The sequence below is a fragment of the Chlorocebus sabaeus genome, chromosome 20, assembly GCF_047675955.1.
Source record: "Chlorocebus sabaeus isolate Y175 chromosome 20, mChlSab1.0.hap1, whole genome shotgun sequence".
NCBI classification, from domain to species: Eukaryota; Metazoa; Chordata; class Mammalia; order Primates; family Cercopithecidae; genus Chlorocebus; species Chlorocebus sabaeus.
Genome location: NC_132923.1, coordinates 34,588,035 through 34,876,392, shown reverse-complemented (window position 1 = coordinate 34,876,392; position 288,358 = coordinate 34,588,035). Strand labels below are relative to the sequence as shown.

Sequence of the window (288,358 nt, the reverse complement as noted above, 5' to 3'; positions counted from 1 at the left end):
TTCAATTACTGTTCCCAGCAGTGTTCTCACCAGCATATTGCTTTTTTGGCTGCTCGAGAAAGTTGAAATAAGATTGGGTTGTATGCAAGAAAGACCTTAAAGAAACAAAGAGCAGGTTATTGGCTTTAAAAACTAAGGAAAGTACATTTTATATTTTATGTTATTTAAATGAATTGAAATATAATGTATTTTATTTTTTTAACCTCCAAAAACTAAGCTTTTAGAGTGATAAAATAAATATAAAATCCAAAACATAAGTCGAAATGTTGTCTTTTGTGAATTTCAGAACTTAGCACTCTAGTTTTGCAATAAATGTATTCTATTTATTGCAGTGTACAAAAATGCATAAGTTAAAAAATAACAGAATTAGATAAACATATTTTTCATCACTATTACGTCCATTTTCTCTTTACAAATCAAATGTTTGAAAAATAAGCCTTATGCCTCAAAACTATTTTACTGTATTCAAAATATTTGCTGTTACTACAAAATGATTTTCTAAAGGAATCCTGTTTATTGATTTTTGTAATAAGCCTAACCCAGTATAGTTCTTTTTAAAATAAATCTTTTAAATTTAAAAATAAAAATTGTATATACTTATGGTTTACAACACAATATTTTGAAATATTCATATATTGTTCAATGGCTAAATCAAGCTCACTAACGTATCCATTTCTTCACATGCTTATTTTATTTTGTGGTGAGAACACTAAGCATCTTTTAGCAATTTTCATGCATGTAATAAATTGTTATTAACTATGGTCACCATGCTGTACCACAGATTTTTAAATGTCTTCTATCTAAATTCCTGTATCCTTTGACTGTATCTCCTCACTGACTAGTACAGTTCTACGCATGTAATATGTTCTCATTTTGCACTAATCTGGACAAAATGAAATCTTTATGGCCTTAGACATCTAATCATATATTAAATTTAAAATTAGCACCATAGTAAAAATTTTTGGAACATTATTTGCAAATTTAAAAAAATTGCATATTAGAAAATTATCGCCTATGGATTCACTGGATACTTTAATGAATAATATGAATAATATTTTTTCATTCATTGAATGAATAATTATTTGACACTTTTCCCTAATTAACTGAAATATTTATTAAAAAGAGCTATTTACTTGTAATTCTAATAGCAATTAGAATACTTCTCTTTAAGTAGAGTTCACTGGTAGTGCAGTGTTATAGTTGATGGATTTAATAATATTGAAGTTATTGTTCTGGCATCTCATTTTCAAGACTGTACCAACAGTAAAGCACATTTTGAAGGAATCTGAGCCATTTTGTAATAGGAAAATACCTCCTATGAGTCATTTCTTATTATATTTTGCTGTAGTGAGTTTTAGAATTTCATAATTTTAATGAAGCAGTTTACAGAATCATGTTTCCTCAGAGGGTTATTAGTAATACATAAGAATTCTACAGCCTTTGACAAATGCGTTTAAAACATAAATATGAGTAAAATGTGGTATTATTTATAACGAATTCTTTTCTACCTAGTGATTTTTTTTTTTTTTTGGCATGCCTCTTTTCTAATTCAACAATACAGAATTTCTTAGTACCTAAAGCATATAGAGTTGAACCTTGTTTTTTTATTAATCTTCTGATGGATTGCAGATAGAATTACATCTATTAAAACAAAACAAGATTTAGTAAAAGCTGTTACAAATCACAGGTAGACCATGAAATGAATATTAATCTTTCCTCCTCAACAGCCATCTTATCAAAGTGTTCCCTAGGTGGGTGACTAAGCTAGAGAAAGACTGATGTATGGCCTGTGATATTTTCCCCATCGTGCTCTCAGGAAGGACACCTGTTGACCTTCAGGTAGTGCTCATTACCAGCCCCAGTGCATCCCGTTGTTGTCTGATATGCTGCTGCCTTTCCCTATGGTCCCAAATTAACCAGCCTATCATAGATTACTTTGATGGGTAATTTCCCAACATTGCATTAACTCAGTTCAGCAGAGCAGAAGAAGACAGGCTCTATTTATATGAAAGAGTTAATGAGGCTTCATAGTTAGCCACCATAACCCTCATAGTAAGCTAGCATTAGCAGACTGGACAGTTGCTCCTGTTCCTCATGAGAACTGACCTAGCATTTGATGTAGTATGATGTTTTGATTAATTCTACAGCTTTCCAGGAACACCAAACAAGCTTATAAATGACAAAAGTTTATCAATAACCACAGCAACTCTATGTGTTTGATTTTATTTATCAATAACCACAGTGACTTTATGTCTGTGATTTTGTCATGAATTATTGCAATTAATTGATCCTTATTAATAGTTTCTAAATGTATTCAATAGAAATAATATTGAAGTATGTTTCTACAATCAAATAATTTTGTTGTTGGTGGTGGTTGTCTGAATATTTCATCAGGGATTGGAGAATTTTTATTATGCTCCTATACATTGTGATTCTCCAAGCTTTATTTGGCCATAAATATTTTTATTTTATTTTAATATTTTAAATTAAGATCATCATTTTAGTTGAGAATCTTTTCTATAAACAATACTCTTTTCTACTCTTGGTGTGGGCAATAGTGTAGTTGTACACATAGCACAATTGCAGATTTCTGAGGCATTGAAAATAAAGAATTCATGATCCCACATATTGACTGAAGTAAAGTTTGTGCATCTGCGGTTTAAGCATTACAAACCACAATGTTAACAATAGATTTTGCATATTAAAGAGCATTCATCTAATGAACTGTGTGTTACAAAATATTGCCACAAAGCTGTCTTTGTAATTCTCTCCTAGAGATTTGGCTTCATTCTTTCCTTAAGGCCAAACTTCAACTTGAGACTTGGAAAGTGTCCTCATTATGCTAGGATGCAACTGTTCTTATAATTATACAAAGAGGCAATAAACATTGCCAAGGATCAAGATAACAATTTTATAGTATTATGCCATCCCAACAGAGGTCATCTGAAGTTGATAAAATAGCTCCTATGTTCAGAGACCTTTGACTTAATGAAAACGGTTATAACATCCCCAGAAAATTAACTCACTCAGTAAAGCTGTCTTTTACATAAAACAACATATTTTTTCTGTTGGGAATGATCTTTTCTGCCGAATACTGCCTTAAAGTTTTAAATGAGCTTAGGCCAAAAACCTTACAAAACAAATGAATTTGTAATACTTTTGACTCACTGGCCTGTAGTTCACCTTTGCAGAAACTGCTAGTGAAGCACATTTACTGCATCTTCAACAAGGGCAGGGCTGATTCTCTGCCAAATTGCAAATGAATGTTCTTCTATCCCACTTCCTGGAGTCCTTGCCTTCTCTTGTCCTGTCTTACTTGGAGCATCCTCTTAAAACCTCTACTAATGACAGCATTTCAGGCAATGTACTAAAGTGGAGATGGAGATACTTGGGAGATGAAGGCCTGCCCAGAGCTCCAAATAGCACATTGCAGAAGCCAACACTGATTCAATCTGTCATGAGGGTTACTTGAACCAGGAGGCTGGCTAGCTCACTTTATTTTACTATTTTTTAATTATAAATAAACTTTATTGGTATAGTAGTTTGGAACATGATCTGTGTAGATAATTGACCTCCATATTGGTAAAATAGGAATAGTAACAGTACCTCGTAAGTTTCCAAGAGTAAAACGAGTTTAAAAACGGATAGTGCTGGCCAGGCGTGGTGGCTCACGCCTGTAATCCCAGCACTTTGGGAGGCCGAGACAGGTGTATCATGAGGTCAGGAGTTAGAGACCAGCCTGACCCACATGCTGAAACCCCATCTCTCCCAAAAATAAAAAAATTAGCCGGGTGTGGTGGCACATGCCTGTAATTCCAGCTACTCAGGAGGCTGAGGCAGGAAGTGGAGGTTGCAGTGAGCCGAGATCGTGCCACTACACTCCAGACTGGGTGACAGAGAGAGACTCCGTCTCAAAAAAAAAAAAAAAAAAAAGAGGATAATGCTTAGAACAATATCTAGCACATAGAAACTGCTCAATAAATATTCATTATTAGTGTTATCATTGTTTCTACTTCTCACATCCCAGAGCTCTTTACATTTACCTCCCAAGTCATCCGCCATTTGGTTCTGTACAATACTGATGCTCTTCCATTTACAAACTTTCAATTAACATAATTTCAGAGACACACAAAGCAGTGCTCCAGGAAAAAAGAATGCAGAAGCTGCCTCCACTATAAATGGTGACAGTGGCCAGTGACAGACTGTCATTTTGAACTAGTGACAGATTAACTCAGCAACAGTCTTTCTGAGACTAACCTGTCCCAGGAAAGATTAGCTTTCTCCGTTTCCTTTCTTTTATTTTCTTCTTTTTTTCACTTGCCAGCACTAGATTTATTTTTAGGAGGCTAGTTCACTTTAAATAGAAGGGCAGACTATTCTCTGCAAGCACCTTTTTAGCAGCAGCCTTAATATTCAAATTACTCTTGTGTTAATGATAGCTAATTCACCTCAGTAGAGTAAAGCACTAATGAAACTGTCTAAGGTGATGCAAATGTATTCTATGAGTCCTGTTAGTTGGTCGGCCAGGTGAAACAAAGGTGAAATGTGAAAGAGGATAAGGAGAACCACAAAATGCAAAGATAATTTTTGTCAGAAAAGGGACCAACAGAAAAAGCATTATACTTCCCAGTAATGCCCCTCTCATCCCTGTGGTACTCATTTATTCCACTTGTATTTACAGAGACTCTGGGCTTCCCTGCCCTGCATATCTCTGCTCCATACGAATTTCAGAGGTGTGACCTTAGCACTTCAGAGTGTTAAGGTGACCTACAGTACCAGTTTGCCCCAGGTTGAGGGGTTTCCTGGGACACAGAAATTTTAGTGCTAAAACCAGGGCAGTCTGAGACAAGCCAGGATGGCTTGTCACCTTAGTAAACAAGCAGATAAATGCTTTTCAGGCCCCCTTCTCTCTCCCTCCAGCTAAGAGCTGCGGTAGTTCATAGGAATGAAAAACACATGGTTTTAAAATGAAAAGGTCATTGCTTAACTTATTTGTGGCTAGGCAAGATAGTGAACATTTTTCACCCCATGTTTTTACATTTGTAAAATGAAGATAATAAAGTTTATCTCACAGGATTGAAGGAATATGGAAAAACTTCTTACAAAGAGAGCACTAAGTCAATGTCAGCCTCCTCTAATTTTCACAGGTGTTTTGGTCCTTGAAGACTGTAAGCCAGTACTTTTTACAAAAGACATGTATTCTAAATTTTTTTTGCTGTAAAACTGACCTCCTCAACACTTACATGGAGCCTTGTATTTAAGAACTTTATTTTACAGTCCTTGAATATATCTGAGTATTCCAGGTGACTCACATGAACATTCAAGGCCTTTGAGGTGTTGTGTTGCATTAGGCGAAGATCTTCTCTAATAAAGTTGTCTACACAACATCAGGTAACTTTGATTTAGTCAGTTCAGTAGGAAAAACTCAACTACTGCTTAAACTTATATGTGGCTTTCCTGATTTAACTTGTAATTTTGGTCAAAGTGGTAGATCTGGTAACTTTAGGCTGACTCCTTATGAACCGTAAACCAGCTCTGGATTGGATATGGCACATTACAGCAGAGGCATGTCGTTTTACCTCACTTCATCCTTCCCTGCTTTCTGGGATTGGTCTAGACTCACTAAGTCTAAAAACATAGCACTTTCTAGTATTAAAAAATAGAAATATATCTGCTTTGTGCTTTTAAATATTTGGTCATATATTTGTAGCTCAGAAACTTAGGCACTTTTCTCCCATACTTTGCTGATCACGGACTTCACAGCAACTTTTACACATAATTGAAAATCTTAAGCTAAGGAGAGAAGGTAGAGTGTGAGCTTATTTCACTAAAAAGTAATGGATTTTGTAATTTTTTAAACACGTCCCTTTTTGGATTCTATTCAATATTTACTATTATTAACTCAACATAAATATTACTATTCTGTAAGGCCAGAGATAGGAAAATCTGTGTGTATTAAGTTGATGACATTACTCTTAATGGCATAAACCACAATTACTTTTGCACCAACCTAATAATATGGAGGGCCATTATAAGGACCCCTCATATACTCTACTGACTCAATAAACACATGTTCTGATCGTAAAATTTTAACCGCTACACTCATCATTGCCTCTATGCCTTTGCACTTTCTGTTCTCCCTTACCAAAATGCCCACATTATCCCTCTTAATTATAGTGTGGGGTACAATGGCACACTTATACTCATTAGTTAATACATAGTTCAAATGGCCTTCAATGTAAAGCTTTTTGGAAAAATTAATGCTGTAGCTTCCTGTTCACATGCCTATCTCCTTAATAAACTGTGATCTCTATAGCTCACTTAATTCTTCTATCCCCAGCTCCTAGTGTAAGTTCTGGCAATGTATATTAAAATGAAATAAAATTTTGTTGAAAGAATGAACCAATAGATGAAAGATGAGTTTTTAGGTTAAGTTTGGCCATTAACTTACTGTGTACACTGGAGTAAGTCATTAGCCTGTATTTGGGACTCAGAAAATGATACTCCCAAATGAAGGCCTTCAAAGCAGCCTCAGAAGCAACAGTTTTTCTGTGAACTTCTCTTGCTCTCCTGTCTGCCTGTCCCATTCTCCCCTGAGGTAAGCCATAGAAATGAGAATCCCTTTTCCCCAAGCTGGGACATAGAAAACAGAACCCCTCTTCCCCCAAGTCAGCCACAAAACCTAAAAATGTTACTCTAACTTTCCCTCCTCCCTATCTGTGTAAAAGCTGGCCACAAAGAAATTATCTGACCTAACTTAGTTGATTATAGATCCTAAGACCCTCATTCTGGAGAGGGTCCTGCCTCATACCCAGAAGGAAGGAATACATGCTCTGAAAAGCCAAGAAGAATCTAGACAGACAGGTCTTACTGGGTTTCCTTACTCAGCCTATTAGCATTAGAACATACTCATTTTGCCCAATCATCTTTCTACATGGCAGACCATACGTTGTTGAACAAAAGTATAAAAATGGACAATTTCCCCTGTATCTTTGGATCTTCATTTGGTAGGTTCCTGTGTATACACGTTAAATAAATTTGTATGCGTTTTCTTAATCTACCTTTTTTTTGAGTCGATTTGTCAGTTAACCTTGAGAGAGCAAAGTCCTTGGCCCCTTCACCATCAAAGTTTCTTTACCTATAAAATAAAAGTACTGGAATAGATTATTTTTATGGTATATCACATCATTGTACCCAATCGATAATGCCCCGTCCCTGTCCCTCAAAGTGGATTATACAGCCCAGCTCAGTGCCAGGCAACTCCCAGTTCTTCCTGTAGGTAAAGTATAATTCCCACCCATGATCACAATGCCAAGGGAAGGAACAGTTTTGAGCATAACCTGTTTCAGTTAAGAGCCTGAATAAGAGTATAGCTCATGTGTAGTCTAGATATACTATGAATGAGACTTAAACAATTGTTGCAAACCATTTGAATAATTCACTCCTCAAGTTTTCTTTTCTAGACTATTTTTCCATAATATTACTAGCATTTATTAAAAATTTCTCTACTACACTTTTTGTTGTTGTTGTTGTTGGTTTTTTTTTTTTTTGGACAGAGTCTCGCTCTGTCGCCCAGGCTGGAGTGCAGTGGCGCGATCTCAGCTCACTGCAAGCTCTGCCTCCCGGGTTCACGCCATTCTCCTGCCTCAGTCTCCCGAGTAGCTGGGATTACAGGCGCCCGCCACCTCACCCGCCACCACGCCTGGCTAATTTTTTTGTATTTTTTAGTAGAGACGGGGTTTCACCGTGTTTTCCAGGATGATCTCCATCTCCTGACTCCGTGATTCACAGGCCTCGGCCTCCCAAAGTGCTGGGATTACAGGCTTGAGCCACCGCGCCCGGCCTCACTTGGGTATTTTAAATATATTTAGAAAAGATGAGCTTAAGAAGCGTGTGAGGCAATCTTACACGTGTGAGGCAATCTTACATCATCTTACAGAAGATGAAGTACATCTTCTCACTAGTTTGTCATGGAACTTTTAGGCTAGCGTGAACCGTCTTCCAACAAGCACTTGAAAACCAATAGAAACTCATCATAGTTATTCCAGCACAACTCCTGGCACCCAACTGTTATGACCGTCAAAATCTAAGTTGGTCCCCCAATAATCCCTACATACGAGTAATCGTGGCCTTGTATAATTCACTCTCATTGAGTAACTTGCTTATAACTAACATAATACCTCAGTGTTGACGGGATATTGCTTCTGTCATTAGGTCACAAAAGATTCTGACTTTTGTGTTGGTAGCACACTCTCTCCTTTGCTGCCTTTGATGAAGCAAGCTGAAATGTTGAGAGTTACATATGGCAAAGAACTGAGGTTGGTCTCTGTCCAGTAACCAAAAAACGACTGAGGCTTTCAGTCCAAAAACCTGTGAAAAATGGAATCTTGCCAGCAATCACACAATCTTAGAAACAGATCCTTACCATTCTGGCTTACAAATGAGATGACAGCCCTGGATGACACCTTGATAAGAGGCATGTGAGAGAGAGACTCTGAAGAAGAAGATCCAATGAAGCTGGGCAGGGACTCTTGACCATAGAAGCTATGAGATAATAAATGTGTGTTACTTTGATCCTCTAAGTTTATGATAATGTTTTACACAGGAATAGATAACTAACATAACTGTGATTTATTAATTCAACCATCTGTTCATTCTACAAATGTTGATGAAGTATTTATTATGTGCTAGAACAATGTTGGCACTGGGGATATAACAATGAACAAGCAGACATGGCTGTTGTCTTTTTGGAGCTTATTGTTTAGAGGGGAAGACATATCATTAAATTTGCAATTTTAATAAAGTGTGGTAAGAGAGTACAGAAGAGGGATCAGGAGACACTGGGAGTCTAAATGGCAGAAAAACCTGACTAATAACATTGGCATTGGGAGGGTTTGTTTTAAAAAGTGTTATTTCACTTGAGTTCTGAAGAATAAGAGATTTATTATATGAAAAATGAAGAGAATGCTCCAGGGAGAGAGAACTGATGTACGATGACCTAGAGATGAGAGTTTCAGAAAAGGATAGAATTTCTGTATTTTTGAATCTGAGACAGAGAAGCCTTTTTAGATGTGTTGAGATAAGAACATGAAGGCCTGGTAAATCACTTTCAGACTTAAGACATCATGCTGAAGAAAATAAGCTACAATTACTAGTACAGAAACAGACACATAGACCAGTGGAACAGAATAGAGCATCCAGAAATAAAGTAGCACACCTTCAGTCATCTTATCTTTGTCAAAGCCATTAGAAAAAAAAAAACAAAAAACAAACAAACAAACAAACAAAAAAAACAAGTGATGGGATGGGGAAAGGACTCCCTACTCAATAAATGATGCTGAGATAACTGGCTAGTCATATAGTCATATGCAGAAGAATGAATTTGGACCCCTACTTTTCACCATATACAAAAATTAATTCAAGATGGATTAAAGATTTAAATGAAATACTTCAAACCATAAAAATCATAGAAGAAACCTAGAAAATAACCTCGACATTGTTTGGCAAACAATTGATGGCTAATTCCTCAAAAGCAATTACAAAAGAAACAAAAATGGACAAATGCGACCTAATTAAATGAAAGAACTTCTGCACAGCAAAAGAAAGTATCAACAGAGTGAACAGACAATCTACAGAATGGGAGAAAGTATTCACAAACTATGCATCCAAAAAGTATCTAATATCCACAATCTATAAGGAACATAAACAACTCAACAAGCCAAATAAACAAACAAAAACAAACATAAAACCCTATTAAAAAGTGAGCAGAGGACATGAAGAGATACTTCTCAAAAGAAGACATGCAAGTGGCCAATAAACATATGAAAAAAGTGATCCAATTACTAATAACAGAAATGCAAATCAAAACCATGATAAGATACCGTCTCATACCAGTCAGAGTGGCTGTTATTTAAAAGTTAAAAAATAACAGATGCTGATGAGGCTGCAGAGAAAAGAATATTTATACACTGTTGGTGGGGATGTAAATTAGTTCAGCCACTGTGGAAAGCAGTTTGGATATTTCTCAAACGACTTAAAACAGAGTCACCATTCAACCCAGCAATTCCATTATTGTATATATACCCAAAGAAAAATAAATTATTCTTCAAAAAAGACATATGCACTTGTCTGTTCATTGCAGCACTATTCACAGCAGCAAAGACAAGGAATCACCCTAGATGTCCATCAACAGTGGACCGGATAAAGAAAATGCTGTACATGTATACCACAGAATACTATGCAGCCATAAAAAAAAAAAAAAAAAAAAAGAAATCATGTCCTTTACAGTAGCGTGCCTGCAGCTGGAAGCCATTATCCTAAGCAAATTAATGCAGGAAGAGAAAACCAAATACTGCATGTTGTCACTAATAAGTGAGAGTTAAACATCGGGTACTCAAGGACTTTAAGATGATAACAATGACCTAAGGGCCTACTAGAGGTGGGAGAGAGGGAGGGGACAAGCACTGAAGAACTACCTATTGGATACTATGCTCACTACCTGAGCGATGAGATCATTCATACCTCAAACCTGAACATCACACAATTAACCCATGTAACAAACCTGCACATGTACCCATTGAATCTAAAATAGAAGTTGACATTAGAAAAAAAAAGAATTTTAAATAAACTGCCACCGATGACTTTTAACAGATGAAGAACATGGTCACATTTTTGTCTTTGAAAAGAACATTCTGCTTGCATTGTGGAGAATGGTTTGTCTATTGGTTACATTCAGTTGAAGCAGAGCTATGGTGACTTTAATATTAGGGATTTACTATAGGAAATGAGCCTTATAAAATGTAGGAGAATGAGGGATGCAAATGTCTAGAAAGAGAGCATGGAGATCTAAAAGGCCAAGCACATCCAGCCTCTGGAGAAAACCCAAAGGAGTTGTTTGTGGAGAGGTCTATGACAAGTGGTTGCCTCTGTGTGGCTACTTCCTCTGGAGTCATAGATATGAATCTGATGGTGAGTCAGGGGTTGCTGTTGGCAGACCAGAAGCTGGGAAGATAAACTTCACATGCTTCTACTATGCTCTACATTTTCTTTATTCTGTAGTCTCATCACCTTCCAACTGACTATAAAATTCCTTCCTTTGGTATATTTATTGTTTGTCTCCAAATTAGAAATATAAACTCCATGAGTGTGGGAATATCTGAACATTATTTTTATTCCTATCCATTAATAATTATTTCTATTACTAAGTAGCTTAGATCTAGCCCAAAACAATGCCTGGTTCATCAGATACATATAAAAAATAGAAAATTTATGTAATTTCATTTACAAAGGTATATATTGGCAGATGTTCTGTGATAATTCTTCAAATTTATTAATTGGCTCTATTTTGCTTATGTTAAAATAATAAACAGTTTATCTCAAATATAATTACAAATGTTTTAATGTTTCTATGCCAAGATTGAGGCATTGTATTTGATTCTTACTTCTTACTACAGAGATGGAAATCAACTTAAATGAAGTCTAAAGATGATGATTGAATACATTAACACTGGAGGAAATTGTGTTCATAAGTTAATAGTCACATGGGGACATAGATCATTTCTCTTTTTCTGTAATATTTATCTTCAGTTCATATCTGATCAATTCATTTTGATGATTCACTTTCCAAATTATGAAGTTTTCCCTGTAGTTCTGCATTTTCATATTATTGGACTGTTCTAAATGTGGCAATTTTTCTGATTTCTAATCCTTGTAAAGTCCTTATGCTTGTTCTGCACATTGGGACTTAGATCAGGAAGCAGAAGATTTCTGTTTTCATTAGAGATGATGTCTTGTTAGATAGAACTGATTTCAGTAACTTGTTCTCCTGAGATAAAGTCACTTTCAAGTTTCTTGAATAACTTGCCATCAAATTTCTCATGATTAGTACTCAACAATTTCTCAGCCTTGAAAGTCTTCTCGTATATTAATGTTGCAAAGCTCTGCCTGGTTTTGATTCATAGATTCAAGTGTGACAGTTCATCCCTGCCCCCTGGGAAACCCAGTGAAAAGGTCTTTTCGAATATGAACTTGTTTTCATACATATACAGAGACTTCCTGGGGCTGTTTGTGAAAGTTTGCTGGAAATGAATGCAGGCATCCTGGGGTGAGGGTGGGGTATTGCACAGATTGTGGATCCTACTTCTACTTTATATCTTTGTTTTTGTTTGCTGTATCTTCTTTATTTCTGCCTCTATCCTACTTCATGTAGTCCTGGACCACAAATTAGAACACTAGATGGACACTATAGGAAGTGGCTTTAAAATGAGACAGGGTTTGGATTAAATTATAGATGTGTTAGTCATGCCATTTACAAACTACATGCCCTTAGGCATTTAACTTAGTTTTGTCAACCCCTATCTGTAATATAGATAATTTCTCATCTGTAGTATAGGTAATTTCTTTATCTCAAAGTTGTATGAGAATTTAAATTGTGTGTGTATGTGTGTCTGCAGTCTCTGGAACCCTATAGGTGCTCAAAAATGTTATTTACTTGTATTAAGATGGGATTAAAAATTTAAATGTACATTCAACTAGGTTTTTTAGTAAATGTGGAAAATCAATCGACAAAGATGGAAATTTAAAATGTAGGTTATGTCATCTTAAATAATCAAGAATCACTTTTCTAAATGAATTTGCTTTAGTTTTTTCTTTTTCTTCTCTTCCTTTATGCTATTTTTTGAGCTTTATTGAAGTATAATGGACAAATAAAAGCAGTATATATTCAAGTTGTACAATGTGATGATTTGATATCCCTATACACTGTGAAATTATTATGTCAATCAAATTAATTAACACATCTATCACCACGCCAAATTACCATTGTGTATGTGTGTGTGTGTGCGTGTGTGTGTGTGTGGTGAAGACACTATAGCTCTTTCTAGGCAAATTTCAAGTAAACATTACAGTATTACTAACTAGAATCACCATGCTGTTCATTTGTCTTGTGACTGATTCATCGTATAACTGATAATATGTGCTTTTTGACCAGCATCTCCCCATTCCTTGCCACCCACCCCCCTCAAGCCCCCAGCAAACACCATCCTACTTTCTGCTTCTATTAGTCCCACCTATTTAGATTCCATGTATAAGTGAGATCATACAGTATCTGTCTTCCTTTGCCTGGTTTATTTCACTTAGCATGTGTGCTCTAGGTTTACTTATGTTGTCACAAACAGCAGACTTTTCTTTTATAAGGCTTAATAGGTTTCAATTATGTATCTATACCACATTTTCTTTATCCATTCATTGATGATGGATACTTACATTGATTCCATAGCTTGGCTATTGTGAACACCACTGCAACGAAAATGGGAGTGCAGATAACTTTTGGACATAATGATTTCATGTCCTTTGGATATATATCCAGAAGTAGAATTGCTAGTTCATATGGCAGTTCTATTTTTAATTTCTGAGGAACCTCCATACTGTTTTCCATATTGACTGTATCAGTTTACATTCCCTTAAACAGTATAGAAAGGTCCCCTTTTCTCTACTTACTGACCTTTATCTTTACCAACATCAAAACTATAATATTTCATTATAGTTTTGATTTGCCTTTCTCTAATTAGTGATATTCGGCATTTTTTCATATACTTTTGGGCCTTTTGTATGTTTTATTTGAAAACTGTCTATTTGGGTTCTTTGCCAATTTCTTAAATTGGGTTATTCATTTTTCTGCTATTGAGTTGTATGAGTTTCTTATATATTCAGGATATTAATTTCTTTTTTTTTGTCTTTTTTTTTTTTTTTCCTCCTTTTTGTGGAGAACGGGGTCTCGCTATATTACCCAGGCAGGTCTCGAACTCCTGGGCTCAAGCTATCCTCCTGCCTCTGCCTCCCTGAGAGCTGGGATTACAGGCGTGAGCCACCGCGCCCGGCCAAAGGATATTAATTTCTTATCAGATATATGTTTAACAAATACGTTATTTCATTCTCTGGGTTGCCTTTTTTTTTTTTTTTTTTAATGGAGTCTTGCTCTGTTGCCCAGGCTGGAGTATGGTGGTGAGATCTCGGCTCACTGCAACCTCCACATTCCGGGTTCAAGTGATTCTCCTGTCTCAGCCTTCTAAGTAGCTGGGATTACAGGTGCATGCTGCCACACCAAGCTAATATTTTTTGTATTTTAGTTGAGACAGGGTTTCACCGTGTTGCCCAGGCTGGTCTCAACTCCTGAGCTCAGGCAATCCACTTGCCTCGGCCTCCCAAAGTGCTAGGATTACAGGAATGAGCCACTGCACCTGGTCTGCCTTTTCATTTTGATTGTTTCCATTGCTGTGTAGAAGCTTTTGTTTGATGTAGTTTCACTTGTTTATTTTTGCTTTTGTTGTCTATGTTTTTGGTATAAAAACCATTGCCAAAGCCAATGTTAGGGAATATTGTCCCTGTTTTCTTCTAGGAGTTCTATGGTTTTATGTCTTAAATGTGAGTCTAATCCATTTTGAGTTAATTGTGGAATATTTTAGACTAGCTCAAGTTTATTCTTTTGCACGTGGATATCCAGTTTCTCAACACCATTTATTGAAGAGATAATTTCTCCATGTGTACTGTGTGCTTTTGTCAAAGGTTAGTTGACCATATATATGTGGTTTTATTTCTGGGCTCTCTATTCTGTTCCACTGGTCTATGTATCTATTTATATGCCAGTACTATACTGTTTTGATAACCATCAATCTGTAATGCACTTTGAAATCAGGAAGTATGATACCTCCAGCTTTTTCCTTTTTATTCAAGCTTGCTTTGGCTACTCTGGGTGTTTTGTGGTTCCATACCAATTTTGGGATTTTGTCTTCTATGTCCATGAAAAAATTCATTGGAATTTTGATAGAGATTACATTGAATCTGTAGATTACTTTTGGTAGCATGGACAGTTTAGCAATATTAATTCTTCCAATCTATGAACATGGGATATATTTCCATTTATTTGTGTCTTCAATTTCTTTAATCAATGCCTTATAGTTTTTGATGTATAAATATTCTACCTGCTTGGTTAAATTTATTCCTATGTATTATTATTATTGTTATTATTTTTGAGATGGAGTCTCACACTGTCACCCAGGCTGGAGTGCAGTGGTGTGATCTTGGCTTACTTCAACCTCCACCTCCTGGGTTCAAGTGATTCTCCTGCTGGAGCCTCCTGAGTAGCTGGGACTACAGCTATTTTTTCTGTAGGTTTTCTTCTTCCATAGGTTATTCTTTCCGTCTGCTATACTTGTCCTGCCTTAACACAATGTAGCCTAGCTAACTTATTTTCTTCAATTCCCAACCGAATGTTCACTTATTCAAGAAATAGTCCCTGATATCTTTAACCAGATCAATTGTCCTTACTGACAATGCTTATAGAACCATGTACATCTCTGTTATAATGTTGATGGCCATTGTAAATTAACATGTATGTAATTTTTAAGTCCTCAACAAATGCTTTCGCTCTATGAGTTGCCAAGGTTAACTTTGTTTGCTGTTCTTGTTGTTGTTCACCATTTAAATTTAGCAACTAGCACACAGTATCTTGAACAAAATAACAAAAAATACTTTTTGCATGAGTGTCCGAATGCATTAAGCAAACACATTTAGATTCTACTTCTCAATTTCTAGAATAGTAAGTATAAACTCCATATCTCCCTTTATGTTCAAAGCAAATTAAATAATAGAAGTGTTGGAAGAAAGTGTTAAAAAGAAAGTGATGACTGGGCTAGATGTCAAGTGACAGAATTTTAGATGTTGAATCTTCAATTTCATACTTGTGCCTCTTTAAGCAAGGCTCCACCTCAATGTCATTTTTAAGATAGAAATAATAGCTAAACTATGATAAATTTACTATATGCATTAGACAGCTGGCTAAATGATGTAAAGGCATGTCCATTCATCCTTAGAATTCCTACGAAATACATACTAATATAAAAATTAAAACAATAACATCTAACAATTATATAGTACCATATGCCCAACACATTTTCAAGCATTTTACATTCATTATTTCATTTACTCTTATGTATCAGGAGGATTAGACAAAATATTCATGAGAAATATTGTGTATAGTGTACATCAGAATATACAGGTGTTAATTATTAAATCTATATAATCTAATGAAAAGCACGCTGTTGTGTAACATGGAGATTAGTTATGCTATTTTATGGCCAGTACTGTGCTTCTTTATTTTTTGCCAGGACTATTTTTCTTTCATGCCTCCTTTTGCAGTAATCCATTGTTAGTCAGTTTTCACCTGTGAGAATTTTGTCATATTTGACATTGCATATTTGGTATTCACAATTCTCTAACACTTCATGGCCAGAGGAAAATGCTGTTTTGCATTCTTATAGTGTGAGATAACTGCAGAGAGTTGACAAATTATTTTTATATTCTTGAGGCCTATAAAATCATATTTTAAATATGTTTACAGGTTTAAAAATCAGAACTATTACATATGATAAACAGGTTTCCTAATGTATTTTTGAGATATTTTGTTAAATTAAAAGTAATTATTTATTTCACAAAACTGTTTGACATAAATAAGACAAAATACCTAAGGACATTTCTAACAATTACAAAAAATAATAGAAATACTGGCATCTAATCTTTGAGTATATAGCATATTACATTTAAGTTGAGTATACTTTCCTATTATGAACTAAATAAAATTCTGTATAAAATCTTATAGGGAACAAGAATAATGGAGGAAAAGTATTCAAATGTAAAGTGATTTATTGCATGAAGCCTGTTTTTCTATTTTTTTTAAACTTAGCAGTGTATAAGTCTTTCTTCAAAACACAGGTTCTTTATTTATCATATGTGTATTGGTCAATCGTAGCCCTTGAGTGTTAGCTTCAAGCATTTCTCAATCTTTGCTTGTTAAAATAGATTTTTCTAGCTCATTTTTCTTACTTACAAATAGCCAGTAGCAGAAATAATAGCATGTAAAGTTATACAAAGCTGACTTCCCAAATAAAGACAACCCGGAAGTGAGAAACCAGATCCTAGTTCAACTTACTATGGGACTTCTGTTTCATCATGTGTAACACAAGAAGTTAGGACTAGAATTCCATTCATTCATCATTCAGACACATATTTAATGTACCAGGTACTGCTCTAGATGCTAGAGACAGACAAAATTTCTTATGAAGCTTGTATTCTACTGGAAAGACAGCAAAAAAATGACTTTATGATTAAATAGCATTTTTATTAGCATTCTTTTGCAGAAATATTTTTAACATCTATATAAATAGTACTTTGTTTATAGTTGTTACTTAACTTAATAAATTTTATTATATTTACTGGCTTATATAGAGAGTTCCTTCTTTGGAATTCCTCAAAAATTAAAATAATGTTTTAATTTTTTTTATAGGTTGCAGTACTTTCTACAATTCCTGGAACATATGCCTGCTTAACGATGATTTCCTAAGCGGATGAAGGAATACATAAATTAATTAATTAAAGGAAGAAGAAGGAAATGAGTACAATTTTTGGAGCCTAGATTGAAGCTAAGGCTTTCAATAATCTCATTCGGGCCAATGTAAATTGGAAGTAGGGTTGAAGAATTTGCTTTGTGAACAATTAAAATCAATACTACAAATAACCATTCTCTTTATTTGGAGCAACAGAAATTGCAATCTGGTGGTATGCATTAACCAGGCAACAGGCAAAATCGTGTTGATGTTCCCAGGTCAGAAGAAAGAGCTGTAATAAGGAAACAACAAATGACATGGTAGAGGGCCTGGAAATCCTCTATAATGAACCATGAAATATTTCAAAAGAACATTATTACACATTTCCATTCCCTTACATAGAAACTATACCTCTCACTCTTCACATAGTAGTCAATGCTGCCTAAGATAAAATGGATTAATGTTTCAGTAGTGTTAAAAGTTGTAAGAAAAGAAAAAAACTTATACAGTAATTGTCACCAATTATATTGATCTTATGAATACATAATCCATTTATTTAAAAAAATAACATTACTTATTTCTTATCTATTAAACTCAATTGGATTAGTAATTTTATGACTTATTTTGATATAAAAATTTTACTCTTATCTTTTATATATGTGGATGAGTGTGTGAGACTTTTCATATGTATATAAAAGATATATTTATAATGCATATATTTACTACAAAAATATTTTAAAATATGTACAATAGGGCCAGGCGCGGTGGCTCACGCCTGTAATCCCAACACTTTAGGAGGCCGAGGCGGGTGGATCACGAGGTCAGGAGATCGAGACCACGGTGAAACCCCGTCTCTACTAAAAATACAAAAAATTAGCCAGGCGCGATGGCGGGAGCCTGTAGTCTCAGCTACTTGGGAGGCTGAGACTGCAGAATGGTGTGAACCTGGGAGGCTCAGCTTTCAGTGAGCTGAGATGGTGCCACTGTACTCCAACCTGGGTGACAGAGCGAGACTGTCTCAAAAAAAAAAAAAAAAAAAGTACAATAGATGATATGCAGAAATCTTTTTTTTTTTTTTTCCATCTGCGGTGTAGCTTTCTCTGATTCAATTACTTGAGATCAATCATGGTCCAAAAATATTAAATGAAGAATTCTAGAAATATACAATTATAAGTTTTAAATTGTGCACTCATCTGAGTAGCCTAAGGAAACCTCACACTGTCAGACTCTGTCCTTCCTGAGTAGTGAATCATCCCTTTTTCCGGAGTATTCTCCTGTAGACTCTACTCATTCATTAGTCACTTAGTAGCAGGCTTGGTTATAGGATTGACTGTTGAGGTATTGTAGTGCTTGTGCTCAAGCAACCTTTGTTTTACTTAATAATTACCTCAGAGTACAAAAATAATGATGCTGACAACTTGTATATGACAAAGAGTAGCTGTAAAGTGCTTCCTTTAAGTGAAATGTGAAAGTTCTCAACTTAATAAGAAAAGAAATAAATTCTGAGATTGCTAAAATCTGTGGTAAGAATGAATCTTTTATCCCTAAAATTCTGACAAAAGAAAAAGAAATCCGCGCATACTATACGTAAGGTTCAGTACAATCCGCAGTTTCAGACATCCACTTGGGGTCTTGGAATGTATCCCCTGAGGAAAAAGGAGGACTACGATATTCCTAAATATTCTGAGTTAAAGATTTCCTTAAGCAGAGAAATTTAAAATATGTATTATGTTAGCCTTTTCAGACTCTCATCATAAATGTGTGATTAAAAGCATCCAGTAACATGATATTAAATTATTATTGAAAAATATAACTATACACTTAAATATGAATTCCTTTTAGTAACATTTTAGCTTTTCTATATTTACAAATCATAAGACAAGAAAGCAAAATAAAAACAAATTTTGCTGTCTAGTATTTAAATTTTGGCCTGAATATATTTCCTGAAATCCAGACTTTGGTTATAATCTCAAAATGAAATCAACAAATGATCTGGAATTGGCAGTGTCATTTTTCCTAGAACTACGTTAAAATGTCAAATTTGAATGGTATTATTCATGAAGCACAATGGGACATTTGAGCTTTGCTGGTGCCCATGGAATGAGATTTTATCTAAGGGATATTGTCATTTAAAAATTCTAAATGCCGATCAGTAAAATCTGAAGTCCTTTTATAGTGACTTTGAGCTTGCGTCAAACCATGATGAACAACTTGAGAGATTAATCTAGTGAAGCAAAAGATTCCAGGCAAAGACAACACTCACCTTATCCAATTTGTGATTCTCATACTGTATGGATTAGGACTTTTGTGCACAATTAGGGTGGTAGACAATAACTAATTATGTCAGAAATGAGAGCTGTCAGCACATAAAATCCAGGGCTTCAATCAAGTAAACTATCTTTTTAAAAATTATTAATTTGTATTATCAATATTGACATATTTATTCACATATCCATTCTGTTACTCTTTATTTCTTATGATGGCTCTGGGTTTCCATCTTGGATTATGTTGTTCCTGATAGTAAATTCTTAAATATATTCTGTGCTGGTTTATTGGTTCATTATCTGCATTCTTCTTGATTGATTTATTTGTGAAAATACATTTATTTCGCCTACATTTTTGAAGGCTATTTTATGAGTATGGGAACGTAAGTTGACAGTTATTTCTCTTAGTACCTTAAAGATTTTGTTCCATTTTTGGTTGGATTCTGTTATTCTCTTGAGAAATCAGTTGTAAAATTAATTTTTGTTACTTTGAATAATGTGTCTTTTAAAATTTTATTCCCTATTTTCAGATTCTCTCCTTTTGTTTGAGGTTTTCTTCTATAACTAGGTAAGGTGTGTTTTTGTTGTTGTTGTTATTGTATTTATTGCATTTAAATTATCCAGTGCCTCTTGAATATGTGGATTGCTGTCTTTCCTGAGTTCTGGTTTCTCCCCTGTCTTCTCTTCAAATTTTGCTTCTGCTTCATTTCCTTTCTGATTTGTGTTTGGGATTATATCTACATTTATGTCAGATATTTGACTGTGTTACACACAGCTCTTTTTTTTTCAACTTTCCACTTTTGTAGATGTGCTTTTTTAATTTTTTTTTCTTTTTCTAACATATTTTGACAATCTGCTATTAAATTGTTTAAATTCTCAACATTCCTTTTTTTCATCACATTTTTCTTTTGGGATAATTTTTTCCCTGACAATAAAAATAAAATGTTTCCAGAAACATTAAAAAATACATTTAGAGGGTTTTTTTTAAATGATTAAACACAGTTTTGATTTCTACATATTTAAAATTTATCATCATCCTCAAATGATTATTGTGAAAATCTGTAATTATAGGTTGGTGATTATCTTCTCTCAGCACTTTAAAAATATTATTTCACTGTTTTCTGGCTTCCACTCTTGCCATTGCTGAATATCCTTTTAAGTTAATCCTCATTCTTTTAAATACAATCTGTCTTTGTTTCTATCTTCAAGGCATTTTTTAAGATCTTCCCTTTTTTTATTTCTTCTTTGGTTTTCAAATGATGCTTTTAGTTAAATTTTTTTCTTTATCCTTGTTGTACTTCCTGGACCTGAGGATTTGTGTATTCAATAACTCCAGAACATCATACAAATTTTAAGAACATTTTGCTGAAGTATAATATGCACTCAGAAAAGTTCTCATAAGTGTACAGTTCAATGAATTTTTACAAACCACACATATTGATCTAAGCAGCCCACAAATCCAGAAATACAATATTTGTAGAACTCCAGATGCCTCCTTCAGGTTCCCTTTCAGTCATCTTCTACTGCCAAGTGTTACCACTTTTACTGTCTGGAATTCTGCAACCAAAGATGAGTTTTGCTAATTGTTGAACCTTCCATAAATGGAATTCCATAGTACATATGATTTTATGTTGACTTATTTTGCCCAATGTTTACTTTAATCACTGAGTAGCGTTTTATTTTTCAAATACAGCCATTATTTTTTAAATATCCCTTAAAAAATCATCTTTTCAAAAACCAGTTACATATATGTTAGACTTTCTTATTTTCTTTCATATCTTTTATTTTCCAGCTCATTGTTTTATTGGCTTGTATTATCAGTAATTTCTTTCCTTTTTTTGAGACGGAGTCTCGCGCAGTCTCCCAGGTTGGAGTGCAGTGGCGCCATCTCGGCTCACTTCAAGCTCCGCCTGCCGGGTTCACGCCATTCTCCTGCCTCAGTCTCGCGAGTAGCTGGGACTACAGGCGCCCGCCACCACGCCCGTCTAATTTCTTTCGTATTTTCAGTAGACATGGGGTTTCACCATGTTAGCCAGAATGGTCTAGATTTCCTGACCTCGTGATCTGCCCGCCTCGGCCTCCTGGGACTATAGGCGTGAGTCACTGCGCCCGGCCCGTAATTTCTTAATATACATCTTTCAATTCATAAATTTTCTTTTGAGCTTTTTATAACCTGCTGTCTAATCTGAACTTGATTTCAAACTATGTTTTTAATTTTAGTAATAATTTTTATTTCTAGAAATACTATTCACTTATTTAAAAAATATGCCTTATCTTTTAAAAAATATCTTATTGGTGTTTTATATCTTTATTCCGTTTTAAATGTATTTAAATATTTAAAGATACTTCCATCGTATTCTAAATCTTATGGTTATATTATATGATACTATCAAATGTCTAATTATACTATTGGCTGTTTCTGCTCACTCTGCCTAATGGTATCTTATGTTCCTAAAGTTTTTTGTGATCTTAAGTAATTAGATCATTTGTAACATGAATTTTTTTTAGAATCCTAGGAGTTATTGAATTTTTTGCGCTACTTTTTTGAGAATACAGTATTTGCCTTTGATTCTTCATGAGGCTACTATTAAGTTAATTTTCTCTTGGACCTTGCAAATAGTATAGATTAGAATTCCCAGCTTCGGTGTGACTTGAAATTTCTAGGAGAACTTTTTTCATCTATATCTCACATAAAAGCTAAAATTTCCTTGTTTTCCCCTTATGCCGACATTATGTTTTCTCATCTGTAATTTTACTAAGGTTATAGACCTCTGAGGCATACCCTTTCACGTAGGGAGCTCCTTTCTAGCACTCTACCTTATGTGACACTCAAGGTCTTGCCACTTATTCCATAATTGGCATGAAAGACAAAGGTTATTTTACTGAGATTAATACATCATCTTAGATTAGCCATGCCTTTTGAGTAAGCTCATTATTTATGTTTTCAGTTCCTCTTTTATTTTGCCTCTGAGATTTTGTTTTTAGTTCTTATAAATTCAGCTATGTCTTTAAAATGATGTTTGCTGTACATTATAGATCATTTTCAAATGCTTTGTTTTGGGAGTTTTAAAGGCATCTTTTCTGCCATATATCTGAGTTAGAGGTTTTCCTCTTTTCTTTAAAAAAGACTCACTCTATTTTATTAAGTAGCTTCCTCAGTAGTTAACAATGACTTTGGGGAAGTTACTTTAGTTTTTGTGCCTTGTTTTTGTTTGTAAAATAAAGATGATAAAATTGTCTATTTCTTGTGATTTTGTTTGGATCAAATAGTATAATACATGTAAAGTGCTTTCAATAGTGCCAAACACATACTAAGTTGTTAGTAACTGTTAGTTATTACTACTAGCGCTATTGTAACTGCTGATGACCCCTTTGAAGTATTGATTTCCAAACTTTCAATTATATTAACGATAATAATGGATAACTTAATATTTATAGATTTTCCATATCACATCTTTTATGCAAGCTTCAATTTATGTTGCCAACTTTTCCTTGAATAATAGTTCCTCCAGAGTTTAAAGAAATCCAAAATGTTATCTATTCCAATTTCAATCAATTTGAATAATGTCAAACAGATTGCCATCCAGTCTGTCTTGACTCATACAGGGATGTAGAACTCAAAGAATATGTTTGATTTGTAACTCCCTCTTATAACTCATCATTACCTTTCCTTCTTCCTTCTCTGGCCTATATAAATGATATGTACACTGAAGTAGGCCATACATAGAGAAAAAGAACATGATTTATAATGCTAACCATTGGACCCTGACACATCGTTTCCTGGGAGAAGGGAGAATAGAGTTCAGTAAAGAAAAAGTAGTGACCTAGTTCAATATTATATGTTATTTTTTTCTTTTATGTTTGGACTTTTTCAGGCAGCAGTTCAGAATGGTTTCTAGATCCAGTGAGACTATATGCCTGAGGCTCTTGTACTTATAAAAGGTCAAAAAGAAAAAAAAAGAATGTTCATGAGTGTTTCTGTTGATTAAGATTCTTCTTGATTTCATGCTGTGGAGACCAGGATTAAATATCCTTTGGGATTATGTTCATATAGATATGGCATGTATTATTGAATTATGTTTCCCAGGCTAACCCAGTAAAACAGGTGTAGTTTTAAGCCTGATAAGTTTAGGACAGTTATAAAATCTAATATTTTTATTTCTTGTTATGTTATCCTTACAATGACATTTTCACTGCTTCGCTTTACAATGTGAGAATGAAAATGATAGATTCTATTTTATTTCTATCCTTCTGGCATAATTTAAACACCCTCATAAAATAATCAGGGAAATTGTCTCTATGAACAATTATGAAAAAAGCTGTTCAAGCTGAATGCCTCTAAGTGAAGCTTCAAGAATGATGTTAATTTGTTGTAAGATACATTTCTGATGAGAATTATTATAAAAGGAGGAAAAAAAGGCATTCCAGAATTCTAGAAGCCCTAAAGTACTAGAAGCACACTCATACAACAACTTCTTTTTCCTCCTCTGCCTCCTTCACAATTCTGAATGAAAAATACATAAAGTACCTCATTTTCACTTATTATGTTTGCAATGGCACTCTCAGATGAAGGCTGGCTCTGTTAACATCAAATTCTCCCTTTAAATTATAGCAGAGATGAAACGTGTCACCTTTCTTTCAATTCTAGCACATAAAGAAAACCTAAGTTTTTTATCTTAGCACTCCAAAATTTCTATTTCCTGGCACAATATTACAAGATTTTTCAAGAACTGGAAACATTATTGATGGTATCAAAAAAGAGGGAAAGTAATTTTTTCTTACATAGAGTGTATCTCTAGAAGTAATTATTTTCTTCTTCTTAGGAAATCACATTGATTATCCCTTATTCACAAATGATTTAAAAATCTTTAATTTGGAACTGCAGATCTATATGCACAATGAACTAATCATCTGAAAGTTACACAACCTTTCTAAATTTGAACTCCTTATTTTTCCCCAAACCCTATTCATCTTATACTAAATGAATATTCTAAATGAGACACATTTCCCCAAGCCTCACCTACTAAATGGTTCTCTCTGCTTCCTACCTCCAACATAGACTTAACCTTCTCTCCATAGTGACCTACTCAAAGTTTATTCTATAGAATATGCAGCTCCAAATGTCACAACCTTCTTATACTCTGCTTCCTTTGCCTGGAGCACAAGTCTCCTGGGCTTCCTTTATGTCTCCATCTCATTCTTTTGGATCCCTAACTCTCTTAGGAAGTGATGATGACTTAAGAAGCTTTCAGTTTAGAAGGAGAGATGGGAAGCCAAAAGAATATTTTAATATAAAGAAATGTCATAATAGAAACTTCATTACAATAATTTGTTTATATGTCTTTACGTTGTTAAATTATAATCTTTTTGAGGTCATGGGTTCTATCTAATTTATCTTTGTGTTGTTAGTGCTTAGCATAATAATAAATATTATTGTATGTTTATTAATGAATAGATGCTTAATAAATATTTACTAAATATATGTAGTTCTCATGACCTACCATTCCAAAACCATTATTATACAAGTATCAGTAACATTTTTCATTCTCAAATAAGCTCTAGTCAACAGCTCACTGACAAGATTCAGATTTACATGAAATCATAAATTCTGAGACAAAATCCCAGGTGTCTTCCAAAATTGGCATAATATAGTTTACACATCCTACTGCAGATTCTGCTTTTTAAATGCAAAGGCGCAGCGTTAAACCAAGGGAACTATAAGGCCCTTAGAAGAAATTTGTATGAACAAATTATTTTCTCACAATGCAAGGTGACTTCTTTCCTCAGCAGGATCTATATGGAGTTCTAGTTTCGTATTGGTCTAAGGATCAGAAGACCTGGTTTATGAGGCCAGTTCTGGTTCCTCTGTGAACTAGTGATATAATTTATACATTTTTTTGAGGTACAGTTTTCTTATTTACAAATGTAGGTGATAATACCTACCATGATTACCTCACATAGATAAAGTGAGGCTCAAATGAGCCACTGCATATGAAAGTACTTTGAAACATATAGGTTGTTATGACAGTGTAAAATATCATGATTAGATAAAATGTATTAGTTTGTCATGATTGTAGAGGTGAATAAATAAAGGTGAATGTTATAGTGTAAAAAATAAATTTCTGGTCATGAAGTCTTTGCCCATTCAAAGACTGAATGGTTTTCTTCTAGGGTTTTATGGTTTTAGGTCTTAATTTAAGTCTTTAATCCATCTTGACTTAATTTTTGTATAAGGTGTAAGGAAGGGATCTAGTTTCAGTTTTCTGCATATGGCTAGCCAGTTTTCCCAACACCATTTATTAAATAGGGAATCCTTTCCTCATTGCTTGTTTTTGTCAGGTTTGTCAACGATCAGATGGTTGTAGATGTGTGGTGTTACTTCTGAGGCCTCTGTTCTGTTCCATTGGTCTATATATCTGTTTTGGTACCTGTACCATGCTGTTTTGGTTACTGTAGCCTTGTAATATAGTTTGAAGTCAGGTAGCATGATGCTTCCAGCTTTGTTCTTTTAGCTTAAGGTTGCCTTGGCTAAATGGGCTCTTTATTGGTTCCATATGAAATTTAAAGTAGTTTTTTCTAATTCTGTGAAGAAAGTCAATGGTAGCTTGAAAGGGATAGCATTGAATCTATAAACTACTTTGGGCAGTATGGCCATTTTCGCAATATTGATTGTATCCACGAGCATGGAATGTTTTTCCATTTGTTTGTGTCCCCTCTTATTTCCTTGAGCAGTGATTGGTAGTTCTCCTTGAAAAGGTCCTTCACATCCCTTGTAAGTTGTATTTTGAGTATATTATTCTCTTTGTAGTAATTGTAATGGGAATTCACTCATAATTTGGCTCTCTGTTTGTCTATTATTGGTGTACAGGAATGCATGTGATTTTTGCACATTGATTTTGTATCCTGAGACTTTGTTGAAGTTACTCATCAGCTTAAGGAGATTTTGAGCTGAGATGATGGAGTTCTCTAAATATACATTCATGTCATCTTTAAATAGAGACAATTTGACTTCTTGTCTTCCTATTTGAATACCATTTATTTCTTTCTCTTGCCTGATTTCCCTGTCCTGAACTTCCAATACTATGTTTAATAGGAGTGGTGAGAGAGGGCATCCTCATCCTTGTCTTGTGCTGGTTTTCAAAGGGAATGTTTCCAACTTTTGCCCATTCTGTATGATATTGGACAGCAAAAGCAATGGAAACAAAAACCAAAATTGACAAATGGGATCTAATTAAACTAAAGAGCTTCTGCACAGCAAAAACAAATACAACAAAAAAACAAAATAAAACAAAACAAAAAAACTATCATCAGAGTGAATAAGCAACCTACAGAATGGGAAAACTTTTTTGCAATCGATGCATCTGACAAAGGGCTAATATCCAGAGTCTACAAAGAACTTACAAAAATTTACAAGAAAAAAATAAATAATCATTACAAAGAGTAGGCAAAATATGAGCAGGCACTTCTCAAAAGAAGACATTTATGTGGCCAACAAACATACGAATAAAAGCTCATCATTACTGGTCATTAGAGAAATGCAAATCAAAACCACAGTGAGATACTATCTTATGCCAGTTAGAATGGTAATCAATCACTAAAAAGTCAGGAAACAACAGATGCTGGAGAGGATGTGGAGAAATAGGAACGCTTTTACACTGTTGGTGGGAGTGTAAATTGGTTCAACCAATGTGGAAGACAGTGTGGTGATTCCTCATGGATCTAGAAGCAGAAATACCATTTGACTCAGTAATCCCATTACTGGGCATATACCCAAAGGATTATAAATCAATCTACCATACAGACACATGCACGCATATTTTTTTTTTTTTTTTTTTTTTTTTTTTTTTTTTTTTTTTGCAGCACTGTTCACAATAGCAAAGACTTGTAACCAACCCAAATGTCAATCAGTGATAGAATGGATAAAGAAAATGTGGCACATATACACCATGGAATATTATGCAGCATAAAAAGGATGAGTTCATGGCTTTTGCAGGGACATGGATGAAGCTGGAAACCATCATTCTTATCTAACTAACACAGGAACAGAAAACCAAACACCGCATGAACTCACTCATAAGTGGGAGTTGAACAATGAGAACACATGAATACAGGGTGGGAAACATCACACACTGAGGCCTGTCAGGGAGTAGGGGGCTAGAGGAAGAATAGCATTATGAGAAATATCTAATGTAGATGATGGGTTGTTGGATGCAGCAAACTACCATGACATGTGTATACCTATGCAACAAACCTGCGTGTTCTGCACATGTATCCTAGAACTTAAAGTATAGTTAATAAATAAATAAATAAATAAATAAATAAATAAATAATTTGATAAAAAATAAAATCTTATCTGAATTTGTTAAAACTTTTTCTTATCAATAACTATATTACCATAATAATTGCTAATTTATTGAGTGTTTGAAATGCACTAGAAGCCATGCAGATTATCTCATTTAATTCTAACTAAAAATCCATAAAGTAGGATTGATAATGAACATCCTTACAGATAAGGAAGATGAGACTTACAGCTACTAAGTGATAAGGGTATTCTATACTGTTGCATTACTTCAACATCCAAATTAACTTTACTCCAATTCCTAAAGTGGCCCTTGTAAAGAAAGGGAAAAAAAGTTCTAAAACGTGAGTATACTCTTGCTAGTCAGTGAGTTATTTACTTTTCCTATACTTTCCCAAGAATTATTCTAAGGTGAATAGTACATGAAATTACTCTTAGCATGTTTACCTAGGCCTTTTTTTTTTTTTTTAAGTTTTTATAATGACATAAGAATAGCACATGGCGTTATACCAGGAGGGTAACAAGGAATCTGCATGAGATGCTAAACTTTTTCTCTAAACATGCATTTTCCCCGAGACATTTCTTTATCTATGTTCCCTAAACCAGGAGATATCAGTTAATTATCTGCCATTTGCTCAAACTAGAATCATTGGTATTATATTTTTTTAAATTTTAACCTTCCTCCTTCATCCCTACTTCCCTATCCTTATTTCATTTAATCAATTATCACATCCTGTCTCTTCTACCTTGTCTGTATTTCTTGATTTAGTTTTCTTCTCTTCATCTCCTTTCTACCACACTAGTCCAAGTCAAAATGCTTCTTTGCTTAGAATACAGCAAACATCTTTCAACTTGTACCAATGCATCTATTTTACATTTCTTTTAATTCATTCTCCAATGGCTAGATCGATCTTTTATATTGCCTATTCAATAATGCTGTACCTTTGTCTGAAATAGTTTGTGAATTCCAGTTGTTCTTCAAATAAAGTTGAAAAGCCCTGACATGGATTTTGAGTCTCTATATGATCTGTTTTACCTAATCTCATATCATACTATTTCCCCCTCCTGTTATACCTAGTAGCCATATGGACCTTATTTCACTTTAGTCAATACCCATGCTTCTTCTAGCCTTGGAAGCCTGTATATATCAGTTCCTCTGCCTGCAAAGCTCGGTCACCCTCACCTGCCACCTGGATACCAATAAGTCATTCTTCAGGCAGCACTTTACATGTTGCTTCTTAAAAGAGGCATTCCTCCATCGCCCATAGATTGGGTCAGATTGCCTGTTAATTGCTTTTGTGCATGCTGTTTTTTTTTAATAACCTATATCACAGTAATTCTTAATCATGAAAGAAATTATCTTTGTAACTCAAACAAACACAGAGTTTTTGTTTTTCTTATACTTTTGTCCTTAGAGCTGAGTAGTGTAAAAAATATTTGAGATCCCTCAGAAAGTGAGATGGTAAAAGATCATAAATAGCTATGCTCTAAAATTTCCCCTGTCATACCTGTTTTCTGCTTGAGGGCAGGATTTCTATTCTGTTTATTGCTGTACTGTGTGACTGTGGCACAGAGTGGGTGTGCAATGACTATTTGGTAAATGAGTCAATATATGAAGTTTCTCTATGGATCATCTAGAACTCTAGAATTCTATCTAGAATAAAATAAAATATAATTCAGTTCTTACTACCCAGATAAATGGAAACTACCCTTTATGAATCTCTTCATGGAATCAAGAATCTTTAGCCTAGCTACATTTTTATATATTTTTTTACTTTGTTATCCTTTATGCCTAATATATTTCTGGATTTTTATTACTTAATCTTAGAGACACCAATCTGAGCTGAATACCGTTATTCTTATTTTTATAAATAGAGAAACTCACTGGTAGTCTTCTAGCCACCCTCCACATCCTTTGCCTCCTTCCATAGTAACAGGACTCTGGCTGGCACATAGTTTGTCCTTTTGGCAAATTCTCTCCCATCTTGTAAGAGAAACTATGTGTGCCTCTAAGCCTGAACTTTTCAGAGAATGGATGTGCCTTCTCTTCTTCAAATACTTTCTCCCTTACTCTGACTAACCCTGGGTATGGCAACTCAGCTGCATCCCTATCTTTGTGAGGAGGAGAACGTCCTTTGTGCTTGGAACATACATGTAAGCAGCAAACAAATGTCTATTATGTCTGACGTGTTCCAATTTGGGGTCCAGTTTTTAAGCAGTTTGCCTATGTAATCAAGGTACGCTCCGAAACATATTATAATATTATCTATGGTCACCAGGTGGCGACCAATCTCAGGACTACTTGGCTCAAAGACCATCCATCGCTTTCAAGGACGTCTCTGGGGAACAAAATACAGAAATGTCTCTTTAATGTGTGTACTTATATAACCCTGCTTCATCTATCCTAGTTCTTATGTGATTATTTTCTCCAATTTCTTTTTTAGGTATTAGTGTGTTTCAATCACGCATCCAGTAATTCTTTCAATTAACTTTTAATGAATGCCTACATTTTTGGAGTAGATTCAAAGAACGATTAAGTCTCTACTCCTGAGAAGTCTGTTGGTGGTCAAAAATACAGGAAAGGAATGCTTAATAAATAAAAGAGAACACAATTTTAAAAGTGGTGCATATCGTAGAAATGCGAATACAGAATTTGAACGCCACAAGGAAAAAGTGCCTGTCATGTTTCTGTTAATATGAGCTGATGACTAATTAGTCAATATCCTGCTTAATTTATTTTCTTCCTTACAACCCAGTAAGGTCAGAGCACTTCCGACATCTCTATTTGAACTAGAGTAGACTTAGGAATGAAAGAGGAGGCCTCTGATGAGATTCTAGCCCTTTATCTGCTTGTAACAGCCCTTATACATTGAGTTGCACAGTTTACTAATGAGCTCTAAATTGTGTCATTAGGCAGGTAGTTTGGTTTCATTATCACCAATTCTTTCAAAGTGGCACTGCTAATCTTTCCAATTAGCCAAGGAAAATCACCGCCAACCAATCGGATAACTGGACTGGTGAAAATAGGTCACTTGGAAATGGTTGGTTTGAAGCATAATAGTGTGTTCAGAAAATATTTTGGGAGAAATAGTAATTCCAAGGGGCAGGGAACATACATGGACATGGACTGCTTGAAAATAGTTTGGAGCATTGGGTTAATTTGTCTTTGAAAATTCAGAAAATAAGAACAATATTTTCAGAAGTTTAATAAATTATCTTGTTCTTCAAGCATTTTAATCTTTTCTGATTACATAGGTATTCTGTACCATAGATCGTTATCCCCTCACATGTTCACTTCACATGCTTACACGTGCACTTTCATTTTGTAATGTCATCCATGTTAGAGCATATAGTCTATTATTAGACTTATAATAGTCTAATAAGTCTATTAATAGACATAATAGTCTATTATAAGAGAATAAATTTCTCTTGCTATGAAAATACGTTGAATTTCTTCAGCATTTATATATGGCAGGAGACCATTTGAATAGTTAAAATATTTTATAACTTTGATATTAATTTTTGATTTTACTGGATATTTTCCAAATACAAAATAGAATTTTAGATCTTGAGTTTATTGTACATGGAATTTGAGAGAAGCAAGCTTTACTATCTGAAGTTAATCTTTTTTTTTTCTTTTTTCTTTTCTTTTTTTTTTTTTTTTTTGAGACAGAGTCTCGCTCTATTGCCTAGGCTGGAGTGCAGTGGCATGACCTCAGCTCACTATAACCTTCACCTCCTGGGTTCAAGCGATTCTTGTGCCTCGGCCTCCCAAGTAGCTGTGATTACAGGTGCACACTTCTATGCCTCCTTCGTATTTTGTTTGTTTGTTATAAATTGTGAAAAGTTAAAGTGATGACAGTTGCTATTACTCACCCCTTGTCATCCCTTTTCCACTTTATTTGGTTTACTTCCCTTAACTCTTATTATGCTGTTACTATTTTTTAAGTTGTCCCTTACCTAATTCTTGCTTTGTACGTGCCCTTCTATTGCAATACAGGCTATTAGAGTTCATTCTAGTAATAGTAGTAAGCTAAATTTCATATGCCTTAATATTATTAAAATTATTTTATTTAGAAAGGGAAGCTTTAGAGTATGGTCTTCAATATCACCTTAGACTCATCTTGGATTAACTTTTTGAGAGCCAACAAGTGACTTATTCTTTTGGAGCAAAACAAACTAGGGAGCACAGGTTGCTTATCTCTGTAAAGATAATCTTTTCTGGTCTTAACTATCTGTTTATGCAAATATTGTATCTGTTCTATATGTTTATGCAGAGAATTAGAGATGATTGAGAGATAATAGGATTTGATGATATTAAGTGACAACTTTAATGAGAACCCTGAAGTCAGACCAAGAGATCTGATGGGAATTTCTTCCAAGAGATATATATAATTGGGGCTTGAACATGTTTTAAAAGCCTGGATGAATAATTCTATTAAGAAAAATGCATCTAACAAATAGAACTACTAATTGAACTGTAATGCTGACCTTTAAAAATAACAGACATGATTAAATGCATATCATCAGAATGGCCTTCCTGTCTAGATATAAGGCTTTTAAGTGTTTCATTCCTCTCTGCTTATTGACTTTGGTTAATATATTCTGTGGATTTACACTTGATATATTCAAGAAAGTAGAAAATAATTAACCACCACTTAGGTTACTGTCAAGAATGATGAAGTAACAGAGATCCACTAGGTTTTCATGGACTGCTGGACTCAGAACATTTTAAAACCTTGGGATCTCATTAGTAGTACTCCCAATACAGTATCTTTGAAAATGAGTTTTATTTCTAGTTTATGAAAGAGACACATGATTATCTGGTAAATTTAACTTAATAGAAAAAAATTTTATCAAAAACAGGATTTGATCAAGAGGTTTCAACTAAACACTTGACAGACACGAATGACTGAGCTCCATAAAATGAATGATTGGTGTATTAGTCTGTTTTCATGCTGCTATTAAGAAGTGCCAGAGACTGGGTTATTTATAAAGAAAAGAGATTTAATTGAATCACAGTTTAGATGGCTGGGGAGGCCTCAGGAAACTTACAACAATGGCAGAAGTCAAAGAGGAAGCAAGGCACCTTCTTCACGAAGTGGCAAGAAAGAGAAGTGCTGAGTGAAGGGGGAAGAAACCCTGAAAAAACCATCATCTCTCATGAGAACTCACTCACTATCATGAGAACACCATGGGGAAAACCACTCCTATGACTCAGTTACCTCCGCCTCTTCTCTCCCTTGATAGATGGTAGGTTTTATGGGGATTATGGAGATTACAATTCAAGATGAGTTTTGGGTAGGGACAGAAAGCCTAACCACATCAATTGGTAAGATACTACAATTTTGGAAAACTAATGGATACGGGAGAGGAGAAAGAAAGTCTCATGACTCTTCTGTGGAAGATGAGTTGATTAATGATGTTTGTAAGAATAAGCTAAACACTAGATATATACATTTAGCAAATAGACTTCTCAAAACACACTATGAAGTAGTAGCTATTATTATCTAAATTTTACGTGAAAACCTTGGTTTGCTTGGTGAGGTTGAATAACTTTCTTAAAGTCACAATGCTGGAAATCAGCTACAGTCTGTGTGACTCCAAACGGCCTTTAAGTTTCAAGATTGTTTGGAAAAGCAAGGTGATAAATTTTAAGGAGTGAAAAAGAACAGGGTTGTCACTTGGTGAGCAAAAAGATAGAAATTTAAAAAGAAAAACATCCACAAGAAGAACATAAAGCAGGAGAAACTTCGCTACTTGAGATTTTTTGAGGCTCAAATGAAGCGAGAGTTTTTTCTAAAGAATAAAAAAATACACATTTCAGTTTTTTCCAGCTATGCTCCATTTATAAAATGCAAAAATTCTGAATAGCTGCTTTTATTTTCTACTTAATGTTCTAAGAAGAGACACACTTATAGTCAAATGTCAAGTCAGACATGAATCAGCCTATAATTATTTTATATATATTGCCTAGCTAATGTTCCTTAAGTCCCTTCTTATTCATTGCGTGATTTAACATTGCTCTTTTTTATATAATTAAAATAGAATTCACTATGGAGCTCATACAACTACCACCTTCAGCTATTAATCAAAGAGTCATTCAATCGAGAAAGGGGAGATTGAGATGCTGAATCATTTCTCATTTCGTAATGTCTACCAGAATAACCCATAGCGCAAATATCAACCTATTTCAAGTGAGTTGTGCAAGAAAATTACTTAGAGTAAAATGACAGTTTGTTTTTCAATTCACACATGACTTGAAAACTGGCTTTTTTGGTGTGACAACAGCATTTCACATGACACTTTCTAAAGGTTAGAACATCAGAACAATTTGCCATAAATTTGTTATTTGTTTGCTCTAATACTTATTGTTGAAGAGAAGAACAAATAATTGGCACACTGCCTCAGCCAAGACCTTATTCTTGGCTTCTCAATTTACTTGTATGTAAATTAGCATAAGAAATAAGTGAGAAAATGAAAATTTCTGTTGATTTTTACTTAGACCAGGAAACAGTAAAGTTTTTCTCGTACAGAGCCATATAGAAAATATTATAGGCTATGATTGGCCTCTGTTACAGTCACTTGGCTCTGCCACAGAAAGGAGGCAGCAACAGGTAAAATGTAACAAATGGGTGTGCCTGTTTCAGTGAAGCATTATGCATAAAACAGGTGGTGGGAGGATTTTGTCTCCAGGCTGTAATTTGCTAATCCTTTACTTAATTCAACAGCCTACCTCTGGGAAAAGAATGGAAAATAAAAATCAGAGTTTTAGAAACATATGGAATTTGAGAGGTTCTGTGGCATTTCTCCATTCATTTTAAATGAGAAAACTGAGGCCAAAAATAAATAAGTGAATTGCCTGGAGCATCACAGGTATGCAGTCACAGAAAAAGAATCCTGATCTCCCAGGTCATTGTTCTGGCAGGATTGCTGCCTTGGTTGCCCAGAGAATCGCAGAGGGAAAATGACCTACCTGGGAGTGTGGAAGGGCACTTTTTTGGTAGTCTGGTGGTGCATCTTTCTGTATGTCAATATATGTAAATATATGCTAATTCAAATGGGATATTTGGCAAGCCTTAGGGCTCCCCATTTAGCTGCTACTAAGGAAGTTATCCCCAAAGAATACAAACTAGAATAAAATTGTTCCAAAGCCTGATTAATTTTTTGTGGTCTGTGTAGAGCTGCCTGCACATTTATCCAATTCCCTCAGCTGGGTCTCCTCTATGGTCGTCTCTTCATTTTTTGCAAAGATCACCAGGCAAATATGCTCAGATTCCTCCTTTTCATGCAAGCAGGAGCCCTGGCTCACTCTGGCTTTGTCGACCATGGTGCCAGACAGATGCTGGAGATCCTTTAAACTGAATTTTTTCATTTTTGGTGAGAGACTGGAGTTGAGTGATTTCTAACTTGGAGTGAGTCCTGGAGATTAAAGCAGGTGGTTGACTTTGGAACCAGACTTCTTTAAGAGTAGGAGACTAAAACTGGGAGCAACTTTCCTGCAATTTGCTTTTGCAAAGAAAGTGCTTTGAAAATACCAAAAACAAACTCACAGTTTTGGATGTTAGAATATGAACATTAGCTAGAAATTCTTATAAGAGGATTGATAAACATTGCTCTGATGAAGATGATGATAATAATAAGCAATTATAGAGGGTTTACTATATGACATAAATAATTCTAAGTCTTTTCACATGTATTAAATAATTTATATTATATTATGTTCTGTATAAAACCCTTCCAGAGCTCTCCATTATGTAAAGAATAAATCCAGAATCCTTAGCATCTAGATCAATACTCTCCCACATACATTTTAGTATTTTCATTATTCTCCTGCATATATCATATGCCCTAGACATTTGGTGCTACTTGCTATTTTTTTTAAAAGCTTTTTATTATCTTCTCTGGACTAGACACTGCTTAGGTGCTGGGAATACAAAAAAACAGAATTCCCTTTTTACTTTTGAGAAGCTTACTCCCTAGCTGGGAAACAGCGTTCAGCTAGTTCTAGATTCTATAAACCTAACTGGAAGGAGGGGAAGTTAATAAGACCTTTGTTGAATCCCCAACTAGTTAACTAGTTAATCACATATCTATATTTATTGCACATTTTGATCCTCTCATTCAAATATTAGATTCCATTTATTACTTGAGTGCTTTCTAAGGTACTGTTGAATAGAAAAACATAAGTTAGAAAAATATCAGTTTCTTTAAGCTTATCTACATTTAGGAAAAGGAGAAATAAGCTTCTCTAGAGAAGCTATTCTAAATGTAGGGAAAAAAAGCCCAGGGTTGATTATTTGCATAAGGGAAAAAAGAACAATCAAAATAAAAATACAGTAAAAAAATAAAAAGGTCAATATCTTGAAGGTCAAGATGTTGAAAAGGGTCAAAGAGAATGAGGACTGAGAAAAGGCCCTTTTATTTGTCAAGGAGGAGATTATCAAGAAAGCATATTTAGTAAAGTGGTAGTGTTAGAAGCCAAATTTCTAGTGGCTAAAAAGGAAACAAGTAACCAGGGTCTAAGAAGTAATCATGTAAATACTTTGCATTGATTGGAATTTCCTCAATCGTAGCTTTAGAAGCAACAGAAGCTTGGTAAGTCTAGATTTTTAGAATCTTTATTTACCTGTGTAACCATAAGAAGAGATCTATAGACTTTATTTATATTAGTGTTTGTATATGAAGGATTTTTATTTTTAAAATTTCTTACATTGATAATGTGAAGATAATATGAGGGTCAACAGAAAGTGTATATTTAAGAAAATGAATCCTGCTAGACTCTTTCAAATCGCCTTGAAACTTTGGCTGGTGATCTAAAACCAGCTGTCTTTAGAGATATGCAAGAGCTGGAAGCAGTTTACAGAAAACACAGAAAAAATGATGGGATTATTTTAAAGGACCACTCTGCCTCCTTTTTCTAGGATTAATATGCCAATAATTCTTTGGATGAAATTTTGGTTACAAGTAAAATTTTGTTTTTTAAAAATTATGTTCTTTCTCTATTTTTAGAGTATCATAACCCTAACACTTTTTTATTGACCAAACACAGAGAATAGCAAGTTTCAAACAGTACCAACTCTTGAATTAGAGCCTTTTTGTCCTATGTAAGCATAGTCTGACTTAGAAAGCAGTGCTGGAATGATGGCTGAATATTTCTTTCTCCTCTATTCTCCCAATTTTGGTAGAAGTAAATTAAAATATAGCTCACAAGCAGCAATCTATTTGGTAGCAGGGCTAGCTTTGTATTTGAAAACATTGAGAGGGGGACTTTACTTGACATGTTTGACTAATAGTGAAAAAAAAAGTTGGCCTTCAAATGTCTGAATAGTTGAGGAGGAAAGCAGCTTTTGGTATATTGTCTTATTAGCTGCTTAGATGTCCAAAGATTCTTGTGTGACTAATTAATATGTATCCTGAAAGTTTACTCATTGTTAGACCATGTAGTCTACCACAGTGGTTTCTAGCCTTTCGGATCTGGAGAATGTATAACTTTTTTTAAAAAGTTGGCACAATTATATTGCATGGCCAATATACTATTTTAGCAAGACTTGTGGGCAGCTGATGTTTTTGCTTAACTCAAAATTATTCACTTTTTCTCTGGTAACAGCACCCTGATTTTCTTTGAGGATTCAGCTCTTCCTCCTTTTTACTCCAAGTTGTTCATAAGGATCTGACTCTATCTCTGGGCTTAGATATGGACATTTAGACCATGAAACCCTCTGGCTACAATGATTGGGTCAGGGTTAGTCTTACGATCTATCCATATACAGTAAGACTTTTGTTGAACTATTAGGAAAAGTTTTCTTTCTACTACTAGGATTAGAAGTAAGGATAATGTAAGCCTGACTCCTGTGAGATCACTGTCAAATCTGAGGATAAAGCCTTTTTAAAAGTAAAATAGAGCCAAGAAATGGAGAGAGATCGAGTCCTGAAAACATCACTTGAAACGTAGATGTAGACACATTTGCAACTATGACAATGAATTTTTTTCATTACATGAGTCAATACATTCTCTTTTAGTTTAAGCCAGTTTGGGTTAGGTTTTAAACATGTGCAACTGAGAGAATTCAGACTAATATACCAAGAAAGACCATTTAGAAATGCAAATAACTATCATCGTTTTATCATAAGCATTTATTTATTTTTATTTTTAAAAATGGTTGAAAATTTTGTGGGTACATAGTAGCTGTATATATTTATGGGGTAATAAGATGTGTCAATACAAACATGCAATGTGAAATAAGTTCATCCTGGGAATGGGGTATACCTTCACTCAAGCATTTATCCTTTGAGTTACAAATAATCCAATTACACACTTTAAGTTATTTTTAAATGTACAGTCAAGTTACTGTTGACTATAGTCACCCTGTTGTGCTATCAAATAGTAGGTCTTATTCATTATTTGTAACTATCTTTGTTTGTACCAATTAACCACCTCCAGCTCCCTCCCAGGCCCCTACTACTCTTCTTGGTCTCTGGTTATGATCTTTCTACTTTCTGTGTCCATGAGTTCAATTGTTTTGATTTTTAGATACCACAAATAAGTGAGAACATATGATGTTTGTCTTTCTGTTCCTGGCTTATTTCACTCAACATAATGACCTCCAGTTCCATGTTGTTACAAATAACTGGATCTCATTCTTTTTTTATGGATGAATGGTATTCCATTGTGTATATGTACATTTTCTTTATCCATTCGTCTGTTGATGCACCCTTAGGTTGTTTCCAAATCTTAGCTCTTGTATATAGTGTACAAAAAATATAGGAGTGCAGATATTTCTTTGATTGACTGTTTTCCTTTCTTTAGGGTATATACCCAGCAGTGGGATTACTGAATCATATGGTAGCTTTATTTTCAGTTTTTTGAGGAACCTCCAAACATTTCCCCATAGTGGTTGTACTAATTTATGTTCCCACCAACAGCACACAAGTATTCCCTTTTCTCCACATTCTCCCCAGCATTTGTTATTGCTGTCTTTTGGATATAAGCCATTATAACTGGGGTGAGATGATATCTCATTGCAGTTTTGATTTGCATTTGTCTGATTATTAATGATATTGAGCACCTTTTGATATGTCTGTTTGTCATTTCTGTGTCTTCTTTTGAGAAATGTCTATTTAAATCATTTGCCTATTTTTTAAATCAGATTCTAGCAAGATTTTTCCTGTAAACTTGCTTGTAATCATTATATATTCTGGTTATCAATCGCTTGTCAGATGGGTAGTTTGCAAATATTTTCTCCTATTCTGTGGATTGTCTCTTCATTTTGTTGGTTGTATTCTTTGCTTCACAGAACCTTTTAAGTTGGTATAATCTCATTTGTCTATTTTTGGTTTGATCACCAGTGCTTGTGGAGTATTACTCAAGAAATCTTTGCCCAGACCGATGTCCTAGAGATTTTCCTCCATGTTTTCTTGGAGTTGTTTCATATCTTGAGGTCTTAGATTTAAGGCTTTAAACCATTTTGATTTGATTTTTGTATATGATGAGAGATAGGGCTCTAGTATTATTCTTCTGCATATGGATGTCCAGTTTTCCCAACACCATTTATTAAATATACTGTCATTTCTTCAATGTATGTTCTTGGAAACTTTCTCAAAAATAAGTTCACTGTAGTTTTGTGGATTTGTTTATGGGACCTCTATTCTGTTTTATTGGTCCATCTGTCTGTTTTTATGCCAGTACCATGCTGTTTTGGTTTTTATAGCTCTGTAGCATAATTTGAAGTCAGGGAATGTGATACCTCCAGTTTTGTTCTTTTTGCTTAGGATAGCTTTGGATATTCTGGGTCTTTTGTGATTACATATAAATTTTAGGATTTTTTTTATTTCTGTGAAGAATGTCATTGGTATTTTGGTAGGTAATACATTGAATCTGTAGATTGCTTTGGGTAATATGGACATTTTAACAATATTGATTCTACTAATCAGGAACATGAAATACTTTCCCATTTTTTGATGTTCTCTTCAATGTCTTTCATCAGGGTTTTATAGTTTTCATTATATAAATCTTTCATTTATTTGGTTAATTTCTAGGTATTATTTAATTTTATGTGTGGCTACTATAAATGGGATTACTTTTTTCATTTCTTTTTCACATTGTTCACTGTTGGCATATAGACATGCTACTGATTTTTGTATGTTGATTTTTTATCCTGCAAATTTACTGAATTTCTTTATCAGTTCTAATAGTTTTCCTGTGGAGTCTTTAGGTTTTACCAAATATAAGATCATATCATCTGCAAATAAGGATAATTTGACTTTTTTGTTTCCAATTTGGATGCTCTTTGTAATTTTCTCTTGTCTGACATCATCATTTAATTTTAAAAAAGAACATCTTCATGAAAAAGAATAAAAGACAATCCTATAAAAAAGAAATAATTTAATTTTATAAAGTCATTGCATTTAATATTCTTATTTCTTAACAGACAAGTGAAAACCTTATCAAAAGACACTAAGGAATGACTGGTCCAATAGGACAGTAACTAAACTGAGGCTCAAAAGACAACAGTTTAAGTTTAACTTGTACCAGTCAGTATTACAGATTATTAGACAGTTACTTGGATTACTTGAATGGGCGACCCTTCAGTTTTTAACTGGAAGAAACGATTCTTGCATAGCTATCCCATATGCTAGTTATGAGAAGAAATGTACAAGCTAGTTTATATAAAAATGTTCAAAAATTTAATGTCAATATAGTGCACAATTTATTAATTTCTTACCCGTGGTTATGACTTGAGGGCTGGAGAAATTTTAGTTTAATCTCTGAATGACTTTGGTAAATTAAGCTGTATCTCTACATGTATGAGGAATCTTTCAAAACTTGAAATATTTGTAACAGTCATTACAATATATGGTTTCAATTTTTTGCTAACATTTTGGGTACAATTTAACTCAAATTTTATAAAATGCACACTCATTGAATATGTTAGAGTTAAATAAAGTGATATTTTTCAAAAATGCTCACATTATGTGAAGAAATGAACATCTGTTTTATGGGCTAATTACGTGATGTGTGGCAAGCACTTTTTGTTCATAGTTCTGTTTTGAAGGATTGGTCAACGAGCCGTATCATAAACACTGTGAAAACGGGACTCTTGTGCATGAATAAATCTGTGTTCTTCTCTGTACTCTCAGCAGATTTTCTGTTTTAAACGACAGACGTGATTTTTAAATGAATTTTATGGCCAGAATGAAACAACTGACTTTAAATCATTTTAACTGGCAAAAAGTCTGATTTAGTGAAGTCCAAGATTTCTTTACCAGGAGACTGTTCTCTTTGGTTTTCTTATTTCTAAAGTTCTGGACATTAAGTCGAGCTTCTATGAATTAGCGATCAAAGTAGAGAAGTATGGTTGTTTTTCTATAAAAAGAACCTGCTTCATAGTCAAGGATTTGCATCACATCCAATTACGTTTGGCAGGAGAAAGAAGAAAACCGAGAATGCAGATAAAGCAATTGCTGACTGCTCTTGAGGCTACAAAACTCTGTCGTTCCCTAATCCTGTACGGGTGTGTGTCGATTTAGATGGTCTGTTCATTGGCAGCTTGACATTCAGATGAGTGGTTCTTCTCCTTTCAGTCTGACTTTGAAGTTTCCTCTTGCAGGGACCAGGGGTAATAGGCCATTTTGCACAATTTATAGGAGCAAAGTGAAAGCAGCAATTTCTCCTTCAGAAAGCTACTGAAATGTCACCTGCAGTGAGCATATGTTTGGCAACAAGGTCATGTACTTGGCTATTTAAACAGTTTGACCAAAACCAAAAGGCCCCAGTGTTTTGAAGTGCTACAATTTCACTGGGGGCATTATGACTTGGCCCAAATATGTCAGCACCTTTTCAGGTTGGCAACTCTTAGTCTGCTTTGCACTATTTCATTTCAATATTGTCCTGAACTGACCTGATTTATTAATTTTACCAGTGCTGTATGCCTTCCATAGCTGTGGCTTTGTTAGGTAAAATGGGTTTTGCTGCTTCCAGACTTAAATGATAAATAATGTGAGATAAAGCACATGGGCTCTGGAGCCAGACTATCTTGAGGTTCAAATCTCACTTCTGTCACTAATTAGCTGTATGATTTTGAGAAATTTACCTACACTTTTGGTGCCTCAGTTTCCTTCTATGTAAAGTAGAGGTAGCTACCTTAAATGTTTTTTGTGAGGATTAAGTAAACTAACATAAGTAAAAGTGCCTAGCATATTTAAGTACTTCATCAGGATAAGTTATCATTATTATCATCATGGTTACATTTTGATGCTTTATTGAATCTTCTTATTTTTGCTGATCCAGAAAAACTAATGATATCATCACACAATTAAGTCTGGAATATTTATTGACTATATGTACTTTGTTCATATCGCTATCATAAGTGCTGTTGATGAAAAAAAACCAGATTACTAGCTCTTAGATGACTATGGCAATATCTGACATAGGGATAAATATGACAGAGAATAAAAGCTGGTAGTTTTCAAGCGAACTTTGCTATTTATTTTGATTGAATTCGTTAAGTAAGCAAGCAAATCATCTATAGCCCTTGGTGCTACAGTGAAGACACTGGGCAAAGCATTAGAGAGTCAAAGAAAAAGATTGGGAGTTCTTTTCCACAAAATGACTTGAAGCTTGTAGAGATTTTGTGTCTCATCCCTGAGTATTTAGGGTTAAAATGAACACAGCACCTGGCTCCAAAGACAGTGCTTGACACACAGTGAATATTTTTTTTCGAATAACTGTCCTCTCACTTTACAAAGCAATTTCACATGTACCTTCTCATCCAGGGTTTCTCAGGCTCAGCACTATTGGCTATTTGGGGCTGGATGGTTCTTTGTTTTGGAGGACTGTTCTGAGCATGGAGAATGTGTAGCAGTATCTCTTGTCTCTACTAACTGGATCCACATTCCTCACTCCCCCTACCCCCAGTTATGGTAACCAAAAATGTCTCCAGACATTGTTAAACGTTATGAGGGTCAAAATTACCTCTACCTGAGATCCATGAATTCTCACTTGATCCTCAGACTTTTTTGTGTGGGGAATGATAGTATCAGGTTTCAAGTACACAGCTGAGAAAACAAAATTTCAGAGCATTTAAGTGACTTATGCAGTGTTCTCTTGCTAGTGACTGGCAGAGCCAGCACTTGAACTTGGCAAGTTTTCTTGCATCCTAAGCCCTTCTTCTGACTTACATGACTGTACATGGCATAAAAGCCAAGACAGAAGCAGGTGGAATTACAGGGGGCAATAGCATGCAAGGGCAGCTGGCTGATTCCGTTGGGCTGGTTAGAGAAGTGAGCACTCAGCAACTCTTCAGTTATGTTTCTGTTCTCCGGGCCATCTTTGGAAAGAACAAAAAATGGCCACAGTGGTCATTTCTGCAGATGAGTAAAACTCCCAAAAGGAACATGCTGTTTACTTTATATTATAGAGCAACAAAGTGTCTATCTTATCTAAAGAAATGGAAAGAATAGCTTGGTCAAATTTTCCTAGCCGTGGACACAGCTTATTGATATAGAAGGACATAATGATTTTGTTTATATCTGTGAGGGTCTAATTTAATTTCTTTTTCTTTCTTTTAGAGAACAATATATTCAAATCTTTCTTGAGGGGAAAAGTAAGGAAAAGAGCACCTGATGTCTAGAGTGTGTTTTAAATCATTCATGCAGACTGGCCTGTGAAATATAATTGCTGTTGCTTCCAGGCGGTTTTACAGACACAAGAGATCTAAATTTTGCCTAACTGTGAAAATAAATTAGGGCCTTTTCCAGATGATGCTCCCTGAACTATAAATCTCCTTTGCAGTTTCAAATTCTATCTAAACAACTTGGCATTAAAATTCATTCAATAAGATAAGCTGGGCTAGCACAGGTGTAAGCAATGATCACTATTAATATAAAGAGGCCAGAGAGAAAGAGATAAAATGGAAGCAACAGAAAACGGAATGAGGGAGCTGGAAAGAGTTTAGAGGACCACATGAAAATTAACACATAAGAATGATTTATATGAAGAATTTAGTGAAAAAAAGAGAGATGAGAACTTTCCATCATAAATCAGATCTCTTTCTATGCATTGCAGTGAGCATAAGGGCACCCAAGACAGATTTTAGTTAAAAAAGTAGATGTTGATAGAAAAGAGTTTGATGGTTTATCATTTGTTTCCAAAGCTATTATTAATGTGATCAATAAAACATTTATTCCATGCAGGCCAAAATAAATGGATGTGAAGCAGATTGGACTCAAAGCATCGAAATCAAGACTTTGGCATTAACTAACTCTATGTGTTTAGACAAAATTGAGCCATCTCGAAGAACACAGGCTATCAGGCCTTACCCTGGAGTTTCTTATTCAGTACCTCTGATGTGAGGGCACAAAAACTGGCCTTTATAACATAAAGTTCTCATGTGATGCTGATGCTGTTAGACTGGAAGCCACGCTCGTGAACCATGGGTTTAGATATCACTGGGACCCTCCTGAAGCCCATTTTCTTAGGTGTAGAATGTGATTGAAGACTACTTACCACCAAAGTATTTATCTGTGAGAAGTCCTTTTTAAAAGCATATACACACTTTTCTTTAAAAAAAAAAAAAAAAAATATATATATATATACACACACACATTCTTAAAAGAATTATTTTCAGTTATAATCTAGGACCACTCCACTGATCTGACTACTTTATGAGAAACATAATCAGATTATTATAACATATGAAGACTGTCAGTGGTACATTCTAGTGACACTCTGGATATTATACTATTGAAAACAATTGGAATTATGGGATTTTTGGGGGGTGGGGAGTGACAGAATATTTGCTTTCATTAATTTTAGGATGTCCCATCTCTAGCTATTCTTTCCTCTTGCTTTCTGGTATTCTTTTGATAGTTAGAAAAATGAAAAATGTTGATATAGCAGACACATTCTTGAACTAACACTTCCACCAATCATTGATAATCCATTTTCCAACTTCTTCGAATTCCAGACAATCAACAAGTAAGTACTATCTGTCTATATAGTGTCATGTTTTATACTCATATTCTAGTTTATAAATCCAAATCCTTTAAAAATGTCTAATCATGGCCTCTAACTTAAAAAATGGCTAAACTGAATTACATGGAGTTCTAAAGAACAAAATATTATTTAAAAAGTAGTGGTTATTTGAATACTTTATTACTCACTCCGTATTTCTGTATGTAGTTCTGTAAATAAGATGGGACACTTTATGTGTTTAGGGAAATAAAATTATTATTTGTAATTTTGAAGGAATCTTTACATGTTTAAGCTCTTTGAGTCACACCATGTCCTAGGCATTATGCTAACTGCCGGAGAAACATTTGAATGAATAATTGATCTTAGTTTTTAAGAAGTCTACAATATATGAGGAAGATAACTTACAAATAACTAAAATATAATACAATTTGAAATCTGATGCAATAGGGGTATATACAAAATAGTAAGAGAACATACAAAAGAGAGTAGAAAATGCAGTGTAAATAGAAAACTATTTTTAGAAAGAAACATCTCATGAATGACCCAAATTCTTTAAAATTATTTAGGCTATTCAAAACAGTAAATATTATTAGCTTTGGTGGAATTAAGCAGCAGCAGTTAAAACCATTGTGGAAGACAGTATGGTGATTCTTCAAGGATCTAGAAGCAGAAATACCATTTGACCCAGCAATCCCATTACTGGGTATATATCCAAAGGATTATGAATCTTTCTACTATAAAGACACATGCACACATATGCTTATTGCAGCACTATTTACAATAGAAAAGACTTGGAACCAACCCAAATGTCCATCAATGATAGACTGGATGAAGAAAATGTGTTACATATATGCCATGGAATACTATGCAACCATAAAACGGAATGAGATCATGTCCTTCGCAGGGACATGGATGCTATTATCCTCAGCAAACTAACACGTGTACAGGAAACCAAGCAGCACATGTTCTCACTCATAAGTGGGAGTTGAACATTGTGAACATATGGACATAAGGAGGGGAACAACACACATCAGGGCCTATTGGAGGTGGAGGGTGAGGTGATGGAACTTAGAGGGTGGGTCAATAGTTGCAGCAAACGACCACGGCACATGTATACCTATGGAACAAACCTACACGTTCTGCACATGTATCCCTTTATTTTGAAATACAGAAAAAAAATTGCCAGTAACTTTTCAAGGCTTGTTTTGCATGTTATTCAGGCCTAAATCAGGGTTCTCAAAAGTTGATTACCATGTCCCTTTTCATCTGTCCATTTATGCTTCTAAATGGTTCTTAATGGTTCACTTTATTTGAAGGCCATAACCATTTGCTGAGTTACCAGTTTAATTTGTCAGTATTTCTCCAATATATATATTTAAGTGCTTATTGTCTTTTAATCCTAGATATTCTTTTGGAAGTAATAATAAAAGTTGAAGCTGGAAGGAAAATAATTTTAAATGGTGTTCTTGAGATTATATAGTGTCATTAAGTGTCAGAGCTAGGACTAAATTTCAGATATTTTGATTTATACTATGATTTATGATATGAATAAAATTTTTGCCACATGACATTACTTGCTTTTGAAAGTTGAAATGGAGCTATGTTTTGAACATACTCAAAGAGGAGTAGGCTTTAAATGAAGAGTTTCCCAGGCCTGGAGTGGCAGTCGTGTTGATGAATGGGGGTGAGTGGCAGAGCAGACTGAAAAGTGGAACTTGAATTAGCAATTATCAGAGAACCATGGAATTTGCCTTCTTTTAAATAATGAAGACCTTTTAAAAAATTTGAATACATGCTGCTTTTAGAGTATTAAATTATGTCTTTCCTGATCAGGGTCATCCTTGCGTGTGAGAGTTCCTAAACATAGCAGTGGGCCGTTTTCTTCTGCTTTATCGACTAAGACAGAAATTAGTTATTATAGGACCAAATTGTGACTTCCCAAAATGTAAATGTTGAAGTCTTACTCCCTATTCTGACTGTATTTGAAGATAGGGATTTTAGGGAGGTAATTAAGGTTAAATAAAGTGGGATTCTAACCCAATGGGATTGGTGTCCTCTTAAGATAAGGAAGAGACAACAAACATCCCTTTCTCTCCACAAATGTAGAGGGAAGGTCGTGTGCGATTGCAGCAAGACTGCAGCCATTTGCATAATAGGAAGAGGGGCCTCTCCAGAAAGCAACCTTGCTGGCGCCTTGACCTTGGACTTCTAGCCTCCCGAACTGTGAGAAAATAAATTTCCATTCTTTAAGCCCCAAAGTCGGTGGTATTCTGTTGCAGCCCAAGTTGACTAATACATTACTTAACATTAAGAAGTAGTATATCTTTATTTTATTCATTTGATCCCACTGGTCTCAACATCTCTAGAATATTATGTGATTAGCTGAGACTAGATGGACTTTTCTAAAAATATTAAGCTTTGAAAGGGATGCTAGTCTCCTTGGTTGAAAGGTAAGAAATCAAAGGTAAAAAACTGACTTATGACAAAAATAAGATAACTCTAAATAGTAATTTAATGTAATGATAAACTTTTGCCCTTGAAAATGTCTGCATATTCATCCCATGGATAATGAATAATTCCTGCTATATTTTAACTTTATTTGTTCAATATATTCCTTAAATTCATGTACAGCATGTACTGTGACTAACACAAACAGAGTAGCCATGAGATCCATTTCATTAAGAAAAGATTAGGTAGAGATTTTGAAAATTTCCCATGAAACTTTGAAGCACAATTCACTCCTTAATTAAAAGCAAACAGCTTTGCTTTTTGGGATTAAGCTACCTAATTATACAAAAAAAGAGGGAATATGTTGATAGAAAATGTTTGACTGAAAAGGGAAGAAAATATTACCAGAATTTGCCGCAAATGAATACCATTCCAGAAAGTACGATACAAAAATGAAAATCTAAAACATTTTGTAAATTCTATGCTTCAGTTTCCCCCAACTAATGAAGAATTAAAATCCCCACTGCTTCAACCACAAGCAGAAGTTAAGCCAATGATACTGAGAGATTGTCAACCTATACTATAGAGAACAATCTTTCTGAGATTGGAGCATTTATTCTGACCTCCCTATAATTCACAGTGTAGCCACAGGCAAGTTAGTTAATCTTTCTGTGACTTCATTTATGCCTTTGTCAAATGGAAATAACAACACTTACTTCATGGGAGTATTTGGAGGTTTAATTAAATTAGTTCTTTGAGCTTCTTAGATGAAAGTGGCTATAGAAATGCAAAGCGCAATTATTAAAGTCATTTTTTCCTTTCCTATATGGAACAGGATGATTGAAACACATTTATTTTAATTAGAAAACTGACTAATTGCCTAATAGAAAACCTTGCTTGTGGCATATGATATAATAGGTCAAATCTCTGTATAACTAATTATATCATAATCTAATTCTTTATTTAGTAACAACAAAAATATAACTGTGGGAAAATATTTTATGTTGAGAATCATGTAATATATAAAAATTCTAATACCTTAAGGTAATAGTGATGGAATTTGACTTATAGTCTTGTCATGAAATGTGGTGTCTTCTATACCACCATCTATAGGGTTGATGCAATTCCTCAACTTTTTTTGTGTGATGAATTGATTACTTTTGATTTTGATTAAAAAGAAAAAAGCAGTGTTATCGCAGTAAGGAGGAGGCTAATTCTCTAAAAAGAAAAAGCTTCCACAAGAAAAGCAATCTGTGTACATACACTATTATCTGGGATTTTGACCACATGATCAGGTAGTTTAGGATTAGGCCACCAGTCGGTAGGTTAAGGAATTGAGAAGTTCCAGTGTTGGAAGATCATCTACAGTCGTAGTGTTGGAGACAGCAATGATAAGCCAGGATGCAAAATATTGGGAAAAAGGGAGTAAGATCTGAAGGTCTGCAGATGATTCTACAAGGAAATTTAATGATGCTGAAGCCTGACAACAATAGACTCAAAACTGAGCAATGGTGCTGTTTCAATGAGTGAACAGTGAGTGGCAATGAAGAGCAGAGGGAACTCAAACTCACCTCTAGACCCAGGTGTATGAGGGCCAGTGAGAGAGAAAATAGCCTTCTTTGAAAGAGAAAGTTATGTCCCTTGGGGAGAGCTAGTTTTCCATTAGACTCAGTAGAGGTTCTCAGCGTTGAGAGCTTACTAGAAACGTTAAGGTCTCCTCAGAAACGCTAAAAGCAATACTGCTGCTGGACCCCATCCAAGACCAAGTCAATCAGAATCCATGGAGAGTAGATTCCAGAGAACAGTATAAAAAGGCTAGTGAAACATGCAAAGAGAGTCGGCTGATCTTCGACAAAGAAGCAAAGATAATGCAATAGTGAAAATATAATCTTTTCAATGAATGATGCTGGAATAGTTGGGCATCCTTCACAAAAATTAACTCAAAATGGATCAGAGATCTAAATGTGAAACATAAAACTGTAAAATTCCTAAAAGAAAACATAGGAGAAAATCTAGGTGACTTTTGGTTGGGCAATTATTTTTCAGTTTCAACACCAAAGGCACAATTTATGACAAAAATAATAAAAATTTATTAAAATTAAAAATCACTGCTTTGTGAAACATACTGTCAAAAGAATGAAAAGACATTCCACAGGCTGGGAGAAAATATTTGTAAAAGACATATCAGATAAAGGACTATCATCCAAAATATACAAATAATTCTTAAAACTCAACAATAAGATCACAAACAACCCAATTAAAAATGCACCAAAGACCTTCACAGACACCTCACTAAAGAAGATATACAGATGGCAAACAATCATATGAAACAATGCTCCACATCATATGTTATCAGATAAATGTAAATTAAAGTAGCAACGAAGCACTACTACACTATTAGAATGGATAAAATCCAGAACACTAATAACATGCTGGTGAAGATGTGAAGCAACAGGAACATTTGTTTATTGCTGATAGGAATACAAAATGGTGTAGTCACTTTGGAATATTGTTTGGCAGTTCCTTATAAAACTAAACACACTCTTACCATAGGACCTAGCACTTTTCCTCCTTGGATTGACCCAAAGAAATGGAAAACTTTTGTACACACAAAACCCTATACAAAGATGTTTATATCAGCTTCATTTTGTAATTGTTAAAACTTGGAAGCAACCACAATGCAATTCAGTAGATGAACTGATAAACAAATGGTGGTGCATCCAGAAAATGGATTAGTAGTCATTGCTAAGAAGAAATGAATTATCAAGCTATGAAAAGACATGTAGAAAACTTAAATGCATATTACTAAGTGAAAGAAGCCAATGTGAAAAGGCCACAGATGATATGATTCCAATTACACATTACAACATTGTGAAGAAGACTACACTGTGGAGATAGTAAAAAGATCAGTGGTTGCTAAGAGTTAGGAGGGAGGGAGGCATGAATAGGTGGAGAACTGGAGATTTATAAGGAAGTAAAATTACTCTGTATGATGCTATAATAGTAGATACATTCCATTATACATTTGTCCATTCTCGTAGAATGTACAACACCAAGAGTGAACCCTGATGTAAACTATGAACTCTAGGTGATAATGATGTGTCAGTGTGGGTTCCTCAACTCTAACATATGAAGCACTCTGACGCAGGCTGTTGACAATGAGGGAAATTTTGCCTGTGTAGGGACAGGAAGCATGTGCGAAGTCTCTGTACCTTCTGTGCAGTTTTGCTTTGAACCTGAAACTGCTCTGAAAAGTCTGTTTTTAAAAAGCAAGCAAAAAACCAACAGATACTTCTCCAGAAAATTGAGCTAAACTTAAGAACTGTTACTGTAGGCAGGTTTCCATTAGATCAAGATGAACGGAGCTTTGGGAGCAGAGGTTAGAAAGGTGGGGGATATTTTTTATGACCAATTTTAAGTTCCAGAGGACACACTGGTTGAGAGTCAAAAATCTGAAAGTGAGTGTACATGTCATAAGAAAGTAGACTGAACTCTAGTTTTAGGTTTCTTGAACCAAGGGTATTAGACTGGGTGATCTCAGGCTGTGAACCTTGGGTAGTAGGATGGGGAAACAGGAAGTTCTTGTCAGGAACTCTCAGAGTTCTCTTGCTTCCCTTTTACTCTTTACCATGAGTCACAGGGAAAAGGAGAAGGCAAATTCGATTCTTAGCAAGTAAGGTCTTCCTTTGATCCTTGCCATTAGGAGTAGTGATGAATATAAACCACAATCCAGATTACCTTTTTTCACCTTTATTTTTCTTTTTCAATAGTTACCCAAAATATCAGCCTTATTGTATGTCTTTGTTTTTTAAAATAGCTTTGATTAACATACCTTATAACGAATTATGCATTACTGTTTCATGGTCATTTCTCATGCTTAGAAAACTTGTATCTCATGCAAATAAGCAATTTAGGCTTTGACAAATGAAAGATTTAGTACTAGCCAGTTAATAGATGGCATTCAATAAAAATGAAATCATCTTAACACAACCTGCCTGTTAATAACAAAAAAGGTAGAAGTAACTTTCTCTGCTGGGGACTAAAACTCAGTATGATTCTTCTGAGGATTAAAGTCTGCAGTCTGGCCTCTTGACTATCTGAAAGTTGCTGGTAAAATGAGACTTTACAACTCCTGTGGTTCTGAGGGTCTAAGATATAGAAGATAAAATGTACAACATCAACATGATCTGAAGACTATATGGTTTGATTTAAGAATTTTGGAAGTCAATAAAGTGAAAACACAGTTTTTAGATGTAGGAGATGACCTGGTGGACTTAACTTTTCTTATTACCTTTTTATACTATGACACTTCTGTGACATTTGGGGAAAATAGAAATGGGAACATGGGTAAATGGCCCAATACATCTAATTTAATTGGATTCCATTCCTATGTCATATGCAGCACTGCAGACTTTATGCTTTCTTTACTCAACTGTATTCTGTTTCTTTAGACTATTACACCAGTCTTGCAAAGCATTTATTTTATTTTTCTGACTGAAGCAGTAGGTGTGGGCAAAGTTCTGTCTGCAGGATGTTCTGGGGAGCCTCAAAAGGCAAGATACTTATGACTGCAACAGATGTCGATGATTTTTAAGAAAATGCTGACTTTATACCATGGATCTTTACCTCTCTTAGGGAAAAATAAGGAGTTTTCAATTGCCTGCAAGCTGTAAGAACAGAAAGGCTAAACGGCCTAGCTATAAAAGTGGAACACTAAAATTCTGATGAGGAAAAAAAAAAATAGAGAAGACTTATCTCAGTTATTATTAGAGAGGAAGAAAATTTCTCTCTCAATGGTTCATTCTTTGGTTATGGTTCCACAGATACGATTAAGAGAAGAAGTAAAAGAAATTTAACCCTACATTCTGAAATACTCATCTCTGTTTCAATCGGATTTTTAAAAAATTAAGCTGACCACAGAAGTGCAAATTTTCCCTGCTGTTAGTTTAGTATTATTATTGGTATGAGTAGTGGTGTAGTAGTAGTAACAATAGTTGTACGAAGTCTTAAGCGTATTTTTCCACTGTTACCACATTACAAGTAAAAATAACCAATGCATTTGACTGGTGTTATTGTAGACTCCAGACTTGAGGTTTCTTTTAACCTGCTACCTAATACCTGTGTTTAGGCAAACATGTATTTAATCCTATTATGTATATGAACACAAAAATTCAAAGCAATTAAAAAATAAACAGAGAAATAAACAACTAAACAATATCAGATGTTGAGATATACACGTTGGAATTCTGACTTTGAGATAATTCTTTTTAAACAATTGATTGCTTCATTCTTTCATTTGTTCATTCATTTTTTCAACATTCATTGGGAAACCTCTATATCCCAGGCACTAATCTAAGTACTGCAACTAAAAACATCAGTAACACAGCGATAGTCTCTGTTATAATGGTATTTACTTGCTGTTTGGCAGTGTATGAAAATTAGAGAAAATAAGCAGGTTCAAAAATACAAAACTGAGTCTTGCAGCATTTAACAAAGTGACCAACAGAGAAAATAAGCCCACAGAGCACACAGTGAGAAACAGAGATGCTCTCCTTGGTCATCAGTGGCTCTTATGAAATTCCTCCTGCACTTATGAAATTCAGGACGAACTTGATCAGGCACTGTGGACTGCAAAGTTCATAAAAGACGCCCTTAAGTTTGTCTTTAATTAGTTTCTGTGTCCACAGTAACCAGTATCTAGTTTATTTAGTAGATACACTTTGTATTTTTTGAACACACCATAGATATTTACTGAATGAAGGAATGAATTGTTTCAACTCAGTCAACTTGTATATAGCTTAAACTTCCTTTTTTTTTTTTTTTAATTCTTACTAAAAGCTTGACTTTATCTTCTACATTGCCTTATGTTTTCTTTTCTTTTCTTTTCTTTTTTTTTTTTTTTTTTTTGAGATGGAGTCTTGCTCTGTCGCCCAGGCTGGAGTGCAGTGGCGCGATCTTGGCTCACTGCAAGCTCTGCCTCCCGGATTCCTGCCATTCTCCTGCCTCAGCCTCCCGAGTAGCTGGGACTACAGGTGCCCGCCACCACGTCTGGCTAATTTTTTCTATTTTTTAGTACAGACGAGGTTTCACCGTATAAGCCAGGATGATCTCCATTTCCTGACCTCGTGATCCGCCCGCCTCGACCTCCCAAAGTGCTGGGATTACAGGCGTGAGCCACCTTGCCCAGCTCCTTTGTCTTTTATTTATTATTCATTTATGATCTAAACTGCTTTTGGGGATCTCCCTGGTTTTGGTGAAATAAACTTAATGTTTATTAAGGTGTCAAGGAGCTTTCACTGGACCTAAGAAGCCTCAAAATCAGCCTAAAGAAAGCCTCAGAGAGGATAAAGCCTCAAGGAGGAACTTCAGTGTAGTACAAACATAGTTATATAATAATAAATACTCCAATTCCCTTTGGAGATTCATTAGAGGAGTCTTTGCTTCTGTTTCTTAGAACCACCAGAAATTGAATCATTCCTTCAGAGTAATGCACCTAATATGAGTTGCTGTGGTGAAATGCTGGTTCAAAAGCAAGGTTTATTTGAGCAGGTTGTATAGCACTATTAGTCAGCTTCTGACAGAAATTGGTCTGACAAACAGCTCACATATATTTGGGAAAGTAATTAATTGTGCTATAATGTCAAGGGCAAGGTTTTATGTTTGTTTGTATAATAGATATGTGAACTTGCTCTTTCCTGAAAATCATTTCACCAATATCACTGTATACCCCTGCAGAAACCAAAAACACATACTTTCTTTTAAATTTGTGTGACTCTTGTTTTACCTTTCTTTCTAATGTTGATGCTATATACAGAATTATTTGGCCTGAGTAGGCATTATATTGGTCCAAGAAGCATAAGTGAAGATTTTGACAAGAGAGGAAAGCTGACATGCAGAATGTGGATACTAGATAAGCTTAGAGGAAAGATGTCTATATTATGCATTTGTGGACAAGGATGGGGACTGAACAGCTGGATGAGTATTTTCGAGAATAATGAAAACTAAGTTCTAAATGTTCAGCGAATTCTGCCAACGCAGCTTGAAATTGATGTAATGGGAAACAGAAAGTGGTACGTCGATGAGCAAAGGTGTGTTATAAATGTTTTATGAATATGAACGTGATGGAATAATGCAGGTTACATTTTGTGTGGAGAGAGTAGAAGAAGAGATATGTGCCAGCAGCATGTTGTAGTACATTTTCCCAATAGAAGATGGTGAGACCTTCTGTCACTTGTAATGCTGGTGTGAGTCAGTGTGATTGAGGAGAAAGCCTTTTGGAAGAAGAAATAACAGATTTGTGTATGTTATTAAGAATTTAAATATACAATCATGTCGTCTGCAAACAGGGACAATTTGACTTCTTCTTTTCCTAACTGAATCCCCTTGATTTCTTTCTCTTGCCTGATTGCCCTAGCCAGAACTTCCAACACTATGTTGAATAGGAGTGGTGAGAGAGGGCATCCCTGTCTTGTGCCAGTTTTCAAAGGGAATTTTTCCAGTTTTTGCCCATTCAGTATGATATTGGCTGTGGGTTTGTCATAAATAGCTCTTATTATTTTGAGGTACGTTCCATCAATACCGAATTTATAAATCTCCTTAAGCTGATCAGCAACTTCAGCAAAGTCTCAGGATACAAAATTAATGTGCAAAAATCGCAAGCATTCTTATACACCAGTGACAGTCAAACAGAGAGCCAAATCAGGAATGAACTTCCATTCACAATTGCTTCAAAGAGAATAAAATACCTAGGAATCCAACTTACAAGGGATGTAAAGGACCTCTTCAAGGAGAACTACAAACCACTGCTCAGTGAAATCAAAGAGGACACAAACAAATGGAAGAACATACCATGCTCATGGATAGGAAGAATCAATATCGTGAAAATGGCCATACTGCCCAAGGTAATTTATAGATTCAATGCCATCCCCATCAAGCTACCAATGAGCTTCTTCACAGAATTGGAAAAAACTGCTTTAAAGTTCATATGGAACCAAAAAAGAGCCCGCATCTCCAAGACAATCCTAAGTCAAAAGAACAAAGCTGGAGGCATCACGCTACCTGACTTCAAACTATACTACAAGGCTACAGTAACCAAAACAGCATGGTACTGGTACCAAAACAGAGATATAGACCAATGGAACAGAACAGAGTCCTCAGAAATAATACCACACATCTACAGCCATCTGATCTTTGACAAACCTGAGAGAAACAAGAAATGGGGAAAGGATTCCCTATTTAATAAATGGTGCTGGGAAAACTGGCTAGCCATAAGTAGAAAGCTGAAACTGGATCCTTTCCTTACTCCTTATACGAAAATTAATTCAAGATGGATTAGAGACTTAAATGTTAGACCTAATACCATAAAAATCCTAGAGGAAAACCTAGGTAATACCATTCAGGACATAGGCATGGGCAAAGACTTCATGTCTAAAACACCAAAAGCAACGGCAGCAAAAGCCAAAATTGACAAATGGGATCTCATCAAACTAAGGAGCTTCTGCACAGCAAAAGAAACTACCATCAGAGTGAGCAGGCAACCTACAGAATGGGAGAAAATTTTTGCAATCTACTCATCTGACAAAGGGCTAATATCCAGAACCTACAAAGAACTCAAACAAATTTACAAGAAAAAAACAAACAACCCCATCCAAAAGTGGGCAAAGGATATGAACAGACATTTCTCAAAAGAAGACATTCATACAGCCAACAGACACATGAAAAAATGCTCATCATCACTGGCCATCAGAGAAATGCAAATCAAAACCACAATGAGATACCATCTCACACCAGTTAGAATGGCGATCATTCAAAAGTCAGGAAACAACAGGTGCTGGAGAGGATGTGGAGAAATAGGAACACTTTTACACTGTTGGTGGGATTGTAAACTAGTTCAACCATTATGGAAAACAGTATGGCGATTCCTCAAGGACCTAGAACTAGATGTACCATATGACCCAGCCATCCCATTACTGGGTATATACCCAAAGGATTATAAATTATGCTGCTATAAGGACACATGCACACGTATGTTTATTGCTGCACTATTCACAATAGCAAAGACTTGGAATCAACCCAAATGTCCATCAGTGACAGATTGGATTAAGAAAATGTGGCACATATACACCATGGAATACTATGCAGCCATAAAAAAGGATGAGTTTGTGTCCTTTGTAGGGACATGGATGCAGCTGGAAACCATCATTCTTAGCAAACTATCACAAGAACAGAAAACCAAACACCGCATGTTCTCACTCGTAGGTGGGAACTGAACAATGAGATCACTTGGACTCGAGAAGGGGAACATCACACACCGGGGCCTATCATGGGGAGGGGGGAGGGGGGAGGGATTGCATTGGGAGTTATACCTGATGTAAATGACGAGTTGATGGGTGCAGCACACCAACATGGCACAAGTATACATATGTAGCAAACCTGCACGTTGTGCACATGTACCCTACAACTTGAAGTTTAATAATAATAAATAAATTAAAAAAAAAAAAAAAAAAAAAAAAAAAAAAAAAAAAAAAAAAAGAATTTAGGCATAGGGAATGATGGTGATGGAAGAGTTAAATGTGTCCAGAAGAATAGTGATATTATTGTTCAAATACAATGGTTTAGCTGGTCAAGCTAGCAACATATAGAACCTACTTAGCAGAGATCACTATGTTAATATAAATGTTGTTCTTGACTCCAGGAGATTCATAGTCTAGGGTGGGAAGTGGACAAGTAAATAGATATTTATTTGTAACAATTGCTGTGATAGAGGTAAGTACAAGGTAATATGACAGCACACACAAAAGAGCAAATCACACACCTAAGGGAATAGTTAGGAAAGCTTCCTAAAAGAACAAAAATTTAAGCTCATCTCTGAAACAGGGGCAAGAAGTAACCATTTAAGAAAGATATGACAGATAGTGTTATAGGTAGAAGTGACAGCAGGGAAAAAATGATGAGTGAAACCTAAATTCTTATTTATTGAGGATGATGAAGGGTTGTGTATACTGTTTTAAGGAGATTAGACTTTGTATCCCCTAGGAAGATGGTGTGGGAGAGATTAGTTCATTTATGGAGATATTACCTTTAAATTCATTGAACATTTGCATACAAATATTTAGATAGCTAGAAATGCTAAAATTGCAGACATGAGATGAATTTGGAAGTCATTCAGTAATAGTTGAAGGAAATGAGAGGAGGAGTTCTTAAAAGTAGTGTAACGAGGAAAGAGCCGTAGACTTTTGTACTGAGGTGAGGGAGAGAATATTCCTAGTTAGGCTGCAAGTTTAGTCAAACAATAGCAATATGAAACGTTTGTCTTAGTTTTAACATAAAGTGGGTAACTCTCCGGAAACTACTTAAAAACTTTTGGAAACTGAATTAGTAAACTTTTATTTTATCTCTCCTTCCCCTTTGGTATTTTCCCTTTCAATCTGAACTACAGAACCATTAGTCCCAGTTCACGCACAGTCTTTATTGATCTTTTAGAATCACAGAATAGTAGAAGGTTAGAGCAGAAAGAAAGCTCGGAGACCATCTGGTTAAGTGGTTTTCATACTATTTTTTTAAACCACAAAATGCTTTCTGACCAAAACAAAACAAAACAAAACAAAAAAAGCCAACATAGAAACATTTTTAAAAGTAAATAAAAGTAAGATTGTCTATATTGGAACTGATGAAAAAGTTTGTGGTTTATTATATCATCTCAATTAAGTTCATCTATCCCTTTATGGCAGCCTCTGAGGAAAACCTCAAGCTCAAAAGAGCAGCTTTTGAAAACTATGCCCGATATTTTCATTTACAGGACAAAAAAAAAAAAAAACCAAAACCCTGCTCAAAGACGTATCATTATATTTAACTTTAGAACAAATAGTCTGCCTTCTGGAAGAATTGCTTACATTATATAAAGAATTGTTCTTCACTGATGTTACTTAAAAGGCATTGCCAGGTGCACTTACTTAGAAACCAGATGGATTAATGAACATCAGCCCATGAAAACATGGGCTAAGAAAGGAGGGGGTAACTCCTTCATCTTTCCCTGGCCTTGGTAGTACATGTTCCTTTGATAAAATCCTGTCTGTTCTGCCAAAGATAAATCATATTTCTATGAAAAGTTTTTACTTACAGGAGAAAAAGGGGAAAGTTGGGAATCAAATGTTGAGTGGGTGAAAGTTAAAATGATTTTTAAAAAAATTTTAAAAACAGGTATTAATGAGAAAAATAATAAAAATAACTATGGGAGCCCTTTTAAGCTTCTTTTTCCTGGAATAAAATGTACTGTATCAGGAGGGGCCCACTCATCCAAGAGGGCAAATTAAGCCTAGTTTTACCTTCTTGACACTTCTTATCTTTAGAATTTTACCTTAAGAAGATATAGAAATTTATTTCCAATAAAATAAATTTGGAAAAATTAATTTATCATGATGTTCCCAGAATGAAGCAAATATTTTAGTGTTTTTATATATGTTAAAGAAGTTACTTGACTGCTTAGTCTTATACTCCTTTGGTTATTAACACTTATTTTGGTATTACTCTGTCAGATGCTTTGCTGGGGCGGGTATGTAAGGCAAATATTCCATTGACCCCATTCTTGAGGAGTCCACACTAACATGAAGGAAGCAAATCATTGCAATGTGGTGTGATAATTTGATAATACAAATTCAATATAAAAGGAACACAAAATAATGATGGTTTTGTATGAAATAAGATGATGTCTTAAGTAAATTCTAAAAGATGAATCAAAATTTAATGAAAGGGAGTTCGAGGTTAACCTTGAAGTGAATTATGAGGGAGGCTATATAACCCACTCTTTCATCTGATTTGGAAAATAATGGCTTACTTCGTCAGGGAACATTTCATAAAGCCATAGCTGATGGCAATACCCCTTGGCCAAAGGAAAAAGTAAAACTGGTTATACATAAAAGTAACAGAGGTCAGTAAACAAAAGAATCATTTCCAAACAGGGCACCAAATTCTGGGCATAGAGATGGAGATCGGGAAATTGATTGAATGAGAGCTTAAATCACTGAGTGAACAGAAAAAGTTGGAAGATATTTCCTGAGAACAAATACTTGGAACAGGCATTTATTTACATGATTAGATTTTATCTTTTCATAAAAATCTGATGTAAGAAATTGTTCAACTTCTTTTTCTATGCATACTTCATATTCCAATAATAGTTTCTAACGAAGTTTAATAAAGTTACCAGAGAATGAAAATACTTAGTTTTATTATTTTTGGTTTACATTGAAATGGAAGCTAATGGGTGAGTCTTCTCAAGTCCTTTATGAGAAAAAGTCAAAGTAAACATCACTGATGGAAACAGCCTCAATTCTGTACTCAGCATTACTTTATCTGTGTGTGACTGTAGTTTTTTAAATAAAAACATTTCTTAAAATCCTGAAGCTGTAGATTATGTGCACGTCAACCACCATAGTTTCTAAACCATGGCAAGTGTTAAAAGCTTTCTCTTTTCTGTGTATATGTTGCTGCAGTAGCTAATTTCAGGAGAGGAATTTGCAGTTAAATTTGATGGAGCACACTGCATTTGCTCAATTCCAGTCACAGTCTAATGGTGCTGCCAAAAGGCTGCATTAGCATTATAAGACAATGTTCTCCAGACTCAAATAGACGTAGGACAGGCTTCATAATAGAGACTCTTGGGTCACTGAATCTAACAAGAACGTGCCTGTAAGGCTCTATCACAGAAAAATAACTGGATTCAGATATATATACGTGTATATATGTGTATACATACACATACACATACACACACACACACACACACACACACACACACACACATATATATATATATATATATATATATATATATATATATATATATATATAATCTCCTTAGAGCTTTTACAGGGGACTACTTTGTCTTGAATTCTTATGAAAACAAAACACAAAAAAGTTACTGATACTGGGATGTTGATTTCTTTTCTTTCTGAATCAAGCTGAAATTCTTGAAGATTTCAAGAAAGATGACAGCCATTCAGTGTTTGTTAAAGGATATTTAATAAATTTGGGATTAAATTAGATTAAATTGACAGAGTAGTGGTATTCTGGGATATGGATTTCTTTGGAAATCTGATGAAAACTGGAAATCCTCTACCAGAAATAGTGCACAACCACATCTATATATTACATTTAGCATATAGTTTCAGGGGGTTCAACCATTCACAGAAGGGTATTTTTGGACTTCAGGTTAAAAAAATAAAAAAAAATAAACTTCTATAACTGAGAAATGTTAAGAATGTTTGGTCCATAGATTCCTAAGAACAGAAATAAAGAAGACATATTATTTTACATGGAATAAGTGATGACGTTTCATTCTTTGTATGAATTTACCATGGTAGGCTTCTTCTACAGGAGACCTCTCTTGACTATCTCCTCTAAACATTATCTCTTATCCCTTAACCTTACCCCTAGCAACAACCAGTCACTCTTTATCATATAATTTTTTTATTTTTTCACAGCAATTAATACAAATAGAACTTATTTTTGTTGCAGCCTGTTCCCATTAGAATGTAAGCACATGAACACCTTATTTGTCTGTTAACGGCTATAACCCTAGCATCTAGAATGTCATCTGGGAATACATAAGGCAGTAGTATCTGGTTGTAAAGTTGGATAACTACCCACTGGTAATATATATGAATTCATGTTAAGTCAAGAATGATATAGACAAACAGCTGGCTGGAAATGTATTACTGCAGCATGATATGCTTCCATAACATACTTATATGGTCAGTGTTTCTTTTATTCAGCTTATTTCTTTCTCCATTTAAACATTTTTTTGTCACAAAATATTAATTTTCTTAAAATGCCTCTTTATATCCAATGTTTTCAAGTCTAAATTGTGGTAGGGAATATATATGATGGCACTATTTTAGTCATTTATAAAAATCCGCTGCAAGCTCTTCCAGGCATAACATAACATTGATAGGGATGAAACATGATGCTGAACTGCATAGATGTGTATGGTTTACTTGCAGACTTCTCAGGGCACTAAAATCTTCCCGAGAACTTTTCCATGTTCACCATATCGCTTCATGTCTTTAACTAGGAATAATTATATTAATACTATGTTTTAAGATTGCCATAGATATAAAATATAAAAGTTATATCCTCTTAGCAACGTACAACTTTATTCTTTTCTTTTATGTCACTTGTAAGTCATATTTAATAATAATTTATATCTGTAAAACCTATTTGGCACTTGATAAACTGAGCTTCAAAGGGAGTAAGTTTTATGCCAACCAGTTTGACATTTTGGAGACAAGGCAGGCTCCAAACAGGATTAAAATTCCACTAAGCCTGATGGAATAGATCAACCAAAAGAGAAAAACTGCATAACATAATTTGAAGATGTAAGTCAGATAAATCAGCTTGGTAAATTCAGTGGGGGGAACATTTATTTTTCTGATTAGCTAAATAGTAGAGCAATAGTTTTCTATGCTTTATTCAAGTGATTTTTAAGATTTGCATTCATGGTTTCTTAGAAAAATAATGACAAATTTTTCATGAAGTTGTTTCTTCTTCCATAAGTTAATGCTGTCATTATTTTATTTTCTAGTATAAGTCCAACAATTCAAAAGAACAGATGTTATTAAGTCCCAGACTTTCTCTGAAGTCACTAGTAATGACAAATTGTTGGCTAATAGTTTTATGCTGAGTTTAGTTAACTTTTAGAATGAGAAATGATTCTATAATCTTGATTTCAGTAAGGATACTGCTTGCTGAACTGAATATTTATGACTCTGGGCCTTTCTATAAATAACTGTTTAAAGCTATAAACATTAAGTAATGAAGGCTTTGTTTCATCCTACAGAGTCCGCATGTAATTCATGCTCCTTTCCTAGAACACTAGGTAGACTAAGGCTCATCTCATGTTCTACTTATCATCTGATGATAGAGAAAGTGAAGTACACTTCGTTTCTAGATGTCCATTTTTTTTTTTTAAAGCTTATAAACAACACAAATGTATTTTGCCTAGTTCTAGAGGTTGGGAAGTCCCAGCTCAAGGTGCCAGTAAATTCTGTGCCTGGTAAGGGCCTTTTTCTGCTTCATAGGTGATTCCTTCTTGCTGTGCCTTCACATGAGCATCCATCCTTTGATAATGTCATGGGAACTTTATCACATAGAGTACAATAAAGAATATAATCATAACTATTCCATCAATTCAACAAGATGACATTTTTGATTCTGTTTTCCAAATATTACATTTCTATAAAGCTTGGCTTTTACATACTCTGCAATGGTTAAAGTGATCAGATAAGTTTTTAAAATTTTTGTAAATTATTCTTTAAGGAGAATAACATTAAAGAACTATTACATGTAAAACTTAGCTTAATAGGGAAATAATTGGTCTTATTTTGAAACGAACATAAGCATAATTTTATATAGTTACATTTTAAAACTAATTTTACTGGTTGAAAAATTCATACACCTAAATTTGGTAATTATTTTAAGATATAAAAACTTGTTTCTTATTAAGAATAAGAAACAATAAGAAATTAACATTATTTTCTGAAGATAATATTTCATCATCAGAGAGAACACTACTGACTACAAAGGTGAAATGACTCCATGAGTATGGAGACACGAATCAGAGATTCTGAGTTTGTAATGAACCTTAACTAATCATAATTCTATTTATATAACACATCTGCTGTCATTTTTTCTTTTATCTCTACATATTGGAAACATATTGAAATACTATCATTATCTGAACTCGTAGATGTAAGTTTAGGTGCAAATAATAAGCATGTGATTCAAGCGCCACAAATAACACACAATCAGACCATGAACGTATTATTATATGAGTGATACGAAAGCTTGTTAATGATCTGGCTAATTCAGAAAATATCAGTTACATAGTTCAGTTAGGATTAAGACTTTCTGAGCTTGGATTTCTCCAATGCTTTGATTATGTGCATGATTTAAAAATACTCATTATTTCCCTCATAAGATTTATTTTATTTGTTGGAGATTTAAAAAACAGTGAATAGAGTAGTTCTTATTTATTTCAGGCACAAAACTGATAATAATTTATTAAGAAAAATGCTTTTAAACTGCAAATGTTTAATAATGATCACATTCTTAAATTCATGTTTCCCCACTTCTAGTGACAATAATAATATCTGTGTTTGCTCTAGCAGCACATACACTATAAATTGGAAATGGTGATAAAATCTTACTTAGAAAACAATAAAGTGGGTTGCAAGTTTCATACCTCATGAATAAGCTGTAATCAGCCAAATTTTGAATGTGTGTGGTACCACATAACATTGTTTTAAACAAACAAGTAGTGATGATGCAGATATCTATTAGAAGCTCTCTACTTAAAAATTCATTCTTTTTTAAAATTAAAGTGACTTCCTTTCCTCGTACAAACTCAATGTATGGAACACAGCCTGATTATTTTTGTGGTGTGTGTGCAATGACAAGTGAATCTCCGAAATTTTCCAACTCTCAGTAGCATACCAGAGCTTACATCAACTTGTAAAAAAAGAATAAAATATTGCAAAAGGACCCAGAGTAGTCATTAAGTCATGCTAACTTTTTGTAGGCAAAAAAAAAGAAATCATTGTTAAACTTTGACAGTTTCAATATTGGGTCATTTAATTCTACAATTTTGACAGTGAGATATTTGAGGATGATGCCTTACTTGTGACATTTGAAATGAATTACACTTACATATTAGGATTTCTTTACATGATGCTTTATCTAAATTGTTACATCCTTATCTTCCAAAGAAAATCGTGGTACTATGTATGTGTGAAACTAAACATTTAAAACGATGTTTTATTATTTATTATAGAATATACTTTTTAAATTGTAAAACCAACCCATATTAGTTTCCATAAAGCTGCCTTAGGGAACTATTTTTTTAATATGTGGAAAATACAGTCAAACTCAATGAAATGTTTGATATATAGTTTGATTATATGTTTTGTAGAGTTATTAATGTAAGTATTATTAAAGCTCTTCCCTTTCGATTACATTATTTTCCCATATACAGTGAATCAAGGTAACAAGGGGTTGTTTTTCCATTTCGTTTTCTGAGATTGGTTATTTACACTTTTGAAACCACAAAGACAACTCCCAAGTCTCCCCATCATTTTATTTTGCACAAATCTTGCCAATAACCCCTCAAGGCTCATAATCTAAATCTAGAGGACATTACAGAAATTTTTTTTCTAATAGTTTTCAAATGTGCTTATGTACTTTTCGGGGTCCTGACATAAGGAATTTCATTATTGCAAGTTGTATGTAAAATATAAATTAAATGCTAGTACATTTAACTACAAAGAACAAAATTTCTTTAGTATATAAGAAATGAGTAGAGTCAACTCAAATCCGATATTTGGAATCCAGCTGCATCTTGTGCAAAAAACTATATGGGTTGCATTCAGTGGAGTGAGCACAGTAACTCAGGTGTACGAAAAGAGGTGTTGCATTCAATGTCAGTGGCCCAATAAACTTGGGGTAAAATAAAGACTCTATGTAAAGTATCTGGTTTGGTTTTCATTTTAGTTTATAATGCTTATGTAAAGGGGTAAGCCAAGATTATTCTTGACCACACTTGAAAATGGACTCAATTGCTAAGATTAAATTTCAGTGTATTTTATAAAAAATATTACTTTCACAGAAGTGAAGAGATACAATAGCACAATGGTGGTTACAATGGTAGAAATACATACTGCCAATAAAATGTTAGCAAGAGATTTAAAAATGACTGTACAGCACCGCATCAGAGAATTGTGTTAACAACAGAATGATTAATATTGTTTTTCAATATAAATGAAATCCTTACTTTTTTTAAAAGAAATAGATGGGGTAAAAGTGCTTTTTGTTCTTCTAATTCCTACCAAAATATTTCCCGGTATGGAGCAAAAGACAGTAAAAAAATGACAGTTAAAAAAAAGAAAAAGACATTCATGCATTTAAGCCACCATTAGTCTCTGACTCTAATATAAGGCAGATCATTTATCTCTTGCAAAACTATGACTTTAGCCACTTAAATTCTTTTGTTTTAGTGCTTTTCATGACAAGGACATGATAGGCCTTATAAATTTAGAAGTTAAGATGTGTTTCCAACATGGTAAGTTAGACAAGCTCAGCTATTTTTTTGAAACACCAACTTTACAATAAAAATGCTTTGCTTTGGGGAAATGATGAAAAATAATAATGAAGAAAAAAATGGAAGGGGTCCTATAGAGTTTATCACAAATTACACTGTTTAGATCAATGAAAACATATCACATTTGCCTATGTGTCATCCTCTGTCTTGATGATATGGAAAAGGGTGACATTGAACAGGACCTGGTGGCCATTGTTCCAGGCATAAAGAGCTCGATCTCTTGCATTGTAGTCAAGCATGGATATGTGAAAGTATTGGTTATGGAAGGGAATGTCTGTGTACTCATATGTGGAGGTTTTGGTGGAATAGGAATAATACACCTTGGCTCCAGTTAAGTGGGAGTTGGTGACATACAGCGTCCCACAGATCATGAAAGATTCCCCTGCACTTCTCTTGGGGTAGCCAGTGCTCCAGCTCTTCATCACCTCCAAGGTATCTTGGTTAAGTTGGCTGATGACAATATTGCCTGCATTCTGGTTAGTTGCATACACAGCCCACAGCCCGATTTCATCAGCCATTAGGTCGATGTCAGAGAATCCACCCCATGTGTAGGGGTAAACATTATGAAAACCAGCATACTCCAGGCTTCGTTGGGCAAGCACTCTCCCCATATCAAAGCTGTATTTGATGATGATATTACTCTGATACTTGTTAAAATAGAGTGAGCCATTGTAGACAACATGGTTAGTTCCTGCCCACTTGAAAGGAAGGTTGTATGTCCTTGATTCAGCCCCACTGACAAAGTCTGCAATTGATTTGTATTCACGAACAATTTTATTGTTAGTATAACTGTCCATGTACCAGACCTGAGAAGAAGGAAAAAAATAAATGGAGTGACTAAATTCTGTACTTTTCTGATAATTCCAAAAGAAAGACAGTGAGAGTCAGCACTTATTATTATAATTCTCAGGCTCTGGAAGCCACACTATCTTACTGCTGACCTGCTGCAGTGTATTTCAGGCTTTTGTAAAAATATTGCTATGGTCTGTCTATGTGAAAAAGAAATAACTGAATTTACTACCTTGACATCAATTTGCTTTTTGCTTTTGCTTTCTTTGTTTTTTAAATTCCTGACCATTTGGTGCATATCACTGAGTGAACCAAACATATGTCAATGCAAATTACGACACCTGATAAATAATGCAATCAGTGAAAACTACAACAAACATAACCTTCAGCAAATTACATTTATTCTATCTCTTGCTCTGAAAAAAATGTATAGTCTAGTTTTGCATATTAAACTGAAATAAGTACCATAGAATCTTCTAGAAACACTTGTTTATTGGGCTAACTTGTAAGTACAACTACATTTTAAAGAAACCATTTTACTAACTTAATAACTAACTTATTTGGAAGGAACCCTAGAGAATCTTAATTTATACTGAGTTCTGTAATATGACATAAATAGAGCTATGGCAAGTTTCTAGTATATTGATTTATATAACACAAACATTGTCAACTTATGAAAATACCCCCCAAAAGTTTCAGTGCTATTGCTTTTAAAATTACTTCTAGACTTCAGGGATATTTAAGCTTATTTAGTAAACTGGTTTTGCCCTTGAGTTTTTCATTTATTTAGTGCTATTTTTTTCACACTAAAGAACATATTTTAGAAAGAGTATACAGGAAGTTAGCCCTTCCCAAGCATAAAACATGACTAAAATCAATAAAATTAGATTTGCTAAACTGATGAATTAGAAGGTGTAACATTTTACTAAAATAGATTTGCCATTCTTCCTTAGATATGTTAATATCAAACAGAAAATATTTGCAAATTATGTAACAGTTTTCAAGTACAAACAAATATCCCTGAAGAAAATGAATAGTCCAGAAGAGAAAAAGTGTAAGCAGAACTTAATTCTAAGCAAAGGTGTTTGTGGGAGAAACATACTCTGTTGTTTTTTTCAGATGCTAAAGGATCTGTCATCCAAGCACCAAATCGGGTTCCAGATGTCTTGACTGTAACTGGGCCTGTGATTTTCATCAATTTGCCACATGCTGAAATTAGAGAAACACAAACATGTTAGGTGAACAAAGCCAATGATTCCAGTACACATACTCACACTAGGAGCAAAGAAAGGGATCATAGAACTAAGCCAATCCATGGGATTAATATAACATTTCTGAATAAATGATTATTCACAGTGGGTGCTGGGCCTTTAACCGAACATTGAACCATGAGGAGTTGCTTTTTCAATGCTCCAAATTTTAAACATAAAATTTTAAAGCGGGAAATGATTTGTACAATCTGTACAGAAATAAATGAGAGACATCATTATAATTATACCAATTCAGTGGCAGCTTCTCTTAAGTAAAAAGTTAGACAAATGAAGCAAATTGCCCATAGATCTGTTTAATTGATGGCTAGAAACTCCTGCCCTTCTCCTATCCCCATGCTTTGTGACTATGGATAACTTATACCAGCCAGAAAAACACTACCAATTGATTTTCATTCTATATTGGCAAAGAAGCAGTCCCCAAGAAGATAACTTTACAGGCTATAAGAATAAAAAATTCAACCACAGTCTATAAGAAAGATGTAGAGCTTTTAAAGGTAAATGCCTTATACAGATAACAGGTCTGATAGGGCAGATATGAACACACAAAGAACAAAACCCCCAAAACTCAAACTCTCAGACCCTGAAGTCACATGTAGATGAATGATGAGGAGCTGTAATACATGACAAAAAAATTAATGACTTTCATGAAAAAGTTGTAATATTTTTATCAACCCAGCCTGCCTGTGAACAAGATCTTAGAAATAGCTTGGACTTCATAAATGCCAAAGCCAAAACCAAACAGAAAGATAAACATTTTTGTGAGATTAAAAAGAAAAGATTACTATAAAGTTTTAACCATATTATAAAATAATGTTTTTGTTCCTTTATCTGGATTATATTAGTTTGGGTCACTTATTATGCTTATCTTTCTTTTTATTTATTTTAAATTCAACTTTTATTTTAGGGGTACATGTGCAGGTTTGTTACACAGGTATTTTGCACCCAGGTAGTAAGCATAGAACCCAATATATAGTTTTACGAGATTTTTAAACAGCAAAATTTAAAAGTGATTTATTAATTATACACATTGTGAAAGGCAATATAACTGCCTATAAATGTTGGATTTTGGTGTAAACAAAAAAAGTCTTCTTTCTCATCCATTTATATCATGTTATTTTCTTCTATTTCTTTCTTTTCTTAAAACATTTTTGGGTCCTATTTGTTCTACATATCTTCTTTCCTCCTCTGACTATTTAGAATTGATCAATTTCTATTAGTTCCTGTTGGTCCTTGTTTGTTTGGAAAGACAAGAATACCCAAAGCGAATCAAAGACAAACTAATTATAACTTGAAACTTATTTTGGCTCAGTTTTCTCTATATGTACTTCTTATAAGAATAATTTATAATTGGCAGAATACTAAGCTTTGCAGTTAGGAAGATGATGAATGGTAACATATTTTGCATTATTAGTTCAGTGATAACTACAAATTTAGTAATCTCTAGCATTTCATAAAACCTGAATTGAATATATTTTTCCCTTTATGTAAAAGAAATCAAATGCGATAGTATCATTATATCCACAGAGTGGGTTACTTTATGATTTCCTCAAATCAGTAAAACTAGACCAATAATTCAGAAGACTTTATGACATTATCTATAGAATATCAAGACCTTGCATTGCCTATTTAGAATATATAAGCTCTACCCGCTATAAACACACGAACAATAGATGAGTAAAGTAGTATCAGTTTGAACTAGAAAATGTTAATCATATTCTGAACGGATCTAGTTGAGTATATTTTCTGAATGCAGAATAAGTGGGAGTAATATTATTTTTAATAATGTCCTATATACATTTTTTAATCCACAGATGATATGAGCATAACAATTTCAAGTGTAAGTAGAGTATAACAAATAGAAGGGCCTCTCTTTCCCCTAAAAACATCATAAAAGATGTGATTTTTTTTCTAAGCATAGAAAAGTAATTCTGACTTAAGATGATGGAGTGATACATGATTTTATCTGCTTTCATTTTCCATGATCTCATTAAAATGATGGTAAAGGAGTAAACCGTGAGTGGAAAAAAACAAAAACAAAAGGAAAAAGAAAAGAAAAGGTACAAGAGCCATTAGTGAAGAAGTTTTCACCAATTTCCAGGAGGCAGGGTTGATGAAGAGTGGTCATTAAAGATGAAGATGGAATAAGATGCATTTGTGTCTAAGCAGAGCAAGTGAGACCCAAGGAGGGAGATGATCTGCCTTGAAGAGAAAAAAGAAAGGACTCAGAAATATAAGTAGAAAGAATGCTAGGAGTCAGATGGGACTCTGAAAACAGGTACACCACTTAAATCGTGCATTAAAAGCAATTGATTCCATCTTCATCTATAGATGCAGAACTCCAGGAGGCAAAGGAAAAAAAATATGAAACTATGTTGGTGATCTAAGAGTACTTAGGGTGACTAATAAAGACATTGGAGGGCCAGAACAAAGGCTTCTACACAATGACATTGGTGGTTTCCCTTCCTACTGACCATAGAAAGAATTGTCAAGCCGTATCTTAATAATAAGAGTTTCCAAGCAGATTTATTATTCAAAACTTTAAAAATGTATGCATATCCAAAGATGGCCAGATATTTTCAAAAAGTTTGTAAGAATGACGATGTAAATGTTCAGAAAAACCGGGGCTCCCCACAGAGGAGATGACTCAGAGAATAAACAAGATCCTAGTACCTTCTAAGAGATTTGTACAATATATACTGTGTGTTGTAAAAGGAAAACACAAAAGAAATATTAGAAAACAAAAATGTAATTATATTACAAATAGGTTGCAAGATAAAAAGAGTTATCCCCAAAATAAAGCAAAAAAGATAAAAATGAAAATAAGAGAAAAAATACGGACACATCTCGGATCAATCTAGAAGCTCCAACATCCAGAGAGCAAGGTTTCTAGAATGAGAGGAGAGAGGAAAAGAGGGGAGAAAATTATCAAAGAAATTATACAGGAAATCTCCCCAGTAACAAAACCTTAATATTCAGATTAAAAGAACACATGATAATGAATGAAAAAAAGAACTACTTCCAAAAAATCTACTGTGAAATGTTATAAGATTAAGAGTAAATTGAAATGGAAACTTTTTAGAGAAAGAATATGAGCTTGTCACATGCAAACAGGTAGAATTAGACCAGAATTGGGCTTCTCATCACCAATACTGGATGCTAGAAGACAATGATGAGGGCCTTTATATTTAGGAAGAAAATCAGAAGAAAACAGAATAAAGATATTTTTTGACATGAGCACTTTCCAAAAATTTACCTACAATGAACTCTTTCTTCAGAAATTACTTGGGTATATGTTGCAGTGAGTACACCAAGACAGGGGAAGGCACCAGACAGGAAAATAGTGATTTCCTGTCCCAGAATGACAACTATGCAGTGGACCTTGAGAACAACCAGCCCAGAATGGAAACACAGTTCCAAGAGGGAGGTCTCAGAAATAAGTGGAATTGATACATAGATAGACTGTATGAGATCTTCTAGAAAAACTGGGTAATGCAAAGGCAATTATTGATGTACACAAAATAATTCACTTGAATTTAACTCTAGTAATAGTCTCCACTGAATGGAAGAAGTATGACATTGGGGGTAAAGAGGAAGGAAATGTGTCTAAGTTCACCACTTAGCTCCCAAGGAACAATATAAACATTGCTATAATAATCTAAACACTCATGTCTAACTTGTAGAATCAGTCCATAAACTAATTACATAAAACTTGTTAGACATCTCATCTGCTCTGTGATTACAGGAAAGCCAAAATGTTTCCAACCATGACAACATAGAAGAATAGGTAAAGTCCATGTTGTTAGGGAATAAAACATTGGGAGAGGAAATGGAAAGAAAGACGGGGGTGTAACTGTCTTCATATTTAAAAAAATATGGTGGTAAGAGATTTTTCCTATTGTTGAAAAATAATGAAGATTTAAATCTAAGACTTGAAACTACAAAATTGATAGGGTCGAAGTGTGAATAGTCACGAAATCATATTAGGAAGAAACACGAAAGAAAGTGGAGTCGGCAAAGTTATCTAAATCTTCATCTTGCAGAGCAGGAAGTCAGTAAACAATGTCTAAAACTGTAAACCAAAATAACTGAAGAAAAAAAGCATGTTATTAAAAATATAGACATAATCACTAATAGCCCTAAAATTAAACTGTAAAATGTGGTTGAAATTGGGGAGCAGAGCTAAAGAAGGAGACTGTTGTTTTTTATTCTAAGAATACAATTTTCCAGCTATGTGCATACAATATTTAGGTTATAATGTAAAAAGTTAAAATAGCTACAAAAATATAGTAGCCTTTAATTTTATAAAGCAAAAATCACATTTATATATTGCCTTTTGAAAAATCATTTCCAGGTTTAATATGCCATGCTTCCTTGGGGCCAGGAAGTAGATGAAAATGGAAGATGTAAATAGTTTGCAGAAATTTAAACTGTGAATGTTCTGCATTTTAATTTGGACTTCATCTTGCAAGGAATAGATTGAAACCCTGTTCTTTAAACTTTTAGCTCTTACAATTGACATGGCAATCTCTTGCTCTTTAATTCTTTCAACCTTAAAAAAATAGAACTTATATTATGAATTGTGATAATATTTATCACTTAATACATCAGAGCTAATAAAATTTACAGTGGTTACTAAATGTGCAGGAGCTGTAATAAAAGATGCTGTACATATGATTCAAGTAGGAATGATGTGCATTTTCAAAGTAGTTAAATGATTACAATCTTGGAAAAATATACTCCTGTTGAAGATCCACTAGTTAAAGGAGAAAATGTTAGTCTAAAACTTAAAAATATCTTAAAAATGTGAATGGTTTATGATTATTTGAAAAAATATACATACACAGGATCTCAGAAGTCAGGTGAGTCGAATTTTGTTCTGAATACAGATTAATATAATGTCTCAAATATGAAACATAAACATACTGTAATGTGCATTCCCATAAAACTTTATACTCAGAGGAAATTGCCAAGTGGAAACACAATAGGTAAAAATTTATGGTGACCTCAAGTTCTTTCTGTTGTCCAAATCAATATAGATTTTGTAGTTATGGAGTTTGACTAAACATTTTAGATGGCCAAACTATAAAATTAAACTTCAAAGTGAAGTTTGCTTTACTAGAAAAACTGCTTCCTATGATATAGGTACCTTATTAGCCAGACTGAAGCATGATTTGTACAAAGCAAGAAGACACGATCCCAGTATTTGTCTCAAATGTCTGCATATTTCAGATGTTGAGGTGTACATAATCAGATGTTGATTAGTTGAAACCTGAACAAGAACTGTCTGTGGGGCTCTAATCATACCATGAGCCTTATCTAACCAACATTTCCAAACAACCCACAGCATATCACTGGCTTGGGGTGTCTTTGGCTTTGTTGGTGCTTGAATCTAATCCAGCCTTGCATCTCTATGGCGAAGAGACACTGCTGAGCCTTAGGTGATTTTGGCCAAAACTTAGGATAGAATTTGTACCGGAGGTTAAAAGCTTCTGGCTCTTAAACTAAACATTGGGTGACCATGGTAAAGTGGTCTTTTGGCTAGTTGACTCTTATTTTGCACCTGGTTTTGTGAGGAAAACTGATTCTTATACTCCAGTCAATCTTACCTTAGAAAGCAAACTTGACTTTCTTGTAGCACTAAGCATTTCTCTGAAATATGTTAGAGGGTAAAAACAATGGTTGCTATTTAAAGATTTAATAATTAATTTATTAATTTGACAACCATTTACTGTGAACTTATTTTGTACCAGAACTATTCTAGGTGCTGGGAATACAAAGGTGAAAGGGAGGCAAGTCGTGTGTTACAGCTTCTCAAAATACTATTGCTTATGGTTCTACTGTTGCCTTTTTTCTTCTTCTTTTCTCTTTTTTTTTTAAATCAACTGGCAAAGAAATTTAAAGAAAGATGCTATATCAGACCAAATCTGTATTGAGAAGAAAAGGACATAGCAATGAGTGCACTAAATATTTGTCAATATTAAATAAAAATTATTGAAATTCAGTCAGGAGTACTGTACCATAACAGCATTCCTTAAGACAGTCTTCTTAGATAACCTGAAATATAGCTTATGTTTAGCCATATTTGCCTCTACTCTTCTTCCACAAAACATAGTCATAAGTTGTCAACATAGAAACAAGCAAATTAAACTACTGCTCTATGTTTAGTGTTTATAAAAAGTGAATACATAAAAAAATCAAATACAGTTATATTTCACCAAATCTCACTGATTTGTTCCTGCACATGTATCTTAAAGGTAATTGTTCTGTCTGTATGATAGAAACTTATCCCTATAATCAGGAAATCAATATATATATAGTGTTGGCCAGGGAAGATCTTATGAACACTTATGAACTTAGTGTTTTGCATTATTTGATTCTCCTCTGTGTAATCTTTTGGTTGTGTTCCTTCATGTCTACCATCCATTAGCTGCCTTCTTCCTGCCCAGTGACTCAAAATGTCCAACTCCAGGCTTTGTCTTCCTGGTATTAATCTTTGTTTGACCTCAGTCCATCATAGCTTTTACTCCTGAAGTCAAATCCTTTGGGTAAACTAATTTTTGTTGTATTAATCTAAGAAACATACTATAAATGAGGTTAATGTCTCAAAGCATTAACAATTTAAAAATAATAACTGCATCTTCGGTTTCTTATTCTGAAATAGTGAGTACATTAAAAATGTTATACTCAAAAGCAATATACTTGCTTAAAACCCAAAATAGGTATATGATAATTATGTATGAAAATGTCCTTTGCTTTTCACTGAGTAGGGGACAAAGTGCTTTACATAAAGATTCTCTATATTTGGTGATTATGTAAAGTGGTCTTTTGACTCATTGACCCTTTTATTTTTACCTGGTTTTGTGGGGAAAATTGATTCTTACTCCAGTCAATCTTACCTTAGAAAGCAAACTTTTAGGTGCTTAAAAGAATAGCTTTTGTATGTGACCTATAAACAGGGGTGTTCCATTCATTTATTTATTCATTCATCCAGCTAAGGTTTTTTGTTTAGCAGAAAGCACTGTTCCAGATACTAGAGTTAACAATAATGAGAAAGCATGACGCCTTTGTTCTGGTGAAGCTTACATTTTGTTGAGAAGAGAGGAAGAATACATTAAAAAATAAATAAACAAACAAACTAAACATATCATACAGAAATAAATGTAAGGCCAAGATTTAAGTAGGGCAATTTTATAAAGAGTGACTGGGGAGCTACTTGACATTGGGAGGGTAAGGAAGACCTCTCAATGTGTGACATTTAATTTGAGATCTTATTGATAAGAGGAGGACATTTAGGCATTTAGTTTATTTACTGGAGCAGCTGTTTAGTGGATTTAGCCATTTAGAGAATAGCTAGGGGAAGGCAGCATCTTAAAGTGGTTGGGGACATGGGTGAAAGAGTTTGCCTGGATTTGAATCTTGATTTTATCCCTTATTCACTGGAGACCTTGAACAATTTTATAACCTCTCAGTGTCTTACATGTAACAATATATATAATATCTATATCAAAGTGTTATTGAGAAGATTAAATAAAAAATACAGGCTACATGTTTAAAATAGTGTTTGCTACATAGTTAAGTACTTAATAAATATTAGCTATTATTATTGTTATTGCAAGGGCTTTAATATGTTTGATGAGTTAAGAGGAACAAATAAACAGAAAGAAGATTAGTGTGTTTAGAATACACTTGGAACAGAAGAAGACGAGGTTGGAGAGATGAGTAGTCCAGTAGTCCACATTAAGTTTGTAAAATTTGTGAAGGAAAGATTTGGATTTTACTCGAGGAATGATGGAAAGTCATTGGATTATTTTAAAGGGAGAGGGGAGTGACAGAATGTATGCTGCATGTTAGAAAGATCTCTCTAGCTACTGTATAGAATATTAATTGCAGAGTAGATAGAGTATAAACAGATAGGCTCATTAAAAGGTTATCTGTTGGGAGGCCGAGTTGGGTGGATCACGAGGTCAGGAGTTCAAGACCATTCTGGCTAACACGGTGAAACCCCATCTCTATTAAAAATACAAAAAAAATTAGCCAGGCGTAGTGGCGGGCGCCTGTAGTCACAGCTACTCAAGAGGCTGAGGCAGGACAATGGCATGAACCCAGGAGGTGGAACTTGCAGCATGCCACTGCACTCCAGCCTGGGTGACAGAGCAAGATTTCGTCTCAAAATAAATAAATAAATAAACAAATAAATAAAAAAAGGGTTATCAGGCTGATTTAGGTGAAAGATGATGATGGAAGCAGTTGTGGAGATAGAGAAAAGTAGATGGACTTGGGGTATGTTTTTATAATAAAGTGGATAGGACTAGGCTTTGGATTAGATGTGAAGAAAGGGAATTTAAAAACTCAAAAAAAAAAAAAAAATCAAGGATAACATCTAGATTGTTGACTTGTCCACCTAGGCAGATTTTAGTGTCATTTACTCAGATGAAATGATTGAGGGAGGAATGAGTTTGGGAGCAAAAATCAAGAATCCAACAAGGACAATTCTAAGTTGTTCATGACTGTTACACACATCAGTGGAAACAGTAATATGAATCTAGGGAACAGATACTCCTTTGAGTTTTGACAACACAGCTTTGACGATTTTTAGCATAACGATGACAGTGAAAGCCAGGAGTACATATTACCTCAGAGGGAAAGCGTACACAGAAAAGAGAAAGGTATCTAGCACAGAACTCTGTAACTCACAATTTTTATAGGACTCAGCAAAGAAGCCCATGAATATATATAAGTGGGATAAAAAAAAATGTGGTATTAAGAAATCCAAAAGAAGAAAGTGTTTTAAGAAGGATGTAGTACTGACCTGTGACAAATACCACTAAGATGTCTAGCAACAGAACATCAAAGAAATCACCATAAAATGTGGCAGCAAGAGTCACTGCTGATTACAAAACTCACATAAAGAGTGGTGATTCCAGAAAATGAACTGAAGTTGGTTTGAAAAGAACGTAAACCAAAGCAGCAGCTATAAAATATTCTTTCAAGGGAAAAGAAGCAGGGAGATAGGGGTAGGAAAATATGAGATTACAGGACATTTTATTGTTGTGCTGATGTTGGTTAAGAAAGGTTTGTTTATAAAAATAATCTAGTAGGGAGCAATACGCTGATGTTGTGAAAGACAATAATTAAATAAATGAAGCCCATGAGCAGATGGTAGTTTAATCTGTTTAGTAACCATGAGTAATGATGCTTCTATCTTTCCTTTTTTTATAATTTTTGTGAGTGAGTGTCTGTCTGTTTTTACTCCCATTAATTTCCCAGGAAACATCCTTAGAGTGCTATATTCCATCCAGATTTGAACACTGAGGCATGAGTTAGCAAGCCTGGTTTCAAATCTAGGCCACAGCTTTCAGTCATCGTATGATGTTGGACAATGCATTTATTCTCTGGAGTGGAATTTCCTCATCTATAACACGAAAATTCTGAGCTTGACATTTTTTCATTTTAACTAAGGGAACACTGACTAGATAGTGGATCAACAGCATGTATATGCTGATGGAGAGAAGGTGGTATTTGTGGTTGTGGTAAAATAAACACCATCAGCGTTATGTTTATCATCACCATCATCTGCCGTTATTCTCAGGAAGCAAAAAGCTGACAGAGCTCTCAATGTTGATTTCTTCTTAGTAGATGCTTCCCTTACAAATGGTTATTGATTTCCTAAGCTAGAATTCATCTTGCCAAATGAAATTAGTAAAATTAAAGTTACAGGAATGTATAAAACTGGCAGCGTTTTTGTTTATAATTTTGTGTACCTTAGTGTTAAGTAAACATAGGTATCCCCAGATTCTAATGGAGCACAGATATTGTAAAATGTGGTAACACAAAATAAACAATAAGAGTCATTTTTTATTTCTCAGCTTCCTCAAACTAGCTTTTGTTCGAATAAATCATTATCTTTCTCACTTTACTCTCACTTTTTATAAGGACAAAGGGAGCCAGACAGAAAGGGTAATTTTCCCAAATGCCTGGAAGACAAACGTTCCTGCAAAGGTGGATGGCAAAGAAGGAAGTTAGGAGTCTTGCTTCATTGATTTTCTCCTGCTCTGCTCTTCTGTCTGCAGTAAGATATGAAAACATTAGCATTTATAAAATATTGCATGTGCACATTGCGTATATTCAGAAAATGTACTGAAATATACATCTTACCAAATGTAATAATTGAAGAAAGTGATCATTTTATTTCTATCATGACTTTTGGACATTTAATTTCTTATAATCGGTTACCATCTATATTTATCAATCAGTAGCTCAGGAAAAGCTATAATTTGAGATTCAGCAGGAAGATCAGTTGTTTGCACTAATGAAGTGTAAAAACCATCTGTCCTCTCTTTTATGTATATATATTTCTTACTCTGTAATATCCTGCACTAATAGCTTCTGGATTCGAATCCTAAGGCCATGCCCTTATAAACAAATCAAATGGATTACTGAATATGTTTATGGACAGAATGGTATTTCTTTTTACTTAAGGCCATCAGAGAACTCATGCATTAAGAAATACTGCTGATTTGATCTTTAAAGTCTACCTGTTTAGGTACTTAAAATAAGTTTGTCTGTACCATACATTTGGTAGTAAAATAAATTTACATTATTTAAACTTTTATTTGTCTAGTCTTACGAGTTATACTAGTGAGGGAAAGGTAGGGATAAGAATGGATATTTAAAATATTTTATTGGATAGAGCACCTGAATGAGTTTCTAGTGACTATCTGGGTAATGGGATCAAGAATAATATGAACATGTCTAAATAACACGCATTTTGCAATGTTAACACAGTTTCACCCTTTTTATTATTTTTGAAACTTCCTTGACTCTTCCTTTTACCTTTTCTGGGATTAAGCCTATATTATGAACATTTCTTTAAGGAGAAGCCTGTCCAGCATTCAAACTGAACGACGACTTGTGTTATGAAATCCCGACTAATTTTACAATTCCTATTTGCCTTTGGAAATACAGGTTTTATATTATTAAGAGGCTCGTAATTTAGTTGTAATATAGAAAAATGTAGGAGATAAAAAGAGACAATTAATGATAAAGATAAAAAGAGGACAATTAATGATAAATAAATATATGATAAAATTTACCAATTACCAAAAATGTGGCTAAAATATAACTAAGGTTGCAGAGTTCCAGAAGAATGAATAAAATGCATAGACAATGGCGACATTGCCATTCTATTTTACAACCTAGAATTTTGGGAAGAGCAAGACTCCTTTTGATAAATGACTTATTTAAAGATTCAATTTAATTTAAAGGAATATTCTTATAAATTTCCTCTATTGCATTTCTGAGTCAAACCTCACTCCTCTCTACCTGAGGCACACAGCTTGACTTTTTTGTTAATTCCTGCTTTCACTGAGATCTTCAGTGTCTCTTGCTTTAAGTGCTAATAAAGCAAAGTATCAGATGTTTTGGAATGAGATACTGCATTGCCATTGAAGACAGGACAGTTGGCAATGACAACAAACATGAAAAAAAGGCTGTGCTTTTATTTTCCTTTCCCCCCAGAAGCTTTTTTGCTTTGTAAAAGATATTGATGTGTTTTATATTCGACACACATTGATTTATTTCTTGAAAGCAACTCGAAGCTTTTGATTTTACAAATTAAATTTGCTCTCGAACATTCTGCAGACACTAATTTTTGTCCACTATGTTTCAGGTATATTGTGATGGTCTCCCAAAATTCAACTAGAACAAGATGTTGATTCTGATCTCTCAATGCAGGGAGAATTTATCTATAAGGGTATGAAGATTTAAAACAGAAAAACAAATGGGCATTTTCTGTAAAATGTGTTAATGTACTAAGTGTCATGGGAGAGTAGGGGAGGTGGTTGTGGAAGACTATGCCAGGGGAATCCAACCACATTAAGGAAAAATTATGGAATAGTTAAAGTGGGAAGGAAGAGTGTCCTATGACAAGGGAGAGCAAGTTCAATGTCAAGAAGGTAAAGAAAACATGCACAATTAAGAAACTGAAAGATTAGAATGGTTAAAACTTAGAGTGAGTGCATGATGAGAACCTGAGAACTCAAGGCCTGAAGAATAGGGCAGAGTTCATTTCATGAAGACAAAGCATGCAAAGGTGTTTGGATTCCATTTTAAACGTCAACCACTTGAATACAGGTGTAATATAACAAGATTTGTATTGGTGAAAGATCACACTAAATATTTTTTAGTGAGGGAGAGTTAAAAAAATGGTTAGGAGGCCATTTGAGTAATTTAGTTGAAAAATCACGGATGACACTCTGAATTAGGCTGGTGGAAGTGAGGATGCAGAAGAGGTGGTTTTGAGAAATTGGTGAGAGGGGGGATAAAAGATGCGGTGATCGCATGGTGGTGTGAAGCTTAGGGAAGAATCAGAAATGAATCTAACTTCTTTTTTTTCCATAACAATTGGGTGGATGGTGGTTCTATTCATTAAATTAAAGTTATAGATGTATCTAGGGGAGTCCTTTATTGTTTTGTACCCCACAAAAGACATTATGTGTGAGGAAAGAAATCTCAGTCTTTGAACTCAGAAGGACTTCCATGTACAGTGATTGCCTCTAACACGAATCTTTGACAAGTTAATTTAAACTTTCTGAGTATCTGTTTTAGTGAAGTTGTTGATACTAATGCCTAAACCAGAGTCTTGCATAGATTGGAAATAGCACATGTGAAGCAGCTGGCCTAGTGCTTGTCAAGCAGTAGGCACTCAATATTGCTGTAGTTATTGACTTATGTGTCAGATGTCCCCACTAAAATGTAACCTTGACAGGAAGAAGATGGTCTCCTTCCCATCTTTGTATCCACAAATACCTAGCAAAGTGCCAGCACATGTTAGAGAGTCAATAAATAATTGTTAAATTAAAGTATTAGCCTATAGATAATTTGGTTCTCGTTTAAAAACTAATTTGGCAGAAATAGTAAAAACAGTAACTCAAGTCTCTACTTGTGACCTTAAGTTTCTAATGTTCCTTCTGTTAAAGATGAAGTCTCAAAGTTGTGTAATAGAATCTAGTGCTTCCCTAGATGGCACCAAACCATTGCCCTAAAACAGCACTAACACGACAGAGTCTGGGCAGAGCACTGGAAAGCTGGAAAGTCTTATTAGAATCTACATTAAATATCTATTTGGTGTTCTTAGGGGTGTGTACAAACTTTAACCATGTTTTTTCAGTAGAATTCTCACATACATACAATTACATTCTGCATATCTAGGAATGTGACATAATTCAGTTAAGAACAGGGGACTTCATTCTATTCCGTCTTTCATTGGAGTACATTAAGGACTTAGAAAAGGACGTTACTGTACCTCATTCAGGCCATTGCTATTGACAGATTTTCCTAATTTCCCCAAACCTTTAATTCTGTAGTAGAAATAAGCAAAATGGTGCCCATAGTGCCCCAGTGGTCTTGATGAGTTGTGATTCCTTTGGGGCCTTATTTACCATTTGGGGGTAACTTAGATTTTGTAGGCAATGAGACTAGCTTATTTTTAGCATCTTAAAATTCATGTGATGTACGCTGTGACATTTATTTAAAAGCAAATCCACTGAAAAGGTGAGGGAAAACACATTCATCATTGTTGCAATTTTATTGTTTCTCTCTAATCCATTTCTACCCTGTAGTAATTGGCCATGTGGGTTAAGAAACATTTGTGTAGAGTGAAGATGCCATTGATGAATAAGCCTTCTTGCTCTTGTTACTATATTGCTGATTCTATAATTAGCAATGTCCCACTCTAGATCTGAGCAGCATAGCAACTGAATTATAGGCGCTTTTGGAACAACTGAGCCCCTGATATGCTTTTTTTCTCTACCCTTTCTGTTAATGGTCCTGATGTTAACATCAGGTTTCTTCCCCAAGTGTATGCATTCTGATATATGGATAACTGGGCGTTTATTTATGAGATAATATTAGCCTTGGAGTTCAAGGGTTCTCAGAGATGAACTGATCCAAACTGTACCAATTGCCAGGAAATGTAAACACTAAATTGAGTGTTAATCAAAGGATAACCTACTGCTATACTTAAAGTTACATGTTTCATTTCTTCTGCAATTGTGTATATACATACATATATTTATGCATCATATATAAAAATATATATAATATATACTACCGCACATCTTCTTTCAAATAGAGTGGCTCTTTTAAAAATAAAAAATATGAAGTTTCAATTATTTATTTTTTCAGCAACCACGTGGCTTTATGTTTCACTGTATAAATGACTGTATGGCTCTGCCTGGATGTTTTCTACATTGTAATTAAGGGTTGTGGTCCAGTCGATAAAATATTCTCTTTGCTCAGGAGATGCTCAAAGTGGTTAATTGACCTAAACAAGGTGGGATAGTAAAAACTATCCAGTTCTTGAGATAAAAAGCATGAAAAAGTTACATTCACTGTGGCAATGGCCTCTCTACTAAGTGAATAAAAAGCTGAGGATGGATAATAATCTACAAAAGCATTTATGGAATGTGGGAACTATTTTGAGTATTTTATAGAATCATCTCCACTAATTTGTGTAGCAACCATCTCATTAAATAAGAAAGTTGAATACCGATGTTATTGCTATTTGATATTTGTATTATATTAGTTGCCAAGTTTTGTTTTAGGTTAGCTAAAATAAAAATAAATATTGATTAATTAAAGCAGTTTATTTGACAATCAAATTATTTCTAACATTGTGGTCCACTGGAGAAAATTAATTAAAAAGATTCGTGATGTTACACATATTAAGGATCAAGTCCTAAGCATAAGGATGCTATAGAAATATTATGCAAAGTTAAACAGGAAGAATAAAAAGGATGAATGTGTGCCTATTTAGATTAATCCCCTTTGTCCAAAATATCTTTTTCAGTATTGGAAGGGGCTATATGTGGGGGGGTTATATGTGGGTTAGAAAAAACAAACAAATGGGGTTAAAAAAGAGCTGAGGAGAATATAGAACTACCCAGCTGCAGTACAGATTATTTCCGTCTAGGTAAACCAGACAGAATACCTGTAGAAGGAAAGCTCATTTCTAAAACTGAGCAAATCCCAGAAGTTGTTTTCTGTGTTGTTCATTCAAAAACATAACTGACATACTTTTAAGTTTCAGGAAGTTTACTAACTAGAATCATTCTATTGCCTATCCTTACTTCAGTAGAGTGCATTTGTACTCAGCAGATTCTGGGCCACTACATGCAATGCCTATGTGCTTGGGTTTATTGTGACATGCTAGGAATAAAAGAGTGAATTGATTCTCAGGGTCTGGAATTGTTTCTCTATAACAAATGGACCTCCTCCTCAAAAGAAAGTCAAAACCACACACAGACAAATCTTACAGATTGTCACTTGCAGAAAATCTTTAACCAGATATTTTATGAGCTAATACAAAATGCATCTGGGTATTTCTTTGTAAACCTCATATTATTGAGGACACTGGGTAATTCTTCATTTGAGATTTACTTCTTATCTTATTTTGTGGAGACAACATCTGGCAAGCCCTGTCACTAATATGGACATTAAACTAAAGATATTTCTTAATATAAAAAGAATCAAATATAACAGCAAAATTTCCTTATGTAAGTAATGTTTACCTATTGTATATTAACCATAAACTCCACAACTTGAATTACAAAAGCAGAGCATGTAAAAGAATTATTTAAGTGTTATGTTAAATAAATAACTTTTCCCTTGCTTAGTCTTATAATGTCCTGCCATTTTGGCTCAAATAGGATGTGGCTAAAAAGATGTGTTTCTTGTTATGAGTAAAACAGATAATTCTCTGTTACTTGAGATAGGTAATACTCTGTTGAAAAGTGTATAAATTATTCCTATGACTCCTTATAGAGTAAATTCATTCACCAGATATTTATTGAGTGACTTTTCTTTGCCAGGTAGTTTTCTAGGCATTGGAAGATACAAAATGTAGAGTGAACATGATAGACATTGTTCTTGTCCTCGGAAAAAAAGTCTAGCAAGACACATTGTACTACACATGCAATGATAATGAAATGAGAGAAATCCAATCATTAGTGAAATATCAGGGTTTGGAAGTGCCTGGCAAGGACACCAGCCTAGTCCGGGAGGGCAATGAATGATTCTAGCAAGACACAACATTTAAACTGAGACCTGACGAATGAATAGTTCATCACATGTGGCAGGTGAAAGTGTGTTGATGGAGGCTGGGTACATAGGGGAAGGAGTGTTTCAGGAGCAGAAACAACCAGCATCTTATAACAGCTCCATGGTAAGACAGTGTAAAGCACACATGACTGGGACTTAGTGTGTGACGAGAGAAGTGGCAAAAACTAAGCCTGGAGATGCAGAAGGGGCCACACGTGAAGGGTCACGTAAGCCATGGACTGTATCCTATGACATAAGGTATCCATAGGAGATTTTAAGCAGAGCAAAATAATTTCAGGTTTATACTTCAGAAAATCCCTTGGGCAATAATGTGTACAATGAGTTAGAGAGGAATGAAAACTGGAATCACAGAATCTATTATACAAAGTTGACTGTTAGGAGACCAACCGTAAATGAAAAAATGCAGACTGTGTTTGACGAGGAATAAAGAGCTGAGGATTCTTGAACGTGTGTTTAGGCCTTCAGGTTTACCTTATTTCCTCCTGATTCATTTTGTTGGATTCTTTTAGAAATCCTGTTATGATGACAGAGGAGCCTCCAATGTAGCAATTTCCCACACTATTTTGAGACTGTGATAACCAAATGCAACATTTTGCATTTTGGATCTCTTTTTATCACTTGAAGCATATTTGTAAAATAATCTTTACAATGTTCTTGTAAGCCACTCAGATTTTATTTTAAATGTTTACATTTATTCACTGAAGTTTTCTTTACTAGAAATTAATCGTTTTTTTGTGTGTTCTTTACTTCTTTTCCCAATTTTCCTGATCCACAAAAGGATGTATTTATCTTGAGAGAACACTTTCTATGGGTATTGACTTGCCCTCCCTGTCATGTCACATCATGTCAACAACTAAAATACTGATCCTAAATAAACTTATAACTCTTCCTTATTCGATTCATGACCACTTGTTTATTTTACATTCAAGTTGCAGACTAGTCCCATGTTGACTTCAACTGAATAATTAGCTCATGGATATCATGAAAGAATTTGTAACTCAGACCAGATTGGACCACACATTTTAGGAGGCAAGAACTAGAGTCCATGACCCATGCATGTCACATGCTTGATTCTTTACATAGTGGTGAGTTCCTATTGAAGTAGTTGCCACCTTATCATTTCTTGAGTAGATCAGAGCAGTTGATGGCAATTCTGTAAATTGGAGGAATTGTTTCCATTTTCTTTAATAATTGCTGTTTGACATTTGGTCCCAGGATAACTTACCTTTCCCTAGTCTCTAAATTTCTCCACTAACCAAAAAAAAAAAAAAAAAAAAAAAAAGCCTTTTTCCTCTAGCCAAGCAATGACTGACATCACATATTGGAAAATAAAATGTATATCCACTAGTGTAGTCCATAGAATTGACTGTATTTGCCAGACTACTTATTTGAAGCCGCCAAATGGTAACACAGTGCTCTAAAAATCAAGAAATCATTAGTCTAGCACAGAGTACCCAGACATGCTTAAGTCATTAGGGGACACTTCACACTTTGAAAATGGGCTCTGGTTTCTTTATAATTAGATATTTTATGACTCTTTATAAAACGTAAGAACACAATTTTCTTTGAAACTATATAAAAATGTAACTTAGACAAATGAAATTGCCATACTCACTTAGCTTTTTCATGCAGTCACGAAGTCTGGTTTCCAAGCTCAGTACTCTTTGATGTAGTTCCTCGTAGTCATAGGCACCAATTTCCTCCTGAATTCCAGTGAGGACAGCAGACAGATTCCGTATTTCCTCCTTGAACTGGGTGATTAACTTAGCATCTGTTTTGTACTGTTCCAGCACAGGGATCAAAGGCAGGAGCTCATCCATTTTCTCTTTCAACTCCTGTGAAAAGCAGTCTATTGTTCCTGAGAGTCATTTAAAACAGATCATGCTACTCTGTTCCTTTTATTATGATACTTAAAGGAAGTTATTAAAACAGCTTCAACATTTCTTATTGATTTTTGGTTGAAATTAGGTATTTTGTGAAAATTTAAGTGGTCATGTGATGATTAGTAGTAAGTCCATTTATTTCAGCTTTTCCATACAAGAATCTTTCTTTAATGCTTACTTTTCTACAGCAAATGTCTCCTTATTAAAATTAGAAAAACTTCCTATGGTAGAAACTATGGGTTATATACCATCTCGTTTTCTGGTAACATTTTATATAGTGAATGATGTATTATCTAATTAAGAAATATAAGTAGAATTCATCTTCTAATTATGAATTAGGTTTGAATAAAGTGACTGAAAATAGATCAAATACCCTATGATTGTCCAGTTGAGTCTAATCCTCCACCTACTAAATATCCATGTCATGGGGCACATACAGAAAATTTTGGACTCTGGATCAGCTTTTCTCTGACACTTAGAATTTTTCCATCATGGCCATCTACCAACTTTGTTTTTCCTTTGTACTCAGGTATTCCTTGAACTTTTAAATATCAATTTTAGCACAACTTCATTATGAGGTAAGTTTAGAACGTATAATAAATCACGAGAAGCTTCCCAAGGCTCAAAGAAATGTATGTTACTGTTTACTAATTTGAATTATTACCTATACTTCGACTCCATTTATTTTACCATAGATAATTTAGAGGTCGTTATGTATGGCAGAATTGCTTGCCCATGTAGTGAATTAACTCTTTAAGAAACCAAAGTGTGTAATTTATGTAACAGATGAGCCAATTACACAGAGTTGTTTGAAGCTGAAGCATTGACTTTCATCAAACACACGCACACAAATACACACACACACACACACACACACGAAGTGTATGTTGTCAAGCAGTATCCCTTACCCCTAGCCATAACAGGACTGAAGCATGCCTACAATTTCACCTTGAGTTTCTAGACATGTCACCTTTACTTTTTTCTCTTTAACTTCATAGTAGTGGATAGGTGTGTGTGTGTGTGTGTGTGTGTATATATATGCATATATATATTTACTTATTTATTTCAGGAGTTTGATTCAATTATTAATTTATTAGAAATAATATCATTTATGGAAAGAGTTGTCCCTCTTATGATTATTTGAGAATAATACATAGGTGCTGTCAGAAATCATACTGTACACTAATGTAAGGAGCTGAAAATTGCATTTTTAGATTACATTCAGGAGATGTTATTACTATAAATGCATTAAAATAGCAGGAGCTCTCATTGCTGCCCTGATTTATGGGCTTGAGTTTCTTGTGGGGAAATTTCCACTTGCTCTGTAAGTTCAGAATCTTTGAATTTGTTCACATGTACATATTGAGTGGGAGGCTATGGAGAGACTTAATAATGAGAAAGATTCATAAATATCACAGTCAAAGGCAGAATTGCAGAGCTTTGCTCATTTTGTCAGCTCATTTGGAAACAGACTTATTAGAGTATCTTGCAGCATCCCTAAAGGAAGACACAATTGTTTCATTAGGATTTTAATGAGAATATTTCTGTTAGTATCATTTTCCGCACATTATAACAACTGTTACAATCAAAGGTTTTACACTATACTATGGCCATATTTAAAAGAGAGCAATTCAATGTGAAAATGCTGGTAGCTTTTCTTCTCCCTCAATTCAAAACTAGGTATTTAGATTTGTTAATCTTTTCAACAATTCCTAAGTTGATGATTGGCAATCAATTATGAAACTCTGGAAACTTATATGAGAGCATTAGAAAGTCCACCCAAAGCTCATATCAAATACTTAAAAGATTACAGTAGAATAGCATAGATCTGTGTTTGTTAATCTCTTCTAAAATTTCACTTTCTACTATATTGCTTTTATATCCAAGTTCTTAGCTAGAGTAAGCCAACATCAATCTCTTCATCTAAGAATGACAATCTCAAGTATAGTAGTTGGTATAAGCTTTCTGTCTGAAAGAGTGTAGAAGACAAAACCTACTTAACATTCTTGATAAGATGGAAATTGTGTATCAGAGGGAATTTTTTTTTTTTTCTTTTGAGACGGAGTCTCGCTCTGTCGCCCAGGCTGGAGTGCAGTGGTGCGATCTCGATTCACTGCAAGCTCCACCTCCGGAGTTCACACCATTCTCCTGCCTCAGCCTCTTGAGTAGCTGGGACTACAAGCGTCTGCCACCACACCTGGATAATTTTTTTTGTATTTTTAGTAGAGATGGGGTAGGAAGATTTTTTAAAAAGTATTCTTCAATATTGAATTTACTTTGGAATGTTCCATTTCCTCTTTTCAAGTATAGTACTAGCACCTAGAACAAAATTCAACTCATGGTAGGTCTCAACAAATAAATAAGTTCCACAAATATACGTTGAGCACCTAATTATTATTATTTGTAATTCGGAGACCTAAAGTCTACTTGGAGAAGCAATGCAGCATTAGTATTAGGAGGTATAAGTCTGGAGTTGGATTTTGTGTGTTGAATCTTGGTTCTCATGCATATTAGATATATGTCTCTGGACAAATTACTCAACCTCTTTGATATGGTTTGGCTCTGTGTCCCCACCTAAAGCTTATCCCAAGTTGTAATGCCCACATGTCGGGAGGGACCAGGTGAAAGGTGATTGTATCATGGGGGCGATTTCCCCCATGCTGTTCTCATACTGAGTGAGTTCTCATGAGAGCTGATGGTTTTAAAATGTGGTACTTCTGCATTCATGCTCCTCTCTCTCAATCTCTCTCTCTCTCTCCTGCTGCCTTGTGAAGAAGGTGCCTGCTTCCCCTTCCACCATGAGTATAAGTTTCCTGAGGCCTCCCCAGCCATGCAGAACTGTAAGTCAATTAATCCTCTTTCTTTCACACGTTACCCGGTCTCAGTGCAGATCTTTATAGCAGTGTTGAGAATAGACCAATACACTCTTTGTGCATCAGTTTCCTTATTTTTAAAATGGAAATGAAAATAGTGCCTGAGTTACAAGATCGTTGCGAGGATTATACAGTTAATATACTGAAAGTGCTTAGAACTGTACTTTGAATATGTATAATATTCTGAAAATCATTATTGTTATTATCATTACTGTTATTTGGATTTTGACATATAACTTCAGCATATACTTGGAATATATGAACTAGGAAAATCCAAGTCATTGTCACAGGTGCTGCTGCCTGAAAATTGTTTTCTTATCAGTAGCCTGCTGATTTGCTGCTAGGCAATTTACAGGACTAGGCACATTATTTCTTTGGGGTTTATCTCAGTTTTGTATCCTTTTTGTTTCTTAGTTTCCTGTCTTCTGTCAAAAGTTCCCAAACATGCACATGCTTCATCATGCATTTCCCAGCCCTGTCAACCCTTACACTCTCAAACTGTCTTTTGGCTTTGCAGAATTCTCACTGCATTGTCCCTCTGTGCTAAACAGTCTGAGCTCCTCTCCTCCTGACTAGTTCCTTCTGGGATGCTCTTCCCACACCTAAGGTGCCAGCTTACTATTTTCTACTTTGCCGACGACCCCAGCATTGGGTTCACATTGTTATTTTACCATCTACACTCTAACCCTGAGCACTGAAAATTGACATAGTAAATCTTTTGGTTTTCTTGACTTCCTGTATAATTGAGTGGGGGGGTGGGTGGGTAGGGTCACCAGTATGAAACTGCTTTCTCATAACTCTTCTCCTGGTCTTTTTAAAGCAAAATTAATTGCTCCTCCCTTTGCACTCATAAGTAATGTTTATGCCTCCATTCACCATCAATTCACCTGCCTGTTAGTTGTCTTTCATAGAAGAGAGATTATGTATTATACATCCAGCAGAGGGGCCAGCCGCACCTTGTGTGTGGTATGTATGCGCTCAATAGATACTGGCTAAAATTAATTATTTTGCTCTTCAACCTCACATTCTTCTCTGTTTACCATTTATCCATAAGTTTCCTATTTATCCAGTTCACTCATACTCTCATTTTCAATAATCTTTAAATTTAAGTATATTCTAAATCTTGCTCTAGTTTTTCCTAATTTCTTAACCTGCTGGCTTTGCTTACTTCTCTCTTCAATTTAGACCTCATGATTAATCACTTCAGTTCCCTCTCTTTTCAATACCCTTAACTTTCTTGCCCTCTTTTTCTTCTGTTGCCACCTTCTGGGTAAAAGTTTAAAATGAGTTCAGGGTGTAACTCTCTTCCATACCTCTTTTTTTTATTATTATTATACTTTAATTTCTAGGGTACATGTGCATAACGTGCAGGTTTGTTACATATGTATACTTGTGCCATGTTGGTGTGCTGCACCATCAACTCGCCAGCACCCATTAACTCGTCATTTACATCAGGTATAACTCCCAATGCAATCCCTCCCCCCTCCCCCCTCCCCATGATGGGCCCCGGTGTGTGATGTTCCCCTTCCCAAGTCCAAGTGCTCTCATTGTTCAGTTCCCACCTATGAATGAGAACATGCGGTGTTTGGTTTTCTGTTCTTGTGATAGTTTGCTGAGAATGATGGTTTCCAGCTGCATCCATGTCCCTACAAAGGACACAAACTCATCCTTTTTTATGGCTGCATAGTATTCCATGGTGTATATGTGCCACATTTTCTTAATCCAGTCTCCCACTGATGGACATCTGGGTTGATTCCAAGTCTTTGCTATTGTGAATAGTGCCGCAATAAACACACGTGTGCATGTGTCTTTATAGCAGCATGATTTATAATCCTTTGGGTATATACCCAGTAATGGGATGGCTGGGTCATGTGGTACATCTAGTTCTAGATCCTTGAGGAATCGCCATACTGTTTTCCATAATGGTTGAACTAGTTTACCATCCCACCAACAGTGTAAAAGTGTTCCTATTTCTCCACATCCTCTCCAGCACCTGTTGTTTCCTGACTTTTTAATGATTGCCATTCTAACTGGTGTGAGATGGTATCTCATTGTGGTTTTGATTTGCATTTCTCTGATGGCCAGCAATGATGAGCATTTTTTCATGTGTCTGTTGGCTGTATGAATGTCTTCTTTTGAGAAATGTCTGTTCATATCCTTTGCCCACTTTTTGATGGGGTTGTTTGTTTTTTTGTTGTAAATTTGTTTGAGTTCTTTGTAGGTTCTGGATATTAGCCCTTTGTCAGATGAGTAGATTGCAAAAATTTTCTCCCATTCTGTAGGTTGCCTGTTCACTCTGATGGTAGTTTCTTTTGCTGTGCAGAGCTCTTTAGTTTAATGAGATCCCATTTGTCAATTTTGGCTTTTGCTGCCATTGCTTTTGGTGTTTTAGACATGAAGTCTTTGCCCATAACTTTGTCCTGAATGGTACTACCTAGGTTTTCTTCTAGGGTTTTTATGGTATTAGGTCTAACATTTAAGTCTCTAATCCATCTTGAATTAATTTTCGTATAAGGAGTAAGGAAAGGATCCAGTTTCAGCTTTCTACTTACGGCTAGCCAATTTTCCCAGCACCATTTATTAAATAGGGAATCCTTTCCCCATTTCTTGTTTCTCTCAGGTTTGTCAAAGATCAGATGGCTGTAGATGTGTGGTATTATTTCTGAGGACTCTGTTCTGTTCCATTGGTCTATATCTCTGTTTTGGTACCAGTACCATGCTGTTTTGGTTACTGTAGCCTTGTAGTATAGTTTGAAGTCAGGTAGCGTGAGGCCTCCTGCTTTGTTCTTTTGACTTAGGATTGTCTTGGCAATGCAGGGTCTTTTTTGGTTCCATATGAACTTTAAAGCAGTTTTTTCCAATTCTGTGAAGAAACTCATTGGTAGCTTGATGGGGATGGCATTGAATCTATAAATAACCTTGGGCAGTATGGCCATTTTTATGATATTGATTCTTCCTATCCATGAGCATGGTATGTTCTTCCATTTGTTCGTGTCCTCTTTTATTTCACTGAGCAGTGGTTTGTAGTTCTCCTTGAAGAGGTCCTTTACATCCCTTGTAAGTTGGATTCCTAGGTATTTTATTCTCTTTGAAGCAATTGTGAATGGAAGTTCATTCCTGATTTGGCTCTCTGTTTGTCTGTTACTGGTGTATAAGAATGCTTGTGATTTTTGCACATTAATTTTGTATCCTGAGACTTTGCTGAAGTTGCTTATCAGCTTAAGGAGATTTTGGGCTGAGACAATGGGGTTTTCTAAATATACAATCATGTCATCTGCAAACAGGGACAATTTGACTTCTTCTTTTCCTATCTGAATACCCTTTATTTCTTTCTCTTGCCTGATTGCCCTAGCCAGATCTTCCAACACTATGTTGAATAGGAGTGGTGAGAGAGGGCATCCCTGTCTTGTGCCCGTGTTCAAAGGGAATTTTTCGAGTTTTTGCCCATTCAGTATGATATTGGCTGTGGGTTTGTCATAAATAGCTCTTATTATTTTTAGGTACATTCCATCAATACCGAATTTATTGAGCATTTTTAGCATGAAGGACTGTTGAATTTTGTCAAAAGCCTTTTCTGCATCTATTGAGATAATCATGTGGTTCTTGTCTTTGGTTCTGTTTATTACTCAGTCTCTTGAATACCACCGAAGAAAATTACAAAACCATGAAACTTTCTGCCACATTCAAATGTGTTATGCAGAGACTCAGTTACATGTTCCTCACTAGCTCCCCACCAGACACCATTATGTGTAGGAAGCAATCTTTTCCTTTCCAAGGACTTGAATTCAGATCCACTCCCTTAACATCAGCCATGAATCTCACTTCCTAATTCATAAGAAATCTAGAGGCTATTAAGTGGGCAACCACAGTGTTTTATGAACTATGGGCTGTGCCTTGGTAAGGCAAATGGTTTACTTTTAATGGGAGCTCAAATTGCATTAGCAGGCCAAGAGTTTTTTTCTTAAAATTCATAACTCTTTCATATATAGTTAACAAAAGTCCACATAGCATGATTTCTTTCTCCATTTTCAGTATTTGTAAATAATTGCCAATAAAACACTTAAAATCTAGAAAAATATTTGTATAAATTTATGAAACAACTCTCTCCATATGCTCATATTAATGGCATAGTTATCTCTTTAAATAATTTATACCATCTACATCTTTCTTCATATTAGCAGGGCATAAAACCATTAGAGAAACATTTATAATTTAATTATTAATTTTCCTTGGGGAAATTTTCCTTGTTTCAGAAACTCCACCAAACTCTATAATGATGAAGCTTTTTTTATAGCAAGGCTTCTATGTCTTCCTACCAGCTAATGGTCAGTTTCAGTGGAGAGATGACTGAAATCCCTATGAGTCTTTTACCTTGCACATATGGGCCAATGCATAGTCATTTCTAGCTGAGTGCCCCACTGCTGTCCATCCCACTCCGTGTCTGATTTGGATTGACAAGATTGCAGAAGTCAAACCTACCTGAAAATGCTTGGTCATAAGTGTCTTTCGATCATCTTCAATCTGCCGAAACTTTGCCTTCAACCCTTTCATTTGGGTTTCCATTTTTAAAACATATTGGAAATCTCTCTGAGTTCTCAAGTTTAAGACTTCAATAGACTGGGACATGTTCTGAACCTGTTAAACAAGAATATTGTCTGTACATTATTATCTGTTTGCAGGTTTGTGCAATCACTAAAAAAAAATAGCAAAAATGTCGTTAACATAAAAACTAGAAGTGCCAAATTCATAACTGCATTCCCATATGACACATTTTCAGAAGAACAATTCTTCATGATAAACATTTAAACAATTCAGCAAAAGAAAATTATACCTAGACAGGAAATTTAAAAATGGGCATTCTATCATTAGAATTGACTGAATATAAATGAGTTTAATACATTAGAAAAATAAGCTTTAAAAATAGGATTTTCATTTTAAGGCTTTGTAAGCTAATAACACCCCAACCTGTTAAATGTCAAAATAAGTTGTTTCTCTAAATACTAATTCTAACTTCTTAAATATCTAGGATGTTTAGCAATTGTGAATGGTAGTGAAGAGTTGAAGAGGCCTAGAATGCATTCATTCTAGCTCAATAAGTTCTTAATGGATCTGAAGTACTCCCAGGGGTGAGACTGAATTGACCAAGACAAGTAGCAGTACTAGAAGACTCCCTAAATTGGACAGCATGGTGTTTGAGGAACCCAGAAAATGGTAACTGCAGCAAGTGCTTGGTAGACAGGTCTTAAACACATTTTAAGCCAATGGCACCATCCCAGGTTCGCTGAACCCTGGGCTGTTTAGAAGTAAAAGAAGAGGCAACCTATAAAGCATGCGGAAATGAGAGGAAAAAATGACTGGTCTAATTTTTGTAGCAACAAAAGTCTGAAAACAAAGAGAAAGCATCTAATAATGGGGGATTTGTTAAATAGAGAAATGGAATATGAATGATCCATTATAAAGAATAAGATAGATCTCTCTACTGTTAGTACTCAAAGCAACAATTTTGATATCACCTAGGAGTTTGTCAGAAATGCAAAATCTCAGAAACGCTCATCCGGAACTACTGAATCAAAATCTACATTTTGTCAAGATTCCCAAGTGATTCTTATGTCTGTTAAAGTTTGAGAAGCACTGCTCAACATGGAATGATTTCAATGAGAAAAGCAAATGTACAGATCTTTACATAATTTCATCTTTTTTGTTGCTGTAGTTGTTGTTGCTGCTGTTGTTTGTGAGATGGAGTCTCACTCTGTTACCCAGCCTGGAGTGCAGTGGTGTGATCTCAGCTCACAGCAACCTCCACCTCCCGTGTTCAAGCAATTCTCCTGTCTCAGCCTCCTAAGTAGATGGGATTACAGCTGCATGCCACCACGCCTGGCTAATTTTTGTATTTTTAGTAGAGTCGGAGTTTTACCATGTTGGTCAGGCTGGTCTCGAACTCCCGACCTCAGGTGATCCACCAATCTTGACCTCCCAATATGCTGGGATTACAGGTGTGAGTCACTGTGCTTGACCAATCTGTTTATTCTAAATCAAATACACATACTTGCACACGCACATAATCAGTAAAAAGCTATTTTCATTGAAAAAATGTGAATTACAAAGGGATGACTTGTTCAGACGCAAATTTTTGTCATCAGATAAAGTGACAATGCTTAATGGATCAACCAGATGTAAAGGTGCCGTAGTTGATACATTCCTTAGAACTATAATATTGGCAAAAGGTAATGAATACTGCCTTGGCCTGCCTCAGTTCTTTGCCTTTTTTTCACCCTTTTCTATTCCCTTTTCTATTCCCTCTGCTGTCTTGATCCATTACCTTGCCCTATTTGAATCCTGTCCTTTTAGGACATAATACAGTCTGGCTTATCTTAAAACTAATTGTGTTATGTGGGTGTGGGGTAGGGGCAAGGAAGTGGCTTTTCCTCTGTGAGCTCCATGAGGTTAGAAGCTGTGTCTTACTCATATCTCCCATTTCCAAAACCTTACACAGAACCAGGCACAGAATAAGTGTTCAATAAATATTTATTGAGTGAAATCATCTGGGTTTGTAATAGTAATAATAAGTAATTAGAATTTTAAGGAGAGTCTTCCTCCTCCTGTCTCTGGTTAAGCAACAGCATTATAGGACTATAAGTATTTCTTAATTTACTGAAAGTTTAATATTCAGAAAGCTTTATTTTTATTTTAAAAAATATTTAGTCTAGCACAAAATTACTAAGACAACATTGAAAGCATGGTGACAACATTGTGGATAAATGCAATGCTTTCAACATAATTTTCTAACTTCATTTGTGGTTAAACATGAATAAGGAAAATCCATTTGCATTAAAAAAACTGTCTACTTATTTACATATGCCATTTGTCTAGCATTAGCATAGCTGATATACTGGAAATGATTCTATGTACCTGGGCCAAGTCCTGCAATTAGAAAATGATGGGAAAGATAAGGTATTCTGGATAAAGTTAAAATAGACTGTCTTTATTTCTGTCTTTGACTCACCCTATAAAGTTAATTTTCAACTTCATTTGTGTTACAGGAAAATGCACTGAGATAATTTTTGCTAAGACTTGATTGTGACCTATATTGCAGAATCATGTGTAATTAGAGGAGCTACATTAGGGGTAATGGCTAGAGCTAGAGCTGTCTAATTGGGCAGGATTTGGCTTCAGGTTGTCTTAAGCATCTCTGGCTGGCTGTACCTAAGATTGTTTAGTTTCCCACTGGCTATGGAGGCCCACAGAGCATCAGTTTCCTGATGATACAGGAGACTGGATACCCATGACGACATATATAGGGAAGGAGAACTGTCTGCTATGTACCCTCTTTTTGTCGGCTTGTCTCTGCGGTTGTTCTGTGATTCAGCTTTCCAGAGGTGTTTCTGTGATTAGGATCTCTCAGCATAGATTGGCAAGTTCATTGTCACCCTTCCCGGATAATTTTTTTGGAATTTTTATTTATTCTGGTTCTTTGTATAAATAAAATATCTGGGGATTTTCTGAATTTAAACACAAATTAACTTGGATTTTCAGTCTCACTCATGATTAGTGCAGCTACCTGAAAAAAAATTCTATTAATTAAATATGTTTGGACAGCCTTGAGCTTAACACTTATAAACAGATGTCTTGACTGTAGGACTTAACAAAACCTTTAGTAGTAAACTGTGTATTAGAAATCTTCAAGAGTGAAGTATCATATACAAGGTTTCTTAAATTTATGTTGTTGGTGAGGATGATGGCAGTGTCCTATTCAAAAAATCACACTTTAGGAAATAATGACTTAGATAATAGAAGACATCTTTAACTTACAGGGAAGCTACATAGTTAACAAACAAATAATTTTTTTAGGTGAACAATTTTAGTTTTGGCATACTAAGACCTGAAATACTGTGAAACCAATTATATATATTTTTGTAATATTCAATAGTATAAATACTTGTTAAAAATGGTAAACAGAGTGTCACTTAAATAAGTGTGGCTATACCAATGGCATTTTGTATGATACTGGCATAGCATTGAGAAAATGCAAACAGACCTGTTACAGCCCACAACCTACTGATTGAGTGACACTGTAAAGTTTTCAACCTAAAAACCACCAGTTTTCTTTCATATAAACTTAGAAAGATAGCTACCCCTTCTGCAAGGACTGGATGAAGTGGATACAAAACATAATACAAAAATATACCAATAATGGAAACTATTGTTGTGAATATTGTTTTTATTAGCAATATTCCCTTCTATATGACTAAATCATTCTTTTTGGTTAAAAGTGAAGGAGGTTCTTAAAGGTCGTGCTCTTGTTTGCCCTTTGGTGCCTTGGATATATGTGAAACTATAGAGAGATAAGCAAGGGACTGGCTCAGTCTGAAATACTGTGATATCCCAGACATCTTTTCTTTGGATCAGTGCAGCAAGCCAGTGCTACTTAACCTCCTTCAGGCCACTGTAAAAGAGCGCACACAATTTACAATTCCTCTGTTGCCCTAAAACTGCCATATGGTAAATGTAACACATCTACCTTGTGGTGACTTCAAATTTGTTAATAAATTTTGTTGTTTTTTTGTCATTTATGTGTTAATAACTTTTGAAAAGCATGATGTTCTAGAATTTCTTGAAAACATTCAGACAAATTACCTGTTGGATGGAGTGGTCATATTAATTTCTACGATTATTTTCAACCAACCAGTATAATGCTTTCACACATTTTTGCTTTATTCATCTTTCACTAATTCCCAGTTTTATCATAGCTCTGAAATACATTTCACTTTGAACCTGTAAAGGGAATTATCCACCTTCTAACAGTTATACTTTACTTGAATTTTTTCAACTGATTTTTGAAGAAATGTTTGAGTCTATGTGTGGGTGTATCTAATGGTGTACTGGAAAATAGCAACACGGAGATAAAGTATGGTGTCTAAGAAAATCTCTCACCTTAGTTTATGTAGAAAAAAAGGTATTTCTGGGTAGAAAAGAAGATTGGTGAAGAATGTTGATTATCTGAAGGGAAATACAATTTAACAGAACAGCAAAATTGGATGTAAAAGATTAGATCTTTTTACTAATGTAAATAATTTCCCTGGTAAACAAACAAAATCAAATATATATTTGAATTTTTATATAAATAAAAAATCAACATTGGAAAATAAACCCAAGAATAATCATTTCTCGCTCTGTCATCCAGGCTGGAGTGCAGTGGTGAGTTCTTGGCTCATTGCAACCTCCGCCTCCCAGGTTCGAGAGATTCTCTTGCCTCAATCTCCCGAGTAGCTGGTATTACAGGTGCACACCACAACGCCCAGTTAATTTTTGTATTTTTAGTAGAGACGGTGTTTTGCCATGCTGGCCAGGCTGTGTTGCCAACTCCTGGCCTCAGGTGATCCACCTGCCTCGGCCTCCCAAAGTGTTGGGATTACAGGCGTGAGCCAGCACACCCGGCCTTGTCATGGTTTCTAATAGTTAGATGCATGTTAGCTGGAGTCATTAATCTGAATGAAAATGACATATGCTCTTGTTGGAAGACAGATATTGAGGGAGCCGAAAGGATGGGATCTTACCATAAAAGGAGTCTTAAGAAGAAAGAGCCAATAGGTGATGATAGCTTCAAGCAGAGGGGAAGGAGAAACAGACTACGCTGTGCATAAGCACATGAAAAAAATCTTAAAATCTTAGAGCATCAATATACTTGCAAATAATATACAAAGAGGAAACTTATTTTCACTATATAGCAGTGGAAGAAAGTCACCATGGCAGCCTGAAATTGTGTAAACAAGGAGTGTCTCTATTAAAAATAAAACGATGATTTCATTTTTCTAGCTTCTCTTCGTTTTTTGTTAAAAAGTTTCTATTCAATGCCATAAATGTGTGTGTGATCATAAAAATGACATCACACAGAGTGAATTGTTAAGCATGATGTCCTCTAAAACACATACTAATTTATCTTATGTGTTTGTCATTAATTCCTAATTTGTCATTTAGAATCCAAACACGTCATATTTCCATAATCTGGCCACCCCAGCTGTCTTACTACATTTAGAGCCCAGCACAGTGAAAGTCTGAGTGAGAATATTTGACAGAACCATTCATTGGTTTTCCTCCCTCCCAACTAAACATAAATAACCTTTCATGAGCTCACATTTATGTGTAAAAGAGAAAAAAATCAAAGACATTCTGCATTTGATTGTTATGAATCCATATTAAGTAAATTATAGAGAGAATGTTGAATGAAATTGAAGAGCTTAATGTTAAACGGAATGACTTAGAGAATGATGATAAACACTTGGAATTATTCATTATCTGTCCAGATAGCTTGCATATCACATGCAATTATTTTAACTTTCTTGTAAGGTTTTCATGAGATTCAAAAGTTTGAGATCCAAGAGTGTAGTGTGATGCTAAAAGTCGAACTGAATTTTTGGCTTCAGAATAAGATGCTTTTTTTATTTCTTAATGAGATATCAACTAGAGATTAAGATATATGGTAGGGAGCCAGTCTTAAGGTGGCAAAGTTAGAAAAAGTCAAAAGTCATAGAAATAGGACAAGAACAATAGCAGGAAGCTTGAGGTAACCCTTTCGAGGACCTGAAAAAAGCTTATTTGAGAAAGGAGACAAAAATTGAAAGAATCCTCTTCACTATTATCGGCTCTGCCATATTTCCTTTGCAAAGAATGGTCGATTTTACTAAAAACATGCATAGGGGACACAGGACACCTACCTTTTCCAGTAGTTGGCGAAGTTGCCTGCTTTTGGCATCCCGGGAACACAGGTTTTGTTCCGGAGCAACAACTGTGCAAATGCACCGCCCATCAGGATCTTGAGCTGAGCTGTACACCTGCCACCCTTCTTTAGGACTAATCTGAGTCTGAGGAAACCAATGGGAAACATAAAACATAGACTCCCGTTACAGGATAAAGAGAGTGTTGGTTTGTAGCATTTCAAGTAAAACATGTTTTTGATAATTTAAGTTTGTGTTTTTATTCTTTAAAGTTATCAGAGAGATATTAAACAATTTACATAGGCAGCACAGCTTCATTCAGTATACCCTCCTTATCAATGTCCAAAACAAGATCCTTTCTCGTCTTTAGGTGCCATATTAGTAACTGATTTTGATCTCATACTATACCCCAATGCTTTTTCCATATTGTGATACTTTAATGCAACTTTAGAAGTATCTAGTAACTACTTTATCACATATGACTAGTCTTTCTACATAAGATCTTCTTAACAGTAAATGGCAATTACTAATATATTATTTTCTAATTATAATTCATGTATGACATTCTGAAACAAAGTCCAATTTCAAAGAGGTTTCCTATATATTTAAGGCTTAATTATTAATAAAGTGGAAAAGAGATCCTTGATGACATAGGGTAAAAACAATTAGACCAGCACTATTTTGCAAGAAATGCAGACTTTTAGAGGACTTAGAGTTTTTGGCAGAGTCTGCCAAATTGATTTTCCCTTCTGTGCACTTATCACTCTACCTTCTTAGAACTCAAGTGTGAAGGGTGGTATTCCAGTTCTACTGCAGTTTTTCTACGATTTATGCTTCTAGATTTATCTTTTGTACCATCCAACAGAAACCTTTAACCAAATCAGTCTGTGTGTGTCATGCAAGCATGCCAGTTGATTCACGTCTTTGTATGTCACTTATTTCATTTTTCCTGCTTGGAATGACTCCTTTATAAACCATCAATTTATTCAGCCCTTGTGATTTCTACCTGTTGTGAAGAAATTGTCTGTACTATTCATTAGGTATTTAATGTATATTGTCTAGAATTGTCATTTGCCTTTCACATATCTCATTTCAACAATTAGCTTATATCCAGCTATATATATATATATATTTTTTTTTAGACAAAGCCTCACTCTGTCGCCCAGGCTGGAGTGCAGGGGTGAGATCATAGCCCACTGCAGCCTCCTGGGCTTAAGCAATCCTCCCACCTCAGCCGATCTCTCAGCTCACTGCAACCTCTGCTTCTCATGTTCAAGTGATTCACCTGCCTCAGCCTCTTGAGTAGCTGGGATTACAGGCATGTGTCACCATGTCTGGCTAATTTTTGTATTTTTGGTAGAGGTGGGGATTCACCATGTTGGCCAGCCTGGTCTTGAATTCCTAGGCTCACCTCGGCCTCCCAAAGTGCTGGGATTACAGGAGTGAACCACTACACCCAGCCTAGCTATTAGAAATGTAAATATTTCCTATTTGCCCCATCAAGTAGACTCTGTCAAGCACAAAGAGGAGTATTATTATTTTTTATCAAATCATTTTTTAGCAAGAACATCAATAGACTTCCAAATAATGTACATCAAACAAATTTATTTTCATAAATAAATTTCAGTGGAAGAAAGTTACCACATGTAGACTTGAAATTCTGTAAACTAGAAGTGTCTGTATTAATAAACTTGATGGTTTTATTTTTCTAGCTTTTCCTGATTTTTCATTAAAAAGTTCGTTTCATTATACAGAGAGAAGCTATTTTAGTAGAGATGTATTTTGCCATGTTGGCCAGGCTGGTCTCAGACTCCTGACCTCAGGTGATCTACCTGCCTTGGCCTCCCAAAGTGCTGGGATTACAGGTGTGAACCACCATGCGGGGCCAGGAGCAAATTCTTAAAGTAACTAAAGCATGAGCCAGGTTGACTTCTTTCTCCACAGATTTGCCATAGTGTGTGGAGTCTTCTGTCTATAGAGTTCGCAGCAGAACAGACACAATCTCCTGTATACTTTGTCCCAGGTTCCACCTCATAACATACCATAAACCACCACAAAGGTCTTTTTCTTTTGAAAGCTACAATGATGACTACTTCTAGGTGCTGATAGGCCTTCCAACAACGATCATGAACAAATATTGGGAAAGTTAAAAATTATAAACTCAAAAAACTCATGATGATACCACAGTCATTGTCCTTGATCTATTACGTAAAGCAAATGGTCCCAGACATATCTTTTGAATGTCTTATTTTCTAACTCCTTTTAAAAAAATTTGTTCATAGAAGTGTCCAATACTGCCTTTTAGTTTTGGGAGTCAGACTAATTAACATTCTCCACATCCCTTCTTTCTAGCTCTTATGCCTGAATATCCAGTTAGGATAGAAAGATGTACTAAGAATTACACATTATTCAAATTAAATAAGATCTTAGAGATTACTGGGTTAGTTTTTTGATATTATTTTTTTAAATGCAGACTACCCACAGAATGGAGATAGAAACAGCTTAGCAGAGTAATTTTAATGATATAATTAAAAGTTCAAGTTGAGTAACAGTATACGATTGATGTATCTGGACATAAGCCCTGCAGTTTTAGCTGGGCTTCTCCTAACATTGGACACGAGTCTAAAATATGTCAGAAAATTAAGGCTTGTCACTAGGATAAATTAAGCTATTGGACAAAGGATGAGGGGCCACCCAATTATCATATTAAAATATTTTAACAGCAGTCCAAACACTGATTATTAAACCTGGCAGCATTATTACTGATGTGCACTTGCCAAGTGTTTGGCTAACTAGTGTGGAGCTCATCATGACAGAACTCCATGTCAGTTGCTCTCTGGAATCAGGGAAGTAGGAAGGGTGAAGAGGGTTTAATGTTCATTTTGCATTTCCCCTGAAGTGTCAGTTCAATAAAACTAAAGACTCCAGACTTGTTTGTATGTCCAATTGTCTTATTGTAAGAATCAGTGAAAAGAGCCATGACCTTCTCTACTACAGAATTACTTTGAATGATCTAAACTATAAAAAGTCACCTTTTTGACAAGAAAAAGGTAACTCAAAAGAGGAAAAAACCTAATAGAAAAGATGAGTGCTTGACAGTCCTGTGGGTTTTTTAGAGACCTCTGTGTTGGGGTCAGTGATAAATAGAAGAAGCTTTATGAGTGTTTCTAGTGTTCTCTTTTAGAGAACCCATGCTGGCGTTGAAAAGAGAATCAAAATAAAACCAACTAAGATCTTGGTTGGAAGGACGTGTTTAGATGTTTTTTGGATACCCATAAAAAAAGACTTGCTCTAATTTTAACTTACAAGAGCAATTATTCAGGTGTCAATAAAACATACAATAGTAAGAGCAATCATTAATGGAGTTCTATTCATTACCTGGCAGTTCATATGTGCTATTGCTTTTGAATATTATAAAACCCCCATGGATTAGGTGGTGGTATTCTGCCCATTATACAGATGAGGAAACAGAGACACAAAGGAGCTTCTTCAAAGTCACGCAGGGAGTATCAGCGAGTAGGGAGGTTTGTGTAAATCTGCGTTTTAAGCAGACCTGGGCTTTGTACTCAGATAGTCTTATTTCAGAGACTGAAATTTTTTTTTTTTTTTTGGGGGGGACAGGGTCTCGCTCTGTTGTCCAAGCTGAAGTGCAGTGGGGTGATCTCAGCTCACTGCAACCACTGTCACCTGAGTTCAAGTGATTCTCCCACCACAGTCTCCTGAGTAGTTGAGACTATAGGCACACACCATCACACCCAGTTAATTTTTGTATCCTTTTGGTGATGGGGTTTTACCATGTTGCTCAGGCTAACCTCGCACTCCTGTGCTCAAGCTATCTATCTACCTCAGCCTCCCAATAGAGACTGAAATTTAACCACCACACTACACTATCAATTATTTTAATCCCCTTTCATACATAATGATTATAACCTTGGTAGCATTTTCTGAACTGCTGTGAAGCTCAGTGCTTAGACCTGGAGGGTACATACAGTTTATTGGTACCCAAAGCATTAATAATTACAGTGATTACTGATGTAGTTCTCTTTGAACCTTTCGTGTTAATTGGAAGAATTAAATGAAGTATTGAGCAGTTTTTAATATTGTAAAACTCATAAAATATTTAAGAATGCTCTAAATAGGAGAATTAAAATTATAATTTTAACAATTGTATTTCAAATCTGGATTATTTGCTTATAACTTAGTTACAAAGCTGTGCTTTATAAATATAAAGCTACTGTATGACAGTTCTAAAGCTTCAGGGGCTTTGTAATAAGAAAGAAGGATCTTGAGACTTGACAGGTAAAAGTAAAAAAATAATCAAACTACCTTGCATTTCAATAGATTTTTTGCTCATAAAATATCTTCTATTGTTTCAGCCTCACTTATCCTTAGAAATAGACAGTATTTAAATTTACTTATGAGGAAACTGAAAACTAAGACTCAAAGAATTTAAACATGTTTTTCCAAGTCATCCATTTAGTTAATCCCATATATAGGACTTATACCAGCTTTCCCCAGTTTCTAGCTCAGAGCTTTTTATGCTCATCCTCTTTGGATAAATGTAGATAGATCATCTATGTTCATTCACCAGTAACCATAAACACTGCTATAGAGAAGACAGGCCCCACTGTAGTTGATGAGAAGAGGTGTACCCAGGCAGGTAGAGGGCATTATCCAAACAGTATGGAAACAAGTAGCCATTGGTAACCCAGAGGAACAGATAGCAGTAAAGGCTCTGCAATATATAGTCAGATATTCCTGTGGAAGGCATGGCAATCATTTATCAGGGTCTAGATGGAGGGACATGTAAAGTAAGAGAATTCTGATCCTTTGAACAGAAGAAAATCAAGTGATTGAATATTGCTACATTTTTTGTATTATGCTGATTTTCTGGGTATTTCATAAAAAGGACAAAAAGGGACATAGCTACTGAAAGTGGTGTACAGATGGAGGAAATAAAGCCTAAATAAGTCTGTTTATTAAAGCTTATTTGATTTAGAGTGGAGATACCTGAGTGATGAAAAATCTCTGATAAATTTTCTGTCTGAAGATAGGCTTGGTCCCAGAGAGTGACATGTGGTTTAGCATGCTAATGACTTCAGTTGTGGAGACAAGAGAAACGTGAGGACAGGAATTAGAGAGATGTCGACAGACAACACCAAAAGCAGCTGTGTTCTGGAGGATGTGTTAATAAAGATGTCACTGCATAGTTGTTTTCTTGCTATTACTTGGAAGAATACTTAGGACTGAATAAGAAATTCATATTCTTCACTGAAGGAAACCTCCAGGCTTTAAGAAAAAACAACTATAAAAGCAAAATAATAATAATAATAATAATGAACAAAAACCAAAGACATTATCAAATTTAGATTAGGGTGCAGCGGCTCAGGCCTGTAATCACAACTCTTTGGGAGGCTGGGGTGGGTGGATGGCTTGAGCCCAGGAGTTTGAGACCAGCCTGGGCAACATAATGAGACTCCCCATCTCTAGGAAAAATACAAAAATTAGCTGGGCGTGGTAGCCTATAGTCCCAGCTACTCAGTGGGGTGGGGTAGGGGGTCGCTGAAGGGGGAGGATGGCTTGAGCCTGAGAAGTCGAGGCTACAGTGTTCCGAGATAGTGCCATGGCACTACAGCCTAGGTGACAGAGTGAGACCCTCTTTCAAAATAATAATAATAACAACAATAAATTTAGGTTGGTCACCTCTGCTCATGCCCCTTGGAAATCACAACGACTTACAGTTAGGAAGTTCCTTAGAAGTCATATTTAGTCCCATGTCTTTCCACACAATGGAACATCTCCAAATTCTCCTTATGTTTCCATTCGACCTCTGAGTGAAAGGGATTTCACTGCTTTACAGGCAGCCCCCTCCACTGAAGAAAAGCAGAGGGGCATGAGCCGAACTTCTCTCTCTGCAGTTTTCCTTCCTTGGCCCTACTTTTGCTTCAGAATAAATCTACTAGAATAAATAAATCTACTAGAATAAATAAATCTACAGAATAAATAAAGCTAGAATAAATCTACTCTCTTATTCACGTGATGATTGCTCTACAAGAAAGCAATGATCATATTCTCTGTCACCATCAAGAATTGCCATTCTGTTCTCTCACCTGGCTCCCCTCCTTAATTCGTTCAGTTGCCCTATCACAAAATGAGCATTACCTAAGAGTTTAGGGAAGAAAAACAGAATTTTGGGGGAAAAAAACAGTCATAGACAAATCAGTTAAATCAAATATCTTCATCCAGGACTAAAACACATTGGTTAATTGAGGTTAAGAAAATTAGAAGATATTGACGACAGTTTATTTCAGGGTATTCTACTCATTTTACAGAACTCTAAATTGACTAACTCATCCAAGTAGTTATTCATGAGGAGAAGCCAGCTAGACCTTTGAAAATGTACCAAAACAAATGGCATGCCCACAGGTTCCTTCGAGGCCTCTTCTCACCACAGCAGTTGGGCTGACTATTTGAGAACAGCGGGTGTCTGCTGAATGTCCTCAACTTTTTTAATTGCTCTTTCCCAGGGTCTTCCTGGTGTGAAGCCCACAGCGTGAGGGATTTCTCAGAAGTTCAGCCTCAAGGGGAAGTTACTCTGCATTCAAGAGACGCGCCAGAGGGAGCCTGAGCCTTCTGAGAGCTGAGGCTTCCTCTGCTCAGAAACCAATGCCTCCAAAGGCTGATGGGCCCAGTGGATAGATTGGAAGGGGGAATAAAACAGAAAGAAAACAGGGCCAATAAAAAGGACAGAGGAATGTTTCAAGATTCTGAGTAAAACAAGAGGGAGCTTATTCCCCTAATAAGGAGTTGTATTTAACTATTTACTAATAAAAACATCCTGGAAATTTAAAAACCCCTTTCAACTTTTGAGATAATCAAATGTGCCCTGTTTCAGAGGCACCTGCCATAAATAGATTTAATTGCCATTTAATGATTTAAATCCTATTTTTCCTGATTTTCTTTTTCCAGGTCATTTGAAACTATCATTTTAAAAAACGACTATGATCATATTTGTATAAATCTCCTTTTCTTAAACCATTGTATTTATGTTAATCTGTTTCTTTAACCTCTGCATATTCCATGAACATTCAGATTTCAAGACCTATGTGTGTGTGTGCGTGTGCGTGTGGTATATTGCAGGCTCATCCCATTCATACTGTTTAAAGTGAGAACACGGAATGAGAAAATTGATGAGAGGAGCTGGTTTACTACTTTATAGCAATACCTAGTGAGCCAGGGAGCTGTCAACCCTTCCATCTAAGGGAAGAGTTTTGCTGGCCCTCCATGTGGAAGCAGCAGTAAGGGTCCCTTGGAATTATTTGAGAGGCAGCAGGAAGAATCCCCTAAGCAAAAGAACCACTTTCACTGCTTTGCCACATGCCTAAAATGCCAACAAAGGAGGGTTTTTTCTCTTCTTTATAAATGCAAAAACTTTGGGAATGGTTATGACATGATTGAGAGTGTAGCTTTTCTCCAACTCTGTGAGGCAAGGGAGATGAGAAAATGTACTTTAAAGGATGAAGGTGTTGGTGTGTAGGAGGGAAAGAAGAAGAATCTGGGGACATGGAAACAATCCGAGAAGGGTAGTGAGAACCTAGTGGGGCACCCAGGACCAAGAGGGCCAATGACTGGCAAAGGCATGTAACTTGGCCCTACACTTGGCTCTGGCATTAACCAAATGGGGGAAATCTGACTGGTGGCTTACATATTTCCAGTTAGTCTCCCCATTTGTAGAATAAGGAGACTGAATTAGATCAGTCATATTTCCAGCTAAACTCTTGGGAGCCCTAAGATTTCTAAGGAGATATCTTGACTGAGGCAAGGATTTGATTGTGTGAGGAGATAACACATGGTGGAGGTCCAGTAAATGCCTCTCCCAATCATTTATTATCCGACCCATGACCTCTTTTATATTTTGAAATTTCATTTTGTTTTATTGAAAAATATTTATTTAGAACATATAAGATTTAATTTGCACAAAAAAAATCTGCTGCTAAAAATAATATGAACATAACTAGCTTGATGGTTTCTAAGATCCTTTCCACCTTTCTATCATTAACATTTTATGTTCTTAGTCTAAGAGATACTGATGCATTCATTCTTCACCACAGGAATCTTAAAGTATGAGCACTCATTTGGATAATTAGGGAAATGTCACAGGCATTGCTCTTCTGTAAAGCATACTAAAAATTAAAAAAAAGAAAATCCAAAAAAGGTTTTCTCCATTCCAGTGAATACCATTTACTGATTTAGTATCAGTAGCCATAGTGCAAACTTTTCTACGTTTTCTGTTTTTGTTCTTTTCTTTTCTTTTATTTGCAAAGGGGGGGATCAAAAGTAAGAATTGTCTGTCAAAACATACACATACATACAACAATGCTTTATATTTTTTAACTAACAATTTTTCAATCAGTAAGTAAAGATGTTTTATTCACTTGCAAGATAACTAGAAATCCTAAGAGAATCATGTATAATTTTGAAAATTTGATTCTCATCAGTCAACAATAAAAAAAATAACCAAGCCAATGTCTATATACACAAAAAAATACATGTCAGAATCAAGGTGCCAAGTTTGAAATATAACTCGTTCATTAGTACCTCAGTTTGCATTCATTATCCTGCATGAGTAAATTCAACAATGATGTTGCTGAAATCAGGTACTTGGACATTGAAAAAAAACTGGCTCAGTAAATATTAGATAATATAAATCTATGTTTTGTAATTCTTTATTGATGTCTATCTTGCTTTCTTTATAACTCCAAATATCATTTACATCCTTCCTGTCAGGCCACTTCATGCAGGTAGGGAAGAGAATCTCAGCAGTGGAGGTTCTGGGGTTCCATAAGTAACCTAAGGGAAATGAAAATGTAAAAGCAGGTCAAAGTGTGGCTTGTATGTGCTCTGCTGGTGCCTTAAGCACAGGGAGATTCTGGAAAATTATGTAATTATTTGGTCAGACTCTACTCAGTTAAGTAACAATGGTTGATAGTTTATTATTAGTAACTGCAAATAGCACTTGGAAATGGAGGGCTACTCTTCTTTTCATATCTGACTTTTTCGGATCCACTGGAGTAACCCACATGAAAGTGAAAACCCCTAGTTTTGCTTCTGTACCTTTTATTTCAGGGCAGAGGAATTATTTTCTAATAAATTCCTTTTATCTGAATTTGTAAATTTCTATTTCAAAAAACAACAGTTTTCATTTTTATTTGAAATGTCAAACATGTTGCTCACTGAACGTTGCTTCAAACTATCAGGAAATACTTTGTTAGAATGTAGGGAGGATTAAAAAGCCATTAATTTTAAATGAATGAAGATTATACAAGATAGTCTTGTGATAGGAAGTCTTCATAAAATATTAAAAATACAGGAAGATGTTTTTATCAAGTTAGTTTTCTATTGTTCATGTTTCTTAGCTTTCTTAAAGGAATTTTGGGCAGGCTTTAAATTGGTGAGTTTTTTAATTCATTTATGCTTAAAAGATGTTAGTTTCTTTGAGTGAATTCATTACAAATAGTCACAGGCATTGCATTCCAAGGAAGAATCTGCTGTCGTAAAACTAGATTTGACAGAATATACTTTGTAGCTTACTTTGTGGGAAAAATTATGAAGATTTTTACAGATATTAAAATAAGTAAAAGAATAAGAAACAAAACATATGTATATATTTTTAAGAATTGCCCAAGCTTCTAAGTAATATAGTTAAAGCTTTTCATCCTTAAGAATTTAATGACTCTAGTATTCTCTTTCATAGCTTATTTCTCAAGCAGTCCATTTTTGGGGTGTAACTATAAAGTGTTCATAAAGAAATATCTATGATGAGAGTTACCACATATATACCACATTTTTGAAGCTGACCTGTAAAGGGAGAAGCAAAATCTTAGCCTTTGCAATTTACAAACAAAGCCCACTAAATGCACTTACTTCTCAGGATGGCCAAACCCACCGCAGTAACTTACTAAGGTATCCGGAGTCGACAGCCTCGTGGTGTTCAGTCCCACCAAGGATGGGAGAGTTTGGGACATCCAGTTTGAGATCATTGCCATGGTACTAAGCACAGCGCCAAGCTTCAGCAGTGGAAGACTCATTGCTGTGGAGCTAATGAGTTTTCATAGTGACTGATTAGGATCCCAGTGCCGGGCTGGCAGCGGGAGGCGTGACTGCAGCGCGCCACATCTACAGCATGAAAAGAGATCAACTTCCCCAGCTCTAATCACCCAGGAAAGCTTACCGAACATCCTTCCCCCATCCTCGTGGGAAGTGCCCTGCCCTTCTTTTTCCTCCCTTGCCAGACTTTTGCTGGATCATCAAACAAAATATTCTTGATAGGCTTGGTTGGTAATTATCAGAGAGCAGAGGCTGGAGGGAGGCTGAAACTTGAGCTTTCCCAGCTCCACTTTAGTTAGTTCATATCAACAGAATCCATTTCCTCTGGGGTTTGTGTAAGTATAATCAGCTACTTTTTATCTTTCATTAAAAAAAAAAAAAAAAAACACACTTTTAAATGGAGGTCCGCCAAAGTGCACATTTCAACACCAAATTTAATATCTACAGATTTCTCTGGGCAAGGATAGAGTGCTTTTAGGAAGAACATGAAAATAAACTCTGTAAATAATTTTCAAGATGATCATATTGAAACTAAGAGATAATTGTTTTTTTTAAACAGTAAACTAAAATTAGCATCATTGCTTTAAAAATATAGTCAAAGATTAATAGCTACTGCTTGTGGCAAACATTACCTTTAGGCATCTTAGACCTGAACAGACAGGAAAGGCAGCCTTGCAGAAAAACTTCTGTTACAGAAATTTTATATGTTTCCAGTTTTGCTTTTGAGAATGAAGGCTTTGCTTCGTAGGTGTTCAGTCACACAGGAAACTCAGTTAACTCTATTTTCAGTTTGTGAGGAATGATGGACTGATATGGAAAGTCTGTATCTTGAGAGAACATGTGATTTAGTATAAAGGGCACAGGACTTGGACTCAGGAAGTCTGGGGATCTAGTCTTTGTTCTCCTCTAGTTAGCCATGTGACTGGCCAGTGATAAGATTCCCTGGCTTCAGTTTTTTCTACAATATATGGGTGTTGGAAAACATGCTCTACAAGGTCCCTTTCAGCTCTCAAATTCAATGATCTGTTTATTAGATTCCATTAGCAAGTGTGGTATATAGAATCCAGGGTTTATGGATAACTTTATTATATTATTTTCATAAATACTATAAATTTCCCACATCCAAATCTCAGGTTCCAAATGAAAGAAATCAGAGGTCTTTGTCTTATCCAATATATGTGTTTTAAAATAAAAATATAAAGAGAGGTCATAAAACAAAATATGGATGAATGAAAATGAAAAGAAATTAGTTACAAAAAGGAAAAATATTGTTTTGATTTCTTGGGAGAATTCTGGACTTGTTTGTATTTGGAATCTTCAGCCAAAGATGTATATTTTTCTTAAACAGTTTTGGCAGGAGAAATAAATAAAATATCCTTAATAAAATTGAAAGAGATACATATTTATAGTATGTGTATACTTTATTCTCAAAAACAGCTTTAAACTGGGGTGGATGCTAAGAGACTCCTCAAATCTTCCTTGCAACTATTAGCTTAGAATCCAGGCCATTTTATTTTTTCAAAATATATCCAAATGACTTCAATCGATTCTTATTTTTTAACCACAGTGCCCAGAAAACCAAATGTTATTACTTTTCTATTCTTTCAAAAATCATGCCATATGAAAAACCAATAAAGACACAGTACTTTATGTATTAAATTTAGCAGAAAGCCCTGTGAAATTTTACATTAGTATTACAATGTGGTAATGACAAAAAGCAAAGTGGATTTACAAATCTAATGTTGAAAAATACACCTGGAACTCTACCTTACTCTAATAAAGAAGGGGGGTGTCTTTTCAAGAGCTTAATTTCCAAAATTGAAAGACAATATACATATAATTACTAGATAATTTAAGAAATGAGGTGGCAGATGGTAATTATACTTATTAATGAACTATCAGTCCACAAAATAATAGCATTTTTAGAAGAATGTAAGATTGATTGTCAGGGGAAAACAGTGCTCTGATTTGCAAATTATAAAGAAAGGAAAAAATAGAGAAAAACGATACAAATGGAATACTTCTTGTAATTTTCCAGAGATACAAATTACTATACTAAAGAATTGAAGTAGAACAATGGTGAAAGTTTATGATTCGGCGATGTTTATGAACAACATAGAAGTTAAACTGTGTTGTTTTTAGAACAGGTTTAAACGGCACACATTGAAGTAGAAAAGCTCAAATTACAATAAGTATTAGTTGTGGGAAATTAAAATAACTGAAATTTGCAAAGAGCTAACTAGTTTGCAATACTCTCATAGTCTACTGAAGTGATATCCATTTGAAAAGTTGAGTCCTAGTTTGCAAATGGGAGAAGGGATTAGCCTATTTAGAAGTAGCGGATTGTGTTCAGGGCAAGCAACTCAGTACTTGCAGAAGTTCCACAAGCATAGTGTGAGTGGTAATGATATTACCACTGGCAATGAGATGAGGCTGCAAATGCTGGCTGTGACCAGCTCCAAGGGCTTCAGGGTCACCCCAAAGCGTTTGGACTTTATCTTGTATGTAATTCAAGAGTTTAAAGCAAAGCAGTAAGATCATTAGGTTTATGTCGTGAATCATTGCTTTGTCATTTTTATGATGCAGGATAGGCAGGCTGGGGCTGCAGAGAGTGCAAAGCATATCAGAGACAGGAAGGTCACCTAGAGGTATATTCTCACAGTTTGGGCAAGAGATGATGAGGTCCTGAAATAATAAACTGTCAGTGAGGTTCAAAAGGATGAATTCCATAAAGGTTTGCACAACAATTGGCAGTCCTTAGTGACCGAATAAATGTGAGGCAGTGGAAATTACCTGGGAGCACTTTTAGTTTTGGGGTTTGGATGATGAGTGTCAATCCTCAGCATAAGATACACAGGTAGAAGTATTCTATGAAGGAGATAGAATTTATTGCAGCTGATATGCATTACCTGTAGTACAGAGGGTCACTGGATGATGATGTGCCCCACACCTAGAGTTCAGAAAAGAATTAATTTCCCTTGGCCACAACAACTTAATGGACTAGTGAGAATAATGTGTCATACATGTATGAAAAAAAAAAATGGTTAACTTTAAAATGCAGTTTTAAAACTACCATGATTTTCATTTATTCAATTCATGGCAATCCAAAAACTTAATTACTTACACAGTCTTCCTTAAAAATGGCAATCCAAAATCTCTCTATCACTAGTAAATAGTGAGATATTACTAAATCGAATAATCTCACACAAAATGTGACCTGACTACACACTACACACTTATTATCTTTGTAGAATTTCATAGTGGATCAATAACTATATAACCTCCAATTGTGCATTATTGCTCATGGAATGCTGAAAGCTATTGATTAATATATTTATTCATTAGATTTTTTATAGTAGCCTGTCCTTTTTATTACCCAGAGAGTAGATTTCATGATAGACTTATATAGTAAATAATTAATAAGCAAATAAATAATGAGTGAGAATCACTAATAGGTAATTTCTATAATATTGGCATGTTCTGTCATTAGAATTTTATTTTTTCTTTTATTTGTAGAACAAAAGTTAAATGCTGCTTTAATGACCCTACACAGACATATAATAATACATATTTCCTAGTTTGGGACTGTATGTATGGTAGATGTGGGAAGGTTTCTAGAAAACACAACCTAGGTAGATATGAAAAATCAAATACATGAAAAAAACCTGATGACCACATAAAATATGGTAGAAAATAAACAGTTAATGAGGTAATTGTGACCTAAAAGTTTGACTTTAGGTAAAATGAGAAGAGACTTAGATTGCTTTTGCTAAACAGTAGAAACTTTAAGAAGAAATAGTGTACTCGTACTTTATTTTTATTATTTAAACCAAAATTTAAATTTGTGAATGTCTTCAGGCAGAGGGGATAGTGGTTTATTAGATATAGTTACAAAGGTACAAATATACGCTGAAGAAATTGTTGAAGAAGGAGGAAGAGGAGAAGGAAAAAAAGAGACAAGAAGGAGGACAGCAATTGGGTAGAACACCAAAAAATGAACTGTAATGATTGATTAAACCAGAGTGACCTCTAGAGAAAAACAGTGGGCTCTTGTTAGCACATTAAGCAAGAAAAATAGGAAGAGTAGCATAAAATAGAAGAAAGTGGAAGACAGAGTACTTGTGTTGAAATCACTTGGGGAATGCTGGATACCCTGGATGGGGTGTGGTTTGAGAACGACCAGGTACATAAACAGCTCTCCAGCTCCCGTGGCACTTTAAAAGCAGTTTAGTGAGTCGTCCTCCAGATTCTTCCACTTACTAGAAAGATACCATTGACTAAGTTAGTGTCTCAGTCTCCATTTTATTACCTGTAAAATGAAGATAGAAGTACCACTGTGAAATGGTTATTTGAGAGACTGAATGAGATGATATATTTTGGAAGTGTCTATAGTATGTCCATTGTAAAATAAATGGCAACCCTAATTTTGATAAGAAATACCATGATTTGAGCCGGCCAAAAGGAATAGACCAGCTAAAGGAACAATCAGGCCTAGAGAAGGTAGAAAGTTTTGTAGCTTTGCAAAGGGGTAGCTGAGTGGAGCTTGGAGTATAGGCTGTCTTGCAATTCAGTCACCTTGGGTGAAGAGAATAATACAACTTTGCGGCATGACACCATCAGTCTGTGGCTCTGGGGCTAATAAAATCAAAGTAGAGGAAAGGGACTGATTGCTATTTCTGCTTCCTTCTTCATTGAAAAGTAGAAGTAATTACTAGAAAACTTCCATAAGGTCCCACTACCACATCTGCTCACTTCCTCACCTGTGCCCACATACTGTACCTTCCTTTTGGTTGCCGTGGATAAATTGACTGTGTTCCTAGATAAGGTAGATCTCTCCTCTGTGCAACACATCAGTTATTTTGGGCAATCATGCATAATAATTACTTGCAAGCCTGTTAAGACCCAAATTTCTAGGTCTCACCTGAGTCTGATTTAACTTTAGGACAGGACAAAATAGTTTGCATTTCTAACAAGCTCCCAGATGTTGCTGATGCTGCAATTTTTGGCCCACCCTTTGAGTAGACTGCCCTAGCTTATATTTCTCTGGCCTACTCAAAGACAATTCTTATTTCCTCTTTTTCCAACATCAATACATTTTCCCTCTTTAGCAGATCATTCCCAGCATCATGTAAATACCACCATACTGTTCCTACTTTATGCAAACAAACAAACGTTCTTGATCTTATTTTCTCTCCAGTAATTCCACCATTTCTCACTCTCCCTTTACAGCATACCCTCTTGAAAGAATTGTTTATACTCACCATCTTCAATTTCTCTCTTCCAAATTGCATTTTTGTTTACACTTCTCCACTCTGCTGACACTGCTTTCATCAGGCTACCAGTGACCCCCAGATGGCTAATCTAGCAGTCAATTCTCAGTCCCCAACTTTCTTAACCTATGGGCAGCATTCATGAGAATTTACTTTCTCCTTTTTGAAATAATTTTTTCACTTGGCTACCAGGATGCCACACTCACTAGTCTTCCTCCAATTTTATGACCTCTCTTCCTTAGTGTCATTTGCTGATTCTTCCTCATCTATATGCTAATGATTTCCAAATTCATTTTTTCCCAGCAAACCTCTCCTATCAATTCAGACCTGCATATCCAATTTTCTACTTGACATCTCCACTTCAATGTTTAATAGACATCTTAAATTGAGCACATTGAAAAAGTGAGCTCCTGTTATGGCTCCCCCAACCCCAGAAAAGAAAACAAAAGAAAAATACACCAAACAAATAACAACAAAAATACACAAGCAGCCATTCCTGCAGTCTCCCCATTTCAGTTAATTGGCAACACTATGGTTAATTTTCTCAGGCCAAAAAGTTAAGTTTCAATCTTAATGTGTTTTCCTCCACATCTCTTATCAATTCAGTCAGCTAGTGTCTACTTTCAAAATATATCCAACATTCAAGTATTTTGCACCATCCCCACTGCCACTGTGCTGCTTCAAGCCTCCATTGTCTTTTATCTGGATTGTTACAAAAGTCACGAGTTATTGACTTTGTATCACTTCAGCCCATCTGTTATTGCTGCAAACTGACATTATCTTGTTAAAACATGAATCAAATTATGTTATTCTAATGCCTAGATTCCCGTCTCTCTCATGGTCAAGGTCAAAATATTTAGCTTGCATTGTAAAGTTCTATATAATCTGACCTCCTCTTATCGCTCTGATTTCATTTCTTTCAGCTCTCCCCTTTGTCAACTCCACTGGAGCCACTCTGGCCCCCTGGCTGTTTCTCAGAGAGAAAGACAATCTTTTACCTTAGAGCCTTTGCACTTGCTCTTCTCTTGTGGAATTGCAATCCCTCAAACATCTTCTCACTTCTTTTTCTCTTTCCTGCCAAGATCATCTCTCGTAAGGTCTTTTCTGGCCACACTATCTAAAATGTCTACTCTTGTCACCTGGTTGCTTTATATTGTCTTTTCTGCTTTACTTTTTTTTCACCGTAGAACTAGTTAGCATGCTATATATTTTATTTATACATCTTGCTTCTTATGTTTTTTCCACCAGAAATCAAGCTCCATGAGGGAGAAATGATTCCTGGTCTCTCTACGGGGGTATTTTTAGCCTAGAAGAATGTCTAGCACACAGTAGTTTCACAATAAATATTTATGAGAGAATTGGAAAAATGAATATGTTACTATTTGATGCCTCGCCTGCTGTCAGTTTAAAAAAGAAACCATTTTTAGTGTGAATACACAGTACAGCTTATTCTTGCAAAACAAACCGGTACAATATATTCCAGTATTATGTTTTGTATGGATGTTTTTACGTGTGCATGATGGGTCTATACATGGGTAATGGATAGTGAAAAGTATTGAAACATTATGCTTATAGTTACATGCATTTTTTCCTTCCATTTTTCACATGTAGAATGTAAGCATTTTTGGTCTAAGCAAAGAAGTACTAGCTCCAACTTTGATTCTGTCTTCTGTTGATAAGCCTCAAGGGTCACTGGAACCCTACATAAACATGGAAGCAATCTTTTCTTTTTGCCTTTGGCTAGCCGAATTTTTCTCTAATAGTATAGAGGTGGTAGAAGGGACTGTATGGTATGTAGAGAATATTTTTAAAAAACCATTTCACTATCTATATGTATATCAAGTATCATGTTGTACACCCTCAATAAATAAGATAAAATTTAAAAAGAAAAGACAGATTTTTAAAAAATGGTTTAGAGAAGCTAGAGATCTGAGTCTCCTTTGAACCAAATCTCCTTCAATTTGGCCCTTGGCAACCAATTAGGGACCACTTGTAGGTCCTAGAATCAGTGCTTTGTCATTTTTGCCTTGAGGTTTCAGTATTGTCTTAAAAGTACTCACTAACGAAAGAATGAATTTAGAATGAAAAACATTTGCAAAGTTCTTTAAAGGAAGGATTTCTGTCTTCTCATCTTTGTCTTCATCTGTGAAGCTGACTGATGCTCTAGAAGCCCGGGGGATCCTCCGTTGGCAGCTGTTGTATCTACTTCAAAGGAGAAAAAATGGATGTGTGGGAGAGAAATATATTCAGGGCAAACATTTTTTTTTTCTCTTTCTACTCAAAATTGAAGAAGTGGGAAAATATAAATCCAGGATTAGTCCAGAAATAAAAAAGAAGAATGCAGAGTGGTATGACAGAAACCTTCAGCTTAGTCACTATCTTGCTTTGGGGCTTAGGTTCTTCAAATAGGAAATAAAGCTATTAAACTGAATTTCTTATCTAGCCCCTTTCATAATATAGTGCCGCTCTCAAGAGCTCAGTCTCTATCCCTGCAGTCTCACATGTACCCTTTCACTCCCTGTTCTGGCACTAGTAGATGACTAGCCATGTGACCTCCCAGAGCTGTGGTGTTCTCATGTGTAAGTTGGGGAAAATAAGAGATGCTCTTTTGTGTTTATGAAGATAAAATAAACTGCTACATAGAAAGCCCTGTTTCAGGGCCTGGAACATGATCAGTGCTCAATCAATGTTTGCCACCACTATGCAAAAGAACTATATGCATCTTCTACCCATCTTCATGGAAGAAAGCAAAAGGACAGATGTTAGTGACAAAAAAGAGAAGTTCATCAAACTTTGGAGTAAATTAACAATATAAAAGTTTATCTTTAGAGTTTAAATATTCATCTTTCTAATATGGTTTGTTCATATGGATTGACTTCAAACATTCTAGAAAGTATACAAAATGTGCCCATCCTATGTTTTATTGAGAAGCTTCCTTATTTAAATCCATCAGGCAGGCACTATGCTAAGAACTTTGTATGTATGAAGTTGTTTAATCCTCAGACAAACCTGATGAGTTAGCATTGTTATCGTAACCAGTTTATAGTTAAGGAACTGAGACACTGAGAGGTGAAACACGTTAGCTAAGGTCACACAGCTAATAAATGACAGGGCCAGTATATGAACCTCCAAGTCAGATCCCAGATAGTATGTTGTTAGTTGTGCTATTTCACACATACTCACCATCATAGTTCTGCAAAAAAAAAAAAAAAAAAAACCAATATTGATTTCAAATTTTATCTTTTTAAAATAATTAGACTTATGTGAGTGAAGCATTATAGGTTAGTTATTTGCATGCTCTATCAGTAAGTGAGTGCTAAAAGCTAAGCACAAAAATTAAAAGCAACATATCTTCACTTATTGAGTTTATCTTTGAATGTGATGGAGCAAAGCTCTCACTGGGGAGGCACTGACACTCAGGTAAGGGCTTGGTCCCCCTGATTTATTTTCACTGCAATCTATTTTCAGACTTTTCTAATTCACCCTACTCCCTAGGGCAGACTGAAGTGTTAAATTATTGCCAAAGGCTTTTCTGGAAGAAATTGTTTAGAAAGAGAAATTTTAAAGAGATTGGGAAATTGCCTGGTGATCAGTAAGGAGATTGTTTCAGTGGTTGTGTGAAAGAACAAAATTGGATCTTCAAATGTGCAATTTTATGAAAAGTTGTTATGAGTTGTTTCATAAGTTTCATAAAGCTTATCTCCCTCATGGCATATAAAATGTATGTTTAGCAGGTACCAAAAATCTGGTGGTAGTAAACAACCCCAAACATCAAAGTATGAAAGAGGATTACATTTGTAGCCTGCTTTTTAACAAATTCATGCAAATAAGAGATCTGCAGAGTAGGGTTTTATGCAGTAGCATAGTTACACTGCTTGTCATCATCGTCCTCTTATCAATATGTGTAGCAAAAGTTATTTTGTGTTTTGAAAGCTCTGGGCAGACAAATACGGTTAAATATAAACCTCTAAAGATCTGGTGTTGAAAAAAGTCAGGCACTATTTATCACTGAAAGCATCCTAAGAGTTACACATTTTTATGCGAGGTTCCCAGAAACAGTTAAGGCTGGTTCATTAAAATAACCACCACATAGATGAAGCCGTGTAAAGTCTTTACTTCATTAAATTGCCCTTTTTGGCTTCAATGCAATTAAACACTTTTAACCTTATAAAAACTGTTTCAGGAGGACATAAGTAACTCAATTTTAAAACAACTTCCTTTGCAAATACTCATCTGAAAAGACACCAGTGACTTACGTCTGAACTTATCAATAAATAAGTGAAGGAAAAAGTGTTGATAAAGGTTGTCTCTTGTTATTAAAATTAAATAGCTGATTTTTTTCTGCTACTTAATTTTTTTTGTTCTCTTCACACTTTCCAGCTTAATTATGTATTATTTTCTGTTGCCAGAAAAACATAAGCAGAAGTATGTTGTTTCTCTCTCATTGACCTTTAAAGGCACTGATCTATTAAACATTTATCAAGTGCATTCTTTGGGGCAGGAACTGTACTATTCTGAAATAAGATGAATATGAAACAGCCTTCTCTTTTGAGTAATTTATCAAACTGGGATTGTAACAGAATACAAGTGATTATGTATATTGGATTCAAATAATTCCAAGCTTGTAAGTACCTATACGGATATAATGGAGGAGTAAAAGAAGAGGGAATTAGTATCACATAGTGTAATGGTCAGGAAAGACCATAGTGGAAAAGATAAATGCTTGAGCTAGTTTTACAAATTCAGATCTAAATTTCTAATTCACTCAGAGAAACTGACAGTAAAATTTACTACGGGCCGTAAACATAAGATAAAATTTAAGTCGTAAGGATCTTGGTCCTATACTCCAAAAGACATTTATATATGTTAGCTCTTTCTTTGTCAATGTACATCTGTTGCCCTAGTACTTTACATTTTCATCTCTCTTTTCATTAATAAAATAAAATAGTGAGATTTACCTAGTACATAATATAGAGCTACTGAATGTAAAGAGACTGTGAAAAGGAAGTAACCATTGTCAGGAAAACAGTATTTTGTTTGAGAAGCACAACAGACATGTAGAAATATCTGAGTTATTGGAGAACCTTGCATTATCAAGAAAATATATTCAAAATTGTTCATATGAATCCTTTCAAGATGCTTTATGTTACTTGACCCACATGAAAAAACTGATGAAATGTTTTTTCAAACAAATATTATCCAACAAGTAGTTTGGATTATAAATTTACACATAATAAGTCATAAAATACAGAGCTAAAACTTTAAATCTAATATAGAGGCTTCTTGCCAGGTCTCTGCAAAGAGGTATATATACATTTTATAAACACTGTAACATGAGGAGTGTCAAGCTATTTACCATTATTGAAAATGGATCAACTTTGCAAAGCATTCTAACTCCTCTCCATGCTCTCCTTTCCCTTCTCCTTTCCCCTTCTCTCTCCTTGCCTTCCTTCTCTTACATTCTTACTTTCATCCATCTTTCCTTCTTTTCTACCTCGGTCTCCTTTTCTTCCTTTTTTTCCATCCGTATTTTTTCCTTTCTTTCACTTTCACCAAACTTTACTGAGTCCTTTCTAGGTATTCTGCACTGACGTGGGATTTAAGTATGGTTTCCATGTATTCCCCCGGTAATTTTGATGTGTTCTCATTTTTAATCATTGCCTGGGCCATATGGCTGCAATTTAAGCACAGATCATTGTAATATTTTGCACTTCATATTTGGAACTTTTGATTTACCTCTCCATTCATTCAACACTCCTTTAAAACAAAACAAAACAACTATTTTCTTATCTGAACATTGAAACATGCATGTGTAGGTCACAATTTACATTTTATTGCAATCCATAAGGTTTTCAAGAAGTTATTGATCTTAAAACTGGAAACTCCTCATAACTGGTGTTTAATAATCATAGTATATTATTCATGTGATCCTCATTAATAGCTTTTTCTTACAGGACTGGTTAATAAATATGTCAACTATAAAAAATAAATTTTCTCTCATATATTTTCCATTTCAATAATATGTGCATTAATATCTATTAAAATATCCATATAAGTTAGTCAATATTTTTCTACCAAAAGTATATTTAGAATTATTTGAAGAGCAAGGTCTATTTCACAGTGAAACATGAAACAGGCATTTATGCATTCAGTAAGGATTTATTGATCATCCTCTATCTGCTAGACACTAAATGCTAGAGATCAGGAATTAATGCAATTTACTCTGACTCAAGATCTCCCTTTCTAGTGGGATACTGACAGGAACAAGAAAGAAATATAGCTGTAAGTATAATTTAAATATAATGGGACTCGTAATGTGTACAATATGCAATAATGGGTCATTGATATGGTTTAGATTTGTGTCCCCGCCCAAATCTCATATCAAATTGTAATTCCCAATGTTGGAGGAGGGGCCTGGTGGGAGGTGATTGAATCATGGGGTGAATTTTCCCCTTGCTGTTCTTGTGATTGTGAGTGAGTTCTCATAAGACATGGTTGTTTAAAACGTGTAGCACCTCCCCCTTCACTCTCTTCCTCCTGTGCCATCCTGTGCCAGCCATGTAAGATGTGCCTGCTTTCCCTCTGCCTTCTACTATAACTGTAAGTTTTCTGAGGCCTCCCCAGTCATGCTTCCTGTACAGTCTGAAGAACTGTGTGTCAATTAAACCTCTTTTCTTTATAAATTGCCCAATCTCAGGTAGTTCTTTATAGCAATGTGAGAACAGACTAATACAGTCATAAACCATTAGTGATTAATTCCATTTGGGTGGAATAGAGGAGGCTTCAGAGGGATAGTGAATTTCCATGGCTTCAATAAATTTCCCAAGAAAATCAGGAAGGAAAGGCCATTTCAGCACTGGTGACAGCATGTGAAAACTCATTTCTGAAGTGTGAAAGATCCCATGTTATTTAGGAGATCTGAGTTGCTTGCAGTGGGAGCAGTGAAAAATGCATGATGGGGGAAGGGAGAGAGGAAATAGAGTTGGAAATGTAGTAGGAAACAGAGGTAGCAGAAACATGTAGCTCTACAAAGAGAAGATTAAACATTGCTATCACTATGTCTTTACAGAGTTTCAGGGAGAAACTGATGATACCCAACCAGTTTGTTATTTAGATGAATATCATTCAGAAAAGATTCACTAAATATTAGGGAGTGGGTGAGGAGTTAGAATGCCAGCTGGGAGAGTAGTTAGGGGGCCATTTCAGTGTCAGCATAAGAAATAACAGAAAGACTAGGGAAGAATAAGACATGGGCTAGACACATTACACAGGATTTTGTGAATAATTAGATATAAAGATGAGAGAGAGAAACAAGACAAAAGTGGCCTCTGGATTTCACAAAATACAATACAAGTTGAATGTCCCTTATCTGAAATGCTTGGGGCCAGAAGTCTTTTGGATTTTGAATTTTTCTGGATTTTTAAATATTTGCATTATACTTACTAGTTGAGCATTTCTAATCCAAAAATCCAAAATCCAAAATGCTCCAATGATCATTTCCTTGGAGCGTCATGTTGGTATTCAAAATGTTTTGGACTTTGGAGTATTTCAGATTTAGATTTTCAGATTAGGAAAATTCAACCTATAAAACAGAAAGTGTTTAAGAATTGTCTAGGCCAGTGCTTCTTAAATATTAAGGTGCAAATGCATCACTTGAGGATCTTATGAAAATGTAGATTTTGGTTCAGAAGTTGGGAATAGAGTGTTCACTTGAGGAGCACATATACTAAAATGGAAATGATACAGGGAAGGTTAGTGTGGCCCCTGTCCAAGAAATTGGGGATAGAGTATGAGATTCTGTATTTTTAACAAGCTCCCAAGTGATGCAGAAGGAGTTGGTAAAGAAAAAAGGAGCTGGTAAAGAAAACACTCTTTGAGTAGAAGGGGCCATGGAAGCCAGCTCAGAGACTGTGGAATTAAGTGAAGTGCGGATGTGTGTAGACAATAAGGAGGCACAACCAAAGTGGGGTTGGGGGAAAGGCCAACTATGTAAGAGAAGTGAGAGTGAGGATTGTCCACAGGCACACATGCTTCTTATCAAGAAAGGGGGTCCAGAGTTCTTGTCATCCAGAGCTAATTGTTAACAGAAAACATTTAAAAGTAATCCATTTTAAATAGGTATCAACATTCCATAGAAGCAGAGAAAATATGTAGTTAAAAATTTATCTTGAACAACAACAAAAATCTTACCCTTATCGTGAGGATATATTTGCAACTGCGTGTTAACTCAGCATGAATAATGAAGTCTTAATTCATGTATGTGTGTGTTTATGCAATTATTTTAATCTCATTATTTAGTTTCATCCCACAATCATAAAGAGATTTGTGTTTGCAAAACTCTTCAAGGAATTCCATAGTTTCTTCAGAGCCTCTTTTATTCTTTTGATATCCATATCATTGTCTTTTGAAGAGTCTGTCCCATAAATTTTCTCTTCAATCGTTAAAGAATATATACCTTCCAGCTACTCTTATCAATCCCTTTGCATTTGGTCAGACCAGTTCTCTCATAACACTTCCATCAACTTCATGAAATCATGTATGTGTCTTTTACATGATATTAACTTCCATCATATTTACAATAAATAGCATTAAGTAGTCATAATATCCAAAAATCAGTGGCTCAGGAAGGATTGCCACTGTTAGGCAATAAGGGATACTTTAGTGGGATTGAGTGGGATCTCACTCAATTTAGTGGGATTGCCACTGTTAGACAATAAGGGATACTTTAGTGGGATTGAGAGGTAATTCATTAAATAAGTGGCTATATAATTAGTGAATATTTCTGATGGCTTGGATAACACATACTTTGATAACTTTAACTCAGGGTTGTCTAGCGGCTTAAACATAATAGCCAGTCACTCATATGCTCTGACGTTTTGATATAGGTAGAAAAGAAAGAGAAGGATGATGCTTTCACATAATTCACTCATTTTAGGGAAGGATTCTACTAACTACATGCAGAAGAGTTAATGCACTGTGTTCTCAGCAGCTACAGAAATTTGAAATGAAATAGTTTGATTTGATTATACTTCTTTTTTTTTTCTTTTTTTTCTTTTTTTTTTTTTTGAGAAAAATTGTTGCTGTTGCCTCCCAAAGTGCCGGGATTACAGGCATGAGCCACTGTGCCCGGAGATTTGATTATACTTTTGTCTGTCAGAAAAAGGTGATCAGAAGATAACTGCATCACTGGCTGCTGCCTAGACGTTACCAGCATTTGTAGTATCTACGTTACTACTGTCTCAATGAGGCCCGAGTATCCAGGAAACACCATAGAAGGTTCAGGGAAAAGGGAAAGCCTGAATAGTAGCCAATTGGCAGCTGAACAAAGATAAAGCTATTCCCATATGACAGTGGATTGGAAGGTCACGATAATGGAATTCTAGTCTTACTGTCCATGTGAAGTTAGCAGCATGATATGCTTTAGTTTCTTTTGAAGCTTCAACATTCTCTGACTCTCTGCATTCTGTTAAGAGCATGGGCTTTGAAGTCATGTAGATCTGGATTGGAATGCCAGGTTTGTCACTTACTGTGTGACCCTGTGTAAGTTAATTATTTTTCTGAACTTCATTTTACTAATCTCCAAATTAGAGATTATAATATCTACTGATGAAGCCCATCTGACAAGGTACACCAAAGACATACTTATAGTTCAACGAAGTTGGGTTTTTTAATTTGTTGTATGAAGGGAGATTGCACAGCAGAAGCATCGAGCATCCTATCAGGCAACGGAAGAAACAGGGTTAAAAATAGGATTGGGGAAAAGGTGTTTAGGCATACTTAAAGCAGAATCTTGATAGTGCTAAAAATGAGCAATGCTCAAAGTAAAGAGGTTAACATCAGGCCAGAGTTAAGAAGTGGACTCTGGATTCTTTTTCCTTGGAAACTCCAAAGTTAAGATAGATGTTGAATATTGTATTTGAAAAACCCTTATCTGAAACTTTGCACCTGGGTTGAAAATTGAGGCTGTTTCTTGGTGTCAGTGACTCAAATCTTCCAGGCAAGTGTAGGTTGTTCCATTTTTACTGATCTGATTTCAAACGGCAAAGCTTCTAATAGTCTATGATTCTAGAGAACAAAGTGTCTCAGTGTTACATCCTTTGGTAAAGTAGCAAAAGCAGAATTGAGAGGTTGACCTCATAGGCTTGTACAAATCAAATGAAGAAATGTACATGAAGTACTGAGCACAGTGCTTATCTTAGAAGCAATTGTTACTCTTACTAGTATTGTTTAGCTGTCCTTTCACAAATAAATATCCCATAATAAGACTGGGTGCTGACTTAAAATGACCAAACTTTAGTTACTGAAAAGCACAACTTTGTAAACTTAACTAGCTAACTAGCCAATAAAGGGATGAATTCATCCTTATGACCTTAGGTACCCCATGCTTTCAAGAGGAGTCTAGATGCAGCACAATCACCTGTTGCCTTTGATAATACTGATTTCCTGATCCCACCTCACCAGAAATGCTATTCAGTAAACAGGCTTACAGGGAAATATGTATTTGCACTTTTCAAAAGCTCCTGATTTTGATATGCAACCAAATTTCAGAAACACTCATATAACCAAATGACCATGAGAAAGTATTGCAGTACATACACTATTCCCAAATGATCAGAATTAAAAGTTTAGAACATTAAAAAGTGTGGCATAAATATGATCTTGTGGCATAAATAGATTTTGCTCAGTGTTGTAATGCCCTTTGAAAGTCCCTGATACATTGATTTTTCAAGTTGAATACCTTCAGTATTGGTAAAAATAAATCCAATGTAATTAGCTGCTTTATTTATTTGTTTATTTATTTATATATTTTTGAGATGGAGTGTTGCTCTGTCAGCGCATTGTAACCTCTGCCTCCCAGGTTGAAGCGATTCTCATGCCTCAGTCTCCCGAGTAGCTGGGATTACAGGCATGAGCCATCCCACTTGGTTAATTTTTGTATTTTTTAGTAGATACAGTGTTTCACCATATTGGCCATGCTGGTCTCAAACTCCTGGACTCAAGTGATCCGCCTGCCTTGGATTCACCTGCCTTCCCCTCCCAAAGCGTTGGGATTATAGGCTTAAGCCGGTATGCCTGGCCAGTAGCTGCTTTTGATATTGGATATTTCCAATCATGAAAAAGTCCTTGCTATATTCATATTCCATTCATTTTCTAAGTTCTGCTTTCTGCTGCACTAGTCAAGATTTACTTCTTTCTGCTGCATAATAGTCCTTCAAATATCAAGCTACTTCAACTTGTATGTTTTAGGGAAGAATATGGCCCAGATTTTTGAACATTTCTCTTATGATATGCTTTCAGAGCTTCCCCCTTCCTGGTTATTCTCAGCTGGACACACTCTTGCTGGTTAATCTCATAGGCTCACTACAGAATGATATACTCTGAAACATTCTAGGTTGGTGTGATGAGCCTAGATCAGGAAAGTAAGGAGGCTTATTCATAAAAATGTCAATGTATTTTTCCTTATAGAATCAGGAAAATTATCACAATTTAAATATATTATCTTTTTCATGAAGAATTGTGGTTATATAACTGACACAAAGAAAACATTTTTATTCTAATTCAACAAACGCTGTCTGCTAAAGTGAAGTTCTATTGCAGAGGACATGGTTATTTTTCAATTAGGATAATATATATCTCAGTGATAAACTGAATTAAAATTTCCTCATCACTGCACATGATGATTTAAGTTATATTCTTAAATCTCATTAAAGATTTACTATCCCTAATTGCTATTGGCTCCTAGACAATCGTCTTATAGGATGGATCTCTGAGCAACTTGATGCTTCAAAAATGGGCTGAGACTCCGTGGGGAGAACAGCTTAGAGGGCACCAGTGCCTCTTCTCTTCTGCTTCAGGGCTTTGGACTTTAGTTTCAAATTTAGCCCACTCTCCTTTCTCCTAACTCTCCTAACAACTTCAGGTGTTATTGAATTAACTTATACGCAATTGGTTAATTGGGGAGTGATGTCAGTATAATGTGAATTTTCTCTGGTTCACATGCTTTTTTCCCCCAAAAATCTTTAATATTTTATACCAAAAATAACAAGCAAAGTGTATTATCATAGCTGAAAGCAGCAAGCTGCAGTTATGTAGTCCTTTACACAATGATAATTTGCCTACAGTTATTTTCTTGACTTGATTTGGACAAGTGTTGCCTGTGTTACTCCCTAATTGTGCCTTTTCTCTTGTCTCTGTAGCTCAGCTACCTCAATCTATCCTTACATCCATTTTTGTCAAGTAATTTTCAACTTGAAAGTTAAGACCCTATACAGTATTTACTGAGGTATTTTTTATTTATTAGCAATATAAAGTTTTTTTTAGCTGTGTTAGTATGTAACATAGTTACTGTTTTTTGTTAATTCTCTAACAAAATTGTATAGGTTTGAGGGACCTGCCATAACTCTTCTTGTTCATAATACATTATTTTGGAAAGCATGAGGTTTTCCTGAGAAATGTGTATTTTGCATTTTATTAGCACCATGATCAGGAGTCTCCCAACCAGAACAGGCCAAGAGACAGTGTGGTTGAGGGGGGTTTGTGAGCCTGGGGTCCTCTCAACTCATCTCAATGGCTGTAAATCCTTTACCTCAAACATTTGTGGTCAACTTCAATATTAGTGTCAATATGTCTCACTGAATGTGAAACGTTAATAGCTGAAAATATGATATTTTTATCTCCCAGTTCAAGGCTTTTAAGACATGCTACACTACCACAGATGCTGGCCCATAAAAACAGTTTCTCAGGATTCTCCCATTTCTGCCCTCATCTTAATGACTTCTAGCCCATTCCATTTGGTTTTATCTATTAGGATGGTGCAAAAGTAATTTGCTTTAGCTTAATTCCTTGGCTTCAATTTCTTGGCTCAGAGCCTCAAAGTTGATTAGTATTTCTGTCTCCTCCTTATGTAGAATTCCCTTTGGTTTCCCTCAGCCATTTGTACCATGGACTTTCTGTGTGGTTTCGTGCTTATTCTGTCTTCCCTGTTCCAGTTTTGAGCATTATGGAGCCCCCTGCACCAGGCTGATTTCTTAGCAGTGCTCCTCGTTGAAACAGCCCTGGCCAATCCTTAAAAGGAAGTTGATGTAGTAAGACTATCATGAGAGAATATAATGGCATTTTTGATCCTGCGGGCTTACTTTCAAAGTCACTTTACCTTCCAATAAGGCTATGGCTTTTCAATCTTTATACCTGCAAAAACAATCAAGCTATTAGCACAAACCCAGAGTAGAACTCAATCTACACTGCAGACCCCTAAGCCTTTACTTCTTCTTTTATAGTGTTTATAAATACTGTTTCACATTCTGGTAGCTTCTCCAAGTATGTGATATTACTCCACATGTGGGAGGATATTGGAATAGAAAGAAAAGACACACTGATTCCTTCAAATCACTGACAGGTCATTCAGCAGTGCTTTGTGCCAATGTACCATAGAACCACTTCTAACCCTACAATCATTAGTATCTATCCTAGCATATCCAACAGCCCCAGAAAGTCACAGCCTGGACAAATTCTTGGAGACACTGGCTGTAGTGCTGTCACTGAAAGTCTAATAATGCCCACATTGGCTCAGAGTTGGAAAATTCAAGGACTACGAGGTCAAAATTATGTAACCATAAATTATATAACATTTAACTCTACTAGATTTGCTTTTAAAAGGAAAATAAATGATTTTTATTAACATCTTAATGAATTTACACAGCATGTCTATTTGGTTGGGTGTTTATTGCATTTGGTCAGAATCCTTCTTAAAGAGAAAGTTAGGCCAGTGATTGCCATTATATGCAATAAAGCTGTTTGCCTTTCCAAATGCATACAAAAAACAGCAATCATATTTCATCAGCTGAAGGAATCTATCAGTATGTAGAGCACTAATGACCATTCATTTGTATATTTAAAATATAGCCAGGTGAAATAAAATGTCTCAGATTTCCAGAAACTTGTTTTCTTCAGCCACATGTATTTAAGGAAACACTATGTTTATTAATATAAATAAATATTATATAATTATTTCTGAATTAAAATGTAATTGCTCTGTTGGAATTAGAAGATCACTATTTTTAAATTTTAATCAGTTGAATCATTTTGAATAAAATGTATTTTTGAGCTGGTGTTAAATCAAATAAAACTGCTTTAAATATATCCATTCTATTTTAATTTTACCGAAATAAAATATCTTCAATATTATTGTTCAAATACTGCAAATTATGTGTTGAATCAATAGAAAATAAAATTCTAAAAATATATAATGCCACATCTTTTTTAGCTTACAATGATTAGTACCTTAATTTAAATGCTTGCTTCATAAAAGCATAAGTAGTTTGTTAAATGTCAAAGTATATTAGGAATGTAATGTGCATTTTCAAATCTGTTAATGTTAATTTAAAAAATAGCCATGAAAGAACATAGAAAATTAAAGAACATTTAATACTACTTAATATAAATATAGCAAATTACTTAAATAAGCATTCATCTGCTCATATTACTGTTTTACATATGCATTCTGCATAAAAATTTTTGCAAGTTAGGTAATAATTTAAATGCAATATGTAATATCACTTATCCTTTATTCAAATATTTGCCAGGTTTTAAAATATAAATAGTAAGTATGACCTGGTAATGGAATGTAACCTCTCTAATTTCAAGTTTTATGTGTGTGTGATTTAAAATATTTATTGGTTTTGCTACATGTTGTGCCTGAGAGAAGAGTAGAAATATTACATTTTAATGGAGCCAGAGGATAAGGCCATTATTTAAACCCCAAACACTTGGCTCATTGCTGACATGGACAATAGTGACTTACTGGTCTGCACCTTCATGCAGTCAATGGGGAGAGCATTATGACACTATATTTAAACAGCACATTACTTTACAACCTCTTATGAGGAGTTATATTGCCTATACATTAAACAGGCTTTGGTAGTCAATTTGCATTGCTATACTTATTTTAATGATGAGTAATTGGAGGCCAAGAAAGGCTAAAAACATGACCACTGTTGCACAGCAATGTAACAGGAAAACTTGAACCTCTGATTTATTTATCAAATCTGGAGATAGTCATTACTACTAATTCTATCCTTTTTGATCTTCTAAGACTAAAGCATTTGCTATAAGAACCTCATCACTAATGTAAAAATGATAGACTGCCTTTTCAATATTACAGTGGTGTCATGCTCTTAGTATCTTAATTGTTCTTAACGTTCTTAATATGGAGAACTCCTGAAGGATTGTTACCTTCCTTGTCAGCCACATAATGTTTATAAAGTCAATCGAGACTAGAATACTATTCCCCAACCCAGTTGTTTCCATATTAGACAGTTTTCTGTTTTCTGAGGCAGGGTGAATTTCACAATTATTTGTCCCATTAGATCAGAATAACTCAGTGATGAAGACCTTGTACTCCATGATTAGCCAGACCTAGATGTGAATTCTGCCTCTACTGCCTAACTACTGTTTGACTCAGAAAGTTATTTAATTTATAAAGTTATTTAATTTCTTTTATGTATGTCTATAACAGGAACAAATAATAGTTTTTGCTTCATAAAGTCAGCATGAGGGTTATGCTATGGTTTGGCTGTGTCCCTATCCAAATCTCATCTTGAATTGTAATTCCCATAATCTCTGTATATCATGGGAGGGACCTGGTGTGAGGAAATTGAATCATGGGGCAGTTCCCCTATGCTATTCTTGTGATAGTAAGTTCTCAGAAGATCTGATGATTTTACAAGGGGCTCCCACTCTGCTCAGCTCTCGTTCTTCTCTCTCCTGCCACCTTATGAAGAAAGATGTGTTTGCTTCCCCTTCACCAGGATTTTAAGTTTCCTGAGGCCTCCTCAGCCTGTAGAACTGTAAGTCAATTAAATCTCTTTCCTTAATAAATAACCCAGTCTCAGGTATGTCTTATAGCAGTGTGAAAATGGACTAATACAGTAAATTCGTACCGCCAAGAGTGGGGTGTTGCTGTAAAGATACTGAAAATATGGAAGCAACTTTGGAACTAGGTAACAGCCAGAGATTGGAACAATTTGGAGGGCTCATAAGAAGATATGAACACATGGAGAAGTTTGGAACTTTCTAGAGACTTGTTGAATGGCTTTGACCAAAATGCAGATAGTGATATGAACAATGAAGTCCAGGCTGAGGTGGTCTCAGATGGAAATAAGGAACTTGTTAGATACTGCAGTAAAAGTCACTCTTGCTGAGCAAAGAGACTGGTGGTATTTTGCCCCTGCCCTAGAGATCTGTGGAATTTTGAACTTGAGAAAGATAATTTATGGTGCCTGGAGGAAAAAAATTCTAAGCAGCAAAACATTGAAGAGGAAACAAAGCATACAAATTTGGGAAATTTGCAGACTCTCAATGTGATAAAAAAGAAAACCCCATTTTCTCACAAGCCAGCTGCAGAAATTTGCATAAGTAATAAGGAGCCAGATGTTAAGCACCAAGACAATGGGGAAAATGCCTCCAAGGTATGTTATGGTGACCCTTCCCATAACAAGCCTGGAGGCCTAAGAGGGAATGGTTTCATGGGCTGGGCCCAGGCTCCCCCTTCTGTGTGCAGCCTCAGGACATGGTGCCCTCTATCCCAGTTGCTTCAGCTCCAACTGTGGATGAAAGGGGCCAATGTACAGCTCAGGCTGTTGCTTCAGAGGGTGCAAGCCCCAAGTCTTGGTGGCTTACCTGTGCTATTGGGCCTGTGTGTGCACAGAAGTCAAGAACCAAGGTTTGGGAATCTCTACCTGGAATTCAAAGGATGTATGGAAACACCTGGATGTCCAGGCAGAATTTTGCTGCAAAGGCAGAGCCTTCATGGGGAAACACTGCTAGGACAATGTGGAAGGAAAATGTGGGGTCAGAGCCCCACACAGAGTTCCCACTGGAGCACTACCTGTTGGAGATGTAAGAAGATGGCCACCATCCTTCAGATCCCAGAATGGTAGATCCACCAACAGCTTTTACCGTGCACCTGGAAAAACTGCAGACACTCAATGTCAACCCATGAAAACAGTCTGAAGTGGGGCTATACCCTGCAAAGCCACAAAAGCAGAGCTACCCAAGGCTCTGGGAGCCTACCTCTTACCTTAGAGTCCCCTGGATGTGAAACAAACAGTCAAAGGATATCATTTTGGAATTTTAAGGTTTAATGACTGCCTTTTTGGCCAATTTTTCCCTTTTGGAATGGGAGTATTTACCTAATGCCTGTACCTCCATTTAATCTGTGAGGTAACTAATATGCTTTTGATTTTACATGCTCATAGATGGAAGAGACTTGCCTTGTCTCAAATGAGACGTTGGACTTGGACTTTTGGGTTAATGTTGGAATGAGTTAAGATTTTGGGGAACTGTTGGGAAGGCATGATTGTGTTATGAAATGTGAGCACATGAGATTTTGGAGGGACCAGGGGCAGAATGATGTGTTTCAGCTGTGTCACCACCCAAATCTTATCTTTAATTGTAACTTTCATAATCTCCACATGTCATGGGAGGGACCCAGTGGGAGGTAATTGAATCATGGGGGCAGTTTTCCTCATGCTATTCTCGTGATAGGGAGTGAGTTGTCACGAAATCTGATGGTTTTGTAACCATCTGGCATTTTCTCTTTCTTGCTGTATGTGAAGAAAGACATGTTTGCTTCCCATTGTGCCATGACTGTAAGTTTCCTGAGACCTCTCCAGCCTTGCAGAAGTGTAAGTTTCCTGAGGCCTCTCCAGCCTTGCAGAAGTGTAAGTTTCCTGAGGCCTCTCCAGCCTTGCAGAAGTGTGAGTCAAACTTCTTTTCTTTCTAAATTACCCAGTCTCGAGTTCTTTATGGCAGCATAAGAGTGGACTACTACAGGTAATTATGGAATAACTGACCAGCTAAAATGCTTAGTGTAATGCCAGAAATATATTAATACACTTCAAAAATATTAGCTGTTAACAATATTAACATCCCCATCATATTTATTTGTTAAATAGTCCCAATAGATAGCATGTAGTTGATGGAAAATTGTGAAATTTTACTTGGTAATTACAAAATAATTGCTTCACCTTCCCCCATAATGTGGATATATCTCTTTGTAGCTAAAAAAAAAAAATCTCTGAGACATCAGTAGCTCAAGGGATGTTGTTCGTTACCTTAAAAATTTTCCATAATTCATCAACATCATGCTCTCACCTTTCTCCCTCACAATGTTCCCACAGTTTCAGCTACAGTGCATGGCAATGACTTCTGGTGTCATATTTTTCCCCACTGCTATCACTGAGACTATTGGATATAAAAGTATCCACCCTGAATTAGCTAAAGACAACACAGTTGCCTTGCAGTGCAAGTAACTTTTCATAAAGCTTATGTAATCTTTGTCTAGCTTTCCAACTGCTTCTTCTACTTCTTCCTCACACATCCCAATTGCTAGGTTTCTAATGCCTCTGTCCCCTTAGATATTACAGACTGTTAATGGCCTACTAACACATCAAAATTAAACTCAAAGTTCATTTCCTCTCAGAAGGTTTCTCCAACTCCTGGCCTCAAGCAAACTTAGGAGATAATGTGGGTCTTTTTTTCTCACAGTGGTTTCCTGTGGGGGTATAAGCTGAAAGGTCAGATTTATAATACCTAGAGAACTTTTTAAAAAAATATCCATATGCTGAGGGCTTTTCTTCCCTAAATGCTGTGGGAATGAGTGCAAGAATGTATAATATAAAAATTTTCCGAGGTAACTTTAATAAAGCATCCACTACTTCCTTTTCCTATGACACTATACAGAAACATTGATTCTTGACTTTATAACTCTTATACATACCCAGTCACTGTGCAGTCACCTTATTTTATAACAGTTTAGTTTTATATTTATCACCCTTACCAAAATCCTTGACAGCAGGAGTTTTATCTTTTTAATACCAAGAAAGTATAATGCTAAATACTTGGTAAAAATCAGTAAGTGTCTTTTTGTGCTGACACATGATGAATATATTTTAAGAATATTTTATTTGTTTTATTGTCACTGAACTATAAATCTTAAGTAGAATAACAAAACATGTGTTGAAAAAAAGTTTTTTTAGAGAAAAACCAGTCTAAACATTAAAGTTCAAATATTTTGTTTTATAAGAAAGCCTCCAGGTCATCATTCACTTTTACTGTACGCAAAATAAATAAGGTTAGTTTTACTTTACTAGTTAATTTACTCATAGTAAATTGTGTAAAAATATTGAGTGGTTTGTCTGACATCTTCTGCAGAAAGATGCATCATCAGCAGTAAGAATTGATAGCTTGACAGGCTACCAGTAGACACAAACCCTAAAATGGAACAAATCCTAAAACAGCTGAGAACTTTCATGTGTTTTAATTTAACAATAAACATCTCCATAGATATGTCACTCAGGCACAACAAAACCAAAGCCAAACCAAACAAAACAAATCATATCTATAATCTAGGTTGTATCAAAAAAGTTAAATTTCTTTTATATATTTGATACAAGTAATATAAATATGATTTATAATACTATTAAATACTTTCAAAATAGAATGCACACAACTAAGCATTGATATACTTTGAATATACAGTGAAACTAGAATTTACATTAAAATTATTTAAAACATATGTATTTTAGCTACTTATGTGCTAGAACTTAAGTAGCACAGAGGGAAGTGAAGTAGTCACATCATGAGTACATAATATGATGAATGTTGTCATAGAAATATGAATTATAACTGTGTGATCACAAAGTCAGCTACTCACTTTGAGTTAAAGATTTATGAAATATGTTAGATGATGATTGAGTTGAGCATTAAAGAATGGGTGGCAGTTTTGTAGGAGTGAAAGCAGAAGCACAGAGAACCTGGTGTGTTTGGGAGGATGGTAAGAAGGTTCATGTCCTCGAAGCATAGGAAGGTGAAGATAATAGATAAGTTCAGAGATTTTGAAAAGAGATTGAACTCGCCATCAAAAAATGCAAATCAAAACCACAATGAGATACCATCTCACACCAGTTAGAATGGCAATCATTAAAAGTCAGGAAATAACAGGTGCTGGAGTGGATGTGGACAAATAGGAACACTTTTACACTGTTGGTGGGACTGTAAACTAGTTCAACCATTGTGGAAAACAGCGTGGTGATTCCTCAAGGATCTAGAACTAGCAATACCATTTGACCCAGCCATCCCATTACTGAGTATATACCCAAAGGATTATAAATCATGCTGCTATAAAGACACATGCACACATATGTTTATTGCAGCAGCATTCACAATAGCAAAGACTTGGAATCAACCCAAATGTCCGTCAGTGACAGACTGGATTAAGAAAATGTGGCACATATACACCATGGAATACTATGCAGCCATAAAAAAGGATGAGTTCGTGTCCTTTGTAAGGACATGGATGCAGATGGAAACCATCATTCTCAGGAAACTATCACAAAAACAGAAAACTAAATACCGCATGTTCTCATAGGTGGGAATTGAACAATGAGATCACTTGGACACAGGAAGGATATCATCACACACTGGGTCCTATTGTGTGTGTAGGGGTGGGGGGAATAGCATTAGGAGATATACCTAATGTAAATGACAAGTTAATGGGTGCAGCACACCAACATGGCACATGCATACATATGTAACAAACCTGCATGTTGTGCACATGTACCCTAGAACTTAAAGTATAATTTAAAAAAAGAAAGAAAGAAAAGAGATGGAAAGCCTCATAGGCTATAGGTGCATCAACATACTGGCAACAGGAAGTTAGCAAAAAGGTATTTATCAAGGCAGTGGCATGAGAAAATTTAATTGTTTCTTTGATTTAGTCAGAAAACCCAAGTGGTTGAGTGGAGAATAGATCTGGTAAAGTTAGGTGGCTATGGCAAGAGTTCAGAAAATTTATTTTTAGAGGTCTGAAAAAGGCTAATGATTGATGATATATTAAAAAGCTATTTAGGATTGATTGGATAGGAGAAAATAAAGAGATGAGTGGAAGCTTTAATACATATATGTCTGATTGAAGTAAGTGCTGTACTTTTCCTTAGAGGGGATTTGTTTTTAAAACAAAAATTATAGCTTACTTCTCAACTTCAAAAAATAGTGTCCGTAAAAACTATTTATGTAGCTTCCCTGGAAAGATCTCAGTTGTTCTGGTTCAATTTCATTTCCTCAGAAGTTAGACTTTCAAAGCTAAATGATGATGAATGATAATTATTCTGTAATAAAACCTCAACTTGGCATCAACAAACAAGACGACATGAAATGGGGATTAAAAGTTTGCATCTAAGTACTGTATTTTAGTAATGAAGATGAACATTTTGGTACTTTTTAGAATTCAAAAGGCTTGTTCTATCATTTTGGCTTCTGTAGAAATGCTATTGAAGATTGTATACCACTCTATATCTTAATGGGTACAATGCTAAAAATAAGTTAGTTTTAGACAAAAAAAGGATTAAATTTTAAAATCTTTAAAAACAAATCAACCTAATTTTAATGACATGATTGTAGAACGTTTAAAAGCTGATATCAGCTGAAAATTGATATTTCAGTGAATACTTAAAAATTTTAGAATATACAACTTAACATTTTCACAAACTAAGTGAATTGCTAAAATAAGATGAAGTCTATCAAAATGTCACCATAAAACATAGCTACCTCAATATGAATAAACATGAAGAAGAACTGAATGGCTTCATAGAATAAAAATATGAGCATGAGAAGAGTTCTGTGTCCCTTTACATTGCCTCCAAGTTTCCCTTTTGTTGTTCTTCCTTCTGCATATGTATATTCATTTATAAGAACATAAGCAGGAAAGAAGAGCCTCAAGAAAATCCCAAAAGTGATTTAATATTGTATTCTTGCTGTTTTATATATCACAATTTATTTTGTATGGGGGAAATTGTCTTCAATATATGAAATTCAGGCTCATAAAATGATAGGCTAATAAAATGCAAGCTTTTATATTAAAAATAGAAAAACATACACGTTATAATACTATCACGTTAGTGATTTGTGAAAGTTGTACAAAATACCGCAACCCTGTAAGGCCTATAGGACCTTAATTTAAGGAAAATGTAATTGACTGGGGTCCAGGTGAGGGGTGCAAGTATTGCAACTTTTTCATGGTTATGAGTACTATGTGGTAGATCTAGGTTTTAATTTTTTTTTAATTTATAATGTATTTGTTCTTCCCTAGTATAACAGAATAGTTGAGTACAGAGTCTATGTTAACCATATGGCCTGTGTTCAAATTCTATTCACATCATTTTCTAATCAAGTTACCAGTAGGTCTTTTTTTCAGTTTTCTCTAGTGTAGAATGAAGAAAATAATGGTACTCTGAGAGCTACTGTTTGGTTTAAATGATGCAATACTTGCTCATCACTTAAACTTTGCCAGACCAATTAAACACTAATAAATATTGACTTTTATTGTTATTCTCCAAAAATTTACATTTTATTTATTAAAAATAAGTAATCTCCAACTTCAGGATCTAGCAGAGAAAATATTTTGACTATTAAAATGTAATATGACTTCAACATTTAGTTATTCATTTCTTCCTCTTACCTACATTGCTTATTATGAGCAGACTGGCCTGAGAGCAGGAATAATCATCATAGCTTTGTAGTCCCCTAATTCTGTAAGTTGGAAAAATAGATAGGGAACTTTTTAAAATATATAATACTTTTACAATTAATAGCGGTTTTTGAAAAAACCTTTTCTGCCTCTTGACCATGTGGTTTTCAAAGATTAATTATATTTTGGATGATTTTACATTAGAAAGTAAATAGACACATGTCAAACTAACCCAGAGGGAAGCTGGGAGAAATTCCAATGAATATTAGTTGAATTGAACATTGTATCCACCACTAAAATGCTAATTTACTTTGGCTGTACAGCTAAAGCTATCCATGTCTGGAATGGAAGATCTAATAAGTACCTTGATCATTTTTGCCTGAACCGCAGTCAGCTGTTGCTATGGCCAATTTCTACTCTGTATCTTCACAATATAGTAAGAATTCTAATAATATAATAATGATAGTAATAGTAACAACAGTGACAAATATTTATTGAGCATCTGTCAAATGTCTGGTACTATGTATATAATTTTGATAGATACTAAATAATTTGATCATTACAGAGATTGAGGCAAGTGTCAACCTGTTACCCACATTCAGCATTTTTAAGTAAGGAGTTTGAGGCTCAACAACATTAAATATCTTGCCCAGGGTCACACAGTGTAACTGGTATTATTTTATCTCAAGTGTTAGATCTGTTGCTCTGTGTTGTGATACTGTTTGAGGTACTGAATGGAAGGAGAAGGCAGATTATCTGCAAATCTAACTTCAAGAAATAGGGGCAGGGATCTAGGCTCATCTTCCCCAACTGGCTAAGTAGTTTCCAACTGGCCAGCTGGAATTTTCCCATCCTGATTTAAGTAATGAGCAGACATTACACTGAAAGTCATTGCAGAATTCTAAATCCCAGCTTCTCTTATTTGTGGATTAGACTTTCTGAGTCACAATGACTATGAATCCCCTCATGACTAACAATTTCATTAAGTAGAATTATTTCTGACCTCATAGTCGTGGGTAAAATCCATGTAAAGATATTAGTTTATGAAAAAGTAATTAAATTCACTGTTAATGAAGAAAAATTAAATGATTCTGTATAAACAGAATTTTAAAATAGATAATCTCCCCTAGATTGGGAGGAAAAATACTGAGATGGCAGCGAGCAATCTGAAAAAGCAATTAAAATACATTAGAAGAGTGAAACTATTTTATATGATACTGCGATGGTGGATACATGTCATTATATATTTGCCAAAATCCATAGAATGCACAACACAAATTCTACTGTAAATTGTGGAGTTTAATGTTAATGCATTAGTATTGGCTAATCAATTGTAATAAATGTAACATCTTAATGCAAGATGTAAATAATAGGAGAAACTATGTGCATGTGTGTGGAATAGAAGGAAGATATAGGAACACTAATTTCTGCTCATTTTTTTTTGTAAGTCTAAAACTTCTTTAAAAAATAAAGTCTGTTAATTAAAAAAAAATGTATATTCTAGGACATAGGATGAGTTAAATAGAAAATAAAATGTGCATACAAGAAGTGGTTATCTACAGTCCCTATGCTGAACTTAAGAGTATCATTTCAAATATTCTGTTTTGTCTGTCATCAGACCACTTGTCTCCATTTCAAAGCCATATCAAGAGCTCAAAATATGTATGCATGGAATTGAGTTGGAGAATGTCATCAAGTCTTATACCTAACTTCCAGTAATCTTGCTGGAATTGCCCTGACAGTTTTAAAACAACTACAAGAAAAGACTTCAATACTATCATTTAAGTGGATGTCACAAAGTAGATTTCAGTTAAATTACAAAATGATTTAACTTTCCTTGAAAAACAATTTGCACAAAAAAATGAGGAAACTATTTACATAAATGACTGGCTTGCTCATGCTAAAAGAGAATTTATCAGAATTCTCTGGCAGATTCAGTTTTGCACTCTTAATTTATTTACAGTACTTCAGATTAAAGAATTTCACAACATAAGAATGTTGTAAATATTTAAGAGATGATGCCTTAGATCAGCAATTCCTAAGGACCTCTCTGTTTAAAATTTATTTTTCTCTTATACTTAAAATGAAGATTGGGATTGTTTATAAATATTCATTTCATGGATATCTTCCCACAACTCTCTTCTTACAGCAAGAGCCACCTGCTTGGAACAGCCTTAGAGTGCAAACTATACTAAAAGGAATTGGCGAATGCCAGAAGACAGTGGTGTTAAGTGTTGGCTGGCTTCTTAAGCTCCCTCCTCCATATAGCAAGTCCAAAAGTGCCTAGGAAATGAGCACTCAGAGAAATGCAGGCTATTGGGCCACTACATACCTATATTCTGTAAAATGCTTTTACAAAATTATTGTTACTAAAGTACTTCTATATCTCTGGAATGAAAAGTGTCTTAAAAAATTACTCCTACATTCAGAAATTTAGGGCAGTCAATTTAACAGCTCTAGCTCTGTTACTTGGTTTGTATATGTTTGTTTTAGAATAAAAACAAATTTAAGCCTGGCCAAAATAAGAGATGATTTTAGCATTAAAATTCCAAATTAAATATTGTCACTTATCTAGCTTATTAAGCTTTTCTCTATTTTATTTTTTATTTTTTAAATAATCATCCTACCTGAATTCTGTATGTTAAAATCATTTAGAAGACTGCATGGTGGTTTTTCCAAGGTTTTAGTATAGGTTGTAACAAATCATTGTGCCATGTAATTGTATTCATATTGTTTTGTAAATGTCAGTATCCTAAAGTGGGATGGACACAAGGTTTGCAATCATCATAATCTCAATTCCTTATCTAGCTCTGTCACCCTCTTAGGTGCATCACTTGGGTTATAATTTCAGTTTGTCTAGAAAAAGAGAGTCCAATCTATTCACACAATATCTGAAACATACTTGTTGGTGGACGGATCCTTCACTGAGCCATTTTGAAGAACAAATGAGCTTACGTATGAAAGTTTCTTTGTAAACAATAAAGTAGTATGCAAATATGTTGTAAAATATTCAGATAGTTGCAATATTTGACTAATAGTAAATATACAAACCATGGTTATTTCTAATTTGCTGATCATTTGAAGAAGTCTGGATTCGAAAGTTGAAACTTTTAGCCCAGCTGTTCATTTAAGATAAAGCTTTAAGAGTGACACCATCAGTATCTATTAGGATAACTAGATTCCTCTCTTTCCATTACTTCTTCCTCATTCCTGAAGGACTTCTTGGTACCAACAAGTTTTATCCCTTGACTACTATTTTATAATAGTAAAGACATCAGGAGATCAAAATACAGAACGTGTATTTTGTTTGACTAAACATGTTCCAATTTTGTTGACACTGATAGTACATATTAGAAAACAGTTTTTCAATGAACTATATTTCCAAAACAACACTATTACATAAAATAAACAGCATCATCAGAAGTTACTTTGTATATTTTAATTTTTGTGAGACAATGTTGCATAAGAATTTTGGAATAGGAGAAGAAAGAGGGAATGATAAATAGGTAAAACCTACTCTAGACTTTTAGTGTTTAGTGTTACTTTCATTATCAACCTGTTTTTTCTAATTAAATGTAAGAGTAATTTTAACATGTACAATCTTACTAAAAATGATCTTAGTCTAAGTATTTAAAGTCACTTAGTTGTTAACATTGTGTTTAAATATTTGGTCTTTAATGAAGCATCTTTTTTCAAATTTTATTTGTACAGCACATCTTTTACTAAAGCTTAGTTGTAACTTTAATATCATTATAATAAAGTCTTAGTACTATTCAGATTCCTTTAGAGTTTTAGAGTTTGCTAGATAAGTTTTTTTCTATTTAATACTTATAAAACTGGCTTAGGATATGTATGGCTGATGGTATCACCTTAGATACAGCTCATAGAGTGAAAGGACTTCAGGAGCATACTCTTGAGACACAATGGGAATTTAAGTGCCTTCTCAACCGCATGTCCTAGAGAAGCTACAACTAGGCACTAAGACTTTCATTTCAATGCAAGACCTTGAGACTCTGAAAATTGAAAAATCTTTGGAAAGACCCAAAGCTGGATTTATGTCTTAGAGACATTTATCAGAGAAGTGTGGGTACTATTTTTTAATTAATGTGATGGCGGTTAGATTGTTTTATCTCCATTGTTGTGTTAATGGTCATATGCTTCATTTTTGGATATTGGGTGGTAGGCAGTGATGGTGCAGCACACCTGAACTAACTTCTCCGAACTGCTCTGTGTAGACCCCATCAGTGCCAGAGGAAGCAGATGTAAACTTACTATGTAGAGTCCACAAAACACGCAGGCACTCATATATATTGGGTCACCCATTAAGCTAGTCACATCAGAGGGAAGGTAACTTTCATAAGCTGATAAATTTGTATTCTACATCAGCTACAGTGATGAATACTGATGCCATCTGTAGCACTGAGGCTCTAACACTGGTTTGAGATTAGTGGTTATAGGAAGCAGTAGGAGTAGAAATAATGGAGACAAGATTCCAGTATTAACCTAGGCTCATGCTGGAAGCCATTACCTGTGAGCTGGTAGCAGCCTTAGTTGCCATGCATCTTCTGGGTCCATCTTTTGAGCAATGGCAACAGAGTTCTAGGAAGCAACTCATGATGGTGGTAGAAAATCTTACTAGACAGCTCTAGAAGACAGAAGCAACCACAGTCCTCGAAAACTAATGAAGAATTAGCCTTGGTACAAATGTGTGCAGTTCAGATCAGCTATAGTTCAGTTGGCAGAGAGCAATTGTAGAAATAGCTTTTAGGTGTACCTCATCATGGACTTCAACCAGTAATCATTGCCCCTTAGAGAAATCATATGAGCTGAAAAATATTTGTAACTGAACCACATTTGGTAACATATTGACCACCAATGCTTGTGAAAGTTCTGAGGAATATCACCAAGGGAGGGAAGCAGAGAAGGGATAATTTGGAATGAGCTGAATTATCACCTCAGCTTTGAGATTGTACTAAAGTTAAAAAAAAAAAACTATGAAACTTATTCAGAGGATGCCACAGAGTCTCAGTGGATTGTTGTATCACTCTTTTGTTAAGGACTAATGAGAATCAATTTTTTGCTTAAAACACAGGAAACATGGATTGATTTTATTAAACACTACATTTTTTTCTTTCAATGTCAGTTTTTATGACATTATTTATACGTGCTACTGACTATATAGCATAGTTTGAATTTGAACTTCCAAATGTATTTATAGTTCTTCCTATTCTTGATCATACCTCTATCTTATGTAAATGAGAAATTATTCCTTACAATAATCATTTTCTCTCAATTCAATATTTCAGCTGTTTTGCTATATCTTAAATTATTTGATGCTGGGCTCTATATCATTTCTTCTTCTGTTTGTAAAATATTTTGTTTGATATTTGTTTGGTATTTTTTATGTCTTATTTAATGAGCTATTTTGCTTTTTGATGCCATACATTGGGTCTGGGTCAAAAATCATGTATTCCTATCATTTTTCATGGCTGGAATATTACTAATTCACTTAATATAAGTGGATTTATATAGAAGCCTAGATTTAGCTGTGGATTGATTGAATGCCCTTTTGGTAAATGTAATTCTGAATAGCAAATAGACAAATGTCTTTTATTCTGTATTCAGGAAATTTTAATTTAAGGAAAAGTGATGCAAGGTTTACTTGGTAAATGCATTTTCTGAATTTCATACATATTCTGAGTCAGTAGTCACTCTTTTATGAATTTGTAAGAGGCCAAATAACACCCCAAAATAAAGTTTCTCTTAAATTACATTCTTATTGTAAAGGAAAATAGCATGTAATTGATGAAAAATCTCACAAAACATTCTTTCTTCCATCTCCTAAAATCTGGGATTATAAAAAGAGCAGCTGTACAACAAGCATTCAGACCTTTTGTTGTCAGAAATCCCATCTGCTTTTCTGTACTTTTGCCTAAATATTTAATAATTATGTCTAGACATCTGATAAAAACACATAGAGATTAACCATTTCTTCACTGATTACAACTTTAGAAATTAACCTCATGAAAATTCACACCACATAACATAATTTAATTAGTTTTATTTTAAATACAGATAATGAAAATTTAGTCATGAAATACACACACACACACACAGACACACACATATGACATTCATTTGATTTTAAGATACCATTGAGTATAACATGCGACATTAAAATGAAGATTAATGGTGTTTTGGAAAACTACATGAGTATTGATTATATAACAATCAAATTTTCAAAAATGTTATATCCAAAAATTTATGTATGTCAAAATCAACAAAGCAATGAAACAACATTACATTACTTCTACCCTTAATATAAGTGCATATATATATATATATATATAAAGATTAAAAGAAGTTTTCTAGTTCTGCTATTGTTATATAGTCATATATAGAATATCCACATATATTAGATTAGGGTAACTAAAATTTACCAAACAAATCTTTAACTAATTCACTTTTCATGTCTATGCAAACCCAAGTCAGTAGAGCTTGCCAATCCTGCTGCCAGGGCTGCCTATAAGATAGTATTGATCCGGATCCTTGAGAACTCCTGAAACCTGGAGTACTGCTTTTTCTGCTAGGACAACACTGATGTAAGCCTGACAGGGAATGAGAAGTTAAAGTGAGAGATGGTTGCTATGAGTTTTACATCTGCTTCATTTTGGTACAGAAGACCACAATCTAGATAGACTCTTGGGCAGTACCAAATGACACTGCCCCAGATGTAACTGCCTGTAGTGAGTAAACCTATGACGGTTTGACCAACCTCAACAAGGCAGGGACAGCTGCCAAGGATGGTGAAGTCCAGGAAATCATCTGGTGTTTTATGAAGTCAGGTCTCCTGAGAAGGAGACTGATCACCTGTTTTACAGTAACAACAGTAAGGTTAAAGTAGACATGAAAAATAAAATTATCTCCCATTTTGACAGTTTTATCTTTCATATCTACTTACCCCAAATAATCTAGTCAGAATGGCTCTGGGCATAGTTCCTTGGGTCAAGGCTTTGGGTAGTAGTTTGTTTACCAAAGACCTTCTTGAGTGAAGATAGGAAGGAACTAAGACATGACCAATGAAGATCAAGTGAGCCTAAGGTTAATTCTATCAGCCAATCTTACTCTGCAAAACTGTCCCAGGTGGCTGTCATTTTTCCAGTGGAATAGAAGATGAAGGTAACTGGTATTACAGTTTTAAAAAAATCAATGGTTTTAGCTTGACTCCTGGAGGAGCCTGGTTAATATCAAACCTGAATATTTGCCTGCTTATATTTACTGTTATATATATACTATATATAATATATAATATATATACATATATGCAATTTCTATACTATATATACACACATATATATACACACACATATGATTCAAAAATATGGAAATTCAAATTTCTACTTCCAATTAAAATAATATAGTCATAGAATATTTCAAGCCATTTCTTATTCCACTGTGGTATAAGCTCTCTAAGTGGTAGGAGGAGTACCTCCTACTGTATATTTCAGAATCCCTTCCTTCCTTACCAATGTGTGTCTGTGACATACCCTTAATGTCGTTGATAATGTCCAATTATGTGTTTCACTGCATCACTTTTTTAAGGCATGTTCTAGTTACTTGGCTTTCCCATCTGGGTACAATATCAATTTTAGTATAATTACCTGCCTCTCTTTTTCTTGCTAGAATAGTATGAAAAAGAACTGATGTGCAATTAATAATTATTATATCTATCGACATACATATAATTGCATTTTTACTTTCTCAAGAATGTATACTTTTACTGTTTACATATGTAAAAGACAAACATCTTCAGAGTTAAATACATCCACGACATTCATAATATTTAGAATAATAAACATTAAGAGTAAAGGACAAGAGAGCAAGTTCCATCTGGCCTTCCAAAGGGAAATAAAAACTTGCTATCTTTATTTTTTTTAAATCCTGATCTGTATTGATTCTCACCATCTTTTAAGCCACTATCACCAGGAGTATTGAAAATACGGGAGAAAGTTTGGGCTTATTCATCAACATTCGTTCACAGCACCATCAATGATCTAGAAGAATCTGTACTTTCTTTGACTTCTTAGAGCTTCTGTTTTCTATCCCCATCTATGGACTTTCTGGAGCCCCAGACCTCTCCCAACATCCTCTCCAGTTTCCTGGTCCCCTTGGGATTTCCCTCTTTACTAAGAAAAGTCATTATATGAGAATTTAAAGTAAAAGGAAGGTGAGGAATCTAAAGCTGGAGAATTTAGTGCCAGCAAAGGATGGTTTAATGCTTTCCAAAAGAGATTGACTAAAAACGTCAAGATATTAGGAGAAATACCCTCTGTTAACCAAGAGGCAGCAGATAAGTTCCCAGACACCCTTATGAATTTTGTTGAGAAGAAAGGACACCTTTCTGAACCAGTTTTTTTAATGCAGAGATAAGTGTTCTATTCTGAAAACAAAAACAAAAACCAAAACAGACAAAAAATGCCACAAGGGACATATATTAGTAAGGAAGAGCACCAGGATTTAAGACAGAAAGTAACAGGCTATCTATAATGTTTTGTGCAAATGCAGTCAGTTTATAATCAGGACTGCCTTTATCTATAAGGCTGTTAATCCTGAAGCCTTCAAAGCAAAAGATAATACTAGCTGCCAGTCTTTTGGTTGTACAATAAGAAGGCCTGGACAATGAAAATCCTTTCTCTGGAATGGTTCTATTGATGCTTTGTCCCTGAAGTCAGGAAGTACCTTGTTAGTAAGGGATTGACTTTTAAAGTTCTTTTAATACTGTACAATGCGCGTGGCCACCCAGAATCCCATGAGTTCAATATCAAAGACCTTTAAGTGTCCTACTTGCCCTGAAACACAATGTTTCTAATTCAGCCTGTAGATCAGAAGGTCATAAGAACCTTCAAGGCTCATTACACATGTTCCTCTATGGGAAGTATTTTCAGTGCTATGAAAGTGAACCCCAAAAGACAGAACACCATGAAATTCCATTGAAGATGTCATTGTTCTTATAGAAAAATCCATGAAATCCATGAAATCCATGAAAGCCATCAGATTTCTGCTGGAGAAAATTGTCCATATGTTGTGTATGTCTACACAGGATTTACAACAGAGCCAGTCAGGAAAACTATGAAAGAGACTGTGGATATGAAAAAAAAACGTGATGAATACAGCGTTTCCAGCTATAGATTTTATAGACGTTCAAGAGCTAGTAGACACCACACCACAGGAATTAACAGAAGACCACTTTATGGAGATGGGAGCTTCAGAACCAGAGCCAGGTAACAGACGGAAAGTTTATGATTATTCAAGACTTCCTTTACTTTTTATGACATGGGCCCTTCCATGATACAAGCACTGAAGTAAAGTAAATGATGGAAAAAGGATTGGCACCATATGGAAACATTTTTAGATAAATGAAAAAGCAAAAGTCAGAAAGAAGTTATGATGTATTTCCATAAAGTGACATGGAGAGTGCCTGCCTCTCCTTTCTCTCCTTCCATCTCCCTCATCTCTTCTGCCTCCGTCATGGAGACAGCAAGACCAGCCCCTTCTTTTCCTTTTCCTTCTCAGCCTAATCAATGTGAAGATAATGAGGATGAAGACTTTTATAATGATTCACTTTCACTTAATGGATAGTATATAAATTTTCTCTTTTCTATGATTTTCTTAATAACATTTTCTTTTCTTTAGCTTACTTTGTCATAAAAATATGGTATATGATACACATAACACACAAAATGTGTGTCAATCAACGTTTTACGCTACTGGTACGTCTTCCAGTCAACAGCAGGCTATTAGTAGTTACGTTTTGAGGGAATCAAAAGTTATACATGGGTTTTTGACTGCACAGGATATCAGCACCCCTAAGCCTCTCATTGTTCAAGGGTCCAGTGTACAGGTATAGATATTAGTGACAAAGGAGGAGTTGTGTAAACACTCAATTAATATTTTATAATAAGTGATGTAAAAGCTTCAGTTGAATTTTTGAATAGTGAAGCTTGAGCTTAATTTGGAATATGGGCAAGAGGGAGTACATACAAAAACAAAGGTATTTGTCTTTTAAAAAATGTTTAACTTTCTTCTTTTGAGTTCATGCAAAAATGAGAAGGTTCCGCCCTCTCCCCGCAACCACCCAAGATTTGAAATGTGTAAGAAAAGAGAGGCGAGGGAGGAGAAAACATACGTGGTATGGAAAAAAAAAAGTAATAAAAAGCGGAAAGACTTAAGAAGTTAACTAATACTTAATTTTAAGTTGTTCATTTTATAGAAATGCAGCTCAACTTTTGGCTCAGACATTATGCAATGATACATAAAAGTCTCGGGGAGGGAGGAGGCCGGCTGGTAGGTAGGTGGAGGGTGATAATTTTGTATGTACATAAAATAAAGTGGTGATGTTTCTCATCCAGTTCAGTCACAAGGCAAAGGAAAGAAGTGAAGTGAGACTAGAGGGGGAAGAAGCAAGATCCAAGGCATAGCATGTTGGCTTGGGGGAACCAGCCCCTGGCTACTGCAGCCATTCCAGCTAGGACATCAGATATGTGAGTGGGGACACAAGTTAAGATGATTCCAGGGGTTATCTGACTGCAGTTGCACGAAAAACCTCCAAATAAAAACCACATAGCGGAGGCAAACCAATCCACACAGCTGTGAGACAGACAATTAAAAAATCACCATATGAAGCCACGAAATTTTGGGATGGTTTGTTGCACAGCAATTGATTATTGGAACAAACTCCTTTACCAGATTGCTAATGAGACCATATTTTCTCCTTGTTGATTCTTTCCAATGTATTCATCAAACATTTATTAAATGTCATCTCCTATGACAGGCTCTGGGTATAATAAGGTAAATAAAATATCATACTTTCCTCCAATGGACTACCCTCAGTTATATAATTGCTTCTCTTGAAAAATCTTAAGAGGGGAATTAATGGATATTTTAGTATTTGCTATCAGAACAATTAGTTAATACTCTGTAATAAGTTAATTTGACCCTTTTTTCCTCAAATTATCTGCAGAAAATTTTGTTTTCTTAAATAAATTATAATGCATAAAATATAGATATAGATGAAATATTTTTATAACCTCCTGGTAAGTGAGGTTATACAAATATCAAGACACAAAAAGCCATGAATCAAAAAATTTAAAGATTTGACTCCAGGAATGGAAAAAAAAAATTATTGTGGCAGTAAACATAATAAACACAATAAAAGAACAAATATTCGAAAGAAAAGAATTGTGTATCTATGACAGAGAAAATGTTAAAAATTTTTAACATTAAAGAGCTCCTAGATATTTATAATAAAATGTCAAACCAATAAAATATAGGCAAGAAATGTGGAAATGCAATTTATGGAATATGAAATGAAAATTAGAAATACACATATAATAACATATTTAAATTCATTAATAGGAAAAATAAAATTTGAAAGAAATTCTCCTAAAGAGAATTGTCTCTCTAATAAGGTTTTAAGGTCAATAATGTCTAGAACATGTCTTAATTCAATTTGATATGGGGAACAGGCAGTCTCTTATGCAACATGATTGCTAAAATCTTCTGCAAATTCAGTATTATTGTACTCTGTGTACAAGTAATAGTATAATCATCTTGGAAAATACTTATTTTCCAAACAGTTATGATGTAGTATAAAGTGAAAATCTTTGTGTATAAGTAATATAAACAACCTTAAAATTGTCTGTTAAAATACTACAAATCCCACAATTGAGTCTATTATAATAGAGAAAAGAAAGCATCAGTATATGAGGATACATGTCTCATGCTTATGGCTGCATTATTTGAAACAACATAAATGCCAATCAATAAGAATAATTAAATTAAAAACTCGTATGTCCAAACTGCGTAGTTTTATAGTATGCAGCTATTAACATGAGTGTGTTTCATTTATAATTATTGACTTGGAAAAATACTTATATTATTAAATGGGAAAAATCAAATGTGAAATTATGGCACGATTCATTTTTATTGGTCAAAAATTAAACAGAAATAAAAATGTGCATGTAATAAATTTGTATATTTGGATATACTGATCTACCATAGATAATGTATATAAAAATGTACATAAAACTTGGTAGTATTTGACTAAGAGGTAAAAGATTAAAAGGAGTTTAAGATGGTTACTTTTATTCTATATGTATTTGTCAAATTTAAATAAATTATTTTTCTACTTTTAAATATCTTATTTTTCATATCATTTGAACCTATAATTCTACTTCTCAGAAGTCATCTTAAGGATAATAAAAAAAAGCCAGAAAAAAGTGGAGAACAACTATTGTCATTCATATTATATATAATGACTAAGTTGAAAACACCCAAAAAATTCAGTCACAGGGAACTGATCAAGTAAATCAGGTTGAAGTCTTATGATACTTGTTCATATTAAAAGTATGTCTTTCAAGGAGCTTTTAATGATCTTGGAAAATAATAGCTTTTAATGAACTTGGAAAATAATGATCTTGGAAAATGATTTTGGAAAATAGTTTTAATGATCTTGGAAAATATGATACTTCTTCATATTAAAAGTATGTCTTTCAAAGAGCTTTTAATGACCTCGGAAAATAGTTAATGATCTTGGAAAATGCTTGGATGTAGTATAAGTGAACAAAGGAGGATAATCTTTGTGTACAATAATATGAACAACCTTAAAACACAATTATGCCTATGGAGATACACACATACACACAGAAAGAAAAAAATAATCTAGACGAAAACTATTGTGATGAAATCTTGCTACAATTAGGAGTGATATTAGTTTCAATTTACTTTTTAGACTTTTCTATAATTTCTGAAATTTTTATAATAACTGTCATTGGTTTTCTAATTCTCCAAAAGAATATATCACAGCCAACATGAAAATATCACAATGAGTCAGGAATTTTGTGACTTCTTTAACAAGGTATTAGTTGATTATCCTTCTAATCAAGGTAAAACTTTGTTTCCGATATCTGTATAAAAGACTTAATTATTTATTTCCCGAGTTTATTCACCAAAGTTCATTATGCAGAAAACAAAATTAAACAAACAAAAATGATTCCATGAAGTAGTACTGAATATAATGAATATTCTGAATTCTAAAACTCAATGAAGAACTACTTGATTCATTGCTTAAATGATTAAAAAAATGAAATTCAAGAAATAATTTGGGAATATTTGAATACTAATAAAAAGATGTAATAGTTCAGCAAATTGAAGACAACAGAATGGATTAACACTGTTGGAAAAAATTAGCCTTCAAACAGCAAATATTTCCACTTTTCAGCAGATACCATTGTCTTTCATGCCTTATGCAATATAGCCTAACCAAACATTTTGGTAATCTGGGAATTCAATTTAATGAAACAGCCTATTTCCCATACATTATTAGTAATACATTAGTTTTCACAGTGATTTAGCAAATTTATCTTTCTAATTATTTTGGTTGAACTGATGTTAGCACCCTGTAGATTGTTCTTGGTGTGAGAGAATATTTCTTTCACTCAGGCCTCAGAGTTTGGCAGCATTTAGCTAGAGATTTTAAATTTGCACTAGTTAATTCATCCCATGAATCATTAACCTAGTATAAAAAATAAACAGTGGCTTGGGTTAAGCACAGCAATTTAAATATTTTGCAGAGATTCGGGAGGATATTTAAAATGGTCAGTAGTTTTGAAGGAAATAATAGTATACTTTGTCAAGTATTCCAGATAAGCGAGGTAGATACTATATGAATATCATGCTAGTTATTACTGTATGAATATTAAAATAAAAGCAATAAAAATAAAATGTAAGCTAGAGGAATAATCAAAAATACTGATGAGCTGCTAATCACTGTTAATCATAGGAAGCATGGCTTTGTTTGTTTTCTTAAAATATGGACCACTTTCTCGTATAGTATCGCATTTTTGAGATACTACTGAATGTTTCACTGAATGTTTCATATTGTGATAAATATTAAAGACTAGTAATTATACGCATTAGATTATCTACAGTAATGTCATTTTTCATAGACAAGCATGGTGCTTAGCTATTAAAGAAAATAAATGTTAGTGGCCAAATCTCCAATGTGTATATGCAAAGCTATTTACATTTAATACTCATTACTGATGTTTAAAATTTCAGGTTTAACATGGACATTATTTACCATGAAAATCATAAAGTGTAGTAATATTTCACTATGCATTCATTAGAATTATATGGCATTGCCATTTTAAAAAGATATAAATGTTGAACATGACCAGTATGATATGCATTTATCTAATACTTAGTTCTCCCCAAATCTTAAACTTGTCTTTGGGTACACTGTGGATTGTAGAATTAGGCATACTGAAGACAACATTTTAAATTTTTTAATGTGTAAACATAATTGTATAAAGCTTGAAGTTCTTTATTGGTTCAAGCTTCATATTTTCTATGGCTCTGCTGGACAAGAATGAAATTAAACTCTGCCCTCTGTGAGACTTTATTAATATTGATAATAAATGATTCTGCAATTTATTTTTCCTGTTTACACTATACAGGTATGCCAAGCAAGAGATGTATTGTACTGGTTCTAGTCTCAGTTCTGTGTCAGGATGACAAGAGCAGCCTGGGGAGATAATAAAGCTTTTGTATTCCCCAAAAACCCTTCTAACAACAAGCTGGTAAATATAAGAGACCCCAGCAGATAGCCAGTCAAATTTAAGCTTCTCTACAAAAACTTCATCTATAGAAGCTTATGAGCAGCAACAACTGAACAGCAGTCTTTGAGATCTGCGCATGTATCTAACAAACATACTTTTCCTAATTCTTTTTTCAAAAATTAAATCTTAGTAGAAAAATATGGTCACTCTTTAACAAATTTTTTAAAAATTACTTTAAACAATCTGATTTATAATATGTTTGCTTCCCTTTTCTCCTCCTTTCTCCTCTCCCATTGCTGCCCTTTCCCTCCCTTTTCTTTGTTCTTTTCATTTTAATGTGCAAGGCTATTAAAGAAACTATATGATTTTGCCTACTCGTACTTTAAAAATGGTGAAAAAATTGCATTGATTTAAAAGTTTAGCCACCATTGTGGCTGATGCCCAACTCTTCTTTTCTTCTTTGCTGTAAGCATTATCATAGCCTCGGCAAAGAAATCCACAGGGCCTGGCAAACAGGCTCTCTCCAAAAGAGAATGCGTTTATAAACAAATGTTTGTCCTCTCTATTCAACCTTTACCTATTCAAGGAATAAAAGTTAACTCTGTTCATACTTTGCTATAAATTTTACTCTTAATATTTTTGGTGAAGGGTAAAAGGAAAAGTAGGATTTGAATTTTTTCCAGTAGATCATATGGTAACATTTATATTCATTCATTTATTCATTCTAATCAACCTCAGTTCCTGAATCTTTGATCTCTCTTACAGGTGAAAGGATTCTTAATGTCCATGTGTGCCAAGTTTTGGTTTCTGAAGAGGAGGAAGGATGCAGACTAAAAGGAAAGGTAAAAATGTTGTACACCAGCTCTCAGTAACCTTAGAAGATTTATATGATGCTGCAACAAGAAAATGGGCTCTGCAACATAATGTGATTTGTGACAGATGTGAAGTCAGAGGTGGAAAAAAAAAAATAGAACAGCACAGTGCTGTCCTAATTGCTGAGGTATTGGAATGCAAATAAGAATTCATCAGATAGAACCCGGAATGGCTCAGCAAATTCAAGCTGTGTGCATGGAAACCGAGGGCCATGCAGAACAGATCAGTCCTCAAGATAGATGTAAAAGCTGCAATGGAAAGAAGATAGTTTTGGGAGAAGACAGTTCTAGTGATTCACATTGATAGAGGCATGAAAGATGGCCAGAAAATAACATCCCATGATGAAGGAGACCAAAAACCAGGACTGGAGCCAGGAGATATTATCATTGCATTAGATCAGAAGGACCATGCTGTTTTTGACGAAGAGAAGACCTTTTCATATATATGGACATACAGCTGGTTGTAGTATTGCATGGCTTCTGAAAGCCAATATCCACTCTTGACAACTGAACCACAGTCATCATCTCTCATCCAGATCATGTTGTCAAGCATGGAGCCATCGAGTATGTGTTAAATGAAGGCAGGCCAATTTATTGTAGACCACATGAGAAGGCGCTTAATCACTGAATTTAAGGTAAACTTTCTTGATAATGGCTTTCCCTTTTTTGACAAACGTCTTGCTGGAAAAACTCCTACCCAAGAGGAAAGAAGTAGAAGAGACTGATGAGATGAATCAAGTAGAATTGGTGGACTCTGATTCAAATCAGGAAAGACGACGCTGATGCCACTACAATGGAGAAGCGAATGCACAACTGTTACAATGGAAAAGCATGAAGGTGATAAACATCGTTTCAGAGCTGTTCAGTGTCAAACCTCTTAAGCAGACCAGTGATAACACTCGCTGCTAACATTTTATGTGCAGTAGTGAATGAGCAAAGGACTGTAATCCTAATATGCTCACTACTGGCTACTGTTTTGTTTACTATTCAACTAGAGTAGTGTTTTAAAAATTGAAAGAATAATAAATACAAATTTTTAAAAAGTTGACAAGGATGAGCATGGCCAATAAAGCTCTCTCCACTTTGGCAAAAAATAGTTTTAAATTTGGTTTCCAGTGTAAGTTAATAGAAGGTATAACACAAAGAGCCAGAAATACAAAGTGCTCTATTAGTGAGATGCCAGAAAAGAAGTGATTGTTCCTAATTATTATCTGATATTTTATAAAACAATCTCTTTTGAGATACTAAATGTATACTGAGAATCATAAAATTGTAAACATATAAATTATCTCATTAAGTAAATCAGTGAGGCTATTTAATCCAGATAATTTAAACACTAAGAATACTTTTATTTTCCAGTAGATTGACTTTTACTTATTCTATTTATTTTCTTTTGCATAAACTCAAAGGGAATTACACTTTTTCAGACAATGTCATTTAATATTTTCAATTTTAAAGAAAAATAGAGTATTTGGCATAATGAATGTCTATTTTACTATTCGTCTTTAGGTCATATGTAATTTTTCCTCTTAAAGTTTATTTTAAATGTGTTTTACAGTCCAATAAAGGGAACACTAATACAGATTGTAATTGTATTTCAGTAATTTAAACTATTCATTCTATAACTGTGTAACTTTAAGCACCTTTAACACAAATTATATATATTGAAAGGACAGGTTCCTTCTTTAAGTTTTCCATTAGCATGTTTGGAAATATTTTCCTTACATGGAGCTTAAGCATGTTATTTGTGGCATGGAAGCACCTGAGAGATTTCTTTGGTTCACAACACTCAGGACACAGGGGACATGATCCCAGCAATGAGCTATTCACTTTGTATAAAGAGAATATATATAATACTAATAAATGTAAACACCCTGCCTACTTTCAAGCCCCTGGATTTGGGGTGACTAAATAAGACAAATGGGCTTAGGTTTAACGTGTTTATTTTTAAACCCTTTCTGAGAGTCATTATGCCCTTGTGCATGTTGTATAACCTTTATTTTTAACCACAATGGGACTTACTTCTCCAACAGTTTTACCATAGCTTTGGACTAAATTCCTCTATTTGTTTATTTGTTTACAATCTATTGTCTTTTTTCTGTTGCACTCTACTAGAATCCCAAACCTCCACTTATCTCTGTTGCTACAGCTACGTCAAGCATATCAGCACACTCTGACAAAACTACTTTTAAACTGGGATTTTGACCTTAGACTTATGTGCTGTTCTACCTTGGTAAAGCTCAAGAATACACACACACACAGACACACACACACACGATTATATTAAAATACACCTAAATTCCATGCTTCATTAATCATTTTCCATGAATTTTATATTAATCCTGTACATCAATGAGAGCTTTTAACAATTTCCTTTTCTGCTGTTGAAACTTCGGTCTTCTCATATTTAACCCATTTTTGGACCTTTGATCCATATCAAGATAGCCTGTGAAGACTGTTGAACTGTTTGGCAAGGTCTCCAAAGCAGAGGTTTACAAATTGTGTGGCTTCACTATCATTAGGCTGTTCAATTAATTTAATGGGCTATAAACAGACTTAAAATTGAAATAGAATAGAATAAAATACCTCAGAGTGAATTTTATAATTTTTATATTACACTGAAAATGAAAAACAAAATTTTCAGTGTATGTGTGTGTATGTACACGCTTGCGGTAAATATATTACTTTCATTACTTACTTTGGTTTGTATTTGAAAAGTTTTAAAGCCTAGAGCAGGATTTCTCATGCAAGAGTTACCAAATAATCCATTTCAAACATAGGTAAAATAATAATAATAATAAAGTATGCATATTATTTGTTTATAACGATTATGTAATAAAATATACATGTACAAAGCTATGCAACAAATATGTACAAAGATTAGGAATAAATTTATTATTCATCTTACTTTATGTAGCAAAAATGCCAGAAAGTTCCAGTTAAATAATACATTTTAAATTAATAACATCAACATGGCACACGCACCTGCTTTCCTGAATTTAAACTGATGAGGTTGTGTTTAATAATATGAAGATGTATTAGTACCTTTTAATTTTCAGTTGCTATTGATTTCATCTTTTAATTTTAAGAATGTTGTGTTGTCCTTGAATCACTGTGAAAGTCATTGTAGTTATTATGCACATTTACCTTGGCACTTGTTACTAAAAACTGCCATAAGCTGGTTCTAAGAGTGGACACAGTTCGTGCACTCACAATTTGCATATGATATTTACTGCAGTCGTGCAGGACATTTTTATTTTTCAATTTAGCGTGCTTGCACACTCTTAACCCATACAATAACTCCATTCTCTGATCTCTTTTTTCTATCAGAACTGATGCATAACTTTTGTTTTATATCATTCCTTGAATTCATTTGACTCTCGCTCAAAACAAATGCAATGGGAAACAACAAGTAAATGAAAACAATAAAATTCTTAGGAGAAAAGATGCTCACAAAATGATCAATAACATGATTGGATTAATTCCTTTTTTGCTTATGTTTGAAATACAGAATATGAAATTTAAAATCTGTCATAAAACCTTCCAGAATATATTCTTGGAGCTTAGGATGTTCATAAATGTCAATGTGGAAAACCTGATCTAGATAATTTCTTCACATTTTGTAACTGCAGGGGTGTGTGTGTTTCATATGTACCAACTACCTGTAGAAAAATAATCTGTGATAAGAAAAATATTGAAAGAAATAAAATGTTTATGCAGGAATTATACATGTTCAAAAGTAATACTATCTACTGTGTGCTAAAAATAAATAAATGCCTATAAAAATATTTTAAAATAAATACCATTACCAACACAAGACAGCAATTATAATGTACTTATAACAAAATATTCTTTCTAAAACTTATTAGAATTCCAACAATTTGTATTTGTGTATGTATACAATGAGCTTTGTAAAATGGTTAAGTTTTACATGGCAGGAGAACACTAAATTGCAATGCTAAGTGAACTCTACTCCCTAATTTTAGATTGTGAATGCCAAATTATAATAATATCTGTTTACTCTCTTGAGAAGTTACTAATATAGCCCTCAAGTGAAAAAAAGCGTGAAAAACAGTTGTAAATTAATGGGACTAGAGTGCATATTTTTTAAAAATCAGTTTGCAACCACAAGAATTCATGTGGGTTATGAACCATACATTATGAGACATGACACTAAATGTTTAAATATAATATTAGAAATAGTTATAATTTACCAACTTTTAGAACAGTAAATAATATTGTTCTATATAAAATATTAAATAAATCTAGATTTGATTTAATCTGGAATATATAGCTGAGGATATTGATTAACATAATCCAAGTAACTCATGTGATGCAAAGTGGAAAATCATGATTTCTAGAGTAAATAGAACTTTTAAGATTATTTTTAGAAGTACAGTTTGTAAGATCATAAACAACAAAAAAAACTTCATTTTTCTAAAGTAACTTTCTAAAATTTTTTATAAGTCATATAAACAATTACTATGTTTTGACTGAGTATTGACCCTTAGTTTGAGGTACTATGTGTCTGAAGGCAAATTTTATTTTATTTTCCTTCTAGACATTTATTATATTTTTTTGAACTGGGATGAGAAAAATTTTTAAAAGACATAATTCACCCTTCCCTAATATTTACCTACAATAAAAATATCCATAGCTTACTGAAAAAAAGTATTTTGGAGAAGTTATCCCATATTTTCAGTTTTAGAAGGATGAGTATAAAAAAACTGAATACTTTTGAGCAATTATTATATAGAATATACTATTGAGTGGAATATCTGAATTGAGTAACATAATCTCCTTTTGACAGATCAGGAAACTGAGAATATGTAGTAAGACTGAGCAACTCACCCAACATTATATAACTAGTAAGTGGTAGATTCAGGATTTGTTTTTTGATGGATTCCAAACACATACAGCTTTATTGTGAAGTGCATCAAAACTCTGAAATTATAGTGGGTGGTTAAGCATAATTCTAAATGATGTTCAGACCTGACTTCTCCATGTTTAGGCATTTCTCTTTAATATTGAGCAGTTTGGGGAACTAATTTATATCAACAAGTACGCATTTCCCATAAAATAAAAAGCAGAACTGAGCCTGGGCATGGTGGCTCATGCCTGTAATTCCAGCACTTTGGGAGGCCAAGGTGGGTGGATTACTTGAGGCCAAGAGTTTGAGACCAGCCTGGCCAACATGGTGAAACCCTGTCTCTACTAAAAATACAAAGATTAGTCGGGTGTCATGACGTGTGCCTGTAGTCCCAGCTACTCAGGAGGCTGAGGCATGAGAATCACTCGGGCGTGGGAGGCAGAGGCTGCAGTAAGCCAAGATCATGCTACTGCACTCCAGCCTGGGCGACAGAGCAAGACTGTGTCTCAAAAACAAACAAACAAACAAAACAGAATTGAATGACAGCAGTACAAAATCTTGAGCATGTATTTAATTCACTTATTCAGCAATCCATTCATTCATTATACAGGTGCCATGGAGTACATAGAAAAAAAGCAATGATATTAAGTATTTATTGCTATGTAATAAAGTACCCCAAAACTTATTTTCTTTAAACAACAAACATTGATTATCTCACAGTTTCTTTGTCACGAATCTGGGTACAGCTCAGCTGGGTGGCTCTACATTAAGGTCTCTCATAATATCACAATCAAGACTGGGATTGTGATCATATCTGAAGGTTCAAATGGGGGAAGATCTGCTTTTAAACTCAATCACATGGTTATTGCTAGAATTCAGTTCCCCACCGAAGGGGACTGAAGTGTCATTTTTTTCACTGGCTACCAGCCAGAGGCTGTCCTTAGTTTCTTGCTAGTAGGCCTCTCCCTAGGGAAGCTCACAATATGATAGCTTGTTTCCCTCCTGGCAAGCAAAAGGGAGAATAAGAGCAGATGAAAGACAGAGACGAGGGGCAAGACTGTAGCAAAAGTGTCTTTGAAACTAATATTTAAGGCATAATTTTATCACCTTTGCATATTCTATTCATAAAAGGGAGTTACTAGGTGGACCCCCATATTCAAGCAGGTAGGATTCCACAAGGGCATAAATACAAGGAAGTAGGAATTTGGGAGATAATGTAGAAATTGCCTACCATAGCAATTAACATGTATTAGTTGCTGATAAACATTTGACTATGAATTGCATACCTTTTATCTCATAAATTCAACCTATAGGAATTTCCTCCCCAAAATAACTAGAAAGACAAAAAGTTCTAAACATACTTATGCAAGAATAATTTGAATTGTTAAAAAAAAAATGGTTTGAATTTTCAATAAAAATGGATTGAAGAAATACATTGATAAGTTTAAATAAGCAAATAATTTAAACTTGAAAATGTATTTATATTTTTTAACTTAACATTTAACACATAAGTTACTTATTTAACTTCATTCTTTATTCTAATGTCAGCTCTTTGTTCTAATGTTAGCTTCTTGTAAAGTTATTTCTTTGTTCTAATTTTAGCTTCTTAAGTATTGAGGGAATCAGTCCCCAATATTTCAACTTAGGTTCTTTTCTATTTTCCCTAAGTGTCGGCTGGTCTGAGAAATAAAGAGAAAGAGTACAAAGAGAGAAATTTTACACCTGGGCCTCTGGGGGTGACATCACATATTGGTAGGACCGTGATGATGACCCTGAGCCACAAAACCAGCAAGTTTTTATTAGGGATTTAAAAAGGGGAGGGGGTGTACGAACAGGGAGTAGGTCACAAGGATCACATGCTTCAAAAGGCAATTAAGATCACAAGGCGAAGGCAAAATTAGAATTACTGATGAGGGTCTATGTCCCGCTGTGCTGATGAGAGTCTATGTCCCACTGTGTATGTATTGTCTTGATAAACATCTTAACAGGAAACAGGGTTCGAGAGCAGAGAACCAGTCTGGCTAGCATTTACCAGGCTGGAATTTCCCAATCCTAGTAAGCCTGATGGTACTGCAGGAGACCAGGGCATATTTCAGTCCTTATCTCAACCGCATAAGACAGTCTGTCCCAAAGCAGCTGTCTATAGACCTCCCTGCATTCCTTCCCCAGGGTTATTCCTTGCTGGGAAAAGAATTCAGCAATATTTCTCCTACTTGCACATCCATTTATAGGCTTTCCGCAAGAAGAAAAATATGGCTCTATTCTTCCCGACCCTGTAAGCAGTCAGACTTTATAGTTATCTTCCCTTGTTCCCTGAAAATCACTGTTATTCTGTTCTTTTTCAGGGTGCACTGATTTCATATTGTTCAAACACACGTTTTACAATCAATTTTTGTAATAGTGGTCCTGAGGTGACATACATTCTCAGCTTACAAAGACAACGGATTAAGAGATTAAAGTAAAGACAAGCATAAGAAATTACAAGAGTATTATTAGTGAAGTGATAAATGTCCATGAAATCTTAACAATTTATGTTCAGAGATTGCAGTTAAGACAGGTGTAAGAAATTATAAAAGTATTAATTTGGGGAACTGATAAATGTCCATGAAATCTTCACAATTTATGTTCTTCTGCCTCGGCTCCAGTTGGTCCCTCCATTCAGGGTCCCTGACTTCCTGCAACACTTAAGGAACTCTTCTCTGTCATATCTTGACCCTAGAATTTTAGGTAAGGTAGTGAAAGTTGAATTGTCACAAGAAATTACAAGATCTTTGCTTGAAATAGGAAAACTAAATAAAGTAAAAAAAATAGGTGAAAGAGTTGAATTTGGGATATGATACTATGATTGAGATGTAAAGGATATTTGAGGTGGCAAAGCCAGAATGAGACAGGAAAACGGGTGGCTAAAGTGGATTGAGGAGAAAGGTTAATGGAATCTATTTTGGGAATATCCTAAAATATTAACTTTACAGATTTACTGCAAATTTAGAAATTCCTTTCAGAAGTGGGTACCTATATTTAAATAAATTGTTAAACCTGTTCAAAAGTAGGGTGAAATGCAACAATTGGTTCTCTTATTTTTGGATTCTCTATGACCTTTCTATTTATCTTTAATCATATTCCTAGTAATAAGTCAATATCAATAATATAATTTATTATTGTTCCTCAGAGCCCACTATATGGTATGAGAGTTACAAAGACAAATGAGATTTCCTCACTTAACAAACTGGTTAAGACTAATACTGGCTAAGAAAGGCAGGGAATATTCTAAGAAGTTTACATAGTTTGGGACATGCAAAATAAACAGCTGTTATACAGTTGGAAGAAGCAGGGGAAGACTTCAGAAAAATTGTATCTGAGTGGGTCTTGAAAAATACATAGAATTTTATCAATCATGTAGGACAAAGTAGAATTTCAGATAAAGACAAAAATCTCAGAGAAAATAGTGGAGATAATCAAATGAAAAAAGCATTTGAGAAAGAATGAGTACTGTACATGGAACATGGGATGTCCTTACATATGGGTATAGAGATTTAGAGCTGGAATGGTGAGATAGAGAATAATACTACAGGAATAAGAGTCTGGACTTAAATGGGTCTGAACGTTTTCAAGATGGCTAGGGACATTGTCAGCAAAACGTAAAATGGAAAAGGAAGTAGATTAGAAACACAAATACCAACTAGGATGTTATTGAAAAAGTCCAGCAACCACTAATAAGAGCCTGAACTAGAATAAAGGAAGTATGAGTGAAGAAGAATGTGGACGTGAGAATTATATGGTGATTTCTAGACCTGATAGATAATTGACTATGGGGGCAATAGCAAAGGATGGTGTTAAAGTTGACTACTAAATTTCAACTGGGAGAGCAGTGGTACTTCAATAGAAACAGGAGAGTAAGTGGAAAAATAATAAGTATAATAAATTGATATTTTCTGATTTGATTTAAATGCTACAGGTAAATCAAAGTGGAGAGGTTAAATATTCAATTTAAATTTTGAGTTACAAATTCAGAAGTGAGGTCATAATTAGAATTTCATATTCAGTAATCATCTGGGTAGAGATGAGATTAAAAAAACTTCAGAATGAAAGAAATTATTAGAGAGCAACAGGGTTAAAAACAGAACTTGTCTTTGATGAGAGATATTACTAACAAAAGGTGAAAGGAGGAAGGGGAGATAGAACTAGAAATAGAAAAGGAATAAATTTCCAAGTAGCTATGAAAAAAAGAGAGGTAAATGATGATTGTATGACATGGAAGCCAAATGGGGAGGGAGTGCAAGAAGGAGGGCATGGTTGGTGAAGGCCAACCATAGTTTGGAGAGAATAATTTCAAAATAATATTCAAAAGATCTATTCAATAGAATAAGTCCACACTGAATCCTGATTATAATGGTTAAATTTGAGAAGCAAGTACTTCTGAGAAAGTGGTGACATCAAGATATGATCTATTTCCATAAGTTTGGCAGCAAGGCAGGGGGACAGATGGTGTGGAAGCTTGGAATAGTAGCATCACACAGAGGAAATGAAGAAATTGAGCATGTTTGCCACCCAAAAGGGAAGGAACTAAGTCGTAGAGAGGGAGACATTAAAGATGGAAATGAAACTAAGAGGAACTAGGAAATTTAGAATAGTCAGGGGACCAAAAGTACACATTAAAAGAGAAATGTTTATAAGAAAGAAGGTCTCAGTCAGGTATACAAAAAAAAGAAGTGGAAGTTCTAGAAATAACTGATATGTTAAACAAACACCACTTGGTTGGTTCTAACTGCAGTAATCAATTTAAAAATAGCTACTATTTGTCTAGGGGTTACTATTTTCCAGGAACTGTGCTTAATAGCGTACATGTACTACCTCATTTAATGTTTCCAACAGCTCCATGGATTATGTACTATAAATACCCCCATTTTAAATGTAGGAAATTGTATCATTAGAGAACAGAACTTGTTCAAGGCTGTCAGTGAGAGTTATATCTGTGAATCAAACTAAGATTGGCTCCCAAGCCCATACGCTTGACCACCTTGCTGGGTGAGTGGATTGAAATATGAAGATTCACCACTGCATGAAGGATAAAAGAGATTCTCCAGCAGCAGTGGAAATCCACTTGACAGCTTGGCTTTCTAATGTGTTGTATTTAGTGTGGTTTTGTGAGTACTTCCAGAATTTGACAACAAAGATAGTAGATAATTTCATGACTTGCAAACAAGCATTATAGAAGGGCTGGGAAAAGAAAATTCCAAGGTGAGAGTTGACGTGTGTTTTAAATGACTGACACTGGAGTCCAGTCTGAGTGGAACAGAAGAGAAGCCCAAAGAGAGTGGCTAATTGGAAGCACAAGGAATAAGCAAGGGCTTGGGCAACACAAGAACAAAGACAATTGTTATGTAGAAGAGAATGAAGAACTGTGTTAAGAGAGGAGTTTCATTCCTTCAAAAGTATTTATATGTCAAACTGATGCCCCTGTGATAAACTCAGGATATTTAAAGGTTAATTAGACCTAGTTCTGCCTGAGAGAAAGATTTAATACCAAGGAAAATGAGTGGAAATTGGGGTTGCTGCAGTCATGGAGCCAAGGGACCAAACCCACAGATAGGCAGAAATTTTAGTCCGTGCATGATGTTAACTGTTGAGTTTGTAAGGTTTATAATATTGACTTTAGTAAGGTTGTATGCTATATAGTTTTTATTGCTTTTGCTATTTTATACTTTGTTTATGATTAGTGACACTTAAGAACTGCTTTTTTACAGATTCAGCTAAAATCTATGCTTCTTGCATGTCCTATCAAAGAAAAATCTTCCTTGAAAGTATTTTGTAAAAATATAGTTTTATATATTTCAATGCATGTCCTTCTTAAGGAAATTTGATATCTGAAAAAAGATTCGAAACAAAACATTGTGATTATTTTAAGCAGATAAAAAGATTTTTTTACCATTATAATACTTATATGTGGCAATAAATTATTTTAGGTATTATTTTTAAATGACTGATTACATAAGGAAATGTGATTGTGTTTGATTTATTAATATTATGTTGGACACCTCTACATTTATTAACAAAGTAATTTTTATTACTTTTGTATTCAGAGGGCTTTGGATACAGGAACAAAGTATCCCTTTATTTTAACAAAACCAAACTTTTTCAAACCTTGCCTGTTCTGTAACAACTATTATTTATTAGAGAATATGGGCAATTGTGGGGAATTTTTTGTTGACTCAGTCATCATTACAGTTTTCCAAGTTATAGTTCTTCATATTGAATAGCCCACAATAACACACTTACTTGAAGAAACTGTTTAAGATCATCAAAAAATAAATGGAAGAAGTTAAAAGGAAATGTTCTTGAATGATTGAAGATGGGAGAGGATATGGTCAGGGTAAATTGGAACGGAACTCCAAAACTAATCATGTCAGGCAGGAGGAAAAAATATCTTGACTTTATTTTAGGAACGAGTTAGAAGTTATTTGTAACATTTAGTAGGGTGGAGGAAGAGAGAGAAGTTCCATTTTTCATTTCTGAAGATGCAGCTGCTAGTGCTAGCCTGACACACGGTCCATAATTCTACAGAAAGAGTGGATGAGAATGAGTTTGTCAATATCTAACTTTTAAGTAACTTGGAATATATTGTTTATCCTTTACTATGTGGAGGGAAGCTAAATCTGTTTGAGCACTTGAATAAGTGGTTGATAAATACATGAAAACTGCAATACACAAAGCTGTGAACAGAATTCCAAAAAGCTGGTGGCCAGCAATACAATTCAATGATGACAAATGACTGTTTTCCAAAGAAATTTTCCTCCTGGAAGGAGAAAATTGATGGCAAACAAATCAAGGCAAGCAACTTTCTCCCTATCACTGAGAATAACTTTTACATTTATGGAAAGCAGCCATCCAGAAAAAATAAAATGCTGAGATGAATTCTCCTCCCACCTGTTTACCTCTACTCCCCACAATCACAACAAAACCAATGCCCAGCTAATGTCTCAGATAACTCCCTATCAGCATGTGGTAGACAGACAAAACTCGTAATCTTTGGGCACAATAGAAGGTAGAAAGTGGTAAGGCCTCAAGAGTTATTTGTCAAAAATTATTGCTGTAGGGTAAGATAAAAGGAACCTTTCCGAAATTGCTGAAAGAAGCTTTTGGTAGTGAGGTTGTGGCAACAAAGGATTTGATGGATTTGTACTCATCAGAACATATATTTTGTGTATTTCTGAGTTTTTGTTTTTCATTAGTAAGTCTTCAATCAGCTAGCTACTTTTACTTCTGTGTACATTCTTGGACAGTCAATACCATGCCTCTTTCCATATTGCAAAACTCTAACGTAACTGTGCAAGAAAACACCTCCCCCAGTTTTGAAACAGTGAGAGTAATGTGAAGACACAGAAACATTCATTGGATTGCAATTGACTCAATGAAACTTCCTGAAACATCAAAATCTCATTAAAAGCAGCTATTGAATAAAAATATCACTTAGGATACACTCAATGATGGAGTCAGGCCAAATGTAATTTAATACTCTGTATCCAGACTGGGTGTGAGAAACTGTTAACTCATCCTGGTGCTATATTGCCAAAAGAGTTGTTCTAGTTTAGATCTATTTACTTCTTGGAGGAAGCCTACAATTTGTTCTGTAAGGGTTCCCTTGTAAATTTAAGGAAGTTGTAAAGTAAATTTCTCAGTGGGGAGTGCTCATCAAGCTAACAGCCAGTTTCCAGGGAATAAATAAAGCCTCTGAAATTGAGATGACATCACAAGGGGAAGGCGCTTTAAAAATTGTGATCACTGGCTTTCAGAACTGTGATTGGTCATTAATGCCTGAAATCACAGCTGCAGTCAGTGTTTTCAAGGCAGAGTTACTGGCAGCAGCAAGCATCTGTGAAAACACACACCGATTGGCCCAAATTTACCTTTAAAGTTGAAAGAATAATTCAAAACTCAAAATAATCTGCCTCTGACTTGAAGCAGAGAACCACAATTCTCAGCAATGCAACCAGCAAATGATCTACTCTTATGGTATTAACTTTGTATGGGCTTCTTTTCTCTTTACTATCTGGTTAAATCGCTAGTAACCAGTGAAGATGAGGGAAAACTCATTTTCTCACATCTCTTCCCTTTTTTAAGAAAAGCTGTAATAGGGCTGAATTTTGAGTGATTTCTTTTTGAGGAGCCAGGAAAGAAATAGCTATCTTTTTCTCCACAAATTGAAGATGTTTCCTTGACTAATAAATCAATTCCATAGAAATCAGAGTCTAGAGTCTTGAAGAAATGCCTTTTATAGCTCCAGTAATTTTAATGTTTTGATGATAAGTATACTCATAAAATACTCTGATTTCTTATATCATTCCTAAATTATTGAATTAGAACAAATAGATATTTACAAATGACACAGATCTGAGTTTAATTTTATGCCTAGACACAGCAAGAAAATGCAAATATCTGAAAAAAAGTGGTATGTCTCAATATTTTCAACTGTGCATTGCCTCTTAAGTATTCTCATATTCTATTTTATGTATTTTATGTTACCAAAAAGGTTATCTTAGAAATAATTTATTTTAATGTCCTCATTGTACATGTAACAAAACTAAGGCCCAATGAAGTTAAACTGATTTCCATGATTAGAAAGATAAATGGTCAAGGACTTCATTTCCTTTGATTTTAGCTTAATAATCTTTTCATAATTATAAGTAAGTTCTGTCATATTTGAAAACCAAACAATAAAACCATGGAAGAACCTAAGATTTTCCAGTGCCCACAAATGTAGAGCAAGTATCACTCTTTTATCCCAAGGAATGGCAGTCTGTAAATGAAGATTACACAGTCTTGACAAAAGCTAAAATGAAATGGAAAACTACCACAATCATTTGGAAACCTGACAGCTAGACTCATTCAGTTGATTATCACCATCAGTGACCAGATTTTATACATACATGTATGAATCATTCACATACAAGCATTTTGAATATGATATATATGAATACATATATGCACACATACACAAACATGCATGCATACATATGTATATGTTACTCTCTAACTAAGCTAGGAGAAGTCTTTGATTAGGATAAACAACCATTATTTTTCATATTTACATTTCATATTTTTCATAAGCACTTACTTTTGAAATTAAAATGTTTAATTTTCTAACTGTTCTCTGTGACAATAAAAAAGATTAAAATTGAGTTACAAGGTAAATGTGACTATATGGCATGTGCTCTTAGACCAGGTTTCCATTACAATAGCAATGAAAGATTTTAGCATTTTTTTTTTTTTGCCATGGGATTCAGATAAAATCATAAACTGAATGAGATATTTGGATAATCATTTACATGCAGTAAAAGGAATTTTTAAGTTTTAATCTCTGTAGAGAGTATGTTTAAAATACACAACTCACATATACAAACACCAATCACTCATCAATTATTAGGACTATTTATATACAAAACCATTTTGATGACAATGCCATTCTCTGCGCTGGAAGAGCCAGGTGGTATTAAATGCAGACAATGGGATGCTGGTGTCAAAACTCTGCCTCACTCCTGCTGACTGCTTGACCTTACTTGATCTTATCTGTGCAGACTGTAGAGGAAAATAACCAGGACACTCTGACTTTGATAGCTGTTTCTGTGATGCTAATTAGCAGAATTGCAGAAGCAACCCAGGACACCAGGTAGGGATAGCAAAGGGGGGAAGGAGACGATGTCAGGGTATGTTCCAAATTGCACATTTGCAAATATTCATTTTAAAGTTTTCAACATCACATGTCATTGGCATTACTGCAATGCCAAAGCTCTTTGGGATACTGTGTGCTCTAAGGCTAACTTCTAATGAAGAGACAAAAGTTGCTAATCAATCTGGGATATTTCATGGTTACCTACTTTGAGTTCAGAAGACTCTTTTTTGCAAAAGGAGGAAAGTATTTGGATTCTTTAGAAAGCTCTATTTCCCTTAAAATAATCACTTGGACACTTGGAAGTAATACGAAAAAATGTATATTTTTTTCCAGTTCAAATTAAATTTTCTACATACCTATTAACCTCTACTCACAGATTATTATCTATATGCATCCCCAAAATATGTTAATTGTGAAAAATGTTAAATGGAGATATAGTAGTTAATATTTGCAAAAGTCATCATTTAGAATTTTTTCCTCACTAAATACATAGATACAATCCGAACTGTAACAAATACACTTTATTTTTACATTGTGTTTTATGTGTTACAAATGGATTTGCCTCCATAATTTCATTTAATGATAGCACATGCCTGAGGAAAAAACTTATATCCTCATTTTACAGATGTGAGAAATGAGTCATAGACAGTTTAAGTGATTTGACCAGTAAAATGGGATAACATCTTAGTAGGAGGAATTAAATCCTTTCTCAACAGCCATATTGTTCTTGATTATGCCATATGTCAACAGCAGAAAAAAGGTCTATAACTAAAAGAACAAAGGCAAAGTATTATGAGGAACAATCTAAACCCAATTAGTAAACAGTGGGGGAGAGTAAATTATATGTGCTAGAAGCTCTTGAATATTTCACACCTTTTATTGGAAGGAAGGTTGTAGACAGAAAAGCTAGGCAGACCAGGTGGTTCTCAATGGAGCAATTCTGCACACATAGATGCATTTCGAATATTTGTAGGAGTGTTTTTGGTTGTCACAATGAGGCATAAGAAAGCCACAGCCTGGAATGGAAGTGGGTTAAGTGGTGACCCCCTAAAAGATAGGTACAAGTCCTAGACCCTGCAACCTTATTTGGAAAAAGGATATTTGGAGATGTAATTAAGTTAAAGATCTTGAGATGAAATGATCCTGTATTATCCAGATGGGCCCTAAACCCGGTGACAAATGTTCTTATAAGAGATATAGAGGGAGGCAGCCACACAGAGAAGAGGAGGAGCCAGTGTGACCCAAAGCAGAGATTAGAGTGATTCTGTCACAAGCCAAGGAATGCCCGGAGCCACCGGAAAGCTGGAAGAGCCAAAAACTAAAGTTTACCCTAGAGGGTTTAGAGGTCATGCTGTCCCCTGGATTGCAGACTTTTCGTTCCAGAACTATAAGAGAATAAATTTCTGTTATTTTAACCCACTAAGCCTGTGATAATTTGTTACACTACTCACAGGACGTGAACATAAAGGTATATCCTACCTTTATATTTTTGTGTCCCCCTTTCACTTTGCTTACCTTCTTTCTTTAGCTGTTGCTATGAATTTCCTGTCTCCACTCAGTTGTACAATACATTTTTCACTCTGCGTGGGGCTTCTCCGCTGCCACTTGGACATCTTTGAGAAACCACTCAGTCATTCTGAGGGCCTTGGGTGGCTAACACACAGAGAGGCCACAGGTATTGCAGATCTAAGGACAGCCTCAGTTAGAAAAAACAAAAATCTCCTGAATCCCTCAAGACATTCAAATGCTTTAGGAGACATTCATATGGGCGAAAATTCTATTTGTAATTATTTGATCCTATAAATAACATTTTTTGCACAAATGAAAAGTGTTTGGGCAGGCTTATAATATACACTGAGTTTTCCATGAATATATTCATCATGTAAATTGAGGGAAGATACATTGTATTCTGTTTGGGTTGGAACTTAACTAAGACTAGTTCACTATTTTAAAAACTGTCTATGAACAAATGTAGTGTGTTCTGTTAGCAACAATATGCGAATTACCCATACCACACACTTCATTAATCTTCATTTGAAACTCTCACATTTACGGTTATTCTGTATGTAAGTGTGAGCACCTAATTACTTAATTATATATTTTAAATATTGAAATGCGTATTATTCCATTATAATTATATGTCTTATATGTCTCAATTATATTACAGTTAGATAGTTATACTGAGTTTTTAAATTTCGATGCTGGTAAGCTATGTTATTTTTGTGTGTAGGCTGGTAGGTTTATTTATTTATGAAAAGAATTGCTTTTGGGGACATTAAAAATGTTTGTAATTAAAAGGGTGTACACTGGTTTGAAAAATATTAAGATTTCTAAGCTAGAAAGCTATCTTTCAAGGCAGACTTGGTGTCCAGGTAAGCTATAGACTCATCCAAAAATCTTCAATGTACCATATAAGCACAGCTAGATCACATCTCACCTTGATTTATAATATTAAGGCCATTTTTCCTCCTCCTCACCTTTCTCCTCCATTCTCCTCCTCCTGCCTTCCTTCTTCTCCTTCTTCACATCCCTTGTCTCAGAGAAGCTTCAGCTTTACAGTTAAATAATCCTCTTCCTCATCACAAGATGTTTATCGAGTATCTATCATGTTAAAAAGCACATTCTCGACCAGGCGCGGTGGCTCACGCCCTTAATCCCAGCACTTTGACAGGCCGAGGCGGATGGATCACAAGGTCAGGAGAGAGATCAAGACCATCCTGGCTAACATGCTGAAACCCCATCTCCACTAAAAATACAAAAATTAACCAGGCCTGGTGGTGAACGCCTGTAGTCCCAGCTACTCGGGAGGCTGGGGCAGGAAAATGGCGTGAACCCGGGAGGCGGAGCTTGCAGTGAGCCGAGATTGCGCCGCTGGACTCCAGCCTGGGCGACAGAGCAACACTGTGTCTCAATTAAAAAAAAAAAAAAGAAAAAGAAAAAGAAAGAAAGAAAAACAAGTACATTCTAAATATACTGTAAAGAGTATAAATTCGGCCTTCTGTCCTCAAAAGGTTATCAACATGAACTGAAAAGTGTATGCTGTATACATAAAATATACTTAAAATCATGATTAGCTGTGTCGATTTCCTGGTTTTCTTCTTGGGTTAAAGTTTTGCATGTCTTTTTATGTTTCTCCTTGGCAGTACTTTCTTAGATTATAAAGTCCTGAGGGGTTGGGATTTTATTTAAATAATTCTCTTTGTACAAATACTAAAATAGCACAATGAGGAATTAGTAGTTTAAAATTCTTTTTGATGAGGGAGTGAAACTATGCCTAAATCCCTGATAGAAATCACTACTATTTCCAGATTACATAACAGCTATATTTAAAGCTTCTGAAATAGAGCCATTGGTAAAACTAAGATTCAGTGATTCTTTCGGGAAACTTAGAATTTTAGTGAGCATTTTTTTTAGTCACAATCCAGAGAGGATGTTCACTCAATAGAGTTATTAGCATTGTAATGTTAAAATATTTGAAAGGAAAACGGCACAATGGCATAGTGACTCAATGGTAATATTTTATGAATCTCGTTATGATTTCACGCATACCTACTCTGTGTGTAAAACCATCGTAAATCTAGTCAGTGATTTACTAAGGAGCTCAGTGGGTATCCTTTGAACAAAATGGAAGCAAATATCTGGTAAGGCAAAGGCATGATCTTCCGTAACTTAAGATAAATGTGGTTATATTTAGAAAAAGACACTGGAAAATAGGAAGGAAGGGTAGCAGAATATTAAAATGAGATTTTTAACTTACACAGAAAAAACAATGATAATTTAAAATGGAGAGTCAATACCACAAAAGCAACATTAATATTGAGACTGAGTTGAGGCCACATTGTAAATTCAGCAGTGAGGCAAAACAGATAAATGATGGAAACTGCTTGGGCCCCTTACTTGATTTTAGGAAGTAAGAAAGGGACTTACGTTAAGGATTGAGATGACATAGTTACCTATTTAACTATGATACAGTGGGAAAAAAACAAGTGAAATTAACATACTCTGGGTCTCTACACACTAGCCAAGTTTAAACTCACAACAATCCCTAAGATTGTCAGAAGGACAACAAATGTCAATTGAACAGTTATAGTAAAAAGACAGCAATGAGCTTTACACATAGTTAATGTTTTAAGGGGCTAATACCTGCACAACAAAAATGTAATTTCCCAATTCTCAGAGAGGAGGAAATCCAGACTAAATCAGATTAAGAAGCTACCACCAAACCAGCAGTTTGTAAATTGAAGAAGGAAGATTATTAATTTGAATATAGGCAATTATATGAGTCTTCACACTACCTTAAACTTATAAGATTTCAAACTACTTTTTTGAACTCTCTCTCATATCTTGAATCTCTAACCTTATTTAAGTAGGTAATTGTGGAAGGTGTTTATTTAATAGTTCAAGTTGCTTTGTTATTTTCATATGGAGTACATATGTTGTTAATATTAAAAATATCACAAGTGGTGAAGCTTTAGCAGAGAGGCATGACAGGTCCCCAGTCAGGAGAAGAAGGGGGTTTATCGAGCACCTTTGAGCTCTGCCTGACATGTCCTTGGCCCACATACTTATGCTCGGCAATGAGCTGTGCTGATATAACCTAACAGCATTTTTTTTTTTTTGGCTCTATCAATCATATGCCTTTTCGGGTTTCTCTGCTTAGACCTTCTCTACTGCTATATTTTGGAATACCTATGGGAACCCACACAGACATTTGAACTGACGTATGTGCAAAGCTGGAAGTGCAAGGGGTTTAACACCTCAAACCTCAACTAATTGGAGACCTGGGCCAGAGGATAAATACTCCTCTTTTAATCATTTTATGTAAGCAGTCCAAGGTGCATTCAACCTGGCTTCTCTAAAGGTCATCAGCAATAACTCCATTTGCCATCCATGGAATCTTTACAACAATCCTATGACATAAATTCTGTATCTCTATTTTTAAAATGACAAAACTGAAGTTTAGAGATGTAGAGCAAAATTCCAAAAGTCACACAATTTCTTAATGAAGAACATGAGGTTTGAACTACACTTATTCACTGCAGAAATGCTAAAGGGATATAAGACAGAGGTTGAGAAAGCTGCAGAGAGGCCTACAGGGAGAGAAAGAGAATCATACAATTGAGGTACTTCAAATATGATGTCTTCCAAATTGGAATGGTTTGGAGACTATCTAGATGATGCCTTCTACCCACAATCTCTTACGATATTATCTCAATTTCCTCCATTAGATATTTATTAGGTCTTCAAGATCTGTTCAAAGGCAAATACCTTTTAGAAAAATTACTATAAACTTAATGGTAAAAAGGGCTAGTTGTTAGCTATTTGAGAGCAATAGCTTTGAAAGAGTATAATGCAGTCCTAAGATATAAAAATCACAGGGAAAGAAGTGAAATTAAAAGAGGTAAAGGAGCTACAAAGTCAAATTTCACTTTTCTTTATTTTGTTTAAGGTTTTTCCTACTAGTAACTATAAGGAATATGAAACTTCAAAGCAAAAAACGATTACTTGGTAGGAAAGCCTTTTTATTTAAAAAGTCTTGAAAGTGTGTAAGGAGCAAAGCAATTTCTAAAGCAGTGCTCCAAGTTTAGCTTTCTAACTTTAGTTAGGATATAAAGAAATAATTATACATCTGACTTAGTCATAATTGCACCATCTTCCCTCTCATGAAAGGCTACAGATTATGTAACTGCAGCTATTGATTTTCCACATCAGACATTTTAATTGAAAGGTTAAGATGAAGCTGGATCAGAAATGTTTGAGGTTACTAATTCTGCATTAAATAATTTGTGACTTGAACGCCCTCAACAGACAAGAGGCTAAGAATGTTGTAAGAAACATTGCACTTCTTGGAAAAGGAGTATTACTAGTACCAATTAACAGAAAATATTTAAAGCTTGGACTGAAATAAAAGACATGAACTTCAAATAACCTTAGCTTATGAGTGGGAATGTTCTGCCATTATTGGTTTTGCTGATGGTGATAGAGACTACTACTCAAAACTTACTTCCCCTTTAGAACTGACATCATTTTTATTGACATTGTTGTTAACATTTGAGGTATTTAAGTAAAGAAGATAAGGTCAGAATGATCATTTAGTAACTATTGCCATCCAGAGGCTGAGTTCAAACCTTAATCCCAAAAGCCCTACAGGAAAAAAAAAAAAAAAAAAAATCAACACTCACTATTCAGTTGTCAAAATGACTGATATCCCCAAGGCCATTAAGTGACAATAGTAAGCAATAACCCCCATCGTCATTAGGACTGGAATTCATCTAAAAATTTATCAACAGAAATACAATGATTTAAATGTTTCAGGAGAAGAAATAGATTAGGTAAATTAATATGAAATAAAAGGGACTAGGGAAGATCAATACGTTACTAAATCTAGACTTTGCTAAGAGAATCCACTGTAAAACTCCAAATATATTCCCTGTATACTGAGCTAATGAATGCTACACTCGACGTACAAAACTACAAATTAGATATATAAAACTAAATATTTACAATGAGACTTTCATAAAGAATTTTAATTATTTTTGTCAATATTTTCTAAGCATATCCTTCCCATTTCAGGTATGGGGACATGCATAATTAATTACATAAACCTTAAAATGTTTATTATGTGTTGTAGTGAACTAACATCTAACAGTTCTTAGTCATCCTGCAAGTCTGCCCTGACGACCCGTCATCATGAAGGCATTCTGGATCCCTTTATCTGAATTGGGTTCCCATCTCTTTGCCCCTACTGTGTACTGCACACACCGAATTTCTTAGGGTTTACCACATTGTTTTTGAAATTGTCTCCTTAAATATCAGTCTCCGCCAGTAACTGGGAGCATAACTGAGGGTGGTAACCATGTTTTCTACAAATTGGTAATACTCTGCTGCCTCAGCATTGCTTTTTAGATGGTTGTATACAACGGTAGTTCTTAAACAAGTCTGAGTCCCAAATTCAGAGCTTAACCTGACTTATTTCCCACCTAAATTTCTCAATTTTTAGAATACTATTTCAATACTATTAAATTAGCTCACTGTTTTGGAGTGATATTGCAGTGACCTGTGCCAACATATGTGTTACTTCTAATAGTGCTACAATGCTGGAAATTGTTCAAGGGTGAGAACATGATGAAGCTGGTATCAAGTGCCAGAAATTAATGTTGTGTAGGTATAGCCAAAGGGGGGAAATCCTGCATGGGGCTCTTTCCAGCCTTTAACCTGTTGCAGTGGTCAAAACAATAAGAGAGTTTTCAGTGGTCTGAAGGGAAATCATTGAAGTTAAATACATGTATACTCATGGAGCCCAGCTATAAAAACATATTTAACAGAAAGAAGAGGTTGGGAAATTTCTTTGTAGAATGGTAATTTAAATGTTTGACAGTTTGGCTAATGTTTGCATTATTCATTACTTAGTACTTGATGAAGATACTTCACTTTTTATCTTGATTTCATTCCTCACTTGACCTACTAAAGTATGTATATTTCAAGTAAAGTCAGCAAACATTAACAATTTCAAGAGCTCCAAAAATTATATAGGTACTAACACTAAATAAACTAGGTTCATACTACATACTACATCGTACACATTCAGTGTTTGCAATACAACATTGCAGAAAAAGAAAGTCAATTTGATTTTTAAGTTGCAAGATATTATGCTAATATCAAAATTGCATGTATAATTGGGCCTTTATGCTCTTAGGATACAGAAAACACTTGAATTTTTTTTTTTATATGCTTTATTTAACCAGCTGGAATTACTATTTAAATAATATCTACTTCTGCTTTTTAAAAACTTGCTATAAATAATTGTACACTATACTCCTCTTAGGATTCAATCTGTTTTTTAAAAAGCATCTTTAAAACAAGTAAAAGGCACCAATAAATAAAGTTCTGTTATTTTAAGCCAAATGAAGTATCATGCTATTGAAACAATGAAGCGCTTTATCTTAAAATTCCTTATATTTTAATAGATGGATTATCTGCTGTTGATGAGCTTAAACATAATGATAATCATTTGATGCAGCTAAAATACAATATCTCTCCTCTCTTCGTAGAAATAGTTCAACATTTCTAGAAAATAAGTTGGCAAATATTCAAAACATGAAGAAATTGATGAATGTTAAAATGAAGTAATAATCATCTTTGCAAGGTAGAATGGTTTCACATCCTATCGCTGGAAACCACACACAGCTGAGGATATTCCAACCTTGGCATCCTTTCAGAAGTCATTTCCATATACTTGCCAAATCATAGGGAAGTTTCTATTCTGAAAATACATCATTGTAATATCCTCAGTAAGAAGGTCCATTGTTAAATTAATGCCAGATTTATCTGTGCTGTTAAAATTATTATGAGTATTAGCACAGCTATTAATAATACTACCCTGTGGTTTTCAAAGAGCTTTCATTTGTACTGCCTCATTTAGTTATTTCAGCAACTCTGCAAGGTAGAAAGGACTAGTATTACTATTCCCATTGTATATATGGGAAATTGACACAAAAAGACTGAATTAACACTACAAGTTACACCGTGGGAAACTGTGACTTACAGATCAGGAATCTTTGTAATTTAAAAAGTAGTGGAAATATTTATTAAACATCTGTTATGGGCAGTCACTTTCATCTCCTAATAATAGTTATTGTGAATTGTATATTTTCTTTGTGCCAGGTAATTTAACAAACTCTATCTTTAAAAATTCAAACAAACTTTCAAAGACAGATATTATCATTCCCTTCTTTCAGGTGAGAATGCAGTAGCCCAGAGGTAGCATAATAAATTTTAAATTCAGATCTGTCTGACTTCCAAGTTCAAGATCTTCCCTGTGAGATATTACTTCATTTAAATCTTACATTATCACTTTGAAGTAGGTATAGTGTCTCTCCTTTTTTTTTTTTTTTTTTTTTTTAACAGACCTGGAAATGATCTAAGAGAGTTAATATTACAAGAATACACTGGTTGAAGAATCATCTTTCCGGCTGGCTGGATTTTCAATTTTAGTGATTGTTGACAATTCTTTTAAAGTATATAATTAAATTTCCTGCCTTACTAAGAAGAATACATTTAGAGCAACTGTAGTTTTGGTTGAAGATGGTTACTTTTCAACTGCTAAAGACATTATTTTAATCTGACTTTGCAAAACGTTTGTGTAAATATTGAAGGTAGCATATGGGCTTGAATCTGTACTGATCATCATATATGACTGAATACTGTTTTTAAACATAAATCATTAATGTCAAAGAGTTGTTGTGATTGTGAGATCTGGGTAATTGGTTTATTATTATACACCTACCGTGAACCAGATACTAAGCTATAGCAAAGGGGATAGACGTAGGAGTGAGCTAAGCACATGAATTAGATTTTCCAATACTGAGAGCATCAGAGTTCTGAACAAGATACAATTAGATATTAGGAAAAATGCTTCACTAAGCTATAAGCAATTTAATATTTAATCATAGCATAAAGAAACCACAAACAGGAAAGCAGTACAACAGATTTACATTATTTGTTAAATATAAAATAATCATCTGGACAATTTTATTTGAGGTTATTTATGTTATTTATGATTTAAGAATACAATATTCTGTTATGTGTGCCAAGAGGAAGGTCAGTATATATTAGAGTTAAGTCAAGAGTTACCATCACGATGATTATTAATACTGTTCCTAAATTACAGTATCATCTGTTGTAGTAACAACATTGCAATGAAAGTTTGAAATAAAATGCAGCATGGTTTATGTAAATAAGCACAGATTTTGTTTTGTATAATAAACAAACTGTTTTCAGAAAACATTATTTTAAATAGAGACATTGTTAGTCTTTCTTTTTGTAAACATTGCAACAAAAGTAAAAATAAAAGCCATAAATAATATGTATACATTGAGACTGAGTCTTGCTCTGTTGCCCATTCTGGAGTGCGGTGGTGGGATCTCCGCTCACTGCAACCTCTGCCTCGCATGTTCAAGTCATTCTTCTCCCTTAGCCTCCTGAGTAGCTGAGATAACAGGCATGCGCCACCACACCCAACTAATATTTATATTTTTAGTAGAGATGGGGTTTCCCCATGTTGGTCAGGCTGGTCTCACACTCCTGACCTCAAGTGATCCACGCATCTCAGCCTCCCAAAATGCTGGGGTTATGGGCATAAGCCACAATGTCCAGCCCATAAACACTATATTTTATAAATCACATTCATTATTGTTGAAGTTTTTAAAAATATTGAATTATCTTATTACTTTTCCCATAATTTAAAATAAATAAATCCTATAATGCAATCATAGTGCAAACTTGGAGAAATCAAATAATGTATTTTTCTTCTGATGTTCAGCCTTTACAGTGGTATTCTCCTGAGCAGAAAAGTACACATAATTTATAATTATTGAGGTTTTCTTTTATTTATATTGATAAATGTATTTATTCTGGAAAGAACATTGATAAAAAAAAATACCACATTTTATCATTCTTCCCTTTGAGAGTTTCTTTCCACAGACATTTTTGTAATTACTGTTCTGGTTTTGATATAATACTTCAATACTAATTAAGTTGTCCAAAGAAATTCAACGATCATTTATTGAACAACCACTATAGGCAAGGTACTGTGGAGATCTGTAAAAAATAAAGAGATGAAGGACATCACAACCTGTCTTCAAACAGTTAAATTTCCTGAGGGATCTGGAGCAAATTCAGCAATTGCCCTAATACATAGTGTGTTAGTTCTCTGTCACTCCTGTAACAAATTACCACAAATTTAGTGACTAAAAACAACACAAGTTAATATCTTATAGTTTTTTTTGGTCAGAAGGCTGAAATAAGTATTGTGGGGCTGAAATCAAACTATTGATGCTCTGAGTTCCTTCTGGAAGCTCCAGGAAAGAATTCAGTTCCTTGTATTTTCAGCTTCTAGAGGCTGCCTGCATTCCTTGGTTTGTGGCTCCCTTCCATCTTCAAAACCAGCAATTGCATCACTCTGATCTCTGTTTCCACCATATGTCTCTCAGTCTGACTCTCCTTCCTCCTTTTTTTTTTTTTTTTTTTTTTAACCTATAAGGTGCCTTTCCATTACATTATTCCCACTCAAATGATGCAGGATAACCTCTCTATCTCAAAATCCTTAACTTAATCACATCTGCAAAGTCTTTTGTCCATGTAAGATAACATATCCACACGTTCTGGAGATTTGAATGTGTAAATATATTTTATTAGAGGGTGCATTCTTCTGCCTATCACACTTGACTAAACTATGGTGAAGCGATAAATACCTTACATTTTAAATGTAAACATTGACATACTCAAAAATTCAACATTTAAGTTGTTTTAACCTATTCATATTAAAACATTCAAATATTAACAGGGAAGATTATAAGGCCAAAAGTTTATCATACCCAATTAAGTAAGCAAGAAAAATTTCCCACTTCAGGTTGCAAAAGAAGGGAACAAATTTATTGATAATGCATAGATTAAGTCTTGGTAAATAAACTTACATTTGTATTTTTAGTTCACTGTCACAGATCAATCACCTAACTGTTTAATTTTATTTGAAAAATCTTATTATCAGAAAGCAAACACAACTGGACAGAACTTAATTTGGTTCTACAGAAATTTCTTGTACTGACTTGTAAAACAATGAAATACTAGTTTTGAAAACAAAATTATTAAATTGATAAAAAATATTTAAATACTTTATAGGATCTTTTTATTTCACATATCCCTCTATTATCCCATTTCTCTGTTGCATCTTAAAACAAAATGACTTGAAAAATTTTTTTGAACTTTCTATCTCCAGTTTTTTTCCTCATTCTATGTTTAGCCTATTTTAGTCATGTTTTGCTCCCATTATATGGAAACTTAATTTTAGTGAAAGTTATCAGTGATCACCACACTGCTAAATCAAAGATCAAATCCCAGGCCTTATTTTACTGGATCTCTCAGTAGCATTCAAAGCAGATGATTATTCTCTGTTTGAAATTCTTTCTTAATTTGACATTCAGAACCTCAACTCTCTTAATTTTCATACTATTTCACCATTGAGTCCTCAGCAACATTTACCTCTCTTCTTTAACCACTTAACCTCAGTTTGAGTAAACTCTGAGTAAAAACCAAAGTCAGGATAGTGGCCTATAAACTCCTGCATTCTTCGGTTTTCCGTTACCTACCTGAGCTCAACTCACAGGTTTTCACATGCTCTTTCTCCTTCTGGAATGTTCTTTCCCATGAAAGCAGGGTATTTATCTCCTTTATATTTTCAGTTTCAGACACAGACGCTGACACAGTGAAGGAACTCAGAGAATGTTAAATAGGTGAACATATTTTATCTAAAATAAAATGTGAAGTAAAATATGTTCACTACTTTTCCTCTTAGAAAATCTAATAACAGCAAAAATGCGGAGGGTTTATTTTTCCTGTTTGTGTTTAGCACCTGATTCTAAAAGAATTTATAGGCTGAGCAATGGTATGTAACCAGTGACTTGCCTGTGTTTTTCAAATTAAGGATTACTTGACAAGTGATAGAGGTATTGGGATTAAATAAACTTCTGCTTTTGCCAGAGCTCTTGTATCAGCTGTCCTCAGAGTTATCTCTGATGCTTTAGTTAACAACAGAGACGCATACCCACTGCTTTCTTCACTGTCAGTCTGGCTGCTGCTAATAGCAACCAGGCAGGTCCTGGTTTTCGTTTGTTTGTTTTATGTGTGTATTGAATTTCTTAAACATCTGAAAGCTATTACAATTTCTCTTTGAATTTTTCTCAAAAGTTTTTTCTTTGGGTTTTTATTACTTCCACTGTTATAGGTACAATATTCTATTAGGTTGTTTGTATCATTCACCTTCTCCTGCCCCCACTGAGAATTCTCCATAAGCCCAAATAGAAATGTCTTGACTATTTTTCTTATTTCACTCAGTATTTTAGAGATGCTCAGTGGTGAGTGGAAAATATAATAGTTAATAATAATGATAATAAAATGTCTGGTAATCTCTTAATTAGATATATAATAATTACATTATTAGATAGTTGATAATCTAAGTTTATACACACACACACACACACACACACACACGCTAATATTCCTTTCATTCCAACCTCTCATAAGGCTGGTGATTACAAGGTTCTTACAGCAGAACAAGAGTAAAAGAGTCAAATGCTTGTCTCTGAGATATAAAATCTAAAATGCAGCCACAAAAGAAACATATTTAGAAGAACAGAGGCTGCTGCAAGTATCTTCACCTCCTCCCAACATTAAGCTCCTCTGGGCTAGAAAGAGAGGAACTTCAGTCAGGAGGTATAGTTACAGCTGGTGTAGGCTCCTTGGGAGGAGGAGTGGTGCTAGAATCCTCAGAGAAGCTTGGCTTGAGTAGAAGGTACTCGGGCTCATTTCCATTTGGGACCAGTGAGTCAGTAAACTTTGGAGTTCTGTCCTCAACTACAGAGGGGTAAATCTCTTACCTCAGAAATTTATTTGTTTGTTTACAACAAAATTTGTTGAGCATAATAAATGCATTAAAGGTGCTATCTGATTTATCTCTACAACTCTGTATGAACTGATGAGAAAACTGAAATTCAGAAAGTTTAAGAAACATGCCAGGCTGGGTGCAGTGGCTCACGTCTGTAATCCCAGCACTTTGGGAGGCCAGGGTGGGCAGAACATTTGAAGTCAGGAGTTCAAGACCAGCCTGGCCAACATGATGAAACTCCATCTCTACTAAAAATACAAAAATTAGCTGGGGTGGTGGCGCATGCCCATAGTCCCAGCTACTCAGGAGGCTGAGGCAGAAGAATGGCTTGAACCCAGGAGGCGGAGGTTGCAGTGAGCATAAATAGTGCCTCTACACTCCAGCCTGGGTGATAGAGCGAGACTCCATCTCAAAAAAAAAAAAAAAAAAAGCTGCCTAAAATTGTACCACAAGACACAAGAGTGGGTGTGGTCTCCACAGACAGATTGCCTTGTGTGAAACCAGACTCCGTTTCCTGTGAGTTGTGTGCCTTGGGAAAGTTACTTTGTGCTTTTGTGCTTTCTTTCTTCATCTTTAATACTAAACATTATACTTATTTATATGGTTCTTATTAGTACTAAATTAGTTAATACATGTAAAGTGCTTTAGTTTTAGTAAGTGCTTAATAAATATTGGCTCTTAATTTATTATGCAGCAGAGTTAGGAGTATAACCAGGACTCATCTGACTCCAACCCGTGCTCTGAACACCGTACATACAGGCCGATACATACAGCTGATCTCCCTATTGTAAAGACTGGAGAGGAATGGGATGTGGTTGACCTTCAAGAATAGAATCTCCCTGATTCTAGCTAAGCAGGGCTAACTGAGGCCCAAGCAGGCAGGTCCGACGTTTGTTTCTTTCATAAGGACGTTCCTCTGTTTAACTTTACCTCTTCATTTCTTCATCTTTCCTATGGATTAAGCCGTTTAGAACCACTTATTCCTATGAATACCTGTCAGAGATCTCTTGTATTTGTCTTCTCTGAAGTAAGAATGATTAAAATTATAATACAAACTCTCCCACTCTACCCTAAAATGTGTTGTTACCTGGAACCCCTAAAAATGTGTTGTTACCCAGAATATTTTCCCCCAGAGGTATCACAATGTGCCTGTGAATATGTAAGCTTGCCTTTTAAATCAATACCTGTGAAAATGTGAAGAATATCTTGTGAAATTAAATGGAAGCAATTGCTAACATATTTAGAGTTTATGATGGGGGGAGTACTGTACTAAGCAGCTGACATCCAATAATTCATTTAATTCTTATGGAAGCTCTATAAAGCAGTTGCTAGAATTTCTCCCAAGATAGAGATAAAAGTGTGACTCAGTTTTAGCTCAAACAAGCAAAGCCATAGCGTCTGAGTGTTATCCAGGCAGTCTGACTACAAGGCCCTATGGCTTAACCATGAACCTCAGAAGATTCTGTTCAGACGTTTTCAAGATGCCAGATGGTCTTATCCAGCAGACAATGCCCTTTATTTCATGGGCATATCTCTGTAGAGTGACTGATTTTAACCTGATTGCCCCAATGTATGTAAATTTTAAAATTTACACAAGGATATATTCCTTCCTGGGTGACTCTTTCTTTGCTTTTGAATATTTGCTCCCGAATATAATATAAGATGTGGTAGAATTTATAAATGTTTTAAGCTTCTCCTGTGGCCATGTCCTTTTAAATCTGTGTATTTATAATTTCAATCCAATTACTTACTTTTAACTTACATTTTTGCACTAAATTCTACAGGGGAATCTAAAACACTTCAGCATTTCTGAATTCTGAACAACCTGAAAATAGGGATGTCTCAAGTTATATTCTTAGCTTCATTTTGCTAGTGGAGTAATTAAAGCATGGATAAAATCTGTTTAAAGTTTAATGTAATTAGCAAAGCTTTGGGGGAAAGTCTTACTAAATTCTAACAAATAAAATGTATATGGATTTTTTTTACTTATTCTCAAAAAGTGAAGAGAAAAATTGAGTTAATTATCAGAAAATCTAAGTCTCTAAAACTTTTTAACTTATTTTTATCTTCTCAACTTATAATTCTCTTGATAGTTTCTTCCATTTCCTAATTCAGTTTATGTACATATGTGCAGAACTTAGACAGTTACAGTGGTTTCCCTTCAATAGGCTAGGACTGTGTTTTTTCCTAAAATATTCTATATCATTTCTTCCATACATATTTTTTAAAAGCCTCTAATTTACTTTTTTATTTTCTCCACTTAGAAATATAACTGTGATAACAGAAACTTTGGAAAAAATAATAGTTGAGGTTAATTTATTGAGGAATAAAATTTCTGATGCACATTTGAGGCCTGACTATTATTTTAAGTGCAGGAAACCATTGTTGAGAACTGAAAATTATTTCTATTAGCTAAGAAATAACAGAGGTAAATCACATGAACTTTGTATCCACAGTCTTCAATGAAAATGCTTTCATTGGGCATCTTTTGCTTAGAAAATGAACCAACTTTGTTAAATTTAAACATAAATTGACACGATTCTATCAATTTCACACTGATTATCAAAATTTTCATAGTGAATTATTTGCATAATAGTGGATACAGAGTGCCACTGTGGTCTTTTCAGTATGTTTGCGTGGAAGCAAATAACCCCACTATCAAAACCAGAGTGATATTCACAGTTCTTATGGATATTATTTTTATTCTTGATTCTAAGAATTCAAATACATTACTTTTCTTTCAACATTGAATCTGAACTAACAAAGGATGAAATGAAGCAAGAGTGACATGGAGTTGAAAACAAATCTAATCTGAGTAATGTGTGTTCAACCTATCACTATTAAAGTTTGAATTCTGGAAAATTAACCACATTGTATTAGATCCCATTTGCATGATATAATATCGTATATTTTTACAAAGGATGTTTGCTTTCTTCATTAATTCTCATTTGTCTTTCTGACAATTCTATGCAACACTGTCATTCCCAGTAAGTCTAGTGAAATATTTCCACTTGCATCCAAGTCACACCTAACTGGCTGCTTCTTGGGTCTCTTAATTTAATTCCCATAATGGTTAATTTTTAACTTATTTATTTATTTATTTAAACACTACAGTTCTGGAAATGTAGTATTTCCAATCAGATTAAAGCTCCTCAGTATCAGGAGAAAATTATTCAAAATTCAATGAATATTTATTTAGTTCTTGAGATAGGTCAAATAATGTAGCAAGAAGCTGAAAATTCATAGATGAATAAACTACTCAAGAATGTTGAAGGCAATTTTCAAGAAGCACTATAGTGTGGACGTGCACAGAATGTTGTGGACCACAGGGGAATGAATAAAATCTAGGGCTGGAAAGAGGGTAAGAGACATGAACTAAAATATAAAACATTCAATTTGTGTTTTAATTAATGAGTAGATGCATTTCTTATGAATAAAGAGGAAGAAGAGACAGAGAATAAGACCAGGTTATGGGTTTTCATAAAACATGGCCTACTTGGCAAAGAGAATGGAATAGTTGTATATGGACACAGGGTGCCAGAGAGGGAATAGTGGGAGATAATGTTAGACAGATGGAAGGCAGTCAGATTGGGAAGGGCCTAAATATTTGTCTTTATTTTATTTCTATAATATTTGTATTTTCCTTGTAGGAAATGGAAAGACATTGACCTATACTAAATTGGAGTTTTTTAAATGAAATATCACTTTCGTTAAGAAGCAGTATCATACTCTCCATCTCTAAATTAGATGCTTTCTTATGCATTCCCAGATTTCATAGTATGTTGTACTTAGTTCTACCATAGTACTCATCATAGTTTTGTGTATGTGAGTGTGTGTATGTGTGTGTGTGTCTGTAGTCTATTTTAAATTTTTATTTAATTAATTGATTTTTACAGACAGGATCTTGCTCTGTCACCCAGGCTGGAGGGCAGTGGCATGATCACAGCTCACTGCAACTTTGAGCTCCTGGGCTGAAGAAATTCTCCCGCTTCAGCCTCTTGAGTAGCTAGGACTACAGGAATATGTCACCACTCTTGGTTAATTAATTCCTTTTTTTTTTTTTTTTTTTTTTTTTGTAGAGAAAGGGTTTCTGTATGTGTGCCCAGGCTGTTCTCAAACTCCTGGGTTCAAGCATCCTCCTGTCTTAGCCCCACAAAGAGCTAGGATTACAGGCATGAGTCACTGTGCCTGGCCTATGTCTGTAGTCTATATTAAACTGCGGGCTTCTGTAGGACTTCAACATACCTTATTCTTGGTTATACACTCAGTACCTAGCACTTGGCTTAGCTCATGGTGGATTCTTAGTAAATATTTGGTGAATATATTAATCCCATCTTTAAGATGAGAACTCTGACATGAGTGTCAAGGATGCAGAGAAGTGAGATGGGATAATCAAGGAAAGTGGCAAAGTATGAATTTAAACCTGAGAGATTATTTTAAAGTGTATATAGTGAATATGCTATGCTTTATTCATTATAAGCAGTCCAGTGTTTGAAGCCTTAGGTTAATTTAACTAGACCATTAAAATATTAGAATTTTCTAACTATAGGCTTAAGGCAAGTAAGCCATATTCAACTACATTAAACTATTTTGCCATATATCTTTTCTTTTTTAGTATGGCAACAGAGATAGTACTAACATGGGGATGATGATATTGAATCTATATCTAATAGTGTAGTCTATATCACAGGCAAAATCATATTTACAGTATCTTCCTTTAGATTTGACAGTATGATTCAGTACCCCAAGCCATTTCTACTTACCTAGGCTGCCATTATATTCATGCAATAGATCAGTGGAACAGGGCAGCCTGGTGTAGCAAGGAGAACCCTGTTTTAAGACAGAAGTCTTCAACAAAATCTCAGCCTTGCAATTAAACTCTCTTGTGACTTTGGACAAGTTATCAGAGGCTACAGCTAATGCTTCTGGTTTCGAATTGTAGCAGACTTAAGTGAGGTAAAGTATACAAAGTCTCTAGTACAATAACTGGCATATTGGAATTTTTAGGCTCCTCCCTGGTCACCTCCCTGAGTTTCTTCACTTACTAAAGTAGGAGGTTTAGTGGCAGTCATTTCTGATGTCATCATGAATGTATTATTCTATTAAGATGAATTATAAAACTAGTTGTTTACACTTCACAAAGGGTAAACAATTGTCTCTCAAATATGGCAGAACATTTAAAAGGGGAAACTGAACAAAGTTTTTTAACATTGGGTTTTGAAAAGGCTTACTATTTTTAATGCATTTCTATAAAAGAAGTCCCTTAATACTAGCATTGCTTTCTGGAAAACAACAGCAATAGCAAAAGAATTGGAAGAATAATACAACTGCTTTTGCTTATCCATAAATGAATGAATGATGCAGCACTTCTAGAATTGAAAAGCATTTGAGAGCCATGCTTAGCTTGAATCTTTTTAGAATTATTTAGCCTTATTTCTAAGGAAGAGTCGCTTTTAGTTTTTACATATAACTACTTCCATCTTTTATAAAAATAGAAGGGACTGAAAATGACAGTCTTCTATAACCCTATGCTGTAAAGGCCTAGAGGGGAATTGTGAGAAAAGAAGTAAAAACTGCCTGAAATGGCTTGATATAAAATGTCATTTTTTTTCTAAAATGATTGTGACTTGTCTTTCGAATATTTTGAATGAAACAGAAAAGAACTAGCTTCCTATTTATCTAGAATATAGTTTTTTTAAATCATTCTTCAAAAAATAATCCATTCAAACATTTCTTGGCACTCTTGGCACTATGGAGGAAGACTTGTCATCACTCAAAATTTTCTTTAAGAAGCCTTGTCTCATAAAGTCAGTCAATCTTTTAAGATTTGAAGAATAATGATTATCTGGTAAGAAGATAATCAGGTTAAAGCTAGCAGCACCGTGGAAAATTTTCTTTCTTGAGTCTACAAGGACTGTTTGGCTTTTCTAAAGCCTAAGGTCTTGTTCCCAAAACTCCTTACTTTAAATCCAAGTTCATGAAATATATTAACTACTATCACTTAGTCATTATGCTAAATAGTAACATTTTTATAATATACTGCTTTTGCAAAAGCAAGAATATATATAATATGTAAAATTATATAATTTTTCACTTTTATAATATTTATTTTAAATATTTAAAGTTTTAATATATTATACTACAAATATTATACATATTTTGTCTATATATAAGAAAAAGTGGAAAAACACATACTAGACTATTGTTGGTAGTAGATTCACAGAGAATATATGGTACAGGAAGTTTTCTTTTTATGCTATATCTCTTGAATTTTTGTTAAGAACACAAGTATCTTTGGTAATTAGAAAATATTTCCTAAGAAAATTAGTAGATAAACATATTAAGAGAGTGATATGTGAAGGAGAAGGTATAAACCCCATTAAGATAGACTCTGTTTCTGTCTTGTTCAGGATTGTGTTTCACAGTGCCTGTCTCACAGAAGGCACTTAATAAATATTTCTTGAATGAATGAATCAAACCATTAAAGAAGCTGCCACAACTAATTTAGAAGCTGTCTTTAGAGACCACATGAAATCTTTCTTCATATGGGAACATTTGCGTTGTTAGACTAGGATAATATATCTTTGACCATTGCCGTGGGAATACATGCCTTGGAAATACTTTCAGGCCCAAGTCTTTGGAAATATAGTCATTCAGCAAGAAACAAATAAAAAGTGTGTTCATTATGTTTGTTAGAATGGCTCTTTTTGTAGGATTATAGAGGTCTATTGTGCATGACTTGACACATTTTGAATTTGGTAAGATCTATAAAATGAGAGGAATAGCTACTGGCTCCTTATCTACTTGTGTCTTCTTTTCCTGAGAGAGTGTTTTACTGGCAGCCTACCCAGTAACACTAGCACAGGATTCATATTTCCTTTTACTTTCATTCATAAGCACTTTTCCACTTTCTAACAAAGAAAACTTGAGAAAATTCATTGAGTCTTAGAATTTCGCTCCTTCCTGGTGGTTTCTTCTCTCACAGAGATTCTAAGGGTGTGATAGGGGGTAATACTTTCCTTAGATATGTCTACAACAACTGTAGATGCAGCAGCAACTACTGTGTCCTGAAGACCTGCTATGTGTTTGGCACTAAATACATTTTCTAATGTAGTTTTTCTAAAAACCTTATAAGGTAGGCATTTTTATATTTGTTTTTAGATGGTGAAACTGAGGCTTAGAGATATTAAATGTACTCAAATGAGGCTTGTATTAAAATGACTTACCTGAGACTCAATTCTGGTAGGTCCGGATCTAAGGATGTTTACCACTGTGGCTGTTTTGTTTTGTGACTTTACTATAATCCATTGTTTTTATGGCTTCACTCGACAGCTGCCCCTTCTATGTAAAGAGTGCGCATAGCCTGGGAAATTCTGATGAAAATTAGAGTACAATCCTGAAATGCCAGAACTTGGATTGCACTCAAACTATCACATGCTTTCTAGCTATGATAAATGGGCCTGAACTCATTAGTGATGGATTTCTAGCAGCAGCAATTGCACAGGTAAAACTTCTTAACTAAGCAGATATTCAATCATTCTGGCACTGTAAAATGTCATCAGTGCTCTCAGTGTAATCATCCTTTTGTTTCTTTGCTACATTTGGATGAGTAAAATCAGGAAGCATTAGAATAATGCCAAGTCCTTCCAAAAGTATAAGCCAAGTGGCATTTTGGGAAACCCACTTCTTGTATCACACTAAGCTTTCTTGGATCTTGATTATTTCATGCCAAAAGTGCTAGTTGAATTACAGTCTTGTACACTGAAATGCAGAAGAGGAAGTGGACTCAGCTCTTGGTGGAAGTATACCTTTATTTCCTTTCTTCTCGCTCTGGCAGATCCTCATCTATCTCTATCTCTCGGGTGCCAGGAGTTGGGCACTTTGCCACCCAGTCAGCTCCTGAGACAGCATAATGAAAGTTAATGGACCTCCAATTCAGGTGATTCACACGAATTAAAAATAACTTAGGAAATCATTTAGGGCCCTATAAAATCAAATTTAGAATACGACACGCAGAGGTCATAATAGTCCAGTTCAAACTTTGTGTCACACAAAATAAATTAAATTTATTTGAAATATCTAAAAATTATTAAAGTCAGAGAGAATGGAATTTTTCCAAGTCTTTTGCCAAATAAATAATCCCAGTAATGTTTTCTTGCTTGATTAGTTCTAAATGTTTTAAGATCTGATTTAAAGATTGCTTACACATTTTAAAGTACATGTAGGAAACACTTTTAGCATGTAATAAACTTACATAAATTATTTTATAATTTCTAAAATTCTATAAAAATTATGACCCAATATAGAATATAGAGTATAGAGGAAAAGGGTAGTATTTGTGCAGAAACCACATAAATTATATGATGGATGAAAGAGAATGAAAAGGGACCTTGACTTTGCTTTAGAAGAGACATAATAAACTTACTGCTGAAAACCGTTTAATCCTTTCCTTTGTTACAGATTGAGCTTCACTTAAACCAACCCAGAGGGACTGCTGAAATCTCTTCCGGAGCTAAATTTCTCAATTCCACAAATGTTTATTAAACTAGGCTTATGAATTCAAATATAAAGGTCAGTAAAGTGCTGTCCTATCCTTAAGTAATCTAAAATTTAGTTATTAGAAAAGGCAAGCACTGGCATCTTACAGTGCAAGGAAGAATATAACAGTAGCCACAGGCAAAGCACAAAATGCTCTGTGAGTTTTTTGAAAGGAAACTAAATCATGTTGAAGTCTGCATGGTAGAGTGAGAAAATATAAAACTGAGGTTTAAATCTGTTTTTTCCACCTTCTCATTTTTGGTCCTAGGAAATTATTTAAACTTTTGGAGCTTTAGCTTCTTTTGATATAAGATGCACTTCACAAGTGGTTTTTACAAGACTTTCTCATTATCTGTTTATTAATCCATAAAGAAGTATGTACTGATTGCTAACTGTTTGCCTGGTTCTATAGCTGTATGGTCTATAGTATAGTTGGGCAGCAAAAGTATGGTAAGTGCTATGATAAAATGGATATGCAGATTATATATAGCAGGGCTTTAAAGAAAAGTGTAGTCACTACTACTCAAGGGAGATCCAGAGTCTCTTGCAGAGGAGCTGCCATTATGATCTTTACTTTGCAGATGAGAAAATGAAAGCTAAGAATAATTGAATAATTGTCCCCAGGGTGGACAGTTACTAAGTGGCTGAGCCAGGAACCAGGGCTCCAGCATTTTTACATGAGGCAATCAATTCTGTGTTAGCTTTGAAAAGGATTATCAAAATAACGGGACCTAAAGGAATCATTTACATCAATGGGAATGTGCATACCTTAATATCTCAGAACATTTTAAAGAAATCGACATTGTGTTTGGCAATTACTTTTTATGATTAATGGTGACATATACTCACTCATATAACTGTTACGCAAAGCAGGCTTCTGAATAGTATGTGGAAATATTTAAGAAGTCTTCTAGTTTCAGGTTACTTTCAAAAAGAGTTTTTGTTTCCAAACCATTTCAATGGAGATAAAATACACTGTCTCTGTAGTTCAATAATAAGCTCTCGTGACCTCACCAAATGCATATTTTTATCCTATGTCAAGGCACTATTCTTTTGTACAAATGCATAAGGCCAAAAAATTGTTTTTTTTCTCATTGCTTAGGACATTCATATAAATCCATCCTCTCAAAGGGAAGAAATCTATCCTGTACTTTTTCATTCCTCCCTGCTTTCCCATTGCTCTCGTAGAGGGTGGAAAATGCTGGTGACACTTTCCCCTGCCATTTGAAGGCAGCCGCTATCCCATGGTACAGCTGCTGAGGAATTGCTAGAATTGATCTTACAGTAAGTGACTCTCAGTAAGTGCCTTTGTCATCGTCTTCCTCCCTTTGCCTCCACTGTGGATGCAATAATGGTTCATGTATTACTGCATGAGCAATCACAGAGAGAATATACAGCAGAGTCCAAGTTAGTGTTTACACAGATAATGAGAATAAGGTGCCCATAGCTATACTGAGCAGACGCCTGATTTTTAATGGGAAGTGGGAGAAGATAGAAGACTGCTCATGCTTTCCAGAATCCACAGGTGTTTTGACTTGTGTCAATAATATAGCTGTGGGGAGCTCATCAATATCATCTCCTAATAATAACTGGCAATCCACTGGGGTTACCTGAATTTTCCATCTTACAGGCACAAGAACCTTTCTGTAGCTTTGTGGGTAGCCAGATAAATGGAATCAAAATACTCATGGCAATTTATCTTTGACAAAAAGCAAGAGGGCAGCACATCACCTGATACACACTCATGTTGTTCTCACATTATCAACTAAAGGTGACCTACAATAATGAAATAATTGTTTATTATAAGGCATGAATGTATTAAATACACTGAGGAATCTCATGGCAAAAATCTGCATGACTCTGGATTATTTTAGTTAAAATGGAGATAAAAAGTGTAGAGTGTGATTTTTTTCCCTGCTGTACCATAAGGCTTTATTTTTTCTTTTGTGGAAATACTATATTCTGTGTATTGACTAGTTGCAGTGGTTTTTAAATTTTAGTGTGCCCAAGAACTTTCTGGAATCATGTTTAAATTGAAATTGGTGGGTTCATCTTCAGATATTCTAATTCAGTAAGATTGTGGTGAGACCCAGGAGTATGGATTTTAAAATTGGATTTTGACTGACAAAAGTATTACATAAAATGAATGACTGGATGCAACCAGGAGAAACAGCTGCTACCAATAGACCATGACATTGGGAAGACAGGCACACTATGATCAGATCTTTGGAGGAAAGGCATTGAGGGTGGATGGAGGGAGGACACAGACACTGGGCTGAAGTGGGAGGAAGCTGCGAATCCTGCACGGGGCTATTGAACACTGGGACTCATTCCTAAACCCTGGTAACACTGTGGAAAGAGAAACAAACTCGGTCAACTGAACCCACCTTATATCACAATGAAATCCCCAACAGCATCACAGAAGATTAAAAAAAAGCAAAGCAAAGCAAAACAAAATAAAACTAAAAACATGGAAAGAATAGCAATTCCAGAGATTGAAAGAACATCAGCCAACACAGATGACAAAGAACCAGCACAATAACTCTGGTAACTCAAAAATCCAGCATGTCTTGTTACCTCCAAATGACCACACTAGTTCCCCAGCAATGGTTCTTAATACAGCTGAAATGACAGAAATAGAACTCATAATATGGATAGAAACAAAGATCACCAACATTCGTGGAAAGTCAAAACTCAATCCAAGGAATCTAAGGAATACAATAAAACAATAAAAGAGGCTGGGTGCAGTGGCTCACACCTGTAATCCCAGCGCTCTGGGAGGCTGAGGCAGGCAGATCATGAGGTTAGGAGATCAAAACCATCCTGGCTAACACGGTGAAACCCATCTCTACTAAAAATACAAAAAATTAGCCTGGTGTGGTGGTGGGCACATGTAGTCCCAGCTACTTGAGAGGCTGAGGCAGAAGAATGGCATGAACCCAGGAGGCAGAGCTTGCAGTGAGCTGAGATCACGCCACTTAACTCCAGCATGGGTGACAGAGCGAGAATTATCTCAAAAAAAAAAAAAAAAAAAAAAAAAGAGAAGAGAAAAAAGATGAAATGGGAATTTTAAGAAGGAAACGAACTGGTCTCATAGAGCTAAAAAATTCACATCAATAATTTCAGAATACAGTCACAAGTATTAACAGCAAAATCAACCAAACTAAGGAAAGAATCTCAGAGCTCAAAGACTGGTTCTCTGAAATAACTCAATTAGATAAAAATAAAGAAAAATCAAATGAGGAACAATAAACCAAAAATCCAAGAAATATGGAATTATGTAATGAGGCCAAATCAGTGATTCATTGGCATCCCTGAAAAAAAGGGAGAGAAAGCAAGCAACTTAGAAAGCATATGATAATATTTTCCATGAAAATGTCCTTGACCTCAATAGAGTAGCTAACATTCAAATTTAGAAAATGCAGAGAACTCCTGTGAAGTGTTATAGAATACAAGCATCTCTAAGGCACATAACCATCAGATTCTCCAAGATCAAAATGAAAGAAAAAATGTTAAAGACAGCTAGATAGAAGGGGCAGGTCACCTACAAAGGGAGCCCTGTCAGGCTAACAGTGGAACTTTCAACAGAAACCCTACAAGTAAGAAGAGACTGGGGGCCTATATACAGCATTCTTAAAGAAAAAAAAAATCCAAAGAAGAATTTCATATCAAGCCAAACTAAACTTTATAAGCAAAGAAGAAATACAATCCTTTTTAGACAAGCAAATTCCAAGGGACTTCATTACCACCCGACCTGCCTTGCAGGAGGTCCTTAAGGGAGTATTTAATATGGAAAGGAAACCATTACTGGCTGAGACAAAATCACATGTAAGTAGGTTAACTGCTGATACTATAAAGCAATCATACAGTCATGTCTGCATAAAAACCAGTTAAAAACACAATGTCAGGATCAAATCTGCACATATCAATATTAACCTTGAATGCAAACTGGCTAAATGCTCCAATTGAAAACAGAAAAGCTAGTTGTAAAAAGAAGCAAGACCCAATGGTATGCTGTCTTCAAGAGACACATCTCTCATGTGATGATACTCACTGTCTCAAATAAAGGGATGGAGAAAAATCTACAAAGCTAATAGAAAATAGAAACAAAATTAAACAAAACAAAGAACATGGGTTGCTATTCTAACCTCAGAATAGTCTTTAAATCAACAATAATCAGAAAAGGCAAAGAAGGACATTGCATAATCATAAGGGGTTCAATTCAACAAAAAGAGCTGACTATCCTAAATATATGTGCACTCAACACAGCACCCAGATTCATAAAGTTCTTAGAGACATACGAAGAGACTCAGATAACCATAGAATAATAGTGGGAAATTTCAACATCTTACTGACAATGTTAGATAGATCATCAAGTTTAAAAACTAAAAAAGATATTCAGAATCTGAACTTGACACTTGACCAAATAGGCCTAACAGACATCTACAGACTCTCTACCTAAAAACAACAGAATATGCATTCTTCTTATCTGCACATAGCATATACTCTAAAATCAAACATGCTTTCAGCCATAAAACAGTCCTCAGTAAATTGAAAAAAAAACCAAAATCATGCCAAAACACTTTTTGATAGCAATACAATAAAAACAGAAATCAATACTATGAAAACCACTCAAACTCATGCAATTACAGGGAAATTAAACAATATATACCTACATGACTTTTGGGTAAGGAATAAAATTAAGGCAGAAATCAAGAAATTATTTGAAACTAATGAGAACAAAGATACAACATACCAGAATCTCTGAGACACTACTAAAGTGGTATTAAGAGAGGAGTTTATGGCATTAAATGCCCAATGAAAAAGTTAGAAAGACCTCAAATTAACAACCTAACATCACACCTAGAGGAAATAGAGAAACAAGAGCAAATCAACCCCAAAGCCAGCAGAAGACAAGAAATAACTGAAATCAGAGCTGAAATGAAGAAAGTTGATTTTTTGTATAAAAAATGCAAAACATCAACAAATCTAGGAGTTTGCTTTTTGAAAGAATAAATGAGATTGATATGCCACTAATTAGACTAACGAAGAAATAGAAAGAGAAAATCCAAGTAAACACAATGAGAAATTACAAAGGGAACATTACTACTGACCCTAGAGAAACAAACAAAAATCATCAGAGACTACTGTGAATGCCTCTATGAACACAACTAGAAAACCTAGAAGAAACAGATAGATTTATGGAAACATACAATCTCCCAAGATTGAACCAGGAAGAAATTGAATCCATGAACGGACCAATAATGAGTTCCAAAATTGAATCAGTAGTAAAAAGCCTACCAATCAGAAAAATACCAGAATCAGATGGAATCATAGCTGAATTCTACCAGATGTATAAAGAAGAGCTGCTATCATTCCTACTAAAATTATTCCAAAACACTGAGGTATAGAGATTCCTCCCTAAATTATTCTAGAAGGCCAGCATCATCCTGATACCAAAACATGGCAGAGATGCAAGACAAAAAGAAAACTACAGAGAAATATTTTTTATGAACATAGATGCAAAATTTCTCAACAAAAATACCAGCAAACTGAATCAAACAGCAGATCCACCATGATCAGGTAGACTTTATCCCTAAGATACAAAATTAAACACATGCAAATCCATAAATGTGATTCATCTCATAAACAGAATTAAAAACAAAAACCACATGATCACCTTAATAGGTGGATAAAAGGCTTTCAATAAAATTCAACATCCCTTCATGTTAAGAACCCTCAACAAACTGGCATTCAAGGAACATGCCTCAAAATAATAAGAACCATCTATGACAAACCCATAGCCAATGTCATTCTGAATGGGCAAAAGCTGGAATGTTCCCCTTGAGAGATGAAACAAGATAAGGATGCTCACTCTAACCACTCTCATACAGTATAGTACTGGAAGTCCTAGCCAGAGCAATCAGGCAAAAGAAAAATGTAAAAGGCATTAGAGAAATAGAGAAGCTCAAACTATCTCGCTTTGCAGATATGATTCTCTACTTAGTAAACCCTATAGTCTTTGCCAACAAGCTCCTATGCCTGACAAACAACTTCAGCAAAGTTTCAGGATACAAAATCAATGTACAGAAATCAGTAGCATTTTTACATGCCAACAATGTCCAAGCTGAGAGCCAATGAAAAATGCAATCCCTCTTACAATAGCCACAAAAAGAATAAAACACCTAGGAATACATCTGACCAGGGAAGTATAAGATCTCTACAATGAGAATTACAAAGCACTGCTCAAAGAAATCAGAGATAACACAAAGAAATCAGAGATAACACAAACAAATGGAAAAACATTCCATACTCATGGAACCAATATTGTTAGAAAGACCACACTGCCAAAACCTGTTTACAGGTTCAATGCTATTCCTATCAAGCTACCAACAACATTCTTCACAGAATTAAAAAAACGATTTTAAAGTTTATATGAAACCCAAAAAGACACCAAAAAAGGAACAAATCTGGAGGCATCACGTTACCCGACTTCAAACTATACTGCAATGTTAGAGTAATCAAAACAGCATGGTACTGGTACAAAAACAGACACATAGACCAAATGCAACAGAATAGAGACCCCAGAAATAAAGCTGCACATCTACAACTATCTGATCTTTGATGAAGTCGACAAAAACAAGCAATGGAGAAATGGCTCCATATTCAATAAATGGTGCTGCTGGTGGGATAAGTGATTAGTCACATGCAGAAGAGTGAAAATGGACCCCTTCCTTACATCATATACAAAAATCAACTCAAGATGTATTAAAGCCTTAAATGTAAAACTTAAAACTTTAAAAATTCTGGAAGATAACCTAGGAAATACCATTTGGGACATAGGACCAGGCAAAGATTTCATGATGAAGGTGCCAAAATCAATTGCAACAAAAACAAAAACTGACAAATGGGACCTACTTAAACTAAAGAGCTTCTGCACAACAAAATAAACTATCAGAAAAGTAAATAGATAACCTACAGAATGGGAGAAGATATTTGTAATTATGCATCTAACAAAGGTCTAATATGCAGAATCTAAAAGAAACTTAAACAAAATAAGAAGCAAAAAAACCAACCCCATTAAAAAGCAGGTAAAGGACATGAACAGACACGTTTCAAAAGAAGACATACGTGCGGCCAACAAGCATATAAAAAAATTCCCAATATCACTAACCATTACAGTAATGCAAATCAAAACCACAACGAGATACAATCTCACACTATTCAGATCATCTACTATTAAAAAGTCAAAAAATAACAGATGCTGAAGAGGTTGTGGAGAAAAGGGAACTCTTATACTCAGCTGGTGGGAGTATGAATTAGTTCAGCCATTGTGGAAAGCAGCATGGCAATTCCTCAAAGAGCTTAAAATAGAATTACCATTTAACCCAGCAATCCCACTGCTGGGTATATACCCAAAGGAATATAAAATGTAGATTACTATGCAGCCATAAAAAAAAGAATGAGATCATATCTTTGCAACAACATGGATAGAGCTGGAGGCCATTATCCTTACAAAGTAACATAGGAACAGAAGGTCAAATACCACATGTTCTCACTTATAAGTGGCAGCTAAACAAGAATACATGAACTCAAAGTGGGGAAAAACAGACACTAGGACTGGCTTGAGGGTAGACGTTGGGAGGAGGGAGAGGATCAGAAAAACTACCTATAGGGCGTTATGCTTATTACCTAGGTAACAAAATAATCCGTATGCCAAACCCCATGACATGCAGTTTACCTCTATAACAAACCTGAACATGTACAACTGAACCTAAAATAAAAGTTTAAAAAGATATTAAATAATAAAGTGAAATAAAATAGGAACTTGAGTCAGAAGACTCAGGTTTCACTCTCAATATTGTTACCTATTAGTTGCCTGTCTTTGAGTAAAACATTTAATTTCTGTGAGCTTTTCTTTCTTATTAAATGTGAATAATATTAGCACTTAATTTTATAGTATTGTTGGGCAAATCAAAGAATAATATAACAGCAGCTAACATTTAGTGAATTAATAAATGATTATTGTGTTCCAGTCAAGTTGTGAGTACTTTATGTGTTGCATCTCCCTTATCTTTATTACAGCACTCTTAGTTAGCAATGTTGTTATCCCCATTGTAAGATACATAGATGAGAAAACAAACTCATAATGCTTAATTAATTTTTCTAAGGTCGTACAACTAGTACATAGCAAATTGGGATCCAAATTCACATAGCCAGACTTCAGAACTGGATCTTCTACTTACTGTATCATATTGCTTTGAATGAGAAAATATTGTGAACACCACAAGCTTTACATAAATATGATTGTAATAAAATGATATGTAGTTTGCAAATATGGTAACCATATGTACCTGGATTTGTTGATTAGTTCAAATGAATATTTGTTGTAAATATCTAAATATATTATTCTAGTTACTCTGGTTATGTAACAAATTACCCTGGAACTTAACGACTTATACAACAATATTGCATATTATTTTCTATGGTTGCCATAGGTCAGGAACTGAGACAGGTTACAGAGAGGATAGCTTGTTTCTGTTCCATGATGTCTGATATCTCAGGTAAAAGATTCAAAAACTGAGTGATGGAATCATCTGAAGGCTTGTTTACTCATGTGGAGGTTGGCATAGCCTTTCGCGGGGGCCTACCTAGGGCTGTTGGTTTGAATAACCTTAGGCAGTCTTTTCATGTGGCCTGGGCTTCTCTTACAACACAGTGACCAGATTCTAAAGGCATATCTCCTAAGAAAGAGAATAGCAGACAGATTTCATATTGCCTTTCATGACTCAGCATTCGAATTCAGAAAATGTTATTTCCGCTACATTCTGTTAGTCAAGGTGGTTACAAATGCCCACCCAGCTTCAAGGAAAAATAAAAATAAAAATAAAAAAAATAACCCTACCTCTCAGTGGAGGAGGGTTAATGTTCCATTATAAGAAAATCACAAATGGGAAAAATGTTGATTTGGCCATCTTTGGAAAATATAGTCTATGACAACTATATTCACAAGTGGACAATGTATTTGCAGAGTAAACCAAGATAGCATTCCATGCTACCCTAAAACAGTCACAATATTCATAACTTTGAACAACTCTCCATGTTAATGAATAAAATTATACAGACACCTATTCTTCCCATCACCCCTTTATTTGAAATGAGGATCCTTAAAGCAAAGCTAATACTTTTTTTTTCTAGAACAGAAAACCCCTATACGCTGATGTCTCTTTTCCCAAATCCCTTCAGACCTTATGTTTTAAACACAATGATGTATCAAGCAGCAAAAATCAGGGAGACGTATCCCATTTGTCTGCCTTCCAGACTAGTGTCCCAGGTTTGCTTCCTAAGTTTTTTAGAAGTAAATATTTTAAAAGAATGTTTTTAAATATTTAAAAGTATATATTTATAACATTTTTTTTCTAGTTACAAATGTGTGGAAGTATAGGAAGGCTCTCTTCACTCTGCTATCACTATCCCCCACAACACAGGAGTAATCACAATCCTGACTTCCAAGTCTGAAGAACGCTTTTGTCTACTTTTGATGTATAAATGGAATCATGCAGTAAGAATTCTCTTATACATTATTTTCACTAAAAAGCATAGATTATAAGTTTGGTGAGGGTATGCAGAATCTGGGTTTCTTTTTTCTTTTTTCTGTGAAGTCTCCTTTGCTTTATATGACACATCATGTCATTCAATAAGTATTTGCAGAACAAATGAAAGAACATTAAACCAGAAAAAGTCTGTACTTTGAATTTAGATCAACTTGTACAAACTGATTCTAAGATGGCTTCAGAAGATTACTCAAGATTTTCAAAACCTAAGTGTTCTGTCTCCTTAAGAAAAATGAAAATAATAATCAACAAACACTGTGAGGAATATTCAGTGTGCTAAGATATTTAGAGTGCCTGAGGTGCTTAACAAGTTTTCTTTCACCTATTCCTTTCCTGTTACGTTTCCTGTTTATTGTTTCACAAATAAAAATAAGAGATTACCTAAAAATGTTTTTTCTTATAAAATACGGTTATTTTATGTGTGTATTACATTGATTAGCAGCAGACTAATGCTTTACAAAGAAGCTCAAACATGAAAATATGCTTGTAAAACCAAGTCTAAAACCAGTGATTTTAGCTCTCAAATCTACTTATTACTTGAGATAAAACAGAATATAATGTAAGAGAAATTCCCTACACTCTTTCAATTTGGCATGGAAATAATATAAAAATAACACAACCTGACACTTCTAGGAACATTTTTTTCAAGCTTTTTCTCTATATGTTACTTATAAATAAACATATTTACAAAGTTCTAATAATAACATTCTTGGATTCTAATTTTCCCATAAAACAAATTGGAATTATGTTATGATAAGCTATTTATATAAAGCATAGCCTACAAAATCCTTTATGCTCTCTCATGTTTCTGGGTCTTTGTTCATGTTTCTCCATGGCATAAATACACTATTTTTTTCCCCCTCAGAGTAATTCCTACCTATTTTCCAAAATATTTCAGTGTCACCATGTCTTCAGACACACTTCCCGAGACGCCTTATCTCGCCTCCAAAGTAAAGAATGTTACCTCTATATATGCTCATCTGCATTTAAGAACTTACAAAAACGTCCACTGGATATTCATAAATGTCCCCAATACCCCAGTCTTTCAGCCATGTAAGAAGAATCTTGCTTTAATTATTAATAGGATGGCTTAGGCACACTCTCCAAAAAGTAGTAATTGCAGTTACTTCTCAGAGTTTCTGAAAATTATGCAATGTTTAGTAGTTACTCCAATTCCCCATTACAGGTCAAATCTGAGCCTCTTCTATTTTGCCTCCTGCACTGCATTCCCCTGGGTGCCATATTGACCTAGACATGGATCCGATGCCCATCTCCCATTACCCTAAGCAGCCCTAATACAAAACTGTGTTGATTAGCAGCAGGGATGAAGGTTGTGGAATATATACTCTGCATAGTATAAAACAAGATATAAAACAATATCAAAGAGTTAGCTACTGTTATCTAAACTTTCATCAACCACATCCTCTTCTGAGGTGAATTCTTGTTTTCCATTTTCTTTCTTTGGTATCAGCTTACTATTATCTCCTTGGACCTCTCACTCCTGACCCGTCATTCTAGTATGCTTCTTGGTTTCTCACACTTCTCTGTCATGCTAGTTGGATTCAGGTGACAACACCTAAATTTCCACCATCTTTCTATATAGAGAAATATCTCTTTCTGTTTTACTTGCATTCTACACAAAGTTATGCTATGGTCTAGAAAGGTTGGAGAGTTGAAAAGAAAAACCCAGGTTTCTTTTACGTAATGAAAGCTCATGATAGAAATATTTTAACAATATCTGTCATGTAAGAGCTATATGTATGTATGTATGGGTGGAGGGATGGATGGATGAATGAATGAGTGGAAATTTCATCATTTTCTATTATAGGTATAATTTTAATGAATGATTTTACCCTTTTTACTCAGCGTAGCCCCTGTAACGGAATATTTAAATTGTTTTAATTTTACATTATTGTAATAATATTAATAGTAAATAATAATAGACATTTAAATATTAATAGTAAACACTTAAACATTAAGTGTCCACTGTGTGCAGACATTTTGAATGAACTTGTTGTAATATAGCCAAACAAGATATAGATGCTATTACTATCCCAATTTACACATAAGGAAAATGAAAAACAGAGAAGTTAAATCCCTACCGAGAGTTATCCCGGTGGTGAGCAATAGATGACTTGAATTTAGCAAACCTGATTCTGGAAAGCATATTTATAATTTCACATACCTATTTCACATATTTATTTACATACCTATTTCCCATACTTACTTTCATTTCAGAAATAGGTCTGATCATCTTTTAAATTGTTAATTTTGTAGAAAAAAAGACGTTTAAACTTAGCTTAAAATTTAAATTAATGAGTGACAATATTTTCTATGCGTTTTTGGACAATTAGTAGTCCGTATATAGTTTTTTTCTGATTGTTTGTTTCTTTATCCTCATCATCTAATATAATACATGACACATTGTAGAAATTCAGAAAATATTCCCTAAACTGAAATCTCTAAATCATTATACAGTGACTTGCACAAGAATAAAAGCTTTCTTCATTGTCTTTTTATCTCTAGTACATAGAAATCACAGGAGTAGACTTCAAATACATTTTAGCTCAGTTCACGTTACTTCTTGTTAACCTGTGTTACTCATCTGCTATTGGGTCTCAATATCTTTTCTCCTTGTCTGAACTAGTAAATTGTATGTTATTACTTATGAATCTTTTGTTGTATTTGATGTAACTATTTTTTTTTTTTACATTTTATTTTAATGACCTCTCTAGAAGTTTCAAATTGTTGTACCATCAAAACTAAGTATATGATTCATTCAATTATTTCAAGGTTAAGAAAGTTATTTTTTCCCACAAGAATTAATACGCATTCTTCTATTGTAGGTCAGCTTTCCTGTGACTATATTTGTACATTTAAGCCTCTACTTCTTGAAACATTTGCTCCATTTGATGTATAAAACACCACTCTCTTTGTTCTTCTTCCTCAGTGGCTACTTCTCAGTTTTACAACCTCAGTGTTTACCCTTCCCAGTCAGAGTAATCCCCCAAATCCTTAAAAGGCTTGCAAGGGCTACATGCTTTTTACTCCACCCACTCATTCATCACTGACTGCATTTCTTACTGGTCTGCTCCTGCGTCTGTCTATTCCAGCTGAGGTGGCATTTTTGCTGTTCATAAAACAATACAAAAATGCTCCAGTGTGAGTTTTCTGTTCTCTCTTCCTGAAATGCTCCAACCCAGATGACATGGTTTGGCTGTCCCTACCCAAATCTCATCTTGAATTCTCACATGTTGTGGGAGGGCCCCAGTGGGAGGTAATTGAATCATGGGGACAGGTGTTTCCCATGCTGTACTTATGACAGTGAATAAATCCCACGAGACCTGATGGTTTTATAAGGAGTTTCCCTGCACAAACTCTCTATTTGCCTGCTGCCATGTATGTAAGATGTGACATACTCCTCCTTGTCTTCTGCCATGCTTTTGAGGCCACCCCAGCCACATGGAACTGTAAGTCTATTAAATCTCTTTTTCTTCCCAGTCTCAGGTATGTTTTTATAAGCAGCATGAAAATGAACTAGTACATCAGATATATCAAGGTTCACTTTTACATTTTTTTCATATCTCAAATACTTTCTTATCAAAGATATCTCCTGATCACCCTATACATACACAATATCTGGTTCTTCTTATTTGTATTATGATTATTCTAAGCACTTATTCATCCCTTACATATTATAGATTTTCTTGTTTACTTCCATATTGGTTGTTTCTCCCCACTAGAATGTAAACTCCTCAAGGGCAGGATTTTATGAACTCTATTTATTGCTGTCCCTTGAGCTTCCTGAACACTTTGGCATTTAGCAATTGCTCAATAAATATTTATTGCATGATGCTCTTCTTGCTTTCTGTTGTGAGATATAGTACATTTAATGTAGAAATTGAATATTTTTCATTGTAACTTGTTAACAAATTACTTCAATATCAATACTCTTCAGAATGATGCTTTTTTTTTCTCAGTATTTGTCTAACATCCTTTATCAGAGATATAATTCCTAAACAAATAGGGCCCACTATTGTGCTTTCTATTTCACTGAGCTCTCTCTATATAATCTATTGCTACTTGTAATATTTTATATATAGGCAACTCCAGCACAATCCATGACTAGAAACACCAACGTAAACTAGAACAGGCCTTTACCTCTGAATTTCTATCCCGGTGAATCACTGGGGGATCCTGCAAGTTTTTCTAGTCCCCTGAAACACATGCATGAGTCCTTAGGAGACCATGAACACATCCTCCACTTTAGCCTTCTTTTGCTTATCTTTGCTGTCTTCTGATGGTCTACCTTGTGACCCGTACCTGGCTGCCAGATAGCGGCATGATTATTGCTATTCCCACCAAGATCATTAACACAAATGTCTCTTGAAGTTACGCACATCATAGCACAGGCTGCTTTTGCAAGGAAAAGAGAGAAGCTTTGGCCCACTTGTGTTAAAAGTTATTGGGGTTCCTGCTGAGTTTTCCCATTTGCTCAGTTTTGTGTACTGCTCCCTGGCACACACTAGAGGGATCTGTTAGGCCCACTATCTCAGTTTCTTACAGCTGCCTCTCTCAAGGTATTTGTAACAAGTCCTCCCCGAGGCTTGAGAAAATTGGAGTGTCTCTATCAAGTATTCACCCAAATCATCTTCCCATGCTGAGAATCAACATGTTTGTCAGGACAAATCCCAGATGGTTTGTGTCTCTCAGTCTAGGGTAAATTTCCTACCCACCAGGAATCCTTGTTGAGAGACTGGGACTGAAGAGAGGCAGTGGCTCTTTCTCTCTCTTTTTTTGTTCCGTAGTCCTAATTTGAGTATCTTTCATAAATTCTCATGCTAATGTATACTGTAGGTCTCACTTGGTAAGATCCCTGCAGTGCTTTAAAAAATCCACAAAAATTCTTCATGAGAAAATAAACCATTTCACAACTTGCACCAACATCATCCAGTGCTACAGACAGGTAAAGAGGAAGACTACAACTCATTTACTAAACTTCATGAGTTTTATTCCCAAGAAACTAACTTCACTTGCATTTCTACTTGTTGTTTGCTTAAGCACTTCTTTGGCAACTAAACTTGGATGACAAAATGTTAATACATAGGACAGTAAATGGCCAAACATAATTTATATTAGAAGAATATTTTGAAAGAGGCCTTTTTTTTTATTTGTGTGTTCATCCAACAAACATGCTCATTGCTCATTAGTGGTCAGACATGTTGAGCCGACAGAGATGAATATACACAGTGTTTGCCCTCAAGGACTAATATTAGTAGATATCTAAATCTAAATCACTCTCTTTAAGAGGCTTATTGACGAACTTGAGTGCATCTTCATAAATGTGATGATACTGTTGAGGATCTTTGGAGCAGCTGAGGGGGAAGGTAACATTCTGAAGGCCCCAGATACCTGTCTTCAAGGATTTGAAAGTCTGTCATGTGGACAAAGGAGTAGACTCAATGTGTGTGGCTTCAGAAGGAAAAAATAAAGAGATGCAGGATTGAGAACATTGAGGAAAAAGATGTATCAAGTAGACAGTTTAGAAAATATGGGCTACCTTCAGAGGAGCAAAGTGGTGGAAGTTTTAAACAGTCGTAAGAGAAGTCTTTTATTTTTGCTTGTTTTGTGTTGGTGAGAGGTTATACTTACATTGTTTTTAGAGTATTTTGGGTGATCAAACTTAACAATATTATCATAGCCTCTACCCACACAGTGCTTATCCTTCCATTATATTATTTTCATCTAGTCCATAAATCAGTTATTAAAAAAGAGCATTCATTCAGAATCTATAAAATTATGGTAAAAATGTAACAACTTCACGTTTTCATCTCAATTTGATTTAAAGTTCATAATTATTTACTCATGAATGTGGGAATTCATGTGGGACAATTGGAGTGTAATAGACATAGTCTGAGTATGTTTGTGATAGGCAAGCACATGCATTCTCGCTAATATTCTGAAGGAAGAAGTTATAGAGAGATGTCTCCAGCCAGTAACATAGAACAGTGATACTGGCTCAATAAAAAACTGATGGAAAAAAGTACGACTTTAGGATGCTTTCTTGTTTCTTGAGTTTGACTCATTTTTCAGAAGCACAATGGAGCTGTGCTATTCTCAGGATCCATGGTCTATGGAAACGTCTTGGAATATTTTTTTGGTTCTGCATTCAGGTTCTTCTCACATCCCTCTCTTTTGGAGCTTTGAAAAAAAATCTAGGCCTTGATTTTTAAAAATTTTTATCTATCTATCTAACCTATTTATCTTTCAATCATCTATCTCTATCTAATCTATTATCTATCTATCTATCTATCTATCTATCTATCTATCATCTATCTACATTTGTGCTACACCAAGTCCCAGCTATGTTGGAGGCAAATATGGGTATGTTTGGTGGGTGGAGACAGGTGTCACACATTCCTTGATATTCCCCAAACTGTGTGTGTATATATATTTGTTTGTTTGTGTGTGTGTGTATATATATACACACACAAAAAAAAGTACATGTAGAGCTATAACTATCTATGTAGCTATATCCAAATACATATTTGTTTCTATAACTAATTTATTTAAATCTAACTGAATCCAACTATCTCACTATCCAAGCCTAAGAAATTGGCACTCAAAAGTGGTATTTGAGGTTACAACAGTGTCTGTTTCCTGAATCTGTACTGGTGGATACATTTGTACCCTGGGGAACAATAGGCTGTAGATAAAATGCAAAGAGTTGCTTCGTTAAATTTTGCAGCATTATGAGGCTAAAGGAACCCTTCTGCTGAACCGTCATAAGAGAAGGAAGTGTGTTGTTTCCCATTTTACTTCACAGAAAAGTGTGAGGTGTGATGGCACCAGCAGATTGGAAGCACAGGTCGCCAAGGTTTGACGGAGGTCCATCGCAGAACAGAGCGATAAAGATCAACCACAGCAGCGGCAGAGTTATTGGCACCTGGGGCCTGTGGATGGTCCAGGTAAGGCCCAAATTGCAGCATCGAAGCAGGAAGACCAAAAAGCAGCAGCATAATAATGGCAAGCACGGATCAGGGTGTGGCTCAGCAGGGAAGGGTAGAACAGTTGGCTTTCCTGGATGGAATTGCTGAATGTAGGAATCTCCCTGGGGTGGCCTGGCAATATGCCAGCAGAGAGATCATTTTTAAAAGTAGAACTGAGAGATTATAGTTATATTCTTTGGGGAAAATAAGTTTATGAATGTCACCTCATTTGTGTCCATGAATGAAGCTGGTGAGACAGTGCAATTTTAAGTTATTTCTGTTACCCTACTTAAGTATGATATTGACTAATGATGAGGTAATAAAAGGAAGGAAAATCTAGAGACATCACAAAATTAAAATTGTAGAAACATTTTAAAAACTTTAAAAAAGCATATGACATTTCAGAAGTTATAATCAGAGGTTACTTACATTTTAACTCAGGTATTTCTTTATCTTTGCTAAGGGAAGATGTAAGTAACCTCTGTTAAAACTGAAGCACAGCCTAGGTTCAAACAAGTGGGGCATTGATATTAGCTGCTTCTCAAGGCGACTGTGTAGTATTTCCAGGCTGTCAGAAAGAGTTCTCAGATAGAAGACCATGCTTTTTTACTCTTAAAAAGATACCAGTAAAACCAACTTACATAAAACACTTTGTAATCTACAAACCCCATTTATTCATCATCTCATTTATTATTCATAATGAAGCCTTTTCAAGAAAATGTTTTTATCGTAATTTTGTAAATGACGAAGCAAGGTTCAGAGATATGAAAACACACCCTAGGACACAGGGACTTTGAACTTAATTATTTGGATTCTAATTACAACTGTCTAGCTATAAGTATAAAAGCCCAGAGTGCATCTTAATCATTTTAGGGTAATGGAATATTTCAGAATCAAAAGAAAGTGGTAAACCGTTGCCCCAGAATAGCTACATAGATATGCATATATACAAAATTAAAATATTCCTTCAGAAACACTTCTGAAACATATTCAGGGATATGCTACACAGCTAAAGACCACAGGATAAAAAATCTAAGCTGAAAGTGGTAAATTGGGGTGCTGTAACAATCTTTCATAAGTGAAGAGTTTATGTGAAAAAGCAAAAGAAACTCAAGAAATTTAATTTTGTAATCGCAGTCTTATGTTTTGGGTTCCTTGGTGATATTACTAAAAGTTTTCTCCTAATATAATTCGTATGTTCATACTGAGGGAAAAGGTTTTCTGTAAATGTAGGTCTTATTTCCCTTCTGTATGTTTCTGAGACACCTCTTTGTATTTCTCTATTCCAGTAGCAGCAATCCACATCATTGCTATATAGAATGGTACTTTACAGTTCTATTATTTTATGTTCCTGCTAAGGTTTTTCTAATTTCTACTAGACAATTTCCTGTCCTAATTGGCAGCCATGAAGTGAACTGATCTTGCATGTGGTATACAATATGAGGGCTGTTAACTTATTTTTCTCCCACAGTTAATGAATAAGTTATTGGAGAGTGATATTTGAATAATAGCATTGCATTAAGAGAAGCCAAATTTTCATTCTTGCTTTGTTCTTACAAAACTGGAGGGAAAATAAATCAAGAATGACCTCTAGCCTTTTAGAAATTAGATCATAATTTTTTCTTTGGTTACTAACAGTGACTCCTGAGAGTCACTATTTACAATTCCATTTATTTCCTTGTACCTTAGGGTTGAATGATTTATGAATGTCTGAGCTCAGATGCATACAGGACTAACAAAACTCTTAGCTTTCTAGTCTCCTGTTTGCTAACAGGATAATGGAGCATTGTGATGATCTTTTAGATGTGTCAACTTGATGAGGCTATAGCCTCTAGTTAGTCTTTCAAGCATAAATCTAAGTATTGCGGTGTAAGTTATTTTGTAAATTGTATTAATGTTCATAAAAATTGACATTTAGTAAGGGAGACTGTCTTGAATAATCTGGATGAGCCTGAATCAATTGACTGACGAACATTAAAAGCAGAGATGAGGGTTTCCTGAAGAAGAAATGCCACCTGTGGACAGTGGCTTCAGCCTGGGCTATGAGTTTCAGCATGCCCTTTTTGATAGCTTGTCCTACAGATTTCAGATTCGTCTAGCCAGCCCCAAAATTTTGTAAGACAATTATTTGCAATAAATCTCTTACATACCTCCTATCAGTTCTGCTTTTTTGGTTGTCCATTTACTGGCACAAACATATATGCAAATATCAATTGAGTTAAAGCAATAACTTCAGGTACCTCCTTATTTTTCAAAAAATGTACAAGTTCAACACAAGGAGTTACCCTGAGTTAGAGAGAAATGTGATGATTCTCTTGAAGATTTCAAAACATTGAACTAGTCTAGATCAGAATGTTGCTACTCTAGATGTCCTGTTATCTATTATTTTAATTTAATTTGCAAATATATTACTTATCAGCTTTAGTTGCAATGTCTTCTTAAATAAAAATGTATAGATGTATGTATCTATGTATTTATAGTTCACCTATTATATATCCATGTCTGTATCTAATACCATTTAGTGTGTATTTGCACAGGTATATCTAAAGGAGGATTACTGCTGTTATTGTATATTGGTATCTTTAATAACATCATAACTGATTAAATTCCTAAAACTCTAGAAATGAAATCCAATTGCTTATTATTTCTGATTGAAATAAAAATGTTTGCTTCTTGCAACATTGCCTAATAACTTATGATAAAATAACCTGAACAGAATATTTCATTGAAAGTTGTATTCTCACTATATATATATCCATATCTAGGTTTTGTACACACACACATACACACACACACACACACAACAGTAACTAGATTACTAACGTATGAATGATGTTAAATAATCAATGCCTACTCTATTTGATATTTTATTATTGTATGAAAATTATGTTTAATTATTGCCAATACCTAGGAAAGTAAGCTCTGAAAATTAATGGCTTACTTTATATTAAGGTCAGGTTATCACGGACCAGAACATATACTAAAATTTATACCTAAAGACTCTAATCCTGCAAGAATTGCCTATGACTTCATTGTAATAATAATCCAGAGGGATGCAGAGAATGAAAAGCGGTAGTTGGTCAGGAAAGATAAAGGAAAGAGCCAGAGACAAAGTTCGATAGTGACTGTTCAAGCAGTGCTTAAAGGAGGGGCTTACCTCCTGGAGAAAACCATTCCTAACCTAGATATGGATAAATCTAACTCTCCTTATTTTGATTCCACATGTGCACCTGCCCATTTTCCTTCATTCTTCAATCTGAGACATTCAACCTGCCATTAATAGTACCTGGACACCAGGGGCAGTGGTTCATGCCTGTAATCCCAGCACTTTGGGAGGCCTAGGCGTGCAGATCACCTGAGGGTAAGGAGTTTGAAACCGGCCTGGTCAACATGGTGAAACCTCATCTCTAGTAAAAATACAAAAATTAGCTGGGTGTGGTGGTGGGTGCCTGTAATCCCAGCTACTCAGGAGGCTGAGGCAGGACAATTGCTTGAATCCTGGAGGCAGAGGTTGCGGTGAGCCAAGATAGCGCCACTGCACTCCAGCATGGGTGACAGAGTGAGACACCATCTCAAAAAAAAAAAAAAAAAAAAAAATAAGAAAAAGGTTCCTGGGCATGTGCCATTGTGAGGAAATTACCAGATGCCAGAGAAGATGCTCGGTATTATTTGTCATTGGGAAACAGAAATTAAAACTCCAATGAAATGCCACTACACACATGTAGAATGAATAAAATAAAGATTGACCATATCAAGTTTTTGCAAGAATGTAGAAAAACTAGAACTCTCATACACTGCTTGTGAAAATACAAATGGTGCAACCACTTTGGAAACAGTTTGGCAGTTTCTTAAAAAAATAAATATACATATATTAGATAGCCATTTCACTTATAGGTATTTATCCAAGAGAGATGAAAGTATATGTCCAATACAAAAGACATGTACATAAATGTTTCATCAGCTTTATTTGTAATGACCAACGACGAAAACAACTCAAATGTCTATCAAAAGGTGAATGAATAGATAAATGTGATATGTCCACAGAATGATGTACTATTCAGCAATAAAAAGGAATGAACTATTGATATAAACAACAATATGAGTGAATCTGAAAATAATGCTGAGTGAAAAAAGCCAGACAAAAAGAGTATATATGGTATGATTCCATTTATCTAAGATTCTAGAAAGTATAAACTAATTACAGTTGCAGAAAGCAGGTCAGTGGTTTCTGTGGGAGGAGGGTTAGGAAGAAATGGGAGGAAGAGGTTACAAAGGGAAGACTGGAGTGGTGATAGATTTTTTTTTTCTTGATATTGGTGATAGTTTTATAAATACATATGTTGAAATTTATAAAACATAAAACTGTACATTTATCTCTATGTTTTTGAAATAATAATAAAAATCTGCTGGGCACAGTGGCTCATGCCTATCATCCTGGCACTTTGAAAGGCCAAGCTAGGAGGATTGCTTGAGACCAAGAGTTTGAGATCAGCCTAGGCAGCATAGTGAGACACCTTCTATAGTAAAAGAAGTATGTTATCCCAATAAAGTTATTGGGATATAATTGACAAAACAAAAACAACAAACACAGCAGCAACATTTTTTTTTTTAAAAAAAAGAGCACAAATAAATATTGTTATTTTAATGATTATAATGAGGTGAACATATTTCCTGTTGATAATGTTGAGGTAGGGACATGGCAAGAGTCTGAATGTTTTAAAAATGGAATCAAGTGCCAAAAATGTTGTCTTGTGAGAATGCTGTTGCTGAGACTATCATTTCAGAAAATGAATGAGGTTAGTGAGTTCCCAGCACTATCATCAAACCTCAACTTGGTGCGTTGGTCAGCAGCATTCTTAAGTTTGCAGATCACTGAGAAATACTGCAGAAGGTAAAAAAGGAAAGCAGTGTAAAACTGATGGCTTAGATATTTCTCTAAGTAATCAGAATCCAATTTGATTCAATATCTGTCAAATGATAAGTAATGAATTAACTTTCTCTGCAAATGTGAATATGTTAATGACATAAATAACACTTATGCGTTAGACATAATTTATTTGATTCTCACGAGAATCCTTTGAAAATGCAGAGACAAAGGTATGTTACTTGAACAACAGAAGTGGTTTTCAAAGTTGTTAAGCAAGTCAGAATGTTAAGACTGTATCTGGTTCCAACCCTTTAAATAAACAGGCAAGCAAGTAAGTACCTAAATTATTTAAAACTTCCTTTCAGAATTGTTTGATAGAGTCATTCAACTTATATTTTTAGAGTACCTATAATTTGAAATGAAAAGTTACAAAGAGGATAAGTGGCAATCTTTTACTCAATTAACTGTATTCTTAGTCATTCAGTTATTTAGGCATTAACGTAACAATGTTTATACTGATTATTTACTATTAAATGGTGTATCAGGAACTGTCATTAATAATGAAGAATGCAAAGATTAAAGATATAGTTCCCATGGCCCAGGAGGTTCTGCTGAATTCTATAAACTTTTTTAAGTAAGTAAAATGGAAACTTTAGTAGATAAACCAGCCAATAAAATCTATTATATCATATTGTAGGATCGTATACTTTAAATAAGTGTGTACTTACAATGATTGAACAAGTGAAGCATAAATACATAGCACACAGGGAAATTAAAAATACAGTTATTCTGTTTTATTGCGTATAGTGAAGTAAAAAACAAAACGCCTTTTGGAAGATGAAATTAAGTGCTTTTGTTAATGTGAAAGAAAATGAGAAATGTTTAAGTGAGAAAATCTGGCTTATTGTCTATTCAACAATCAGACAATTGCATGGTTCCATTTTTCCTTGAGATGCTTTGATAATTTTTTGCTATACTTTCCCAAGAGAATTTCTATTTCAGTTTTAAGCATATTCTCAAAGTTTGAAAATTATAATTCGTATGAATTACTTTTTAATATTAATATAAACATTATATTATATAATATATAATATACCTTTTAATATTAATATAAATATTATAATAATATTAATATAAATACTATAATATTAATATAAATATTAAAATGTTTAGCTCATTTTAATACCATAGAATGCTTTGCTTGTTGCAAAAAATATAATTTTAAAGTTTCACTATATGATCTGAATTTTACCAGGAGGAAACCAACTGAAATATCAAAATAATTTCATTTCCTTTTTGCAGTTGGTGTTAAGTCTTCATGTAATTATAGTTGAAGAGTACATACAAGCAAAGTTCAAGTTGTGGCATCCAATTTGTAGAAGTTCATAATTTGTTTAGGGAGGTAAGACGAAAAAATTGCCGTTTAGAAATAAAATTGTTTCTAGTTTACTAAGTGTGTTGACTCACACCTGTAATTCCAGCTACTTGGGAGGCTGAGGAGGGAGGATTTTTCGGGGCCAGGATTTCAAGTCCAGCCTGGACAACATATTGAGACATAGCAATTTTCTTAAAAATTATTTTTCTAAGAATAAAGATAAAATGTAGTCTAGAATTAAGTTTCAATATGAGTGTTACAAGTATTGAAATGCTTATGAACTTTTAGTCATTGATTAAAGTGAGATAATGTGGCACTATGGTTCAAGCCCCAGTGCCATCCCTTAATAGGCATGTGATTTTCGGTGTCTTATTTAACTGCTCCATGGCTCTTTATATGGCATGTAGATAATAATAGTTGCTAACTTACATGAGCTTTGTTGACAAGACTAAATCAATTTCTGTATTAAGTTACTTAGAATGATATCTTGCACAAGTAAGAGCTCCACGTTGTCAATTAGTATTGTTTAGTGAAAGGGAAGGTGGTTGACCAAGCCAACTTTTGCCACCAGTGTGTTTGGGAAATCTTAGAGGCCTGGGAATTATCACAATAGATCTGAAAATTCAAATGAAAACCAAAAGATAACCGGTTTAAAAATTATAAGCAAATTATTAAAATAGGGAGATGCAAGCCTTCTTAACATTGAAACAAGGTTCTTATACTTGAAAAAACCACAATTACTGATAAAACAAAAACTAAGTATTTGAAATTAAGTTTGCCTAGATTTTAATGTCAGTTCTGTCCCTTATTGTCTGTGATACTGAAAATAAGTGGTTCAAATCCTGTCAGGTTTGTTTTCTTTACCTATGAAATTATATTACATTGATTAATTGAAGATAAAGAATGGAGAAATTTTCAGAAAGTAAGTTTTCTTCCCATTCTTCCTTCATTCCTTTTCTTACCAAATCAATTATCAGAGAAGATTTAAGGAAGTAGATGAGACTTTCTTTTTATCCTGAAGTTTTGTGTTAAGACTTGTATGAGAGAGAGAGAGAGAGAGAGAGAGAGAGAGAGAGAGAGAGAGAGTGTGTGGTGTATGTCTTCGCTTAAGACTTGAGTCAGATTTGTTTAGGTAATATTTTTTTGCCAGTTATTTTTTAGTTTAGTGCTAAATAAATGTTGTTTGGTTCCTCACATTATTGGTGATTTCTCTTAACTTTCAATGTTCACATTTCACTTTAGTTTTCTAAATTTTTGTCTAAATAAGTCTCACTGAAACACATTTGTGAACACATACCTTCATTCCCTGTTGCATCAAATTGGGTACTAAAAGAACCAGATGTCAAAACACTCAGCATTTTCTCTTTTTATTCCCCTCTGCATAAATACTGATTTTATATCTCTAGTTATCTTTAGTATAATAGAAATGAGTCTTTTCTCTTAGCAATGCTGCGACTATATATGCTATTATATATTTTTATATATTATATATTTATATATTTTTATTGTTATAGATATTATATATTTTATGCATACATATAATAAAATAAACAACAATGACAACAAACAAATAAAAGCAAGCCTGCCATTTTAACACAAACTATGTAGGAAGTTAGGATCGTAAAAAAGTGATTGCTAATTATATCTTTTAATGTCACATATAAAAAAAGTTCTTCCTATGTATTTGGAATGAAATTATATGTCTTATATTTTACCTGTTTTTAATTGTATAATATATAATAACACTATTCCAATCATATCTGAGTTTTGCAATAAATATCCAGAACTTATTTCTTCTAAAATACTTTTTTACATGGTTTCCAAAACACCACTCTTTGTGTTCCCTCACTACCTCACTGCAAGCTCCTCCTTAACCTTCTTTGCTGGCTCTTTTTATCTACTTGACCTCTAAATGCTAGAGTGCTTAGTCCTCAGGTCAAGAAAGACAGGAAGGTATTTTTACTTTCCTGAACTCACCCCCTAAATGACTTCATGCAATCATATCATTGAAAGTATCACGTACATGCTGAGGTTTCTCAAAATTGTCTCATATACCTTATCTCATGATAGGTCAGCAAATGAATTGGTGCTACTTTCAAAATCAGAGTCGTCCTCACTCTTTGACTTCTATTCCAACTGTACAAATATACATTAGTATATATTCCAATTTTTTGAACCCCTACATCTCCATCTTCCTATTTTCTCCAGAGTAGCAAAAGTGATCTTTTTATAACAAAAGATTTGAACAAGCCATTCCTCTGTTAAAAAGCCTCTGATGGCAGCATTTTTTACTGAGGATTCAATCTAAAATCTACCTACCGTATTTAAGACCATTTGGGATCTGGTCCCAGCTACTTTCTTAATATCATCTCTGATCCCTCCCTAATCGCCTAGAAGTAGGTTGGCCTCTTTTGTGTTCCTTGAACTCACCAACATGGTTCACCACTAAACCCTTTTACTCTCTCCATCCTGGAACACCCATCCTCCCCATCCTCTTGCTTTCTTCACATTTCTGCTCAAATGTCATTTTAACAGAGAGGCCAACCATGACTTTAGTGTATAAAATTTGTAGACCAGCTGAACCCTTTACCCTTTATCCCTTTATGTAGGTGGATTTCTCAACTTACCACACCCATATGACTAGTAATAGATTTATCTGCATTTTAAAAAATTTACGATCTCTGTCTACTAGTATCTTTTGTAAGAACAAGGGCTTTGTCTGCTTTATTCATTGCTATATTCCTTTCAAAAGTGCCAACTTGGAAAAGGAACTCAATAAATACTTATTGATTGAACAAATAAATGAATTCCACATCTGCCACTTACTGCAAACATGGGCAAGTAATGTAAACTCTCGATGTCCCAGTTTCTCTATTTGCCTAGCAAAAAAAGAAAGAAAACCTAACTTACACAGTCTATTTAAGGTTAAATGGCACTATATGCTATGGGGATACCTGAGCAGGTAGTATATCTTAATGAATAATTTATGTTACTTTGACAGTCTAGCCAGGAACTATTTGCATTAGCACAGATTTTTAGCACTTGAATTTTCCTATTCTAATTTATTTATGAGTCAGTTTCACCCGACAAAAATTAATGACCATCACAAACATGTATTTTGGAAGATCAAATGAGACAAATACACAAAATTTGAATTAGTAATTGTGAATGTTGTATGATAATTTATAACATTTTTCACGGAAGTTTGTTTATGCTGTGGTATACAAAGGAAAACCAAAGTATTAACCTACATTTTTTGCAAAATATGTTAAATGAAACACAATGGTCTCATTCCTATCTTAATATTCCTGCTGTATGTAGCTTAGACCTCATAATAAGCTGAAGGCCGACTTAATGAATCATTCATGATTAGTTTGAACTAATCATCAGAATGATCAGACGTTGGCAGGGGTTCCTGTAATAAAAGGAAATGATCTACTATCTGTAAGTGCCTCAGAATTCGGAAGGTTCTTAGGTTCTATTTTTTCCCTAAAACTTAATCATTTTCTGTAGCCATTTGTCTTGAATAAGCCAAAAACAGGAAAGGTCAGCCAGATTCAAGATTTCAAAGGTGTCATTTCTTTAGCAAACATGCAGTATTCTTGATAGACTCTGAAATATTTTGCGTCTATAAAGGTTTCATTCAGAATCATAAATTACAAGATCCTCCAATCTTTAAAATAAGGAGTATTTTGAGCTTGAGTCAGCAAAACCATTCAAACTCAAATTTCTTTTCTTTCTTTTTTTTTCAAGACGAAGTCTGGCTCTGTCGCCCGGGCTGGAGTGCAGTGGCCGGATCTCAGCTCACTGCAAGCTCTGCCTCCCGGGTTTACGCCATTCTCCTGCCTCAGCCTCCCGAGTAGCTGGGACTACAGGCGCCCGCCACCTCGCCCGGCTAGTTTTTTGTATTTTTTAGTAGAGACGGGGTTTCACCGTGTTAGCCAGGATGGTCTCGATCTCCTGACCTAGTGATCCGCCCGTCTCGGCCTCCCAAAGTGCTGGGATTACAGGCTTGAGCCACCGCGCCCGGCCAAACTCAAATTTCTTTGTTCCAAATAATGAAAGGATTGCCACTGGTGAAACAAATACTGAATTTTTTCAATTTTTCTGTCTTTATAAACAAGGTGGATTGTAAATGGAGAGGTGTTGCTTGGGATAATTTTTCTTTTAAATAAAACTAAAATATGTAAATATTTAAAGTTTTTCAGATGATCTGAAAAAAACTTTACCAAATACGTAGCTAGTTAATAGTTATCTATCTATCTATCTGATTAACTTTCTCACTGGTACTTTTGATCAAAAGTCACTATTTATTAAATGTACCCTGGCTTTGCTATTTACCACCATAAACAACGGATTTGTCTTAGAAACACATATCCAGCCTTCAGGACTCAGTTCAAGGAAGCCTGCCTTTACGAAGAAAGTATAATTTCTTATTTTCTCCTTTACTGGATTAACTTGTTTACATATAGGTCTTCTTGGCTAATTTGTAGAGTCCTTGAGTTATTTAATCTTTTGTTTTAGTTTTCTAGTACTGAATACAATTCTATTTTAAAGCTCAGAGTTATTTAATCTTTTTAGTTACCTAGTACTGAACACAATTTTATTTTACAGTTCAATTATTGGTTTTAAAGCAACAGAAACATTTTTGTGAGTAGATCGTAAATATAATGACTAATAGAATCAATGCTAGTAAATAGATTTTTTGCATCTCTCTGCAATGAAATAAGAAAAACAGATGTCGTATTATAAATATATGTAAGACATGCATATGTGTATATGTCTTGCATATGTTTATAAAGGAGATATAGAGTTATAAACATATCCAAGATCCAAAACAAAATCTTTTTTTCTAAAAAAAATTATCTAAAAATAATGAAACTACTAAGATAAATAAAGTATGTATAGCAGGAGATGATACAACCACTTACCAATGAGCATTCATTCCATTGTTGGTTCATTCATTTATTTATTCACACAAAAGCTTTTGGGGCTACCAGTAACAAGATATTCCTGAGCCATCTTTGTTTTTGTTTGTTTGTTTGTTTGTTTGTTTGTTTTAAATGCTGCAATTAAAAATCAAAAGGACTCTGGACATCACAGGAGACTGACTACTCTAATAACCACATTCATGGTTTGGAGCTGCATATTTCATTATGAGAGCCACTAGTCTTTGGTGGCTATTCAGCACTTGAAATGTGTCTAGTCTTAATTGAGGGGTGCTGTAAGTTTTATTCTACCTATAAGTTTTATTTCAGAAATAACATGAGTAAATGTACAAAAATGCATGCTAGTTTCCAAGACTTATTAACTTAAAAATGTAAAACTTCTCAATATTTTTGTTAATAACACACTGAAATGATAGCATGTTGGACATATTGGGTTAAATGAAATTTATTAATCAACTTAATTTCATCTTATTCTCTGAACTTTTCATTGTGACTACTAGAATATGTCAAATTACATATGTGGCTCACATTATATTTCTACTGGACAACAGTATTCTAGGACTGAGATTGGCAAACTTTGGCTTGTGGGCCAAATTCGTCCCTCCACCTGTTTTTGTAAATAAAATTTTATTGGAATACAGCCCCACTCATTTGTTTACATATTGTTCATGCCTGCTTTTGTGCTACACTGGTAGAGTTGAGTAGTTGCAAGAGATACTGTATAGCTCACAAAGTCTAAAATCTTTATCATCTGGCACTTTACGGAACAATTTTAAAGACGCCTACACTTGATGTTGTTTTCTCTCGCTATCTCTGCTTCTCTTTATCTGCCTTTCTGCCCCTTCTTGCTATGAATTAGGCAAGCCCCTTTGTAATAACTATGTTCTAGAAGTAAACAGACTTTTTGGTTTATCCAATTACTATTAATCCTATTTGTTCAGAGTATTTTCGACCAGACTGCATTATCCAGCCTATAGATCAAATGTTTAGTTCAGTCCAGTAAGTGACTAGCTTTGGGCAAAAAATAAACCTAGTATTTTTACCCTTCACATACTTCTGTGAGCAAGTAGAACAGGATGCTGGGCCCAGCAGGTACTGTGACCCATGTGTCCAACATATTTAGCACTGTGTTAGTCCTTGGGTAAAAAAGATAAGAGAGTGACAAATATAGATTCATACAACAAGAGACAACTAGCTCAGATTCTGGGTTATGAGGCAGAGTCTTTAATAGAAAGCTTTGAGGGGAAAGGAAGCATTGGTTGACAGCTAAGAAAGTAAGGAAAACTATTCACCTTTCTGATTTCTTTCCTTGATCTTTATGAATCACAGTGCTAATACTTTATTTTAAATTGAGTTTACTTATAGTATAGATTTAGATTTGAGTATAAGTATTAAAATATGTATTCTAACATAAATTTAAAATGACCTTTATATTATCCATTTAAAATTATTTTAATGATACTACCATTTCTTTTATAATTAAGAACTAACCAAACTGCCCAACCCTTTGAATAGAATTATAATCCAAAAGCAAATTGTTTTTCTATCTTATGTCACAGAATGAAATAAATTAAATTAACTTGTTAACTTTCATTATAAAAGGATTTACTTCAAATTTACATGTAAGAATGTATAATTTCTTCTACCTATAAGTTTTATTTCAGAAATAACATGAGTAAATGTTCAAAGTTGGCTAGAACAGATGGATATATATGACTATTGTGAAATCAAAGTGGATTTCATTCTATTTCTGGAAACATGACACACTGTTTCTTGCTTGTAATGAACATGTACTCTAAAATGTTTTAATTTAGCTTTAATTTTAGCTTTTGATAATTTCATAGCTCTTCTAAGATGTATACTTACCTTGAGTGTCAATAATAACTTGTGGCTAAAAGTAATAACTCTACTTTCAACATTTTGAACTAGATGTGTCACCTAAACCTGAAGATAAAGTAAATTAAAAGGCAAATAACAGTGTTTCTAATGTTTTATCAATAAATTCCTTTCCTCAAGAATGAAGTCCATCCTCTTTTATTCTATCCTAAAGCAGTAGGCGTGGTGACTGGGATTAGTCCAAATTTAAAACATTTTATTGGCTACTGTGCTAATAAGTGACATTTTCAAGTGAAGTTAGATAGCTACGTATGATTGTTTTCAGTGTTGTTCCTATGAGAATTGTCTTCCTCTCAATCATGCTTTGGGTCAAAATACACTGAATTGTAAGTGTATGGATATGTGTAACCTTTCTGCACACCAAACTCAATTTCAACAGTTTTACTGCTGGGGAGGGAAAGGCTGAGCCAATCACACCACCTGGTTCATTATGAGGCTATTTCAGTAGACAAAGTATTATGTAAAGTCAAGTCTCCATATGGTTCATTTTGGCATACTAGAATTCTACATTAAAAGTTCGTAGGATAAAATGTTAAATTGTTTTTCTACTATGGTACCTATATCTTCATTGGAAATCCAAAGAGGAAAAATAAGTGATTGGATTTAAGGAAGGATTTAGGTATCCCCTAGGTTTGCTGAACATCATGATATCATCCCAGCTGGAATTGGGAGACAGACTTCAATCACATTTTAACAAAATAATCATTCTTATCCAAGGCACTATCACTCTGGGCTATTCTTACTCAAATTATGATGTATCTTGCTCTTTGTAAAAGTAAGATTTCAATAAATTGTCACACCTACTTGACATCTTTATTTAACCTTTCTTGCTTTTTTGTGGACAAAACTTTAGAGTTTTAAACAAACTAATAAACACCATCTTTGATAACCTATTTTCAGCACTACTTGACTTCTATGTGCACTTTCTACTACTAATGCCCATCCTCTACTTCTTAAAGTTTTTTTCATCCCATGATTTCTAAGACAATTCTCACTTCTATTTTTCTCATCTCTCTGGCACTAGTATTCAGTTCCCCTTACCGAAGTCTTCTTCTAACTTGTTGAAGTTCAACACATTTTGGTTCTGCATTTTCACTTCTAGCTATATATATTTTAGAATAATCTCATTTACCCAATGGTTTCAACTATCTGCAATGTGTTGATACCTCTCAGATCAATATCTTCAGTCTTGAATGCTATACATAGTTATATCTAATTGCTTATTGCACATACCACAGGTTCCTCAAATACTATGAGTACCAAGGAGTACTTTCATGCTTTCCCTTTACCACCACCTCCAAAGTCTATTCCTATTCTTGTATTCTTTTTCTCAGTTAATGGCATCACCATCCACCGTCAAGCTACAAGTCACAGAGTTATTAATTTATTCTATTTCTCAGTTTATACATTACTGGTCACCAAATTCTGCCAGTTTTACTTTATGATTTTTTTTCTTGCATCTGTCATGTCTCAATAATTTTTTAAAAACACAAAACCTTTACAGAATTTTCTTGGAATTCTCTCCCTTCTCTGTTACCAATCTTTTTCTATACCAGTCTAAACTTTACAGCACTACCATAGCAGTCTTATGAAAAACAAAATCTGCTGAAAATCCTCTTCTAGATATTTGATTATAAAGTAAAATAAAAAGCCTCTAATGTGCCACATAAAGGCCTTTAGAATGTGGTCCTGATCTACTGAGTTAATCCAGTCTCAGCTCTTATTATTCATTCCCCCCCCCCTCATTTGTCTTTGATTCCAGGTATACCACACTTTCCACTGGACCCACAAACATCAACTATTTTTTTTTTTAAATCCATACCTTTTTCAATTCTGTTTTCTTGCTGGTAATACTCCATCTACTCTCACCTTCTCTTCCTAGGAAATATCTATTTGTCTTCCAATATTCAAATATCCTTTTTGTTCTTTGACACTTTGGCAGAGCTCTACCTTCGTTGGACTAGTGAATACCTTCAATTTTAAATATAAATTTGGCTTTGAAAATTTTGAGTCTGTAAATATAAGCTTATTATAAGCTTATTCATTTTATCTAGACTTACTATAATGTCAATGGAAAGCTTGATATTTTGAATAGCACTTAGTAGTTCTTCAAATGTCTGTTTTGAACATTTAGTAAGAAATAAAAACATGTAACTACAACTGGACAGATTTCCCCAAACATAATCTATAGGGAATCAAAGAAAGAGAGATGGGATCTTTTGCATCTATTTGGCTTTTGACTGTCTTAACTCTGTGTCCATATATTATGACATGACATAATAACTAATGCTTTATTATTCCTCTATCTTCCTAATCAGATCATGAACTCCTCCAAGATAGAGAATGTCCATCCTAGGACCTCTAATAGCAGAAACAATAACAAAAAGTGGCTGTAGATCAAACTTCAGATCAGATAACTTGATAATATCAAAGGAGAATCATTAGAGAAAAACTCCAGAATGCTAAAGTCTCAATCTTTCTTTTAGTTCCACGAGACCTCTCTTGGTGTTCAATGTTCATTGAGAGGCCAAATAAAACCAATTGCATAGCTATGATTTTAAAGATATCATTTGGGAAGGGCTGTGATGAGAGATACACTTTTTAGACGCTTGGAGTCAGTCTCATATCTATATACCTTAATCCCAATATGTGGGGATTTTGTGATTGTTTAACATTTTGTACTGTTTTATTTTCCCTTCTTTCATCAGCAAAAAACTCTACAAGTCAATTTATATTTTACTTACTTTTTAATTATCCACCTTAACTCACTATCCCTAAACCAACTTGTGCTGCTGGTGTCTTGGATTAGGATGGGATGGTAGAAATGGGAAAAAACTGGAAAGACAAAAGGTATTTGACAGGCAAAATCAAGAGAAATGGAAAGGGAGAAGGTAAAAGAGAAAGTGTCAAAAGTGACTTCAAAATTTCTGATTTGTACAAATGGATAGGTGGTAAAATTCACTAAAGCAGAAATAATTAGACCAAATATATGTTAACACTAAGGACTGGAAGTCCATGAATTAATTTTTGGACATATTAAATGTGAGGTACTTTTGAGACATCTACAAGATGTCAAGTAGCTGTTGTAATGTTAGCTTAGAGCTCACAGTAGTATCACTAAATATAAGTAATTAATTACCTTACTAATTAAAAATAGAATTTTGACATTTGAAAAAATTTATGGATAAAGGTTGATATTGGTATTTTATGAGACTTTATCAGTGTCGAGTTGTACAAAGATAGCTAAAACAATCCTATCCTAAGAGTTTATTACCTATTCAGAGAGATAGGCATACATATGTAAAAACCACAAGCATTTTCTAGCTATACCCTAAGTACCACACTAGAGGTATAAACCAAATGCTATGAAGCCATATAGAAGGAAGCAAATAATTCTGTTGAGTGAGTGAGTCTGGAGTACAAAGATGAGAAAATGTAATAGGATATATGAAAGTTTAGCAGGGTTTTGTAAGAATGTTGAGCACTGAGCCGGGCGCGGTGGCTCATGCCTGTAATCCCAACACTTTGGGAGGCTGAGGCAGGCAGATCACGAGGTCAGGAGATCGAGACCATCCTGGCTAACACGGTGAAACCCCATCTCTAGTAAAAATACAAAAAATTATCCGGGCGTGGTGGCGGGCACCTGTAGTCCCAACTACTCGGGAGGCTGAGGCAGGAGGATGGTGTGAATCCAGGAGGCAGAGCTTTCAGTGAGCCAAGATTGCGCCACTGCACTCCAGCCTGGGAGACAGAGCCAGACTCCGTCTCAAAAAAAAAAAAAAAAAAAAAAAAGAATACTGAACACTGTCATTCATAATTGAAAAGAATGAGTTAATTCTCAGGGGCATTAAACTTCATTGCATACTGGAGAGTAGCAAATGGTCCTTTGTGAGAGGAATATAGTCAGGCAAGTGATGCTTTTCCTACAGCTCTAATTTCTGGGAAGAATTTTTGAAAACACTACTCATCAATTTCTCTCTTTCCGATAATCTTAAATTTTGTAATTCAACCAATTTTCTTATGATAACAAAATTAGGTTGATAAGCTTCTAGACTTAGTTATGTCTTTTCATGCCTGTATATGTCTTTGCAAATATTCTGTGGTTTTAGGCAAGCTGATTACATCTAAAACAAAATGCTCAGGTGGTGTTTTGTGAGGCTTGTTATCGTGGTGTATGATTTCCAATAGGGAATACAGGTATTCCCAAAAATATAAACTATGTAGGTGTGCATTCAAAGGCTGCTTCCAGAAGTAACTCTTGCTTGAAAAGAACAAGGTAATTTTATAGCTATTGTCCCAGACCTGTGGATTATCTCTGAGTTTCCACTCAACCCATAGTGAGCAGAACCTTTTTCTTGGTATTTTGATTGCTAAAAAATGAAAGATGTTTGAAGAACGCTCAGGCTGAATGTCCATGTAATGTATTCCATCAGTGTCAGAGACAATGAAGATCAAAAGGCAAACAGATCAAGAAACACCAAAGGGACAGTATGAAAGCTACATAGCAAACTCTGAATACAAATGAAAAACATTTTCACCTTCACAGTAAATCACCCAGGGGAATTCAGATTAAAAATAAAACACCCAACACAATGTTCAGTTAAAACATCACCTAAAGATCTAAATGTTGCTAATTTCATAGCCAAATGTAACTGAAATAATAATGTGCATGATTGGTTATTGCACAGGAATTAAATAATTGCTAAAAAGTTACACGTACTTTCTTTTTCTTCCTTATGTTACATAAGTGAGGTCTCTCTGTGAAGAGGCTGAATAATTAGGAAATAAGAGAATAACAGTGTGGCTTCTTAAAAGGTTAGAGACTATTGAAATTGACAAATAACCAATTCCAAGCATCAGATATCTAGCAATAATAAGGAAGTGAGAATGGAGATTAGAGAAACTGTAGACATTACTTTCCTCCTAAGCATATTTAATTCTGAAAATATCCCAAGGGATAGGGAGGGTGATAATATAATGCTTGCATTTAACTGACAACCAGAGAAAAATGTGAGTGCACAGCAGAATGAGGTGCAGCAACTGTGAATTGTGCTATGATTTATGTGGCTAAATGAATGAGCCGTAGAGTTGCTACCGCATTCTGAAGACATTGGCAAGTGAATGGCTTATATCACCGATTCTGCCTCTAATTACTGAGCCTGTAGTAACTAACCCAATTTCCCTGAAACATTGAAACTTTTAAAAACATAGCGGGAAAAAGGCACACTATATGCTTTACTCAGTACTGAAGTTTTGAATTACATGTTCATTGTGTCCACGGTTTTTATTAGCTTGAAAAGTTTTATTAAATTTCACATTTAAAACATTGCAATATTGGAATGTCACAGATTTTTCATCATTTAGCCCATCATACCTTTTCAACTAAGTCATTTCAGTGGTTCTTTTTTGCACTGTGAGGTAGTAGGTATGACAGATGTTATCAGTCCTGTTCTACTAGGAGAAAATAGGCTCAGAAATGTCTAATGCTTTTCCCAATTCATATAATTTATTAGTGTTGAAGTCAACATTATTCCACTATTTGAGAGTTCTATCTACAACACTACATTGTAGATTTTGGGACTAGCAGAGCATACAGATTAGCTGCATCATAAGTTTTCTTCAGAACATGTATGCTTTTTATCATCTTAATTTTAGAATGTAGCAGTGTTTGTGATCTCCAATCAGGCGAGATAAAGAGGAGATTTGGAGAAGACACAAGAATAATTTCCTGTATAAAATGTATGAGCATGAGAGTGGATTCTTGAGTTAAAGTGATTTTTTCCCCTCAAATAGAGCAGTATAGTCTTTTAAATGACTTTATTTTAAAAAGTTTATTTTCAGTTGACAAATGAAAATTTACGTTATTATGTATACAAAGTTATGTTATATATATAGATGATTATATATGTATGATATATATGATTAAATTAATGTGATTGACATATCTGTTACCTCACATACTTATATTTTGTGGTAAAAACATTTAAAATCTAATTTCTTAGCAATTTTCAAGTATACTTTATTAACTGTAGTCACCATGCTGTGCAATAGATTTGCAGAACTTTTTCCTCCTAACTAAAACTTTGTACCCTTTGACCAACATCTCCCCATTCACCCCCGCTGCCCCAGTCTCAGCCCCTGGTGTTAGAAAACAATTTTGGATAAAATAGTTACAAAGCTTTTGACCAGGAGGTGCTCTGGACTACCTATATGCTGCATCTGAGGCTGCAGTGCATGCAGGCATATCAGTTATACTACATCCTAGTTTTCAACATTACAGAATAATGTTTTATTGTTGAATATGTTAAAGGAGATAAAAATATAAAGCCAAACAAGATAGGTCCTAGACTTTGGAAAAATACATATTTCTAAAATGTCAACAGATTCTTCCTTTCCTCCCCTGCTTTTTTTTTTTTTAACGTTTTTACTTTCACTTTCTAAAGCTCTGTTGAATTTGGGGGCATAAGGATGAGAAAAGACTGGCCCCCAACTTGAGTGCATTGTCCACTGTGAATCTTGATAGTAACAGGTATCCCTCATCAAGCACTTCTACATGACATGCACTGTGTTCCGCTTATAAAACATCTACAACAACCTTATGCAATAGGTATTTGGATATTATCAGTTCTTAATGCAGAAAATTAGTCTTAGAGAGATCTTTAAATTTGAATTTAGATCTGTCTCCATTGGGCTGCAATACAGAAATCAGACTTTTAAAAATGCTGCATGGCAAGATAGAAAGGTGACTTAATCTCAATGAGGCTAGATAGCTGCAAAGTCAAGACCCCATTAGGCAGCATTAATCTATATAAGTTCCTTCAATTTCAGAATCTGTTAGTGATTGGACATGACAGAACTGAGGGTTGCTGATATGTCAACCAAACTCACAAGAAAGTGGAATACATAATAAAAATGCAAATTTACAATTTCCCATGAGAACTATGACAAAGGGATTATTTTGTTTATACTGACCCCTAATTATCAGAAAATAATCTGTGTAAGAATGCCTCATCATATAACACTAATAATATCAGTGTCTATATCCTTAATTCTCTCTACAGAGGACAAAGGTGTTTCTGTTGCAACACGACACTTGTGTTCTTGAAAAACCCTGTATTCTGCAAAACTATGTACTAAAAATAAAATTACAAGGCTGATGGAGGAAATGGGGGTGCGGCAAAACCTGTGTAATTGTGTACCCAAAGCACTAACATAAACAGTGATTGTTACCTAGAGAGATTACTTGAATAACTTGGAAAGGGAGTTCAAGATAGCTGGACTTTGCACCATGAAATATTATAAAGGCTGAAAACAATTGAATGGAAATGCTGACTTTTAAGCCAGCATTGGTATGACAATGCAGAAGACAGCAGAACTCAGACTCATTGTGACTGCTCTTTAGATGCACTCCGCAGTAACCACATGCCAGGAGCTTAGAGCAAGGCAGGGAGTGAGGAGATCCGGGGAGGGTAACCCAGGTCAAGGGCTCATTATAATTTCACTCTCACTATTCCAGCTCCACTTGCCTAGAATAAATTTTGTAGAAAACCATACAACATTTCTGTTTTACTAGCATTATTGTTGTATTTGCCAATCATGTGAGCTACCTAGTGTTACAGAAGATGTATTGTAACAGAGCAGTCTGGCTGTGTTGTCCTAAGAGAGTACTCTTAGCCCTGTGTATGGTTCTTGGGTGAGTATTGCCAAATTGCCTTAGTAATGCTCATTTTATATTTATATATGACTGACCAACTCTCCCTTTTGATTGACACATTCTTAAGCTCTATAATATCTTTAGTCAGGGTATCTCAACCCCCTCTACAGACAGAAGGGATTAGAGTTAACTAGAACTCTAGAGTTCTGCTAGTCCAACTGAGAAAACCCCAGAGTAGCATCCATCGTCCATGTTAACCACTCTGCTTCAATTCATACAGAGATAGAAAGTTCACTGACTTCTAAGATCGTCCATTTATTCATCTACTTATAAAAAACACACATGATCATAATATTTCTAACATTTTGAGTGTTTAGAAAGGACAAAATACTTAAATAAGTCTTAAGTTTAAGAATAAATTGGACAGAAAGAAAATTCTGATTTGGAGACGATGATGAGACTATTTGGATAACATAAATAAAATGTTCAATGGCTCTAGGAGTCGTCTTTTTAGATATGGCAATTTACGATAGGAATGCTTATCTATAGAACTAGGAAGAGTAGATCATGGGGAAAATAAAAATTTCTCAGAAGTATATTTTTAGAGGATTAATGACTTGTAAATTTCTCAAGTAGTTAATGATAGATTGTTGCATGTAGAAGCTGAAAGAGAAACTAATTTGTAATTATATATAATGTTACATTTAATTTGTAAATGGAGAAATTTAAGTTCAGTAAACAAGATGATCAAAGTCATTTGTAAATTATAGTAACATATTTATGATAGATACTGTATTTAGTAATCTATCAAATTTTGCATTTTATATTTCATTCCTAGAACTTATTACATACCACATTTGAAGCCTTTTTTGTTAAAAATAGCAGAGACATAAGAAATCATTTTTCTTAACATAGACATTTTTTATAAAAATCTTTTTAAGATATTTAAGTCTAGTAAATAAAATTAAGTTAGAGATAGAAAATACCTGCAGAAATCCTTTTCCTAATGAAACAGATCCTTGAAAGACTAAAGGAATTATATAATAAACAGTCATTAATATTGTCCTGATTTATAGTCTTGTAGTATTTCAGAATAGAGGAGATAGAGATTTACTGCAGACAGTGAGGAGAGACCATGCATTAGAAATAAGTAAATTATCAGAATAGGTCGCAAGGTAACCAATATATTTTCATGACTGAAAGATATAACTTATAAAGTTATTCAGGACACTGGACATAAAGTTTTCACAAGAGGTGAGTTACATAGAGCTAGTATGTTTTTTAAAAAAAAAAATCAAAAGAAAGAAAGCCATATAGCAATGTGTACCTTGAAGAGTACAGAGAGTTCTGAGAAGATCTCAGGGTTCAGCTACTTAGCCTCCTTTCCTTGCTTCTAGATTTCTTTTCTACTACCCACAACAGCTTCCCTTTCATCTGTTAACACTCTTGTCAACATTTTTCATTTTACTCACCAAAATCTTCAAATTACTCAATTTTTTAAGCACAATTTCTGCTTGTCGTGTAATAGGTGTAGAGGTGTTTACTGAAGCTAACTTAAAAGTTTACTGAAGCTAAATTAAAAGTTTACTGTTAGTCACTGCTAATTAGCTATCAGTACCTTTTTCATTTGGGGAGTTCAGTATTGTAAGAAGAAGGGGTGATGTATAGAATTATATGGATTATAAACTTCATAGAGGTCTGCAATTTGATGCAATCAGTCTGTATGGAGTTTTGACTGAATATTATACATCCCACCCCCTTCAATCTGGAGTACCTAGCAAAACTCCTTCCTTCTAATAGGGATTTTGATGTGATTAGTTAATGTAAGTTATAGTAAAGTGGGTTTTTTGTTTCTTTTCCTTTATAAAATACAGAAACACCAAATAAAAGAAAAAAAAATCATTTTTTTTTTTTTTTTAAGAAAATTGAGCTTTATTCTCCAACTGGATTGTTGAGCACAAATGATGCGTGGATTATGGCCAAATGCAACTTTCTTCTTGATTTTTATTGATCCTTGATCATGTATCCAATGGGGTGAGTTTCTCTGGCTCCCAATGAAAATTCTAGCAGGTTCCATGGCTTTTTACATTTTGATCAAAATAACAGCTTTAAAGTTACTTCATAGAACGAACATAGTTTTGATTCAGAAATTATCTTGTCCTTCATAATAATCAAAGAACAGAAACTGTTCTGTGTTAAATATTCTTCTCCCATCTCAATCTGACTTCAAATTGAAAACCTGGAGCTTTATTTGTAGCTTTCTTTATCATTTCAACCTGTTTGTCTCTGCTTTTCCTTAATAGTTAACTCACTGTCAAAGTTGACAGTCCAGGGTGGTACATAGAGAGGAGTGGAGGAGGAAAAGCCAGTTCTTACTTGGTTGAATATTATTACGCTCTTCGGGCTGCTAGTTAAATTTGGCAACCCTACGTGGTGTTCAGTTAACTGAAGCTAACCATCTCGTTGTGTAACTTTTTGGGATTTTCATGAATTCCCTGGTGGGCTCTCTTTCCTGCAGTTCAGTTGATACTAGTAGATGCACCATGTGCAGAATGGAGCTCCTTTCTCGGCACTGGACACCTGGCAGTACACCTTCAGATTCATTCTGCTAGGGTCTCTTCAATGCTTCTGGGTCACCTTATTGGGCAGGACTCAGAGCTCTCATTATGCATTACTCCCCCATTACCACCCATAGTGTGTGGAAATTCTCACGTATTTCTTTTCCTGACAAACTCGAGGAGTATAGACACTTCCATGATCACGCTCCTTGTTCTGCTTCCAAAGCAGAAAATCAGCTTTTCCCTTGACTTCTAAATTCTTTTCAAGTGGGAGGGTAACCTCTGACCACAGTAAACTTCGACTGGGTCCAGTATAAGTTTTATGTGTCTAATTGCAGAAAATCCACTTGAAGGTTCTGCAAGTGGTTCTTTTGAAGTCCTCTTCACTACGATCTGTATTAGAAGGTAGCACCACAGGTATCTGGGGTGAGGAGGCTGAGACTTAAACAGCCTGGCTTGACTCTCTTAGGAGAAATGTCTCCATCATTTTTTTTTTTTCTTTAAAAAAAAATCTCTCGGACTACTTTGTCTTTGAGTTTAATGAGATCCAAGAGATACAAACAAGTTTCATTTCACCTCTTTGTGAATTCCTTTATATCCTTTTTGTATCACTGGTTTTGATAACGAGACCAAAAGAGCTGGGGGGACACTTACATTCATCTCTTTAATAAATTCCTCATACGGGATTGGATATCTACCCTGTTATCTGTTGAAAGTGAGGAAAGGAAGAGTTTCATTTTAGGTTTTTTGTTTTTTGTTTTTTGTTTTTTCGTTTACACTGCCAAAATAACAGTTATTAAATGCATTGTAAATACGAACTTACAAATGAGTTTTTTTCCATCAAGGATAACCATGTCCTAGAAGGAGCAGACTCTCCTTATTCATGTTAATACCACAGTAACTAGTACAGTGCCTAGGGCATACGGATATTCAATAAATAGTAGTGAAAATAAAATGTATGCTTATATTGCACAGCTTTCACTTTCATTGATATGTCTGATCGTTGATTTTCTTCTCAGTTCAGTTAACACTGAGCAAAGTTTTATAGAAGAGATTCCTAAATTAGTCTTGAAGCAGATTGTAGGTGGTGATGGTGGTTGTATATGTATGTGGAAGAAAGTTTAAGAGAAGTATGGCCAAGAGAACAGCAAGTACTAAAACATGGGGGTGTGAGGAAAAGCATGTTGGGAAACGTTGAATATTGCTGGAGTGTATGGTAGAATGAAAAAGGCAAGAAATGAGATTAGAAAACAGCATATGGGTTTTATATACCACACTAAAGGGTGTGCAGTTTATCTTTAGGATAATGGGGGGATTTTGAAGAATTTTAATTGGAAAATACATTAATTGAGAATAGAATATGTTTTTACAAATTTATAAGAGAAAGACTGAAAGTAAAAAATTTAATTGAAAGTGCAATGTGTTTTAAAATATTCAGCAATAAAGCTTCATGTTTCTGTTGATTAGTAGGACTTTAAATGGACCCTCACCATTATCAAGCAGTTTGCACTTTCTAAACTTTGTTTTTAGGAAAAAAAAGAAATTATTGTTTAAACTATGAAAGTTATTGCTATTTTCACTTCACAATCATGAAGAAAGGGATCTGGGAATTTTGCTCTCCACTCCTTGCAAGTAGATTCTTTCCACAAGTGCTCATTTAATTCTGAGTTAAAGAAACTAAAACTAAATACAAGAATATCAGCTGACAGTATACAAGAGAAACCCATTTTTATTTTAAGCAAGTTGGTACAAACCAAGGGAAGAAAGTAGAAACTGGGTTAGATGAAAGGCAATGCTTCAAGGGAACTGGCATTTTGCCATAACCTCTCTCATTTATTTGAGAGTATGTCCTGTCATGTGGGTAAAGTATAAAGAAGCATTTCTGTGACAGCAAATTAGTCAGTATAAGACACTCAAGTCTATGTTCTGGCTTAAAGAGGGAAGATCATTCAAACTTCTTTAAATTGTGATGAAGTTTAAAAGCAAAGAAAATAGCACCGACAGCAACTCTTTTAGGAGACAGCAGCAATTGTTTAAAGGATACTAAAGGACCCCAGGAAAGTACAGAAGGATCAATTGGAATTTCCTTAGTACTTAGGAAACAGTGCTTTTGTTATTTTTGGCAAAAATTGTCTTCAAATAACCAGAATAAATGCACAATAGTGTATAAACACCCAGGCTAATGGGAACTAACCTTCAGGGCAGAAAATAATCAAAAGAAGAATAAAATGTTGTGGAATTAAAATGCGGGCTGCAAAACAGGACAAAGATTTCGAAGGAAGGAAAAAAATGTGATATTTCTGGAGAATTAGCCATTAAGTCATGTACATTTATTGTAGCCAGACTTGGCAGTACAACTGCTGGTAAAATAATGTCAGAGGTTTCAATATAAAACTCCTATTAGAAGCAGTTATTGTGTAAAATTAGCTATCCAGATCTTTGAGCATCCCACACCATCTGGCAGAAACATACGAGCCCAGATGTCCTATATCTTTATGCAGAGTTTAGTGTCACTGGGTATCAAACCAAGAACCATAAATATCTCATTCCAGGGAAAAGCTAAGATATTGTTCATAGATTCAATTTACTCTACTTTGTCATTAGTTCAAATAACACAACATATTTATTTATAGTACTCATTCCACTATAACCAAATTGAAGAGGTTATATATTTTCTAAATATATTCTGAAGAGGCATATATTTTATGTACTGAAGAGTCATATCTTTTCAATTTGCATCTCCAGATCCATTCTTTACCCTTCACCTCCTGCAATGTGTTTGGGGGGAAAGGGGCTGATCATTGCCTTTTGGTTGTATTTGATAAATGGGAGATACTGGTAGAACATCAAAGACAGGAGGAAAATGAAGTCCATATATTTATTCCCTTAATTATCTGCCTTTGCCAAAAGTTCTAGTTTATTTTGCATGAGCCTCTCCAAAAGGTGTATACCTCTCCAGTTTAGATAGCTAATTCCCCTTCTTTCATTAAGCTTGGGACAGTAGTTGTTCTCTTCTGCTATTAACCCTGTGGTGCTGTAACATTTCTTGTTGATTTTCTTTAACCTTCTCATATGTTTTTTATTTTCATTTTTATTTATTACTTTATTCATTTTTGAGCCAGGGTCTTGCTCTGCTGAAGTGAAGTGGTGCAATCATAGCTCACTGCAGCTTTGATCTCCCGGGCTCAAGGTATCCTTGTGCCTCAACCTCCTGAGTAGCTGGCACCAAGCCTGGCTAATTTTTTTTCTTTTCTTTTCTTTTTTGGTGCTACAGATAAGGGCTTACTATGTTGCTCAGGCTCGTCTCAAATTCCTACGCTCAAGCGAACCACTTGTCTTGGCCTCCCAAAGAGCTGGGATTACAGGTGTGAGCCACTGTGCTGGGTCCTTCTCATACTTTGGTAAATGAATCCTTTATTAAAGTTCTTTGTTTGAATTTGCCATTTGTTCCCGTTCAGGACACTGATTGATAAGTATCCACTTACTAAAAGGTAAATGGCTTAGCTTGTGGGGAAATGTTTTCATGTTATGTGCTGATCTTGTGTTAGGAAAATGTACAAGATGACAGAAAACCAATTAGTTAGAGCAAGGGAAGAGAAAGTGAGCTCTGACATTCTATTTGACACTGACCAAAGCATCTGGAGGTCTTTACTGAGATCCTGGCTTGGCGCTCTCATATTTCTAGTTAATACACTGATATGAGGGCTTAATTTTGGCAGGTGTCTTTCTGATTTTGAAGGGTGTATGTGTGTTGAAAATACTTTTCCTTTTTTATTGTTAGCAGTTTGGATTGGATATATTTCTTATATCTGATCGTTGGATAAAATTCAGATATTTAAAAAAAAAAAGTGTAAGTTTCCCAAAGGGAAATATTCTGAATATCTGCTATAGAAATTAGGGCAAGTGTGGTTGTTTCATTAGCATTTCATTTCTCTACTTCTCTGTTTCTTTTGTCATGTTTGCTCATTAACCTCCACCAATTGCTATTCATATTAAAATTCCTCCAGGCTGTATATTGCCCTTCACATTTTTATCTTTTATACTACCTATCTCTTTTGGGATCTAACACACAGCAGGATTTCAATATACTATATCTATATTTAAATCACTCAGTAATTTGGGTTTCTTGTTTATATTTCTGAGTTGTGGTCCAACCGTGTACTCATGCCTACCCTTAAATGTCTTCCCTATTCAAAACTCTGACAATTTCTCATTTTATTTTGACCAAAAAACAAAAACAAAAAAAAACAAATACCATGACCTCCGTGACTATAAGTGATTTGGCTTCAACTTTACTGTGTTGGAATTCAGTCTAAGCTGCTGTAGCAAAAAGAGAAAAAAAGTAATATGAAAAACAATGGCTTAAGAAAGGCAGAAGTTGATTTTTCCCTCATGTAACAGTCAAAAGATCAATTGTTCAGGGCTGGTCACAAAGGATTCTGCTAATCACTTACATAACACTTTCATTTTGGGATCCAAAGTGACTGCTCAAGGTCCTGCCTTTTTACTTCCATCCTCGTCAGTGAAAAAAAAAAAAAAAAAAAAGGAAAATAAAATAACTGGAGGACGAAAGGAATAAACACCCATCATTTTAAGGACATGGTCTGAAAGTGGGAAAACTTATCAGTGGAAACAGAAATTGGCTTGGGAACTGTGATATACAGTCATACCATGGAGATGCAGACCATTTCCCCACCCTTGCCTGTGTTTCTTTGCCCTGAGGTATCCTGAGAAACAGGAATGGTAGCAAACTAACTTTTTTTCCTTTAGAGGAGCTGGAGGAGGTGGTATGTGGCAGTAATTCTTCAGAGTATTCTTCCGCCCCCAGCATTCACTCTCACTCTTTTCCCTTTTACCACTGACTCTTCTCCTGAAAGGTTGGTTGCCTGTTATTTTTGGATCAAACATACGAAGAAAGCCCTTAACTTCTCCTTTTGGAAGTTTCAAGTTTCAGGAAGCCAACTAGCCAGTTGGTTTATTTGCTTGACCTAACAGTGGTTCCATGATGCATTGGTTTTAACAAGGCAGCTGAAGCAACAAAATGAGTGGCTTGCCATTCTGCCTAGTCACTATAAGCTTGAGTACTAGAGTGAACGGCAAATAACTTTGTGTGAGTCCACATATTTTTTAAAATCTCCTAATCCTATGAGTTCATAGCTTCTCTACCTACATGATGCATTTGGCACTAGTTTGAATCGTCCCATCACATCCTTTTTACAATTGTCTCCTCATCTAGAAGAAAACTTCACACCATAAAGAATTATGTTGCAAGAAATTTCCAAGTCAGAGAAGATAGCTTTCACAGAAATAATGTTCCAAAGTGAGCTTAGGTTTTCCAGTTAACCCACAGAATAGTGTTTAGTCCATAGTGTAGATAATGTGTAGCACTATTTTCAAATCTGGATCTTAGGAATGGGGTATCATCTAGTAAAGGAAACTGAAATGAAAAAGAACTTCCTCTCTTTTTGTTCTGAAAAAAAAAAAAAAAAAAGCATTGGTACCCCTTCCTCATATATCCCACTGGTATTCCATATACCCTTGCTTTTTTAAGGCCACTTATATGGAAAAGGCAAAAGAAAACTAACTTCTATTCCAATACTGTGTTTTCTCATTACCTTCAAATTAGCTACTCCCGCTATATAAAATCGTCCCTGTCTCTCAGTGACTTCAGTCTGAGAGGAAGAATGTTATAGGATTCAACAAATTTCACTAATATGTGAACAAAAAGCAACAGCTCCTTATCATTATCAGAAATCACTGGAGTTTTTAAAGAATGATGATTTTGTTGTGAATTGATTCGTAGAATTTTAGGAAAGATAACAAGGAAGTCAAGTGAAATCAGGAAGCACAGAGATTAAGAATGGGAACATTCCGGCCGGGCGCGGTGGCTCACACCTGTAATCCCAGCACTTTGGGAGGCCGAGGCAGGCGGATCACGAAGTCAGGAGATCGAGACCATCCTGGCTAACACGGTGAAACCGCGTAGTTCAGCTACTCGGGAGGCTGAGGCAGGAGAATGGTGTGAACCCGGGAGGCGGAGCTTACAGTGAGCTGAGATCGCACCACTGCACTCCAGCCTGGGGGACAGAGAGAAACTCCATCTCAAAAAAAAAAAAAAAAAAAAAAAAAAAAAGAATGGGAACATTCCTGCTTGAGATAGCGCCATGGAGCCTTTCCTGCCTTTTTATTCCTTCTGTCTCTACTTCAATGTTTACAGATTCTGTGAGGTTTTCAATTGCTTTCCTGGCGATGACGTTAGTGACCCAGAGTGAACAGCCATTGCATGGCAGCGCTATTTGTCTTATTATTTTACTTAGCTGGATTACAAACTAAACCATGTCTTACGCGTATTTTTGTTTTTATTTTTGAGACAAGGTCTTCCTTTGTCACCCAGGCTGGAATGCAATGGCATGATCAGAGCTCACTGCAGCCTTGACTCCCTCCAGGCTCAAGCGATCCTCCTGCCTCAGCCCCTAAGTAGCTGGGGCTACAGGGCTACAGGCGTGCAACACCACACCTGGTTTAATTTTTTTTTTTTTTTTTTTTTTTTTTTTAGTAGAGGCAAGGTTTTGCCATGTTACTCCAGCTGGTCTTGAACTCATGGACTCAAACGATCCACTTCAGCCTCCCAAGAGTGCTGGGATTACAGGTGTAAGTCACCATGCCCGGACACTTGTCTTTTTATTTTCATAAAGAGGCAAAGCATTAGGTATTCAATAAAGATTTATAGAATGATTATGTCAATGTACATATACTTTTTCCTCCATTTAAATAATCAATTTTCTTCCTGTGTTATTCACACTTTAATAATATGTAGCCAACTCCAACATGTTAGATGAGACTTTCTATTTCTATGTCCAGCAATTCTTAATGTTGTCCATGAGCACACATCTTTTCTGGATTTGCCTTCTTATTGATTTTTTTCTTTTTTTTTTTTTTTTTCCTCTTTGGGCTTTTTTTTCCTCCATACCATCACTAAGATGTGTCTGTGTCTATGTCAGGGAAAGGATGTCAGTCAGAATGGTGGTGAGGATAAGTGAGTCGGCACTATGAGAAGGTACTGGAACTAAGGGTAAAGGAAGAGGTATTTCTAAGTGGAGACTCGATTAAAAGGGAGAGCATCTTATACCAACCAGCAAGTCAGTGGGGGAGGTCTGGAGTGATTAACTGACATAGGAGTTTCCTCTAGGTCCCCTCATGCCCTTCAGGCTACTGGTTGCCATTTTGTAATGACAGACTTTCTTTTTCTTTTCTTTTTTTCTTTTCTTTTCTTTTCTTTTCTTTCCTTTCCTTTCCTTTCCTTTCCTTTCCTTTCCTTTCCTTTCCTTTCCTTTCCTTCCCTTCCCTTCCCTTCCCTTTCCTTCCCTTTCCTTCCCTTTCCTTCCCTTTCCTTTCCTTTTCCTTTTCCTTTCCCTTTTCTTTTTGTTTTCTTTCTTTGAGATGGAGTCTCACTCTGTCACCCAGGTTGGAGTGCAGTGGCATGATCTCCGCTCACTGCAACCTCCGCCTCCTGGGCTCAAGCGATTCTCTTGCCTAAGCCTCCCTAGTAACTGGGACTACAGGTATGCATTACCATACCCAGCTAATTTTTTATATTTTTAGTAGAGATGGGGTTTCACCACATTGGCCAAGCTAGTCTCGAACTCCTTACCTCAGGGGATTCACCTGCCTTGGCCTCCCAAAGTGCTGGGATTACAGCCATGAGCCACTGTGCCCGGTCTTTTTCTTTTTACTTTAAGATTATTCTTGGCATTTATTTACTTCAGATATCACTATAAAATTATTTCAAGTAGTGAACGGGGAATAGTGAGGAGAAGATGAAAACAAAGTAATTTGTCTAAACACTACTTTCTCCTAATGAATTCTTTTCTTTCTACCTTTCATCTACTCCTTTCTCCCCCTCTTTCCTCCTTTTCTTTCTTACTCCTTTTACAAATATTTACTAGTACCTACTTCCTGTCAGGCATTCTGCCAGGTTCTGGGGATACAGATAATGAAGACAGGACTCTGATTCTTGTCTTTTAGATGCTCACCTTCTACTGGGGAGACAAACACAAACATAGGAAAATCATAATAAAATTAGCTTTTATAATGATTTCCCCAAATACAAAAGGAGAAAAGGACCATGCTCCCCCCACCTGATTATCTGCTGGAGTACACTTCATACAAGAGGAACAATTTGAGCTGAAGCATGGGTGGGAGTTTTCAAGGCAGAATAACATGGAGAGGAGGATATTCTCATCCTGAGGGATAGCACATACCTAATAGATTGTGGCATGACAAAAATCATGTTTTGAATGTTAAAGCACATTACTGTTGTGTATAAAGTGCAAGTAGCTGAGTGATGGCAGATGAGCAATGTACAGCCAGGTTTTGAAAGCCTCTATATGCCATATAAAGGAGTTTAGGTTTTGTTCTGAGATAATGAAACTGTTTTGATGACTTTTGAGTGGGATTCAGAAATAATTACATTTTTAACCATCGTTGGAAAGATTATGCTCACAGCAGTGCTGATGGCCAGGTATTATTAAAAATACAGTGTAGGAGAGAAGTGGGCATCAATTGTTCTGGCCTGGTGAGAGATGAGGATCTAAGCCAGAGCAGTAATGAAAGAATTGGAGTAGAAGGGCTGATTTAAATTGGATTATTGGTGCAGACACAGGAATTGGTGATTGCTTGAATGTGGAATGTGGAAGATATTTGGAATTGCTTTTGCATTAGAATTTAGGGTGACCCTATGCTTTTCTTTTCAGCTGGTTTCTGCCAAATATGAACATGCAATTTGCATAGAAAATTTTGTGAAGACTTCAGAATGAAGAAGTCTGCATTTTCAAGTCTTCTGGTAAAATCATGTTCTTGTTGCAAATTAGAGAACAGCCCCACCTGTTGACAGATCTTTGATGGCAAGGCTACATTTTCAATGTTTTCTAAAGATGCAAAAATTCCAGAATAAAGTTCAGAAAACATGGTGAGTTAAAATGAATAAGTTACTTAATTGGGTATATGGTATTGTTTTCAATATTAAAGATATTTTGAGGGCCAATTAGACAAGCTTTAGTGACCTGAAGATGTCTATAATTATATTATAGTTCAAGAATCAGAGATGATAAAAATTTGGTCAGATCATTTCTTAATTTCTCTTTGTCCACTTTTTATTAATCATGTTGTTAGGAGAATGGGGACTGTTCTTATGAGAACTAAAGGAACCTTTTTTGTGTGTAGTTTATGTCCCAGTAGGTGGATAATACAAATTAGTTTTGCTTTAATAATTTTAGGATACATATATGTGTGTCTTTATATATTTTATATGGAGTGTATATACACATACTTATGTATTATATGTAACTGTAATATATAAATATAAACTTGACTTTAAGATAATTTTTTAAAGTAAACTTTTAGTTCAAAGTTTATTTCTTTTTAAATCAGATCTTTTTACCCTTGTACATCTATATCTGTGGCATAACTAATATTTTTTAAAGTTTATGTTCAATTTCTTTCAAGTCTTTGGCGTTTGATTTTACTGCTTTCATCTTCCTTTGTGAAAGTAATGATAATGTGGCACCTACTGCTCCTTGAGCAGATTGAATGTTTCTGTCCCATTAGGGGATAGTCTTGTGATATTTCCAGAAGGATATTAAAAATATCACTTTATAGTAGAAACTATCCCTTTGTGAATACTGAATGTCTTATCATAATGCTGTCGGTTCTGCCATTTTTTCATACATTTCAGTGGCAAAAACTGAAAATTAGGGCATTGATCATAATATTTAAAATGCATCCCTTTCTACTACTTGATCAATAGTACTTTCCAGTGGATTATCTTGTCTGGCTGAAATGTCTGTTATCTTTCATTGGCTAATTCTTGAGAGTAAACTTAGGATGTTGGTTTGGAAAACATTTTACAAATGATTATATCTAACTCCTTCAATTTTCAGATAAGAACACTGAGTCCAGAGAACTCAATGATGATAAATGTCTTAGACAACATTATAGACCTGGGGCTAGAACTTACAGTGCTTTGAAGCACAATCTAGTAGTTTTTTCAGGTTGGGTCTTGATATAAAATGTTCACAACTATACGAAACAAGGCTTTAATTTATTCTCAACAAGGCTCCATTTTGCTTTTTAAATGTAATTATTTTCTAAAACCATCTCTATGCTCAAAAGCCTAGACCCTCCTCTCACTTGTGGAATAAGCTGCATGGTATATTGAACATAGACTGTATGTACCATAGAAAGTGGGTTTATAGATCTATCAGTCTCAATTCCTTCCACAACCACTTATTGAACTAGCTACAGTGTGCCTCCTCTGCAGCAATGGCAAAAATAAAGTGGATTGAATTTCTGGCCTTGAGGCATTCATGAGAGAATTGGATACCTACACAAATGACACTGAAAAAAAAAAAAAAAGGCTGTTTAAATGTTATAGAAGAAGAAAAAACAATAGTGCTGTGGGATTGTATTAGGGTCTTCAGAAAAACAGAACCAATAGGTACATATAGATGTATGAGAGGTGATTGCTTATGGGAACTGGCTCATATAATTATAGAAGCCCAAAGCCCCAAGGCATGCCATCTGCAGTGGAGAACTAGGAACCCCAGTGCTGTAATTTAGTCTGAGACTGATGACCTGCGAATCAGGCAGGGTGCTGGTGTAAGCCCTGGAGGCCAAAGGTCTGAGAACCAGGAGATTCCATGTCCAATGTCTGAGGCAGGAGAGCATAGATGTTCCAATTGAAGAGAAAGTAAATTCATCCTTCCTCTTTTTTTGTTCTTCTGGGGTCTCAAGGGATTGGACGAGGCTCACTCATTGTCCAGGGTAGGTATTGTCTACTGAGTTTACTGATTTAAATATTAAACATATTCACAAACATACCTAAAAATAATGTTTTGCCAGCTACCTGAGTGTCTGTCTGTCCAGTCAAAGTGACACTTAAAATTAACCATCATAGGAGCCATGGAAAGAAAAGTCTATTCTGCCTGAGGGAAGAAGAAATAGTTGAGTGAAACCATGAAAAATCAGTAGGCTTTAAGAGTTAAAGAGTAGAACAGTTGGTCTTCCAGGCAAAATAAATATTGTAAAGCAAAGGAATGAAGACTCCAAAGGCACATATGTGGGAATGGTAGTTTTAATAGGCCTATAGTAGAAAGTATCAAGAAGGACTAGAAAGAGAGATGAGGTCACAGGCAAAGATTTTGTGTGGAATTTTTCATTTTTTTCTAAAGTCAATTTCTGATTGTTGGCAGTTTTGATAAAAGGAGCAGATGGAAAATAAACGTGCTTTCTTCTACTGTTTTCCCAAGGATTTTGAAATAATATAGGTAAGACCATCCATCCTTCAAAAAGATTTTTACAGTCCGAGCACTTTGGTTCATCTGCTTTTTTCTTTTTTTCTTTTTTTTTTTTTTTTAATTTGTTTAGCTTCAAGACCCCGTTTACACTGCATATATACAAGGCTGTTATTGACTCTCCAGTAGTCAGCTTTTCTCCTTTCCCTAACTCGTAGAGGTGCTATACCACTAACAAAAAATTTAGTGGCTGGATCATGATAGATGCAAAAAAAAAAAAAAAAGAAAGAAAGAAATTGAGAAATTTAGCAATCATTTTTCACCCACTATCAGGTCTATGTTTAATGCTTTTTAAATTTTATTTTATTTGTTTATTTATTTATTTATTTATTTATTTATTTATTCATTTTTGCCAATGACTAGCACTTGGTCGTGTTTGCAGAAGAAATTAGCGCATGAGGGGGTAAATGGATTTTCTAGGGTTTTGAGTGTTTCCACACAAAGTGTATTGTTTGACATCAACCTTCTGATTGCTAATTATTTTTAGTAGGGTAACTAGACTATAAATATCTTCATATCATTCCTCAGCTCAGTAATTTCATAGTTACTAAAGGAGTGTCTTAGAGATCCTGATCCCTTAATTGGACCAGTTTTACCCTCACTTTTTAGTTTTAGACATTGTGACAGTGGTTCTTCTTTCATAATTTTATGTTGCTGTGGAGAGGCTATAAAATTCCTCTTATCCAGGTTATAAGGACCCATAGTGTTCTGTCAATGTATTGCTGTGCTTCTGCTGGGTTTCTTGAAACAAAGCACTGCTTTAACCTAATTCTGACAGGGTCTACTAATGCTGCATAACCCTACAACCAACTGATGCCTGTGCTCTGAACCAGGCTTGTGGCAGACAATTTGCCAATACTAGAGAGTTTTGACATTTGCTTATCTATTTTTTTGTTTGGTCCTGGGTTCACAACTAGAGTATAAGCCCCATGTAGTGGGGATTGTTCCTGATATGTTTCTGAGCCATGTTCTCTAGAAAATGGTGCAGGTTAAATTGGGAACGTGAAATAACATTTTTGTTGTTCTTCAGGGTTCTTCATTCTATCTTTCATAAAAGAGATGTCAGAAAGTTCTTTCTCAGTCACCTTTACCATGGCACTTGTCTCCTGAGTTGATTACGACTTTAACTCAACAATGAGAAGCCAATATAAACTCATCAGTTTATGGTCTGTGGAGGGACATGCTTTAAAGACGAAAGTAAATCATATAATTATTCCTGCTCCACAGGAAGCAAATTATTTCAATTATCTGAAATTAACTCTACATCTAGACTTCTCCGGGGTAAACAATTGCTGTTTGGGGACAGAGGTGTGGATATTGTCAGAAAACATTTATATTAGCACTTGCAGTGACACAGTAACACACTTACATAGTCTCTTGGATAGAAAGTAAATATCTGGCTAAATCACATACACGCATTTAGCTTTAGAAATGAAATTAAGCTTCCTATCTGTGTGCTGATGCTTTTACTTCTATGGAAATATAAGCAACATCCTGAGGACATTATATAATTAATAGTAAAACATTAAAACAAAGGTTTTCAGTTTTTAAAATATGTCCTTTTCTGCGATGGATAGAGAAATCTGTAAAACATATGAAATAGTTGGCTGTATCTTTTTTTAAGGGAACAGGTTTTTTTGGCAGTTGACTTACAGCCAGCCTTTTCTGCCAAAATATCAATGTTTTCTTGAGGATAAAAATAGTCTCATTGCAGCCAGCAAAATGTCATTTGAAACTACAAGTAACCACTGTCACAGAAAAGGTAAACCACTTATTATTAATGCTTGTAACACAACAAGGAGTACAATGATTTCAGCAGAGATTGCTATTTCCACACAGCTCAGAGTTATCACAAGAGACAGCAGAAGTAAGGGGAAGGTAGCAGATTGTAGCCCATTGCACAGAGGCTACTATGTTGAGGAAAGAATATTCAGGAGACACAGGGAGGAACGCAGCTTCATACGCACACACAGACCGGGCGCGGTGGCTCAAGCCTGTAATCCCAGCACTTTGGGAGGCCGAGACAGGCGGATCACGAGGTCAGGAGATCGAGACTATCCTGGCTAATACTGTGAAACCCCGTCTCTACTAAAAAACTAGCCGGGCGAGCTGGCGGGCGCCTGTAGTCCCAGCTACTCGGGAGGCTGAGGCAGGAGAATGGCGTAAACCCGGGAGACGGCGGAGCTTGCAGTGAGCTGAGATCTGGCCACTGCACTCCAGCCTGGGCGACAGAGCGAGACTCCGTCACACAAAATATATAGCCACACACAGAGAGTTGAAAAGGTCAGGAAAACAAAGATTATGCAAAAATCAAAGAAAGAGCATGAAAGAAAAGCAAAGTAAGAAAGAAACGACGGAAGAAAAAAATAGCAAACTTTTAAGGGTTTTCTACAAGTTAACAAAAGTCTAGCTATACTTAAGTGGACATTATTCAATTCTAATGAGAGATTTTAAGCTCTCTGAATAATTAATAAGGAGAGAATAGAAAAGAACATAAGATTAAGACATGAAAGTCTCCAAAACAATACAGTCAATTTGCAATTGGTGATGTATGAGTCTTTCTGTTATTTTAAAATAAATTTACCAAATATATGATTAAATAATTTTTTTTTTTGAGACGGAGTCTTGCTCTATCTGATTAAGTAATTTTAAATTATTCCATTTTGTGTTTAAATCCCACTTAAGGAACTCTGACCTGGTATTATCAGTAGCTGAACTGCATTGTATCCAGGTGGACTGTAGTGACCATCTGGTCCCTGGACAGCTGCCCAAGACTGGACAGACTATTGCTGATTTTTAGCTGCACCCATGCCTTTTTCACCAAACGGAGAGGATTTACATAATTGGTAACCTAAAAAGAGACAATTACACACAGATACAAATACTAATACAATAATAGAATTAGCTATCAGGCTATAATTGGTATTAGTGTTTTCGGTTGTTTCTGTCTTGCTGTGTTTTGGATGCTGCCAGAAACTAGTATCTCATGTACTTCCCATAATAATCCTATAAGTCAGGCTTCATTTTTCCCCTAAATTTGTATATAAGTAAACTGAGGCTTGTAGAAGTTTGTAATTTCTCAAGATTCTACCGCTAATAAGTACACACTCAAAAAAATCATCTCCATATCATGAGTTTTTAACCACTATGGTGTATTCTGTAAATTAGAAAAAATAATTTGAAGTCTTTACCATATACTGGACTCCAAGAAATATAACTTTTCCTTACTTCCCTTCTAAGAGTCTAAATTATTCTAAGAATCTCAAAACTCTTAACACATACATTAATGATTTACTTGGTTTGATAGTAAGGTATATTTTATTAGAAGCAATACAAAGTGGAAAGGTGCCTTTATAGGAGTATATATCCCCCTAGCTCATGGACAATTTTTAAAACCTTTCCTGAATAATTTGCCCTAAACAATGCTTTCAATAAAAATTAGGTGATAGCAAACTAGAAATTTCCAGAGTAAAAAACTACTCTGGAAATCTCAGTAGTAGTTATACAAACTATGTGTTTTAACAATTTTTCAGAAGGTAGAATTAACATCTTTTATTAAAATGGAAGAGTATAAAAGCATTTATAATTAAATAAAATGAATTTGGAGATTATGATCAACACTTTTCTCATTTGAAATATTTTCACCATAGCAGTTGGAGAAACTTTTCACGTGATTATTAAAATGGTCATTTTAAGCTAATTTTTGAGTTTTTGGAGATATTCTACCTTGCTTAAGAGTCAGAACAAAAAGTCACATTTAGATCTGTTTGTATTTCTCTTTTCCTTCAATACTAACTGTGATTATGAATAAATACCAAATGGCTCATGAGTACAAAAAGAGCATGGAGAATTGGAACAAACTAAAATCACAACATCTGGGAGACCTGAACTGGACATGTGCTCAGCAAAGATTTGTTGGATTAAAATACATTTCAGAATTGGGAGGGACATTAAGGATCACTTTGTTAATTGAATTCTGTCCTGCTTTATGCAAAAGAATTTTTAATACCAGAAGTGATGTATAGACAATCTGTGAGTAAAGAAAGAATATTTAAAATGGCTTCCTTTCACCTCTCTTTAGTCAACTCTCATGGCAAATCAATGGTTGCTTTATCTTTTTAATAGTTGTGCTCATGATTTTTTCCATCAAATATAGCCTTTTATGTTTAGAAGGGTCTTTGTGGTTTTTTTTTTCTCTTTTTTCCTCATGAACATAAACACTTTAACACCATTGCTTCATAAATTAACCTGAAAACATTAAACTTCATGAAGAGGGGTTAGGAACAGGTAGAGAGTTTATGAAAAATAATATGTTTATACTTTGTTTCTTTCTCATAACATATACTGGAATCATGTACAGTTGAATAAGATGAACTGAATAGGTAACATCAGGTTACAGATTTAGTACATTAGTTACAAGGTAGAACATATAGCATGAGCAATATTTTTTGAAGACTAATTTACTGAAAAATAAGTTACTGTTTATCTTGCATTTACTAAATGCCAGGCAGTGGATTCAGTTCAAAATGTTATGTGATTTAATGTTTATGTAGTCCCTTGAGGGAAGTATTATTTTCCCAATTGTATTATGGAGAAATGTGTGATTTGGAGAGAAGTAAAATGCTTCAAATGGGACAAGTCTTTTATTGTAATTTCAAACAAGAAAAATTATTTATTATAATTTTGCATCATTTGAACCACATAATAATTCCTACAAAGATTAAAGATAAGATACAGAGAAGAAAAGGTATGAGCTTTCTTAGAGTAAATGAAATTTTCAGTAGGACTTTAAATTATATGAAAAAATAATTTTAAATTGTTATGTGCATTTAATTGATAGGATAATTTGAAAGTCACCTCATTTAGTTTTTCAATGAGTTATAAGAATATGTTTAAGACAACAGCTCAAATAAAATTCATAGAATTATCTTAGGTTATTATGTAATTTATAAATAATAAAGTGTATTTAAAAATTATGTAATTTATGTCTTTCACTTACTTTTTCTAGAATTAATGTAATTAGTTTTGATCTTTGAGGTTTCACTCTTTAGTAGTTACCAGATCAAACTCTTGCTCTTTTATGCCAAACATATATATGCTCACACAGACAAGCACTTTAATTTTTTCACTTTCAGATTTATAGCTCAACAACATTGCAGTACTTTATGTACTCCTTTCATTCTATTATATCATCCCATAGCAAGGAAAATGGGAAGAATGTCACATAGATCTATTTTTTTTTCTTGCTTTAGTCACATAAAACTAAAGTTAACATTTTTCTTCTTTTATGTTTGTTGGATAATTAGAAAAACATTGTATAATAGATTAAGAGCCATATGTGATCCTTGTCTCCTTAGGCATAAGTTAGAGCAGAAATAAATTGCTAAATGTAACAAATGACAAGTTTATTTCCATTAACGTAGTATATTTAAATTAAATTTTATTTTTGGTCTTAGAATTTTTGGAAGGAAAAAAAGTGAACCCTATTCTTCTGTATGTCTTGTAGGGGGGCGCAGAAATAATACATTCTCTTAGACATGGGTTAATTTTTACATTGCTTTAAAGACATTCCAAGAGAATTTTCAGTGTGGAGTTTTGACTAAATGTTGTTAAAATATACAGTCCTACCTGCTGTCTACTCTGCCCTTCTTTCATAGTTATATCATATCCACCTCTAACACTCAATGGATGAGTGTTCCCTTGAGTAAAATATGACCACTGATATGATTTGGCTCTGTTTCCCCACTTAAATCTCACCTCAAATTGTAACTCTCATAATCCCCATGTTTCAAGGGTGGGACAAGGTGGAGGTAATTGAATCATGGGGGCGGTTTCCCCCATGCTGTTCTCATGATAGTGAATGAATTCTCATGAGATCTGATGGTTTTATAAGCATCTGGTGTTTCCTCTGCTTTCACTAACTTCATCCTGCTGCCTTGTGAAAAAGGTGCCTGCTTCTCCTTTACCTGCTACCATAACTGTAAGTTGCTACCATAACTGTAAGTTTCCTGAGGCTTTCCCAGCAATGTGGAATGATTTCAGAGAATGTATGGAAATGTCTGGATGTCCAGGCAGAAGTTTGCTGCAGGGGTGGAATCCTCATAGAAAACCTCTGCTAGGGCAGTACAGAAGGGAAATGTGGGGTCGCAGCCCCACACAGAGTCTCTACTGGGGCACTACCTTGTGGAGCTGTGAGAAGAGGGCCACCATCCTCCAGACCCCATAATGGTAAATCCACTGACAGCTTGTACTGTGCACCTGGAAAAGCTGCAGGCACTCAATGCCAGCCACTGAAAGCAGCTGGGAGTGAGGCTGTACCCTGCAAAGCCACAGGGATGGAGCTTCCCAAGGCCATGGGAGCTCATCTCTTGCATCAACGTGACCTGGATGTGAGACATGGAGTCAAAGGAGATTATTTTGGAAGCTTAAGGTTTAATGACTGCCCTTTGGATTTCAGAGCTGCATGGGGCCTATAGCCCCATTGTTTTGGCCAATTATTTTCCATTTGGAATGGGAGCATTTATCCAATGCCTGTACTCCCATTGTATCTAGTAACTAACTTGCTTTAGATTTTTATTCTCATAGGCAGAAGGGACTTGCCTTGTTTCAGATGAGACTTTGGACTTCGGACTTTTGAGTTAGTGCCTGAATGAGTTAAGACTTTGGGGGTCTGTTGGGAAGGCATGATTGGTTTTGAAATATGAAAAGAAATGAGATTTGGGAGGGGCTGGGGTGGAATGGTATGGTTTGGCTGTGTCTACACCCAAATCTCACCTCAAATTATAATCCCCATAATCTCCATATGTCAAGGGTGGGACCAAGTGGAGGTGATTGGATCATGGGGGTAGTGTCCTCCATGGTGTTTTCAAGATAGTGAGTGAGTTCTCATGAGATCTGATGGTTTTATAAGCATCTGACATTTTCCCTGCTTGCAGTCAGTCTGTCCTGCCACCCTGTGAAAAAGGTGCCCACCTCTCCTTTGCCTTCTGCCATGATTGTAAGTTTTCTGAGGCCTCTCCAGCAATGCGGAACTGTGAGTCAATTAAACCTATTTCCTTTATAAATTATTCAGTCTTGGGTATTTCTTCACCATGGCGTGAGTATGCACTAACACAACCACCTAGGGTACATCTGGTCCAGAGTGAGAGGGAAGGGAGTGATACATCCTCCCATTTCCCATTATATTTTGTGTTGAATGCCCTCCAACTAGTTTATGGTTTTGTGCATTTTCCACATCAGAAGAAAATTGGGCTAACTAAACCTTTTCACAGTGTCAGTGAAAAAAAAAAAAAAAAAAGTAGTTCCTGGGGAAAACTCAGGCTTGTCTTTCAATGCATATGAAAGATTCATTACCGATTTAGTGCAGACTGCAACAAGTGAGGAACTCACAATCAATCATTAGTGACATTTCCTCATGTCTGCTCATTTCTCTGAAAATATTTTTCACCTTTTAACTTCTACTGAAATCTGATTCTCCTCTGAACACACAGCTGCCCCAAAAGAACTCTCAAACCCTTTGCCACACTTCTGTCACTGAGCCTGGCAGTGTGAAAAGCTGTCCTCCTTGCTCCTAATTACAGTTTTCAGGACATTATTCTTTTCTTCTCCCTACAGATAACTCATCCTCCCTCTCAGCTGCTGACCATGCTTCCTATTTCACCGAGAAAATGAAAGCAATTACAAGGCAGCTTCCATGCACTCACACACACTCTTAGATGAACTGCCAACAATATTTGTATCATATACTTTGTCTTCCCACCTGTTCTTCTAAAGGAAGTCTCTGCATTCACATTTTACAACAAATCTCTCATGTATCATTCCAATCAGCATCACAGTAGAGTGTTATTTCTTCCATTTTAGACATTAACAAAAACAAACATATCTGATGCCATATTCTCCTCTAGGTATACTTTATTTCTCATTTATTTTACAGCAAAACTCCTCAGAATTCTCCAGTTTCATGGGCTTAAAAACTGTCTGCACACTAATGATTCTCAAAATGATATATTCCGTTCAGACATCTCCCTTGAACTTCAAATAACAGCTGCCTACTCTACAATTCCACTTGGATGTCTAATAAACATTTCAAACTTACTTGCATGTTCAAAATCAAACTCCTGATCTTCTCTCTCATTTACCAAAATTTCCCATCTTAAGAAATATATTCCCTTCCAGTAGTGAAAATTTTGGGAAGTTTTTGGCTCAAGCCAAAAAATTTGGAATCATCCATGATTCTTGCCTTTCAGCTAATGTCAACATTAACCTAGTTATTTTATATCACCTGCTGTCTTAACTCCCTCCCTTACCACCAAAAGCAAATTTTTCCCACAGAAGGCAAAAATGGTTCTTTTAAGACATAAATCATGTCATGTCACATCTGTGCTAAAACTCACAATATCTTTCCATCTCAATCAGAATTCTTAAAACCACCCACAGAGATCCACGTGATCTAGCCTTCTGACAAATCACTGATCTCATTTCCTGCTGGTCTCATTCTTGCTCCTTCTAGTTGAAGTTCACTATCCTTCTTGCCCTTTTCCAAACATTCCACATATGCTCTTGGCTTATTGAATTTATACTTAAAATTGTCTGCTGGGAACAATTTATCTCAAGTATCTACAAAACACTTATCCACCTTCGTCACATCTTCACTTTCAAGTATTGCATGTACCATGATACTGATTCTAATCATTTGTCCCTACACTACAATATGCCACTGTTTCTCTCTCATCTGTATTGTTTTCCCTCCATGCGATGTTTTACTATCTTACATATGTTTTTGCTTGTTTGTTTATTATTTGTTCTCAACTATTTTGTAAGCTTTAGGGCAGAAATTTGTGTCTTCTTGGTCACTGCTGTATCCTTAGATCTTAGATACAAGTACATGGCAGACATTCTGAAAATACATTGAAAAATTTTGACCATAAATCCTTGGTAATACACTTGTCATGTAATTGATGATTGGAACCAATGTCAAACATCTATAGCAGGCTTACTCTGGTCATTTTGTTATTTTTTCTAACATATCAACCCATTACACATGATTTGAACTTTTTTGCCTAAATTGTAGCATTATGATGGAGTTTTATTGTATTTATAGAATGAATAAAATAATGAAAGAAAGGATATGAAGAAGTAATAAAGAAAGGAAGTGGGGTAGGGAGGAAAGAAGGAAAGACATTGAAATATAAGAAAGATAAGAGTGAAATAATTACTCTTATCCCAAGATGAATAAACACTGAAAAAACATTGATCGTTCGAATCTGAAATCAAAATGACTAAAATGTTTTAGGTTATGCTAAATTGAAAGTCAGTTTAATCAAGCCAAAGTCATCTATAGTAGAAGATTCTTTATGTGGGGGAACCTCTCCCAAAACAGACTTATTATAAAAGAATTTATAAAAAAAATAATTGATTAATATGCATGTATGGTGATGGTGATGCAATCTACAGTGGAAAGAATCTTCACTTATAATTATCTTGGGGTCCAATCAGTGTAATTTCAACAAGCAGAGACAATCACAATGAAATCATGGAGACTTGGAGGTAAGATATGCATTGGGATTCCTCTCAGTAATTTTTGTTTAGATGATTAAAATAAATAGATGGTCCCATAGCTAGCTAGGTACAGAGACAGTAAGATAAAGATAGAGAATATAGAGATACTTACAATTTTTAAAATATTTTGCTACTGTGATGGTTAATTTTATGTGTCAACTTGACTGGGCTATGGAGTTCCCAGATATTTGAACAAAGAATATTTTGCATGCATATGTGAAGGTGCTTCCAAAGGATATTAAAATTTGAATTGGTAGGTTGAATAAAGTAAATTAACTTCTCTAATGTGGGTGAGCCTCTTCCAATCTGGTGCAGGCCTGCATAGAACAATAAACCTGAGCAGAAGAGAACTGCTCCTTCCTGACTGCTTTTGAGTGTGGCTATCCATTTTTTCCTGCATTCATCCATGAGCTGGAACATTGGCTCTTCCTGGTTCTTCACCCTCCAGAACAGCTGACTAAAACCATACCCTCTCCTTGGTGTCCAGCTCGCTAAATGAAGATCTGGGACTTATCCACCTACCTAATCATGTGAACCAAATTCTTTAATGAGTCTCACTCTCTGTCCCTGTCTCTCTTTGTTTCTATACACACACACACACACACACACACACACAATTTATATATTGGTTGTTTCTCTGGAGAACCCCTAATAGTACAACTAAATTGTGTGTTTTTTAAATTTGTTTTTTCACCTGTTGTTTGGAATTAAGATAACTAAATTCCATAAATATTTTTAATCTGGTACAGTTTAAGTCCTGAAATATTTGAGTAATTATAGTTTTATCATTTTAATGCCACCAGTGGCTCTCTTTCTTTTACATCTTCATCAGCCTCTTTTGCATCTCACATAATTAGGGATAAGAAAAACTCAAGTTACGTAAAAAAGCTCTTCAGTGTTTCACAGGCTTGTACATCTCTTTGACTTCATACATGCTGTTGCCATATACTGGAATTACCTTTTCATTCTTCATTGTCTAGTTAACCTTTCTTTAAGGATTCGTGTCCCCAGGGAACTCTCTCCTATGCTTCATTCTGCTATAGGTCCCCCACCCTCAACCCTGCCACTTTCTCTCCTTGTGTCTTATACAGGTTTCTGCTGTGGGACATGTCATCCTGTACTATAATTATTAAAAACATCTTTGGGTTGTCCAGTAAAAAGTGTTAAGCACTTCAGAAGGGTAGAAACTGTATAAAAACTGTGTTATGTCCAACTCCTAAAATAGTGCCAGTTGTATTTATTGAACAAGTAGTTACCATGTAAATGCCATTGGTCCAGTCTATCCCATGTGATAATTTAGAACATTGAGAATCTTTAATATCTGAACGATTTATATTCTTCTTTAATAATTTTCTTTATAAATTTTCTTAAACCTAAAAGCAATTCTCAATTATCTGCAATTAAATAAGCAAACTCAAAAACACAATTTTTTTTTTTCTCAGTTTCACATGAAAGAGGAAATCCTGGATATGTTTTAAGAGATGTGTCACTAAGCAGTCATCATTTATTTGCCTGTTCTTTATGAAATATGCATTGGTTTTCTAAACAAAATTGCTTTCATTGGAAGGCTTGCCAGTGCCTTTGGTAGATCACATTTTGACTGATGACAGCGATGGAGAAGGAAAAAAATGGAATCATAGTCATCGTCATATTGAATCACGGGTAGCCTGCTTATTTGTATTTTCACCAAAAAAAGTAGATTACAAAACAATATAAAGAAGTTTTCATCCAGTGCTTTTAAAAGACCTATGATGGCAAAGAAATGAAATTCTTAGGCCGGCTCAGTGGCACACACCTGTAACCCTAGCACCATGGGAGGCCAAAGTGGGTAGATCGCTTGAGGTCAGGAGTTTGGGGCAACACGGAGAAACCACGGCTCTACAAAAAACACAAAAATTAGCTGAGCGTGGTGCCGCAGGCTTGTAATGCCAGCTACTCGGGATGCTGAGGCCCAGAATCGTCAGAGCCTGGAAGGCAGAGGTTGCAGTGAGCCGAGATGACACCACTGCACTCTAGCCTGGGCAACAAAAGGACAAACAGGAGACTCTGTCTCAAAGACAAACAAACAAACAAAGAAACAAAAAGTTCTTAGATTGCAGGTGAGATTCTATAGGCAGATATTTACCTAATAACAAAATGATTTATTTTTTATATTACAAATGTCAATCAGGGAAAACCTAAACTTTTCATGTAATTCAATTAGGGCTATGTGTAATCCAGTTATAGCCTACTTCAATAAGCAGTTTTTTTTTTTAATTTAATTTTTTTTTTTTTTTTTTTTTTTTTTGAGAAGGAGTCTTGCTCTGTCTCCCAGACTAGAGTGCAGAGGCGCCATCTTGGCTCACGGCAACCTACGCCTCCAAGGGTTCTAGCGATTCACCTGCCTCAGCCTCCTGAGTAGCTGGAACTACAAGTGTCTGCACCATGCCCAGCTAATTTTTTTGTATTTTTAATAGAGAGGGGTTTCACCATGTTGGCCAGGTTGGTCTCGAACTCCTGAACTCAGGTGATCCTCCCACCTAGGCCTCCCAAAGTGCTGGAATTACAGTCTTGAGGCACTGTGCCCGGCTGCAATTTTTCATTTCTGTATTAGCTATCTTCTTTTATAATACTTAGACCACATTGTAATTTATGTCTATGGTCTTGCTAATTTTCATATTCACAATCATAGACTAGCATTATTTGGCTGATTATGTTTGTACACATTAATTAATAAGGCAATTACCAATTATTACTAATATATATAAGCCAGTGTATTAGTTTCTATTGTTGCTGTAACAAATTACCACAAACCTAATGGTTTAGAACAACACAAATTTATTAAGTTCTGGCAGACAAAAACCTGAAGACTTTTACAAGCTTAAAATCAAACTGTCAGTAGGGCTGCATTCCTTTCTAAACGGTCTCTGGAAGCATCCATTTCTTTTAGCTTTCCAGCTTCTAGAGGCAGCCCGCATGGGCTGGCTTGTGTATCATTTCCCCATTTTAAAAGTGCATCTCCCTAATCTCTGCTTTTGTCATCCTTGCTTCTGTTTCTGATTCTGGGTCTCCAGTCTTCCTCTCAAAAGGACCATTTTGATTATATTGAGCCTACCCAGAAAATCCAGGATCATATTCTCATCTGAAGATCCCTACTTTAGTCACATCTACAAATTCCGTTTCGTCATGGAAGATAACATAAGCATAGATTTTGCGGATTAGAATGCAGACATCTTTGGAAGGATGTTATTTTGTCTACCACGGTCAGTATGCAATTTTTATTATATGTTGCCAAAAAACCATAACGCAGTAGCAGTAAATATCATTAGAAGTATGTGTAACTCAATATAAAAAGAAACTTTCCCATAATTATTTCTGATTAAAAATAAACCCTATTCCTTGAATACTGTTCTATTCCCCAATATTAGAAACATATAGAGAGAAGCTAGATAACCATCCATCAGTTATGTTATAGATTTGAAATAGACGTTCTCTCCATTTTCTTATAACTTTAGCCATCTCTTTTGCTTTAACTTTAATAAAGACAGTAGAAACACAAGGTCATTTACTCATTAATCTTTCAATTAAATTTGCAAAAACTAATGAAAGGGAAGATACAGAATACATGTTAAATATGCCATAATGCTTGGGATGCGAAATGAGCTTATATATTTTTGTATTTTTTGTGTGTGTCACTATATGCATACAATGAATTACGGTGATTTTTCTCCAAGACTTTAATTCTGATTTTCAGCAAAATGAAAGCAATATGCATTTTTACCTTTAACTTAATCAATTTGAAAGGCTTTGAGCAGAAGTAAAATGAATGAAAAAAATAATGAGCTATATTTTTGAGAGATTGATGTGCCCCATTTCAGGATGACCTACCAAAAGTATAACAGCATTTGGTGGTTCAACATACTCATCTCGTACATGAGGAAATGGAAAGCACACAACATCAGTGGCTTGCCCGGGGCCATACAACTAGATAGTTACAGAGCTGTTATAAGGTCCCTGCTTTTCTAACTCCTAATTTGGTACTCTGTCCATAATACTATAAACTTTTCAATATCCTACTTAGTATATGATTTTCTCTGATTTGGTATAATTTCTCTTTTCCTTAATCTCCATTTTGTACATGAAATTAATATTGTTTAGTTGAGTCTCTTGAGAGGGAAATAAGATCTTTTCCAATATCATTATGTACAAATAGACCAAATACAGTCAAGCTTGTTTCCTCTTTCTCTGCAAAGTTCAGATTTAAGTAGGGAAAGAAAAAGGAGCTTAATGATATTTCCTTGCCTTTTTCTTTCTTTCATTTATTCTTTCTAAGAAATATTAAGATTAGTTGAACTAAGATCTTGTTCCAAAGTTTAATGCCAGCAGTCACAGAAGAGTAACTACGTCTCATATTAATTAATATAATCATTCTCTGTGCAGGGGGTGGGGGGTGTAGGAAGCAATAAAGTTAACTGAAATATTTAAATACCCATTGACAAATGAATCATCATCTGTAACAACTTAAACCATCCCTGATACGTAAACAAATAGCTTTCCTCAATTGTTTTTCTTTTAACTGTATTTGAATGTGCTCACCTCCATGCTACATATAAACTCATTTGTAATTTTATCACTTAAAGTCTTATTTTATTTTTGTTTTAGAACAAATATTTAGATACGGAGTCTTATCTTGATTTGACCAACAAGGAGGTCATGAAGCTTTGGCATCAATGAGGGGTGCAATGAATAAATAATGAATTATTTACATTCACTTGATTCCTTACCCTCAAATACCTTCTGCTCAGTTTGGGGTCATTATATTACAATAGCTATCTCTTCGGCATAAGCTTCCTTACTCTTGTTACATTTCCTTCTGCATATCCCTTGAGTACTTTAAGATCAATCAAATTGAAGTCATTTTACTCTCTGTTTCTTGTACCCAGCTTCATAAAGAGTAGAATATATCTGTAGCATCTATAAATAATAAGTGTAATAAGAAGTCTTTAGAGAGTCTTGAGCCAAATAATATTTGTTTGTTTTTACTACAATGATATGTATGAAGATTTCATTATGACACAAAACTTACGTAAGTGTAAAAATAATGACTGTGGGTCCTGATTCCAGATAAATAATTCTCGATGCAGCCATAAATGTAGATCACTCCCAGAAGAGATGGCATCTTTTGTAAGTCATATTTTACCAGTGACATTTTGGTGCTAGTTAATCAACATTTCCAGTACTGATTCTCTATTTGAAGAAATCCTACCATCTGGAATTGGTCCCTCTAGTAATATTAGTTAAATCATCATGGAGTAATGCTTCTTAATCACCTTCAACTTAGTTGGAAAAATTAATAGGCTTGTCTATTCAAGTTATGTCCTCCCTTTGGGGTTATCTAGATATCTGTTTATTTGTAATAGTTAAGCAACTTTATTACTGACTTTTTTTTTTTCCAGAGCATTTTAACCCACAAAGCTAATTATACAAAATATTTAATTTCTGATACTATTTAGAAGTTACAATTCAGATGAATCTGGCTCCACTATACTTATATTTGTTTTTAACTATTAAAAATTATTCTTAATGGTGGTGCTATGTTCTTAGAATAATGTAGTAGAAAAATGGAGGCAATATAGCTTTTCTTTATATGGCACAGTACCATTATAAGTGTATATACTAAGATAATAATTTAAACAGAACCTTTAGATATGTAAAAAAAAGTCAGTCTTTAAAAAGTATTGGAAAAATGTAGGTAATATACTAATTTATTGAATAAAGCTAAGACACTACATATAATGAAAGTAGTCAAAACAACATGTACACATTAATAAAATGTTTGTACTTATAAGTCCATGCAAATGAAATGGACACTAAGAGGATATACTAACTTTGCCACCAAGCATCATTAAACACAGATAATTCACAGGAGTATTGAGGTTGTAGCAATCTAGAGAGCTACCACAAGTCAAAAATAGCACCGAAGATAGTGGGGTGTGCATGAAATTAATAAGAAATTTAAAGAAACATAATTTTTAGTGTAAGTCAAGATAAGTAACCTGGCATAAGAGTTTTAAGTCTTTAAAGGTTCTTAAACTCAGTCTCACTTCCCTGCCTCAGTATCTTGTCTGATGGAAAAATGGATCAAAAACATAGATTATACTCATGCATGATTTAACCCAGGATTTCAAGATTATTAGGTGTTCCTTGACTTATTTATTCTTCATATATTCATTTTTTCATGCAAAAACTACTTACTAAATATCTTATATCAATAAGACACTGTGCTAGCTGCTAGATAGGAAAGAATAGGATAGTGCCCAAAACACTGAACCTGCCCTTATAATTTATTAGAAGGGATAAAATACAATAAATGAATACATCACAATTTAATAAGAGAGATATGATAAAATAACTACTAATAAAGTAAGAAACAAGTATGTGTACATACTTCTAAATACTATTTCAAAGAAGAGTGATTAGAAATTGTTCTGCAAATTTGCAGTAGGGAGGAAATACAATTCAACCTTTGTTCATGAACGACTATTCTGTGTCAGACATAGTGCATGCAGCTAAAGATACAAATATAAAGAAAACATCATGATTTTCTTCTAGGAGTTCTTAGTTTATCAGGATTATCTACTGTTGGGGTGCAAGGAATGTCAGGGAAGAATTTATGGAAAAAGTGGTACTGGAGTTGCATCCTAAAATGTAGGTAAAATTTTGACATATGGAGAAAAGGGAAAAAAGCTTTCCAGGGAGAGGCAAAACCATGACTACAACAGCATCTGCAATCTTCTCTCTAAACTTATTTTTATACTTCTGAAGGCTTGGTATGAAAATAACAGAAGGCATAGCTCTGTGATACATGCTTTACAACACCTTGTTTTTAATGCAAAAAGAATCAATGTTCTTGGAAAAATCATTTTTTTATTATTTCAGCTACATTTTTGAATATTTTTATTAGTGCCATTGAAATTACCTGGCGCTGTAGATAGAGATGGTCTTATGCGATTTCCGTATTTTAGATTCCCCCAAATAATCTGGAAACTCTTATAGAAAGTAACAGAGATAAATTAAACCTCATTATGGTATGGTGTGCAAGTATTTTTAAACATTTTTAAAATACTAGTTGTTCGTAAGTGGAATCTATTCTAGACATTACGTATTTGTTTTTGTATGATTTTTACCCTTCATTTTATTTACATGGGTTGAGTATAGAGAAGAAAAAAATTAACTCATGAGCTACTGAGGTGGATTTGCTACGGGATGAGCAACATCAGCAGAAATATTACAATAACTAATTGAGGGTCAAGGTCTTTTGAAAAACTCTTTAGAAGTCTCTACTGAGAAGAGCAAGAAGGTGAATATAAGCAGAGGGATACAGAACAATCCAAGAGAAAAGAGTAGAGAAATTATATTCCTGAATGTGGTCTTTTCTCCATGACCCTCTGCCTTGATTAACTTGAGAAAATCTCGTTTCTGACCTTCCCTCTTTAATATTATTTTTGAATCTTCAAGAGAATTTAAACTACTTTCTCATTAGCATAGTTTGCGAAGACATAAGAAGTCCATGCTTTGCACACTGGCCAGAAAGAGCAGTTTTATCTGTTGGTAGATTCTGTGTTTGAATCTATCTTTCCCCTCTGTGATCTCTTCTCCATGATTAGTTTAAAAGCTCTTTTCTTGACGTGGTTGAGCTTTGATATTATGAAACCACACTTCGTGTTTTACATTTTTTCCTAAGAAACTTGTAAAAAGTGACTTTTTGGATATAATTATGATGTAAACTTGTAAGGTGACAAGTTTAAATTGGAGCTTTGATCAAAATGATGGACTGGTTCTGAGAAGCTATGCTAACTTTATATAATATTCACTTTTCGCAAAACTGAGAAGAGGAAACAGCAAGAGTGAAGGAATATGATAAGCTTTTTTAAATTATTATCAGTCCTTAATATGTGGTCCACAATAGACTTTAGATTTGGTTATAGGTTGATTGATGTAAGTGGAATATTTGCACTAAACTTTATGGTTTAAAATATGTTTTTGTATATATTGATATCATAAATAATTGTATAAGTTCCATTGCTGTTATATTACTTCATTGTTATGAAAACTGAGCTTCAGATAGGTTAACTCACTATTGAAAAGTTTTACTATTAGAGCTGAAAGCCACTTCTTATTTCATGTCTAGCTTCTGCTTTTACACTGATTTGAAAGTACAAATTTTAAAATTGTATTTGAAATATTGTCATAATAGCATTAGTTTCATTTAAAATGCACTTCATGATTTTTGATTGGTAAGTGGGCATAGACTGAATAGATTAATGACCAGTGTTAGGTGAACTAAAATGTTCAAGGACCACCATTTCAACATCATATTGTCGATTTAAACCAGGGTAATGAGTGTTTACATAGCTTTGATATTGTCCTAATACTTGAATACTATTGGGAAATAATTTCACTCAAATATGTGGAAATGTACAGATAATCCCAGCGACTCACTGTAATTAATTTCACCTAACTTACCAAGAAAACAGTCTGGTTTTGCATATTTCTCTAGTTTCACTACTGCAAATTAAGTTGTCTTTTATGCTTTTAAGTAAATTGATGTTTAATTAATACTTACGTAAATCAGATGCAAGGTCTTAGTTTTTAAGCTGAAGCTTTATCAGGTCTCACTTTTTTCTTTATATATTTTCTTAGCACAAAAATTGAAGCTTTAAAAATAACTGCCAGTCCAAAATCCTTAAGGATGTGTCTGCCTAGAAGAGTCAGCAACAGAATATGTAGCCCCCCCAAATACCTTTCACATGCCTTTAATACATCCAGTACTTCCTTTCATATGGGAAACAAGTTTTTACTTTACTTTTCCCTAGATGACTTTCAGTTAAATAAAATACTTATCGCTGAAGTATGAAACATGTTGGTTTTCAGACCTACTAAGTTAATGAATGATCTCTTCTGGGGAGCAATGTTTGATAGGTGAATGGATTGAAGCCTGAGCATATGGATTGTGTCTATGAATATAGGCGGGAAGCAGAGTGATGAGGCAGAAAGTAGAAAATTGAAAGTTTTAAATGTGAAACCGAACAGATGAAAACTGCATGATATTATCCAGGGAGGCTCATTCTCAGGTCTCACTAAGTTTATGATATTACTAGCTAGACCCTACAAAAGAATTGGTTAATTTTTGATAAATGGTCAAATATTATTAAAAAGAGTCATTCTAGAGTTTAACAAAGTTTTCAGAATGCCTAGGCTCCTCATTCTATAGGTATGGGCATCAAAATCACAGCTTCCCCAAAGTCACATCTATATATATCATCAGTAGAAGAAGTAGCGTCTAGAAATGAGGGGCCTTGAATCCCCTGTGTTTTTCCCCACTTATGCTGCTTTTCCTCCCAACAGAGCATCGATCATTACAATAGCCACTTTGTAAAGAGAATAGTCGCAAAGCTATAAGCAGTAAGAATTTTAAAAGAAAAATGAAGAAAGGTGATGCCGTTTAACTGTTTCTAGTTGCCAGGAGAAAGAGTGAGAAAGAATATTTACTTCTTCCAAAATAAAAGTTTAATCAGGTTAAGGAAGATGAGAAAAGATAAGACCAGGAAGCTATTTGCTCCTTCAAAACATAGACAGGCTGCCTTGAACACTTCAGTTTTTGCCATATCAGGGTTTACTGGTGCATAATTACAGGTCCTTGCCAAATGTCATCAATCCATATTTCTGTTCTAATTTGAGTTGATCCTGTTATGAAGAGGATGTCTCTAGCACACAGGAGAAACAGGAAAAGACAGATTTTTAAGGTGAATTTTAAAGCAAGTAGTAATCTCAGTTTATTTCTCTTGCTTTTTTTGCTTTTCCTCAGTTTCATTTAAAAATAGTAAGAACAAGAACTTTAATTAGATTTATGTATGAAAGCTACCCTTAGACAATTTAAATCTGATTATTTTCTTTAGCAATATCAAAGTATGAAGGTTGTATGGTATATTACATTTTGAAACATTCAGTAATATAATTATTAAAATATTCCTAATTCTCATCGTGCTTATAGGGCTTTAAAGCAATTATCTTATTTAGGGCAACAGATCTAATTGCCTGGGTTGCCTTGAACAGAAACTACAGTTTAGTGATGGAGATTATTGCTGAATCATTGTTATAGTTTATGTCTGTAGTGTGAGCAAGTATCACGAAGATAAGTTTAACATATTTCTACATAAGAAGATAGTAAATGTTTCCTCAAACTCAGCACAATTCCCCTGATAGGGCATTTTCTGATATATTTATGAGACAAGTATGACTTATTTAAAGTTTAGCAGTCACAATAGTGTGTAGATAGGGCCATGTCACCTCTTTTTAACTGTTCCCCAAGTATCTGGCTGGCTCCAGTGTCAATGTTGTGTTTGAAATCTGCGCAGTCATATTGATATCCTCCTATCTTTCTAGTTCAGAGCAGAGAAATTCATGGTTCTGATTCACAGGAATTACTGTTTTGTTACAACGTTCAAATAATGGCCCGCTAAAAATCTTCTTGCAACAGAAAGAAGTCCACTCTCCTACTATGAAGGTCATTACTGAAATCAATGCCTTCAGTTTAAAAGCACAGAGATGCCATCTAGCAGCCGCCCTCAGAAATTCCCTACACAGAAATAGTTCTTTCCCTATAAAATTGAACAATAATTGAATTCCTACAAGCTTTCAGTGTTTGAAATTTTGCTTATAGAATGATGATTTGGCATGTTGTCCATAATTCAAACCCTCCATTACAAATGAAATTAATTGACTTCCCTTAAAATAGGCGGTGATATACATCTGAGTTTTTCTAAAAAGAACTGGAAACTTACTAATTATACTTTAATTAATAAAAAGTATTTCAAACAAATTTCCTAAAAGAAAAATTGATCATCTGTCCCTACAAAAATACAAATAATTAATTAGTGTGAATTGCCTTCCTTTGTTGGAAAAGAATACCAATCTTGCCAATTTTTTGATACAGTAAATGAGAGAGAAGAAACTAAGTACATGCTGAAACTAAGCTCAGTCTATGAACAATGGATCTTGGCCATTTTTAAAAATTTAAAAACAATATTGACTTTCAAGTAACTTATCTTACCATAAGATGGCGATACTTAAGCACTTTATAAAATGCCATATAAGACCTGTAAGCTTCAGTGACAGAAAACACACACACACACACACACACACACACATTATAAATGTAAACATTATATGGTCTTCCGTGAAATAGAATTGGCACTGTTGTTAGAAAACCCAGTTGTCTTCAGGTAAATTGATATATAAGAAGTGCTTTCTAAGATGTAGATTTCCAATATTTGATATATGTAAAATCCTATACTTAAAAAAACTTTATTCAATTTTAAGAGTTCTCCTATTTTGCCAGTTTCTGTTTATCCATGTTATATATATATACACACACACATATATATGTTTACAATAAATAGAAAATATAAAAATATAGAATAATACTTAAAATTATTTGAAAATTTGATTATGATATATATCATTCCTAATGTATTAAAAGGTAAAAAAGCAGTTGGTTAGCATTTCTGTTCACTTAAGTGTTATCACAAATTATTTCTTAGTTGTCCAAAAACTGTATTTTTTTGTAGTATTATATTAATGGATTTTTTATTTTAATTTCACCATATATAATTTGCTTTATGAATCCTGACTTTTAAAATCTAAGCCCTTAAGTAACTAGCGGAATAAAAAGTAAAATTGTGGAAAATTCTTAGCTTGTAACCTAATTGACAATTCTTTTGAGGACACAATGGTGCCATCTGTAATTTTTTTGGGGGGGCAATATAAATATATATTATATAAATATATAATACAATAGTAGCTTCTCTTCATTTTTTAAAGCAATGTTTTGTCTAAAAGTCCTAAAACTTTTTGTAACATTAAAATTACTTGTTTTGAAAGTTTTAACATTCTCTGTAATGTCTATGATATAGAACAAATATCTTTTGAAAAAAATCATCTTTTGTTCTTTGCACACTGTATTGCAGTATGTGGAAGCTGAGAAGGACAGTTGGAGAAGTTAATGTATGTCTTCCCTGGATTTTTCAACTCATTTGTGGCAAATATCCACAGTTCATTCTGAAGAAATTAAAAAGTTTTATAGCTTTGAATACACACAAATAAACTCACCAAAACTAGAAAAGATTATATTGACCAAAGATGCATTGCTTATTGTAAAAATTTGCCTTCATATTTAACAGAAAATTATCTATATATTTAATTTTGGAAAGGAAGGGGTGCAAACAATGAAGATATTTATGCATCAAAAATACCAGACAAATCAAATCATACACAAAATTGTTAATGAAGCTCTACATTTCTGAATTTATTTTAAAGAAAAACAAATAAAACTCACTTTAAGTCAAGTGACTTTTTCTGCAGTAACTTAGTGATTAACTTTGCTTTAAAAAATGTTCTACCAAGAATATTCCCAAATCAGATATATAATGGAATGTATTCAAAAGTTTTAAGCAATATATAATATAAAAAGAGTGGCAGTGGATAGAATGTGTCACTACAGGGTGCAGAGTCAAGAAGAAAAGAAAAATAAATATAAAAACAAAATCAACACTTTTTCCTAAGTATAAAATGCTTTAAAGTTACACCTTAGTATATAAAATATGCCTTTAAGATTATTAAGATGACATTCACACAGTGTGAAGCGTTTACATCAATAATACCAGTACGATCAAAGCTTTAAAATAAAATGAGTTTGTTCTCATCAGGTCCCTCTAAATATGAAAGTACAGAAATGATTACAAATACATACGACATGATTCTAAGTTTTAACTGTATACTATATTAGGCCTACAAATATCACAACCACAGTATTAAATTATGCTTTATTACATCTTAGTTCTATTCAGTAATGAAAGGAAACTTAATTTGTCTACACTGCACACATGATGTAAAGCTTTAAAAATAACTTTATAATATTCCAAAATATAGCATTTATTAGTTTTATAGCATGGAATCATTCTTCCTATAGTGTCAAATTGCTGTTGGCCAGTTAAATAAGTAAAATAATAAATTTTACTCTTTTTCACCAGGTGGCTTATCTCTTATTCCCTATCATTATGTTTTTCTTAGAAGCTTTCAAATTATCTCACTTTGTCATCAAGACTTTTCTCAGATATCGTTGAAAATATTTGTCCATATTTTCCTGTCTTTTTATCAAAGGAGTTTAGCGTTCACTTTAATTGCCAGTACTAGATAATTTTCAGAGTTCAACATCTACGAGCTAACTCATCCTTCCTATTGCCCTCTTTAGTTTGTTAAGGTTCTCACTTTCTGTTTCTTAACACTGATAATCAGAACTTCCTCAGTGCCCCCTAATTTTCTTAATGAAAAGAAAGAAACAAACACAAGCTGCTTTCACCAACGCCTCTCAGCCATGGCAGAGAGTATAGCTCTGCTGCTCTGCCATGTGTGTTACAAGCAGCATCCCAAATGTTTTGGACACAAACCGCAGCACGTCTGCGATGGGAGTATTATTGACCAGGATCAGCTGGAAAACGCTTCCCTGCTTTCAACAAAGAAACGGTTCACCATGTCCTAATACATGTTTATAAATTGCATTGTTTCTACTGCAAACTCCTTTGCATTACCCGTCCGGCTTCAAAAGAGAGCATTAAGCAGTTGGACATGGAATAAGCGAAATTCCCCGGAGAGCCGCATTGCCCGCTGTCCATGCACATTATATTTTCTCCTGGTCCCTCCCCCCGCGCGGTAGGACTCTACCTTGAGGAGCTATTCCTCTGGTAGTTCACCTTGTTATCTTCCAGGCAGTGAGGATACGCCAGGCACCATAAGGTAGCTGAAAGAGCTGTCTCTCGTGCCGTTTTTGACATATTTATTTGCATTTTTGTTAGGTTTGTTACATATTGCACATGTATTTCAAACAAGACTCAAAATATTGTTCATACCTTGGAAGGATCTAAGCCGGCAAGCAAAGACAGCAGCAGGAGGTTGAGAAGGTTGGACGTCGCCTGCATTCTGATTTGGGTTTTTGCCCCCTCTTTACTCTCTTTTATGTAGGCACTCCACTCACTGCAGAGACCTTTCCCTCGTCAGTTGCACTTTCTGCCTGCCAGTCAGAGCAGAGTGGAAGCAGAGGCGGCGGCAGCAGCAGTAGCAATAACAGCAGCAGCGGCAGCGGCGGCAGCCGCCTTGGGGGGCGATCATTCCGCAGGCATTCTCAGAGCTAGGAGTCCGGGAGCTCAAGAGAGTGGGTTGGGCTGCAGTGGGCGCTGGCCGCGGTGCTGAAGCGCCTCCAACCCGCGCGCCCCAGTTTACCCTCTCCCTCGCTGCTATATAGCCAGCCTACCTCAAAAGTTTTGACCCAAGGAATAGATAAAGGGAGTAACTGCTGAGAGAGGTGTGGAGACCTGGACAACGGATATGACATCACTACAGCTCTTGGGGGTTTCGGGGGGATATTTTGCGGGGAATTTGTTAACCGAACAAGGATTGACTCTCGTGCTCCAGTTCAGCATTTGCCGGCAACTTGAGCTGCAGTGAAGTAAAGAGTCAGCTAAATACAGGATTATGAAACAAATAGTGCACTGGAACCTTCTGCTGTCATTGACAGAGGACTTGATATTGTATTTAGTGCTTTAAACAAAGTTTGCAGTGCAGTCTATCGGTGTGTGTTTGTCATCCAAGGCACACGATTTTCAGCTGTTATAGATAGATAAATGTGGTAATTTATAGATGTGTACAGTCATTTGTGAATAGCTTATTGAAATTATATGTTTTGGTTAGGTATTGATGTGTATCTATCTATCTAGGGATTTTGGCCATCTGAAAACACTATGCAAAAATAAATAAAGAGACTTATATTCTTCTTTTAGTTATAAATGGTATATTCCATTAGTGTTCCCCCAACTGAAATAGCCCCACCACCCCATATACACAGCCATACCTGGAAATATAGTTTTTCTATCAGTCTGACTTGTGTTTTTACTTGAGGAAGAATTCACTGATAGATGGATAGTGGGATGGGAAAAGTGACTATTTCTAAGCTTTCAAACACTTCTGTAATCTAGGGCTCAAGAAAAGACAGAATACCTGCTTCACAAGAGCAAAGAAAGGGTAAATGGCAAACTCTCTTACCCTGCATCATTCAACCTTACTTAAGCAATTTCATTTCTTTGAATGTAAAAAAAGTGTTCTCAATAATATAAAAAGGAAGAAGTTGGTAGCCACCCTGAAATATCCCCCTCGTACAATTATGCCTTTAATATTTCCATCTTCTGTTGATTTTTCTAGAAATTATACTTCCTAAGGGTTAAAATATATAAACTGGGGCTGTGGACATTGCTTCCTTTTACTTCCACATTTAAAAGACAATGAATTGAGATATCAGACACATACCGAGTACAAAATCTCCATCAACCTTTCATGGAATATATATCCTATTTTTAAATATAAGAAATCCTAATTAGGACTCAAATACATTTGAAAGTTATTGCCCCCAAGAATTTACATCATATTGCATCTGTTTTTATCCTAATACTACAAATGTTACTGGAGGTATTTATTTTCTATAAACATAAATGGCATGAAGTTCACTACATCTGATAATTCTTTTTGACCGAATGGATCATGCAAAATAGAGACTGCAAAATCATAGAAAGAAAGTGAAATTACTTATGATGGTGTTAATTTAATAACCTTAACAGCCATAACCATATTTAGAAGTTTCCATTATTTTGAGGTAATAGATAAAACTACAGAGTTGTACCACTTTTTGAGATAACTTCCTGAACATATTTGTCAAAGAGCTTTTTTTTCCTTTTACACTTGTTTCTTGACCTAAACTTTTCTACCTATCCACATCTACATACCTATCTATCTATGTAGGATCAAATCAGCATAATTTTTTAGTAAATCACACATTGAAATTATTGAAAATTCTGCATCCATTTTAAAACCTTTGATATGACTGTGCAGATTGAAAATGAATTTGCAGAGGTGGGTTCATTGAATGATTATAATAGTGCATTTTTATTATCCATTCTCTAAATACATTTTTTGTTGTTTGTACTTACATATGCTTTTCCCTCTTCCCAAGATGTCTTCTACCATCTTTTTTTACATCTCTCCCTGCCAATTAGCAGGCAATAGTACATAATACTTGTTTGAGTAGAGGAAGCTGTATTTAACAGACACATACAGTAATATGAAAATATAATCATAGCAGTTTTATCACTTCAAGATAAACAGATATTCTTATAATGAAAATAATGTATTTTTTTTCTGGAAACAGAATTATGCTGATCTCATACATGGTTTACAATATTAGTGACTGGACCAAAACTTTTATGTGGGCAGAGATTTTTATTCTCTTTAACTATCCTTTTTTATGGCATTGGAATACCATTTGTAACAAGAAGTTAATAAGAAGACAAATTCTATGAAACTTTGTCAGAAAAAATGTGATGGAAGGAGATGATAATATTTAGAGATCCAAAATAAGTAATATGTGGTAATTATGTTACAAATGAAAACAGATGATCTTAGCATACTTACAACATATTTCCCATAAGAGAAGCTTCGGCATTTGTAGAGAATAATCAAGTTCAGTAATGAATCAAAGCTGTATTAAACATGCCACTGAAAAACAAAAGCTGTAATCTAAACAGTACAAATTCACCAATACTCTACTACTTCCTCTATCTCTCTTCTAAAATAAAACAATACAGTTACATAGCTTCTCTTAAAGATACCTATTGGTTTTAGTTAGTAATTTATTTAGTAATAAAACCCTCTTATAATCTATTTCCATGCAATCAATTTAACAACATTGTAGGTAACATCATATCTTATTCATACATTGCAAACTATGGAGCATTTCTCATTGCAAGAAAGAAATTCCAAGTAGTTCTTTGTATCTTGTGTCTTGCATTAGCTAGTCAAAAGGGTTCTACTAAAAGTAATAAATGGTGCATCTTCTTGCATTTTTTTTTTTTTGCTGTCACTTCAGATTTGTAGCTGTAGTTAACCGATTACAAAATTATATGTAATTATATATAACATAACAAAATTATACATAACTTGGATTTAGAAATCTTGTGTTTTTGAATGCATGCATAACAAAGTATTTGATATTTATGTGTCTTGTCAAAGTTGGCCTTCTTAAGCTTATATGAAGTTGTGGTACAATACAACACCTAGAACAAATGATACAAATTTTTAAAACATTTGTGCCTAATATTACAAAAGTTCTTAATTCTATATTTGATTATAGTGTTAGCTAAATGTTTTATGCATTTAATTTTCTTTTGATAACAGATTGTATGATATACAGTTGACCTTTGAATAATATAGGTATTAGCAATGTTGACCCCTGGTGTAGTTGAAAATTTACAAATAATTCTGACTCCCCCAAAATTTAACTACTAATAGCATACTCTTGACCCAAAACCTTACCAATAACATAAATAGTTAATGCATATTTTTTGTTATTTGTATTATATACTGCATTCTTACAATAAAACTAACTAGAAAAAAATGTGATTGAGAAAATATATTTACCATTGTTTACGTGAAATTGAATAGTCATAACTGTCCTCATCCTTATCATCATGTTGAGTAGACTAAGGAAGAGGAAGAAGAGGATGGGCTGATCTTACTGTCTCCGGGGTGGCAGAGGCAGAAAAGATGTAAGAGATGGGAAGGGAGACAGGAGATGCAGACGCTATTAGTGTAAGTATACAGAAATTACATTGTAATTTCTGTCTGACTTTTTACTTTATTTTCTCTAAACATGTTTATGTTTAGTAGGTTGACTATGTAGTACCAATCTTTCTTTCATCATCTGCTTTAATTTCAGTGCTCGTATCATAGAAGTGTCCATGTCACAAAAGAAGTCAGAAGTAATCTGGAATAATTTGAATCCTTCCACCAGATTGTCTAATGTCAATTTGTGTTCTGGCACTGTCTTCTATGTCTTCCTCCTCATTGTCTTGAATTGGTTTGGAGGCACTCATCTCCATCAAGTCACCTTTCAATTCCTCTGGTGCAGTACCTATTAGTTCTTGAATTTCTTTAAGAGTCATACCTTGAAACCTTTTGCCCCTTACCTTCCTTTGCCACATCTACAGTATCTTTCATGGTTTCCTGAATTGTCCCTGTCATAAATCCTGTGAAGTCATGAACAACATCTGAACACAATTTTCTCCAGCAGGAATTTCTTGTTGTGTGCTTGATGGCCTTCATAGCTTTTTCTATAACAACAATGGCATCTTTAATGGTATAAGCCTTCTAAACTTTGATCAAGTTCTCTGTATTTAAGTTCTCTTCAATAATGTTGATAATCCTTTCTATAGAGTACATGTGTAACGGAGCCTTAGGGGTCCTTATGACACCTTAATCTAGTGGCTGAAAAAGAGACATGTTTGGGAGTCGACCACTTGAATGCTTTTAGTGTTAAACTTTTGGGTTCTAGGTGACCAGAGACATTGTTCGATATCAAGATAACTTTTTAAAAAGCAGTCCCTTACTGACAAGGTACTTCCTGTCTTCAGGGGCAAGGCATAGATGGAACCGGTCCATAAAAGGGGTTCTCATTGCCCAGGTCCTCTTGGTGCACAACCAAAAGACTGGTAGCTGGTGTTGTTTTCCTTTCAAGGCTACGTGGTTAGCAGCTTTATAGATAAAGGCAGACCTGATCATAAACCTGATTGCGTTTGCACACAGTGGTAGAGTTAGCATATCTTTTCCTGCCTTAAATCCCAGTGTTCCCTTCCCTTCCTTGTTAATAAATGTCCTTTGTGGCTTTTTTTTCCCCAGAGCAGGGCACTTTTGTCTGTGTTAAAAACTGGTTCAGGAAGATATCATTTTCTCTCAGTAATTTTTTTAAGGGTGTCTGGAAAGTTGTCTGTTGCTTCTTGGTCAACAGAAGCTGCTTCTTTTGTTATCTTGACTTTTTTTTTTTTTTTTCCCCCAAGCCAAACCTCTTTCCAACATTATCAAACCATCTTTTGCTGGCATTATATTATTTAGCTTTAGATCCTTCACCTTTCTTTTGCTTCAAGCTGTTATATAATAACTTCGCTTTTTCTGGAATCACATTAGAGTCTATAGGTATGCCTTTCTTAGAGGAAACCTTACATGTACACAAAAGTTCTTTGGCAAAATATGTGCTTGCTGATATAGCTGCAATGATGGCTTCACACATTTCCTTTTCTTGTTTTAATAACAGTCCTTACATTGAATACATTTATGTTAAAATAATGGGCAGCCACTGCTTCAGACGCCAATCTATGGTACAACTTTTTCTTGTAATGTCATAAATTTTCTCCTCTTCTTGGAAGGACTTCCAACATTGCTAGTGGCACTTCATACAAATGCCATAATGTTATTTGAGGGTATTGTATAGAGTGTTTTACTAAACATCATGAAAAGAACATGAGAACCAAAAAAGTCACTTTTCACTGTGACATGCAATTTAGTAGATAGACAAAAGGCTCACTGGAGATTAGTATCAAGTGGATACTGGAAACTCTTGAGCTCACTGCAATAGCAATAGGAGGTGGCTACAACATTATTATAGTAGTACAATATGTACTACAGTTATATTAATGTAGTTATGATTTAATGCTGCATCTTTATATTGTTTATATTTCTTGTTATTACAAATGGCACCATTTACAGCCTGTTTTGTGTGTAAGTTTTGATAAATGTTAACTTTTTAATAATTTATTTGTGTATATTTCATCATAATAAATCATAAAATAGGCTAGTATCTGCATATATTTTATGTACTCATGATATAGCTCATTTTTTCTTAACTTTTTCAGTTTTTCTAGGCTACACAGTTGGTCTGAATTTTTAAAATTGTTGCAAATTTACCAAAAAAATTTCCTATATATTTATTGAAAAATATTTGTGTATAAATGGACCTGTGCAGTACCAACTTGTGTTGTCCAAGGGCCAACTGTACTTTTTCTCATATATTTTATACTTCCTCAAATTTTCAGAGATATTCCACATTGTTAAAAAATGCTGATCCTTATTTTGGTTTCATCTATAATTTATCATTGAGAGACCTAGTTATTTTAGAATAAAACCAAGAATAAGCATGTAATATAAACCCCTTGAGCAATTCTTCATCTTTCATTAGGTAAATGAAAATTGCCTTTGATTCATTTCCTAATGTCCTTGACCTGTCAGAGGACTGCCACACTTTCATTTTCTGTCTGCTGGTCTTCTACTCTCTTTCCCGATGACTTTTCTTCCTGCCTGCTTTTAAGTCATTTTCATCTAGATCCCCTACCTCTCCTAACTACCCTATCGAAAATAATACCCCAATTATTCTCTATTTGTCATATATTTATGTCATTTATTTACTGTCTGTCTCTCTTATTAAAATGTATTCCATGAAGGGACTTTGTCTGTATGGTGTTCTACCTTAATTCAAACATCTAGAACAGTGCCCAGCACCTAGCAGTCACTTAATAATGATTTCTTCAATAAATGAATGAATGAGTGAATTTTTCACCTTGAATTTCTTCATGCATATTTATACACCCAAGATCTACTAGATGTCACTATGTAATTTCTTCCATCTCAAACTCAATATTGCAAATGAATATCTTTCCTAAATCATATTAGTTTGTGACACAATTTTCTCCCCATTGCAAAGCAAGACGCATGAAAGTCACATTTAACTTCTCTCTCACTTTTATGTCTTCATTCAATGAATCAACAATACTGTTAATTTTATCTCTAGAATATCTCTAAATCTATCCTACTGCTCCACATACACCTAGGTCAGGATCTTATTGGTGTCATTTGAATTATTAAAATGGTTTATTTCTTTGCCTTGCCACTAATTTTGTGTTTTTTTGTTTGTTTGTTTTTACTTCTATTTTCAACTTGCAATTTGTTTGCCACAAAGGACTTGAGATAATTGATTTAAAGACTAATTTCATCATATTGGTCTCAGATTAAAGGCCTTCAATGGCTTCCTAACTTCTATGTGATCAAATGTGGAGTCTTTAAAATGGTTCATGCAGACTTTTGCATGATATGGCTGCTGCCTTACAATCCAGTCTCATTTCTAACCATTGTCAACCAATAATTGGAATCCAGCAAATGTTTGGTAATTGCACGTCTTTTAACACTGTTCTACTATGAGATTAATAGTTTTTCTTTTGCCTAAAAAAAGTCTTATTCTATATTTAAATTTCACTTTAAATGCCATCTCTTCTCTTTATTTGACCCTTGGTACCCTCCCTCAAGGTGTCTCTTCTCATCATGTTTTATAATATCTTGTGTAGGCTTTCATCATTGTATTTACTATGCTTGATTATTAAAATCTACTTTTGTGTCTTTCTTCACTTGATTGTAAAGCTTTTGAGGATATTTAGGTTATCAATTGCTCTACAACTAACCTTTCCAAAAGTAAATGGCTTAAAATTAAAAAAAAATATTATTAATGGTCATGATTTTGTTATAATTTCTTACTTAGGATTTCTTATACAGTTGCAGTCAGATAGAAGGTTATACTTGACTAGATATTCAAGATGGCTCACTTCCATGGCTACAGTTGATACTGGTTGTAAGCTAGGAGCCCAGGTAGCATTATTGACTGGATCACTTCTGTATCATCTTTCTGGGTCGCTTGAATGTCTTACAACATGACAGCTAGGTTTTCAGAGAGCATCTTAAGAGCTAATATTATAGAAGACCTAGGCAGAAACTGCAAGAAAACTTATGACCTATACTGAAAAATCACATTATGACCTATACTCAGAATTCATTCATGGACGGGCATGGTGGCTCACATCTGTAATCCCAGCACTTTGGGAGGCTGAGGTGGGCAGGTTGCTTGAGCCCAGGAGTTCAAGACCAGCTTAGTAACATAGTGAAACCCCATCTCTACAAAAAAATGCAAAACTAAAAAATTAGCCAGGCATGTTGGCACATGGCTGTAGTCCTAGCTACTCGGAAGGCTCAGGTGGGAGGATCATCTGAGCCCAGGAGGTCCAGGCTGCAGTGAGTTGTGGTCTCACCACTAAACTCCAGCCCAGGCAACAGAGCAACAGAGTGAGACCCTGTCTTAAAATAAAATAAAATAAAATAAAATAAAATGGCAAGTATTTATATCTGTTTTTTTTTTTTCTTAAGTAAGTAACTAAAACAAGACCAGATGTAAGAGAAGAATAATGGGACTCTTATCTCTCAATGTAAAGCACAGCCATGTGCATACAGGGAGGGAAGAAATTGAGGGCAGCCGTATTTGAAATTATATAACAAAAGGGATTATTTCGCACACTCATTTAAAAACACCCATGTTTCCCTTACCAATCACTAACCTAGCTGAGTTGGATTTTAAAGGTGGATTTTGATTTGCATATACTTTGGCAGTATATGCAGTTTTTTTTTTTAACTAAAACAATTTAGTAAAAATTAGTAAAAAAATTAAGTTAAATATATATGTAAATATATATTAACAAATATATATGTAAATATAAATTTGCATATATATTACAAATACATATTTAAATATATATTTTTGTGTGTGTGTGTATATATTTAAATATATATGTATACACACACACACAAATAAATACCAATATTACAAAGGACTTGTGCTTCTAGTAATGCAAGGCTAAATAATTTGGACCAAGTCTCTTACTGAGAATGACTTTAAGAACCAGAAAAAAATATGTAAATACAACTGCTTGAAGGCATTGGATAACACACCGTCAGTGATGAAATATGGGATCAAGGTCTGAGAGAGTAGAGAAATAAGAAGAGAGCCTGGCTTTTAGGACCTCTTTTCCAATAAGAGTGGCTGTCATCTTCAGAAGAAGCTACCTAAAGACTGAGAAACTTGTTGGAGCCTCTGACCTCACAGGGTTAGGGGAACACAAACTAGAATTCCAGGTTTTGCTGCCTAAGAGCCATGTCCCCAACTCCCTGTCTTCCTACTTTGAGTAGAGACATTTAAGTGCTAAACACCTATAAGTGAGAGTGAAATCAAAATAGAACAGTCTTCACAGGGACTTTTATGACTAGCTTCTGATCATCTCCATCCCTAACACTGAAGTACGATGACCTGGAATTCCTAGTAATCCTAGACCTCTGAAAAAGGTAATCTGACAGAGGTTAAGGGAGATGTTATTGCTTGGAAGGGAGCAAAAGTTGGTTTTGGAGGGAAGAAAAAACTTATACTTCATAATATTTTGTGGCCCTTCTGAAGCTTCACATTATACAACAAAATCTTATTTCTTAGTGCTTAATTACAGTTGTTAAGAGGAATTTAAACTTAATTTATTTTTCTCCTGGGGAGAGCAAAAATGAAGTTGAAAACCACTGGTTTATAGTCAGCCCTAAGGGGTGCTGCAGGCTTTTCAGGGATGGAGATGGAAGAAGAGCAAAGTGAATTTTTAAAAGACTAAACTGTATTAAGAAAAAGCGAGCCAAGGAGGCATCCATGGTTCCTGAGTTCCACTGCATGTAAACTTGATGAAAAGAATTAAGATGTGTTTGTATTATTTTTTGAACCCTGGATAATTCTGTAATTATTTAACAGATTTTGTTTCTGGATATGAATTGTACCTGGATGGATTTTTAGACATTGCAGGCACTAATTGAATTAACAAATCAAATCACTAATTATTTAAATGTCTGTTCTGTACAAAGCATTATGTTGTGGATATACAAAGACCTCAACATTTTTTAAATTTTTACCTTTTGTGGGTACATAATAGGTGTACACGTTTATGGGGTACATAAGATATTTTGGTATACATAAGCAATATATAATAATCGTATCATGAAAAATTTGTCATTCATCTTTTCAGGCATTTATCCTTTGTGTTATGAACAATCCAATTATACTCTTTTAGCTGTTTTTAAATGTACACTTAAATTATTATTCACTATGATCTCCTTGTGCCATCAAATATTAGGTTTTATACATTCTTTTTATTTTTCTTGGTACCCACTAATGAACCCCTCATTTTCCCTGTCCCTCACACTACCCTTCTCAGCCTCTTGTAACCATTCTTTTTTTCTGTATTTCCATGAGTTCTATTATCTTGACTTTCAGATTCCACAAATACGTGAGAATATGGTATGTTTGTCTTTCCGTGCCTGGCTTATTTCACTTAACATAATGACCTCCAGTTCTATCCATATTGTTGCAAATGACAGAATCTCATTACTTTTTATGGCTGAATAGTACTCCATGGTATATATGTATCACATTATCTTTATCTGTTTGTCTGTTGAAACTTAGGTTGATTCTAAATCTTGATGATAACAAATGCTGGTGAGGTTGTAGAAAAAAGGGAATCCTCCTACACTGTTGGTGAAGATGTAAATTAGCACAACTACTATGGAGAGTAGTTTGGAATTTCCTCACAAACTAAAAATAGAGCCACAATGCAATCCCACATTTAAGAATTATAGACTAATGTTGAAAAACAGGCATTAATACGTGAAAAACTAAACATCGCAGCACATCAACATGGCACATGTATACATACACATGTAACAAACCTGCACGTTGTGCACATGTGCCCTAGATCGTAAAGTATAATTTTTTAAAAAAAGAGATATATGTTCAGTGTTGTGCAGGATTAATTATTAAATAAATTATTGACTCATAAAACTGTGAGTTTAGAGGAATAAAAACATTTTAACTTGACTTTGAAAATACTTATTTTGGCTTTTAAAAGATGTATAGGATATAGATAATAATTTTAAAATGCCACAAGAAGATATTAAACTAAACTACTTCTAAAATATATTTACTTCTCTAAAAATATCTTGACTATTTTAAAGAACTATTTTAATGGGGTACTGGCCATTAAATACTATTTTTAATGTTCAAAATTACAACTCTCATAGAAAATAAATACTTGTCAAAGATTTTATTTAACTCTTTAGTTAACAAGAGAATCAGAAAAAAAGTTATAAGTAGCAAGAAGAAGAATCCACAGAGCAGACATATGTATAGGCCATTAGAAATCCTAAAATGAATTTGCTTAATAGATTCAAAACTAGCCTCTTCCATTAGGGAAACAAAATAAATTGAACCTCCGCCACACAGACTTTGCATTTCTATGAACAGAAATTGCTTGTATAGATATCTATTTTCTACAAATTAATTTCTATCTCTCCAGGATTGGAAAATAGGCTAGTCAAAACAATGAAAGGCAAAGATAACCTATAAGGTTGACTGGAAATATTCCCTAATACTTATTTACAAGATAATTTAGAAGTTGCCTTTTAAATTTATAAAGCTTAATATAAATACTAAGTGCCTTGAAGTTTATAAATTGATTATTAATTTTTTAAATTCGATGTTGAGCTATAGTTTAGAATACATACTCCCAGATATGTATGGGAAAATATCCAGTGGGAGGCAGGACCAAACAAGTCATAGAGAGAACATCTAGCCATCTATTGGATTACTTAGCCATGCAATCCCAAACCCAAGAATAACTGAACAATCAAAAACTTCAAAAAACATATTTACATATTTTAAGTATACAAGAATTTTAATAAGCTGGATTTATTTTACTCTTTTGGCAGTATGTGGTTGAACAACGCTAATATGTAATTTCCTCTCAGCAAAACTATTTGGAGTTCAATTATTTTAATTTTCTAAAAGCACAGGCTAAAGCAAAAAATTGATACATTGGACTTCATCAAAATTTTAAATATTTGTCTTTAAAAATACAGTATCAAGAAACTGAAAAGGCAGTATCTGTATATCATATGTGTGACAAGAGATTAATATTTAAACTATATAAATACTACAATTCAACAATAACAAACAGCTTGATTTTTTAAATGGGCAAAATACTTGAATAACATTTTTCCAAATAAAGTATACAAACAGCCAATACACATATGAAAAGATACTAAACCACTAATTATTAGAGACACAAAAATAAAAACTATGATGAAATACCACTCTGCATTCATTAGGATGGGTATTATTAAACAAAACAAAACAGAAAATATGTGTTTTGAAGATGTGGAGAAATTGGAACCTTGGTGCCTTGCTGATGGAAGTGTAAAATGATGCAGCCACTGTAGAAACAGTGTGGCAGCTCCTAAGAATGTTAAACACAGAATTACCACATGATCCAGCAATTCTAGGTATATATCTAAAAGAATTGAAATCAGAGACTGAAACAGACATTTGCACACGAATGTTTATAGCAACATTATTTCCAGAATCAAAAAGAAAACAACCCAAATGAAGATAAACAGATGAATGGATACACATAATGTGGTACATACCTGTAATGGAATATTATTCAGACTTAAAATGGAATAAAATTCTGATACATACTATAACATCTAGGAAACGTGAAAACATGCTAAGTGAAATAAGCCAGAAACAAAAGGACAAAGATTGCATGAATCCACTTACATAAGGTACCTAGAATAGGCAAATTAATAGAAATGAAAATTATAATAAATGTTACCAGGGTTAAGAGAAAGAAGACTTAATGAGTACATAGCTTCTGCTTGACATGATGCAAAAGTTCTGGAAATAAATAGTGATGATGGTTGAACAACATTTTGAATGCATTTTATGTCAAAACATTGTATACTTAAAAATGATTAGAATGATAAATTTTATGTCATGCATATTTTATAACAATTTAACAAATAAATAATAATTTGGAGAAAACTAACAGCCTGATGTACATTCTTTTATTTGAACATGACATTTCTGAATATTGACATGCCATCAACTACAAACGTTTTCTCAAGAGACAGTGTACTGACCATTCTTAATGAGGAAAAAAAAAAAAAGTCTATGTCATTTTACTTAGTTAGATAGAGAAATTAATATTTCTGTTTTCAATGTTCTGTTATTTTTTGTAAGTACTGCCCTTAGATTTTGAGAGCATATCAAATGGATTTTCATATCTGGTGCCACAAATTTATATTTGGGGCTTTCAAAAAAGTAAAGTTGATACATTCTGTTAATAGTAAGAAAAATATTTCTATAGAGAAAGTAGAATTTGTCTTTTCCTTTTATGGACTCTACTTGCTGCTTTAGCGGTATTGGCAAATTGGGTTCAATACTTGAGGTTTATAATTTCTTAAGTGAGTTTGAGCTTTGAAAGGAAACAGTAGGGAGTCTGGACACTGTGCAATATAGCTTAATGCATTAATTTTAATACAAGTAAAAAAACCAAAAAAAAAAAAATTAAAAGAAGGTAGTTTTTGTATTTAACCAAATTCTGCTATGTAATGCAAGAAAAACTTTGGAATACATTTGTAATGATTATACCTAGCAGGTTTCCAGTACTTTCTAATAGCCTTAACATTTTGATTTGAGATTATTTTCCATGTTTAACTGTTATAAAATGTGACTTAAGGTTTAGATATTTTATTTAACCTAGAAACTTTCTTAGGAAAAGGACCTTTTAGCAACCAAACAGCTTAACCAAAAACAAATGTACAAAGAAACAAGAGGAGCAAACATTTATTTTTATAAACTTTCTTTTTTAAAAGTCCTTTAAATAAATCAAGAATAAGATAATTTAAGATGTGGGGTGATGGTTGAGGAGAAAACTGACATCAAAGATACTCAGCTATTAATGTTTTATTTATAAATGTTAATTTGAGAAAATAAATTTCAACTGTAATCAAGCAACCAAATCTGAGCTAGTCTGTGATTAGAGGCTTTCCTTTTTAGGGGTGGAAAGAAAATGATCCCTTTCTTCCCCATTATAAAGGTCACGTCTGACACCCTTATTAAACAAAAGTAAAGCATCATAGTTTTAAGTGACTTGAGAATCTTCAGAATGAAGACCCAAAGATACAGGAATAACTGTTCATTTTTATACTTAGGTTCAATTAAATATGTACAGCCATGTTGAAATATGATTGGATAAGAAGGATCTGATCTAATGATAACAGACTGAGTCGGGGAACTCAGTCAGGCCTGTTCCAACTTTTCTTGGACTCTCTGTGAAGCATTCCTTCCTCCTGGGTGTGGTGTAGGACCTTCTGGAAAGAGAGTCTTAATTTCTTTATGGCCAGCTGCTGCACAGAGAAGTGGTGCGGGGGATGTTATTATAATGTTTTTAGGTTTTATGGCTGGCTTTGGGAAAAAGATGTTATGGTTTTTATGACCTACCTTGGGGAAGAGGGAATCTAGTTTCTATGGCTTCCCTGGGGGAGAATGAAAGGCAAGAGACAGGAGGCAGAAGAAGGTCAGAGAGACTTTGCTTCTGGGGTTGCTTCTTAGGCTTTTATTTTGGGATATCACTTTCTGAGCCCCAACACATTCTTAATAGAGAAATTTCTCCTCTAAAATAATCTAAATCCTTTCATTTATAAGAATGTTAATGTCATGCCTCTCAGTCTTTAAATTCCTTTGCTATTACCTTTGAGAACTGAAGATTATTACAATACTCCCCCACCCTCTGATAAGTAAAAGGCAAAACTAATGAATGTTTTTTCCCTTTTGTAAATGAACTTCTTAAAACTTTTGAAGTTACAGAACTTACTTCCATTTTTAACTTGATGCCTGGACAAATATGAGAACAAATCATCAATCAACTTTGGCACGACCTTGATGATCTCAGGTACCAGATAACAATAAACATTGTGTGCAGAAGAAATCTTGTAAAACCAATATAATTTTATCTTGAGAGAGGATACTGGACCTATTAAAGCAAGTAAGAAAAAAAAATGTTGATTTTGCAAATGTTTTGATTAGAACTCAGATGACAAAGTCATCAATTTAGAAAAGATAGTCTAGGTTAAACACATTGCAGAAACATAAATCCATAAATCCACCATAAAACTTACTTTTTATGTACCAACTTTGGTTTAGCCAACATTTATGTCCTCTTCTACCCCATGATAGTCCCATAATGTCGATTTCTGTGAAGGGACTCACAGCTTGATATTTTAGAAGTACTGAAACAGGATAAAATGTGCAGAAGTTTGGTGTAGATCATGTAGCTTATCGTAGGAATGGCATGGAAATTTACTGATTTTTAATAGTTCATGGAGCTTAATGTCCAGTCCTAGAGCATTTAGTCATACATGACAGAAATGTGACCAGTAAATTTTTAGGCTAATGAGGCTATTCCATGAGTCCTTTCTCTAATTAACTTTAATCTTTTGCAAATCCATGAATTTAGGTTCAGCAAAGAGATTATCATTTATATAATCACAACTGAGTGTTTAACAAGAATGTGAAGATCCCTCTAAAATGCAAATCTGATCCTTCTGAAAATCCTTCTGTGGCTCCCCATTGACTTGACCACAAAATATAAATCCTTTAGCATGGCACACAAGGGTTTTAGCATTTAGACCCAACCCTCTCTAGAATCAACTGTCTAATTTTGGGTGAAAATCATCTAGTTATATTGATTTAATTGTAAGTCTTCCAAAATGCCATGTGCTTTTATGCAACAGGCCTCTCTACACAAACAGCACCTTCTACCTTCAATTTATTTTCCCAACTTTTGTGTTTGATTTCACCTCTCAATTTTCTCTGCTATCCCCTTCTGGCTATTTTAGACAGCCCTTTTCTAGATTTCTATTACATCATAAGCCTGCTTCTGCTATGGCATTAATCACGTTGACTTGTAATCATGTGTCCGCGTCCATGTCTCTCACTATACACTGAACACCTTCAGACCTGGAATTGTATCTTTTTTTTTTTTGAGACGGAGTCTCGCACTGTCACCCAGGCTGGAGTGCAGTGGCATGATCTCGGCTCACTGCAAGCTCCGCCTGCCAGGTTCACGCCATTCTCCTGCCTCAGTATCCCGAGTAGCTGGGACTACAGGTGCCTGCCACCAGGCCCTACTAATTTTTTGTATTTTTAGTAGAGACAGGGTTTCACCGTGTTAACCAGGATGGTCTTGATATCCTGACCTCGTGACCCAACTGCCTTGGCCTCCCAAACTGCTGGGATTACAGGTCTAAGCCACCGCACCCAACTGAGAGTTGGTAATTTTAATTATTATTTTACATTTGAGGAAATAGAGATTCAAAAATAAGGAGTATTATTTTTATTACTTAAGGTGGCATAGCCAATGAATGGCAGATTCAGGATGCAACACAAACTCTCAGATTTTAAATAATGCTACCACCCAAATAATCCCTTCCAATATGTGCCCAAGTAAAACTGATCTGTGTAAATTCCTGATTACCCAGTTTTTGCCATCTAAAAAGCATTGACTATTGAAAGAAAATCAATGGAATTGTTTGAATTTGGTACGTAAAAACCACTATTTGAAAACAAAAAACGTTTTTTATCTTTTCTAAATATCAGCAACAATAACCATATCTGAGGCAGAGACTCCATGATTATATATTAATTACTTTTCTCTGCACTAGTATACAGGTATCTCAAAAAACACTATTTTAAGTACTGGCTTCCATTTGAAAAATTGTTCAAGGAAAATAGGGGAACAAACTATTATTTTCTTTGGAATATTATTAGGTCTTTTGATTAAGAAAGGTAGAGGACAAGTTGGATTGTTAAGAGAGACATGAAGAGTTATATATTCTACATAAAATAAAAAGAGAAATTTTTAGTTTTTATCTAGTGTCTCAGAGGAAGATACTAATCAAAGATGGGAGTATGGAAGAGGCAAATTTAAAGACGAGAGAAGATTTTAAAAAGTATTTCTTTAGAAAGAGTAAAAGGGATTACAGCAACGTGCCATAAGGACAAGTCCCTCCCACCTGTTGTGAGAGGGACCGCATGGGAGGTCACTGAATCATGAGGATGGGTCTTTCTCATGCTGTTCTCAAGATAGTGAATAAGTCTCATGAGATCTGATGGTTTTATAAAGCGGAGTTTCCCTACACAAGCTCTCTCATTCTATTGTGCCTGCTGCCATGTAATATGTGCCTTTCACCTTCTGCCATGATTATGAGGCTGCCCCAGCCACGTGGAACTGTGAGTCCATTAAACTTCTTTTTCTGTATAAATTACTCAGTCTAAGGTATGTCTTTATCAACAGTGTGAAAACGGACTAATACAGTAAATTGATACCAGGATTAGGACACGGTTGTAAAGATACCCAAAAATATGGAAGCGACTTTGGAAGTGGGTAACAGGCAGAGGTTGGGACAGTTTGGAGGGCTCAGAAGACAGGAAAATGTAGGAAAATTTGGAACTTCCTAGAGATTTGTTGAATGGTATTGACCAAAATGCTGATAGTGATATGAAGAATAAAGTCTAGGTTGAGGTGGTCTCAGATGGAGTTGAGAAACTTGCTGGGAACTGGAGCAAAAGTGACTCTTGCTATGTTTTAGCAAAGAGACTGGTGGCATCTTTGCCCCTGTCCTAGAGATTTGTGGAACTTTAAACTTGAAGAAGATGATTTAGGGTACCTGATGGAAGACATTTCTAAGCAACAAAGCATTTGAGAGGTGAGTTGGGTTCTGTTAAAAGCATTCAGTTTTAAAGGGGAAACAGAGCATAAAAGTTTGGAAAATTTGCAGCCTGATGGTGAGATGGAAAGAAAACCCATTTTCTGAGGAGGAATTCAAGATGGCTGTTGCAAAAATTTGCATAAGTAACAAACAGCCCAAATGTTAATTGTCAAGACAATGGAAAAAATATCTCCAGGGCATGTCAGAGACCTTTGTGGCAGGCCCTCTCATCACAGCCCAAGAGGCCTAGGAGGAAGGAATGCTTTTGTGGGCTGGGTCCATGGCCTCCCTGCTGTGTATAGCCTAAGGGCTTGGTAGCCTGTGTCCCAGCCATTCTTGCCATGGCTAAAGAGGCCACGGTACAGCTTGGGCAGTGGCTTCAAAGGGTTCAAGTCCCACATGGCAGCATAAAAGTTTGGACCACCACAGGGTGTTGAGCCTGTGGGTACACAGGACTCAATTCTTGAGGTCTGGAAATCTTTGCCTGGTTTTCAGAGTATGTATGGAAATGCCCAGATGTCCATGCAGAAGTTTGGTGCGGGGCAGAACCCTCATGAAGAACCTCTGCTAGGACAGTGTGGAAGGAAAATGTGGTGTCAGAGTCCCCACACAGAGTCCCCACTGGGTCACTGCCTAGTGGAGTTATGAGAAGAGGGCCATTATTCTCCAGGCCACAGAATGGTAGATCCACCGACAGCTTGCACTGTGCACCTAAAAGAGCTGAAGACACTCAAAGCCAGGCTGTGACAGTAGCCAGGATGGGAGCTGTACCCTCCAAAACCAAAAAGGCAGAGTTGCCCGAGGCTGTAGGAACCCACCTGTTGGACCAGAGTGACCCGGATGTGAGACACGGAGTCACAGGAGATCATTTTGGAACTTTAAGGTTTAATAACTTCACTATTGGATTTCAGACTTGCATAGGGCCTGTAGCCCCATTGTTTTGGCCAATTTCTCCCATTTGGAATGGGTGTATTTGTCCAATGCCTGTATCTCCATTGTATCTAGGAAGTAACTAACTTGCTTTTGATTTTACAGGCTGATAGGTGGAAGGGACTTGCCTTATCTCAGATGAGACTTTGGACTGTGGACTTTGAGTTATTGCTAAAATGAGTTAAGACTTTGGGAGACTATTGGGAAGGCATGATTGGTTTCTAAATGTGAAGACATGAGATTTGGGACGGGCCCAGGGTGGTATAATATGGTTTGGCTGTGCCCCCATGCAAATCTCATCTTAAATTGTAGCTCCCATAATTCCCAAGTGTTGTGGGAGGGACCTGGTGGGAGGTAGTTGAATCATCGGGGTGGGTCTTTCCCATGCTGTTCTCATGATAGTGAGTAAGTCTCATGAGAGCTGATGGTTTTATTTTTTATTTTATTTATTTTATTTTTTATTTTATTTTATTTTATTTTTATTTATTTATTTTTTTTGAGACGGAGTCTCCCTCTGTCGCCCAGGCTGGAGTGCAGTGGCATGATCTCCGCTCACTGCAAGCTCTGCCTCCCGGGTTTACTCCATTCTCCTGCCTCAGCCTCCTGCCCGCCACCTCACCCGGCTAGTTTTTTGTATTTTTTTTAGTAGAGACAGGATTTCACCATGTTAGCCAGAATGGTCTCGATCTCCTGACCTAGTGATCTGCCTGTCTCGGCCTCCCAAAGTGCTGGGATTACAGGCTTGAGCCAACGCGCCCGGCCGCTGATGGTTTTATAAAGAGGAGTTTCCCTACACAAACTCTCTTATTCTATCTTGCCTGTCACCATGTAATACGTGCCTTTCACCTTCTGCCATGATTGTGAGGATGATGCAGGCATGTGAAACTATAAGTCCATTAAACCTCCTTTTCTTTATAAATTACCCAGTCTTGAGTATGTCTTTATCAGCAGCGTGAAAAGAGTCTAATATATCCTTCAACTTCTTCCCACATTACATCTCACACCTAGTGATCTGAAGAAATATTGAGAAGTGCACTGTACCTACTGGAATTTTGTTGGGGTGGAGTGGAGTTTGAGTGATTCTTTTTTCATGTTAAGAAACACTTTTGACTGGGCAGGTAGCTCATGCCAGTAATCCCAGCACTTTGGGAGGACACTTGAGTCCAAGTGCTCAAGACCAGCCTGAGCAACATAGTGAGACCTCATCTTTACAAAAAAAAAAAAAAAAAAAAACTAATAATAGTAAATAGTCTGATGTGGAGGTGCGTGTCTGTAGTCCCAGCTACTTGGTAGGCTGTGGTGGGAGGATTGCTTGATCCTGGGAAGTTGAGGCTGCAATGAGTCATTATTGTGCCACTGTACTCCAGCCTGGGTGACAGAGTGATACCTTGTCTCAAACAAAACAAAACAAAACAAAACAAAACAAAGAAAATGAAACTGTGTTTTGGTAGGATGAACTAATTTGTAGTAGACAAAAATATCCCCACACGCTTAGAAAACTTAGAATGGTTTGATAACTACGAAAGTCAACTGTTCAAATATAGCTGAGAGTTGTTTTTAAACACTACTTAATAACCTACAGCTCCTTTTCTCTTAAGGTTATTTGCCAATTGTGAGAGCTAAGAATTTGGGCTTGGACAGATGTGGTACCAGAGCAGAGAAGCCAGCAGAGTTTTTGGCAGTCACATGAATTTGAAGTGACAAAATTGATTTGAGTGGAATCAACAAACCACTGTTTTCCCCTGCCAGACATTTGCCCAATTCAAAAGCTCTGGATAGTCAGATAAACTGACGATTTCTGAAAATAATAACAAAATTGATTGTAGTCTAATGGTGCTCAAAAGACCAGGAATCTACTGAAAATACCAGTTGAAAGCAGGAGGAGCGACACCTAAGGACAGGAGGAAATTAAGATTACTCTTGGTTTTAGCCTATTTGCAAACTGGATTCAACTCATCTCAGTCTTTATTTAGACTAAAATGCAACCAGTCCGTCAATGCATTTGCTTAGCAGAAGAAAGGGAGAACCCACTTTGATGGATAACATTATATGGAACCTCTAGAATTTGTATATACTATGCCTAGCATTCAGTTAAAACTTAATAAGCATACCAAGAGAAAAACAGATAATAGAAATAGATTCACATGGCTAAAATATTAGAAGTAGTAGATACTTTAAAATAACTTTTATAAATATTAAAAATAGAGAAAAATAAGATAAAAAAGAAAAGATACAGAATTTCAATACAAAATGTAATCTATAAAAAAATTAATCAGACATTCTCGAACTCTAAAATTACTATGTCCAAAAAGGGAGAACCAACTTTGATGGATAATATTATATGGAACCTCTAGAATTTGCATATACTATGCCTAGCATTCAGTCAAAACTTATTAGGCATACCAAGAGAAAAATAGATAATAGAAACAGATTCACATGCTTAAAATATTAGAAATAGTAGCTAGATACTTTAAAATAATTTCTTTTTTTTTTTTTAAATGATGAATAGTTTTTTATTCTTATATATTGTTAGCTCTTTCAATATGTCAGTAAGGGAGACATAGAGCAGACACCCAAATGTATTTGCTTAATAGGGGTTCTTTATTATTATTATTATTATTATTATTATTATTATTATACTTTAAGTTCTAGGGTACATGTGCATAACGTGCAGGTTTGTTACATATGTATACTTGTGCCATGTTGCTGTGCTGCACCCATCAACTCATCAGCACCCATCAACTCATCATTTACATCAGGTATAACTCCCAATGCAATCCCTCCCCCATGATAGGCCCCGGTGTGTGATGTTCCCCTCCCCGAGTCCAAGTGATCTCATTGTTCAGTTCCCACCTATGAGTAAGAACATGCAGTGTTTGGTTTTCTGTTCTTGTGATAGTTTGCTAAGAATGATGGTTTCCAGCTGCATCCATGTCCCTACAAAGGACACAAACTCATCCTTTTTTATGGCTGCATAGTATTCCATGGTGTATACTTTAAAATAATTTCTATAAATATTAAAATAGAGGAAAAATAAGATAAAAAAGAAAAGATACAGAATTTCAACAAAAAGTGGAATCCATAAAATAATTAAGTGGGCATTCTCAAACTCCAAAATTACTGTGTCCAAAATAATGATCTCATTATGGGAGATTAACAGCAGACTGGAAACAGCAGAAATCATGGTAGTAAATTTAAGGCAGTTTAATGGAAATATATATTCTGGGGTAGAAAAACAAAAATGAAAAGAATAAAAAAAACAGATGAGACCACAGGATACATGTGGGACATGGTCAACTATACAAGTGTTTGAAGATCCTAGCATATATGTTACTGGAGTCCCAGCAGGATAGGAAATTTAAAAATGTGGCAAATGTAATGTTTACAATAATAACAAAAATTTATATCCAACTGAAAGATGGTATCAACCAACAGACTCAAGAATCTCAGTGAATCTAAAGCGCATCATAGTTGAAATTTCTGACAAAGACAAAGACAAGAATCTAAAACTAACCAAAGGGAGAAAATTACTTTCAAATGAGCTACAGTGTTTATCAATACTAAAGATAAAAGTCACATGACAATAAAATGACAACTTTAAAATGATGAAACTGTAGCATTCAGGTTAAACTATAATTCTAAATGCCCCAAAAAGACTCATAAGTTTGGCCAGGTGCAGTAGCTCACACCTGTAATCCCAACACTTTGGGACCATACTAAAAGTCGGGCATGGTGGCACATGCCTGTAATCCCAGCTACAGCTACTTGGGAGGCTGAGGCATGAGAATCACTTGAACCCTTGGAGGTGCAGGTTGCAGTGAACCATTATCACGCCGCTGCACTCCAGCCTGGGTGACAGACCAGACCCTGTTTCGACAACAACAAAAAAAAGAACAACAACAACAACAAACAAACAAAAACAGACTCAGAAAGTTTGAAAGTAAAATGATTAAAAAAAAAAATTGCCAAGCAAACTCTAATCACAAGAAAGCTCATGTAGATGTACTGCTATAAGACAAAGAAAATTTAAGTTAGATCATACCACTACAAATTTCCAGAACTTTTAAAATTTATTAAACAGTCATTTCACCAGTAAGATAAAACAATTAAAATCGATATCACCCAGTAACATAAATAGATAAAATAGCATCTGACAATTAAAAACAGAAATAGATAAGGCCATAATCAGAATGGGAGAATTTAACATACAATTGCTGACAGGATAAAATGGTGAAATCAGTGACTTTTTGAAGATTTGGAAAACACAATTTATAAACTGAACTAATTGATATATTTAGAAACTGAATTCAACAATGACAAAAATCATATTATTCTCAAATCCATGTGTAGCTTTTACCAAAATTGATCCTACTTTGAATTATTAAGGGCATCTCAAGAGTTCAGAGTATATTTTCTGACCTTAGTGAAATGAGTTAAAAATCAATAATGAAGCTCTCAACTTCTTGGAAATTAAGCATTACACTTCTAAGTAACCCATGGATCAAAGGAATAGAACAATGGAAATTAGAAAATAGTTTGAACATAATGTAATGAAGACATATATGAAACTTAGGCACAGAGATAAACCATTTTCAAAAATGAAATGATGCTCAAGTGATGGGTGCACAAAAATATCAGAAATCATCACTAAAGATCTTATTCATGTAACCAAAACACACCTGTTCCCCAAAAACCTATTTATGTAACAAACCTGCATGTTGTGCACATGTACCCTAGAACTTAAAGTATAAAAAAAGAAATAAAAAATAAAAGATCTTAAAAAAAGAATGAAATGAACATATTATTAAAAAGTTAAAACCAATTATTTCAATTTTTTTCTCCAGAAGTTAGAAAAAGCATGGTAGATAAAGTGCGAAGGAAGTACAATAAAAGAATAATAAGGAATAACAATGAATATCTAATAGAGAATATCTTCAAGCCCAAATTATATGCTTTCAAACAATTAATAAATTTATGAATTCCTACAGGACTAGAAATTATAAATAAAAAGAAAATATGTGAATCTAAATCACATCACAGTAAAATTGCAGACAAAGACAATACAGTGTCTACAATTGTTCAAGTAATAATTAAGAGGTAAAATGAACAACTTCACATCAGTAAATTTTACAATTTAAATACTAAAAATTCTTTACTATTCAAAGTTTTCCAAAACTGATACAAGAAATAAGAAATATGATTAGTGTCTGATATATTAAAGAAATAGAAAGTCTTATTGAAAGCTTTCACACAAAAAGTTCCAGTAAATATTTAAGAAAGAAATAATACCAATCATACACAAACTCTTTCTTAAAATATAAAATACAAGAGAAAATTTCTAACTCATTATAAAATCCAACCTATACAGAAAGCATAATACTTAATGAACAAGAGGACTTTATTTCAGTAATATAGGGATGGCTTTCCATTAAAAGACAGTCAAATTCTATTCAAAACAATAGTAAATAAAGAGTGCCTTTGAAGATTGAACATGGTTGCTCACATTTGTAATCTCAACACTTTGGGAGGCCAATGAGGGGGCATTGCTTGAGCCCAGGAGTTTGAGACCAGCCTGGGCAACACAGTGAGACCCTATCTTTACAAAAAATTAAAAAGTTAGCTAAGCACAATGGCATGGGCATGTAGTCCTAGCTACTTGGAAGGTTGAAGTGGGAGGATCACATGAGACTGGAAGGTGGAGGATGCAGTGAGCTATGATCACCTCAGTGCACTCCAGAGTGTGTGACAGAGTGAGGCCCTATCTCAAAAAATAAAATAAAAAAATAGTGATTTCAGAAGATTTATTAATTTGAAGATATTTGTTCACATTGTTTATAGAAAATGTACAAAACTTACTCTCAAGTCAGTCATAGTTATTTCAGTAGATATGTTATCATCAGTATGATGATAAGTGCTGTAAGGAAGTGACACCAACACAGAGGTTTAGTGCCCGTGTTTTCTTTTCTGGAAGAAATTAGAGAAGACTTTATCAGAGGACAGCATTTAAGTCATGATTTCATTTTTTTATTCAGCCAATAATTTTTTTTGTTACTACTCCTTGTGTAGCAGGACTACCCCATAGGCGGTGTCCCCAGAGTAGCCTTATTCAGCCAATAATTGTTCATTGA

The 288,358-nt window shown here is 34.8% G+C and overlaps 1 protein-coding gene, 1 non-coding gene and 1 pseudogene across 3 annotated transcripts; 2 read left to right on the top strand and 1 right to left on the bottom strand.

Moving 5' to 3' along the window:
• Positions 1–63,316: 63,316 nt before the first annotated feature.
• Positions 63,317–264,108, bottom strand: OLFM3 (olfactomedin 3). 2 transcript variants are annotated; one of them, XM_007977796.3, is made up of 6 exons: positions 263,825–264,108; positions 99,160–99,306; positions 92,927–93,082; positions 85,307–85,526; positions 67,404–67,510; positions 63,317–66,318 (listed from the first exon to the last, which is right to left on the bottom strand). In XM_007977796.3, exons 1-6 carry the CDS (start codon positions 263,891–263,893, stop codon positions 65,641–65,643), a joined length of 1,377 nt encoding a protein of 458 aa, XP_007975987.1. In that variant the 5' UTR covers positions 263,894–264,108; the 3' UTR covers positions 63,317–65,640. The 2 variants fall into 2 exon arrangements, with proteins under 2 accessions (XP_007975987.1, XP_007975986.1); XM_007977795.3 differs by lacking the exon at positions 263,825–264,108 and adding an exon at positions 109,119–109,351.
• Positions 122,239–122,345, top strand: LOC119624585 (U6 spliceosomal RNA). The gene has a single exon (XR_005240745.1). It is a non-coding gene; the product is annotated as a U6 spliceosomal RNA (small nuclear RNA).
• LOC140709427 (dnaJ homolog subfamily A member 1 pseudogene) lies at positions 152,688–153,460 on the top strand (annotated as a pseudogene).
• Positions 264,109–288,358: the final 24,250 nt, after the last annotated feature.

Bases quoted from the DNA above. Each gene is read 5' to 3' on its own strand.
- OLFM3 (XM_007977795.3), bottom strand. From the start codon at position 109,247: ATGAGTCTTCCACTGCTGAAGCTTGGCGCTGTGCTTAGTACCATGGCA. The intron at 93,083-99,159 runs GTAGGTGTCCTG...CTTGTTTAACAG, and splicing joins TTCGCCAACTACTGGAAAAG to GTTCAGAACATGTCCCAGTC. The intron at 66,319-67,403 runs GTATGTTTCTCC...CCTTCTTCTCAG, and splicing joins CATCTGAAAAAAACAACAGA to GTCTGGTACATGGACAGTTA.